This window comes from Lytechinus variegatus, chromosome 18, assembly GCF_018143015.1.
Source record: "Lytechinus variegatus isolate NC3 chromosome 18, Lvar_3.0, whole genome shotgun sequence".
In the NCBI taxonomy this organism is placed as follows: Eukaryota; Metazoa; Echinodermata; class Echinoidea; order Temnopleuroida; family Toxopneustidae; genus Lytechinus; species Lytechinus variegatus.
In genome coordinates this window covers 18770104-19016277 of record NC_054757.1, presented here as the reverse complement: position 1 = coordinate 19016277, position 246174 = coordinate 18770104, and the positions used below count along the sequence as shown (strand labels likewise).

General features: G+C 36.4%; 5 protein-coding genes across 16 annotated transcripts; 3 read left to right on the top strand and 2 right to left on the bottom strand.

Moving 5' to 3' along the window:
- Nucleotides 1–21140: 21140 nt before the first annotated feature.
- On the bottom strand, nt 21141–21867 carry LOC121432218 (neurogenic differentiation factor 6-A-like). Its single transcript, XM_041630072.1, has one exon. It carries the CDS (start codon nt 21795–21797, stop codon nt 21141–21143), a length of 657 nt encoding a protein of 218 aa, XP_041486006.1. The 5' UTR covers nt 21798–21867.
- A 10183-nt stretch (nt 21868–32050) lies between these two features.
- LOC121431581 (mucin-2-like) lies at nt 32051–47979 on the top strand. 2 transcript variants are annotated; one of them, XM_041629127.1, is made up of 6 exons: nt 32051–32159; nt 34972–35184; nt 37955–38843; nt 41170–41266; nt 42646–42711; nt 46138–47979. In XM_041629127.1, the coding sequence occupies exons 2-5, from the start codon at nt 35145–35147 to the stop codon at nt 42661–42663; spliced, it is 1044 nt and encodes a 347-aa protein (XP_041485061.1). In that variant the 5' UTR covers nt 32051–32159; nt 34972–35144; the 3' UTR covers nt 42664–42711; nt 46138–47979. The 2 variants fall into 2 exon arrangements, with proteins under 2 accessions (XP_041485061.1, XP_041485062.1); XM_041629128.1 differs by lacking the exon at nt 42646–42711.
- Nucleotides 47980–61427: 13448 nt separating this feature from the next.
- LOC121432068 (neurofilament heavy polypeptide-like) lies at nt 61428–190785 on the bottom strand. 11 transcript variants are annotated; one of them, XM_041629900.1, is made up of 18 exons: nt 190728–190785; nt 178907–179145; nt 152414–152612; nt 150397–150474; nt 136638–136795; nt 117681–117777; nt 115168–116982; nt 98932–99153; nt 96523–96654; nt 84320–85135; nt 79346–79381; nt 78446–78781; nt 73094–73308; nt 72308–72455; nt 70243–70328; nt 65615–68226; nt 63120–63530; nt 61428–62783 (listed from the first exon to the last, which is right to left on the bottom strand). In XM_041629900.1, the coding sequence occupies exons 7-17, from the start codon at nt 116645–116647 to the stop codon at nt 63272–63274; spliced, it is 6342 nt and encodes a 2113-aa protein (XP_041485834.1). In that variant the 5' UTR covers nt 116648–116982; nt 117681–117777; nt 136638–136795; nt 150397–150474; nt 152414–152612; nt 178907–179145; nt 190728–190785; the 3' UTR covers nt 61428–62783; nt 63120–63271. The 11 variants fall into 11 exon arrangements, with proteins under 11 accessions (XP_041485834.1, XP_041485833.1, XP_041485844.1 ...); XM_041629899.1 differs by lacking the exon at nt 150397–150474; XM_041629910.1 differs by lacking the exon at nt 150397–150474 and having other exon boundaries at nt 116089–116982.
- A 7870-nt stretch (nt 190786–198655) lies between these two features.
- LOC121431661 (deoxyribose-phosphate aldolase-like) lies at nt 198656–220739 on the top strand. Its single transcript, XM_041629305.1, has 8 exons — nt 198656–198716; nt 207705–207802; nt 208700–208847; nt 210139–210237; nt 211974–212108; nt 214434–214562; nt 215735–215847; nt 218289–220739. Exons 1-8 carry the CDS (start codon nt 198686–198688, stop codon nt 218493–218495), a joined length of 960 nt encoding a protein of 319 aa, XP_041485239.1. The 5' UTR covers nt 198656–198685; the 3' UTR covers nt 218496–220739.
- Nucleotides 220740–225845: 5106 nt separating this feature from the next.
- LOC121432107 lies at nt 225846–237078 on the top strand. Its single transcript, XM_041629964.1, has 6 exons — nt 225846–226134; nt 229068–229520; nt 231825–231921; nt 233399–233613; nt 235313–235435; nt 236942–237078. The coding sequence occupies exons 2-6, from the start codon at nt 229068–229070 to the stop codon at nt 236945–236947; spliced, it is 894 nt and encodes a 297-aa protein (XP_041485898.1). The 5' UTR covers nt 225846–226134; the 3' UTR covers nt 236948–237078.
- The last annotated feature ends 9096 nt before the right edge of the window (nt 237079–246174 follow it).

Sequence of the window (246174 nt, the reverse complement as noted above, 5' to 3'; positions counted from 1 at the left end):
CTATTGTAATTGATATCAACACAGTAGTATGTACTCGGTCTATAATGATATTTAGGGTAAACTTGCAGCTATGAAAGAATATTAGACATATCAGAAATAACCAAATTTGTAGGAAAAAATATTTAATGTGTATGAAGGGCTAAAATATACCCTGGTACTTTGAAACATTACGTGATTGGTGTAAAACTGCTCATTTATGCGAAAATCTATTTAATCATTTGATTTTGCATGTCTCAATTAGGTGATCATTAATTATTGACAAATATAGATTTCCTCCATTGGCTTCAAGCGATTTTAGAACGTATCAGAGGTGGTATAATGTATGAAGCTAAATTTTTCCTGGGCCTTATTACACAAAGGCTAACGAATAATCGCAAAATGAATGGCCTATCAGCATCGCCGTTGCATGTGCATTTTGCTCAGTAGACTGATTTGGAACCAATCAGGATTGTTCTTTCAAATAAGGGATTAGTCACTAAACTTTATGTTAGGGGGCCCTGGGAATGTAACACAAAGAGGTACGATTGATAGTTACATTTGATTGTAACTTTCAGTACATGGTATCCATAGATTTGTAGTCACAATTAATTGTATGATCGATTGTATCTTTTGTGTTGCCAGGCCAAGGTTGTGATTTCAAATAATGGGTTGAAACTGTCTTAAGTGATTATTGAAGGTTTTTTTTTATATTCCACAATCTGAGAGGAAAGAGAGAATAAAAAAAACTATCAAAAGTCATATTATGACTTCTGATGTTTATGATATAGAATGATTTCCTATAAAACCTACAATTGATCATTTATTGATATTAATTGTGCGATTCGTGCCCTAGAGTAAACTTCCCACTGTTATCCCTTGTTTCAGTACATACAAATATGACATTTTTCTTTTGAATTGAATGTTGAATTCTGCCATTATTTCTTCTCCTTTTCGCATCAATGAGCATATTTGCAGGTTTATTCGACTTATTCACTACAATTCAACTATCAAGAAATGTGTTCTGTCATTCATCCTGGCTTACTAGAAGTTATTTACATGTATATAGTGCTTAATACAAATGTTTCTAAGCGCTGCATACTATTATCCCGACTTTACCATGGCTGTCCTGATCGGACACTCGAGCATTCAAGTAATTCCTTCCTACCGGGTAACCATTTACTACATCTGGGTGGAGAGTGGCAAATGTAGATAAACGTCTTGCCAATGGATGCGAGTGCTGCGGTGGGATTTGAACCGTGAACCTTGTAGTAGTCTTTTTTTTTGTATGCAGCGGGTATTGTAACACTTTTCGCTGACCTGTCATTGCACATTTCAATGTGATTCTTTTGTATTCGAAATGATGATGATTAAAAAAAAATGCAAAGGATAATTTATCTCTGTTTTGCCTTGCTGTTTATTGATGTATTATTTTTATAATATGCTTGTGCTTGCAATTATAAGAGGGTTTTAATCTGCTAAGACGGAAGAGTGGTAGGATGAGTGTGGAATGTGTATCCAATATTATCTTTTCAAGAACTTTTTATTTAAATATGAAAATGAATACGTCAGCTTCCAGCAAGAGGGGCCTTTTTTTAAAGATTATTTTATATTTCAAATATTGATTAGTCAATATTTCATTGGTCAGATTTATTGATCTGATTTTCGTTCATTGGGGACAGGTGGTCGGGTAAAAGGAAAAATAGGAGGGGGTCAAAAGAGTTAACTTTTACCACTACAAGGCTGACTGTGTCTAACCAATTTGAGGCAGTATTTTACCCAATGCGGTAAGCATATTTTCCAGTAAGGTTTGAAAAAATAAGCAGCAATTACTTTAGAATGGGCAACAATTTCAGCACACTAGATAAATAAAAATGCCAAAAAGAAATGCCCAATGTTGGTTGGACACATAATTACCCTCATGGAGCATTTTTACCCAATATTTTTAGAATGTAGAGAGAAAGATGTAATAGCATTGTTTGCATACAGAGAACGTGAATTTGTAGGGTGTGTACCTTTTCTATCAGAGTTTATTCCAAATGTACTGAACGTAGAAAAGTAAAAATGCGACCCCGCAAAAAATCTCTGTAATAATAATAATGAACGGAAAATAGTAACAAATATCATGAAATTAACGAAAAGTAGATAAGAAAATAACTAATTTTTTTATGCCATGTAGCTGCACAATTTTATTGGTAACACCATCGCCTCTTGTTGAATGAGAAGGGGTTCAGACACTTCCCCTCACCAATAATGTCGAATAGAATCATTAAGTGGTACTTCGGGCTGAAAATGAAATTGTAGCGACCAAAAGCAAATTTTATTGTAATGTAAAAGTTTTGTCTAAATCTGTTTTAAGGACACTCTAGTATATTTGGTGCCGTTTGAGATACGTCATAAAGTATAGAAAACATATCGCTTATTTATTCCCCCGCTGACTAAATATTCCGGCTACTATATTCTTTCTTTATACTGCCTATGAATGACTATGTTAGGCAAGGCCCATACGGGTAGGCGCGTTTTATTACGTCTTATTAGACATCGAGAGAGGTTGTCTTTTTTTTTTTTTGCTTTACCAAGGCCGTCCATTGTACGTGGCAAGCTTTAATGTGAATTGAACAGATAAAGAAAAAATCAGACAAACGTATCATTGAAAATAACAGAATTGACATACTTGTGACATTTTAAAGATTTCCATTGATTCGGTGCAACAGTTCACTACGTGTATCAGTCAAATTCGGCAGACACAAAGAAATGTGGTTAGTTCTTATTGAATTCATGATTTAACTCGACCGCATTAATGATTTTTGTACTTGAACACTTCAAATGATATAAACAAACAATGATAGTATTTTCACGCCTCATTTAAGTTTAAGGTCGCGTTATTTAATTTTTCATCTTTTTTTACTTTTCCATCTTTTTTACTAAAAACATTCAAAGGGGAAAACGACATTTCAAGTTAGGGCAATGACTTCAGTCATGACCGACCCACCGAATGTAGGTAATTTCCCGGTCATTTCACATTTCTTTGTCTCCTGCTTTCTTCTTCTTATTATTATTATTCATCTTCTTCTCCTTCTTCCGCTCCTTCATCTTCTTCTTGTTCTTCTTCTTCCATTGTTTAAACTTTTCAAGCAATTGTTTAAAAGTTTAAACAACTTGTTGTTAGACTGACAGGCTTAAACAATGTGTTATTATTGTTTTACTGTGTTCTAATTGTTTCTTTTCTGTTTCTCATGACTTCTTCTTCTCCTTCTTCCTCTTCTTCTTCTTCTATTCTATAGGAAGGATTTAGTTAGTAACATTTCTGTTCAGTTACATAATCAAGGGGATAATCAGTGGATATACGTTATATGTCGTTTGCGACAGAACTGCGATCTTCGGAGCCCTCGGCAGAAACAATTCCATTTAAACTACTACTACTGGCATGTGGCCTCCGTGACCTCCATGGGCGTCAATCCAAACTTGAGCATGGGGGGACACAATAAGTGGCGTAGCTAGGATTTTTTCCGGGGGGCACTGGGGGTCCTTTTTTCCGGTGTATGTGTCACAAAGTCGGATCCGACTTTCGCCAATAGGGGACGGGGCCCAAAATTATCTTCACCTATATTTTTCCCGATCAGTCACTACTTAGTTTTATTCTTATAAAACATCATAAGCATGAAATAATCTCATAAGCCTTATTAAAAGTGCGAGCGCGCAGAGCGAGCGATTTTTGTTTTACTTTCATGTATTTTTTCCTGAAAATTTAATATTCTGGGAAATGTTATGTGTGATCCTGAACAAGATTCGTAGTAACTAGATGGGTAATGCTAACGCTAAGCACGAGCAGAAATTCGTATTAACTGTTCAAGCATTATCGAAAAGGGTCCTGTTAAGGACTGCTTACAGTTACCCACGAAAACGGTATATATTTGAATAATGTGAGCGCGAACGCGATCAAATTTTTTTGACATTCCGACCTAAAAAATGGTAGCACTTTTTGTATTAATAAATGGTATAGGTATGTAACTATACAATTAATGCGATTCGCACGAGAGGAAGAAAATTGAGACTTTGGACCTAAAAGCAGGACACTCTGGCATCGTCATTAATGCGATCGTAAAGCGTGAGCAAACAATTATTGATATTCTGATGTGAAACTGGATAATTTAAGTACATTTTAATAAAGAACATGCAGGATATCGCGCATGTTTTCGATTTAGGCCTAGAATTTTGGCATTCTGAATACACTTGTTTAGTGGAACATCATGGAATACACGTAGACAATAATTATGAAATTAGCAAATCAAACAATGTAACAACGCAGCGTGAGCTTAAAATGCTGATATGTAGACCATAAAACGGACATTTTTACAGAGCACTTCAAGTTGTAAATGAAAAATATGTTTTGTATATTGACTTCAAAACTTGCTCCATATCAACCAAATCTCGGGGGGGGGGCACGTGCCATCCAGGCCCCTCGTAGCTACGCCACTGGACACAATAGCAACATGCAAGCTGCATGTCACTTTTATAGGTATACTTTCAAAGTTAATACCATGACGTATTGTTGAAGCCCGTCTTCTTTCTCCCTCTCTCCACGTACCCCCCCCCTCTCTCTCTCTCTCTCTAGCTCTCTCTATCCCACCACACACACAAACACACCACCCACACACAACCTCTTTCTGACTGTTTCCTTTAATTTGACCTTTGAATATATGAAAACTATATGAAAGGATGCATTTATCATGCTTTCAGCAAGAGTGTTATGAAGCTTTATGAACATATCTGTTAAATACTGATTTTTTTCTCCATGAAAATCAAGTTGCTGGTTTGTTACATTGTGACACGAATAATGATGTATAAATAAGCTCAAAATAAAATGTATCACTTGTATTATTTTATTCAAACTTCAAGAATATGACATATATTTTCATCATGACTTAGTCCAATAACTTGTAGTAGAGGTTCGAATCAGTATCTTCCAAATTTCATACTCCTTCTTTGGTCAACTTTGCCTTACATTTATCTTTATGGATTACACTATTTGATACCAGTTACTTCCACTTCCTGGCCATAAACATGTCAACAATTGGTCAGTGTATTGAAGGTATAACTTGTGTCCTTTGCTCCAAAGTACAGTCTGTATAAAAAAAAAAGTTTATCCATATGTTAAGAGGATTCATCCTAGTCAGAGATTAATGAATATCAGAAAAGAAGTTTACCAGAAAAAAATAAAAGAGCAACCCCTATTTTTTTCCTTGTACCTTACTAATACAATTTACACCGCTCATGTCTGAACCAATGAAGCTGAAAGACAAAATGGGTGGTTAGAGGGGGCTGACTGATGAACCCGGCAAAGCAACCTTTTCAGCCTTGCCCTTGCATATTAAAATATCCTTATTAAAAGGATTATTCATAGTAACCACATTCAGTAACAAAGAAATCATTCAGCTCAGTGAGGCATCAGTGAGAGATTCATCTCATACTTACTTGCCATACCTCGCAAAAATGGAATTTGTACCTGTTGTCTATCTGATTAATCAGTCAAGCATGGTGATGATGGTGTCATTGGTTAAAAAAAACAAAAGATATCAATTTGGCTAATTTAACATGTAATATTTTAAAATTTTGAAATATTAACTCTTAAAATTTTTATTACCTTTTTAATACATACTGTTTTCAGCTTCTCTTATGCATCCCTTTAAGAACCAAGTCAGTTTCATTGTAAAAATAACATTTTAAATTTTAAAGGGCAAATCAACCCCAACAAAAGAAATGTGAAATATCATAATTTTTCTTCATTCTGTTTTTAAACAGGGTTTGATTTGTCCCTGAACATGTCGAAAACTTTGCATTTCAAAATTGCGAAATAGTCTATACCGTATGTAATAAAATACAAAGGAAATAGTGAGTGCGTGACATCATCCACTGTCTCATTTGCATTTCACCCTTGTTATGCATATAACTGTTTTATGAAAATGAAATTTTTGAACATACCAAAACTTCTTGTATTACATCCAATTTTGAGGAAATTTTCAGTTTTATTCTTTTTTTTTTTTCTCTCTCTCTCTCTCTCTGTCTCTCTCTCTTGCTTCAAATTAACTTTTGTTGGAGTGGACTTGCCCTTGAAGGGGTGCATACATTTTTTTTACTTGGGGTACCCATGAAATGAACCATATTATATAGCACTGTTTAGTATACTTCGTTAAATTTCATAGGTATATCTCATCCAACCAAAAGGTAGATGGATGGATCGTACCCGGTCGTAAGTAACGGCAAAAGCTTCTGTCTTCTGATTCGATGAAAGTACCAGTACGGTACGCGTACGTACGTACGGTCTTTCCAGATCCATTATAGTCCAGGATAGAAGAGGCATAACCCTGTTTTTTATATATACAATATTTTTTAGTGGTTTCTTGTCAATTCGAGGGTGCTGATTACGAATCTGAATGATGCCACTCGTGTAACCTTGAGCATTTTCCGCAAATTGGCAAAATCCAATATGGGCGCCAAAATATGCAAATTACCCATGAAAGTCATAAAATTGCCCGCACATTGGCCGTGAAATGCATGAAATTGTGTGGCAGGAGTGAAATACTCTCTGAAAAAATAATTTTTAACAAAATATTGATTTTCCTGATATTCAAAATGGCCGCCATAGGTCATCGTATACCTTATTGTGTACAATATGAATAGGGAAAAGTAATTTTCACAAAATGAGCACTAAACTGCAAAAAAAAAACGCGATGAATGAACGAAGTAATGATATATCTCATTAGTAATGATGATTTGCATATATTATATGCAAATCATCATTACTAATGAGATATATCATTTGTAATGTCATATATGGGAAAATTTCTGTATTTTGATACCTAAAATATCCGCCACTGGCCCAAACAGTATTGCGTACAATGGCAATTGGGGCCAAAAAATCACAAGAGTTATCACTAAAATGGTTATTATAAAGATCAAACAGGTGGAATACTGACTATAAACATAATTATTAACGAAATATATTATTAATATGCCATGTGTGTGGTGAATGGTGTATTTTGATATTCAAAATGGCTGCCAAAGGCCCTAAAAGCATTATGCACAATCATGAGAGAAAAGAAATCACAAGAGTGAGCGCTAAAATGCATAAATATGTGATAAATTAATTGGATACTGTCTAAAAACGTATTTTCTAACGAAATATATCATTCAGGTTTCTAGTTTGTCTTAAATACTGTATTACGACTTTCAAAATGGCTGCCATGGACATTAATTGTATCAATATGTACAATGCAAAGTGGGAAACCAATATTCACAGGAGTGAGCACCATAAATGCACGTAATAGTGAGCTATGAGTAAAATATTGTCTGAAAGCATAATTTTTATCAAGATGTATCATTTATTCTGCCAGTTAGGTGATAAATACGGTTATTTTAAAGTCAAAATGGCTGCTACAGTCCCTTACGGTATTATACACAATATGAATGTGAACAAATCATTTCAACAGAATTTGGCTTTGGTTGGTCAAATGGTGATGTATGAGTGGAATGTTGTCTGAAAACATGATTTATAACAAAATATATCATATCTTATGTAATTTAGGTGATAAATACTGTATTTCAACATTCAAAATGACTGTCATATGCCCTTTTTGTGAACATTATTTGTCTCCAACCAAATTGTATATTATACGATAAGTGCCTATGGTGGCCATTTTCAATTTAAGAATGCAGCATTTATCACCTTAATTACACAACATGTCTTTCTATAAAACATGTCAGAAAATATTTTACTCATAGATCACAATTACATGCATTTTATGTTTCTTACTCGTGTGAAAATTAGTTTCTCCATTCGCATTGTACATGATGAATATAGGGGCTATGGCGGCCATGGGCGGAAATCCCAGGGGGACAGGGGATCGCGTCCCCCTACCCAAAATAGTAGGGGGACACAATATCAATTGTCCCCCCCTACTATTTTGGTCTTTTATGATAGAAAGATTACATCAATAAAAATCGAAATAATACATGTATTTTGGAGGAGAAAAAAATGGGAAAAAGGGGAAAGAAAGAAAAGAGAAAAAGGGGGAGAAAGGAGGAAATATAAGAGGAGGGAGGTGAGTGAATAAAATAAGGTCAAGGGAAGACTTTTTTTGTGGAAAATAATTTGAAAATGTATTTCATGTCACTATATTAAATTTTTGCTCGCGCTCGCATTGCCTGTTCGATAAAATACATATCGTGTTTAATAGGCTGATATGTAGCTTAAAATAGCAAGTTTTGAAATATACAATGCATATTTCAGCTCGAACATCGAGCTTTTATTATTTTGTTTGATTTACAAATTGATTTTTTTTAAGTGCTCTGTAAAATGTCCGTTTTAATGTGTGAATATCATAATTATGCAGCTTTTTGCGCTGTGCGTTCGCTTTATTTGATTTGCCAAGTAGGCCTATGATATTGTCTCTGTTTATTCTATAAGATTCTTTATACATTAATTCTATAACAAAGTACTTAAAATCCCCCTTTTATGACTGTTTATCAAAAATTTCGTCCGCGATTTGTGCTGGCATTATTGTTTAAAATATATCAACTCATAAATCCTATTCATGATTACAAAAGTGCTTAAAATATCCAGTTTTCAGGCCTCAATGCTAACAAATTTCGCTCACTCATTATGCTTATAACATTAATAAATAAATAAAATTTTCATGAATTCCTAATAACAAAATTGTCAGAATAGGAATAGGAGGATAGTCATCATTTTCATATGATGACGAAATGTCCTTAGGCCAAAAATTCCAGTTCTCAGGTCAAAATAGTAATAAAGAAATATCAGCTCGCGCTTCTCACTCGCATCATTTATTAAGTGCTATCCATATCCACTTCACAATTTCCCTACGCAGTGCTTTAGAGAGTGCTTAAATTCACCCTTTTCATACCGGAATATCATGTATTTCCGGTTCGCGCTTCGCGCTTGCATTATTGATTTTCATGACAAAAAAATGAAATGAATTCAGAATGCACAGATTCTGCCTAACTATAAAACACGCGCACACATTTTTATTGGGATAAGCAGCTTGATCTTTTTTCAAAACGTGCTAAAATTATCCAGTTTCAGAACAGAATATCAAAGAAAATTCTGCTCGCGCCTTGCACTCGCATTATTAATGCCGGAAAAGACCAAATTTCCCTCTTTTTTATGATTTACAAAACATGAATAGAGTTTCCCATTTATAGGTCTAAAATATCAATTGTTCCGCTCGCGCTCGCATTAATTGCTTGTTTTTTTTTACCTATACCGTTAACGATTACAAATAGTGCTCAGAATGTCATACTTTTTAGGTCGAAATGTAAAAAAAAAATCAGCTCGCGCATCGCGCTCGCATTATTTAATAGTTGAAATATGTATGGTCTTAATGGCTAACTGCAAAACGTCCTTAACAGGTCCCATACAGATCATGCTAGAACTGCTCCCAGTAATTATTTAGCTACATACGCATCTTGTTCAGGTTCACACATATTGCCCAGAATATTCAATTTTCAGGACAAAATACATGAAATCCCAAAAAAATATCAGCTCGCACTCGCACTGTTTAAATATGGCTTATGATATTATTACACTTTTTAATGTTTTTTTATAAGAATAAAGTTAGAAATGACTGTTAGGACATCGGCGTTTTGCCCCCACCCCCAATTTTTCACGACCAAGAAACAAAAAAGATAAAAGAAAAGGGATAAGGGTGAAATGTAAAGCCTATTATTTTCCAAATGCCATGTCAAAATCTATTACAAACCTTTATTTTTTGATGAACATTTTGAAATTTTTGCTCGCCCGCTTCGCTCGCAACTTCTTATTAATTTTACGTGATACGCCACATGAAGCCCCTCAAAATTTTTGGCTCATTACGCCACTGGGACAACCCCTTCAAAGAAACAAACAAAAATCAACTCTAAGCGGCCGATCGGGGAGAATATGGGTGAAAAAAATTCGCTCCCCCCGGCCCTATTGGCGGGAGTTGGATCCCCCTGGTCCTCCCTTCCTTCGGGGAGAGATTTCCGCCCATGATGGCGGCCATTTTGAATGTCAGGAAAGTAAATATTTTGTCAAAAATTATTTTTTTAAGATTGTATTTCCTTCTTGCCACACAATTTCAAGCATTTCACAGCCAATGTGCGGACAATTTTATGAGTTTCATGGGTAATTTGCATATTTTGGCGGCCATATTGGATTTTGCCAATTTGCGGAAAATGCTCAATGTTACACGATGGCATCATCCAGATTCGTAATCAGCATTTTTTTTTCTTTATATTTTTAAGGGGAATCAACTCTCATTTCCTTGAGAAGGTATGCACATATTCCCCCATGGTCACACTTCTTTTGTGACAAAAAACATGGGGGGACATTTGATATTGTGCCCCCCCTGAAAAATCATGGGGGGACACGTCCCCCCGTCCCCCACCGATTGACGCCCATGATGACCTCCATGCTTTCTTTCCATTTTTAGCGGTCTCTAGCAACAATCCCTGGCCTCATTCCAGCAGTGTAACAATGATGGTCATCTTGCTTTCTGAGGACATGACCTATCCAATTCCATCTAAACGCAACTTTAAAAAAAATCAAGCGCAAATGGGCGATTTTGATTGGTTGTAAAGCAAGTTGTGAATGATTGTTAGAGTTACGATTGATTGCATCTCTTTCTGCAACAGGTGTTACTACTGCTGTTTAACCAAAACTGTGACAAGTTTTCTCAACTCGGGCTTTCTAAATTTGACCATAGTGGCCTTTCAAATTGCAGATTATTGGAGTAGAATTGGGAAAATACTATAATAAAACATTTTCATTACCCCTTTTCCCCCTTTCCCTTTTTTTATCCTTAGAGCTTTCTAAATTTGACCATAGTGGCCTTTCAAAGTGCAGATTGTTGGAGTAGTTTTATGAAAACGCCATGATCATAAAAACAATTTTCATTACCATTTTCCCCCTTTTTCCTTTTTTTTCCTTTCCCCCTTTTTATGCTTAGGGCTTTCTAAATTTTACCATAATGATAAAACATTTTTCATTACCCCCCCCCCTTCCTCCACCTTTCCCCCCTTTTTTCATGCATAGGAATTTATTTGTCTCTTGACCAATGTACGTTGGACTTGCGCTTCATTTTGTTATGAAACCAGGGGGCCGTTTCATAAAGCTGTTCGTAGGTTAAGAGTGACTTTAAGAACGACTGGTGATCCTTTTTTGTGGTAAATAATGTTTATTGGTGATTATTTAGCACGTAAGAAAGGTTCACCTGTCGTTCTCAAAGTTAACTTAGAAACAGCTTTATGAATCACCCACCACTCAACGCGGGGCCCCAAGGAAGAGTTTTGCCCGCATCTTTGCTTTATTATAACCCTGATCATTGGTGTACAGATGCGAGAGGGGGGCTGGGGCTCTTTCCCCTCAAATCACCACCCTGAAAAAAGAGACAAAAGGAACTAAAAAAGAAAGAGAGAAAGCATGAAATGTAATATTGTTTTTCTGAATTTTATGTCAAAATCTATCACAAAATTTGATTTTTGTAATGACAATGTCGAAATCTTTGCTCGCTCGCAACTTTTTTTTTTATAAATGTCACCCGATACGCCATATCAAGCCCCCTCAAAATTGTTGGTTCATTATGGCACTGCTTTCTAGAACAAGGCAATGGGGGTGGGCCCCAGGAACGAGTTTTTGCCCGCTTCCTTGTCTGATAATAACCCTGATAGATAATTCAAGTTATACCATACGGCCATATGTACTATTACTAAGCGACAGACAAATGATTATGTTCCGAGATTACAGTTTCAAACGCTCTTACATCTCAAAATCAATTATTTTCTTTTATAAATTATCTGTACATTTGTCTTTTTTATTTTCCCCCTTATGCCTTGAGTGTTATAAATCACAAGTGATAATAAGTAGCTTGTCTGTTGAAGGCCTTGTGTTGAATTCCATTAATATTTCTTTAGATTTGTTTTAAGTCATGGCAACATCGATGGCGACTCTGAATTTAAAAGATAGTTCACCTATTTCCAATTCAAATGTTGTCTTTTCCCCCTCCTTTCTCTTTATTTTTATCTCTCTTATTTTGAGGGGGAGAGGCTTAATCACCTGTCAAGGACTTTGACACGCACTGTCGGCAAACATGACTGAACGCATTGTTGGTTTTCTTTGAATGGGTTAAAATCTTCCCCTTTATGAAATTTGATTAATCATCATTGGTCGTAAACCGAGATAATGCTTTTAAAATTATGCACAAGCAGTGATTTTAAAAGCACTATCTCGGTTTACGACCAAGTTCATTTGTGCGCACCTCATCACGAGCGCACATGCTTTCGAAAAATGTGAACAAAATACAGCTGATTGTGTATTGTTAAAAATCAAACGAACAATAATTGTTTTCTTTTGTATTTTCTGTACATCTTGTCTTTTATTTTCATTCTTATGCCTTGAGTGTTATAAATCACAAGTGATAATTCGTGGCTTATCTGTTAAAGGCCTTGTGGGTGGGGGGAGGCAGGGGGGCGATCGCACCACCAATGAAAATGTTGGGGCAAACATAATTTTTTTGCCCCCCCCCCCCCAATAATTCCGCATGTGCAAAAATAAAATAAGATTGTATAATGTTATACAGAAGTCAGAAAGCGAGATACAAATACACAACAGTACTCGTTCTTTATTTAAAGGTCAAGTCCACCTCAAAAAAATGTTGATTTGAATCAATAGAGAAAAATCAGACAAGCACAATGCTGAAGATTTCATCAAAATCGGATGTAAAATAAGATAGTTATGACATTTCAAAGTTTCGCTTATTTTTAACAAAATAGTTATATGAACGGCCAGTTACATCCAAATGAGAGAGTTGATGATGTCACTCAATCACTATTTCTTTTGTTTTTTATTGTTTGAATTATACAATATTTCAGTTTTAATGAATTTGACGATTAGGACCTCCTTGCCTGAAGCACAAAATGTTAAAAAATAATTGAATTCCACGTGTTCATTGAGGAATGAAACTTCATTTCACATGACAATGACGAGAAAATCAAAATATTTCATATTTCAAATAATAAAAAACAAAAGAAATAATGAGTGAATGACATCAGCGACTCTCTCATTTGGATGTAGCTGGCTCGTTCATATAACTGTTTTTGTGAGATGAAGCGAAACTTTGAAATGTCATAACTTTCTTATTTTACATCCGATTTTGATGAAATTTTCAGTGTTATGCTTGTTGAATTTTTCTCTTTTTATTCAAATCAAGGTTTTGTTGGGGTGGACTTGTCCTTTAAGATCGTGCTCGAAATGTCCGCTTTTTAGATTGGAATATAAACAAAATTTCAGCTAGCTTCGCGCTCGCATCATTTCTGTAGCAAAACCCCATACTTTTCATGATTAAATAGGTGAATAGAATGTCCCGTTTTCAGTTCTAAACCTCAAAAGGAATCCCGCTTCGATATGCAATAATCTATTGTTGGATATATAATTGTCCTTTATTAAAATGTCCATTAAACTGTCATTTTTTTCAGATTGAAATATCAAAATTTCAGCTCGCGCTTCGCGTTAGCATCTGTTGTTCTTTTAAATACCCATCTTAATCATTGGTACCAAAATGCTTAGAAATATCAAGCTTTCAGGGCAGAATATAAAAAAAATCAGCGCGTATTCGACATTCGCATTATCTGTGTAGTGAGATATGTATCCTCTTTATGAGTTACTACAAACAGTTAACAGATATACCTTTTTCCTGCTTTCAGGTTTGTTTTGTGTGATCAAGTGCCCTTGGAACATTGATTCATGATTTTGCCCCCCCCCCCCTCCCCATCTGAAAAATAGATCGACGTCCCTGCCTTGTGCTGAATTCCATGAATATGTTCTGCGTAATGTGGAAGACGCTTCTGTATCATTATGTGTGATATTATGCCAGGGGCGTCGATCCATTTTTGTCTCACCTGCATAGCAGAGTGAGACTATAGGCGCCGCTTTCCCGACGGCGGCGGCGGCGGCGTCAACATCAAATCTTAACCTACGGTTAAGTTTTTTGAAATGACATCATAACTTAGATAGTATATGGACCTAGTTCATGAAACTTGGCCATAAGGTTAATCAAATATAACTGAACATCCTATTAGAGTTTCATGTCACATGACCAAGGTCAAAGGCCATTTAGGGTCAATGAACTTAGACCATGTTGGGGGAATCAACATCAAAATCTTAACCTGAGGTTAGGTTTTTGAAATGTCACCATAACTTAAAAAATATATAAAACTAGTTCATTGAGCTTGGACATAAGGTTAATCAAGTATCACCAAACATCCTGCATGAGTTTCACGTCACATGACCAAGGTCAAAGGTCATTTAGAGTCAATGAACTTTGGCCGATTTGGGGGTATCTGTTGAATTACCATCATAACTTTAAAAGTATGTTGGTCTAGTTCATAAAACTTGGACATAAGAGTAATCAAGTATCACTGAATATCCTGTGCAAGTTTCAGGTCACATGATCAAGGTCAAAGGTCATGTGAGGTCAATGAACTTTGGCCACATTGGGGGTATTTGTTGAATTACCATTCTATCTCTGTAAAGTGTATTGGTATAGTTCATAAAACGTGGAAATAAGAGTAACCAAGTATCACTAAACATCTTGTGCGAGTTATTCAAAGTCAGCACTGCTGCTATGTTGAATCGCGTGATGCAGGTGAGACGGCCAGAGGCATTCCACTTGTTCAGATTGGGGGGGGGGGCAAAATCATTAACGTTCCAAAGGCGCTCGATCGTGCAAAACATCCATCCATACCCCCCCCACACACACACACATATATATATATATATATTTAGTATACTGACAAGCTTGCCTGTTTAGGACTGTCTGTAGTAACTCATGAGGAGGATACATATCTCACTACACAGATAGTACGAGTGCCGAGAGTGAGCTGAAATTTCTTAATATTCTGACCTGAAAACTTGATATTCTAAGCATTTTTGGTACCAATGATTAAGATTTGTATCTAAAAGAAGAAAAGGTGCGAGCGCAAAGCGTGAGCTGAAAAAAAATGAAATTTGGTTCTGAAAAAATGAGTTTAATGGACGTTTTTGATAAAGAACAAGATATATATCCAAGAAAAGATGATTGCAAATCAAAGCAGGAGTTCTTTTGAGGCTTAGAACTGAAAACGGGACATTTACATTTACCTATTTAATCATGAAAAGTATGGTCTGCTACAGAAATGATGCGAGCGCGAATCGCGAGCTGAAAATTTATATTCCAATCTGAAAAGTGGACGTTTTGAGCATGATTTTAAATAAAGAACGAGTTGTGTATTTCAATCTCGCTTGCTGAACATTACAATCTTGTTTTTTTAATGCATATCCGGAATTATTGGGGGGGGGGCAAAATGATATGTTTGCCCCCCCCACCCAATATTTTCATTGGTGGGGCGATCGCCGACCCCCCCCCCTGCCCCCCAGGATCGACGCCTCTGTATTATGCTTTAGATCATGATTTAATACTGCAACAAATCCACCTCAGAAAAATGTTGATTTGAATCAACATAGAAAAATCAGACAAGCATAATGCTCATCGAAATCGGATGTATTAAAATACGAAAGTTAATACATCCTAAACCTAGGATTTTAATGTTTCGCTTATTTTTCACAAAATAGTTATATGCACAATTTAGTCACATACAAATGAGAGAATCGATGATGTCCCTCAATCTCTATTTATTTAGTTTTTTACTGTTTGAATTATAAAATATTTCATTCATTTTTTTTACAGATTTGACAATAAGTACCAATTAGACTGAACCATATAATGTTAACAATGGTAATTTCACAAGTCAAGGGAGAAATAAAACTTAACTTCACAGGACAATGACGAGAAAATCAAAATATTTCATATTTCATATAATAAAATACAAAAGGAAAAGTGAGTAATGTCATCAGTTCCCTCGTTTGCATACCGACCGGGATGTGCATAATTATACTGTTATGTGAAATCAAGCGAAATGTCATAGCTTTCTTATTTTACATCCGATTTTTATGAAATTTTCATTTTTATGCTCGTTGGATTTCTTTTGTTTTATTCAAATCAACTTTTTTTATCCTTTAACATTGACAAGACGATGGCGACTTTAAATTTTAAAGAATAATTCACCTGCCCCATTTTGTTTTCATCTTCTCTCTCTCTTTCTCTTCTGAGGGGGGAGGTGGGTTACCCGTCGTGGACTTTGAAATGCGCTGTCGAACATGACTTAACACATTGTTAGTATTCTTTCAATGGGTTAATTTTGTTCCCCTTTATGAAATAGGATTGATCATCATTGGTCGTAAACCGAGATCACGCAGTTGAATATCTCGGTTTACGACCACATTTACAAAATGGCCTGTTATCACGCGAGCCACACAATCATGCCCTCGAAAGAAGTGAACAAAATACAATTGATCGATCGTGTATTGTTAAAAATCTAACAGAAATAATTGGTTTGTTTTATACTATCTGTACATCTTTATTCCCCCTCCCCCTTATATTGAGTGTTATAAATCACAAGTGATAATTCGTGGCTCATCTGTTGACATTAAATTGTAGGATCCATAAATACCATGCCTTTCTCATTGCACGGATAGCCACATCAATCAAGTTCCCCGTGCATCCATATGATCCAAATGTACACCACATGAATAAATCTCCCTATGACGTTCGTGACACATCTCCTCTTAGCGTAATTTGGTCTACATGATTTTATAGTATAGTATAGTATTTATTTTACGTATAAAAAAGCAAAACGGATGGATTGCCCATTTTCAGTTTAGTCGACATTACTATACTGTTCTTCCATGGGGTCCATATACAATACAAAGTAAAAAGTAAACACATATGAAAGAGCATAACATATACGGTATATTGAATTGAATTGAATTATTGGCATCTGCAATGCAGAAATTTGTCTTTCATCGGATGAAACATTTCCAAACATGAAAAATATATGTACATAAAATGGAATTGAAGCACATAACAATGAAAATTCAGCCACGGAATAGAAAAAAAAACACGAATTAAAAATAAATTGTGAGATGTAATAGCTTAAAAGCCACCCAAATCTTCTTCCTTGTTGTAAAACTATTTTTTTGTACAAATGGCATCATGTAAGGGATAAAAGACGGAAAATCTGAACCTTGAAAAATTCATGTTCGTCCTCTCAATTAATTTTTCTGTTAATCTTTAAAATCATGAGTTCAGTTTATAGTCATTGATAAAAAAAAATAGAATAACCTGGGGCCCGTAACACAAAGCTTAGTAGTCAATTGCAGAACATTTTGATTTTATTTATTATAATGTACAATTTAATCATGAAAATCAAGCGTACGATTTACCGCTAACCTTTGTGCTAACACGGGACACACATTACCATGAGAAGCGGGGGTGCTGGGGGAGCTGAAGCACCCCAAGTTTTTTTCCCCAGGCGGTGCTGCATGTATTATTTTCCATATGCAGCACCCCTGGAATTCTGGTTGGTATGTCAAATTGAAGAAATGTATTGATAATGACCAACATTTTGTGTTGAAACCATAGGTTTATTTTGTTATGTGTTTTTTTTTTTGTTGTTGCTTGCTTGTCAACTTATTTCTTGGGACCAAAACGACCTTCATTTTTTAGTGAAACCCTATATATTTATTTGATTTTGCTTGTCAAATTCCTTGGAACCCAAACGACCTTAATTTTGTAGTGGAAACCCTCTTTTTGCATTCTTTTTTTTTCTTTTGCTTGTTATATTTATTTCAGCACCCCCAGCAAAAAAATCGTTCCCAGGTCCCTGGGTACATTATTATCATGAACGATATCACGATGGAGACCGGACACATCGCTCTAATTTCCAATTTACATACATCATCCCCCCCCCCCTCCCCCACGACCAAAATTTTCACTGAATCACTGCGCGTGCCTTATAAAATTTATAAGGCACGCGCAGTGATTATGTCCAATACCCCCATCTCAAATTCGATAATGTAATGTCTAAAAACAGAAGTAGCAGATGATGATGATGATAATCTAGCAACTTATGAAGATCTCAATCGTTGAAAGTAAACCCTGATTAATGCTTAAAGGCTGAAAATTATCATCATTTGAACAGAAAAAGAAAAATCAGACAAACGAAACACTGAAAATTTGATCGAAATCAGACAAGGAATGACAAATTTATGGCATTTTAAAGACGTGCATTATTTTGGTGAAACTGTTCTAGGCATGTCTTCATGAATATTCAATGTGCAAACTGATGATTTTTTTTCACATGAAATTTTGTTTATTCTTTGTTTTCATCCAAGAGCTTAAAAATGGATTGGCAACTGACTCAACGCTTTAGAGAGTCACAGCTGAAACTTATTTTATCATAAGGGAGACATACCATTCACATATTTATTTAAAAAATGAAATAATTGTGTTTTTGAGTAAATTCGATAAGAAAAGGAAAATGGGGATGTGACATAATCGACTCACTTAATGAATATTCATGTAGACGTGCATATAACTGTTTTCACAAAAAGTCAATAACGTTTTTATTTTCTATCTGATTTTAATAAGGTTTTCAACCTTTTGCTCAGCGAATTTTACTCTATTTAATTAGATATAATTATTTTCAGCCCGGAGTACCCCTCCAATTATATATATTAGGTTCATGATAAAACCATAGAGGGTTCCAAACCCACCCTCCTTTTTCAATAAACCTGTTAAAAAAACATACAAAATGACCACCTGATTGTTTTTTTCCTAGTAGATCAGCCCCCCCCCCCCATTTCTGGCCTAGCACCACCCCCCCCCCCCTAGTTACCAATAATGATATTATTGATGATTAAAAGATACAACGAACAGTAGGCATAGTGGACTACGAAACGATGACGAAAAGGTCGACATGTAATTGGGGGTATAATTTTTATCATGATTTGTTTGATTTGGTTAATAGAGTATAATTCCTGTACAGACTATTTCGCAGGGAATATTATTGTAGAAGTCATTTGCAAAATAATGGGTTGACCTAAAATGACTCCACTGTCTTTATGGGGGCATCCACGCGTAGTGCCCTAATAATTATTTTAATTTCTGGCTTACGAACTTCGGAGCATGTGTTCTGGGCCCCGTCTTACAAAGAGTTGAGATTGATCCAATCAACAACGAGTCCACAACTATGGAAAGCCAGCATCGCCATCACCTGAAATGCACGTCTGTCAAGAATATTTTCTATTTAGATATACGATGTATATTCGATTCATACTAATCGAAAAGTGCAGTGGGTTTTAACGTGCAAAGGTGGCGACTTTCGTCGACACATGGCTTCCATTTAACGTCCTATCCGAGGGACGGAGTGTTTTCCACTGTAAAATAGCCTGCACCTATGAAACAGGGGAGAGACGTTTACACCCGGGGTTTACACACAACGAACTGGCTTCAGTCATCCGCCCGGGGTGGACTCGAACCCACGATCTTTGGTTCGACAGGCAGACACCTTACCAATGGAGCCAACTTCGCTCTCACATGGTAAAATCATGCCCAACCCCCCCCCCCCATACCAGGTCATTCTTTCAACAAAGACTGAGGGTTTTCATAAAAATAGAAATTATACTTATTTTGGCACTTAACGGACAATTAGCTAAGCCTACGGAGTTATGACAAAATAGTGATTTTGTGTGTGTTTTGGTTTGGTGGTTATATTTTCTATTGTTTAACGGAAACTGGTAACGTTTTAATGAGTTTCCTGTCGGCGTGTGTTTGTGTTTATCACTCTTTTCCAAAGCAAAATTTAGACTTCGTTGAAGAGCCATGTTTTCATTGGAATCAAAATTACCTTAAAATGTTAATTTTACCTGAGGTGTAATCACAACTAACTACATCATTTTACCTTCGCAGAACCATAATGTTTGTCATTGTTTTTTTTATCACTATAGAATCATTATAGTCATAAAACCAATGTAGTTCAGTCATATTTTGCGCGGAACAACACATGTTGACACTGCGAATGCTCCCTTTTTATGACAATTTTTCTTATATTTATAAGTATTTTTTTAAATCGACGTCACTGCAATCACCAGTTTCATAATGCGGTTAATCACCATCGTCATCACTGTCAAAATCATCTAGAAACATGCATCATGATAAAAGTTATTGTTATCATCAGCGCCGCCCTCATTATCGTCATCGTTGTCATCATCATCATCATCACCATCATCATCATCATCATCATCATTATCTTCATCATCATCACCGTCATCATTATCTTCATCATCATCACCGTCATCATCACCATCATCAACATTATCATCATCATCACCATCATCACCATCATCATCATTATCATCATCATCATCATCATCATCATTATCACCGCCGCCACCACCACCATCACCAGGAACGTCATCATCTTCACCATCAGCATCATCATCATTACCGTCGTCCTTGTCGCCGTCATCATCATCACCAGCACCACGATCATAATCGTCATTCTCATAATCATCTACCTCATCCTTATCTTCATCACCACCGCCACTACCACCACCATAATCGTCATCACCATCATCCATATCGTTATCTTTATCAACCGCCATCATCATCTCCTTCATCATCACATCATTGTCAACAATAACGCGTATCACACAGCCACAAACACCACTATCAATAACAAAATCACTTTTTGGACAGGTGTTGTTTGTATTCAACATTTAATGTAAGTCATGCACGTGTATCCCCTTCGCCAAAAGATGTATAAATTCTGCTCCATTTATTCTCTGTGTATTTGCATTCGTCAGAGCATCATTGATCAAAACAATACTATTCATGTATTACCTTAAATTGTATTGGTAATTATTTTTAAATATTTTTTTTTATATGAATCTATTCATTGAAATTTTTTTTTTTTAAATGAAATTAAATTGATAATTTGAAATACTTGTTTCTATTTTTCATTAGACTTGTATTTATTTTTCTTTATGTAATTTGATCCAGTCATTTCGCTGCATGATAATTATGTCCGGGTTAGTAGTAGTTATGGTTCTTGTAAACATTTATATTTCATCCCCTGCCTACAAATCGGCTGGATTTTCAATCAGTTAGCTATTACTCTACTGTACAATACTTTTTATTCCCTGTACAATATGAATTTGAGACAGAAGTCTAAAAAGTTCTGAATTCAGCATCTGATGACGCCGTGTTGGAATCAGTTTTATTAATGAATGTTGGTGATGCCGCTGTGGCACGAATAGTGATGCCCACCTTTTCGCTGCTTCCTTTGTCCTGCAGAAGATTACTCAAAGCCAGGATATAACTTTGAGCCAGGAGCAGCGTCTCCATCTTGCTCAGACGTCGTTTCGACGGGTAATGCGGGACGACGTTCCGAAGTCTGTCCATAGCGTCGTTCAGACTCCGCATTCGCTTTCGTTCGCGGTGATTCGTTCGCAGTCGGCGCGTATCGGCGTCGGACGCAGCTGCTTTCGGGACGATGGGAAGTACTTTGGCGGGAAAACGTGATCCCGGTTCTCCAAATCTGGAGATGCCAACTTCGTCTCCACTTGAAGAGGGTGAATCGGGACTAGAAGACAGCGCCGTCACTGATTCATAATCGCTCTGAGAACACGGGAATGAAGACAAATTCAGTCTTTGAGGTGAAAAGCATGATTTATCAAACGGTAATCCCAGCTCTGAGAGTCTAACAGACTGGCTAACATCAGTAGTGATTGAATTATTGTGTTGGTGCAACCAAGAATCATAGACGATATCATCGCTGCTGCATTTGATGAGACGTCCGGAGTGTGGTTGGTGTCGGTTGTACATTGTTGAAGGTTGGTCTTTGACTAGCAACGACAACAACAATTTATAATGGATTTAAACCTTCTTCGATTATCAATATTCCTTTTTGCCCAGCCAGGAAGTTATTTGGAATGTGTCCCGGAGTCTGTCTGCACGATGCCGTCCCTTGTGCCGTGTGTTTCAACTGCATGCATGTAAAAAATGAATGAAACAGTTAAAAAAACAATTAAAACAAAATTATAAATGTATCTTGCAACTGCAGTTTTGGAAAGACGCAAAACCCGATTTATCTATATTTTTGTAATTAGCAAAGGACGATTCTATAAATTATGTACGTCCAACCGATATTTTGTAGAGTCTTTTTGAAATGATTTGTTTAGGATCACAGGTTTAAAAAAAAAATGCTCCAACCATGGCCCTGGGAGTTAAGGTGCTGAACACCGGGGCTGAACAGGGGTGTCGCTAGGCCTTTTCCAGTGGGGGGGGGGGTGGAGGACCTGATTACCGACAAATATCGGAGGCGTTTACCGACGATCTTGGCAGTGTTCTACATTCTCCTTTTTTTCGTCATACCCAGGATCAGTTGCAGCTTTTATTGATGGGAGAGGCCGCGGCAGCCGAAATCTGATTTTCTTTTTTAAGAGGTCAGTCCTAACTAAATTTTCGTTTCGGGAGCAAAATAAGGCACTTCTTGTGGCCTGAATATAAATTACCACGCGAGCAGGAAGCGCGAGCTCAAATTTTTGGATGTTTTATATATTTAGCCCTGAAAATTAAACATTGTGAACAGCTTTTCTAACCATCATGGGGGTATCTAACCAAACGATCCATGCGAGCGCGAGCTGAAAATTTGAATATACCGGCCAGCAAAAAGACCTGTTAAAGACTGTTCGCAGTGATCCATGAAAAAAATACGTTTCTCTCCTATTCCGAAGCGCGAGATTAAGTTTTGGATATTTTGACGTGAAAACTTTTTACATTAACACAAACTCAGTTTCTGCATCTGTAATTGATCAAGCTGTTTATCTCAATAAACATCATGCGAACGCGAAGCGCGAGCTGAAAGTTTGATTTACTGATCCGAAAGTGAACATTTTAAGCAACATGAAGGGAAATGGTTCACTGTCGGTACAAAAGTACGAGAGGAAATTTTTGATATTCTGAGGGAATTTTAGGCAACATTTGAACTAAATATTATGATGCAAGCGGCCGAGCGCGAAGTGCGAGCTGATTTTTTTTTAGATTTAGACTTTAAACCGTGACAATCTTATCACTGTCGGTACAGAACGGCGAGCTGACAACTTTTGATGTTTTGACTTGAAAACTTAACATTTTCACACGTTTTTTTATATAAAGAAAAAAATAAGATATGCATATACTCAATTTAACAATGTGCATGGGTGTCGATCGGTATTCTTGGTTGGGGGGGATGATTGACACAAATGTTCTTGTGAATGGGGATCTTCCAACATTACCCCCACTAAAATCAGAAGTTAGGACATTTGGGAGTGGTTGATATGCATGGTGTTCTTGGAAATTCCTTCATTGTTGCAGTGTACTGTACTTATATAATTTTTTTTTGAAAATTCAATTTGTGTTACAAGTAAGCCTATTCTAAACTCATACCAAAAAAATGACAAAGATTGCCTGGACCATGTACAAATGATCTGTTATTGAGCATGATGTATACAACCTCTCTCTTATATCTAACCCGACTAGCAATATCTTTTTCTTCTTAATGCATAATGATAAAATGCAGATTCGGACACAAATTACAAACTGCATGTGGCTTCTCGTGCGCCATCGGGCTTACCGTCATTCCTTAGACGATTTTAACCCTGGAATTTAACATGTATTAAATGCTTTATAAGTGAATGAAACAAAAACAGAAACAGACATAAAAACAATAATAATTCAACTGTCATGTTATGATATTTCTCCAACACTTTCTCGAACCATCAGTGTGTAATATCGATCAGCTAATATATGTGTTAAAATGAAATTTAAGTACCGCACGAGTGTGCTCATAATTATAGAATGCAAAACTGTCATCACTTTCCAAACTCAAAAGAGATTTCTTTTTGCCAAAATAAGAAAAACTCAAATAAGTTTAGTTATTCAAGTCCATAACAATAACAAGAGTAACATGGGAAAAAACATACGATGTTCATATCCGAAGATACGCTTTAGAGACAAATAAATCATTATTCTTTCTGAAACCATTAATTGATTTCACTTATTTAAAAAAAATATTAAAATATGATCATATTATATTGAGCTCACTGAACCTCAATATTTCATGAGAGGTATCTGATGGAGTCACAACACCCGATCAACAAAAGTTTTTTTTTTCGTCGGGGTCCTTTTATGTCATGTGTTAAAAAATATCATTACATAAATATTTCACTCTTTTTCATTTTGAACCTCCACCCATCTTTTTAAAAGTCCTGGAAATGAATGTTTTTATTTAATAACACTGTACACAAATTGCGAGGGAAACAAACTGATTGATGGCATACTATAATAATCATGATCAAACATTTCCTTTTTTTCATCATCATTATTATAATTTTTCTACCCTAAATTATTGGCCTGTATTATCATCCCCCCCCCTTTCGTGATCGACACCCATGACTTATGCGATCGCGAAGCGCGAGCAGAATTTTTTTAGTTTCTGATGGAAATTTAAGCAACATTTTCTAGTGTCTTGAGAAGTTTTGAGTCGATTTCTCCAACAGTAAAATTAATGTTAAGAAACTGTATACCCATAAAATCGCAAAAAATGTTTCATTTTATTTACATTCACGTTTAGCGGTTAGTGAATCCCTGGTACGCATTCTCGATGAAATTGTCGTCTCTATTCAACTTCCATTTATTACACCTATAGGCCACATTCAAGCCCTGCTTCCCTCAAAAGATTTAGTCTTAAGACATTTCTTAAAAATGAGGGTGAATTAATATTAATAGATAAGTTTATGGAGATTCTACTTACCAAGTAAACTGATGACGCAAACTTTGATGAAACCAAATTGTTTTTCCAAAAAAATATATATTTTATTCAGAAGTAATTTGAAAGAACTCGCTCAAATCCACTCTTCCAAGATCAGTCGGTGATTTCCCTTCCTGTTCCGGCTCTGATTTGGTCTAATTTTATCACTTACGTCCCCCAGATATATGGACGGTTGCTGCCACGCGACCATAATGGCCCCAAGGTCATTGTAAATGAAGACAAAAGCCCAAAACAAATCATATTTTGCGGTTGTTAAATCTAACGACCTGTTACTACACAGAAATAAAAGAATCAAAATCGGTGGGGGAAAAGGTCTGGTAGCCGGTCGTGATACGAAGTTTGGAATCATGTTTAGTGATGCCCCGCCCAGTATCTAACTACTCAGCCCTGATTGGTCAATAGTAACGAGTCGTCTGAGGTGGAGGCGGCATTATTTTATCCACCTCTATGGGATGAAATGAAAATGAAAATCCATATTTAATTGTTCGAAATAGACATGAAATGAAATACTCCGAAAATTTGCTTTGCCCAATGATCGTGGGCCCGCAGCCGCTGTGCAGCGCCAGATCGACGAGGCTCTATCCCCTTAATTGTTCAACGCCAAACAGGGTGGCAGCAACACCCATCTTTTAATGTCTTTTGGTCTGACGCGGCCTGGGTTTGAACCCCCGACCTCCCGGTTGTGAGGCGGACGCTCTACCAACTTGAGCCAACACACCGGATGATTAAATGATTCTCGAATTGCAATCATCAGTATGATAATGATTCAAGATTCACGTGTGAAAAGACCCAGTGTTCTTTCGAGTAGGGAGGGAAGTCTTTAATTGTAATCTGAACAAGATCATGATATTAGATAGGGAAAGACAGAAGTTTGAATTTTTTTCATAGACGTGGAAATGTTTGTTACTTGAGCAGATGAATGATGCGGGGTGCAAAAAAAATCCCCCATTTTATTTTTGAACCATTTTACATGCAAAAAAGAAGAAATTTGTTGACAAGAAATACCCCTATTACAGTTAATGTACCTTTGACAAGCAACCACCCCCTCCCCCAATAAAATAACAAGGAAGAAACTTTGAAACTTTTAAGAAAAAAATAAGAAAGATCACCACAAAACAACGCATGATTCGACCCCCCCCTCGTAAAAAATGCAACAACAAAAAACATGTAGAATTACTACAACCGTTCCCCCACATTTGGTTTCGATTGAATTTTTACTGATATACAGTGGGCTAACTATATGCCCTCCATACTTTCCACCCCCCCTCAAAAAAAAAAAGTTGCAACATGCTATTTCTGAACTCTTCAATTTCAGTGCCAAAGTGAATACAAGACCATTTAGCTTTAAATTTTTTTTAATCATCATCAGGATTGGATGGCATCCGAGTTTCTCTTCATTTAGCCAAATAAATTATAGGGTCAGTGCAAGGGAATCAACTCCACCCCCTCTCCCCCTCTCTCCCTCTGTTCCCCCCCCCCTTATATCTCCATGTCTCTCCCTAAATTCTTTCTTTCTCTCTTCCTCTGTTTCTCTTCTATCTCTCCGTCTCCCTCACTCCCTCTGTCTCTCTCTCTCTCTCTCTCAGTCTCCTTTTAAATCCCCTTCCTCCCAAATCTCTCACCATCCCACCCTCACCCTAGCAAATCATAACCTTGATCTTTAAAACATATTTGCCTAGTCTTTAGAAACAGACATGCTTCATAAATGCGCCAGCTATATACTGTTGTGTATATATATACACAGAGCAAGTCTCGAATTCGTAATACATGTATATACAAGGAGAGTGATATCTCCTTGGTATATGCCTACTTTCACATCTACATCGCACTATTCGAGGAATAAATTGAATCAAACTTAACTTAACTTCACAGGTTAATTGTGTAGGTTTAATCCATAATCTAATATTATATTTTTCCAAGATTAATCCCAATAAATAATGTCTAAACGTTTTATTAATCTAAACGGCTATGATCGGTTTTTCCAAGAGTATCTTAAAAAAAAACATATTTCCAAACGAAAATTAGGTATCACTCTAAAAACAAAAATCTCTTATCAAAGAGTGCACTTTGTTTTTAGAGGGAGTAATAGGTCAGGCCTTTCAAACAATAACAGCAACAAACAGAATATTTATGAGGACTCTCATAATGAGCCTCGAAGAAGCGGGTACGAAATTTCAGACTAGCAATCATAGTTCGAAATTATCGTAGACTGGCTATATTATTACGTTAACTATTTATTAGACCAGTGAACAATATTTTATGGCGAGACGCAAGTGTTCACCTCTGCCTTCTTCATTTCGATCCTGGTCAGCGGACATATCCTGGTTTTATGTTCCATCTAGAAACCCTTTGTTACGTATTTATTAGAGTAAAAATTCAATGTCGAGGAACTGGAAGATTTGTGGGGCTTTGCTATAACACGTTCAATGCCTACAATAAAATTCAATTACATTGTTTTGTGGGATGATGTTAAAGAGATAAAGAGAACTTAACGAGATTAGGTCTGAGGAACAAAGATAAAAGTTCACGAAAACTTGTTCAACTGGTTATGAGAGATATTGCGAAGATAAAGGGCAAGCGTAGAAAATAAAAATAGATTGAGGACGAGGTTGTGATTGTAAAATGTTATCTGATAATACTGAAGGGACTTAAGTCATAAAGGGAAAAATTATAATAATAATAATAATGATGATAATCCGCTCTTATATAGCGCTTACGTCGGAACGACATCTCTAAGCGCTTTACAGATTACCCCGGCCAAAAAACGGATCCTGGCACACTGTACAAAATGAAGTGCTAATTTAGGGTTACACTACGTTATGCCGAAGGTTCGTAATTCCGAAACACGTAAGAGGGTTCATTAATCCGAACATTTGTGGCGTTATTCCGAAGCTTAGGTTCGATACTCCAGAAACGAAATAAGGTTCGACGTTCCAAGGTTCGTTAATCTGAAAACGAAATAAGGTTCGTTGTTCCGAAGGTTCGTCCGAAAACGAAATAAGGTTAGTTAATCATTTAGTTTTCGGACTAAAGGGCCTTCGGAATTACGAACCTCATTTCTTTTTCGGATTAACGAACCTTCGGAATTACGAACCTTTGGAATAACGAAGCTTCGGAATTACGAATGTATGCGTAATTTAGCGCTGACAGTGCTTGTATAGTGACGACTGCACTACGAGTGCCGTGGGTTTTTTTTTTGCGCATGGTATCCACTCGTCAATGTAAGTGGAAATAATGGAAATAAATAAATAAAAGCAAACAAACTTTGCTATTTTGGATGAGCATTTTCTCCCAAAGGCTTCGCTAACAAAAACATTAGTAAGTTGAAACAATATTTTTGTTCTCTTGATTCAATTTTCAGTTCAATTACTGTATAAATTCAAAACCTTCTTCATCCGGGTTGATTTCATACTGATTACAGAACAAACCACATGCGTTGTGTCTGTAAATGTATGGAAGCAGGAGACCGTCAAAAACACGGATATACGTCGTGTCGTAATTCAATTTACTACACGACGTAAATAATTACGTAGTGTAGCAATTCGAATTACTACACGACGTAAATAATTACGTAGTGTAGTAATTCGAATTACTACACGACGCAATTCCGAATTACTGCCCAACGATTTAATGTCATGACGTTAAATGAATTAGTGTCGCTACATCAAATAATTAAGGTCGTGTAGTAATTCGAATTACTACACGACGTAAATAATTACGTAGTGTAGTAATTCCAATTACTACACTACCTAAATAATTACGTCGTGTAGTAAATAATTACTACACGACGTAATTCCGAATTACTGCTCAACGATTTAACGTCATGACGTTAAATGAATTAGTGTAGTGACGTTAAATCAACCAATGAGACCGTTCGTTATATGAGCGCAATGCGAAGAGCTGAGACTACAGAGTATTGTACAGGAACGTACCGGCAGGAAGTTAGTTGGATGTTCGACATTAATTCAAACTGTGAAGTTGGTTTGATATTCAGGTTCGATATTCAAACGCCTGTGAAGCTGGACCAACATTCGATATCAAATATATTCAGGGGTTTTGAAAGCTAAGGGGTTTTACAGGTGCAGCCGTCTCGGGCAACCATAACAACACTGGCGTGCCCAAGTATATACGAGGACATTTAGGGGACAAACGTCAGTGAAAAAAAGGGCAAGAAATTTTTTTTTTTTTTCGAGGGGCCCCCAGGGATACCCCCGACGGCCTAGCCGGGGTAACACGTATCCTAACTTGTAGAACTCGACTCGGGCAACCATATAAACACTAGTTTGACCCGGTGCATGCACATTTAGGGGGCTCAAATTAACAAAATTAAAGGAGCAAAGGGCTATATTTATCGCATTTTGTTTATTTTTTTCCAAGGGGCCCCCAGGAATATCCCGACGGCCTATCCGCGGGGTAACCACCTACCCTAACTTGTAGAACTTAACTCGGCCGGCTCATGCACATTAACGGGGGGCTAAAATTAACAAAACGGAATATTTCAAGCATGGGGAACCACGTTCCTGACTAATCTCTTGGTGCCGCCAGTGGATAGAGTAAAAAAAACAAGGAAAGAGGGAATACATAATAGGAGAGAGAGAAGCGAAAGGGGGAGATTGGAAAGAAAAGGAGGGGGAACGGGAGAGAAATTAAGAGAAGGGAGAACGGAGGGGTCATATCATTGTATGAACAGGATGTTTTATAATTGTGCCCCGAGCATTAGGGCGAAGCTCAATGCGTGATAAGAACAAAAAGAGGGGGCACACAATGGCGCATGCAGCAAAAATTTGCTTCGTAATAAGTCTCGAGCCAGCGAGAAAAAAAAACACGTTTAACTTTGAGATTGATTTTGACATGGTATGCATAAAATAACGTATCTTTCATCTTTCTTTCCTTTTATCATTTCCTATTGTTCTCGGTAGAACATTTTTTTTTTTTTGGGGGGGGGCAGTACTATGCGGATCGGGTCCGTGGCAATATTGGTCCAGCTTCACAGGCGTTTGAATATCGAACCTGAATATCAAACCAACTTCACAGTTTGAATATCAAATGTCGAACATCCAACTAACTTCCTGCCGGTACGTTCCTGTACAATACTCTGTAGTCTCAGCTCTTCGCATTGCGCTCATATAACGAACGGTCTCATTGGTTGATTTAACGTCACTACACTAATTCATTTAACGTCATGACGTTAAATCGTTGGGCAGTAATTCGGAATTACGTCGTGTAGTAATTCGAATTACTACACTACGTAATTATTTACGTCGTGTAGTAATTCGAATTGCTACACTACGTAATTATTTACGTCGTGTAGTAAATTGAATTACGACACGACGTATATCCGTGTTTTTGACGGTCTCCTGCTTCCATATAAATGACGACATCTGAGGGCATCTGAGCTGCCCTCTTCGTCAGTGGTGAGTTGCAAAAAACCTTGCTGTGTTGGAGAAAACAATTCAAATAATACCTCCATAATGCTAAATATGCCGTTTCATGTAGTAACATACCAAACAGAGGTAGCGTCGTATAAATACAGGGGACACTAACCCCTACGGTATTTCAAGTAGTGAGTACATTAAGAGGAGTAGGATGGGGGTATAGAGAGAAGAAAAAGAGTGTAAAAAAGAGAAGTTATTCCATCTTACCCTATTTCTTTACCTCTCCAACAATCTTACCGGTATAATATATTAACCACCTGGGCGAGGTCGGGGGGGTGAGGGGCGGGTGTCCCCCTTAGAAGTTAGATAATTTAACTTCACCTCGTATGGGGTGCTGGGTCGGCACCACCCTTCCCGCCTTTACGAAAACGAATAATTATGAAATCGCCAACCGTGCTATATTGGTTGACATTTACATATTAATATTAGTCCACCCCCCCCCCATCAAACAAGCATTGCGCTCAAACGCATTTCTTACGTGGTATCTCAGTGGGGGCAGGGGAACGATTTTTTTTATATAGATTATTGAGGAGGACTGGTCGTGCAACAACAACAACAACAACAAAACACACAATCAGATGGCTAATCTTCCATTATTTCTTAATCAGTTTTGCAGGTCAAAAGTGGGAAGGCATGGCTGTATTGTTGCGTCCAAAGCCCCGCGGCCCCGACGGTAATCGGATCTTGTCCCTCGATATCCTGCTATTGCCCATTTTCGTTATATTTTTGTTTATTTATTCATTCATTTTTACGTCGACTTAGCCACAATTTCTATGACCACAGTTGCAATTTTGATTTTCACTCACTTCTGAGAATTTTGTAAAAACGGCGATTCTATACAATTCGTAGGGGACATTTTCAACTTTACAATTTGCAATCTGTAGCTTAGCCCAATGTGCTTGAGCAATAAAATTTTCTCTTTTTGTATCAGTGATAAGTTATAGGGGTTATAGTCATGTGGAAAATAGATAACAAAAAATGTTCGACGATGAGTGAATTAAAGGTGAAAATGTTGTTTGTCCTAGTCCTACAGAAAATGTCCCGTATGCCAGCAATCAACGAATGTCTAAGCCCGGTCTCGCTGGCAATATCCCTTCCATCTGAATTCGAATCCTCTCACCAACTTGTACCACCCTATCCCACAGTATTACATTCACCTTATTCCACAATTATTTTATTCGCTTTTTTTATTTCATTTTATTTCATTTTTATTCCCGGGAAAACAATTACAATAGTAAATTTCATTACATTGAAAATAATCATACAATATTTAAAATACAATAACCAAAAGAAACCAAATTTCTGTTACAAGACTCTTATGGTGATAAAAAGAACATATTAAAATACATTTCAATATTATGAACAAATAACAGTCTATAACAAAGACATTTGAAGACACAGTTCCCAAATACAGGTTTATAAATAAGATGACAGAAAAAGAAAGGAGGAAAGGTAGAAAGAACAAATGAAAGAAAGAAAAAAAAGAAAAAAAAAAAAAAAAAGAAAGGAAGGAATGAAGGAAGGAAGGAAGGAAGGAAGAAAGAGAAAGAAAGAAATAAAGAAAGAAAGGAAGAAAACAAAAAGAAAGAAAAAAATAAATAAAGGGGGAATAAGACAGGTTTTTGCCATCATTTTGCCCCAAAATCCCAATCAATCCCACAAAGCTTCAAACAATCTGTATCTTGCCCCCCCCCCTTCAATTCGGAGCTGGTTTTGTTGATGACGAGTCGATCAACAAAGCAAAATGAAAGAAAACGGTGAGTCAGACAAAAGAATGTTGCCAGTTCTCACCAGACATTATCTCTACTTTGCAGTGCAAAAAAGGCAACACAATTATTCGAGAACATTACACCTTGCTCTCCATATGACGTCATTCTGCTTTATTACGCCATTCCGCCGACAAAAAAAGTAACGACGTATTTGCCGATTTTCATGATTTTGGTGAGTTTTTCTCAATTTTACGAAATATAAGTTGATAAGTAAGGCTAGTAATATCACCTGTGAACTTTGAATAATATTTAAAATATAAATGTACTATTCTTACAGTTTTTCTGCCATCAAAATATGACCTGTTTGAAAATACAAGAAACAGTTGAAGCCAGTGTAGTCCCATGTTGAGGATTTCACGTTTGTCCAAATCACAATCCGGATTGCATTGACCAGATTTAATTTTCAGAGAGTGAGAGACTCGGAGTCCATCATAAAGTTAAGGGTTCTAGGGACCAAATTCTTTTTTATGCTCAGCCACCATAAAATCTGCTAGACTAAGTGTATAATTATAATAGGGGGAAAGTGAATAAAAGAGACACTTTTTTTTTAGGATTTCCCCCTGGAATTGGAATGGAATTGGAAATGAGATTTTTTAAAACTGGTGATAAGAATAGAAATCAGTTAGGATATAATGTTTTTTTGCCTTTAATTTGGGCACTAACTTATATCTAGTGCACTTTTGCACCTTGCAATGTTAACTAACCAATTTAAACTAATTTTATGTTCGAATTCATTGCAAAATTATATCTAACTGATCCTAAAGATCAAGTCCACCTGAGAAATATGTTGATTTGAATCAATAGAGGAAAAAAGTTGGCGGAGTACAGCAAGTCTGCATATGCCGACTTAACCCAAGACAAGAAAAATCAGACAAGCACAATGCTGAAAACTTCATCAAAATCGGATGTAAAATAAGAAAGTAATGACATTTCAAAGTTTCGCTTGTTTTTTAACAAAATAGTTATATGAACGAGCCAGTTACATCCAACTGAGAGAGTCGATGATGTCACTCACTATTTCTTTTGTTTTTTATTGTTTGAATTATACAATATTTTGATTTTTACAAATTTGGTGAGTAGGACCTCCTTGCCTGAAGCACAAAATGTTAAAATACTGGAATTCCACATGTTCAGGGAGGAATGAAACTTCATTTCACATGACAATGACGAGGAAATCAGAATGATTCATATTTCTGATACACCTGTTATATATTTCATATACATGTATTTTAAGGTCAAATGTGTTGATTTTTTAAGAGATCCATATCAAGATTTAGAGATAGTACAGATAAAATAATGCCCTAAGGCAAAGTCTTTTTAATTTTACAAGACATTTTGTGGGGAAAATAGTCAATTTGAGCATTTTAGGACACCAAAATGTGACATGCTCAAACAGGGTATAATGTGGTGCAACTTATCAACATATTTCAAATGTATTTTGTTCTCAATTATGCAGGGAATATAAAAAAAATGGCATATACATCAGGGCTCCACACTAACCCTTTTTTTCTACTGGTCCAACCTATTCATGTCAGACCAGTTGATACCCAGTTTTTTTTTCTTTTTACTGGTCCTAACCTAAAATCTACTGGTCCTAAAATATAGAGAAAACATTTTTTTATAAAAGGCGCAAATTTATTTTGCTGTCCTTGTTACCCCCCCCCCACCAAAAAAAATGAAGGAATGAAAGACAAAAAGAAAAAAAAGGAAAGAAAAAATAAAAGGAAGGAAGAAAGAAAGAAGAGGTAAAGGAAGAATAGATGTGAAGGAAGGAAAAAAGAAAGAAGGAAAGGAAAGAAAGAACAAAAGAAAAAATAAAGGAAAGAAGGAAAGAAATGAAACAAGAAATAAAGAACAAAAGAGAAAGTAGTGAAGGCAAGAAAGAAGAAGCAAAAAATACAGAAAGGGTAAAAGGAGAGATGGAAAGAAGGGAAAAAAGAGAGGGAGGAAGGATTGAAAGAAGGAAGAAAGGAATTAATGAAGAAATAAAGAAAAGGTTAAATGATAGAAGGAAAAAAATGAAGGAAAGAAATAGATATAGATGGAAGGATGGGAAGGAAGGAAGGAAGCAAGCAAGCAATATAAAAAAAGAAAAAGTAAATGAATATATGAAAGTCAGAAAAAAAGACTTGAGAGACAAAGAAAGGAAGGAATGAATTAATAAAAGAAAAAAGGAAGAAATGGTATAAGGATAGATTGAACGAAGGGAAAAAGGAAAGAACAAAAGACAGAAGAAAGGAAGTAATGAAGGAAAGAAAGAGAGAAAGGGCTGAAAGAAAGTAACAAAAATGAAGGAAAGAATAGGTAAAAGGAGGAAAGAAAGAATTAAAGAAAGAAAGAAAGAAAGAAAGAGAAAAAGAAATACAGAAAGATATTTTTTTAAGTATAGAAAGAATGAAAGAACAAATAAAAAAAAGGAAATTAAAAAAGAAAGACAGTACACAAAGAAAATGAAAGAAGAGAGGAAGAAACAAAGAATGATTGAAAAGAAAGAAGGAAAGAAAGATAGAAAGAAACCAGAGGAAGAAAGCTAAAACTAATAAAATACTGTAAAATATTAGAACTTGATATCCATGGGGTACCCGTCTAATGTCCACATGTGATTAGAGTTTTGGACATATGTTGTGACCTTCAAAATCATGGTTGCATGAACATCTTGACCGATTGCATTCTTATGCAAATATGACGTACAGACTCTTATCAAGACAACATCCGATAGGGTACTAATCAAGGTTATCATGAAGGCAAAATACATGTACTTTGTATGCACTGAGATAACTGAAATTACATTTAAAGCAAGCAACATTTTAGTAATAGACATCATTATTCTAACTTGCATGAATTACATGTACATGTAGAAAGACGTTTTGGTTTATATGTTTCCCTTCATTATTTTCTGTTTTTCTGTCATCCAAAGTCACATACAGTGAAGTTAGTCTCCAAAAATATATTTATTTTTTTCATTTTTTTTTGCATGTTCCTAGATTCTTGACCAGAAAGTGGATTACTGTTGAATATTGTTGGATATACCACTGTGGTCCTTGCTATCATTGGATATAACACCAAGAAACCTGTTGAATATCACTGGATATACCTCGGAACATCCTTCTAAGTATCACTGGACGCTGCATCTTGGAGAAAGATAGGCAGTACCAACATGAAGTACTCTTCAATATCATACATCCTGCTGCTTGCAGGTAAGAATCTGATACTCCCATAAAAATATTCCCTTAGAATTGTAAATCTACATGTAGTACATGTACATAACTTATCTTACATAAATTGTCTTAAATATTTTCTCTCTTTTTTCATAACTGAAGAATTCATAATTGAACTTCGTTAAATTTACTATTTCCATATTTATAACAAGTTGAAACTTTTGTTCATTTTCAAGGCAGTCTTCACCTTTTCTGTTCTTATATTTATTACCTTTCTTCCAATTTCATTTTTTTTTGTTTTGTTTTTTTTACTCTCATTTTATTTTTTTGAATTTGTTTTTAAAGTGATACAAATAAAATTCAAAGGTGCTTCACCCAATCAAGCTCTATAAAGCTAGCCTTAATATGTATGTTGTTGCACCTTTGTATGTTCATCACAGTATGTACTTTTCATGTTTTATATACTTTTAAGTATGTTGCGAACATGCATGAGTAAATAAATATGGAAAAAAATCTGTAATAAATTAATAAAAAAGGTATGTTCTACGATGGCAAGTTTGGAAAATTTACTATAAAATCAATTCAGAATTGATTTTATAGTAGTCTATCGTAAAGAATGGACCAAAATAAGACCTACAGAATTAACAAAACTGTCACGTCTGTTCAATACACTTTAGGCGTGTTTAAGCATTTTTGAATTCAATGACCCATTAGGCACTAGTCTGCACCGCATCATTCAGCTAGAATTCAGCCATAAATAATAATATAATAATTGACATTTATATAGCGCTTTATCAATCTACGACTACTCAAAGCACTTCAGAATTATTATTACCCGGTCACTGGATTCATAGCATTCCAAGCAGCCTGTTACATGTACATGTAGGTGCACACTTAACCAACCACAATGACGGTTGTTTCCTACTGGTACCAAATTAGCACTTGGGTGAGAGTGGCAAAGTGTGGATTGACCGATGGCGCCTTGATAAAGGACACTAGGCCATGGTGGGATTCGAACACACGACCCTCTGATTACAAGGCAAGAGTCAGAACCACTACACCATATTCCCTGTGCTGCTTTCTCTATTTGTGTGATGAAATGGGACACTACCCAATGAAATGCGCGATGCAGGATTCCTGCATGAAAGACGCGGCTCTGATTCAATTAGGACGATGGCATTTGACTGATTTTGCCCTCATTTTCAACTCATTAATCCGACCTAGGAATTTTAAACCTGGATTACATGTAATAGTGTAAACATATGTATCAGTGTTTTTGAAAATGATAGTAATGCACATGTACTCCAAGTAGGGGTTATAATCAAATTTTGATATGCAATACAGTACATGTACTTAAAGGACAAGTCCACCCCAACAAAAACTTGATTTGAATAACAATCTAAAATTTAACAATCTAAAATTTAACAAGCATAACACTGAAAATTTCATCAAAATCGGATGTAAAATAAGAAAGTTATGACATTATAAAGTTTCCCTTAATTTCACAAAACAGTTATATGCACATCTCAGTCGGTATGCAAAAGAGGGAATTGATGACATCACTCACTCACTATTTCTTTGTATTTTATTATATGAAATATGAAATATTTTGATTTTCTCTTCATTGTCATGTGAAATGAAGTTTCATTCCTCGCTGAACACGTGGAATTCCATTATTTTAACATTTTGTGCTTCAGGCAAGGAGGTCCTAATCATCGAATTCGTAAAATTTGAAATATTGTAGAATTCAAACAATAAAAAACAAAAGAAATACATGTAGTGAGTGAGTGACATCTTCGACTCTCTCATTTGGATGTAACTGGCTCATTCATATAACTATTTTGTTAAAAATAAGCGAAACTTTGAAATGCCAAAACTTTCTTATTTTACATCCGATTTTGATGAAATTTTCAGCATTGTGCTAGTCTGATTTTTCTCTATATCTCGCGAAACTTTTGAGACCAAAATTGTGACCCCCGGGTACGTGGTTCGGAAATTACGCAACATTTTGTAAGTGCATGCAGACCCAAAATTACTCAAAAATGTGAATTTGTGTACAAATCCAATGCAAGAAGTGTTTTTAGCCAAAATTCATAAATGTATCATTACTTTTCCTTTTACTGCTTAAAATCAATTAATTTTATCTTTTTATGGTCAAAATGAAGTCCCCGACAATTTCCATTGAAAAGACAATAAAAAACAAAAAGTCGAAAAACAAATAAATACATAAGAAATTTAGAAAACAATAGAATACATAAGAAAATAAATGTGATGTTGAAATTTTTAAAAATAGATTTGATCAGGTGCCTACATGTATCTAGAGTATGTGAAACAAAAATCAGCATTTCAGGGGCATTATTTTATTAATTAGAGCAAACTTATGATTTTACGCATAAATTAGCATAATTTTCTTCGCGATCGTGCGATCGATGGCCGAGATCATTCTTAGGCGTCAAAATAGCCCAGTCTATTTAGGGTTAAGAAATAATAATTTGCTTCATGCTTTATAATGAACTACATGCACGGAGGTGTTAAGAGGTAATTTTTTTAACGTGTTCTCATTTATTTATTTACAGTGTATTTCTGCATCAATTGTATTTTACACCTGGCACAAATGATCCTATATAATACTATGTGTTCATGAGGATGATGAGGTCAAAAGTCATTTAGGGGTCAAAAGATCATGCATGTAGACGTATATTTCATTGATTGCGAAATCAGGCGAGACTCGTGGTTCGTGAACCATCTTGTTTTAGATCATAAGTATTTGCATTTTTTTTTGTAATTTCATTTTTGCTTGCTTCTACAGCATTCTTACTTTCCACAAGCAATGTGGATGGAACCACTGCTTCGATGACCACAAATGTGCCTGGAACAGAAACAGTTGTAACAACACAGGCATCGAAAACTGAAGCAGATGGAACCACACAGGCATCTGGCTCCGATAAAACCACCGCAGCCTTAGAGGTGACAACCTTGAATAACCCCGGGACACCTGAATTTGAGACCAGTGCACCGCCTTGTGATAACAGTATAGAGAACTGCACCACAACTGCACCCACACCATTAACCAGTGGTCCAGTCTCGCCACCTTGTGACAACACAACAGAAAACTGCAACATGACAGCATCCACACCATTAATAACAAGTACAGTGTCACCGCCTTGTGACAACGCAACAAAAACCTGCACCACGACAGCATCTACACCATTAGCCACTGGCACCATGTCGCCGCCTTGTGACAATGCGACAGGAAACTGCACCACAATGGTATCCACACCATCAGCCAATATTACAGTGGCACCACCTGTGACGGATGTGAACCCTGACATGGGCTCCACCACCATGATGCCAGAGGGTATGACCACTGTAATGGACATGACCACCAGTCTCCCAGACGTGACTTCGTCCACCGTTGCACCGGACACCACCTCAAATGCCACACCTACCCAAGCCCCTGGTACGTCAGAAAGGACACAGCAGCCCATGAAAACATCCACTGCAAAGCCAACAGAATCACCTAAGCCAGCTGATAAGACCACGGAGCCGGCAAAGCTCCCAACCACCGGTGCTTCAACAACCAAGTCAGGGGAACCGGAGAAGATGCCCCATCATGGCAATTCTTCTGTCGTAGTTGGTCTTGTTGTCACCGCACTTCTTCTCGTTTTGATTGGCGGTGTAGTCATCTTTATTAGGCAGTAAGTGAAACTATCAGTATGAGTGGTAACCTACATACATGTATAGGGATTAACTCACTGCTTTCTGGATTCAGATGGTCCATGATAGGCACAGGGGTGGATCCATGATTTCAGTTTATGTGGAGAGGGTAGGGGGCTAGCCAGAAATGAGAATAGGTTCATTACTCCAAATTCAATCCTTTCCGTCAAATTTGATAAGGAAAAACAAAAGAAAGGTGATCACATTTTGTTTCCCTTTTGGAAATTTCGAAAAATATTAACAAGCAAAAAGGATTTTAAAAAAGTTCACTTAAAGGTTCCTATTTCATTCCTTATTATTAAAGGTAAGTTTATTCTATTGCAGGGCTCGACACTAGCGGCGGTCCGACGGTCCTGGACCTGTAAAAATCGCTGTCGGGCCGGTAGATTTTCAGAAATAGGAAGATTTACTGGTCCGACATGACCAGTAAAAAATATCATTGTCGGGCCAGTAATTTTTCCAAAAATGGCAAGATTTTAAGGGTCCGACATGACCATTAATAGAAACCATTGTTGGGCCAATAACTTTTCCAGAAATGGTCAAATGCACTGCAAACCATTCCTCCCCGATAAATTCTGTCATTCACACACAGAATGAATCGCACGTAATTGCTACTTGAGCAGATACAGTACAGTGTACATATGTAGCTAGCCAGCCACACAACTCACGTAGTAAATTCTTTACTGGCTGCGCGAACGAAGCTTGGCTAAACTCTGGCAGAAATCTCTCACAAAACTGTCAAAATTCGCGGTTCATACTCATGAAAGGCTCTTATAATGTCCATATTTCCTAAAAATTGGAGTAACTCTGTCATTTGTAAGCAGTAAAAGGATAAATTTTCACTTCTGTTTGGTTCAAACAGATCGGGTTTCGGGTGATATCGTCTGAATACAAGTTAGCCCCACATATGCATTTATGTGTGTGTTGATACACTTGGTTTCTGACTTTCTTTCGTAGCTATTTTAATTGAGCCAAAAAGAAATTGATAAATTATTTATGATGATAGTTTTAGCTTTCTTCCTCTGTTTCCTTCCTATCTTTCTTTCCTTCTATCTTTTCAATCTTTCTTTGTTACTTCCCTATTTTTTTTTGGTTAATGTCTTTCTTTTTTATTTTCCCTTTTTTTTCTTTAATTTGTTCTTTCATTCTTTCTATCCTTTTAAAAATATTTTTCTCTATTTCTTTCTTTCTTTCTTTTTTCTTTTGTTCATTCTTTCTTTCTTCCTTCCTTTCCTTCTTTCTTTCCTTCCTTCTTTCCTTTCTTCCTTCTTTCCTTCTTCCTTTCTTTCTTTCTTTTTGATATTTTTCTTTCTTTAATTCTTGAGTCCATCCATCCTATATTCATCTCTTCTTCCTCTCTTTCCTTCCTTTTACCCTTTTCTCTTCTTCATTCTTCATTACTTTCTTTGTTTCTTTCTTCCTTCCACCAATCATTTATTTACCCTTTTTTTATTTCTTCTTTTCTTTGTCTCTCAGTCTTTTTTTTCTTCCTTTCATCTATTCCTTTACCTTTTCTTTTTTTTATATCGCTTGCGTCTTTCCTTCTTTCCCTTCCTTCCTTTATTTATTTCTTTCCTTCTATCCATCATTTTACCTTTCCTATATTTCTTCCTTAATTCCTTCTTCAATCCTTCCTTCCTCTTTCTTTCTTTTGTCCTTTCCATCCCTCCTTTAACCCTTTCTTTTTTTTACTGCTTCTTCTTTCTTTCCTTTACTACTTTCCAGATTTTTTCTTTCTTTCTGTATTGCTTGCTTCATTTCTTTCCTTCATTTCTTTTTTCCTTTCTTTCTTTATTTCATTTCATTCATTTCTTTCTTATTTTTGTTCCTTCTTATTCCTTCCTTTCCTTCTTTAGTTCTTTCTTTTTTCCTTCCTTCACATCTATCCTTTCTTTACCTTTTCTTTTTTTTACTTCCTTCCTTTTTTATTCTTTCTTTCTTTTCCTTCCTTCATTCGTTTCTCTTATTCTTTCTTTTCCTTCCTTCCTTCCTTATCCTTCCTTCCTTTCTTTCTTTCTTTTTTTCTTTCTTTCCTTCTTCGTTTCTGTCTTGCTTTCTTTTTGTCCTTCATTCCTTCATTTCATTGCGGGAGGGGGGGGGGAACGAAAGGCTAGACAAATAAACTTGCGCCTTTTTTTATTGTTTTCTTTATTTTTGGGGACCAGTAGATTTTAGGTTCGGACCAGTAAAAATTTGAAAAACTGGGTATCTACTGGTCCGACATGAATAGGTTGGACCAGTAGAAAAAATGGGTTAGTGTGGAGCCCTGTCTATTGTATTCTATTTTTGTTATATTATTCTTGACAGGAGGAGATTGAGAAACAGCTATGGAAGATTGAATGAAGAAACAGAAGACAGTGGATGGTCAGCATTCTCAAAGAACCCAATCTACAGAGGAGATAGGGTAAGTGGTTGACAATGACACACTGGGGTGTGTTCAGACGTTATCCCAACTAGGGATAGGTAGCGCTATCTTTAACTGGTGGTTATCAGTAGCTCGTGGTGATCAGAAATATGTCATTCACAGATAGTGGATGGTACAGCTCTCTAAGAATCTTGTTCGCGGAGGATACAGGGTGAGTGTTTGATTACGATACCAGGATCATATTTAGGCGCATTCATAACGATAGGTAGCGCTATCATAGACCAGTTGTTACCAGTCACGGGCGGTGATCAGGAACATGGCATTATTGTTCCCTATTATTATATCAAAGGTACTGAAAGTGATCCTGTGTATAAAATGATATCATAAACAGCTTTCAGACCTATCATTTAGTTATTAGTTACATGTATGTAAGAGTTTTAAACAATTTAAGGATATTCTTGGCCATGTGTGTGACTGAAATAATCACAAATCTTGAGTTATGAATCTAAATATTTTTAGATTAATGATTTTGAAAGTTTCATTTCATTTTGAAATTCACAGTTTGAAATTCACAGGAATTTCAAAATGAAATTAAACTTTCAAAATCATGCATCTGTGTGAAGTCAAACACGTGACCCAATTCTTTTGACCTCTGACCTTGAACGTGCATATTGGATACAGCAAAAAATATTTCCAGATGATATTAAACTGAATAAACATGTTAATGATTTTATCCTTTGAATTGCTAAATCTAAACATTTCTAGATTATAACTACATGTACTTAAAATCAAGATTTGTCATAATTTCAATCACATGTGACCAAGAATGGCCCACTGAAAAAGCTAATTCTGCAAATAAAAGCATCTAATGAAGCTCCCTACCTCAAATGTCATACACTTTATGAATACCGGTAATGCTTAATTTTCTTTTTGACCGCCATGCATGAAAATCTGACAAAAACATTGTGATAATCATTTTCATTCCAAATACAAAAACTCATTTTGACCCTTCTTAAAAATCTACTAACATTGCCTTTGGATTAAAAAAAATAATTTTAGTGGTATATGTACAGTGTAAATGTTAAAAGTAACCTTAATGATTATGACTACATGTACTTCTTGTTACAATGTGAAATTCTCTTTTGACTTTTAATATATACCTTGATTTCTTTCTCTTTTTTAAACTGATATACTAATATTATGTACATTGTTCATGTACATATACATGTATGCAAATTTTAAAGTTGACGCTTTATAATGCAATAACAGTTTAATTCTCACTCAGAAAAAGAAGGATTGAATCCTTGTATTGAAACTTTATTTACCACAAATATGTGATTTTTTAAAAATTTTATTTGTAATTGTTTGTTCTGCTGTGTTTTATTTAAATTGATTTCTATTGAATTTCCCTTTCCCAGAATGAACCGTATTTGTGAGCAGTCTGTGCGCACACACACACATGCAAGCACACCCAGGCCATACATGTATGTTAATGCATGCTTGTTTAAATAACCATTAGAATAGAACATAACCTCATCTAATGTCTCTCCTCGTAGACCATTGTAGTTTTGGTGTCATTTTTATGGCCATTTCTGCTGGTAGCAAGTATGCCTAACAGAGATAATTTATGCACTAACATTTATGTAAATATAGCAACAGCACGCATGTAGCTTTATTTCATGTCCATTGGAAGTGCTCCTATTTTCTTTGGACCCTCCCCCCCCCCCACCCCAGCCTGGCTCACACCTTTGTATTTTAGGCTTGTCCGACCCGAAGGAAGACAAGCATCCTCTATTGCAACACAACAAAATGAAACAAGCTACAAAATACGCCAACTAACTCAGAGGCCTTAGCCCGAATTCACAAAGATGGTTTTTAAAGCCATCGGTTGAACCCATGGTTTATTGCAGATTGTCTGCATACGGTATATATACATGTACATGTATTACGCTTATTTACCGCGTATATTAAAAAAATATATTGAATTGACAAGTCCACTCTTCCAACAGTGGACTCATGAATGAAATAGCATACTTAACCATGGCAACAGGCGTCAATTTGGCGCACTGTGACAAAAGCGCGCATCAGCATGGGCATTTTTTAATATATGCTGTAAATAAGCGAAATATGTACACAAAATCTGCAATAAACCATGGGTTCAACCAAGGGTTTTAAAAACCACCTTTGTGAATAGGCCTTTGAGTTCTAGGTTGCCCATTTGAAAGTTCTTCAAACATCTGAAACCGAAGACAACCAAAATCCATTAGGAGCAAAGATATTGTGGCAATGAGCCTATGCGAGCAGCTTATTCAGACTAAGACCATGTTACTGCTTGATCTACATGTACATGTACCTCAAACTGCCTCACTTTTGTAGTTTGTACTCCTCTACATACTGTGTTCAATTCTACATGAATTCCACAGCAGCTGATTGCTACTACATGTGAAACATGTGAAAACATTTTGCTGCATGCATGTACATTTAGTATGGTGCGTCAGGCGGTTGCTTTTGGCTTTATATGCAGTAATATGCAGCTAAAAATTCAAAGGTGTGAACCCGGATATACATTACATTTATTTGGAGTTGGATTCATCTTTAAGTGTCTTAACAACACCCTTCTTTAATAAGGCTGTGTTCAATCAATATTCTTTTAAACCCTGAAGCATGTTTTTAAGGATGTTCCATACCATTTTTCATTCGCAGTAAAAAGGTATTTTAAGACCAAACACAAAAGGCCAAAAATTGTGTATTTATAGACGATTCTGCATTTCACCACTTTGATTTTTTGCAAAAATTGATTAGAAGTTCTTAAAAAGTACAAGCCTTCTTCTAGTGTGGACATTATGGACTTTTGCACTCTCCACATATGTTATTCTTCTTGAGCCAAACTGGCCAACACATGGACATTTTATGAAACAAATTGTCCTTGATTTTCATCAACTACTGTGATAAGCTACTAAAATCCTTGCCTTCTGATTGGCTGAGAACAAATTTGTCACTGATAAAACAGCATTTCATGAAATGCACCCTTGGTATCTGTGATGCATTGTGGGTGGGCTTGAAAATAGGGACAATCAGACAGTATTGATGGAAAAGTCAATTGAATGCTATCCTGATTCATCCAGATTTTGTGTAATTTATGTTTGCATGTATTGATTTGTAATACGTGCTTGTGATTCTAGCATAAGAAAATTGATTGAACTTGCCCTGTAAAACAACATCCTAACTGATCATTTCAGTCAATATCTTTGTACATGTAGAAATATTTTTACTCATAGTTTACTTTGGGGTTTCATTTATTGTGGTATGCACATAGTGTAAACAATTCATGACTAATTGTGCATAAAGTTAATTGGTTTTTGTGTGGGGACAGATTTGGTTGAGGGAACAGTTCATTTTGCATTACAGTTTGACAATAGTTAGGGAATTGCATACTGGATTTTTTTTTTTTTTTTTTTTTTTTTGGGGGGGGGGGGTGATTTCTTTGAGTCATATATTATTACTACTGTAATCCATTTCAAAAATTGACCTTTTTTTTTGGGGGGGGTCCGTTTCTTGAATGTCCAATGTGTGTCTGCATTGTCTCTTTGTTTGTCTGTCTATATGGGGTTTTATATCATTTTATGAATGTTTTACTATAATTCATATGGATGCAAAATGAAGCATGAGTGCGATGGTGCAAAATTGTACATACATGTGAAAACTAAATTTATATGAAACAAATTTATTGTGTAAGTCAAATTGAATGTAGCTCCCTTTCTTTTTAATAGCACAAAGAGTTTTTATCATTGTACACATGAACCATTGCCAGAGTAAGAATAAGAAAATCTGACATTTCGCAAAATTAGCAAAGTTATAAGCAAACACGAACTCTGTTCATTGAACAAAATTACTGTTTGAAAATGGAAAAATTGTATTCTGTATGCTGGTAAATAATGCATGACTGAGTCTAGAGATGACCCCCAAAATCCTGAATGTACTACAGCTCTTTAATGTAATTCTAAATTCCCTATGATTTGAACAGTGCAGCCATATAAAAGCGCGTGGTTATATCTCCTGGTGTGAACAACCCTTCAATAATTCTTTGCATGTCTCATCATGTGGAATGTTGTGGGCTTATAGATACCAGCTTCCCTTGTTTTCATGCATGTTGCATTCAACCCATCTTCCATTCATATTTAGTGTATGTTTGTGTCCTAATGTGCATGTAACACCATTTCATATTTTATATATTTTTTTTTAATGTTTACATGTAGAATTTCTATAAAGGAATTGTTTTGTTATTGGTATACAAGAAATAATGATGCTTGGTAAACTGGGGATATATTAAAATGGAATTATAATTTTGTTTTTATGAATTGTGCAGTTTTTCCTTAGAAATTTAGATGACAAGATATACATTTGCACAAACCATTTTTAATTAAAGATTAATTGTGAATTATCTTGCAACTTTCTTGATGACGACCATGAAACCCTTAATATGTTACTGTACTTTGCCAATATTTCCTACATCTATGCAAAATGATGACAGCTCACATTTAATAATGAAGAGTCATTTTTACATTGCAGAAATGCATTTAGTTCATAATACTAAGAGTTTTAAAAAACAAATCTTCACAGGGTAAAAATATGAAAAATACAAGGGCCAATTTAACCATTTTTCCAATTGGCCCCGAGTGCTCACCTAATATGAACAGTTAATCGTCAGTGAGAATTTCAAGAAAGTGTTTCTGACTTTATTTCAATGTTACTGGTACATGTACGTGTATACATGGAGTGAAATATAAACCATCCATACCTACATGTAGTCAATATTTGGAGCCTTCATCATATACATGTACATTGAATTTCAAGTCTTAATTTATTGAATTATTTCTTTTCTTGCTTTGTGTTTTTTTATTTCATTACAGGACTACCAACTGTTATGAAAAGATATTTAAAGTTACTCCAAAAAATTATCTCCTTGTTGTCTTGAAGATGTGCTCGGAAGATCTTTCTTCTTCTAGCCTCGCTCCCAGGTACTGTTACAACAGACGTATTTTCATCTTTCCTCTTTTCGACAGCAAAGTTATTGGTCACTAAACGTGCTTTGATAGCAAAGTTTTTAGTCACTAAACCCACTTTATAAGGGAGACTTGCACTGCCCAATTGAATTCAGGTGAAATATTTTGAAGGTGTACACTGTATAACAGTAGATAACCTGTTGCAATCAGGTGAATATTGATATTTCTTCTCGCTGCAAAGCTTTAGTTTTATCTTCCAGATATTAGAGTACTCTTTTTGTTTCTTTACATCCATCCATTATCGTATCAAAGTTTTAATTCTTTCATGGTAGAGATTAAATAATTCTTTGCATGTCGGAGAAATTGCAGTCCAATTTGATGTGTGTATTTAATAATATATTTTGTTCAGTGACTTTGGGATGTTTAGAGTAGATAAATTTGCTTGTAGCAAAAATACTGTGTTGATGTTGGCATTTGTGCTGGATTTGGAAGCATAACTCAATATTAGTTTGCTTTCTCTAGTGCCAACATCCACTTTTTACGAAAATTAGTCAAATCACATTTTGTGCCGTTTCCACAAACTTTTTTGTGGAGAATTTTCAAGGATGCGATTGTCCAAAAAATGGCAAAGTCCAGCATGTGTATTTTATGCGACAAACGCACGCAAAACATGTGCTTTAATGTCTGCAATCTTTGTCAATTGTTCGCTGGGGCGCTTGGAGTCGTTTTTTTGTTCAGATAAAGTTTTTTGAAAATTGTGTAAATTACTCACAAACGAAAAGCAACTCTCAGCCACCCCTGCAAGCAATTGACAAAACTTTCAAACATTTAAAGCGCAAATTTTGCACATTTTTGTTTCATAAATGTGAATTTTTGCAATTTTTGTAAAACTTTCACAAAATGTTCACGAGCCCCATGAAAAAACAGCACTTTATGGTAAGCTCAACTCCTATTGAGATTTTTCTAAAGACCAGCTTTATTTGAAATGTGGTGCTTTGCTGATGTAATAATGGACCCAACATCAACACTACAAGGTTATCAAGAAACTTTGATTCACCCTGAGTTCTTTTCCATTAAATATATCCCATGGTTTTTCGTTTGAACTTGTGGATTTCAATTTTACATTCAGTTTTCAGAGATAATCAGGAGAGTTACATGTATAGGCCTACATATTTACTGCCTTGAAAGATAGCTGTTATATAATGTCAGTAGGAGTTGACTTTGTCATCATACATGTCTGCCTTTTTTAGGAAACAGCATAGTATTTTCATCCATTTTTTCATAGTTACATATTTTTGAGTATTTTTAGTTTGCTTGAATTTATTTTTTCTGTTCAAACTCTGCATGTACCTTTATTTTAAAATGCAATGCTATTCAGAAGTTGGAGAGTTTAATAGCACTTTCGATAATTAATTTCTTTGTTGCTGGAATGAAAATGACAAATTGATGTTGAATTGAATTAATAACTTTCAAACACAGGTGGTTTTCATTTGACATAATTTGTGTGTTTTTGATCATGACCATGCATATGGCCACAGTGTGGCATAGACACTGACGGTTTGTAATATAATCATTAGACACCACACCAGAAAATGTGATGGAAATATGATCAGACAATGTAGTATGGATATTTTCAGAAAATATACATGTAACACCCTTTTTTGAAGGACCTGAGTGTTGCATAGTCACTGAAGGTTGAGCATTTTAATTAATGGCGAGTGAAATATGATTGATCGTTCAGCATGGATATTTTCATAGTTCAGTAAAACAAAATATGAGGCTATTACAATGATTTTCATTCAGCTCTATGTACAGGGGTCAGTAACCTTTAAAATGCTGTACATGCATACATCTGAAAACAACTGAAAACTACATGGATGTATGAACAGTGTAAAAATTATATTAGTACTATCTGTACTGAAAATTGTACTTTTTGTATTCTACATGAACATGTATTTGTTATACTGTATAAACCTACCAGGATATTTTGTGCGTTGTATTTTTTCAGCTTTATAGCTTTAGACAAAATGAAAATGATACAAATTTTATTAATTTTCTTGTATTTCTGCTTTGCAAAGTATACAGTAGACAGTTGTTCCAAAATTTCATTTTCTCATAGTGATTGATACACATACATGTACCTGTGTATCAGGCCTATTCATTCAATTTATTCCCTGTTTAATAGACAAAAAGCTTAAATGTAGGAATTGTCTTGTTCATTCAGTTGACAAAAAGTGCGTTGAGCCAATTACCTGTATTGGTTATTCAACATTTATTTATCTAGTCAGTCATTTAATTTATTTATCTAATATCTTATATTGGTCTGTTCACCTTTAGCTATTTTTTCCATTAAGTAAATAATTATGTAATCAAGTAATTGTCTTTAATATTCATTGATGTGTTTTTGTACCTTTTTATTGTAAAGCAAAAACACAATTTGTGCAATCATTTACATGTAGTTATAACAAAGTTCTGTATTCGTACACTTTAACACGTCTTCACATATTATTATTATTATACTCTATATTAGTTTAATGGTCTCTGTGTAAAGCACTAATAAAACAGTACTGTAGATATTGTGGAGGAAAGAGGGCTTAGAACATGGCTTGTGGATTATAAGTCAATTTTTAATGTGTGTGGCTACAATAACGAGATGCAATTTTGATCGGGAGGTGTTAAAGTGGAATGCATGCTTACAGTGGAAGTAATCACATCATAATGTCATCACATGAGGGATAGAGGGTGTCAACTCCATGGATTTGTGACCTTCTGGTTGTAATAGTGCATTGTGATTGCAATGTTATGAGCCCGATGGTTGGCTGTCTAACGTGTGCAGGGTTTACTCTAAGCCATCGGTAGATTGAAATTAAAATTTGATTCTGAATGATGACATGTACGCCGTATTACATGTACAAGAGGTATTGGATTTGAGTTAAAGGTCAAGTTCACTCCAACAAGTTGATTTTTTTTAATGATTAGAGAAAAATTCTAACAACAATACATGTAGTGTTGGACTTTTCGTAAAAATCAGATGATATAAGAATTTTGGGACATCAGTAAAGATTTATTGATATTCACAAAATGGTTATATACACAACATATTATAGTGAAATGCAAATTATGAGAGTGGATGATTTCACACGTTCACTATTGCAATTCATTCAATTCGAGCTGCAATAACTGAATAAATGCATCCTGAATCGTCATTCTCGTTAGCATTTTTAGAAACGAGGAAGGATCCCGAATCTGTGTTACAATTAAACCAGTGCTTGTGTACAGGATCTATAGGAGTGATTACACATCCGCGGTTTATAGGTGGCGGTGCGCGGCGGTTTGCCCTCAAAGTTGGATGCGATCAAAGCCCTTTTTTACAGAGTTTGCCCAATTCCTTAACTATGGATTACAACCAGTTGATATGACTTTATTTACTAGGCAAGCACAGTTTAAACCAAATTATAAAATGTTGCGACCCATGAAAAGTGAATTTGACAAATCATTTGTAGAGGGCTCTGGTTGCATCTAAGGGTGTGTTTATGCTTTCATTGCGAGGACAGAATCAGCGTTTTCAAACTTCGATTCAAAACGCTGATCGTAAACGTGGTTCTGGGAGTGCTGTTTATGCTTTACTTTTCAGAGGCGAAATCACGATCTCCAGCTGGTTTCGCAGGAAAGCGAGGTCAAACTGGGCGCGCCCTTTTTCGAAAGTTTTTTTTCTGAGTGTTTTTATTACGTTGAGATAACATGGAGAAATGCGAATGTATTTGCCCGCGGATTTTCATCTCACCGGAAGCATGTACCAAATGACGTCATTTAAACACGTTTACGATCGTGGTTCTGTTTATACTTCCCCAGAAAGCCTGCTTCTGGTCAAACGACGTTTTCAAACGCACCTTTTTGTGAGTTTACGATCAGCGTTTTGAAACAGCCTTTAAATGAAAGTAAGCATGGACGCAACCGTGTTTTGGACTTATCACATTTGGAAACGCTGATTCTGGCCTGAAAAGTGGAAGCATAAACACGGCCTAACTTCGTTAGAAAACCGCCGTGAACTGCCATCTAGCCCCGTGATATGATTGCCCCTCAAGCTGTATGCTACAAATTCTTCCAATTTCTTGTTTACATAAAGCTAGAGTGTAAATTTGATATTAGACGGTCATGTTTGCTTTTTCATTTGGAGGCTCTAAACCACATCCGGTATGAAATATAATCAGTGGTAATAAACCATAATTTACATGTATCTCATTTAGAGGATTAATTGGACACTTAAACCGGCCTGTCGTTTTTATAATGTGCAATTAAATCATATAGCTAAACAGTACAGAGTACACCCATACATGTTATGTATTATGTATAGTAAGGAAACATTTTCAATCAATTTACTGCACAATGTGAAATGAGTTTATAGGTTGATCTGTGTGTTGTGTTTCATGAAGTAAAACAGAATGTTTGTTTTTGAGCAAGAATGTCACTTGCGTCTTTTTGACACTGAACAAACACTTTGTAACATGATATAGTTTATTTGAAAGAGAGAATGAAGAGAAGGTTTATCTATATTATGTAAAACTTGATTTTAAGATTACTGCATGTGAAGTACATGTAGAAGGAAGATTTGTATAAAATGGTAAGCTTATAGCGAAAGATTATAAAATCTGTTTGTTGGTGTTAATCATAATCATGTTAATGTAAGTGTATACATCATGCGTTTGAGATGGATTTAATTGTGGGTTTTTGGACTGTACATGTAGTACAAATAATTTGAATTTGTTTGAATATGAGTGGACAGAATTGAAAAATACTGTGCTACATGTAGATAAGGTTTTGTTCCCTATATAAAATTTCAAAGGAACGATATATATATTCATCTGCGGTTCCTAAATTCAAGCGTATTTGTTCTAAGCTAAGAAAAAAGGAACCCCCCCTCCTGAAGCCATTTCAATGTGGGGGATTTCATTTCTCCATGCACATAAAAGATTCATTTCACATATTAAAAGATATTTCTGGTTTGAATCCAGTATTGAATAAAGGCGCTTGCTCTACATGAATATGAAAACAAGTTTTTTTTTTTAAATAATAAAAGACAAAAATATGTCATTTCATAGAAGGAAGTCATAGAATTTAATAATGTAATTGTCAGTTGTTGTTTTCGTTTTGTTATTTTTGATTTGGTGGGGAAGCCTACATGTATGTAGATTAGTATTTCTGATTATATAATTATTATTGATGAGCAAGATTTATGCATTTTTATTGTTATATATGTATGTATGTACTATTTCATTCCACCTTGTGCTTTTGTCTTGTTGTCTTAACATGTCACTTGCTGTTTTGTACATGTCCAATGTATGTTAATTTTCTGTGTTATGGAGTTAAGACAAGAAATGATACTTGTGTATTTGTCTATTTTCATTTGAAATAACAACATTTTGTGATTTTGTAGAAATTATGGGTCTACAGTCATAATAATGCCTTGTCTAGCTAGATCAAATATTAGTATTTTTTTAGTAGAAAGATGTAGGAACTTTGTAAGATGTGAACTCTGGGATGGTATATCAATAGGCCTTTTCAATCAAGGATGAACCTGTTCACATTCAAAGTCACTTTCCTAATCTGTTCCCCCACTGGGTCGGTCCAGATCGCTTTGATGATCACTTTGTGCATTTAGTCGCGTTGGTCGGTTCCCGCTGGTTCGGTCCAGATCGCTTCCATGATCACTTTAAGCATTCACATTCGCGCTGGTCCATTCATCCTGGGTCAGTCCACACCGCTTCCATTATTACTTGTGCATTCACGGTTGCGCTGGTCCGTTCTTGGTGGGTCGGTCAAGATCTCTTCTATGTGCATTCACAGTTGTGTTGGTCGGTTCCCCGCTGGTTCGGTCCAGATCACTTCCATGATCACTCTGCATTTAGTCACGCTGGTCCATTCCCTGCTTGGTTGGTCCAGGAAAGTGACTTTGATATGTGGGCTTTAATCATATGGGATGTGCTTTCAAATATATTTTGTGTGAGATTTTGGAATGTCGGTGAATCATAATTACTGTATGTTTTTGTAAATTATTGTAACTCTACTGTATTGTATTGTAATTCATCCTGGTTATTTGTAAACCCATTTCATAATTGAGAAATATCCTCAAGTTCTGCAGTTTACAATTAAAACTACGATAACCCTGCATTTTTCCAAGAAAAGGTTGCATTATTAGCAAAATCGCTAATACAAACTCACTCTGCAGAAAACTTCACACATAGATGGATGTATGGGACTAAGCACAGGAGGTGCTTGGGTCTGGCCACTTTTGTCATCTCAATATAAGCATTTGCAGTATTTATTATCTACATGTAGAAAAAAAACCGAGAGCTCAGAAATTTATGTTCACCCTCCCCACATATCAACTATCCAGACTTGATTTATTATTATTTTGGGGGCTACTTTTCATAGCCTACTGCTTTATAATGAAAACAATATTGTATAGATTTAACATGGCAGTAAACAGGAAATTTCTTTTCCGGGGCAATTTTGAAAATTGGTTTGGGCTAAATTGCCCCGAGCCCATCTCCCCCCCCCCCCCCCCTTTCCCCAGCTACTTTCATATTTAATGTTTGGTATGGACTTGCAGATCTTTTGAGGGGTTTGTAACAATATATATACATATTCACATGAAAGTACACAATATAGTCGTGCCTAGATAGTTTGTACATATTAAAGTATTCACTTTGTAGACTTTTATGATGCTGAAATCATTCATCTATTCATCTATTAAAAAAAATGTCACTGTACATCAGAAATGGAGGGGAATCTTGAGACATTTCAATTTTCTTTTTTTTTTCTTGACTGAACTGCAACAGTGCCAGAAAGTTTTAAGACTTCAGGATAAGAAAGAAAAATGTGAGAGAATACAGTTAACTTATGGCTCCTTTTTTGTATCATTCATTTATGTATAATTACATCATTTTGGTTGCAATTGGATTGTTAAACCCCATATTTATTTTTAAATTCAAAGAAAAAATATACTCCTCAATGATCTTTTTGCTGATATGAATGGCTCAAGTCTCGGTGGAATTCCGGGATAGAAATTATGCACAATATGGACTATATATAGAACAGTATTGTATGTTAAACTCAATTTGGCCAAGAGTTGGATTTGGGTTGTTCTCATATATTCATATATTCATTTCTTCAAATCAAGATATGGACATATTTGAATGATAAAGTAGATATTTTGTAGGGGCTATCTTTTTTTTTTCCTCATTGGGGTGATTGCAGAATTTTCTGGGCTATTTCATTCATTCAAAGTGCTAATTTTCAGGGGTAACAATCAATTATGTAGTAAAAGCAAATATTATCCTGCCATAGTAAGAATACTGATTTTCTATATAATCTTGAATATTGTTTGTGGCAAATTTCAACTCTAGAAAGAATGGTCACCCCAAAGCAAGCATATTGGGAGAATTTGGGGGTTGATTCGGGCTGTCAAAAGAGTGAAATCGCATGTCACGCTTGTGTATGCTGATTATTAAAGTGTCTTGCAATACATATTGACATACGCTTGCTAAATCGTCCAGATGTGACAGTCTTCTTAAACACACTTTCAAAGAGTAGAAGTGTTGTAATATAATAAGTGCCTGGTTACTGGTTAGTAAGTCTAAGTAATAATGGCTTAAATTGTCATCGATGTGCTCATTCTGCTTTGCTAACTTTGCCAATATTTTCCCACAAACTTTATTCCTCAAGTCATCTTTCTTTGTCTGCTGAAAGATTTGAAGCAAGCTTTCAAATTTGTTTAAAAAAAAAATGATATCACTAATATTAATTTCTTGTAGAGTGCATATCATGTACCATCTAATGTCTCGCCAAAGGGACGTGGATATTATCAAACTTAATGGGACAAGTGGTTCCTGCATAATATGTACCATTATAATCCAATTCTTCTTGTAATAAGTATTTATCTAACAGATCATGATTAATTCATTTTCAATATCATGAAAGCAATTACTATACAAAGAGAATAAGCAGAGGACTATTGAATAATGAACATGTTTTGGGTGATGTGATACCCTTGAAAATGTAATGTTGAGGGTTTTAGAGGAAAAAGGGGAGAAAGAAAAGAAAAGGAAGTATACTGTAGGTGTACCTGTACTCTAGGGATGCTAGGTAGAATTCATCAGAGAGCCTGTCATTTTCAATGTAATATTCATAGGGGTTTTTTCCAAGCCGGAAATATGATCTTATACCACAGGCAAATGAGAGCGTAAATCTCAAGACGCTTTCATACCCATCCGATCACAAAATACCTGGTGTTTTCTGATCAGGAATTCTAACAAATTCATAAAAGCGGAAGGATCCTCTGCCAGTGAGTGTGAAAGAAAGTACCCATGGTATCCTCAAAAGAAAATATCCGAAAGTCAGTTGTTTTTTATCAAAATCGTGGAAACTTTAGCAGGGATTTCCCCAAGAAGGTAAATTATAAGAAATAGATGAAAGCAAGAAGAATGCACAATATTTATCTAGGAGTGGAAGAGTCTTGTTAACTGGCTCATAACAATAGGAACTTTTTTTTATCTGGTAGGTGTGAAAATGTAAAATACATCATTGGGTAGTTAGTAGAGGTCTATACCTATAACATAAAGCTTGGCAATGATCAGGGGGCTGCCTTTCTACAACTGAATGCATTAATTATTGTGTATGTAAATCAGAAAAAATCAGACCAATGGTCGATGCCATGAAAGCTTTATACTTGTTTATGGGTATGAGAAAAAGCTCTTGTAATGAACTGTTTGTTAGTTATGATCGGACAGGTCTGAAATTGCCTTCTCCATAATATGTAGCATCTCTGTAGGTACACATACCAGTATATTCAACAGAAGATATTTTATTACCAAAATCACACGATTGTTGATATTTTTGAAGCTTGGAGGTGTAGTAACCGTTTGTTTTCATGACTTTATTTTCAAATCATATTTGGTTTACCCATTGTTGCTTCATAGTGCCATGATGGCATTGCCACATTTTGCAATTTTTTGTAAAGTTTTGATCATTTGATTTTGCATCATTTTCAGTCAAGATGTGGTATTGTTCTTGGTTTTTAATTGAGGTAATAGTTATTGAATAAAAAAGAAATTTCATGTGTTATCGATTTTGTTTGAATGTAGAGTATTTATTGTATGTGGTGCATTATTTAAATTTAGAATTTCCCCCAAAAGTTTCATGAAAGACTTGACGTTTTATCTGACATGCACCTTGGTAACAGTCAGACACGCGAGCCAATCAAAATCAAGGACTGTTGTTAGATATCAAAACAATGCTGACGAAACATTCTTTGATATACAGTTGATTTTGATTGGTAGAAAATTTAAAGAAAAATAATGATAGGGTTTGGAGAAATGCCTTCAAATAATAACCGAATACTGAATGTTTGATTTGAATATTCTAATGTCACCCCATCTTTTGAAAAAATATTTTCCAAATTACCATTCTTAATTTTTTTAAAAGAGAATATTTATTTCTAATCCTCTGATTTTGCAAAAGGTCTAACCTGTGCTTAAAATTTCCAAGACGTACTTGATAAGGTACCAATTAGACTGTGCTAACATTATGGGAGCCAAAAAAAAAAAAAAAAAATCTGTTTATATCTCTTGTTTACTATTTTGTTTCCTGTTGCTTTCATAATGAAGAAAAATACTTCAGTTATCATTCCCAGACAATTATGAACAATTTGAGTGTCATATGAGTTAATAAACTGTATGCGTACTGTTAGGGATTTGTGCCCCATTTGGCTCTCCATAGTTCAACCACAACCTTAATGCAGGGTTAATTTAAACCCAAGTTCAGAATACGGGCCAGGGTGTGTAGACTTTTGATCACCTGTCTTCTTTCTTCCATTCTCTCTGTACCTCTTCCCTCAGTCACAAAAAAAAATCATTTATCTCTTCAGACCCTGATTAAAACTTTGATCAACTATTGTGTCTCCACTCAAAGACTAGCACATACAAAACTTGCTGTTTCAATTCCTGAGCGAGAGAGCCTTCAGTACACAAGGCATGAGAAGGCTGCATATTCAGACCCATAACTCAAGTGAAGGGTCTGCACAGCAGACTACTCTCTGCCCATCATCCACCTTTTCTTGTAATCTTCCAAGCTTTTTCTTCAAATTCCTCCAAGTTTTCTTCCTTTATCCATCACCAATTTTAAATTCTAGACACATCCCATCTGAATTATGAATTTCAAGGTAGCAATTCATGCATTAATACTGGCATTCAACAAATTACTGTACTAGATTGACATTTATGAGAAGAGGAAGGAAGGGAAGAAAAGTGAAACAAAAACAAAGATGAGGAAAAAGTATATGTAGACAAAAAGAAAGGAGGAAAAGGAAAGAGGAATAAATTGAGAAAAAAAGGAATATGAATTGGAAGATCAGAGATTGAGGAGGGAGAAGAGAAGGAAGGGGTATTCCCTGTCGCATTCCCTGTGTAGCAATATTTTATTTCAATTTACTACAAAAGGATGAAGAATGAGTAGAAAGTGAAGAAAAAGGTGAAGTAGGAGGAAGAGGTGATGAAGGAGTAGAAGAAAGGGGTAATAGAATAGTGAAGAGCATATCCCCTTCCCCCTACATACTAGCCATCAATAAGGGCAAGGCTAAGTCAAGAAAGTGTTTAGGTCTAACCTTTGGGTCTAAACCTACGCCAATTAGAAAGGGTTAAAAGCCTTCGACCAGCCCACACCCGGTTCATGGATCTGAATCAATGGTGTTTTGGTCATCACAAATCTCATGACTGAAAAGCTCTTGAATGTCCAAAATGATTCTGGGGGTCAGCCACAAACGTTAAGCCACTCAGATGGGGTAAGAAAGGAGTACCAAAGTTGTAAACCCAGCTAGAGAAACAAAACCAATCAAAACTCTTTGTCACATTCCCTGTGTAGCAATATTTTATTTCAATTTACTACAAAAGTGCTCAGTGATTAGCAATAAAATATACTATCTTTCTCAAAATTTGAGATTTTTTTTTTCAAACACAAAGTGCAATAACAAATTTACTCTGATACAGCACCTATCAATTATCATACAAACTGAAGAGCATGCTTTAAAGTATTGCTACATAATTCAATTTCAATTTGCATGTATATAAAATGAATGACTTTATAAAGCCTTACAATTATCAATTACAGAGTGAAATATAATCTATACCTCAATTTCAGTGAATAGACATGAATGAGAGAAGTAAAATATATAATTGGCAAAGGTTACTTTTAGACAACAGCCAATTTGATTAACCAAATGCATATACCATGTACATATACATTTATTTTTTGTTGCTTTAAACTGCTTAGTAACATTTATCTGTGATGCATTACTGCGAAAGGCACATTACAAAAAGATTCCCATTATAAATCTACTCATTATTCTGCTTGGGAGGGTTATATTTCAAGGTTGAGAGATGTTGCTTTGACATACGCCCCCCCCCCCCTTTCTTTTTTTTTCACTCTTAAAGAAAGTTACCCCAGTCATTTTTACCGAGTTTGTGGCAAACTTTCTTCAACAAAGAATGTTGAAAACGCCAGCCCATTAAAACTCTATTATGAAAAATCATCTGTTTGCCATTTGGACCCAGCACAGAGAGGAGTCAGAAAATTAATTATCAATTCTGTATCTATGATTTAAAAATTACTACTGGTTCAATGACAAGGTAGTAAGAGAGACTATATAATTATTTTTTGTTAAGAACTTGGCTCAGTTTTCTCCTTTTTCAAAATTGCTAAATTACCATCTGTAACAGCTCATTAATATGCAAAAGTGATGTGTTATGATAAAATGCACTTTAAAAGAAGATGACAATATCTAGGGCACTTTTCATTTTTTTATAAATGACCATGTTTCTGTGTGTATTCCCCTTTACTGGTGTCATATTATGTTCTGTATGAAATGGTTCAAACATTTAGAGTACAGCTTGGGTGGTACTAAGACTAAAATCAATTAAAATATGCACATACCAATAATATGAACCATAATCGCTTTCGTGGCATAACATGTAAAGATATTGCCACTATTCAACTGATGATACTTCATATCTTCTTTCAAGAGGCTGAAAATATGAGTATGAAATGAAAATAAAGTACACTTATGCAGAAATCTTTCTACAATGTAAAATAGAACTCTAAGAAATTAAATGCTCCTCAAAACCGTTATGACCTAAAATATACAATCCACTTGACCTTTTGAATTATGTACAGATCGGCATGGCAACCAGACGTATGAGATAGAGAGACCATACAGAATTAAAAAACAAATCAACCACCAATATTGTTTATTAATACTCAGGCCATGTCTATCTTTGTAAAATAAATAAAGATTAAATGAATACTGAGGTTTCCAATTGAGATATGTAAAAAATGCTGTCTAAAATCTTAAAGGGGAAGTTCACCCTGACAACAAGTTTATTGTGAAAACAGAATAAAATAAAAATATTGGTTCGGTTAGAGGAAAATCCATCAAAGAATAAATAAGTTAGTAGAATTTGAATTATGTGATTTGTGACATATTTGAGCAGCTTTTCTACACATTGAATGGTTAAAAATAAATGAAAAATAATTTTCTCAAAAACTTGAAAATGGTTTTTATTGTAACTTTAGTGAATGTATATCAATACACAAATAATTTTGCATCTGCTCCTAAAGAGAAATAAAAAATAAGTCATCACAAACCTTTAAAAAATTAAATTTATGTGTTTTATAATATGTAACATATGGGGCAGTTGCTTGTTTTGTAACAAATCAAAATTTTGGAATTCTAATAACTTTCTTAATCCCTGAATGGATTTTTGTCAAACCTTCAGCAATATTTTTTTATAATTTTTCTGCCAGTTTTTACGACAAACTTTGTGTCAGGGTGGATTTCCCCTTTAATCATGTTGTTATATAAAGCCTGTCAATTTTACAACTACATGTATTGGTTGAAAATTCAACAACTGTTTGAAAGTTTTTAAACAACTTGTTCAAAAGTTTAAAAAATAGTCATTAGAGTGACAGGCTTATACAGCAAGCTTAAAATTTTAAACAGCATTTTTACAGCACAGGTTCTTGAAAATTGTAGGGGCTCCAACCCAAATAAAAAGTCTTTAAAAAATGAAAATTCAAAGCAGATACATTGCCGATCAATTCAGCACCTCCAATTCCTATTACAATAATTCTTAAAGTTTACCCTTATTCATTCAGTAAATGCATGAGTGATTCATGCAGATTAAAGATAATTCTGAAATGGCCAGAAAATTACATAAATTGCAAATATATGACATTCAGAATTCTTAAGATAAAACAGATTTCATATTTCAAACCTACTGAGCCAGGATGAAACCATTATCAAATTTACAAGATCTATTAAAATAAAGATCCTGCTTTGACACAAATATGAAAAAGAAACTCAAAATTTACGAGATCTAGGATCATACCAAAAATACAAGATCTATCAAAATGCATGCTCAACGATGGCAATCGTTTCATAGTAATCATCAAAACAAATATACATTCAAAATAATAACACATTCCTGGTCCAAATATATTACAAAAAAAATCACAAGAAATCATTTAGCACCTGACAGTCAAAACTGAGCAAAATATGAGAACATAAAGTTGATCATGAGTACTGCATAAATAAACAATTGTAGCTATTGCGTGTACAAAAATAGAATCCTGAGGACCTTTGTAAAGACCTCTCTTTCACCTTTCAATGTTTCATTCTGATCAGTTTTTAAAAAGAAATTGCATAATATTCCATTCCAATACAATCTGCTATCATTTTTAAGAACTGTAAAAAAAATAAGAAATAAAAAATAATAATATACACATGTATTTATTTTATATTTGAACTTGAATGATAAATGTCCATAATCTCACAAATCTCTTAATAAGTCTTATAAGGAGGCCAAGGTCCAAATGTTTAAGTCTTTAGTATGACTTGGCCAAGGGATTGAACCAATGACCTCCTGTTTCATGAAGCGGGCACTCTACCACTGAGCCAACATGTGTGGTCAAAATAAATTATATTTTTCTGTAAGATGAATGAAAAGCAAATCATTTGCTCCAAAGAACCTGACATAAACTATCCATTGGAACTCCTGCACTTCTGAAATATGAGATGTACATGTAAGTGAAACCGATTATCACTTGTTTTTGCATATGAGGTAGCACTTTTAACGCAAATTGCATAGATTTAGATTTTCAGCAAATATACTTTTTTTTACAGCATTGGTGAATAATAGTAATGGGAGAGAGGCAAGACAATTTGAAAAATTCATGAAATCATAGTAAAACAACTCAACAAAAGGCATTTTGATGTTTTATTTACAGCATAGAGGCAAATTACTGAATATACATCAAAAGATAACAGCGACATGTACATAAATTGTACATAATTTAGATAATATTTTCTATAAAGATGTAAGCTCTCTTCTGAATATTGTTACACATTTAATTTGGTCACTAATCACCATTCGCTTTAATAAAACACCAGTTTCCTCAAAACAATTACAATTATAATATTTCAAAAATAAAAAAAATACTTATCCTTCAAATAACTATAGATACAGTATCCTTAACAATGATCTAAAAATTTAAAAATGACACCAAACTTGATTTCTTTATCATAATACTGTACATAGTATTATTTTTACTGTAAAAACTATACACATTTTTAGTCATGCGCTCATGCATTACAATTTTTGAAAATCATTTTATTTTCATAAAAATTGAAAAAAAATTACAAAATTTTAGAAACTATAATTTCCCAGAATACATGTAATACAATAAAAATTACGGTCATAAAATTGTACTATGGATGAATACATATGGAAGGAAATAGAGCCATTTTATTGCTTCAAATATTTACAAAATTGACAAATCAATTACAATTTAAAATCATGTATTTACATTTTCAAGTATATCTTCTAGTGTATCTATATATTACTTGAAAAGCACAGGAATATATGATATTTGGAGCTGTAAGATCAGACATCTTTGAAGATAATATTGTTTCAGTATGATTCTTAAAATCAGGATACCAACATAATGTACAGAGTTATTGCTCTTAAATATCTGGGTCCACCAATAGTCCCCTAGCTCGAGCAGATGGTCTAACTCTAAGATTGTCTAACACCATCTTGGCCAAACTCACTTGGTCTTCTATAACTTTGGTCTCTTCTTTTGGTCCAACCACTACATTGTCTAACAGCAAGATGTTTCAATTTCCACTTTGTCTGCTTTTTTCATACTTTTTGTCAAATAAAACTTTAATAGTTCATGAATAATAATAAGAATACCAACATGGTTACATAGCAAATATCACTATCAAACGCGTCCCTATGCGCTTTTGAAGAAGACAAAGCAAAGAAAAGTGAGAAATTTGCTGGAAAATTGTGGCACTAATTCAAAAGTCTTTTCAAATAAGCGTGTTTTCAAAGTGGATTTGAACTTGGGTGTTTTATGTAATTAAACATTGTATTAAGCGCTATATAAATGTTGCATAATATTATTATTATTAATTATATTGACTGAATAGTTCTAGACAAAGTGGATTTTAGATGAAACGTCAAACTATATCTTCTATTTTTTTCTTCAACATTTACTCAAGTATGTTAGATGGATTTTAGATAATCAATTTGACAATTTATATAGATATCCAAAGTTTTTGATAAGCCCTTTCATATTATAAAAGAACAAAATTAAGTTTGACTTTGGCTGAACTATTGTGGGTATTGAGCGGACAATCACTCCTGGCTACTGTACCACAAAACTTTGCAATTGACCGTAAGACTGATTTTCATGATCGATTGTACATTGTGGCAAATGCAATCAATCATCAAAATGTGTTCTGTGATCAATTGATAAGCATTGTATTACATATCCCTGTTCACATTGGTATCCATCATACAGTCACCATTATCAGTGCCATCAAATCATCATCCTTATTTTGACACAATTTACATAAGAACTGAGCGGTCTCGTGGCCAAGATAAAATTAGTGATCTGAATGGGGGCCAGCTAGGTATGACCCTAATGCATAGCATTTACAGGGGGCTGTCTGATCATAAATACATTACCCCCGTTTGAAGGTACGAGATCGAGCAACACCCTTAATCCCCAAGGGTATGGTTGGAATATTCATCAAGACCTGACAAAATAAATCAAAAGTGCAATCACACACTGATTAAAATCAAACAAAAAGTCCCAGATATATAAAGCATCATCAGCATCGGACCTCAAATGAAACTGGAACTGCTGGCTTGGCTTGCTCATCAGTGCGACTAATCCTTGACGATGAGAATTATGTGATCTTCCAGTGGTGATGTGCCTTCATAGCCGTTTCCTCAGGACTGCATCAACAGCTGCTTCATCAGCACTGATGTTGCCTCATCACATGATACATGTAGGTCACATGTCATGCCGGTCACATGATGTACCGGTCACATGACATCTCTAGTCACATGATTCCAGTCATGTTCATCAAGCAGTGGTGAATCCCAAACAAGGCTGGTGTAGTCTTGTGGGTCCAGGAGTTTCTTCAGACTCTGGGGATAACAAGAGTGATCACAAACAACCAATCAACCAATGAGTAATAAATAAAATATAACTACATGGATTCTACATTATATTCTCTAAATCTATCTTTAATAAACTTCGGAACCTCAAGAACTAAGGAGATACAAGAAGGTTTATACAATGAATAATTTAAAATACTTTACAGAGCATGCAATTAGCATTGTGCACAATGAATTTAATAGCATACTACTTTATAAAATGGAAAAAAAATCAATTAGAATTATAATTGTCTGTATTCTAATACTCTGAATCTTCGCTTGGAATCAAAAATCGTTATGATGTAAATGAAAAATCTGTCAACATACCCCTTTTTTGCACAATAAGCTCATGAAGAACAAAAAGTTGGTTTTAAAAAATCAATGCATATCTAAAGAAGTGGCAAGCTTGGTAGGCTAAGAACATGCAAAGTGGATAGGGATGGTAAGTTGGACGTTGATAAGTTGGTTGATGACAGATGTCAACTCAGTAACGCTGCCTGCCGCATGGCAGATATTGGCCAAGTGAGGGCATGCTTTCTCTCTCTGCATTGAAGCTTGGATAGCACACTGTGGCAGTTGAAAAGAATCCGGTAACATTCTTCCATATCGGTCCATAAGTCATCTTCGACATCGTCATCGGTGTCGTCATCGATGCCACTACCCACATCACTCTCACTGTCATATTCTTCACTGTCGTACTCGATGTCATCATCCTCATCATCATCATCAGTTTCAGAGCTACATGCAATATGGACAATGGGTAAAGAACATGCAACATGCAGGGATCAAGTTAGTATCTATATCTAGAACATACACAAGAATGCTCAGTAGGAAGAGCATCATCTTCTATAAAATGGTGTTATGGATCCTAATCAAATGATTGGCTCAAACCTATCACATGACCAGTCCTTCATTTTAGCCAACAGAAACTATTGCTAATGACTGGTACTAACGACTAGTTCTATAGACCTGTCATGGTTTTGAGATGGGGTTGATTATCAAATAACAAGGATCCACATCACTATCTTATAGAACAAATAATACACAGTCCTCTTCGTGATTGGGCACTGGAATAATTACCCACAATCAGGGCAGGAAATCATTTCTATTTCTAGGGGCTATCTCTTTTTTCCACACTGGGGCATTTGCAAAATTTTGGGGGCTATTTCTTTCATTTTAAGGGTTACTTTTTAGAGTAAACTGGTAATTATGCAGTATAAGCAAATATCATTATTCTGCCATGTACAGAACATTGATTTTTCTAAATAATCTTGAATATTGTTTGTGACAGATCTTGGGGCAACTCTGGAAGAAGGGTAGCCCCAAAGCATAAATTTTTAAAGAATTTTAGGGGTGATTTGGGATGTCATCAGGGCAAAATCGGCCATCGCCCTTATGCTGCAGCCGCAACTCTCACCTTTGAACACTCCAAAAGTTAGAACTGTTCTAAAGGTACCCTAGCTGTGCTCATAATTCCTATCAATATCCTCAATAATGTGTATCATTTGAATACTATACAACACTGAGATGGATTTTTAAATCACAAGACGGCTCAATTAAATCAAGTTATTGCAAAAGATTATATTTTGAAGGATCATGAAAATATCATTGAAAACTACATTTCATATCAACATGCATCATGCATTAAGAACAATACAAACAAGTGCAATTTACTAAATAACAAATATCAAATCATTACATATCTTGGCCTATGATTTCATTTGAAGAATCATTTCAAGTCTGAAACTTTTGACCGAAGTGTCGGCTCTCATGGGAATATTGACACGAAAAGGGTGTTAAGCCCAGTGCACACTATGCGATCCGATGCGGCGCGATTTAAAAACTAAATTGCATTTTTGCATTAAGAGTTCCAAGAAGTAAAATTATTTCATTTGAAGTTTGGCACAATGTTAGGAATAATAAAATCATAATTTTGCTTTGGGGCAAGCCGTGTGGTCGGAGTAAAGTCCAAAATCAGTTTCAAGTCGAAGCCGATGATGATGTAATTATGATTTGAAGTTGCCTTTATTCCTACGAGGAGGCTCGAACTAGACTCGATTTTGATTTCCATAGTCCTGCCACTATTCTGAACTCTTTAAGATTTTATGGGTTGGAATGTTCATGTCAAAAGTTATTACAATTTTATTTTAATTCGGATCACAACAAATCGCAGTGTGTGTGCCGGGCTTTAACCAAGTAACAGTGATGTCAATTACACAGAGAGGTACTGAATTTCATAAAGGCCTGGTCACACCGCCCAAGCGTTGTTGGAGCGGTCGTGGAGCGGAGAGAAAAAAATCATCACCGCTCGCTACCGTTCACCATTTTCGATTTCGATTGTTCTTTTTTTGTTTTCGATTTTTGTTTTTGATTTTTTGCCAAATTTTCTGAGCGAAGTTAGACCCTCTCTCCCTACCGCTCCACGACCGCTCCAACGCTCGGGCAGTGTGTCCAGGCCTTTACCAACAGATGTAATGCTATTGTTGTGTATTTTCTTCCCCTTACCTTGCCTAAAGCAGGTAAAACAGAGTGCCAGTGATTTGATGGTAAAGCATTATAATTGGATGGGCTCCAAACCTGCAGCTAAATTGCAGATATCTTCATGAGCTTTTTGCATTGTCTGGTGTCTGCTAACTATGATCTATTCTTCATGAAAGCCCAAAACAGATTACAATTCTTATTCATATGGCATGATATTATATCATATTTAATGTTTATAAGGATGATTCAAATTTGGCAACAATGAAGAAACAGTCACTGATACATGCTAGCTAATTTTGTTCTAAATGCGGGTTGCAATGAAGAAAAAAAAGAAGACCTACTTGGAAGCCTTGAGAAACCCTCCAATGGAACCACCTTTCTTCTTGCTCTTGATAGGATCTGGAGATTTGGCCCTCATCTTAGACCTATCAATAGAACTTGATCTTATTCCTTTGGACTTCCTCTCTGCACTGGGTGATCTCTCTTTGTTCTTGGATCCTGGCCCCACAGATCTCGCTCTCCTGAACAGTTCAAATTTATCTGCCTTGGCAAGGAAACGCCCTCTTCGTGTTGTTTCCTTTCGAGAACGACGATCATCTTCCTCAGCTTCCTTTGGTTTCTCCTTCTCTTTCTCCTTTTCCTTTTCTTTATCCTCACTCTCAGGTTTGGGAATGGCTTGTCCTATGGCTGCAGCGGCACCCTTCAGTCCTGACTCTGCAACCATGGACCGGGGACGGCGTCTGCCGTTCCCTTCATCCTGTGAGTTTCCCTTGTCCTTGTCATGCAGTCTGGTCTGAGCCAATAGGTCAGGGTAGTCTTGACCTTCTATGCTGTCTATACTGCTTGATTTATTCTCGGCCTCCAGTCTCGCTCTCGTGGGGTCACGTACCTTGACGTCTGGTCTAACATCTTCCCTCTTGCTGACCATTCTCTTCAGTGCAGTCAATGTGGATTCCTTATCCTTCTTTTGGATGTGCCTCTCTGAAGGCTTGGTCACATCTTCCTTCTTTTCATATCTCTTCTCTGACTTTTCCTTTTCTTTCTCCTCCTTCTCTTCTTTTTCCTTACCCTTTTCCTGTAGTACCTCAACATTTGGTTTGTTCTGGCTGCTTTGCTTTGGTTCATCAGGTATATCAACTGACTGACCCTTCCCACGTCTTCTCCTTCTTCCTTTCTTTCCAGTATCAGTCTTGACCTCAGGCTTGCTCTCTTCCTTCTCCACTTTATTTTGAGGTTCTTCCGCCTTTGTTTCTTTAGTATCATTCTTCTTTGTATTATGTTTCTCTGGTTCAGACGTAGCAGGTTCTGGTTTAGATGTTTCCTGTGCTTTCTTATTAGCTTCAGAAGCCTTATGCCTCTCCCGCCTTCTTCTACGCCCTTCCTTAGCATCTTCTTCACGCTTTCCACTTGGTGTCTTAGGTTCTTTGTGCTCTCTTTCCTCTTTGGTTGGCACAGTGTGAACATCGTCCTTCTTTAGTTTTTCAGTCTCTACTGGTTTTGCCAGATCTTCAGTGACTGGAGGCTCTGCATGTTTGCTGTTACTGTTATTCGTGTTGTCGGCCATCGCCCCATACCGTCTTCTTCCATGTGAGTTGACAGTAAATGTTACAGTATCTGGCTTCTTGGTAGAGTCAGCGGTTTCCACAACTGCCACAAGTCTTGAAGATTTAGACTTCTGCCTGTACGACCTATCATCTGTCCTTGATGATTCAGAGTTTTCCTTGTCACTATCAGTCACAGAGACTGTGTAGGAGATCTTTCCTCCAGCCTTTCTTGTGGGTGACAGTGCAGTGTCCTGGTTACCACCCTTTTCAAACTTGCTCCTGACTGCCTGAATAGCAGGCATTGACTTCCTCTGGGGAGTTTCTGAATGAGTGTCTTTTGGCTGCTCCATCTGAGCAACCCTAGCTTTGATCAGGTCAGCAGACTTTCTTCTTTCAATAGGTTTCTCTTCTGTATTTTTCAGCTTTTTAATCTTATCTGCAATTCCAGTGGACAAGGAACCACTAGAAGAAGCTGGTGAAAGACTCCTAGGAGAGGACTTGTTAGAATTCCCACCAGTTTTCTTCTCATCTCCTGAACCAAAGGTCTGGCTTAATGCTTTGACAGAACCTTCCCTTGGTCTCTCCTTCTCATATTTCAAAGACTTGCTCTTCTGCTTCACTGGACCGGCTTGAGCAACATTTGCAGGGCTGCTCCCTGTAAACTTCTTTCTAAGATTCTGAACATCTCCATTAGTTCTTGTCCTGGAGAAGTTGGAGTCATAAAGCCTTCCAGAAGGTGAACTTCTACGTGAGCTGCTGACGGAATCTGTAGACTCCCGACGACGATGTGCCAAGATACTTTCAAAACGTCTTCTGATATCAGAATCAGACCTTAATGAGATGGACTCTTGCTCACTGTCATTTGTGGTATCTGAGAATACCTCCCTCTCTTGGCGATCTCTAGTCCTAGGTGATAATGGCAGTTTGAGTGGTGGTTCCTGAGGTGCTTCTACTGGGCTTTGGGTACTATGACCACTCTGTCTATCGCGTCGACGACGCACACGGGGGCTCTCAGAAACACTATCCTGAGCTTTGACTGGACCAGTGATACTAGACGATTTGGCAGTCATCTTATCAGCTGTCCCTTTGGTTTGAGTAGGTTTAACTTCTTCCTTTGGCTCTGGAATGGGTGGTTTGTCTTGGGCAGAGTGGATTCCCAATCTTACGTTTCTCCTCGCTTCACGTCTAGCTCTTCTCCTTGCGACTATTTCATCAACAGACTCATCTTTTGGTTGGTCCACTTCTTTCTCTGGTTCCTTCTTCTGTTGCGCAGCAGCTTTTGTTTGTCCTGCCGAAGTCTCTTCCTTGATATCATTGCCCCTTCTCCTCCTAGACGATGTCTCGATTGGTCCGTACAGTCCTGGATAGGTTGATTTGGCATCTGGATCCTTGTTAGTACTGGATACATTCTGTCAAGATACAACAATAATATTCCACATGGAGTAATGAACAGAGACTAAAGGCCTCCGCATACAGAATTCAGTCTGGGTAACCATGTCCCAATAGCTCGATAACATTTACAGAATGGTAATTGTTTGCTTACCAGACATAGCTAATGATTGGAAGGAACAATTGCAATGGAAGAGTACCGATACACCAACAATTCATTTTCACTTTTTTATGAGCTGTACGACCAGACCGGAAACCTGACTGCAATAATTGGACTAGCACCTGACTTCTTAGTGCTTTTAGAAAATTAAATGACTGTAACATAGGGGTAACTAAAAATGGAATTTAGAATATAAGATCAGACATATCAATAGATAAGCCCCTGAAGTTGGGTTCCATGTGACATGCTACATTCCATTCCTTAATTTTTAGCATTTTGTGGTGGTTGTGTTTCTTATTATTATCATTTTTTTAAATTATCATTATCAACATCACTATTAATACTAACATCATCGATATCATAATCATTGTCATCATCATCACTATCATCATTTCTATTATCATTAATATCATCATGTATCACAACGATTCACTATTATTTTTTCTCATTTTGTTTCATTCATCAGGAGTCCGTTGCATAAAACTTTTAACCTGAGAAAACTCTGGTAAAAACTGAAAACTAAGGTTAGTCTGATTTCTGCCATTGACTTTAACACAGGGTAAAAACTCCGGTAAAAACAACCTGAGTTTTCTCAGGTAAAAAGTTTTATGCAACGGGCCCCAGGAGTCCGTTGCAGAAAGAGTTGCGTTTAAATGCAAGTCAAAAAATCAATCGCAAGTCCCAAATGCATGCTGTTGATTGGTTGAAAATCAAGTTGCGCATGATTTTTTAGATCTGCGATTGATTGCAACTCTTTATGCAAAGGGTCGCAGAGGTACATTTCTGTAGGCTCTTTGTTAAGAATACATCTGAAGAAAGCAGAGAAAGTACATCAGGGCCCTGTCTCACAAAGAGTTGCGATTGATCCGATCAACCACAAATATGAAAAGCCAGCAACATACCAGTCCGACCTCTCTTATCCGGACACGTTGGGACCAGCACCAATCCGGATAAGGGATTTATCCGGATCTGGGAGACCCAATATTAAATACACGCAGCTGCGCTGCCGGCTGCCTCCCCAGGCCAACGGCGGTAGCTACACTATTGTAGTGGGCATACAGACAGTATTCACTGCAGTGTCAGTGCAAATTATATGCAGTGTTTTTACGAAAATGAAATCGATCGATGGCCAAAACTCTTTGATAATATACCTGCTAAAATGACTGAGGTATACATCGAGCATACCTCGATTAAAAGAGAATGACTCTATAAAACTAAGTTTTACAATTAGATCATCGCGGCAGGTATCGCAGCTTCGCAATGTCAGCCATTGTTACACTGACTGTAGGCTCAAACATGATAGATGGCGCTGTCCGTATTGAGGCCTAACGTTAGCTAGCCAGACATGTGTTGTTTTTCCCGCGAAGCAAAAAGAGAAATGTTTGCGCCGCACCCTGATTTACTGGAAATCATTATGCCTAAGTTCTTTTGGTGATTTGGGTGAGATATTTTCATGAAAAATAATTTTGTTGTAGGTTGACTACATTGGAAATGTAATCAAAGTGAGTTTACGTATAGGATTGAGTTTATATTGAAATCTCATTTCCTCACGTACTAAATTGAATTAAAAAAAAAAAATCTCGCCAAGTGCGCGTCCAGATAACAGAAAGATCCGGATAAGGGGAGGCTGGATAAGAGAGGTCGGACTGTAATGATCTAAAATGCATGCTTCTTCAAAACCCTTCTAGATATAATGTATAGTCATACATTTACTGTTTTCTTGAAAATATCAGTTTGCTTTGCTTTGATAATACAAAGCAAGTTGTGCAAATTTCCTGTAAGAGAAATTATGATGGATTTCCATGCAGTTGATTGGATGAATTGTAACTCTTTGTATGACGTGACCCAGATAGGTCAAAGATCGAGTGGGACCCACCTGTTTACTTGTAGATGACTGTGATGTATTCCTCGAACTCTGAGCAGTTTTCTTGGTGGAATCAACGTCCATTCTGATATCTTCAGCTACAATAAAAACATGAATAAATTTACAAACTAGAATTATCATTTGATAGAAAAAAATATATTACTACATAAAAATTTTACACCTACAGTATGAAATTTTTTTTGTCATGACCATTTGGTAATTGAATATGTTTACATTCACTTGGTGTATTGCTCTGTTAGTCTATTACAACAGAGGCTAAACCACTAGCGTACCTACGGGGAGGGGGCAGTCTGCCCCCCTGATGAGTCACCACCCATGCAAAGGACTTATCCCTGCCCCCCCCTGACGACCTTGCATGAAGACCCTTTTTTTCTATTTGCTTGTCAATTTTTTTTCTGGTACTAAATCCTATATTTGTAGTTGAAGACCTTTTATTCTATTTTTTTTGCTTGTCAATTTTTTTTGTACAAAATCCTATATTTGAGGATGAAGGCCATTTTATTTGCCCCCCCCCCCCCCCGTGGTAAATCCTAGGTAAGCCACTGGGCTAACCCAATTCGGTCTGCTAATAATTTGGTTTACATTGCAACTGGTCTAACTCCCAATCAGTCTAATTCTTATTAAACCTACTCCCCAGATGGTCTTATTTTTGATGTAGTCTAAGAATTATTTTCTACTTTGACAAATGAAAATTTGATTTATAAATAGTTTGTTTAATCACAAAGACTAAACAAGATCAAATGGAGAGAGCTTGATGACCAAGGTAGCAGTTTTCCAATGATAGAGAGATGGTCAAAAAGAATGAGAGAGAGAGAAAGAAAGAGATAAAGGAACAGATAGAAAGACAGAAAACTGGGGAATGGGAGGGGTAGAGGGAGAGGCACAAGGATAGAGAGAGGATTAGATGGAGGGAAATGAGAGGAAAGGGGGAGAGAAGGCATACAAAGAGAGAGAGAGAGAGAGGAGAAAGGGGAGGGGAAGAGAGCAACACACGGTCAGAGAAAGAAAGAAAGAGATAAAGGAACAGATAGAAAGTTAACAGGGATAGACAGAAAGGCATGTGAAGAGAGAGAAGTACATGTAGATGGAGGGACAAGAGAGCAAGGGGGAGAGGCAAAAAGCACATAAAGAGAGAGGGAAAGAGGGGGGAGGGGGGGGGGGGGGGGAGAAATGCACGGTCAGAGAGAGGTTTCCCCAGGTCCCTTCTAAAAGTTCCCCAAACTCTGTCTGATAAACCTTCCTGCCAGGAGGGGTAAAGAAGTTTCAGGAAGGGGGTCTTTCGACACCCCAGACATGACCCCTACCAATCTAAAGGTTACCATGATAATGTTACAATCACTCATTTACAAACTGGCCTGCTTGCCATATATATAGGGCTACTGAACTCTCTAAACCGCCTTGAACTACCTGAAAGTTATAAAATCAAATGATGGATGAACTTAATCAGTTATGTAAATGATCATAATTATACACCTTTTTTATGTAAAAAGTAATGTATTTACTTTCGTGATGGTCACACTAATGTATGTATATTGTCATGACATGCAGAAAAATGAATAAATAAACAAACAAATAAATAAATAATACTGGCACTTCATTTTGATATCAAGTCAACTAGAATACATAGAGAAGCATTGACCAATTATTGTATTGAACTGGGTTATCCATGTACACAATAAATGGGAATGGGAAGATTCAGTTGTAAATACATTATTTTAATAAAAAAGATGAAAAATTATTATACAGTTCTTGAAATTTTTTTTATTTTTATGAAACAGTGATATGCATATATTGATCAATTTTTTTATTCATTCATTCAATTCACTCATTCATTTGTATACCAATTTATTCATCGATCAATTTATTTGTTTATCTTTTTATCTATGTATTTATTCATTGATTTATTTATTCAATTCATGAATTCATTTTTATACTTATTTATTTATTTATTCATTCTTCTCCTCCTCCTCTTCTTCTACTCCTTCTCTTTCTTTGTTTCTTTCTTTCTCTCTTTCTCTCTGTTTTTTTTTGGGGAGGGGATGTTGTTGATTCTTACCAGAGATATGTAGGGCTTCTAACGATGGAGCACCATCTTGCCTGGAATCAGTTGACTCTGAGACAGAGATAGTTGATGTGGAGTCTTTGACCTTGTTCCTCTGGAGGGCTGGATTCCATCCTATTGATGGCTCTAACTGAGCTGGGTTCTACAGATAAAACAATATAATATTGGCAAATATTATGGTGTAAAATCAATTCTGCCGTCCCATGACATGACATAAGGAGGCAACTCTGCAGGATTAAGTTTAGTAAATAAGGAAAATGTGTGGAAACATATCTAGTTTTGTGTGGAAACATAACTAGTTACTTGTTCTAAAAATATCAATTTGTTTTAAAATTTGACTCTAAATCTTAAGGTTATCAAGAGGATATAGAAAATATCTCACAACTAAGAAAAAAGAAAGAAATTTTGACAAAGATCAGAGTTGTTTCCTTTCATCATGAGCTGGCAGAATTAATCAAACTACTATGCAAACAATGTAATACTACATCATCAAACTGCTGCACCCTGGGTAATAATATATGAACTAAATGAGTAGTTTAGGCCTTAAGGTGGTATAACTCAAAGTGACCATGTTATATTGGCTTCAAGCAATCAAATTGGGCACTTTATCATTTTTAATGTATTTATCAATTTATTTATTTATTCATTCATTCTTTCATTAATGTATTTCCTCATTAATTAATTAAATTATTTATTTATCATTGATTTCATTCATTTATTTTTTTTTTAAAATAATTTTATATTTTGTGGGGGATGGAAAAAGGTGGCCCCCAAACTTACATAGGTTCTATCTCTTGCCGAGAAGCTTTTTGCTCTCTTAAACGTGTTGCCTTGGTTACGGAGGAATGATATTTCTTGTGATTGTCTCTCAAGTTCTGTCTGAAGAAGTTTGATGATATTCTCTCTCTCCTGAAGACTACGCTTCAAATCTTCAGTGGGGGCGCTCTGTTTCGTCTGGACCTCTGCCTCCGTTCTGCCTGGTAATTTCAGCGGCTCTGTGGAGGGAGTTAGTGACAATTTTGAGTAATTTTCTTCACTTTGGGTGTTTAGATATTGCCAATGATAATATATAAACATATAGATAACTGCTTACAATCCTAATCCAATTTGGCAAATAATGAACTATATGCATTGAAATGATTGCTAACAAAATAACTGTCAATATACTAAGATCATGGAGCTATTGTAATAGCTCCATGCTAAGAAATTATTTTAACCTTTCATAGGAGTTGCCATATATCAAAACTGAATGAGAATTTGTTTCAGTGCAAGAAAATATTCAATTGTTCCAAAAGTTATATAAAGCTAATAAACAGCTTAATAGTTCCCTGTTCAAAATCCTTATGTTATCAAATGGAAAATAAGAGGATTAAAAATAATCAAATTCTGAAATAAATATAAATATATATTTCATGTAAACATAATTATGATACGGTATACATACGATACAAGCATAAGAAATATGTATATAAAATATGAAAAATATGAGAAAAAAAAGTTAAGAAATGTGTTAAGATTAGAATGAGATAGATGCATTTTAAGTTGGCATGCGTATGAATTAGACAGATAGACAGACAGACAGACAGACAGACAATCAGACAGGCAATACAAAGATATCACAAACACATTGTATGGAAAAAAAAATCTTGTAAAAAATATCCTCACTGCAAAGAACAAGATTAGACAAATTTAACCGCAAAACAATAGAAATCACAGAAATACTTGACAACTTACAATGCCCATGCATATTTATATCTGAACTCATACATTGTAGATGCTCAAATTCATGACAACACAGCTATGTTATCCTAATTCAAGAACCAACCAGAATATGATTTTTCACATAATACAAAATCATGAAGGTATCATTTTGTAAGCTAGTGCATATCACACCAAAGGTAACTTTAATATATTATCGTGTTATACAGGGAAAAACTTCATAATCTGTAAAATATGCAAAATCATATTAATTGTATGTACACAGAGGTCATATTATTTCTTATATACAAAACAATTACTTCAAATCAGATTAAAATAGTATCCTAATATTATAAAATAATTTTCAATAACATGACCAATGGGATGGTTCTAATTATTGGATGCATTAAATACTGCTCTTATTTCAAACAGCACTTGTCATCACAATTAAACACTTTTCATATTCAAAATGGATATAGTGATATAATGAAATCATCAGAGATTGTGTAGAAATTATTACTCTTTCTTCTCATATATTTTGTAGAATTTTTTAAGGTTCTGCATTAAGAAGTCTTGAACCAATCACAAAATGGTATCACTTTGTTCTCAAGGATCAAACTGTAGAATTGAGATTATTAATTCAAGATTGTCTTCAGATGGACTTTAGGAGTCCCGAGGAGGAACCTCACAAATCCCTCTCAACCTCCTCCCCCTCCCGGCGTTCTCATGGTTCCAATTATAAGATGAGAATAGGATGGTGATATAAGAACTTATGAGTCACTGATCGAGTCTTCATCCATGATTTTTTTTCTTTGAATGCTTTAATTGGTTATATTGTAAATCTTGAGCTAATTACATTTTTTCCTTCAAATTAGTGGTGCAGAACCATCTTACAATCTTTATTTCAGCCTTTAACTACCTAAGTAATCATTATTTTTGGAATGGTCCAAACCCCTTTGAGTAATCATGAACTATAATTCAAAATTATTTTTTTCCTCCACTCTGGGCCTAATCCTATTTGATACAAGCGAACATTTTCTCAATGAATGACGTGTCCCAAACCTACGTCATTTTTAATAACTCTCTATGAAATGATACTTCACTTGTATTTCCTACAAACATGGTGTAGAGATATCACTATAATTCTTGCATGAGACCTTCAAATAAAATTTAATCCAATCAAATATTCAAGATAATGCATTAATACATTCTCCTCTTGATTTTCAGGTCTTTTTCTGAGGGGGGGAGCAGAAATTCTCACTAAATCCTATTTCTTTTCCCCCTTTATCACAAACATTAGCAGCGGATCTTTACAAAAACAATCTAATTTTCTTCACGATTATTTCCTTTGATAGGAAGGAGTAAAAAGAAGGAGTTGTGAAACTTTGGAGGGTTGTTAGGTTTTGTGCGGGACCAACAAAGGAACCATGGGTACATTAGTCATGTTTTAAGGTAGGTGGAGAAGTTTCTTAAAATAGTCAATCTTTTCAAACAAAGGGAACCATTTTCAAATCACAATGCTACAGATCGAGGGAAACTGTGGACTCAATCCTTTTTTGAATAGAGTATAATGAGTAATGAGTCCCCAGTAATCTGAGTTTCTCAATTTTCCTGTAATTATTGACAATATCAGGAATAATCTTGAGATTACAAACACAAATCTACAATTTTTTTTGGTAAACTGGCACAGCACAGAGAAAGTACATACTTCGTGTAAAGACAAGCTAGGATTTGATGACCAGGGTAATGGTATAACTGCAAAGAGCCCAGAGATATAAAAGCAGAATATCATTGTCATTATCTTCATCATTTGGGGAATAGAAATAATATGCAACAGTTGTACACCATGAAATGTATTGGTTCTACACCCCTAAAACCACATTAGTACACCCCTGAAACCACATACATATATGCGATGGCATAATTAGTGAAACGTGAAAAAATACAATGAAATATTTAAGGTACAAAGCTATGAAACAGATGTAAAGCTGACATTCAAAACCATTCCCACACCAATACGTATGTAGACAAAATTGAATAAAGATCTAATCTACTTCATGTACACTTCATACTTTATCTGCAATGCATAACAAATCTATCTATACAAAAAGCACTTTTACACCTGCCTGACCTCAAATAAATTACAAGAACTTTTCCAGGTGTCAAATGCCTGATAATATATATTTTTCTGCATTCACACCTGCCTCCAGCAGATAAAAATCTTGAAGTTATAAGCAGGCAACAGGACTCTACCATTCCTATTGAAAAGGGGTGCTCTTAAAAAATTCTTGATAAAAACAGTATTTTTTGTTATTGGGTGGGTGATGAAACACCTATAGTCAGGAATTACAGGGGTACTTCAGGCTGAATAGATTATTTCTAAATAGAGCGAAATTCGCAGAGCAAAATGCTGAAAATTTCATCAAAATCTGATAACAAATAGCAAAGATTTTTATTTTTTGAAATTAAGCAATATATTGTAAAAACAGTTATATGCATGTTTCATGAATATTCATTAGGTTGGTTGACAATGTCTCACATTATGCTATTACATCTTACATGAAATGTTTCAATTTTTCATATGTGTGAATGATACATGTATGTCTCCCTTATAATGAAATAAGTTGTAGAATTGAATACCTAATGCACTAAATCAGTTGTTGATCCAATTTTTGTAGTTCTTGGATGAATAAATATGAACATATTTCCATATATCAAAATACAAAAGAGCAAGTGGGGAAATGACATCATCAGTTTGCTCATTGAATATTCATGAAGACATGCATGACTAGATAATGCAAGTCTTTAAAATGCCAGAACTTTCTTATTCTTCATCCGATTTTGCTGAAAATTCAGTGTTTTATTTGTCTGATTATAGAAATGTCTGTTCCAATCATATTATTTTCAGCCTCGAGTACCCTTTTATTCCTCCCCATTGACACAACAAATTATGTTACCAAACCAACTAACTACCTTGCCATCTGACCCACAAGCACTATGAAACTTCCAAAATGTTCCACAAAATAAATAGTGAATATCACATCTTGAAGGCATTACACTGACTTAAATGAAAGCGCTGACAATTTCAGTGAAATCCTTGCTTTTGATTGGCTAAGAAGCACAGGTCCCCGAAGGTTACTATGGTAACCACAGAAGAACAACCTGTCAATGCCAACAACTTTCATGATTTTTTTGTAAATATTCACATCAAATTTTTAAAAAGTTGCAATTTATATTTACAGCTCATGAAATCATGCTATTTGATTGACCGTGAGCGAATCTAAGAGAGAATCATTCAATTTGTCATCAATCACAAATTTTGTGAAACAAGGCCTTGTTCCGTGGTTTCTTAGTGTAACTAGGGTGTCGCCAAGTAATGACTAAAGTTCTTGCTCTGCACCCCGAGTAGGTCTCAAGATTAGTTTAACCGCAACCCACAAACCAGAATGAAACCGTACACTATCAACAGGAATCGTGCCTCTATCGACTTCTGGTGAGAAGAGAAGATTCTTTTTCATTTCCTCCGCAATAATTCAGTCCAATTTGCTCATTCAGAATGAATTACGTAAAAAGGAGAATGTTTATTAGTCCAGCCCACATAGTTTTCTTTGGAAATGTAGACTATTATCAATGAATTCCTGGAAAGACCATAATTGCTTTTTTCCATCATTTTATTTGTTTTGAGCCACTTTGAAAATGTAATTATTGATATATTTATGATAAAAAGAAAAATTGTATGAAAAATGAGAATGGTATTCTTGCATCGTAACTGTTTTTTATATGTGGGCTTTTTGGATTTTATATGTTTGATCTTGAATTGAAAAGCACTTCTCATTGACTGATGAAGAAAATAATATTTCAAATCTCATGGATCAATAATACGAAAACCACATTTTAAGGACAGTCTCACAACATTATGTGGAACCAGGGAGGATTATGTTGTTTTCAACAATCATTAAAGACTCTTATCACCAGAAAAAAAGATATCTGGAGGGTGTTTCACAAAGACTTAAGAGTGACTAAAATTTTGCACATGAATTCCAAGTAACGTGTGGTAAGTGTAACACATCACCACACGAGTCAGATCACGGTATTTGGACACACTCTTTGGCCTATCCAAGATTAGGCATAAATGATCATGTAAGCATTGGCACCTAGGCATAATTTTAGCCAGAACTTACCTCTTTGTGAAATACCCCCAAGTTACAATGTAGAAAAAGAATGATATATCAATTTTCTCTGATTTTTTTTTTAAACAGTGTTACAGAATGTAGCATCCACCATTCATTAATGAATTTCAAACGCTTGCAGCAAGCATGCCTTGTTATGGAAATCTGTTGAAAAATGGAGAGTGATTAATAGAAGGAACAAGGATCAGTTAGATAGATTAAAAAAAAGGAGTTGGGTTTGATTCACACCCAACGGAAGACCGACCTGTAGAGACGCATGCATCAACGACATCCATAGTCTGCGTCTCCTTGGGGTTTGAGGTCGCGATCCCTGAGGTTGTGACCTCCGGATTCGGAACCTTCACCACTGGGCTATCCTTTGATGCCACGGATGACTCTGATGTTGCCGTTGGCTGAGACGAAGATGACGACGATGATGGTGGTGGCGATCGCAAATGAAGTGAAGATCGTTTGGACGGTTTCATGCGCAGCTGATACTGCTGTTCAAGCTTCTCGACCTGCGATTTGATGTCGTTGAGTTCCTCCTCTAAAAGGGACTCACCGATCGAGGAACAAGTACTGGTGCGTTTTTGTAAAAGATCTGTGATGGTACGGAACAACAGGTGCACGGAGAGGGGTAAGGTTAGATCAAGCTCACGGTTGGTAGGGTGAGGGAGGGGGGCTGACGACACAAGTTTGTTAGAACACATGTACACACACATGCTTCATTTGCCACATAGCAACCTGCAGGAGGTTTGGACAACACAGAACAAACCTTGCATATGGGGCCAGGATAGTAGAACAGCCAGTCTCTGCATTATCCTTAAAAGGGCCAACATATTGCGGAGGAGGTGGAAAGGAAGGGGTGCATTGCATTTGGAACAGGGTACACATACAAGACACTCACAAATACTTTGTACATTATCACATAATGATCTATTCAAGTGATGCATGCAAGGCATTAGCAAAATGGTACAATCATCTAACTTTAGACATTAAATTCAGAATCTGCCCCATTATTCTCATGGATGATTCAAAAGGAACATAATGTTTGGCAGTTATCAAACAAAATGTCAATAGATTTACTTAAGGTAGCATGAACAAATACATGAACTACATGTAGTACCCTAGGGGAAGGGAAAGGAGGGGTGGGGGGGGGGCTTACCAAACTTAGACACGTGGGGGCTCTTTTCTAACAGATCTGTAAGAGATCACAAAAGCGTGTGCATCAGTTGCATTAATAATCAAAATGTGATCAAAGTGAGTAAAAGTCTAAAAGTGCCAGTGAAACTACATGACTACTAAGAAAATCTAAATATATACATTCAAAATAAAATAAAAATCATAAATAACTGGGACATTACTTGCACTGGGTTACTTTTTTAAGAGACATTACTGGGTAATGTATTTTTGAAAGTCATAGAGTTAAACATGCTACAAAACATCCGGGAAGAATACTGAAAAAGTTAACTCATCAGAATTTAGGAAACTCAAGATTTTTTTTAATCGCATCTGTTAATACCACAATGACGTGTGAATAAAATAGAGGGGAAGTTCTTCTTGATGAAAGATTTGTTGTGAAAATAGAAAAAATGACAAGAAATATTTGTGAAGGTTTGAGGACAATCCAATAAAGATTAAGAAAGTTATTAGAATGTCAAGTTTTTGATTTGTGACGTCACAAATGAGCAGATGCCCCAGATGTTATGTAATATAATGTGCAGAATTGCATATCTTAATGGTTCGTGATGACATAGTTTTTCATTTTCTTTTAGGAGCCGGTGTGAGTCATTTGTACATTGATATACTAAAGGTACCATAAAAAACATTTTCGATTTTCTGAGAAAATGAAATTTCATTGTTTTTTACCATATGATATGTAGATAAGCTGCTTGCGTATGATGTCACAAATCAAATAATCAAAATAACTTTTTTATTCTTTGATGGATTTTTCTCAAACCTTCAACAATATATTTTTTTCAATTCTGTCATTTTTTACAATAAACTTTTTGTCAGGGTGAACTTCCACTTTAATCACCTGGGCCCTGTAATCCAAAACTCAGTGATTGATTGCGGGACTCTTTACCAACGATCGATTGCAATGATTATTGTGTATGATCAATAATGAAAATCAGTCCCCTGGGCCCCATCTTACAAAGAGTTACAATTGATCCGATCAACCACAACTATGGAAAGCCAGCAATGTCATCTTCTAAAATGCATGTTTGTTCAAAATATTTTCTAACTATGATGTATATTCATACATCCATGATTTTCTTGAAAATTCAGAGTGCTTGTTTGTGTTTACAAAGGACATTTTTCACATTTCTTGTAGAAAATATCATGACAATGCTGGATTTCCATAGAATTGCGATTGATCGTAACTTCTTATAAGATGGGGCACAGATCAATGGCCAAGCTTCATGTTATGTTCATTATTAAACTGGTTTGTCCTGAGGATATTGATCTTGAAGATCAGTTGTGATCAGTCACAAAACGATGTAGAAATGGAACAGAAAATAAGGGTCCCAAAGTAGATTTTCACTCTCAAAGATTGATATTTAATCACACTTTGATGAAGGGAAAAAAAAATTGTGCTTTGAAAAATTTAAAGATATCTCTCTTTCCAATGATCAACAATCTCCTATTGGCCTCTTGTTTCAGTAGTGCCTGTTGCTGATTCTATGACTAAACCCATCAAACATGCTATCACAAACTTTCACTGTTTCTTCCAAAGAACTTTAAGAACATAATTTCTCCCTTTCAGAACATAATTTCTCCCTTTCAAAACATAATTTCCCCCTTTCTGACAGTTATTCTGTGTGTTGGAGAATCACAGCGTGAGATCTAGAAAACCATTAAGACACCTGACATTTGACAGGTTAAATTTAGGTGTTGATTCACCACATTTTCAGGATAATTCACCACAATCCGTGACATGGACAACCTTAAACTACTTTCAATCCCCTTGTCCTCATTCTAATTCGGTTTATAGAGATTTAACCCTCACTGTCTCGGATTCTGGAACACGGTGAGAAATTTTGACAAAAAAACAAATTCTAAGAAAAAGGAAATGAAAGAGAATTGGGACATCACGAAAGATCAATGCATTAGCAATAAGAAATTCTGCAGAATGAGAAGAGAAAATGAGTGATATATGAGATGAAAAGAAACATGAAAAAGAAAAAGCGACATTTTCTTAAAGGAAAAAAATGAAAAGAAAATAGTGGGAGGGAGAAGGATAAAAGAGAGGAATGGAGGAAGGAAGAAAGAAATAGACAAAGTTTCATGTTCTCGAGAAAGAAAATGGAGGAAGATTTTTTCATGGGATTTAAATCTTGAATATATACAGAAATGGAGAGAGAGCCACAGAGATGGAAAGACGGAGAAAGAGCATAAAGAGGGGGAGGGAAAAGAAATACAAAATTAAATGTAATAAGAGAAAAGCGTAGAAATCCCAAACAAATTCCTGAACTGTAGTTGACAAGCATTTGAGGCCCATAAATAGTTCTTATTTTCAGTCCATCCATCAGTACCTGATAGCTTAAACATCCTCTATTTTTTTTATCAAGAATAAATTTGTCATGTTTATTCTTTTATTTTGACAACCAAAGTACCATGTCCCCCAGAAAATATTTACAGAATCTATTATTAGTCAAGTTTGCTAATTGACCACTACCAAGAACATACTGACCAAAGTCAGGACAATGCTAAAATTAAAATGATGAAATTTGGAGGAAGGCCAACAGCAGACTTCAAAACTTTCCAATTAGACAAATAAGAACGTATTTGCTGAATGTGAAAAAAAGGTGAAAAGAACTGCGTTTTCTATCTAGAGTGTGTAATATCATTATTTGCATGTATCAAGAAAAATTGACAGTTTTCAGGCAGATATTTGAAAGAAATACAAGTTAAAAGAATCGTTGCCATATTAAAGATAACCCATAAGTACAACTTCACCTTCGGGTTGATTCAAATGGTTTTGGGTCTCCCAAGGGCAACTTGTTAAAAGTCTGTTTGACTCCTCAAGTTTTAGCAGGAACCATAAAGGCACTATGCATATTGGCTTCCAGCCTGCATTCCCATCATTTTGTCTATATGATAAAATGTGAGGATTGGTGGTCAAAAGTTGCCTGTAGGATTCCTGCAGGATCGACGGCAGCCCTGACTTTTGAAAAGGATCGACGGCAGCTCTGACTTAGTGAAAAGGTGCCTTAAATGAGTGACAGTTTTTGAAGAACTACAACTTGTGATGCTGAGTCGATCCCACAGAGACAAGGACGGGTTTGGACTGACATCACCAACACCACCAAGAAACCTGCAACATCACGGCGGCTATTCCGCCCGCGTGACAGTCGTAAATTTGCTCAATTTCCTACCTGGAAGGACTGCATGGATCACAGTGGACCTTGCATGGCAGACAGACAGACTTAAGTCTTACAATGCCAATGCTTGTTTGGAAGTTCTAATAAATCCTAACCCATGCCTAGTTATCAAACACCCACGGTTCTTATAAGCTCTCTTTCAAAATATTGCAATAGCAGAAGCTGCAGAAAATTAATTAATTATAACAAATGTGCTGACTGGATAGCAAACTAATTATTGTGAAAAACTTATAGATCTGAGCTTCCCATTTGAGTTTCATTCTTTTTTTCTGAATGATTGTTAATGTTTTATACTATAATGCGAACTCTTCACTTTTTATATAAAATCCTATCATAGCATATAATGAATGATATCTTTTGAGACCTAGACTTTGGCTCTAAATACTATTTTAATGCAATCATAATAATAAACTGCTATTCAGTCCATTTCTAATTTGGTCTTTTATAAAATTCCCATAGGCTTGAACCAGGGATCATCCAGTTCCAGAATGCAATAGTTCTATAAGATTTATCAAACAGGCAAATGAGGGGAGCACTGAGCAATATTCATCTCTGCCTCGAGGAACTACAAAGTAATCTCAGCAGAAGGCATTAAGGAAATAACAGAAAACAAATGATTCTGAGGGTAGGGAAAAACAGAGAGGACGCCCTTGATGTCTAGCTAAGTAGCAGATATTTTTTAAGGAGCTCCGTTTTCAACCTTGAATTTTCGGCCAAAAGTATATTTTCTGCATTGTGAGACATGAAATAACTGAAGATGGGTAAAAGAAACAGACTTAAGAGACAACACCAAGCCACTTCTGAGGAAAAATGTGACGTCGAATCAGGAAAAGCAAATAACTCTGACAGTGCTGCTGCCACGCCCTGAGAAAAGGTACATGTACTGCAAGTACAAACGATTCAGATACGATGTTATATAACATTTTTAAGGTGTTCTTGATGAGATAAACACCGATATTAATTCCATATCAGAGAGAATGAGCAGAATTGAAACTAAGTTTGAGAGGACGAAGGGGTGAATAAGACTGTCCTACATGAGACATTTCTTTCTATCAAAAGAAGGATCATTACTTTGTGATACAAAACATTCTCTTGACTTTTACAAGAGGGTATTTTACAGCTAAAGTTGATTATGCATTTCCGATCTAAGTAAAGCTCATCCCAAGATTGATAGTATCCAGGTTCAAGGCTTCATTGGAATGATACTAAACAGATTCATCTGTCGTCGGTTAAGATGAAGCTGGCGTTTCATAAGTTGTGGAACTCTCATTCAATTTTAATAATCCTTTCCACCGTTGCTCTAATTTCTTAATGGTGTTTTGCATCCATTCAATGTTAACTCATCTAAAACAAAGACAGTCCTCCCCTACTCTACACATTAAAAGGAAAGAAAAGAAAGACAGATGTTTGCAGGCCCTTGAGGCCCGCAAGGAAGAACATCTTTAATGTTGGCTACCCAGGGTACCCTGGGTAAAACATAGCCGTAATAATTGCCATTCCCCAGTGCCCCTATGACAAAGTAGAGAAGCAACGGCTCATTGTATTGGACAGGATTGTTGGAATATAAATCATCTGAGGAAGTTATGAAGGAAAGGAATAATAAAGGTCTTCACAGGACCAACTCCCAAAGAACCCCACACCTATCCAGTATATTACAAGCAGGCGTCCAAAAAGGTATCTGACTTGTGCTAGAAGTAACAGTGTCAAAATTCCTATTCTATAGGGTTGCCATGCTGAGGGTGCTCTGGTCTTACCTCTCTTGCTACCTCCTATCTGCTCCAGCTGATGCTGCATGGTCTCCAGCTCTGACTGCACGGCCTGCAGATTCACATCTTTCCTCTTTAGCTGCGTTGCTAGAAAGGTGTTCTTCTCCTCTAGCTTGGTGATGTGTTCCTCTGCTTCTGCAAAGACTGCATCATCCCCTGGCCTTCCATCATCCGGGAACTCTGACTGGGACCCTGCCTCGTGGGATGTGGCTCCTGCTTTCTTCTGAGCTTGATTGTTGTCCTTCCGTGAGGGTGTGGTCTTTGAGGGATCGTCTGTCCTTCTAGGAGACGCTGCCCGTTCTCTCTGTGGACCTGGCTCACTGCTATCCTCAGAACCTTGCTTCCTCACTCTCTGAGACGGGGAGTCACTGTCCGAAGTGTTCATGGATGATTGGCTTCTCATCTTCTCCCACTCCTGGAAGCGCTTGGAAAATTCCTTTGAGGCACCCTCAAGTTTCAACTGTCCATCTGCATCCTCAATGACTACAATGTTTCGTGAGAGTTTTGCCTCTGGAGATTTACTCCTCCTACTCAACAAAGGTGACTCTTTGGTCTTCTGCTTCTCCTTGTCTTTCGAGTTCTTTGTACTGTCCTTCTTCTCTTTGACATTTCTCTTCTGCTTGGGCTCACCCTTGGGGCTAGTGGCGCCATACCCAGACTTCTTCATCTTTTCCCATTCTGCAAGTTTCTTGCTGAACTCTTCCGTAAGACCTTTGTTCAGTTCTGACTCTATATCCACTGGACGGGACGATGGTACATCGGATCCACTCTCCAAGGATCCTTGTTTCTGCAATGGAGCTGGACCTTCAGAAAAATCATAAAAAGCAGATATTCAAATTAGCAATGTCACTTAATTTTGTAGAATTCCTTAAGTCTTGTCAACTTTATAGAAGAATCGCCAATTATTTGAGAGTAAAAGAGTTATGTTAAATGGTTAACAACTGACCAATCAAACCTCAAGGTTGGTTTCAGGTCTTATGAACACTAACTAAATAACTAAAGCATACAGGTTTAATGCAAATGATTAATTAGCTGGCATAGAAACATGCATGCATTTTATATGAATAAAGACATTAACACAATTGTATCATGTAACTTATACATTTATTTTAAAAATTAAAAAATAAGCAAATAGCTGTGTTTTAGCAAGCACACAATGCACACTAAACTGCAATAATCAAACAGTGCATCAGGGTGGCAAAAAAATAATCAGACAGTTACAATACTTCCATCAAATAGAGAAATGATTACATGTTAACTTACTAATAATTTTTGCAAATAAATAAAATTACATACGTGAATAAAAAAAAGACATATATTAATCAAATGATACATGCACAGCTAAAGTTATTTTATCATATGATACTGATGGTCAGTCTTTTCTATTTCTCTTCCAGGGAATGATTTTCCTGGTATCGCATCGCAATTTGCTCCACATTTTTGAAATGCTGTGCATTAAGTTTGTATAGCATATTTTTACATATAGTTGAGAGCCTTTCTCTTATGACCAAAACAAAAATGCTATTCAAATTTGTAAAGGAAAATCATTCCCTGCTCTCCCTCTTTATCACTTACTCAAAATTAGAATGACCATAGTTGGAGAAGAGGGGTGATTGGGCTCCAACCTCAAAATTGGATTAACTTGGGTGCTGACGGAGCACCAGCGATTCATAACTTAACTCCTAATTCCAGATATTTGGATATTTAATTTCCCCCTAAATTTGCCTGATCAGTGAATATCCCCCAGAAAATATATCACAAAAACTTCACTCAATTCTTTTAGCACTTGCTAAAATACATAACTCATTGTGGGAGTGGGTGCCTTTGAATGTGTTTTTTCCCCCACAGATTAAAGGCACTGTAAGAAATAATGTTGTTCATCATTATCTTCATCATCAGATTCCTGAGCCATTAATAGTCTTTTTTTTTACGAATAACTTAGAGCAATTAGCTTATGACTCCCTTGAAAATTGATGCATCACTCAGGGCAATAGCTTTTTCTTCAACACATTTTCAGCAAAACCAATGCAATGCGGATATTGGGGGAATAGCCTGACCCTGACGCGCTGCATATGCAACAATGGAAGGCATCTCCTTCGGGTCCAAGCTGAGATTCCAACCTTGCTTCTACACTTTCAAAACCCATCACTCATTACATTATATGGGATTACATGATTATATCTTCATCATGACAGGCAATTTACCAGACATTATTGTCAATTTCCATCCTTAAAAAAAAATCATCAAGGACCTTCCCCTTTTCTTGCTCTTCAGGATGCGGAAGAAGCTACAGTGACATCTCTTGTAAGTCATAAGAGTTGAAAACTTAATACCCCTGACGCACGATCCCGAAGGGGATTTGTCTTTAAGGTTTCAAGGAAAATGGAAGTGCTAATAATTGAGATATGGCATTAATCCAGTAACAGAAAATAATAGCAATAAAGACACAAGTAAAGGAAAAGAGTGCAAGAAAGGAGAAGTGATTTGGTTAAAGTTTTGACAAAACCATGTGGACTGGAACTCTTGCGGATGTCCTATAACAAGCAGTAAAAAAAGGTTCATTCTCTGCTTTCGAAATTTTAGTGTCAGGAAGTGACAATTTCTTACCATTAACCGGTCTTCAACTTCTGACCAGTTAAATTAGTTTGATAGCCATAGCCATAGAGCATGAAACATCAAAGAATCACCACATCAAGCAACCCAAAACCCACAGCTTCCTTCTGTTCCTGCAAGTACACATCTGAGCATGTAGCTCTCAGGTCATACTAACTAATCATATCATTTCTCCAAATTTCTTCCTGACCCCACAACACTTGCCCTTCTTGTTAGTCGTGATTATGGAAAGTAAATAATTTGAATTCTGTCATTAAAACCTTGATGACATAATTAACATTAATTATGGGTTACTCCATCTGACATATTCTTAAAAACAAAATGCTTTTTTGCGCAACTTTTTATAATAGCTAGTATAGATGACAGTTCAAAACACAGAATATATTTGAGAATTTTATCAAAGGCATTTTAGCTTTGAGACTTGTATACTCTCTTTCATACCACCCATTCTGTGTTTGAAAAGGGCAAATATTTGTATCTGTACAAGTTTATCAAGTAGTGTAAATGACCTGACAGTCTAAATTATCAACAAATCAATGAAAATCGATTACTCATGAAGCTTGTCTGTAGCCCTCCAGTCATTAACCTTCACTAAGTCAAGCGTATATCATACTGCCCCCTTATACCCATCAAACCCTCTCAGGCTCTGACAAAATCTCTGATTCTAATTAAGAAACCGCCCGAAAATCATCCTCCATTTCAGTCAGACCGCAGGTCCCTATGCTAATGAGCAAAAAGGCCAGATTCATCCAAATCATCTCGTGGTTGAATCCTCCTCCTTGCAAAATCTCGTGATTCGTGAGATTTTCTTTCTCTAAGAATTTACCTATTTTAACCTCAAGTTAAATGAAATATTATTGCACCATCAGATAGAGTAAAAGTTACTCTTTCATATTGGTCATTTATTTTGTATACAATATTTTGTTAAATAAGTAAATTTCTGGACTGAAAGTGTGCCTCAAAACTGAATTTTCTTCCTCTGTTTTCTTTTGCAAATTGTACAAAACTTTTTATTTTGAGCCTCAATGATATATATATCACCATAAAGCTGAACTTCTGTACTTTCTCACAATGCCACTCTTGATATGCGGCATCTTTTAATCGGGTCAAGATCACACTTTTCCCACCAAGGTACAAGACGAGATTTCTGAAATTTTCTACTTGCATGAAATCCAGAGTTCTGATTGGCTGGATAAGGTTCACAGAACAACAGGCGCGGGGTATTTGAGGAGATTACCACATGGGAAGTGTGACCTTCCCACGAACCCAGGCACTGGAACCGTTGGAATTTGCCACTGGGTGGTCTCTTTGACCAATCAGAGTGCAGTATTCTTGTTTTCAAACTGCTTTATGTACTTGGCAAAGGAAAAGTGTGATCTTGACCTGATTAAACCAATTCTTATTTTGAAACCTATATCATTTCAAAGCATACATATTCACCTTTATCATGATATAAAAATCATGTGGGCTCAAACATAAATAAAGTGTGAAAAAACAGCTTTTGTCAGATGAAAATATTTATTTTGTAGCATATTTTAGATCAAAATTTTCACCTATATTACAAAATTTTTGAATAAATCCAAACACATGACCTGAAAGAATGATTCTTCTTCTTTACAATGATACCAAATTCATGAAATTCGATGTACAATTAGAGAAGCAATGACTGAATGAAAAGAGGTGTTTCGGTCCGCATCAAGCTCATTAAATATGCAAAACAACTCAAGTCATGAATATCACTTGGATGAAAGAAGCCACTTTCTTGGGACCTGCGGTCTGACTGATTTCTTCCTACCCCCATTCAGACCCCAAAGGATCCCGGGAGGAATGCACATCCTGCTTAGAATTTCATAAATTTGATTTAACCTTATGAATTTCCTTTAAACGATAATTACATCAAGTGTCCTGGAAACTTCAATCTAGAAAAAAAACAGGTTTTTCTCACTCAATTTCTATTCACATATGTACATACATTTCATTTTTTATATGTCTATTACATCAATTCTTTCAAGTAAACAAAGCAAAACTCTAAATAACTTTTGAAAAATTCTGAAAATGAATTTTTCTCTCAGGATGAAAATCCTGCCAATAGCACACGGTAGGTCACTGTTATTTATAATTACTTCTTGTTTATTTGTTTGTTTATTTCCCTATATTAGCCCATTTTTTATCAATTGTATTTCAATGTTATTTGTTGTTTCCTCTTTATGTATGTCTTATATTGATTTTTATTTAATTATATCATGATGGTGCCCCACCCACAAGTTCTTTTTAAAATAAAAACTTCTAGGGGCTCCCAGTTCCATGTTTTTTTCAAACTTGTATGTACCTGTATCTATAAATAAATTTTGAATTGAATTTTTTAATTGAAGTATTTATCAAAGCATTTATTAATATTCCACTTATCTATCTATCTATTTATCTATCTATCTACCCATCCATCTATCCATTCATCAATCTATTTATTAATTCATTTTTTAATATTTGTATTGGAGGATGAGGGATCACCACCAAGTCAAGAGAAAACAAAATTATATCAAATCTGTAAAGCGAGACACGCAAAATTATTCTAATGTGGGGGGGGGCTTATTTTTTTTAACCTAATCATGATAATGATTGTCCAAAATATGATTCATCTTTTTTGTATTCTCAAACCCAAACATGTTATCAGATGAAAAAATAAAATTTTTATTGAAAATAAATATAAAGACTAGTACTGACATGAAATTGGGGCCTTAGAAAAAGTGGTAACATTCTTTAAACATGACTATTCAGTTTTTTTACGATAATTCATCTACATCCATCTTGGTATCTTTTCTTTGATTTCCACAAAAATCACAAAAAACAAACAAACAACAACCCATTTCTCTTCATCATCATCTCAAAATTTCAACATGATCTTTTTCTTCTTTGGTAAAACATAAAAAAAAACAGTCATGAATGATTAATTCTTGAGGTCTCCAGACTTGCATCATGACGTACAGGAACAGCTAAAATCTCCCCCTTGGCAAGATAAATGAGATGAATAAAGGATGGATGCGCCATGCGGCTTTGGAATAGGATGGGTGGGAGGGAGAAACCCAACGGAAGAACGTCTGAATTTTTGTTCATCATGGGAGTATCCCCGAGTGACTTCCATGTGAACCTTAACAGTTGAAAAGTTCAAAGACATTTAGTTAAGTAAATGTTCTATTCATTTATTATTTATTTATTTATTCTGTTATATTTTCCTAGGGTAGTCTCGTCAGTGAAGAGCTGCTTTACAAAGGAGCCCCCGCCTTTATGATTCATTTGGTAAGACAAGACATTTTGCTTATTTCAGTCATGGGGGAAAAAATGTGTTTTGTTGCAGCTGTGAAGTTTGCTACGTCAATGTCCGAAAATTGATTCCATGGCATTTCTGCAACACATTTTCGGTCAATTCCATTCACTTTCCATTTCCCTTCCTTTTTTAATGATATTTTTTGTTTGTGTACATGATCCTTTTTTCTATGCTACTTTCTTGAAGTATTACACTATATCTTTTTTTCTCTCTCGATCCTTTCAAAGTCATCATCAATTTCCAAATCTAAGCATAAGATAGCAGTCCCCCACATTGCTACCATAAATTGTTTTTTTTTCATCCAAAAGGGGAAAAATAATTTTAAAATGTCATTAAAATTAATGTTATTTATATTTGTCTTCTGATTATCATTATTCTTTTTCATTCCTTGGTATCTTTACTACAAGCATGCTTTGAAAACTGATTGTAAAATGTAATATATGAAACGCAATAATTATTTCATCATATCAACTGCTGTAGACAATAAAACAATGATTAAACTACCCATAAGTATCCATATTCATGAAAAAAACAGGCTAATAGCAAAATCAATTAAAATTCATAACCAATTTAAATGTCAATCTATGAAAGCAAAATATGTGTATATTACAGGAAACTTATTTTAGTACAGGAATCTCTCATCACAACACGTCCAATCAAATAAGTAATTTGATACTCAATAGAAACATGTACATAATTCACTTCGCAGTAGCAAAGGACATATAAGCCAAGTGTTAAAGATTGGACGTCACTAATCAGTTTTATCCTTCTCCGTCTCCAATATCTATGAATCACAGGTCAATGGCTCAAATCCTTTAAATCTCACCCAAATTTCTTCTCCGGTCAGCACCAGTCTTGACTGTGGCTATTTTGTGCAATGGAGGGGCAAGTCAGGGGATGATGCCCCCCTTTCCATAGATAAAAAATTTTGATTAAAAAATAACCCAAATTCAAACATGAAGAAGGAGAGTAATGAAAGAGGACATGCAACTATAAAACTCAAATTTCTTTTTCACTCTAAAAAACATCAAGTGAATTCTTCACTCCTTGAGGCAGAGAATGAATTTGGATAATCAAAGAGTGACTTCCACTTGTTGAGTAAATTCCACATTTACTAGAGTGAACTTTGTGTGAACAGTTATCCTAAATTCACTCTAAATTGAGTGAATCTCAATTTCACTAGCAAGGGAAGTGAAAATTGCACACATTTTTTTAAACAATGTATAGTAAATATAATGACCTCATGTCACCCCCCCTCCAATATTTTGAAGTGATCACGGAATTGAAAAATATATATTTATTTATATAAGAAATAAAAAGATGAAAAACAAGAAGGAAAGATATTAATTGAAAATAGTGGGCCTTCTTGTAAACAGTAATCAAAATGACCTCAGCTTTTATAGTTCACCCCCCCCCAAAAAAAAAAAGAAATACCATGGTATTACTTTTGGTGTGACAAGAAATGACATAATCTCCCTATTAAAAATGCCCTGAATATAATTGAATTAAACTGTCATTTCTTAATCTATTATTAGTATCTGCCTAAAGTTATAAGAAATATGCAGAGAGTAATGAGAAGTTATCTCTGTCATTTTGAGATAATTATGAAAGATTAAGCTTTTGAATATGTAAATTTTACTCCAGATTAAGTATAATAAAAAACAAAGACAGTTATTGATTTTAATTTGCCCTTTAAAAGTCATTGCCAATGAAACTATTGTTTCGTAAAAAGAGCAACTGATGATTCAGGAATTCTTGGGATTCCTCTTTTGTAAGGGTTTTTTTGAAAGCATCCAAGATGCTATGCAGAAATTTATTTCATTTATTAATTAGAAATAACATTGAAGAAAGAAAATGTAGCATCAAATTTTTGTCCATGAACATAGTGGGACATGTATCACCAAGAATATTTTGTTGAAAAAATTACATTGCACAGATTTCCTTGAAAAAGACAACCATTACTTTGTGTCTCTCTCTTTATATAAAAAAATTGGACGATCTCATATTTTTGTAATAATCATTAAACATATATCAAGATGAAAAATAATTAGCCTGAATATTTTCAATGATAAAAGATAAATCAAACACAAAATTAAAAAAAAATAATTTAAAGGAAAACGGCACTTACTCATATCCCCATAAAAATAACAAATCAAAGTATTTCTTTGTTGAGTCAGAAATTATTAAGTTAGTGAAAACCAAACTAAAGAAGGAAAGAAAAATCAATCGTTTTCATTATCAAAATTTCTCATGGAAAAATCTAAAAAAAAGTATGATATAATGAAAACCATCAAAGACAAAACAAAGAATGAAGGGGGAAAAATAGAAAAGTTGAACTGCAAACAGCACTAATGTCATACTTACAAACATGTTAATATGTTCCTATTGCCATTCCATTTGTAGTGAAAATGTGAGCAGAGGTGAAATAGAAGATTCTGTTTCAGTCAAAGCTTATCATGATAAATTTATAAAATCATTTTCAATGAAAAATTGCTGTAAGGTATTCATCAATTTTCAAAATGCAGTTATAGAGGAGTTACAACAACGTGAACTACTTTATATAATTTTTAAATTTGATATAAATTATGTTGACAATACAGTATATTGCTGGACACATGCATGACCAACAAATATGTAAAAAAAGAATTTTTTCTGAAATGTTACACTTGTGGTAGAGTCAAGATTTCAAAAGGTGCAAAAAAATTGTTATAAGGTTAAGACTAGCCATGCTATTCGCAATGCAGTTATGTGCAAATGTGCATAAATATCAGGCACGTAGCTCATGTGGGTCAATGATCTTTAGGTTTAATTATGCATGCAGGTCAATTGTATCTGCCGATTCATAAAAATAATACTTGCATTTGAAGAATTCATTGTGCATCTTTTTAACATGCCATACACATCTTATTCTGTTGTTTCATGACCAAACCACAATTTGTGTAATTCATAATACATGCTCGCCCTTATTGTGACATCTGTCCATCATGTTACCCTGAAAGATTGGTTTACCACTGGTGATGGGTGATATTTCAGTATTAATCAAAATTATATGATATTGGGCAATTCCACAGGTTGGTGGACATGAGCTTAAAAATTCAAATTCAATATTTTCTTGAATTTTTTAATAATTCAAGTCCTTCATACATGATAGTTTCAGGAACAAGAAATAAAAAGTTTATTTTCATATGTATACTTTGGAAAAAAATGGTCAAAAGTTGTGTCTTCATTGTGTACCAAAATACAAGAAAAATAGTGAAAAATGAAATATGCCTTATTACCATTTTTTTATTGCAACAACATACCACTTTATATATTTCTGAAGTTTAGAAGAGTCAAATTACTTAAAATACACAACCGCTTTTCAAGTAAATTTGTAGTACTCATTCAAAAATGAATATTGCAACCTGCTCAGGTGATGTAACGTGAGTAACCGAAAAAACTGACTTTGTTTTCTGAGAGAAAAATTCTTCACAGTTAATTGGTGGGATTTTAAATTCTCTTCCTTCAAACCATCTTTGACAGAGTGATGACTATCAAAATCATTAAAAAGTACAAATTTTTTATAAAAATGATGAAGAAAAACTGTAACGTGAGTAACTTTGTAACGTGAGTAACCATCATGTAATGTGAGTAACCAGTAAAAATTATCCAGTTCGGTAAAATTTTCTGTGGGATGTCAAGTTTTAAGTCTCATGGTGAGTTGTAAAGTTATTTTTGATTAATTAAAAGCAAAATGAGAGTACATCTCTTTGATGCGACTCTTTGTTCATCAAAATATCAGTGGTCATACAATCACACAAAAAATTGAATATTAGTAAAAGTATTCACAATGCGAGAGTGCATTAGTAAGACTTGGTTTTGATTAACCAAACTTTAAAGAGTGTTCGAACAACACATTGAATGCCCTTACCTGTAACCCTATCTAGGCCGGGGTATTTTGGGAGTTGATATGGCCCAGGGGGGGGGAGGGGGGGGCTCCCAGGCCCCCCTTGAGATCTCGGCCATTGGCCGCAAGATCATGCCAAAAATTTGCGTGCAGGTTGTCTTGGACATAATCTACAATACTATACAGTAATTTATTTCATGCAGATTGGTATTAAGTGATTATATGCTAATTTATGCATAATTAGTAAGTGAAATCATACTTCCCCCCCTACTCCCTAATAAAGCTCCAATTGTTCCAATTTTCGGTATAAAATCTCTTTTTGATGTTCCTAGCAATGAATTTTACACACATTATTGAATTTTTAATGACATGTGTGTTGTTAACCATACATGGACAAAATGTAACGTGAGTAACCATATTATCTGCACCCCAAGTAAAAACCATGTGTTCTTTATTTTTTTAATTATATACAAAGTTTGTCTCCCTAATATACTTCTTTGAAATGGATATAATCAACTTTCATAAAAGCCTTGTATGAGGAGACTTTTCACTTATGTCGACTTTTCATTTTATGCATGTCCAAATCATGTAACGTGAGTAACCGACACATTCCAAAGATTTGCCAGGAGCATAATAGAATTTCCCAAGTTTTGTTTTTATACAAAGGATAGTCAGACTGTGTACTTTGTTGTGATAAGGAGATGTTTAGTTCCTATCAATAATAATGGAGTTACAGCTCCAAGTATGAGTCAAGGTGTCTCCAAATGTAACGTGAGTAACCGTGGAATAGCCCTATTGAATTTTTTTTTTAATATTCAATAATAATTTTATGATTATGTTGATGTATCAGTCACAAGATATGACCCCAAAAAAGCAGATTATGAAAAGTCGCTCACAATTCATTTCCAAAAAAAATATTGCTCTGTATTGTTTTAGATGAACTTGGAACTTTTAAGTTGGTAACAAATGCTTGCTTTTCATGGACAAGCACTGATGGAAGCCTTAATTGCCCTCTTCCCTGCTCATATTGACTGCAGCTCAAAATGAAAGTATATGAATTTTCATGTTTATCGGCAATATTTTACTGGCATTAAAGGGGAAGTTCACCCTGACAAAAAGTTTATTGTAAAAATAGCAGAAAAAATAATTAAAAAATATTGCCGAAGGTTTGAGAAAAATTCATCAAATAATTAAAAAGTTATTAGAATTTCAATTATTTGATTTGTGACGTCATATGCGAGCAGCATTCCTACATAGCGAATGGTAAAAAATCAATGAAATGTCATTTTCTCAGAAAATTGAAAATGGTTTTCACTGTAACTTTTGTATATCAATAGACAAATCATTTCACACCCGATCATGAAAAGAAAACAAAATTAAGTCACCAGGAACCATACACAATTTGAAATTCATACATTTTATATTACATAACACATGGGGCAGCTGCTCGTTTATGACGTCACAAATCCAAAATTTTGAACTCTAATAACTTTCTTACTCTTTAACGGATTTTCCTCAAACCTTCACCAATATTTTTTATTATTTTTTCGGCTATTTTTACAACAAAGTTTTCTTCAGGGTGAACTTCCCCTTTAATTGAAATCAAATATCGACCAGCACTATTGACCAGTGTTTGCAACTGCATGCATTAATCACAATAAATCTCTTCCAAAATGATTAAAAATTCCATTTAAACTGAAGTTTTCCTGGGAGAATATAGTAACTGAAAATCCATATTCTTCCCTGCCTCTGGGGATTCACCTTTTTTTAATTCTCACTAGGAAAAAGTGATCGAGCAACAGGCCTCACAAAAACATAAGTGACACATGCATTATCAAACACACAAATGTGACCAGCCAGGCAGCCACCCCCAAAACCAACAATAAGTTGCCAAAGGTTCTCTGTAAATTGCCAAAATTGTTATTTGTATTCAAAAAGCAAAAATTAAAAAAATTATCTGAAAGAGTATTCCTTATTCTTTACATTGTCAAAATTTAAGTTGTAAAGTTGATAGAATACAAGACACAAGACTTTCTTTGACACAAGTTTTTGCGTACTGCTTGGAAGTTTCATTGTCATTGCAGAAGTGTTTACATCTCACGATTGAGTAAACCCTTAACTTCAAACGTATTCTCCTTAATTTTTGAAGCTCTCCCTTGATTTATTTCTTCTGCATTCAAACAAGTTCTTACATGCCTTGGGTTAACTGTTAATTGACCAAGTCATATATCATTTTGAAGCTTAGGATGTTGTTTCCACACTTAAAAATCTCAATATTTATTTTGGCGACTTATTTTTGGATAATGGTGTGGTTTTTACATGTTTTTAAATGTTTCATGCATTTCGTTGAAACTTGAGTGTTATTATCACCTGACGGTCTCAGCCGCATTTTCTCCCATTCTTGCAACTTTCGTGCAAATTCGTCGCTGAAACTTGATGTGGAGAGATCGCTTTTGCTTGAGGATGAGCGTGCTAAGGGATCATGCTCGTTAAAACTGCAATCTGTGCATGTCAATATTGAATATAGGATATACAGCGAATGGTGAGATATAAGGATAAAATATCAGAGTATATAGGTTTTGATATGGGTGCATCTATTTGAAATCCAATGGGTTAATAACAATACATTTAATACTCTCTGACTAAAATTAGACAGAGTGCTTGAAAATACATATAATTCCATACCATGTGCATGATTAAAGGGCCATATTTGTGAGGTATATAGTATAGGATATAGGCATAAAATCAAATAAGTTAATATTACATACATATGATATGCATACTACAAAAGGGTTTTTGAAAAAAAAGTTGACACAATTCAAACAATTTCATTGATATGGTAATATCTCACAATAATCAATGATTGAGTAAAGTTAAAAGCAAGTGACATAAACTATATGAGATTAAAAGATAAACGTAATGAGTGAACATGTACTACAATAATCCTGTTTGAAAGTGTGGGAGAGTGGGTTACTGATGGAATGGACACAAAAAGAGCAAAATATAGAGCATAGGAGTAAATTACCCCAAAGTGTCATAATCTAATAATCATGATATATCAAAAGCCTGATTTTTTCCCACTCATATCTAGCAGCAAATTTCACTTGCTGTATTAACAGACTATGCAAAGGTGTGAGCACGCCAGATTAGCCAGGTGGGTCATTAATAACATTAATTGAATTTCAATTTTTTTTACACATATATACATGTATATGACATTAAATTATTGTAGTATCATAATTGTAGAGAGTTGTTCAGTGCCAAGTGGAACAACAAAATTTCAAGTTTTTCCCCACGTGTTGAGAGAAATTTAAAGTATATACACATCCTAAAGCATATATCATGCTTGTTTGATCTAAAGGTCAAGTCCACTCAAGCAAGAAGTTGATTTGAATGAACAGAGAGAAATCAAACAAGAATTGTGCTTATAATTCATTTCTATTTGGATTTTAAAAAGTTAAGACATTTTACAGCTTACATTATTTTTCACAAACAGTTACCTCCAAAACACAGTGATATGCAAATGATAAAGAGTCAATGATGTCACCCGCTCACAATTTCTTTCGTATTTCAATATATGAAATACAATAACAAAATACAAAAGAAATTATGAACAGAAACATCATCAGTTCCCTCATTTGTTCACTGAGGTTTTATCTGTTTTGTGAAATTTAACTGAAACTTTAAGATGTCATAAAACTTTTTCTTAATTTTACATTTGATTTCGATGAGAGTTTAAGAAATATTTGATTTCGATGAGAGTTTAAGAAATATGCTAGTTTTACATTTATCAGTCAATTCAAATCAAATTTTTGCTTGGGTGGACTTGACCTTTAAAAGTTATGCAAAGGTGTGTTCCATATATTGTCTGGGCGTGTCATCCAAGATCTCATTACCTTAATTCTTATAAATTTTTGGCTCATATTTGAGACAAGATTATCCTATTATTATAATCAAAGGAAACAGCTGAATGCTAAGTATTTGGCAAGAAGAATGTATAAAGTTCAAAAGTTTGGGACGACAAATTTTGATCATTTATGATTAGCAAATTGTATAATACCTGACAAAATCGGGACAGAAAATTATGATACAACAGTGATTTCCGTTTATTTCTCCCCCTCCCCCTCCCCCCCACAATTTAAAATGAATTATTTATGGATGTGTTCAGGACATGACAAAATCTGGACATTGGATTCACTTTTCTCAATATTCAAATAAAATCGACTTCAATCTATATTCCAGAGAAATTTATCAATTTTGTAGCCAGAGTACCGCTTTTCCATAACATAAGTTGATTTTTTTTCCACATCCAATATTGATATTTATTGATCAGATATTTTTTCTGTGGTTTTAAGTAATATATCACTCATTCTACATAATTTAATTATTTCTTTAGAACATGAAAATTTGAAAGTTTTTAAACTTTCAGTTTTATAATTGTTTTACTTTTTCTTTTACTTCAAATCAACTTCCTGTTGAGTTGGACTTGGCTTGTAACAATTATTCTAAAGAAGGATTTTATGATTGTGTTAGGCAAGCCTCTATCTGCCATATACCAGGCCTAATTGTTTTCCCCCTTTTAGACCAGAACATTGATTTCATTTTCTTTGCTTTCAATAGACAAGACCATTGATTATATTCTGCAATTCAATTGTACTTAGTAATGCCTTTTTCCAAAATTTTTTTAAGAATATAAAAAATAAGAATTGAGAAGATGGGGGGCTGAAAAGGTAAAGAGGATATTTTACTAGGCTGCATAGAAAAAGAGTATGGCATTACCTTTATCTCTTTTGCTCGACTTTTTGCTTCCATCTCCTCTCCTTGAGGATACCTTCCTCATCCCATCGTCGGTAGAATCTCCCGGAGTTAGGTAGCCATCCTCTGCCATCTCCTGTCGCTTAGCAACCGGAGGACTCTCCTCCGTTGATGATGTCATCAAGCGCTGTCGGTTGGCTTCTGCTAAATGTCTCTTGGTCATGGCGTGCTTAACTTTTTCCCATCCTGGTTGGTTAAAAAATGATTAAACTTTATCAGGCATTTGTCTGAAATTCATTGAATCTTTAATCAGTAACTACAATTCATAGAAAATTAAATTTAACATACATATGAATATTCATGCAAAGAGCCCTTTATTTAAAATTTCATTGAAATGAAAAAAACCACACATCATCATATGTTTATTTTGAAAAGAGCCCTCCAAATAGATGGGGGAAGGGGAATACTTCTCTTCCATCCCACACCCAAAGACCCCTACACCAATGTCAAGCAAAGACATTTTGAAAATGATAAATGAAACTTGTTTACAAATCCTATCTCGTCTACTACAATCCAACACACATTGGCAAGGGTATGGCTTATTTATTTCTTTTATCAGTAAGAACTGGTACATGAATCAACTAGATTTACAGTGAAATATAGAAGTAGAGGGCAGAATGAATACATACACTGAAAAAGGCGGATAATCGCCATGACAACTGGACACGCCCCCTCCGATGCGGTTGTGTTGGAAAAGGGTGACCTTGTGACCGCACCATGGCAATTATCCGCATTATTTGGAAATGCGTTCATAAACTCAAAATCTTATCCCGATGCCGCTATTATGCGGATAATAGCAGCATCAGAGTAATGCGGATAACTCTTGTCCTCCTCCAATTTTACGACCAAATTATGCTGCTATTAGTCGCCTAATTCATTTTAATTGGGTTTATGAAAGGGGTATTAGTTGGTTTGATTCCAAACTGGTGTTGTTTCAATACTTCTCTGGTGTGGACATGTATAGATTCCGGGCTGGTGTTAAGTCAACACCGGAGTTTTTTCAGTGTACAATCATGACCCATTGGTTGGTCTGCTAAGCTTGAGCTTCCAAGCTTTCATTAAATGGATTTATGAAATTATGATGCACGCTAACCACTGAAATAATTCACATGCTGACATTCACTGACAATGGTGGAGTACAAAACACACAAGGATGTTGAACTAATACCGTGTTTACACATTGACTCGGCTCGCGTGTTGAATCCGCGAGCCGGGTTGAACACTGCGAAGAAGGGATCAGAGATCGCGTTTATACGTACATATAAAAAGGCGAGTTCAACACGGCTCGCGGATCTCGAACGGAAGAAGAATTATGACGTCGCAAATTAAACGCGGGAAATTCACCGCCGGAATCGAATCTTGTCCGTGCGAACAACAATGCCAAAAGTGAAAGCGCGTGCAGTGACCTGGTCAAGAGAGTTCGACACGGCTTTCTGTTTACACACGAAAAAATTGCCGAGTCTGACTCGGCTCGCGGGTTGAAACCTACGATTTTGGCGGATCAAAAAAGCCGTGTTCGACACGGCTCGCGGATCACACTGATCGCGTTTACACAGCATAAAATTGCCGTGTTGAGCACGGCTCGCGTGTCGAACCCCCGAGCCGTGTCACTGTGTAAACACGGTATCTATCTTGTACTTAATAATGTTGTCTCATTATAAATCAATTTGATCATGGCTATTAGTGGACTAATAGGATAAACTTAAAGTCATAATTGACATGTCAAATTTAATATTCTTAATATTCAATGAGAGGGAGAACATGATAGGGGTCATGAGAAAGAGGGAGAGGGGGAGACAGAATGACAAATACATTGAAAGTAAGAGAGAGAATATATAAATTGAAAAAATAGAAATTTCAGATAAACAGATGTCTTCCAAAATAATAGTCAATTCCCAGTTTTATATTAATGCAGACAGACTAGAAAAAATCAATTTCTTTAATAAGTATTTTGTTAAATATGTCCAAATGATGATACTTTTGTCACTAGAAATACAAATGACATATTCTACGCCAAACTTGATAAGAGATTGTAAAAGTCAAGGAAAGAAAGCTAACTGGTCAAAAACTTTTCAAGGATATAGGCTTTAAATTGGATTCCATGACAAAATTTGATGACACAATTATGACATCCTCGACACCTGCAGAGTCCCTGTCAATACTGACTCTCAGTTGCCATGGAAACCTACGTTTTTCATCATGACAAGAGGACAATCCTTGTTGTCTTATTTTGCCCAGCATGTCAAAAAAATGTTAAGTCACTTTTTGATAAGAGTTTGCTATAACCGTGTGTCAGTCGTTTGAAGGTCATTCTAAAGGCTTCTTGTATCAAAGTGGAGGGGAAAGTAAAACCCTTATTAAAACCCCATCAGTCCTATTTCCTGCCTTGTACCGGTGATTTAAGAATGAACTTATGAGTAATGCTTATTATTTAGAGTTATCAGATGCTGATCATGTGCAGATGCTTTGAGAAGCATTTAGAAATAGGTGTTTGATTGGAGGTGAAAGATTATTGAACCCCCCAAAATGTTATCTGACAGATGCATTTGCCTTTCACAGATGGCAATACCTGTGCGCTATTTGTTTTATAAAAGAGTAACAGAGAAACACTGTAAGTCTTTAAAACGGTGTTATGGTACTTTTTTGTTACTTTCCTACTCTTGTCATGACGGTGTTGGATCCTGTCTTATAAAGACTTGTTATGATAGCAATGCATAATTTCTCTAACTTATTTACTATCAGCCAATCAGATTGGAGAATTTCAGAAGCTTTTAACTGTTATTGGAATTTTTTTTATTATAACAAGTTTTATAAAAACAGGCCCTGATCTCCTGGCGCATGCAATGTCTTTTTCTGTTACGCAGCTTTTCGCACTGCAGTGCAATGTTGTAAACAATCTGAATGCCATGTGCTACGTTTTGACCAATGGCAAAGCGTGAAAAGGAACTGCGCCTTATTTTGAATAATATATATATATATATATATATGCCAATGGGGGGGGGTCATCCCCATGATCTTCTAATTTGAACAGCAGCATATGGGATGGTCATATCACCATCCCCCCTCCCTCCCCTCGATAGACCAAAATCTCATTAAATCTCAACCTACGAGATCATGATCATTCTAACTTATTGGGATACTCACTTAAACTCTCACATCCTTTTTTTATTTTTTTCTAAATTTCCTCAGAATAGAATAGTTCCAGATAAACAAAGCTTTCTAATGCCTATCACTATCCTCAATAAATGGAGAGCTTCATTCAAATCTATGAAATTTAAACATTCAAATAATTATGTCCTGACATTTCTCATGAGCTGATGAGTTCCTTTGATGCTATTTTCATAGTTGATTTTCTTGGTGTCCATAGCTGCGTCCTCCAGCCTTATAACTCTCTTAAATCAGTCTTATCCCCAAGCATGCGTGGCATGCTGATATGTGCCGGCCGTCACTGCAGGATACGCAGCGGAAAGTGCACCAAGAACGTGCCGTTGCCCCCTCAAAGGCAGTGAGGGTCTCAACCCAGGCTTTGAAATTGGTATTGACTATTAAACTTGAGCAGGAATCATACCCCTTTCACACAAAAATGGGCATGGCCTATTAAGTCTACCAGATGTAAGTCTTTTATATTACCGGCATTTGTTTTGGCTGGCAAAAAGCTTCTCAGACTAAAAAATACCATGAAGAACTCAACATTAGTGTTATCAAAGCATATTCTGTTATCTTAACACCATTTATGTTATGTTCAACCTCCACTATGAACTGCACCTGAGGATGTGGCCCTCTAAGAACTTTTGAAAGTAACATTTCAAAGACACTTTTTATTTCAATGATAATATTTAATTGCTTGATAAAAGTGCTATTAAGATATTTTTAACTCTACTTTTGAGGCTAATGTTTGCAAGTTTTTTACAAATATGAATATCTCTGATGCCATTCAGTTTCGATAATGTGAATTACATTTTAATATAATCTTACACTTCAACGTTCAAAAAGTGCAGTGACCCTTAAATCTTTGTTCATCCATTAATTCTTTGAAAAATTTGGAATTTTAACTTTTTAAATATTCAGTGCCCTTTTCTGGCAAAAAAAAATCAAAATAGAGTTATATCTTGTTACATGTTTCTATAAAAATTGAAGAGTTATCACGTATGTATAGACAATATAGCAGGGCTTTTTGAACAATGGTTATGATTTGAAGACACGACTGGCATCAAACAAAAGCGTGGCAAAACAGAGAAATGCGGTTTATTTGACACAGATATCATGTTGCAGATGAAATTACATTTTGAAATTCTTCCTGAACTAAAAATAGTATCGAAATAATCCTCTTAATCTATGGTAGTGCCAAAATAGATTCAAACGGAAAAGGAAACCTTCAAATATCGACTACAGAAGCTAAAAATTTAGATTTTAAGTAGAGATAGTGATGCATTATGCTTCGATCGAACAGAAATCTGGATATATTACAGAATCTCACTCTCGTTCTTCAACATTTCTCTCATGACTGCGCAATCAGTATACTACTCTATGATGATGATGGCAAAATACAATGTTTTTTTCCTTCTGGTAATCAAATAGAACTTCATAAGCATTTTAATTTACCTGAAGATTCTCCATTTGGGCAATACATGTATAAATGCAATATATTATCAGCAAAATATTTTCAATTATCTCTAGGTGGTTTCAGACCGCCTCGAAGTTCGCCAGTTCCAGGTATTCTCTGATCGGGAAATTTACCCCGATCAGAAAATACCAGGTATTTTGGTAATGTGAAAGCAAACTACGCGTAATTTCCCCGAAAGAAAATACCCGCTAAATAGTAGGTACTTGGCGAAATTACGAGAACTTTCGTGGGGATTTTTCCAAGGTCGCAGGTATTTTGGAGATGTGAAAGCAAATTACGGGAACTTTTAGCCCAGCGTGTCGTTGGGCGCGGCGGCGTGGGTGGCTGCTGGGCTAGTGATTTTGAATTTCGCGCCTTGCCTGCTTATCAGACCATAGTGCGCATGCTCGTAACTTCGGGAACTTATCCCGAAGGATGTGTTTCGGGGCGGTGTGAATGCAGGAATAATTAACGGGTATTTTTTAGCCGAAAACAGTTCCCGTAATTTAACGGGATTCTTGTGATCGAGGCGGTTTGAAACCGCCTATTGTGATTCAGTCTCAGGTCATGCATGGTCCAGAGGTAATAGCATTGGACTCATAATCGTAAGGTTGTAAGTTCAAATCCCCACTCTGTCATTGTTTCCACTTAGATAAAAATACCAGAGAGTAATATCTGTTTTCTATAAGGTCAGCCACTATGACTGATTAAACTAGACGTAAAATGTTTCCTATAGGTAATTGGTTATATACCAGTTTGGCATTTACCAGCAAAACACTGACTGCCTGAGTTCCTTGGGAGTTACCATAAACAGAATTATAATTACAGAGGTTTCTATAGAAGATAGTAATAATAGTATGATATACCATAAATGAATTCTGAAAATGTCTAATTTTACATCTAACAAAAAATTGATTGAACACAACTACAGTTTGAACTTATAATCTTTGAAAACCATATTCCTAGGATGAATAAAAAGTGCAGATTGAATGCAGCCTTTGATGTTTTCAAGATATACGGGGCCATCATCTTGGTCTCTGTCAAAACAAGGAAAAGATCTGACACTCAATTCCCCTCATATAATTGGAAGCAGACGTCCCATTCTCCAGCACTTCCGAAAATATAAACATTTGATCGATGTTTTTCACCCTTTTGGAGTATCTTTACCTTTGAACTTCAATCTGGTTTTCATTCTGGTCTCTGTTTTATTATGTCCTTTTTGCTGTTTTGTTTCCAACTAAAGAAAAGTATCATCTTATGTATTTCTATATTTCTTAATGGCCTACCTATTTGGTAGGCACAGGGGTTTGGGAGCATGTGTGTAGAAAAGGCCTTGCAAACTGACTTCTGTATATTTCATGCCCACAATGAAAGAATATAGATGAATCCTTTGTCTTTCTTTGCATGTTAATACAAAATAAATGAATTGAACATGCTCAGAAACGTTTTAACCAACCTACAGGGTTGATTGGTTAACATCATGAACCTATACCAAATATTGGTTTAGAAAAATATCCATTCGTTTTACAAGCAATTTTATTTTTAACAAACAGTTGACAGGTTTTAACCAAAGTAATATGTGTGAATAGAAATATTGCTAAAGATTTTTCATATATCTTTCTTTCCAAAATGAGTAAATCTTTATTTATTTTTCCTCTCAATATCAATAACATGTTGACAAAATGACTACCCCCCCCCCTCACTTGTTACATCTAACATAAGGGAACCATTGAAAGATTTTAAGGGAAAGACTTTTTAAAAAAAACATGTATTTTCATACAAAATTAGTGTTTACCTCTAGTTGTAGACATCTATTAAACTAAACTAATATCCCGGGGGGCCACTTCCATTCACGAGTGGATACCATGCGCGACCATGGGGTCTCGAAAAGCACCCTAAACACGTAATTTCCATTTTCTGAAAATGCACCCCTTAACAAGTATTGGCGTTTGAAACCCTACCCTTTACAAGTATTGGAAACAAAACGATACTCTTGGCAAATGTTCCCTGAAATGAACCCCTAAACAAGTAAAGGAATGTTTTATTGTTACGGGTCCTTCGGTCGTCGGCTTGACCTTATTTGGTTTAGAACGACCCCACCTTCGATCTACACCTCGCGCAAATCGGACCCTAAACACGAAGTGTTGGGGCAAAAAAGACATCCTTTATAAAACATTCTTTGTTTTATCATCCCCGCAAATTCGACCCTAAACACGTAATTTTCCTTGCGAAATAGATACCCTTTTTTCATTATTTTTGTGTTTTTGACACCCTTATCACGTTACGTACGTAACGTGCCCTATCGTGAAAAAGACATCCTTTTTACGTGTTTTTTTGGTCGCGCATGGTATCCACTCGTCAATGTAAGTGGCCCCCCCCCCGGACTAATATGTAAATACCTCTTTAACCTCCTCCCCCTCCTTGAAACCGATTTATTGCTATATTACTCTGATTGTGAATATAATCAAGTTGAAAGGGTCACAACATTTTGCAAGTGCTAGACAGGATTGGTTTAATTATCTTATTGATGTTGATCTCTCCTTCGTGTCCAGTCTTAACTGGCACCTCATTAGAAACCCGAACATATCACAGGAAGTGCTTACAAATTAAGGTCAACGTAAAATGACACAGATAATATAATGTACACAATTAGATTTATTAAAGAGTAACAATGAAGATAAATACAGCTAAACAGGGAAATAAGGGTGCTGCTAGAGCCTTTATCTTTTCCATAAACCACCAACAAAAAAGGCTTTAAAATAAAAATGAAGTGAAAGCAATTTCGAAGCAGAATCATACTATCAAAAGTAATCCCATCACAGTTTTCTAATAAGATCATAATTGCATTTATGAACCTTACTCTGAAAACAAAATAGTTAAGATTATACTTAATCAAAGGATTAGCTCCACAGTTACTTCTTATAAGCCTACATCTTAACTATATTCTAGTCAAATGTGACTATGAAATATTCTGAAAGAAATTGTAACAAAAAAGTAGCGGTTTCATTTCGATCCCAGTATCATTTAGACTAGTTGAATATATCCTCTAAAAAGGATTATTCAAATAACCATACTCTTGATATGTGTCTAAGAAAAATGGTCAAAATTATTGGTTAAAAGGATTTGGTTGATTCTGACAAATTTCATCGGTTGGACACATTAACAAAGTGAATGATCATTTTGACCAATCTTCTATTTTAGAGTGTAGCAAATTATAACCATTTGTCTTGATTTCATAATCATAAATTATTTATTTTGTCTGATTACAGCCAGTCTGCAGTTCATAAAAAAATCAATCACTTCATATTTAATATAATGTTACAGATTGGGGAAAATAGTTTAATATGTTTTTGTCACTGCAAATTCCACAAAGACACAAATAATCGATCAAACTTATCCAGTTTTATATGAATCATCACAGCATTAATTTATGAACTTCCCTCAACATACCTTGGGATACATTTGATATTAAAACATTTGGGGCAATAAAAAGGTTTAAATTTCTTGGGGAAGTCATAATTTAGCTTGGGAAAAAACATCACTACTCTCTCTCCTCAAATGAAGGTTTAAAGCGGGACTGTCATGCATGAAGGTCAATTGAGAAGGTGGAGGGGGGGGGGGTTCTCTACTAGACCCATGTGCTGTAGATTAGTCTTGATATATAAATATTATCATATAACGATTTTCGATACTTTAAATTTTGTTTGAAATTAACATGGATATGGGTTTTTATTGGAAAATGAGAATGCATGGGAGGTGAAATACCAAGATATTTATAAGGAGTCTCTGATGCTATTTATGAGGAGTCTCTGATGCTATGTTCAAAGTTGCTGCGGCAAAGCATGAAAAAAATGAGGGTGACGGGCGAAGTTCACCCTCCTAACAGCCCAAATCCCTCATAAAATTCCCAAAAACAAATAATTTAGGGGGTCTATCTTTTCAACGAGTCTCACCAAGATTTACCAGACTTTATATAAACTCAAGAATATTTTAATAGAAAATCAATATTCTACACACCGATATGGCAGGATAATTACATTTACTGAATAATTGTTTGTTGCATAAAAAGGTAGCCCTAAGAATATTCCCCAAAAGTTTGAAATAGCTCCAATGTGAAAATGAATAAATGTAGTCCCTAAAATGTTAGGATTTTTACGCTGAGCTGCAGCATATTGCCTTTAAAAACATGTTATTTCCTAATGCATCAACTCAAATTGGTCGCTGGAGAATTCCCTGATGGTATAAACCCTCTATGATGTACCTCAGGAAAAGTTACCGGTCAGGATATACCGTCTAAAGGGGAAACGTTGCAAGGATTATGATACTTACTAATCAGTATAGACTGAATGACTTTGAAAAAACTTCAATAATATGATGTTATTTGTGAAAATAGGATTCATTATTTCAAGAAAGATTCAATAGTTTATAATATTTTTAACAAAACATTCAAGGGGGGGTAAATAGAACCAGACACAAGAGTATATTTTATAGATTTAGAATCAAGAAAAATGGATAGGTGATAACAAGAAGGTACTGAGGTCACAAAGACTGCCCGAGTTAACGAATTAATTTCAAATTTCAGTCATTTTCATATTCCTAATGTAGCAAAACTGTATGAACTGTATGACTGGTGCAAAACCTCCTGTTTCCAAGATGTATTCTGACTGATTTTCAGATCAAATATGGGATTTAATTTACATGATTTAAGCCAAAAATGAATTTACATTAATACTCAAACACTTTAAAAAAAAAAAGTAAAACAGAATAATAATAATCATCAAAGATTAAAATAAAGGCCTATGATCAAGACAATGTGCTAAATTGATGGATATCTAAAAATTATTCAACTGTTAGACAAATATGATGGATTCTACATAAAAGCAAAAACCAGAGGTCTTTCCCCTACAGAAATTTAAGCGTACCGCTTGCTAGTAACTAGCATGCGACTAGCAGGGCGCTCGCTTAATAAGCGGGTGCATGCTAGCGAACAGTCCCTGCTCGCTAAAAGATCGCTTAACTATTACTCTGCACGCATATTACACACTTATTAAGCTAGCCGCATGCTAGTTACTAGCATGCCGCAAGCTTGCGCAAGCTAGTCGCACGCTTCCCGCAAGCTTGGAAATTTCTGTAGGGGTTGAAATAAATATTCCTGAATTGATAATAAAATAATAATAATAATACATAGGATTTATACAGCATCTTTTTCATTTTGAATAAATGCTCAAGGGGCTTAGAAGAGAGCAAAACATAAAAGTAAAGAGAACTAAGAGAAGTACAAGAAAAGGTACATTATAAATGAGGAAAAATGTCTGTCTTCAAATTTATAGTACCTGCTGGTGAACAAATGCAATTTAAGGTTGCAATCGAATGAAGAAAACTTCTTATATTTGCTTTTATTGTGATTCATGTTTGTGATTCTAGCATAAGAAAATTAATTGAACATACTCCTGGAAGTTTCCTATGACAGGATCAGTGAATCACAAAGTTTATTTCAATTTTTATTGTAAGGATACAAAGGTATAAGGAGTTATTCTTGATCCTTATCATAATATCACAATGCCAAGGTAAAGGGGAAAGCTTACTTATCTTTGATCTAAGGGCACAAACCTCGCAAGGGCATCATAACACAAAGCTTTGAGATCGATTACACCATGGATTCTTACAATTGATTTTACATAATCATCAATGCAATCGGTCATAAAAGTCAGTCTTATGATCACTCGCTACGATTTGTTTTACTGGGTTTACGTCTGTAACATGAGTCATAACACCTGACCGCGAATGCAGGTAGGAAATGCAAACCCAGGTTGAGGTTGTCGTCTGCTCTCCCTGTGCGGACATGCCTATAGGGCTCGAGGCTATGAGAAATCTTCCTCCTCACCTTGCATTGCTATCTCGGCCTCAAGTTCAAGGGAGTTTTACATGAAGCAAATAGTCAGAGATTTATATTAGCCAATCAGATGCAACGATTTTGGTAGCTTATAACAGTTGTCGGTGAAATCACTGACTATTGACTTCATGAAAACCTCCCCAGGTGTAAATCAGAAAGTCAAATCTTCAACTACCAAGGGACAAGCTCACCTGGCAGAAAATAATCAAATTACCCCCCCCCCCTCTTTACCCTAATCTTCTTAATTTTCAAGTTTACTTAAAAGTGACAAGTGCTTGTTGGACCAAATTAGATTACTCCAAACTTTCTTTGACATTGGCAGCTGGCCTACACTCTACACTACAAATCCATATTGACTGTGGTTAAATAGCCAGCAGTTGATAACTCTGGACTAAAATTTCAATCCTTAAATCTCAATTCTAAATATCAGAATCAAAAGATTTAAATTCAGATGATAATGTCTAATTTCTATATTCATTGTTTGGATGTTTAAATTCAAATCCATGACATTTAGAGTATACATTATAATTACAGAATTCACGGAAAGTTTGTGCTCCCGGAAGTCTGCCTAAGAAGACATAAGCATATAGGTAAGTGTTGATTGGAGCATCATCAGCTTTTTAACTTATCAATTCCCATTCCTAGCCTGTTATCTTCTATTTACCCCTCCCCCATTTCTTGTTTCTATTGTATCTTTATCTTTCATAATACAATTACCATTTACAGAAATCACCACACTGACATTCTCATTTCAATCAAGTATCAATGTAAAAAAAGGCTTCACAATGAAAGAATGGATTAACTTCTGAAAAGCCAGCAGGATATCCAGATCCAAACCATGAATGCTCTTTTTGATGCCAGAAGCAATTCATACATTCCTTTTTTTATGATGTTAATCTTCACATTGAAAATGTAACAAAATATAATATAATGTAACAAAGTATAATTATGCGATAGGTGTCATGATATTTGCCGGGAGATAATTTATTCCTTTGAATCATTTATATATTTATTTCTTATTCACTAAATCATGATTGATAAATTCTTACCAAAATTATCAGATATTATCAAATTGTTTTTTTTGTAAATAATTTCTAAAGTTCTTTTTTTTTTTACGGTAGCAGCCTAGTACAATATACACATCATAATTTGTCCAATCATTAATATCTACCACACAGAAGCAGTCATCTATCTTATCATAACATAAAGTTAATTGTATATCCTGCCCTGATGAGGAAGCAGACGATTAATTTCAAAACATTCCGAACATCTTTATGGGAAACTTGATATATATCTTTTATAATTTGGGAAAATCCAGACAATACATTCCGATATCACATTACTATCGATTAATTTCAGAACATTTCAAACATGTTGTAGGAAACTTGATATATCTTTCATAATGTGGGGGGTATCAGACAACCGCATTCCGATATCACATTATTATCAATTAATTTCAAAACATTCCAGACATGTCTTCAGGAAACTTGATATATCTTTCATATCGTGGGGGAATCCAGACAACCGCATTCAGATATCACATTATTATCAATTAATTTCAGAACATTCCAGACATGTTTTCAGGAAACTTGATATATTTTTCAAAATGTGGGAAAATTACAACATGGCTGGGATTTGAACTCACGGCCCTCTGTTTCGAAGGCAGAAGACTTATACACTGGGCAACAACGCTCCACACGATCGCATAAATGTGAATTTAAAGGCATAATATGAAAAGAACAAATAATGACCCTATACGTAGAGCTCGAGTCTCTTGTTTTTCATATTGCATATTAAACATTAAGAATCCCAATATCACTCACAACCAACATTTTTGTCTGATTCACCATCGATGACCATGATGATGGACAATTACTCTTGTTCAACAGACTCTTACCTAATATCTGTTTTTCACTCATTTGAATAATTTGTAATATTATTATGCATGATCCTTTAACTTCTTTTCCAGTTGACATTAATAGCCCTTTAAATCTCCATCTTAAGTGTTTTATCAATTTCAATATTATTATATACATACTATTATATTGTTATTGTCCTAGCTGAGCCCTGTAGAACTAGGAATTCTTTTTTTAATCAAATAGAATGTGAAATAATTAAGTAATTTAGTACATGGCTGCCACGTTCGCTTACCAAGTGCAAGAATATTAGAACTAGCTTTAATAGTGTCTGGAATTACTCTTGTTCATCCTACGCTGTAATTCATATCTCACCATTTTATTTTATTTTAAATCATTTCTGTAAAGTCACATGGATTAAAAAAAAGAGAATTAATCCTTTTTTTCACCCAGCATTTAAGTGACTCTCTTCTTATTGTACTTCTACTTACATTGTGAAAATGGAAAATGATAATGATTTTATCCTTTATGCCAATGCCAATATGACTTGGTATATCTATCCCATAAAATTCAACTAGAATGTGCATTTGGCCCCTCCCCCATTAATCCGAAAGAGTAAATTAGAGCTATCGATCAATCGTTGTCACTAGAATAATCATCCTTGTAGCCATCATCTTTCCCTGTCAAACTCCTGCCACCATTCTTTCTTGGAAATGTAGGAGGACAGCATCATGCTGTGGTATGAATTTTTGACCCTCAAGACCAAACCCTTTTCATTTCCATTTAAATGATTGGCAACTTAAAGCAAATAACTTCTTTTTTCCTTTCATTTTCTTAGAGGAAATGTATATTAAGACTTCCTTGGTGCATTCATTCACCAATGATTTAAATTTCTGTAAAATATTTGCTTGGTATCTGCACTTTAATAAAACTTGTATTAATTGATATACAAATATAAGCCCTCCCTGGACGATTCCATGCTGTGTCATTTGGGACATTTTGATATTTTACATATTTTTTTACTTGAAAATAAAAGAATAGATGATTTGTGAACAAATTTTTGGCATTACTCCTATGTGTTTAAGATTGCATGCTTGATCTTTTTAAAATGAAAATCATAAGTCAGAAAAAATTGGAACCAGTGGGATTCGAACTGGTTCTAATTTTTTCTGACTTATGATTTTCATTTTAAAAAGAATGCTCGAGTCTGCATTCAGCTATTGATAATTGGATCAGATTTAGTGAAATGGTGATATGATGTCCTTTTAAACAATCACATATACTAATTGTCATAACAAAATTTGCAAATTACATCACTCTTTTTCATGCTTCTGATTCAATTTTGTTTTTATGAAAAGTTGCTTAAACATTTTGAGAATGCAATATCTGATATACATGTTAACCTTCAAGAGCAATACATATTTTGTTATTAATCTATGAGTAGGCCTCCTGGTTTTCATTAGGAAATGTCTGGTCACTATCATTTCATACCAATTCAAAATCAAAGTTGATTTGTCGGTTCCTGACATATCACTGACATTCTCATCCCATGTGGTTTAATACGAGCATGCACTTTCAAAAAATGAGATCTCCATAAAACACTCTTCCAAGCCTGTCAATACCTATTATAATGGATGGGAAGCATACAAATAAATCAAAGTTTCACATATTAAGGGTAAAGTGGTTTCCCTCATGTTCCACATGGTGTCTTTAACGGGCAAATCAGAAGACTTAATCAAGATCATTGTCAATCCCCATGTGTTAATGTGCTGGAAGCAAAAACACGATGCCGAGAGGAGATAACTTCAAACAAAGGTTACCAAAACCTGGCTAACCTTCACAAAAAAAAAATAGAGAGCCAAAATAGGAGTTTCTTATGACTTATCGATGCCTCATCAAACTGGGCTGTTAAAAATGACAAAGCAGTGTGGAACAGCTAATTTAGTCTTTAGTAAGAACGGTGTTGCGATAATATTCCCTGGTTTCGCCAGGGTGACCTTGGCCTGTGATTAGAAATAAAGACAGATCATCGTTCTATATTGAACCATACCACGAGGGGGTGATTCTCTGTGGTCCTTCGAACGGATGACGAGCTTAGAACCAATCATTCACCATCCAGGTCACTCTTATAAAGCTCTAAGAAGTTCTTATCAAGAGAAATCACAGAGTGAAATAAAGAATAGGCCTAAGCATTTTGATAGCTGTAGAGAACATCTTTGTAATAGTACATACCAGATGATGCATGAAGAACATAATGCAGATGTATGGAAGATTGAAAACAAAATGCCTATTATTATAAATCGCACATATACATGTAAGATATCAGTATACTCTTTTCAAATGACATAATATCACTTATCCTATGTAGTTATCTGGATAATTTCAAAATTATGCAAGGAGGGTTTGAAAGAAGGGTGAGCAGAATTGAACATTTAACTATGCATCAATTGAGATGGATAATTCACCTAGATAATGAGAGTTAATGCAGGAGGGTGGATGATCTACAAGCAAGGCAGAGATCTTAAAATATGTCCGAAGTCAAATTTTGCAAAAAATTTTGGAATGTACAGAATAGTATGTGGATGAACTGATGATTTTATGAGTATAAGTTGATACGATATTCATTCAGGATGAACGAAGAAATGATGGTGATTGAACGATTCAGTATAGTGAATATAAGTAACACTGATTATATTTCTCAACGCATCTTGATTAGATATAGAAAATTTACATGACAAATGATTGGAGCAAAAGACAGATATCAAGATACCATCTCTACATTGTGATCATTCTATACATTCAATATATCATCGGGCAATTACGAGGTTCAGTTTAACGATACAGATGATGATGACGATGATGATGATGCTGATGATGATGAATATGGATGAAAAGCAAAGAAGGTATTGCAAAAACCATGCTCAAAACTAATATGACTATTTTCATTATGATTTTTTTTTATACATTTGGAAAGTATTTAACAAAATTGAAAGTAGTAATGAAAGGAAAGAAACACCATGCATCAAGCTCTTGTATTCAAAACAGTCATTAGATGAGGGGAGCATTTCATGAAATAAGTAGTAATTGATTTTCACTGACTAATGTTATAAGCTACTGAAATCATTGCTTCTGATTGGCTGAGAGCAAATTTGTAAGTGGAAATCACTCACAAGATGTTTCATGAAACACTCCAGAGATGGTGAATGATGATGTACAAAACCATATATATGGTTTCTGGGATGATAAAGATAGTAACATGATGCTGCAAGCTCTTAACTACAAAGATGACGAGGATAATGATGGCATATACCAGGGGCCCATTTCATAATGCTGTTCGTAAGTTACAAATGACTTTATGCACGACTGGTGATCATTTCTTGTGGTAAATGATATATCTCTATGTATCTGATTTAGCGCCTAAGAACAGGTTCTAGTTGTGCATAAAGTTATGCGTACCGGTAACTTTACGAACAGCTTTATGAAACACCACCCAGGTATATGAAAGGTGAGATGCAGAGGCGTACCGTGACCCGGAGGAGACAATGCATTGGAGGGGCACAGCATTGTTCACACAAAATACAGTACCCCTCCATTCATTGTCTCCTCCGGGTCACGGTCCGCCACTGGTAAGATGATAAGTAATACCATGCGACAAGCTTTTGATTATAAATCATTTAGTAGATGAGAATGATGGCATGTAACCATGGATACGACGTACGAAGCTGAGATGATAGGAAGAAACACCATGCAGCAAGCTCTTGATTACGTAACATTGATTAGATGAGAAGGAGAAGGATGGCAAATCAAAATATGGATGGCGAGCATGGATAGTGAGACAAGGCTCTTACCTCGGTGCTTCTTCTTCTCCGGAGGTGATGCTTTCGGGGACCTGACGTCCTTGAAAGCTCCATCTACCGACACCGATGATGTAGAGTGACCATCAAGATCCACATCCACTGTTTGGCTCTTCCTGAAATACTTCCTTTTTTGAGGTTGTTTGTACTCAGATCCTGACATTCGACCGGATTCCCTCTCTGAGACACCACCAGCGTCAGTCATCTCTATGTCCAAGCTATGGCTTTGCAGAAGTCGCTTCTGCTTGAGTTTCTCCTCTACTGGTCCCATCGACCGAGCTGCGACCGCTCGTTCCCCATCAATATCGTCAAATGCTGCACCGTTATCCTGGCAACTAGGAGTTCTACGGAACCGCGATCTTTTCGATGAGATCTCATCCGTCTCTTGCTGTGACACTGTTGCCAGATTGGACTTGCGTTCTTCGCTTGGTGAAGTTCGTTTAGGTTTAGATTCAAGGTAGTCTTCACCGGAGCTACCCGTTGACAAATCACTACCCTTTCTACGGCTTTGGGCAAGCACGGCTGTCCTGGCCCAGTTTAGTGGAACAGTGCCTTGGAAAATATCTTCATTGTCTGAAATATCATCAGTGGACTTTTGCATGAATGCTTCAAGTCTTGCAGCGGCTGCTAAATCATCAGGACCAATGTGATAAATCCCACTATCCTCAGATTTGGTCTCTAAGCCATCTACATGGAATGGAGGACCGGATTTGCCCTCTTCTCCTTCATCATCCGACTTGGCGCCATCTCCTCTAGAGTTGGAGCGGCGCTTGACACTACCCCTACGATTTGTTAATTTCTCTTTCATCTTCTCGATCTTTGAGAAGAGACCCTGTTTGTTCCTGTCCTTGCTATCTCCCTCGTCACCAAATGGATCTAGAGACCTACTACGCTTTTTTATATTTTTGTTCTTACCATCTCTCTTGGAAGAACGTCCCCGCTTCTCGCCCCTCGCTGCCATGTCTCCGTCCATGTCCTCACCCATCTGGCTCTCTGGCTCCGACAGTGATTCCCCGGTCACATGGGTGTGTTCGAACCTGGATCCACTGCTACTGCTTAGGTCTGAAGCTCTTCTGTGACCCTCACAATGGCAGTTCTGCCTTAAGGTCTCGTTCCGCAATTCGTGCAAGTTCTTGATAGCCGCAAGGTACTCGGCTTGTTCTCTTAATTTTGAGTTTTGCCTCTGTAGGGCACACATTTGGTCCATAAGTCTTATAAGATGGTTAAGTTGCTGCATGCCCTGGCCTCGTTGTGACTCTCCTGCATCGGCACTTTGTATATTCTCACTCAACGGTGGCATCCTAGGCTGAGGGGGAGGAGGCGACTTCACCTTGGTACACCTACTCTGGTTAGTGCTCTCAATGCTTTTCAGCAAGTCTGCAATAGAGCCCCATTCATCAGAATCTTTGTGGCTCAAACCGGGAGGGGAGCCATCCGAGTCCCTCACCCTTGCGACATTCCTATTCTCCGCCATTATTGTATTCCAAACTAGTCTTTCCTAAACTACATTACATCACAGAGGCAAGAAACTCATATTGTTCCCAAGTCAGATCTCCAAGCACATTGCAAATCATGGTGAACATGTTTTTGATTCTCCCAAAGGAAGTTGACTTTTAATTCAGCCTCAAGGCCCAGTCTTGGTCGACGGTGAGGCAATGCGGTCTGACGTCTGTCTACGCGAAGTTCTCGTCCGAACCCTCTCCTACGCTATTGTGTCCAGGAAGGATGTCTTCATCTGACGACAGCGCTAATGAAGCGTCTGGCGCTAATCCAACCAATTCACATCCCACGAGCTTGCCATCTGCTGTCCTGCCAAGGAAAAGGTAAACAGTGCTCAGTCAAAAAATTGTCAAGTAGGAGTTGAGGAGGGAGGGAAGGGAAATCAAGAGAAAGTGAAGTTAGAAAGACATGCACATTGTGTTGCGGATAGACTGGATGACGTAAGCGAAAAAAGGGAGTGGGACCAAGGGCAGATGAAGCAAACCGCACTCGGCTGGATTAGAATAGGAATCATTCTGTTACAAATCAAACAATCCGAAAATGCTTTCGGCTTTTATCAGATCTCGATATCTGTGAAAGTGTTGATATTTTAAGCTGAGGGGAGATGGGATGAATGCTCGGTTGGCAACATATGCCAAAGTGAGAGAAGAAAAGTAGACAAGGGCATACAGCATTTGAAGAGCTGGTTCTCTATCAGCCCAAATAATCTCGAGATTCTAGCCAGAAAACAGCTTAGCACTTGCTCATGCATTGGGATGATTTATAAGATTGATCATACACAATAATCAATGCAATCAAATTGTAAAAATTCCCCCCATGATTATTCGCTATAAAGCTTTATATTATTTGCCCCGGATTGATCATCCCTCTTTGGGATTTTTGTGATTCTAGCTTTGAAGTCACCCGAACAAATCCAGAATAATCTGGAGAGGGTTGACCAGGCATGAATTGTGAGATCAAGCAAACTTGGACTATAAAGACGAGCCTACGTAGAAATACATACTCACCTAAGGCAGACTAGTTATTACCAATACTACAAATCTTGGCAATGATGTAACATTCTTCAGGGGTAAGACAGCTAGCGATAGACTGATTGAACTCCACCTGTCAAAGTGAAAAAAATGAGATAAAAGGTGATTAAGGGTATCACTTAGACTCAGAGGACAGGTGCAAGGGCCATCTGTAAGTGCAGGTAACAGGGTCTGTTGTAGAAAGAGCTGTAATCAACACAATTAAAAAATTTGATTTTCAACCAATTGGAAGGGAGTATTATAAATTTGCGACTGATTTTTTTAGTTGCATTTGACCTTTTTTTCTGCAACCGGCCCTTTCCTGGGGCCCGTCTTACAAAGAGTTGCAATTGATATGATCAATCGCAACTATGGAAAGCCAGCAAAGTCAACATAAGAAATGCATGTTTGTTCAAAAAAATTTCTAGATATGAATGTATATTCCCTTAGTCATTGATTTCTTGACAATTTGGTGTATTTTCCTTGGTTTACAGAGGACATTTAGCAAATCCCCTGTAAAAGAAATTAAGACACTGATGGATTCCATAGAGTTACGATTGACTGGATCAATTGTAACTCTTTGTGAGACATGTACATACCGGTATACATGTACATACCGGACCTCAAAAAAATTATTTATGTTTGTAATATATAAAGTGTATTACATTTACAAGAGCAAGCGATAATGATGATGATGGACATGATTATGAACAGCATTTGTATAGTGTCATATATCTGTAAGAAAAAATCCAAAAGGGCTGGCTCCAACAATATGTCACATATTATTGACACAGTTGAGGAAAAGAAGAGTCCTTACTTCACATTTAATGGTTTTAATCTACTTCTTTTTGTTCATTTTTTTTACATGGCATATGTGAGTGTGTCAGTACAATACAATAAATATGTATCAATTACTACAAATCTGACGCAAAGCACCTTCTCGTTTTCAGAAACTTCCATGCTGAAGACCCAATTAAAACTCAGTGCAAAAGTCACTGAAAGGTTGACCCACATTTGCTCAGATGTGACAATTCACTCAACTTGCAGATTTTCAAGCATAGCAATCGCTGCAGTAGTGTTATTGAACCTTCCTTCTTGATCACTCTAAAAATAAATTGAGACCTTTCAGCCCATATTTCAAACTCTTGTGTAACTTAACCTGTGGTCCAAAATTGCGATTTAACTGCAGGTAGCACAATGTGACACATTAATGAAATTATATCTCTAACTGTAGAGGTCGAAACTACAAGCGCACTTAGCATAAAACATATTACTTGCTTTATTAAACAGAATCATTATTTGAAAGGAAATCTTTACTATTGAAATACATGCATTTACGAATACAATATAAAGAAACTTTTCAATATTTTTGGCTTTCCATAGTTTCTGCAAGAGACTTAAACAATGGTTGAAGTTCATTCACCCTTCATACAGGTCATTGAGTCAAAGGAACAATTATTATTATGTATTTGTATTTTATTTCATTTTTTTACAGAACATCAGTTTCATCTGCGATTTTCTCCCTAAAGGGATGTTTTATACTTGTATGAAAGTAGAAAAATCATTCTGATGAGGGATACCAAATCTTTTCCCATTGTATAACCAACAAATACATACAAAGTGATTCCTGGGAAAGTCACTAATTGAGATATACATAGCAGCCAACAGAGTGAGAGGATGCTAAAAGGAAGAATTTCTTTTTCTGATTTGTCTATCATTAATACCTCGATATTAAACACTCTCCTTTACATTTTTGATGGTATAGTGGTATAAAGCTATGAGTTTGATTTCATAGTTATCTTGGCAATTGAACAACTTCTTAGTCTGAAAAGCTCAGCTTTGGTGACTCCTGTCTGACCTAATAGTTTGCAATAAAGATTTATTTCCATTTTGCCATGGACAAAGTAACAAACTGCCTATAACAAGGATCATACAAGCTGACACCTGAACAAATAATAGAACAGAGATGAAGACCTGAAAAATATGATCTTCTCATATATTCCACATTCCACAGATCTGTAATCCTAAAAAAAAGAGGCAACAAAGACAATACAAGAACTATATTTTAGGAAAATTGACAGTCTGGTGACTTTATTTCCATTTTAAAAATAATTGTTCGGCAATATTGCACTATAAACATCATAGTACTATAGACTATAGTGATATGACTGTTTCATGATATGATTGGTATGATTGTTTGAAATTAGCATAAAAATCACTTGTGATCAAATTAAACAAAGCAAGCAGTTTGTATAGAACCAAAATAAAAGATATCAATCGGAGTTTGAAGTATATTCAACTATTTAATACTATAAAAGTGTTTTTGTTCATAACCACAAATTATCATAAAGCTTTTAATGAACTATTTCAGTGCGGTTACACATCTGACAGAATCTAAGCGCTAAAGGCATCAAGAGGGCCGGAACACCCAAGCCCTCCTATTTGATTTTGATATTAACAATTTTCACATTGAGAGAAAAGACTTGTCTTAATACTTCTTTTCAAATGCACAATCAAATATGTAATTCAAGGAGGTTTCCCCCTTATAAGCTGTGTCCATGAAAAAAGTTACTTTTTACAAAAGCAACCATACAGAGCTTTCCGCTGTTCAATATAAGAAATATATTTAATAACAAAAATATATCGTTCTGATGAGTGCATATGTATGACAGTGCTAAACGATATAGAAGAGATAATTAGAGCAGCAAGTTCAATGACATACCTAAAATAGAAGACAAATTAGACTCACACCTTTAAACTAAATCCAGGAAAGCTTAGTGAAATGATCAATCCAAATACAAATCTAATGATCCTAGATATCAAGTAGAAACAAACATAAGATATTTCCTCCAGGACTTCATAGGCTTGTTCCACCAACACCTCAAAGATATCCTAATCACTGGGTAAACAGTCAAAAATTAAAGATGGAGGTGAATTCTTAACCATTGATTTCCTTCAGGACTACACGTTTGTAGTGCCAACACATCTGAGATATCCCAATCAACCACTAACATCACGGATAAAACAGTCCAAAACGAGAACCGGTACTGAATTCTTAACCATCGATTTCCTTCTGGACTACACGTTTGTTCTGCCAGCACCTCCAAGATATCCTAATCAACCACTAACATCACAGATAGAACAGTCCAAAATGAAAAACGGTAGCTGAATTCTTAACCATCGATTTCCTTCAGGGCTACCGAAGGAGGTTTGATCACCAATCAAGATAAGACGAGATGTCAGTCATAAAAACCAAAGAAATCTGATAAGACATTGGCCCTTCTCGGATCGACCTACTTGGGTTGTTCCACTAATTTTGTTCTTCCACTATTAAAAACAAAATGTGAATCTCAGCCTAATGATCCTTGCAGGTACTTACGTACGACCTGTTTTCCTGACGTGCTTTCAAAGTACGATCCAACGGCTAATGAGCAATCACAAGAAAGAGGGAGAGACATACACATATGGCTCTTACTTAGCAAAGGGTAGGTTGGATGTCAACGCACGCACGATCCAAACACGGGATTACCTCATAGATCGCAGAAGCCGCACACATCGAAACATAACCCATCGGCAGCGGCTGGCCCGAGATCGGAGCAACAGGAGAGGTTCTCTCGTTTGGCCAGGCTTGGGGTCCGACGTCAGAGCTCGGCTGGCAAACCTTTGCAAGTGCCCACTGCACCTAATTTCCGCTGACCTGAAACACGATGAGAGGGGTATTTGTCATGTTTCCTGGTTTCCCCTTCAGGTTTCTCCAGCCAGCTTTTTTCTGACAGGTTTATATTCACTTGGTCTAAAAGCAGTTGGTCTATTTCTAATATAGCCCCATATCACACAGGCAAAAACCCATGTGGTCTACTGTCAATTTTACTGCCCTGGGGGTATTCTAAGACATTATTTGCAACAAACTGCAAATTTGATTCTGTTGCAATTTCATGATAGATCAATTTTTAGCTAAAGCAAAATGTTTACAATCTTTCTTGCAAAAGCAGATTGGCAGTCAACAACAAATTTGCAACTGATTGCTAGACACATGATTTATTCACTTGGTCTACAGGTAGCTGACAGATAGTTCCATATCACACAGGCAAGAACCCATTTGGTCTACTATGAATTTGGTCTAATACTTTGGTCTAATATTTGCAACAAACTGCAAATTTGATTCTGCTGCATTTTTTTTAATTGATAGATCAAGTTTAGCTGAAGCAATATCTTCACAATATTTCTTGCAAGAAGCAGATTGGGTATCAAGAACAAATTTGCAACTGATTGCTAGACATATGATTTAATTGGGGACCCATAACAGATCTGCAATTGATTTTTACTTTCTTGCAATGCCCAATTAAATCACTACCAATTTGATAAGTCTAATTCCCATTCAGTCTAATTCCCAATTCACTGACTAATTATTTTGTACTTTGCTAAAAGAAAATTGCAAACACTAGAGTTCAAATCATTGAGTATTCATTATTATCAGATCGAGTTGATATTAGACAATATTTGTGCTGCCTTAAAGGATATTGTACAAAAAATGGTGGATGAGTGGATTTTAATGGAACTATTAAATCTGAATAGTACCCTTCCTTGATAATGTATGTGATTTTTTTCTGAATGACGGCTCTTTAATAGTCACTAACAGAAATAGTATATCAGAAAGTTGCATTAAAAATTTTGACATTTTACCACACTCCCCTCTCGACAAGTGGTTTTATAAAAGATAGAAGTAAAGAAAACAACAGAAGTTTTGATATGGGAAATTCTAATTGTGAACTTTACCCATTATATATCCTTTATAAGATTTCAGATTCAACTTTTCACTCTACATTTGTTTTTAATATTTGAAATTAAATTTAATCAGAGAGAATGACAGATAGATAAGAGACAGAAAAAAGAAAGAGGAGAAAGAGATAGACAGAGAGGAAAGAAAAAAGGAGAAGGGAAAAGATAAGGAGGGTGGGAGAGGAGAGCAAGGGGGAGAATACAGAGAGGAGGGAGAAGAGAAATGTGGAAAAGGAGAGGCAATGGACAGACTGAAAAGAAAAAGATATAGAGAGAGGAAAGAGAAGGGAAGAGGTTGATGAATGATGAAGACAATGTACACAGAAATGACCCAAATTTTTTGTTTTCATAGGGAAGACATTATGAAGCGCTGATGCCAAGCCAACTCTCATGTCTCGACCTGTCAATAGAAATTAAAAACCAAATCGACTCAATTCACGAACTGTCAAGCACTTTTGTTTATTCGAAATACAGAAGTCTTGACGCGATCAGGATTACATCATCTTCCGAAATGCTCAAAAACATTTGGCGGCGGTGCCGGAAAGTTCAACCCTTGCATGTTTTTCATTTTCGATCGATCTATTGTGTTTAGAACTATGGTCAATCACTCTAAGTTCTTTTCCTCTTGTTTCTTTCCTTCAAAATGTCTCCTTTCCTCACCAAATTATCTACACTATTTGACATTTACAGGAGTTGCTCTTGGTTTATGAATATGTTACATGTATTTTTGGTCATACTGTCATCAATCTTAAAATTTTGTTCTTAAATAATATATTGAATAAACTTTTTTTTTTGTTATGAATTATCTAACAGAAAGTATTCCATGTACATACAGACAGACAGACAGAAATCTATTGGCACTCATAGATTCTAACCACATCTCTTCTCTCATCCATTAAAAAAATCATTCTCAGTCATCTACTCTTTGCGCCTCGGAATAGTTTACTCATGTAGATAGATGGCGCATAATAAATGCTGTGTTTATTACTCTAACTTTATAAGTATGTATCCTTTTTGCTACTTCATTTCTCTTTACTTCTTGTTTTCTCTATCTCTATCTCTTTCCTTTCCCCCTTTCTTACCTCTCTCCTTTCCTCTCATTTTCTTCTCTCCTGTATAACATCTTTCCACTCTCTCCACCTCCTGACGTGTATGTATACCTCACTGCGAAAAGTTCCCTCTCTTTATTTATCTTTGCATCTCTCTTTCCCTCTCATCAGATCTTTCTGAAAGTTCAGAAGCCCCTCGCCATTGGGATTTCGATCTCCGCAGAGGGTCATAACCAAGACCCTTTCCTGCTCCAGGAAGCGACTTGACTTCTTTAAATGTCAGCTCTCCCTTTTTAACGACGCCCTCGTTGTCCATCGCGCTCTTGACGAAGCCCCGTCACTCCTCCCGAAGCAGCGTCACTATTGAAAAATCTTTAGGGCTGTGTTCGATCAACATTTTGTTTACCCCCCAACAAAGTTTCAAAGACGTTTTATTCAAACCATAGTTTGAATAATTTATTGGGGGTCATAAAAATTGTCTTTTGAAATGTAAACATGAAATGCTGAAAAGTAAATGCTGAAGAATGATGGATGTAATAATAATTCAACTAAATCTATCATTCATCTCAATCATAATTTTAAGATGGACCTCCTTCTGGTTTTGGATATGTAGCGTGTACCATAAACTGTTTCTTTTTGAGCCAAAGTTATTGATCAGTGATGCTGACTGAGAGGGCTTGAAAAGAGGTAGAAATAGTATCACTGAATGCTAGGCTCTCTGAACCGACCATAATTTGTGTGATTTGTGTTTTCTTTTGTACTTCTTGTTTGAGATTTCAGCCTCCGAAATTGATTGATTCATATCATCACAGTTCTGAAAGAATTTATAGTGATATCATCAATTGCCCCCATGTAAAAATCCAAACGTTTAGCTGCCATGGGCAGAAACATCATAATAAGTCTTTATACTTTCTTCAAAGCTTCTTGTGAAACATTTGAATATAAGGTTTACATGCCTTGCATATCACATCCCACTTTGGAGGTTGTATACAGCAGAAATGTTTACCTGAAAGGATTCAGAAAAATCCAACTTTCATTCTTTATTTCAAAGATTAGAAAATTTCTGGGCCTTGTCTTACAAAGAGTTGTGATTGATCCAATCGATCACAACTATGGAAAGCCAGCAAAGTCAACATATAAAATGCATTTTTATTTTTAAAAATTCTAGATTCAATTCAATTCAATTCATTTATTTGACATCCTTTTAAAAAAAACCATACAAACATTAGCCTATATACAAGTATACAACAAAGGAGTAAAAGAATTTAAATTACAGTATAAGCAATAATAAGAAAAATAAAAATGGTAGAAATATAAAAGAAATGGAAATAAAATGCAGCGGATGTAGGAAGTCAGAAAGGCCACTGACCTGTCAAGCTGAATCCCTTGATTACTACATTATTAAAAATTCTAGATATGAATGTATATCCATGAATTCATTGATTTCTTGACAATTTGGTGTGATCTCCTTTCTTAAAGGCCTTTTTGCAAATTTCCTGCAGAAAAAAATATGACACTGATAAATTTCCATAGAGTTACGCTTGATTGGATCAATAAGACGGGACCCTGGTTGCACTTGTGTACACCAATATACATGTACCTAGTTGGAAGACCCCATGTAAATTGGAATTTGATATAGATATCTGAACTGCAGACTTTTCGGTGGGGAAATGTGAGTGTATTAGCCATGCATATCACTTCTAAATGCAGAGGTTTTCTGTAATAGAATATTTAAGAAGAGGTTTCCTGCAAGGGGCTCAATTGCATAGTGAGTCTCTGGTCATAGGCTCTTGTGCTTGATTAATAGTCTTATTACAAGTCACTCCATTCATGCAGGGATAAGCAGTGAATATGGGTGTTAAGGCAACTGCACACCTTACGAATGGTCTGTGACCCAATTTTAGAATAAAACGTAGTAGAATTTGATGCTTTTATTGAGACATGGAGCAATATTCTAGAACATCACAGTAATACCTACGTTTAAATATGTGGCTATGCTATCGCCCTTATTAAAATAAAAGTGAATTTCATATCTAGTCGTAATGACGTCATAGCAATCGTACGATTGGCTATGATTTAAGACTAATTTGGCCCTTACTCCAAAATAAAGGCTTCCAATCATCCAAAAGTGTTATATTAGTATTCTTTCAATTAATTTCAACCTCAAATAAAAATATACTTTTCATTCACAATTTCAGAAAATGAGCAAAATGCAACATGTTCCAAAATCGGATCTTGGACCAGTTGTAAGGTGTGCGGTGGCCTTCATACGAACAAATTTGGCTGTGCTTTTTATGTTCAATCTTGTTGTAAATTCGGGATCAAAAGATATACCAAACACTTCCACAGCATTTCATAGAAGCAAAAAAGTGCAAAAAATGTGCAAAACTATGCTCCTCAAAGCACCTCTAAAACTTCTGGTCATGTGACATTAATGAATATTTTATGAGTATGCAAATAGCTGCCTCTATGTATATAGAGCCAATAAGATGACAATAAAATCAAATTATTTCAAGGAAAAACATTGTTATATTACAGTGAGTGAATAATATTGATAAAAATATGTAAGGAAATAATTTAGGCCCTAGTTTTGTTTGAGAAATTAAAAAAAAGTGAAATCCTTGCTAAATTTTTTAATCACTACATGTAACTGTACTTTCTCAACCTTATTTTTAATAAGTCCATATCACAATTTTTTCACTACTGTGACAAAGGATGTTTGCAATAACAAAGCTTTGCTGATCGGGGACAAAGGCACTGATTACTATTATGTGTTGATATTTCCACGCGTTGTTAAGGCCCCCATCTCACTAGCATGGCGATCATGGCGACCATGGCGATCTGTCTAAATCCCGCAAAGCGTAGCAGAATCGTCCTCAAATTCTATTTTTAGCTTGCGAGGCGATTGCGCTGAAGGCGATGGTAATACGCTGGTATTACGACGCTGCCACTCTCTTGCCACGATTTGAGGCAGATGTGATGCGCTGCTTCTGCGATCAAAGCGACCGTACAACGAGGCCCATACGCTAATTAGGACCTCGGTACGGTGGTGCTACGAATGGAACGATTGTGTTACGTTCATGATGGGCTCTTGAAACGATTTCAAGCAATCGGCATATTGATCGCGGCACATGAGACATTTTTCAGTCGATTGCCAACCTCCGACCAAGATGGATGTCCAGAATTTGGTTGGACTTATACATCTTAGCATTATACAACAACTTCAGTTAGAAGTTGAATACGAGGACCTGATACGAGGACAGTAGAAGGAGGAGGCCAAAAAGATACTGGGTCCGATCCTGGCTGTCACTTAAGTCATAATATACAATATATATTCAAATTTCACTCAAAAGATGTCGATGAGCCTAATAGTTAATATGAGGGATGCATCCAGAATTTTATAAAAGAGCATAAAATGTTTAATATTTTGTTTATTTTTTTCCACAAAAGTTTGTCACTGAAAATTGTTAGGTAAATTCCTTTCAAATTTGCTTTCAAGAAGTAGTCTACTGATGTGAGAGCGCTCATAAGGGGGGGGGGGGGGGGGGGCACAATGCCAGAATCCCCATAAAGTGTGCTTTCCCAATCAATACATCAGTGATCGAATCATTAAAATGTTAATATTGTTTACTGTCACTGTAGTTAGAATTCATTCTATTTTTAAAACATATTCAATTTATATATTTTTGCGGAGGTAACCCATTTCGTCATCAAGACATGCGAGCGTCTTTTTTTTCTCTCTTTCAAGCTGGCTCAGCAGTTAGATTTTCATCCTCCTACTATACCTCCTCCTCCTCTACCACCACCATAACCTCTTGTTCGCTTCCTCTTGGACCGCCGGCATAACAGATTGGGCAGCTTCCCTTTTTGGTCCTTTTTCTGGGAAGTATATTTGAAAACGTCGTGGTGTCGCCTCGTAATCTGTTGAAAATGTGATAATCCGCTACCATCGGCACGTTGTTTCATAGCAGCGAGACGGTCGCTGCTCAATCGCTGGCCAGTCATCAGCGGCGCAGCAAAAGCGCAACGCGAATGCCTGCAGCGGGCTGAGAACGTGTGCCACATGCCACCCAAAGGGAAAGCGTCGTGGTGGAAACGGTGTGAAGCGTGTCGAGCGCAAGGCAGTCGCCTCGTAAACGGAAGCAGCGTAGCAGAATTGTCTTGGGAACGGGCCTGAAAAACACGGGCGATCGGTGCCGCTTTTAATGCGCTTCTACTATGCTTTGTGCGTTGGAGCTTCGTTACAGCTACGAATATGTCGTTTGTAATACGCTCTTGACTCGATTATGATGCGCTTTAGCACCTCCGCGATCTCGCTACGTAAGTTTTGAACATGTTCAAAATTTTGTGGCGACCAGGAAGATGGTGGCGATCCTTGCCGCTTCAGAAAAGATCGAGGTACGACGGAGAAGATTGAAAAGATCAAGCCACGTTCAAGCTACGATATACCACGCTTTGTCGATTTTTGACGATCGCAGCGGAATCGCCATCTAGTGAAATGGGGGTATCAATTCGCGGCCGATCAACAATTTGCGAAATCCATGAAAGTAACAGCTTATACAGTACTTGCTTTCATATTCAAGAAAAACATTTAAGCAAAAGAGTATGTTATTGATTGAAAAAATAGAAAAAAAAGGGGCTCTTTTTCAGATTTCAAGGGCATTTGAGACCGTTTCGGAGGTGAATCAGCCCGAGCCCCCATGTTATTTTTTTTTCAAACTGTATACTCCATCAATGACCCTCATGTAGAAATGCGGTTGATTTCTAAGATGCACTCAAACAATAGAGCAACATCACTTGGGAGAATCTCTATCATCATCCCACCTCTACTACTGGAATATAGTCGAAGAAGAACATGAAGTCCAATAACAGTATTTCATGTGTTGGAGAAATGCCCCATGTGATGTGGAAACGGCCGCCTGGAGGTGTACTGCTATATTTAGCCTTGCCAAAGGAAGCCTGTGGCTTGTCCCCTAGACTGGGGAGGATGCCACGAGAACAAGCGGCACACCCTAGAGATAACACTATAATAGATAGGACAAAGACTGCCAAGGGATGGGTAGCTGAGCTTAAAGCCGTGTTCAGTTTCAAGACTTTCTCCTACCCTAGAAACATGTTTTAGATGACGTTTATTAAAATCATATATCTGTTCAAGTGATCTCTTTGTCAATAATGAAAACAAAGAAATAACACACTATAAAAGATAGGACAAAGACTGCTAAGGGGTGAGTAGCTGTGTTCAGTTTCTACCTACAAACATGTTTTAAATGATGTTCATTAAAATCACATATCTTTTTAAAACGATTTCTTTGTCACTAGTGAAAAAAAGGAGATAGAACACAACAAAAGATAGGAAAAAGACAGTGAGGAATTGGGTAGCTGAGCTGAAAGCTTTGTTCATTCAACACTTTTCTACCCTAGAAACACGTCTTTAATGACAATTAGTTGATATTGTTAATGACCCGTATTCTGAAGTCGGGTTTAACTTAAGATCAGGTTTAAGTATGGACAGCCAATTTGTACATAAATCACTAACAGTAGGGATAAAATATTTCAGCTTATTTGGCTCTCAAATCATTCAAAATTGGGAGTATAATATAGATTATTGTCTTCACCATCGATGAATCAGGAAAGAGCAAGCATAAGAAACGTACAACTTAATAAAAAATTTGATACTTTTGGCTGTCCATACTTAAACCACAACTTTAAACCTGATTTTAACTTAAACCTGACTTCAGAATACGGGCCATAGTGTTTATGCACTTTTTTGTCAGTCGATCATAAAACTAAAGAGAGAACACTATCAGAAATAAACTGTAAGAGAAATATAACAAGAAGATACATGTAGTTAAAAATAAGGTTGTGCTCAATTCATCCTTTTCTACCTGAGTAATATGTTTTTTTAATGTCGATTATTTCAATTTACTATGTTGAGTTCACACAATATTCCTTTGTCATAAAACTACAGACATAATACTAATAGATACATGTAGGTTTAAAGAGAGAATGGGAAGCTGAGCTTAAAGCTGTGTAGAGTCGACACTCTTCTACCCTTAAAAAAGTTTTAAATGTTTTGTTGGAATAAATTATGTCCATTTATATTATGAAGGTTCAATGAAAACTATTTTTTTAGAAAAGGAAATTTGATTGACATCTTACTACACGATATATGGGGAAGCTGCTCACATATGATGTCACTAATCCAAAAATTAATATTCTAATAACTGTTTCAATCTTTAATGAATTTTCCTCAAAACTTAACCAATATTTTTTTTTCTGCTATTCAATTTTTACAATAAACTGTAAGTTTGTTGTTCCCTTAAGCATGTGAAATGTAAATCTCAATGAAACTTCCCAGCAGTCCTGCAGAAATGCAGTAAAAGAAATTTCTTATATCTTGTTAAAATATAACTTACAATTTTAAATATAGGGAACTAAACTCTTTTTCAAAATTAACTTTTTGAAAACCAAATTATTTTATTTTTGACTATCTTACAGAGAACCTTGGCTGGTGACTTATTGTTGGATTGGTGGTGGACCTTGGGGGGTAACAAATAGTGAAGGAGAAAAATGAATAACTACAAATGTGCTATCATTTAAGTCTTTAATTGAAGCTTTACAAGGAAATCTCCCATATCAATTTGAGATCTTCAAGTAACTACATAAGTCACACAACATTTGACTACCCTTAAAAGGTATTGTTTAACTTTGTGAGCAGCCGATTTAAAAAATTCTCAAACCAAGATGAAACATGTGTACAAGTGCATGTATTAGAACTAATAAACCCTGAAAACAACCATTATTGAGAATGAAAAGCTAAAACTACAAGGCAAACCCCGATTTTGTAAATAGGCATCTTATAGACACCTAAATAGTACACATAAGTGTATGGGATGAAATGAAGATGGTGTTTCCGGTCACTTTATATTTCAATTTTTGAAGCACTAAATAATTATTTTCGAATGCAATTTTTTCTGGGCTTCATTTTTGTAACATTTCACAGACACAGGTGACAAGTGTGACCTTCTAGCTCAGATTTTTTAAAAGTCAAACCAATGTTAACCAATCACTTTAATGCCCCTTTGAAAGAATCAAAGAAGGGGCTCCCTACCAGGGAAGCCCCCCTCAACGCCCCCCTCCTTGCACACCATCTTAGGGCCCCTAATCCCTCTATAGCTATTACATATAGCCATCAGTGAATCACCTGTTGTTTTGAGAAGTATCATTCACAGGTCATTCTCAGGTTTTCCTGACCTAGATTCTCAAATTCAAATCTGGGCAATTTACAATAAAACCCCACTGAAGCGGACCACAGGTTATCTGATATCCTTCTCATGAACTCATCCTCAAATAGTCTGGACTCTGTCCGGATCAGAATGGTTCGGACTCGGCAACAAAAATTGTGATCATGAAATTTTGAAAAAAAGAGTCCAATGGCGGATCCAGATAGGGGCTCAAATGATGACACACACCCCCTATATATTTTGAGAATTGCCTATCAAACATACATATTGATATAGGTCAGTGGCATAGAGTACAAAATTTTGAGGGGGCTTGAAATTCATAAAAATTTGCGGGTGAGCGAAGCCAGCGAGTAAAAATGCACTGTCTACAAATCCCATTTATGACTTCGAATTTGAGATAGATCAAGTGCCGATCTAGTCCTAATAGCAGCACTCAAATAGTTTGCAACATATCATCCAGGTACAGCTATTGGGTATTCGGTATAAGAAGTAATTCATTTATCAAATGCCTGAAGAGGATCGCCATACTAGGGCTGGTGAATGCTTCGAAACATTGTATGAAGCGCTATTTAAATGTTGCATATAATTACTAAATAATCCTGATTAATCTGGTTCTGAACCCTCTTCTGACCCCTCCATTACTAGAAATACTCACACCCAGTTCACATCCATATATTTATGAAAGGGGTACTAGTTACTCAAACTTAAATCTGGGAAATTACAGTACACATAAAACAAGTAAACCGCACAGAAGACCACAGGTCATCTAATTTTCTTCATATGAAAATCAACCACTACAGGTGATGACCAATTTCATGTTGAAGCGCTAAATCACATTTATCAATTTATGACACCACCTGAACAATTTCTTTTTACGAAGTCTCGATGACACACTTTGTGCGAGACTTATTTGATTTACCTCCGAAACATTTCCAAATAAAATTGAAGACTGCTGAGAAAGGAAATAAACAGGCATAAATGTGTACAGAGGAAGAGATAGATAATGGCGTTATTAATAATAAGTTTGCGCTATCATTTTTGTAACCGATGGAAAGATAAGTTGACAATGAAAATGAATTAGATTATTGATAAGTCAGTATAGTCAAAAGAGGATGCCAAAAACAAACTGACCGATTACTGAACAAGAAAAAACTGTACTTAGGGAGGAAGAGGGGAGAGGGATTACGCTTTTCAGGAAATCAAGCAAAATACTGAACAGAATGAATTAACTATTCATATTAAATCAAAGTATATTTTACTATTACTATTGGTGCAAAATTTGAAAACTAAATTACATTTGATCTTTATAATGAATGTGATCTTATTTGAAACTGCATACCAAGATGCACCGAATTTACCAAGTTCAAACTATTCATTTGTGAGTGCAATGGCATCTACGGCAAAAGTCATCTTGCATCACATCACAAACGTCGGGTTAAAAAAATACTACGAGAGGATAGATCATATCTGCACATATCCTTACTCGGGATAAGATTTATAAAGGAGTGATTCACCATCAAAACTACCCTGAGGTATTGATCAGTAAACCGGTCTTCCTATTCCTTCCGTGGTTCTGAAATGAACGCATCTGTGTCCTGGCATACATGCCAACATTGCAAGTCTTTAAAGCAGGGACAAAGGATTAGAAAAATAGGGGCGTGGCTAAATTTTCTGCACAACCCAATGGACACACTTTCACAAAATTAGGGGCAAACGGTCATGTTAGGTGTAAAATATTTTCTTTCCGCAAAATAGGGACTGTCCTTATCAGAAATAGGGACAGAATATGAAAAATATGTGCTCTACCAATGAAATTTTCAAGTACTTCGTAATGTGATCAGCTTATACTCCAATAAATTGATTTTAAAGTTATTTGTTTATTGGACCATTTATCGCAAATAAAAACACAGTAACTACAATGTATAGAAGAATGTTCAATAGCAGTGTTTTCCCCTTTTTTAAAGCCTACCCACCACATATTGCAGATCAGTGAGTTTGATAACGGAAGTAAAGTGTATGCAATACATACATTTTAATCAAGCGAATGAACGTTGAAGATATTATTGAGATATCAAACGCATTTCTTTCAGCATTTCATGTTCATAATTAATACACAAGATCACTAACTCTTCAAAGTTAAAATAGAACCACATTATAATAGAAAATTTTACTTTTGATCATTGTTTCTGCGCATGCCTACCCAATTCTTTTTTACTCCTCAGAAGTGTTTAGTCATAATGATCCCTCTCCAGGGTCATTATTCAATTCATAGCACACCGGCTATATCAATTACCCTTTTTTCAGCATTTATATATTTTAACTTAGCATTTAACTGGCTAAGTAAAATTACATTAATTCAGGTAACTTGTATTTTACTGATCAAGCAAAATTTATGCAAAATCCTTACTCCAACAATAACTAATTGTGACATCATTAAAGGGGTTGTCCAGGCTGGAGATATTTATATCTCAAGAGATAGATTAGAATTCACAAAGCAAAATGCTGAAAATTTAATCAAAATCGGATAACAAGTAAGTAACAAAGTTATTGAATTTTAAAGATTTGCATTATTCCAGTGAATTTAGGCATGTTATTATGAATATTCATTACGTGGACTGATGTCACATCCCCACTTGTTCTTTTGTAATTAATTACATGAAATCATGTTTATTCAAAAATTTTCTACCAAGAACTAAAACAATTGGACTGAAAACTGATTAAGTGCATTGGTAGTTATTGATTGCCGCAACTTATTTCATCATAATGGAGACACATCATTTACACATATATGAAATAATGAAACATTTATGATTTCATGCAACATAAGAAAAAATGAAGTGAAGTGAAGTGACATCATCTGCTTACCCAACGAATATTCATGACGATGTGCAGATAATTGTTTGCACAAAATATTGATAACCTTAAAAATTCAATAACTTCGTCATTTGTTATCCGATTTTGATGAAAATTTCAGCATTTTGCTCTGTGACTTTTACTCTATTTATTTAGATATAAATATTTTAAAGAGAAATTCCAGTAGTTGCAGTAAAAACTGATTTCATGAGAAAGTCTGTAAAACAAATCTTAATTGTCAGTATATCATCGAGGATCTAGATCTGGTACAGTTACATTAACTGAACTTTGTGAAATCTTGAAATCTACGCTGAAAAATGTTCACACCGAAGATCCCCAACACAGATGAGCGCACGTGGGACAATGTATAATTATTGCTTAGAGCGTCGGGCCCGGCGCTCTACCCGAATCCTGTGCTTATTTGCCGATTTCTCAGCAATTACACAATTTCTTCCAGAATCCTTTGGCACATGCGTTTTATTCATACAAACAGACACTTTGGTGGTCATTTCATTGGATTCTGTATGAACTCATTTTGATATCTTTACCATTTACCTTTAAGCCAGGACCATCCCTTTAAGTCTAAGCTGAATAACGCACTATATGTATTCACCTGTGCGCAGGATACACTTATGTTTGTAAGCTGCACGCAAGCCAGACTTAAGCCAGGTAAGGGGGCTGACTTAGATTTAAGCAAAATACTTAGCCAAAAAATACAATCGAATAACAAAATCAGTTAAATAAACTGACTAAAAATACTTGGAATTCTATTTAAACTTATCAAGATGAATACCGGCCCAGCAAACTTTTTACAATAACACATTTAAAGATTTTATTGCTCGCCTTTCATTGCATACATGGCTCACCTCCCAATACAATCTTCATTTTATCAATTATAACATACCACTAGATTTCTATGCTCTCCAACATCTTGTTTGCTTAATATGGTTCCAAAAGTTTCAAAAACTTGAGGGGAGAGATCCATAATATGGAACAGATTGGAACTCTGTCGAGTATTTAAAAAAATGTTCTTAAAACCTTTCTTTTTACTTCTCACTGTGCATTTAGTATTATAACAGATCTTGATGAAACTGGGCCCATCCTTAGGATGAGTTAGTTAGAGGCATGGGATGGGTGCATTTCCCTTTGCACTCCTCCTTCTTTTTCTAAAGATTCCCCATGGGATCACATCTAGAGATAACAATGCTGTCCAATGCCCTTGAACTAGCTCTTCAACCTGATCAATAGTGATTCTCAGTTGAAAGAAATTGACCCTCATTCACACACAAAAAAAATTAAGTACAGACAGACATATATTATCCTCACCCTTTTCATGATCGAACCATTTTAAGGGAATCTAGAAAGTATCATCGGGCCATGAATTTAAGGTAAATGTTTTCAGTTTAGCTCTTGAATTGTAGCTCTTTGAGAGGTTTAAAAGTACAATGTGACAGATTTGACTTTTAATACCATATTAATATCTACATTAGATTTACGGGCTGCAGGTTACATAAAGGCCCATACTCTCAAAAGAGGTTTCAATTGTATCATGGTACAAAACCAGGGACACTGCAGATTTTTAAACATAATTACGCTTATTTCATCGCATACACAAAGTTCAATCCAATTCAATGCACGCTTTTGGCAAAGTAAGCATGCTAATGAAATACATCTGCATAGTCCATGGTTTTGTACCACGGTAAAATTGAAACCTCTTTTGAGAATACGGGCCTAAAAGTTTTGTCCTTTCCCAGGCTGCTGCTACTGCTACTACAACTACTACTGATGATGATGATGATAATGATCATAATAATCATAATTTGATCATAGTAACAAATGATAAGAACATAACAACTTTAAAAACCCTGAAAGTTTTCGAGATTATAGATATTCAAAAGGTTAGTCCAAATATCTATCACAATTTTTCTTAAATCTTCCATTAATTTTCGCCAGTGAAATCAGAAATGATAGGAAACCAATCTTGCATCAATTCTGACTGGTGTGAATGCTCCCTTAAGGATTCTCCTGATTTCAATAGGGGTAATGATTCATCCCCCCTCTGGCCCTGTATCACCCACCTCTCTACCTTCCTTGCCTGCTTCTCTTGTTTGTATTTACCAAACACCAACCCAAGTGACAATGGATTATGAGTGGCCTTGACACACATTGTCTCAAAAAGTCAACAAAAGGATAATGGTAAAAGACATCGCAAATGAAAAGGACTGAACTTTTTGTAATCAAATCTTAGCAGATGACAAAACTTTGGATCCAAATGCTTGCCAACAACAAGAATTTTTATCGTAGAAGATTGTTTTCAAACTTGTGGTATGAAGCTGAAATCAAGCTATTGAGAATCTGATTAAAAACAGATAGGTTCTTCAAACTTGAACCACAAGGCATGGGGTTAGAAAGCAGCACCCATGTCCATGGCAAGGCATATTCATCTACATTTGCCACTCTCCACCCAGGAGTTGTAAATTGGTTCCCGGTAGGAAGGAATCCCTTGCATACACAAGCGCCTGATCAGGGTAGCCATGCTAAACTTGGGGGTCATAGGCCTGTACATCACTAAGAAAAATTGTATTAAGCTATATATATATATATATGAAGCATATCATTATTAATCATATTAACAAAAAAATAAACATTACCCTAGGACAAGTGCAGCACAATGAGGATAAATTGCAATATCTTGGCCCACACTTTGATATCAGGTTTAACTTAGAGCACGGTCTAACTCTGTGCTAAAATTATGGTCAGCCAATTTTTTTTTTAATCAGTTTATATTGTATATTTCTTATGTTTACTATTTTGTTTCCTTTTGCTTTCATAATAAAGACAAATATTTCAGTTATCAATCCCAGACAATTATGAACAATCTGGCTGTCATAAGAGTTAATAAATGGAATGTGTACTGTTAGGGATTTTTGACCCATTGGCTATCCATAGTTAAACCACAACTTTACACCTGGGTTCAAACCCGAGTTCTGAATACAGGCCTTTTGATTTTTTAACATGGATTTTCTTACCTAAGCAGGAGTATCAACATTCAGAAGGTCTTGATGACAATGAGGTCATATCAGGTGCGCCAAGATGATCTTTCCCCCTTGGTACCTTATGTCTGTCCACTCCCTTCTAACAAAACAGGACAAACTTCTGAAAGTGGCCTTGAATTTCCGAAGAGGACCTAAATATGTAAGAGAGAGACAGGGTGTTAGAAAGACACGCAGAGAGAGAAAGAGAGAGATCAAAATGCAAGGAAAAAAGAGAAAAAAAAGAAAGACTGTTACTTGTATATTTGCACTACATTTTAACCCCAAAGTTAAAATGACAGGCTGTTTTGCGGTTTATTTCCAATTCGTCCAATGTCAATTTGTCCAATTGCCAACTCATCTATTATCATTTGGTCTACCATCAATTCGTCCATTCACCACATGGTCTACTTTCATTTAGACTAATGCCATTCCGTCTAATAACCAGTTGAACCAATAGCCATTTAGGCCATATACCATTTGGTCTCATTGGACTAAGTGTTAAATTGTGCAAAATGAATGAAAATCAAATGAATATTAGACCAACTGGTTATGAGATGAAATGGTCATAGACGAAAATGGTGATTAGACGATGTGATAATTGGACCAAATTGTTAGACAAAATGTTGATGGATGGAATGGCATTAGACTAAATTAAAGTAGACCATATGGTGAGTGGACGAGTTGGCAGTAGACAAATGCTGTTTTTGACACTCAACTTGGACATGGAATCTACAGTTTATGTCTGACATGGATGATTAACAAAAGAACCGACAGGATATCAAACTGTTCTGGCGTTGAAATCTATGACTGCCTTGCTTTGGCAATGGTTCAGTTTCACAAAGACCTGTCATAACAACAAATGCATAACAAATTTATGATCAGCCAATCAGATTGATTGATTTCAGTAGCTTTTAACCGTTGTTGTTGCAAGCAAGTTTAACAAAACGTACCCCAGATCTCCTCCATCCATACAGGTCTCTGCTGCATGGGTCATTCCAATGTGGATAACATATTTTCCTTGAGATTATATGAAAGCATCAAATAATAATAATAATATAGGATTTGTATAGCGCATGCATCCACCTTGCTAGGTGCTCAAGGCGCTCCTACATGTATATTACCCCGACCGATTCTGGTGTGCACAGCTTTTTGAGGAATTACTTCCTGCCGGTACCCATTTACCTCACCTGGGTCGAATGCAGGCAGTGTGGATAAATTTCTTGCTGAAGGAAAACATGCCATGGCTAGGATTCGAACCCACGACCCTCTGTTTGAAAGGCGAGAGTCAGAACCACTAGACCACGACACGCCCATGCAGTTTTGATGCAACAGATTCGCGCCGATGTTGCAATTAGACAGTCTGGTACAAGACTAGAAGAGCACTCCCATTGTAGCTATATACAATGTATGTCCCCCTATTTAATGCTCCATACCATAAGTTGTTGAGTGAATACACGATGACCAACGAACATGGAGTTTGAAAGAGAATGCTCAAGCAATATGATTCAACCATAGTTACAGTGGCCCCTCATATTCTTGCTAAGAAATCACTGATATCCTAAGCCCACACTGGTACAAAGCGTGACCTCTCACTGGACACAGTTTGTAAACAAACAGGTTTACTTTAATTTGCTCAGCAAATCATGACTACAGGTGTTTTAAAGTAACCCCTAAATGTGTACTGTCCGATTGTCATCATACTTCACATGTGTTTTTGTGAATGTGTACTTTTGCCCCCCCCCCCAGATGAGCAGTCTGAACATCAAAATGTTTTAGAAAATAGACCTGTTTATACATGTATATTTATATTTATCTATCAATTAATTTATTTATTTTCATTCATTCATCTATTTATTTATTTATTTATTTATTTATGCACTTATTTATACATTCATTTATTTTATATATTTATTTATCTATTTATTTATCTATTTATTCATTTATTAATTAATTAATTTATTTATTTATTCTTTCATTCAAATTCATTCATTATTTATTCATTTATCATTGATCATTCATTTACCCATCGTTCATTCCTCATTCATTTATTCTTTTATTTATTTGTATTCTATTCTGTTATTACTACTTATTGTAATAATTTTTTTCAGGGGGGCAGTTTCAGCTTAATGCTGTGAAGCCTTTAGAGGGATTCACCTTGGGAAGTCAGTTCAGTGTTTATCTTTCATATCCCAACTCTCAACATCTCTTAACTTCTCACATGAAGAAGATCCTTGACTAAAAACAATACAATATCATCTTGCATAGGTACAGGTAGACCTCATCAGATTACATCATGATGATTGGCGCGAGACTGTCTCATAGACGAACAGGTCACCCACTTGGCGCAATATGGTCCTAACTCACCTCCATATAAAACAAAAGCATACTGAGCCAAAAAAATGAGCAGGCAAGACATGGTGTATGGGGCATAATTTCCATTAAAAAAATGAATACAAGCAAGCAAAGCGAGTGAGTAAAAATTTTGAAGTTTTGAATACAACAATCTATTTTTAAAGACTTTGTCATAATCTCTCATAAGTCATTAAAATTTTGGGGGTCCATAGCCCCGCCCCCATTTGTACCCCAGTGGTGTACCATGGATTTGAGGTACAGTTCGACAGGTTTATAAACCCTGACTTCAGGAGGGAATGATTTTTTGAAGAGGGGGTGCTAGTTTTAAAACAAAAATTACAATAAACCTTTTACACTCCAAAATGATTTTAGTCATACACAATTTGACAAGCAAGCAACAACAAAACAAAAGAAAGAAAAAGAAAAGATGATTTTGGTCAAATTTCTACATTTTAGCATGCCAACTTGATTTCCATGGGATGCTACCTATAGCATATAACACATACAGCACCCCCAGTAAAATCTTATGGTGTGATTCAGCACCCCCAGCACACCGGCCTCTTTGCATGGCCACGACAAACTCCATCAGTCAATTCACTCATAAAAGGGAGTGATTATTCCCTTAATTGAGACTTTCACTAGTGAACTTCATCCTTTTAACAAGTAAAATATGTGTGAAATGTTTGTTCTTGTAATGAAATTCACTCTAAATTTGCACAAAAGTAGATGATCCTTGATGTCACTATTTAAGGAAGTAAAAAGTACGAGAAAATTCACCCATTTTTTTTTAAGAGTACAATGTATTCCTTGACAATCAACAATTTTTGTCCTAAATTTTCAAAATTGGAGTCAATACTGTCTTGCACTGAGCTAATTCCAAGATGACATAGAAAGAAAGTATCTTTGTCAGAATGCTGTCATCCCATTACTTTCACGGTTTGTTACTTAAGCCTATGCCTCAATAGGGGGACAAAACCAAAACCCAATATCACAAAGCATGGCAATCGATCACAGATTTGCAATTTATAATTGATACCCCATCATAGTCAATATATTTATAATCAATCATAAAAAATCAGCTTAACACTCAATGGAACAGGGCCCCAGGAGGTGGTTGCTGAACAAAACTATTAATAAACCACAATTAATTGGACATTTTCATTTTTAAAATCAATGAGCAATGATGTATATCTGCATCTCCCCCCCCCCCCTTTCATCAATGCAATAACAGCAATATGAAAGTACAAAATACTGCAAATGACAAATGGAAGAATATGGATAAGGCATTAATAATTAGCAATCTGAAAAAAAAATTAAAACATGTTTCAAGCCTGGTGGTTTCAACAATTTTATTCCCTAATCAATATGTCGATAACATGCTCTCCATAACATAGGCCTACATGAAAAATGAGGATTACTGAAGAAGTGCTTAATGTTGATATTTTGTTTACATTGATATGCATTTAAAAAACTATTTAATCATGTTCAGACTCAGCATTATTTCAAATTTTTTCATTTGCAATTTTCCTGCAAAATGCATGTCTTTATTTCGTTCTCTTATTACAGTTCCAGTTACGTTCAGTTTTACAATTTTGTTTTTTAATACTTTTATGTCAAATCAAAATTGTCCTTTTTGGCTTGATTCAAAATCAATTAACTACTTTAATTTCAACTTGTAGGTCGAATGTGAATGAACTACCTGCAGTTGAGGGGATGAAGAGTATACAATCTCTAGTCTGTAGGCACAGACCTTAGGTTCTCTCAAAGTGCATTATGCAGAGTCTGAAGAAATGAGACTAGATTCAACAAATGTACTGCAGCTACTTCTACCTTCATATTTGACACACACTGACATACCATTTGGTGTCTAGTCTCCACTCCAGACATGGTAATATTTCTTGAAGTGTCAAATTTGAGTCTGTGCTTCCAGACTATCCAATCTAAGCATTCTTCCCACCTGGATATTCCCAGGTAAAGTTTGGGAATCTGATGTTTTCACGTATCAAACATGACAGAATGGGAACCGACAACAAAATCGACTGGAGAACCGACTAAGTTGGGGTGTCAAGTCATAGAAAGTATCGAGTTACAGCCAAGGGAACCTAACCCCACTGCTGAGTTGCTTGGCTTAGTTTTAGAGAAACTACTAGTTTGTGATGAGCCCTGAATCTGTCATGTTATCAGGGTCACAGAGTTTGATATTCAGGATCGAACCTCGACAGCAATCATCTATAGGGGAGAAAAAAGGGGAGCTGGTATGTTCAATGATATTCTTCATTGGGCCTCTTTTCGATGGTAAGTTCACCCAAATGATAAAAGTGTTTTAATAGGGGTATAACAAATTTAGAAAAATTTCGGTGAAGGTTTGACCATAATCAATCAGACAGTTATGAATTTTTGACTATCTGCCTCATTTGTCAAGTTACAATAACTACCGGTAAATCAATTAATTTTTTAATGGTACATTTTGAATGAAAACACTTTTCTTCTAGAATTCTAGTAACCCGTTACATGTATGAAATTAAGTGTTCATAATGAGTGCATTATTGAAATCATTTATTACTATGCATAAGGTCATCATATTTTGGATTGCTTGCAAAATATTCCTACAGGGAACAGGCCAATTACATGACCCCCAAGTATATTCAATATTGCTGTTGTTCCAGTGAAACAAAACAAGAAAATATTATCGTTCATGTTGGAGTCACTTATCCGCAATGCTGATTGTCATCATCATCATCATCAATCATCATCACAATTCTTGTCATAGCACTTTCATACTCTTTTAATAATATTAACATTGTTTTCAGTTTCAGGACTTTCAGCAATACAAGCAGTGATCTACCACCTAAAATCAAACAGGGAATTCCCCTTCTCACATTTCAGGGATTTCCCCTATTGGCCAACAATCATCCAGGCTGTTATCTGATTGACTTTAATGGCTTTAATGAGATCCAATCACAATATAACTGGAGACTGATCAGCTAGTTAGGGTCAACAAGGTATGTCTGGTTCAGGATATTCCATTATCTTGTCCATCAGTCTGTCAACCCAATAGGCTTTGTTGTGATAACAGCCATTAGCACCAGAGAATATTGGACATTCTGAAACACCACACCATTAGGTGGTTTCAAACCGCCTCGATTATAAAAATCCCTGTTAAATTACGAGAACTGTTTTAGGCTAAAAAATATCCATTAATTGTTCCTGCATTCACAACGCCCTGAAACATATCCTTCGGGATATGTTCCTGAATTTACGAGCAAGCGCAGTAGGTCGATAAGCAAGTGAAGCGAGATTCAAAATCACGAGCTCAGCAGCCACCCAAGGCGCCCAAGCCCAACTACACACTGGGTTAAAAGTTCCCGTAAATTGCTTTCACATTGCCAAAATATCTGCGACCTTGGAAATATCCCCGTGAAAGTTATCGTAATTTGACAAGTACCTACTATTTAGTGGGTATTTTCTTTCAGGGAGATTACGCATAATTTGCTTTCACATTGCCAATATCACCTGGTATTTTCTGATCGGGGTAGATTTCCCGATCAGAAAATACCTAGAACTGATGAACTTCGAGGCGGTCTGAAGCCACCTTCTGAAACACCAAACCAGACATTGTTTGCAAAGTCTATACAGCGAAATGCAGAACTGTGATAAAATGACAAAATTGCACCAAGAAAACTATGGCAAGCAATTGTAATCTCATACAATTGAAAATTACATACCGGTAATTTAACAAAGAAGAAGCTAAAAATAAATATTCATAATATGCAAATTGTATTGTGTGTCATATCATTTTATAATATTAGCAATGTCAGTTAATTTCATTCAGGTAGAATAAGTACAGGGATGTAGAGGATTGAAAATAGAAAATGAAACACAATACCGATCTACATGGAAAAAGAAATGATGAAATTTTGCATAGCTATTCAAAATTATCTGAGTCAATATATATATATATATTGACTCAGATAATTTTGAATAGCAAATAGTTTGCATAGAGACTAAAGTCGTGAAGACAAATCTTTAAGAATGTTAGATTCATTTGAGAAGATTGGCTGATGAACTTAATATATCTGGCTGAAAAAAATACCATCCAAAATCGCACATGTCAGAACCCCCCAATAGAGCATAAAGTGATCTAATAGAAAAGATGAACGAATTATGTGCACGGATCGGGCAGAGATTGATCGGCTAACTTCAAGGAATGCATTAGAGGAGAAAGAGCATGTAAGCCTCCAACAACCGGGGCTGTATTAGTCATACCCCCTATGCGGTGACGCTATGCCAGTGTCATATGCTCGTTGTCATTCCTCTGTCAAGGTTAATTTCCTTGGTGGCTGCCCCACAACTGGCGAAGCCTGGGACGGCCCATGTTGCTCTTTACTGCCTCGGCGGTCGGCAGGAGACGTCCAATATGAGAGGCCGTAATGAATGTCATTAGCAATGGACATGACTAAAATCGTTTTTGACAATTGACCAACTTGACTCGGGTTGACCTCAAGGATGTATGACATTCTGATATTTTTTTATTACATGACTCTTTATTGGATCTGAAGCAGTGGCATAATGAGTAAAAAAAATTGAGGGGGCTGGATATGGCGTATCGTGTAAAATTTACAGAAAGTTGCAAGTGAGCATGCAAAATTTTTGACATGTCAAGTACAAAAAATTCAGACTTTGTAGTGGATTATGACATAATATTCAGAAAAATACATTCTACCCTTCTCTTTCCTTCTCTCTCTCTTTCTTGGTCACAATTTTTTTTTTTGGGGGGAGCAAGGGCCCTTCAAGCCCCCCCCCCTCTGTATGCCAGTGCTTTGAAGTGTGAGAACTGCTATCTTTGGAAAGGAACTTCTTTTCTCATACATTTCCCATCGCACGTTTTGTCAATTGTAATGAATTGATACATTCAAGCATTTTGTAACAATTTTGCCACCCAAATTTAAATTTCAACACTTAGTACGCACAACCTTTCCCCTTTTTGTGCCAGCTGGATCTGAGGACATAACAAATCTGAACAAAAGTTTATATCAGACATCTCCAGCATTTTTTCACTAAGTTTTTATCATTTAAAGTGGGTTTACATTTCATTTTTCATTTAGTACTTGCTTCTCCACACTTTTTCCAAGCTTGACAAGGATTAACAAAATGAAAATAAAGCCTAAGCCATTTCATGTAAATCAAAGCTCGGTGTAAAGCAAATATCGTCACGATGGCCTCGGTGTTTGGGGGAGTGGGGTGGGGCGCAATGCACTCTTTGAAGTGTTTTGGGCAAGGAAACAAGTTAAAAAGGGTAAAAGATATCTTCAAATCAATTTTACTAGCTAAATTCCACGTGTTCTTCATGATTAAGGTCTATTTTTATTCGCATAACTATTTCAAAGTTCTGCGCAAATCATTTTTCACTATCAAACTTTTCAAAAGTAAGTGGTGCTCACTCAAGCGGAAATATTTTTCAACAGTTACATTGTAATTTTTTTTAATGGATCTGTACCAATATTAAAATGTGGGAAAATCTTCAGGATATTACAAATGTATAATTTTACAGAATTTTTTCTAAGTGTAAACTTTTTTTTGATACGCACTGTAGTTTCAAAAAGCGTAATGAGAACGGGGCCTTTCTTAACATTTGAAATAAGAAATAAAATGGTAATATACACCAAGACTCTGATTATAATGAATATTAACTGAAAAAAATGAAAACTTTTGATCAGCAGTATTTTTCACTCATTCAAAGAGTTCAAAAAGTATACGTATTTAAACAGAGAAAGTAAACGTCTGTTTATGTGTTCATACCTATTTTGATATGTAAAACTAATAGCCATTCTTCCTTGAAAATATGTTGTTTTTTATTATTAAATATAGAATTACATATATTTAACTTATAAATCTACTATCAGAACCACCAAGTGGTTCATGCGTCATCCACATGAGTAAGCTTTGTCATTTATGACTAATAAAATTCAATTCAATCTTTATTCTCTTTATTCTTTGTTCACTCTAAATTTCATGGTTATAAAAACTAATCCAGAATTTGATGGGTCACTAACCACATCCAATCTGGACTTTCATTCAGAAGTGTTGATTATATACAGGTATGATTATTGTATGATTTTTCTTCATACTACCCCCCCAAAAAAAAAATGATAAAGGGTGTGATTTTAAACAAATGTTTAGCTACTTAAAATGCAATCTAAATTTCTAATGTGTTGACAAGTTCCATTGTGTGACTGTAATTTTGCCACTGCAGCACATTATACAAATATTTTGTGAATTTGAGGCAAGGTAAACTTTTTTCCTGGAATTTGTTACTTATCAAAATCAGAAACATTGAATTATTAAGTCATTTTAAAGGGAAACTGAAGTGTGCTGGTCTCTCATTGACTGTGTATTATCAATACACAGTCTTAAAACATTCTTTTTCAGATAATACTACAGAGAATAAATTGACCTATAATTGTATTTGTATGGAGAAACTAAGATGTTTTGAGAGGAAAAGTAATTGTTTTGCCCCTTGGTAACATAATTAGTGCGCTATAAATGTATCGAGTAGTTAAATAGTATGTTATCATTCAAGTGGGTCTATATCACTACATGTAGACAACACGAGCATTATGGGCCAGGTGACAGGCCAGGTATGAGAAGTTGAGGACTCGAGATGGCGCTATTGGTTCGTATCTGCTTTAACTCATGGACTAAGGAACATAACTGGGAAACTAGTCACACAAAACAAGGGAACTTAGGAAGAATTGACAAGAAGTCATTCAATTCAATTGACATTTGAGCCAGACAACAATGTTGTAAAATAAATTGATGTTGGACCCAAAATCTCTTAGCTCAAAACTATTTAAAACATCTTTTTCATTTGAGGGAACCCTTCCCGCCCCCCCCCCCCTCCATTAAAGGTAAATATCATGTACCAATAAATTAAAACAAGAGTCATACGTGATACGGCACCCTACTATGAAACACAGTAAGGGATAGAAAGAGATATGTTTTGAAAAACTAGCCAGAGATGTATAAGCAAAGCTGTGAAATCATAAACCATCATTTCCACGGAAAGGAATGCAGGAGTGTGTAGATCGCCTCAACACCTTGGACCCAGAACTTGGAATACTGTCAAATCATGGTTAATAAGAAGGAAAATAATCTCATCTTTTCAAACTCAGGGAGAGACAGGATCTCTTTGATTTCCAGAAACCTATTAAAGTTTAGGTACCTTGTCAAAAGTGATAGCTGTGTCTTGTCTTTCACGTAAGGATTCCACAAGCGTCCTTCCAGTAGCAATTCTCACACTTCAACATAGACAAAACAATGAAGAATTGAAAAGGAATTTCACCCTGACAAAAATTTTATTGTAAAAATAGCAGAAAAATTCATTTAAAAAATATTGACAAAGGTTTGAGAAAAATTCATCAAAGAATAAAAAATGTTATTAGAATTTTAATCATTTGATTTGTGAAGTCATGTGCGAGCAGCTTTCCTACATCAATAAAATGTCATTTTCTTTAAAAAATGAAAATTGTTTTTACTCTACCTTCAATATATCAACAGACAAATCATTTCATACCCGTTTCTGAAAAGAAAACAAAAATAAGTCATAACCAACCATTAAAAAATTGAAATGTATGCATTTTATATTACATAACACATGGGGCAGCTGCTCGTTTATGATGTCAAAAATCTAAAAATTCAACTTCTAATAACTTTCTTAATCTTTAATGGATTTTCCTCAAACCATCACCAATATTTTTAATTATTTTTTTCTGTCATTTTTACAACAAAATTTTCTTCAGGGCGACCTTCCCTATTAAGAGATTGCTTAGTATCTGCTATAGATGTGGCACAAACTTTTATAAACGAGGTATTTTATTAATTTAGGCTTATACGCCTTTCATGAATATGTGGATGTGAACCAGAATAATCTAGGGCCCCGTCTGACAGAGAGTTTCGATTGATCCAATCAACCACATTCAACCACTTCATTCAAATATTTTCTAGGTATGATGTATGCATTCAATCATAGTTTTCTTAAAAATTCAGTGCGATTATTTTCGCTTATGAAGGACATTATGTAAATTTCCTGTTCAAAGAAAAATTATAACATTGATGGATTTACGTGTGGCTGAGGTTAATCGGGCCCCCGGGGGGGGCCACTTCCATTCACGAGTGGATACCATGCGCGACCATGGGGTCTCGAAAAGCACCCTAAACACGTAATTTCTATTTTCTGAAAATGCACCCCTTAACAAGTATTGGCGTGTGAAACCCTACCCTTAACAAGTATTGGAAACAAAACGATACTCTTGGCAAATATTCCCTGAAATGAACCCCTAAACAAGTACAGGAATGTTTTATTGTTACGGGTCCTTCGGTCGTCGGCTTTACCCTATTTGGTTTAGTACGACCCCACCTTCAACACCTCGCGCAAATCGGACTCTAAACACGAAGTGTTGGGGCAAAAAGGACATCCTTTATAAAACATTTTAATTTGGTTTTATCATCCCGGCAAATTCGACCCTAAACACGTAATTTTCCTAGCGAAATAGATACCCTTTTTTCATTATTTTTGTGTTTTTGACACCCTTATCACGTTACGTACGTAACGTGGCCTATCGTGAAAAAGACATCCTTTTTACATGTTTTTTTGGTCGCGCATGGTATCCACTCGTCAATGTAAGTGGCCCCCCCGGGATCGGGCCCAGGATTATTTGAGAGATGCTAGGATGCGATTTACACTTAATCTTATCTTTGAATTCATGAAAGAGATTCTGATTTATAACAGTGCCGCATCTGCGGTCAAAGGGCACTCGATTCCTGCGCGCCGATGCAATGCAATGTGTGCATAGCTAGAACCAACAAAACAACAAATATTTTATCATATGCTGTTACCATGACAATAATCTGAACAAAATAGTGCACACTATTCCTAAATTCATGAGTGCAATTTCGATTGCCAAGTCCGCACTATTCTGATCCTAACTCCAGGCAATTTGAGGGTGAGTCCATGGAAGGGGTATTCTGCATTCTTACCCCACAAAATAATGATTTTTTTTCTTCTTGATTTTGGATATATTTTAATGTTGTACAATATGCTATTAAGGGTTTTGAGTCAAATAGGCCCCCAAGTGCTTAAATTTCAAAAGCAAGTATCTCTATTATATTTCCACAATAAACAATTACACATTTTCCTCATTTATTGAGAATTTCCATTCCACAGAGTCGGTATTTCATTTCATTGGATGGCAGAATTAGATTCATGCTCTTTAACTTGGAAATATTAAATACATGAGTTTGCATCAGCGTTCATTTAACATGATGAAAAGAAATACTTTAGCCCGTACTCTGTAGTCGGGTTTAATCTAAAATCTGGTGTAAAGCTATGGTTGAACTATGGATAGCCAATTGTGACATTATTCTTTAACATCAAATGTTCATAGTATCGGTTCATTTGACTCTCAAATCATTCTTAACTTTCTGGGAAGGATAAATATGACAATTGTCTTCACCATTAAAGAATTAGGAAAGAGCACAGTAAACATAAGAAACGTAAGATTCGAACAAATTTTAACATGGTTGACTTCCCATTAGGACAGTTATACCACGGTCTCAAGTCAAACCCAAGTTCAGAATACGGGCCTTCCTATGCAAGGTGAAAGTTAAAGTACCGGTAGGCCTGCCATACATGTACATGTAGATTGGAAAGTAAATAAATAATGCCCATCATCCATTGCATACCTCGCACAGCAGTCAGGCACCAGGCTTCTTTCTTGAAAGTGGAACCCAATTGTAATCAAATTGTGAATCGGAATCTACTCTCCTTACCAATGACGCATCTAACGCCCCCTTTCATTGTTTTCATCCTCAAAAAGCCTGGATACGCACCCAGCAGTGAACAGTGAGTTTGTTATTTGTATTTTAAAAACTTCACACTATCTTTACCTGTGCAAGAATGAAATGATGTGGACTCTCTGAAAAAGTCCTGACTTCACTTTCAAAAGAGGGGGCACACCTCTGTTTTAATCGCATTTTTACATTACAAGTTTTAATTTTGCTTCTTAAAAGGGGGGAGGGGCACAGATTGGCTGTGCCCCCCCCCCCCCCCCCCCCCGGATCTGCCAGTGCTCTAAAAGCATAGTCCATACCCATAAACTAATGAATGGGCCCTTCTCTATTAAATTAGCTCAAGATTTTTTAGAGCATGAGATCAACACCCTCCTGCATGATGTAGCAATGCAACAACAAAAAAATTGATTAAAAACAGGAAAACCATTCGGAAGGGATCAACTTGTAATGACGTTGTGTTTTCTCCGGCCAAATGCATAATGCAAAATTACTCGTCTGAATCATTTATCCAAATAGCGCTCCTCTAGTCAAAAGAAATATCATTTATCTGAATTGTGGTGTTCCTCTCGTAAAAGAAATGGAATACCGGGTAGTAGTTAGGTTTCACGTTACACCATGAACCTTTCTTGGTCAAAAGAAAGATACCGTACCGTGAAACCTAATACACTATTCTTCTTTGCCATGTAGATTGCCATCTAACGCCCCCTTTCATTGTTTTCATCCTCAATAAGCCTGGATACGCACCCAGCAGTGAACAGTGAGTTTTTTATTTGTAAAAGTTACAAGAAATAGAATCTTACCACATATCACATCTCTAGGCAATCAAGAAGTTCTTAGTTATAAATGCAATCACTTCAAAATTATCCAATCAAAGGCCATGCAGTCATATTCCTTTATATCTGAGCAATGGGAGTCTGTATAGAGATGTTCCGATGTACGTGTACGTATCATGCACAATATAAAATATTATGATTATGTATGAAGGCGGATCTAGCTGAAAAGAAACGATGAACTTGAACTCGACGACCTTCGAAACAATGGCAACGACTTCCTGTCATATTCCGAAACTTCCTCGAATCTCGACTGAATACAATCTTTTGAGGTATACACATACATCCATCACTAATGACTTCTGGTTGATCCGAATTCAATTATCATCTTTACTCCTATAGGAAGTGCCGGGGAAGGAAGCGCTAATCCACTGACAAGCTGGAGTCTGACGATACCGCGCTAATGATTTACGACTTCTCAAGAGCCGCCGATTGACGACATGATTGCACCTATTACAGAAGTTATATCCAATGGATGATATCCATGCAACCTGAAAATAATGCCTTAGGCTTCGAGAAATTGATCTATTGGATTTGGTTGTCAGGCTCACGTGGCTATGATACTGGAAGTAACATCCTTTTTAATGGCTAAACCATCGCGAAACGAGATATTCAGAGTGATCCTGAGAAAAATAAACCACAACAATCACAGATATGTTTACTTTGGATGTGTTCAATTGATTTCATTTAATAATCACAATCAAAATGCCAACACAACATACTCATCTTGTGTTTGCATTTCAGGCAGTGGCAGCTCCAGGATCATCACCATTTCAAAGGGTTTTCCTGTCCAAAAGTTTCTAACAAGCAAACAAAAATATATGAAGAATAAAAGAAATACAACTCCTATCTCTCTCTCTCAACAAGAGGGGTATGGGCACTATGGGGTAATTTTCTATTCATGTTTTTCCTAAAGTTTTCTCTGTTTTTTTTTTCTTCCATGAGAGGCAGGTCATACTGCCCTCTAACCCCCCCCTGATCTCAATAACAACTTTATATTGAAGGATTTTTCAATGGGGGTACAATGTTCTAATTACATATGATGAGCTAGGCTACATAACAGGATATTGACACAAATATCAATTACTCTCCTATCATTGGAAATGATCCATTACTTCAGACATATATATAGAAAGAAAATGAGTGACAGGAAAAAATCAATTGCTTTTTTTTCCGGATTTGATACTGTGCTGCTGTGAACATGTTTTTGATGATGCCATCAGTCATAAATAAGATTGCACAATGCCTACTTAGCTTGTTGTACGCGAGCAAATGGAATGGAAGGCTAAATGTCACACATTTGTACCGTTGCACAAAATATGTACTATCCAAAATGTACGATTGCACGGCTTTAGGAGGTGACGTCACAATACGATTTAATTCATTGTGCTCAGTAAAAATGAAGGTGCAATACGCGTATAAGCCCGATAGCTAAATGCGCAATGCTGCCCAAGGTCATGTGCGCTTGTGGGATTTTGCTTTTCGCTTTCAGTATTTTTGCTCCCTTTTCATAGATTACTACAGGGATAAACTCTTGTTTTTTCATATTTTCACTAAATTCCGAGGCGTTGTACAACACAAATAGCGAATATTCTTATTCGTGCAATGGTGCAAGATTTTGCATGAGATGAAAGAAACGCTCTATTCAACTCGGCTAACGCCTCGTTGAATAGAGCATCTTTCTTTCACCTCATGCGAAATCTCAGACCATCGCACTCATACCTATTCGCTATTTGTATTCTATTTCTTTGCTTTCTTAATCTTATTTTATAATAATACTGATAATAAGAATATTTGAAAATTCATATTGTGCAAATTTGATATGTAATACTCAACTTCACATTACAATAATGTTATTATTATCATTACCCCAGTTTTAGCTGTGCTGCCTACAGGCACTCTGGCATTCAAAAATTTCTTCCTACCGGGTACCCATTCACCTCAATGTGGGTAAATTTCTTGCTGAAGGAAAGCATGTCACTGCTGGGAATCAAACCCACATCCCTCAGATTGAAAGACAAAAGTCATAACCACTAGACCACGACACACAGATGTTTATGGCACTGTCAATCCTTGTACTGCCTTTTCATCTACATTGTTATAATTTACATCAAAGTCCACCAATTCTCCCACTCCATTCTCCATTCCTTCCTCCATCTCTGTACTTTGTTTTCACAAAGTGACAGTTGTGTTCTCCCTAACAATTAGAAACTATACAAACAAACAAACATAGAATCTAAGTTTTGAATATCCTGTCATTAAATGAAATTCATTGGCCCTTCATGCACAGAGAAGGATGAGTTTGCACCTTGAATCTTTAGAAGCCTGTGTTTTATTTTCGACAGACACAAGGAGTGACGAGAGACCGTGCATTAAGAATAGAATTTTTATACTATCTTTTTGGTCTATTTTGGTCTATGATGATACAAAAACAAACTGTCTCCACTTTACAAGTCTTATGAACCCTGAATATAATACTTGACATACTTACAATATTCAAATCCAGTAGAGCCTTGGAATAAAACTTCAGAAATCAATCCTTCTGCTCAATCATAAAACCATAATTTCAAAGAAAATCTAGTGAAGTATTCCATTGTTTAGTCACTGATACACCAACCCATCTCTACTGTGGGTCACTGATATGATGGAGGACCAGACAGTATCAAAATGCACGAAAACAACCATCTATACTGGACTTTTTCCGACTTTGTATACAACATTCCAAAGGTCCTTACTCACATTTCATTCGCTGTAGCACTCCTCGAGAAACATTCTAGTCTCCACTATACTGCTGTCCCCTGCGTCAAATCCCTCGTTCTCGGCATTCCCAGCATGCCTTGCTCACAGCTTTATCCCAGCAGGTGCTCCCTGTCTGTGATTGGTAGAGGGTTTCTTCTGGCCCCCCTCCTCCTGGTGGTATAAGGGGTGTGTGGAGTATCTGAAGATAGAGGGTTGGGGAATACATTACCATATTGGAATCAATGAAACTTATATTGTATAGAAATCATCAATGGAGTGTACTTTTCATACATTAATTTTAACTTGTGCTATGCATTGCCACTCCAGCATGAACATATTTTAAATCAAGATATCACTTTTTTGAGGGGCGTCGTGGACTCGTGGTCTAGTGGTTAAGACTCCCGTCTTTCAATCTGAAGAAGGTGGGTTTGATTCCAAGCCATGGCAGTTTTCCTTCAGCTAGAAATGTATCCACTTTGTGCTGCACTCAACCCAGGTGAGGCAAATGGGTACCAGCAGGAAGTAATTCCTCAAAAAGCTGCGCACACCAGAATCGGTAGACTAGCTTAACCGGGGTAATGTAGCAGCGCCTAGAGCACCTAACAGGGTGGATACGTGCGCTATACAAATCCTATATATTTTTATCCTTTCCATTTTTTACAAACATATAACAAAACATCATATGAATAGTATTCACAGTATGTAGATTACAATATATATCTTTTTATATTTATTTTCACATTTATATTTTCATCTGGTTTTTTTATAATTAGTATTGCGGAGGCAAGAGGAATCTTTCTATTAAATTTAAACAATATCAGCATTCACATCATCTAAACTGTTCAACTCATTTAATAATGTGGAAAAGTGACACACTCACATATGCCTTGCTTCTGCTCTAGCAGGCAAGATAACAATCCTATATAGGGCGAATATTCAAATCTGAATTTTAATTGCTTTGCGTAAATTTAGTGACACCGGCACTGCAAGTGACAGAGGTCAGTGAAAAGTTGATAGGGAGGAGAGTTGAACTTATTAGAGATTGTCTATGAAAATTTTTGCTTAAAGAGAAATTCCAGTAGTTGCAGTTAACACTGATTTCATGAGAAAGTCTGTAAAACAAGGCTTAATTGCCAGTATATCATCGAGGATCTAGATCTGGTACAGTTATATTAACTGGACTTTGTGAAATCTTGAAATCTACGCTGAAAAATATTCACACCGAAAATCCCCAACACAGATAAGCGCACGTGGGACAATGTATAATTATAGCTCAGGGCGTCGGGCCCGACGCCCTACCCGAATCCAGTGCTTATTTGCTGATTTCTCAGCAATTACACAATTTCTTCCAGAATCCTTTGGCACATGCGTTTTATTTATACAAACAGACACTTTAGTGGTCATTTCATTGGATTCTGTACGAACTCATTTTGATATCGTTACCAAAACTAGCATTTACCTTTAAGTGCCAATCATGTTAATGAATAGGATTATAGGAAGAAATCGCATGAATAGTAGTACCTGTGTTTTATTGGTGAAAATTTGACTGTGACATAAGGGGACAGGGAACCTGGTTACACTTCGTAATTCCGAAACACGTAAATTCCCTATACCTCGATGTTCGTTAATCCGAACATTTGTGGCGTTATTCCAAAGGTTCGATAATCCGAAAACGAAATAAGGTTCGATGTTCCGAAGGTTCGTTAATCCGAAAACCAAATAAGGTTCATTGTTCCGAAGGTTCTTTTATCCGAAAATAATATAAGGTTCGTTGTTCCGAAGGTTCGTTAGTCCGAAAACGAAATAAGGTTTGTTAATCATTTAGTTTTCGGACTAACGAACCTTCGGAATTACGAACCTCATTTCGTTTTCGGATTAATGAACCTTCGGAATTACGAACTTCACTTCATTTTCGGACTTACGAACCTTCGGAATAACGAATGTATGCGAGGGAACCTCGGGGAGGGGTGTAAAAAGTTCCCTCTTTCATGTCCTGGCTAGAATGGAAAGGGGGTACATAGAGAGAGGGTTATATTATTATATAGCAATGTTTGGGTTGACAGTTAATACAGTATTATTGTTCCCATGCTGTGAGTGAATTGGAGCTGGTGCCAGTACCTACTTTCAGCATTCATGAGCAATCTTGTTTCACCTGCAATTATATACAGAAGTGAATCAATCTAACGTATACCTGGAATACATGAATGAGAGATCAGCAAAAAAGGGGTAGCATAAAATCAGAATCAGACATTGGGCATCGCAACTGATTTTATTGCAATCGATTGGAAAGTAAATAAAAAACAAAATTAAATTTTTTTCAATCATGAGTATTTTATCTAATTGATAGGAAATTTAAAACTGGTTGAATTGTTTGCTATAATCATCAAAGGAAGTCATTAATTTTAAATATTTTTATTGGTATTTCCAAGGATTTTCAAAAAAGCATAGTGTTTTGATTGTAATATCGTTTCATAACTTTCCCTATTAGGAATTGATTTTATTTTTAAAAGAATAAGTTTTCTGGCAAACATCTTGGGCTAGGCCTTTTTGCTTCATTTTAAATTATAATTTTGAATGGAAATTTTTACTTGATAGTAATTTGGTTATACATGTAAACTACTTCCCCAAAAAATGAAGACAATATGATAGAGAAATTGTGGTAGTAGGAGGAAATAGGTACTATTACTAGAGTGAATTTACACACCAAATTGGGATGACAGAGGGCATTCAATTGCTTTGTCAACAACAAACAAATATCTAGATGGGTGATGGCCTATTTCAGAGCAATTAAACTCTCTCAATCTTTTGATTCTAATTTGGTGCACTTTCAAAGTTGTTGACCTTTTAGTTATCAGATAACATGAGCATGAAGGCTACATATTGTATGATTAATATTACCTTCTCTCAAAATAAACCTTTGTCTATTTACGTTTCGTGGAATGCTATATTAATGACAGTTTGTATCAATTATCTATTCTTCCTCTGGGAAATGTTATCATGTCATCAACCGGACTTTGTGCCAATATTCCAACCCCTAGATCCAGAATGATGGATAGAAACATAAAAGAGGGGCATTTACGTACCCCTATTTTACACTGGGAGTGCTCTAAACATCCAGTGGAGGGGGGGGTGGAATCTGATACCGCTGCTGGGCTTGTAAAACCTTGCATTTTACATGTTTTTATGACAGCTCAGAATAAGGTAGATGTTAGAGTTATAACATGGGTAGAAACCTTCTTTTGCCTCGAAAGAGTTCTTCACGGGTATCAGGAGACTGTTTTGAGACAACATGAGACTGCCATTGCTATATTTTTTAAACACAGCCTGCCTTTTCTAAGCTGCCCTAAAACTTTTTAGATTCTTAAAATTTCTGAATTTCTAAATGGTAATTGGCTCAGAATAATCACTTTATTAATGTCATACCACCCAGATGCTCATTCAAACAAGGAGCATAGGATGCATTTACTATATGTGTGTTCAATGTCGATTTTCAAATTTAAACAGCGACATGAATCATGACTGAAAACACAATTACCAAACAAAGAACAGAAATACGATCAGGGGTGCATGGTTCAGTGTCAAAACTTTACAGCTGTTCATACGTCGATCATCTTTTAATTTCCCGCTCTCGATAACGCAGCTTACTGTGCTGTTTGACCCATCACAAGGTTGGTCAATTCTGACACGTGCTTATGTAGGCTTCCAATGCGAGAGAAAATTTAAAGATGTTTCAACATGTTCAATGTTGCACTGATCGCATTTCCTTTTTCGGCATATGAATTTTCCTCTGAATCGAGATCTGAAAGCAGTTTACTTTTACGACGAGGCATGGGGAACACTGAACACATCCTTTGTTTCTCATTATATCCGTGTTTTGTAATAGCATTTTCAATCATGATTCATGTTGCTGTTTAAATTCAAAAGTTGACAGCGAACACACCCTTCAACTCAAATTAATCCCAAAGTGAGCACAAGCTACTGAAGAAATGTTTCTGGAAATAAAACATCAAAGCCGCCCCCTTAGCCCTCATCATGGGGGCTACGCCGGGCTATTTTGGAGGGGATGGGGGCATCCTCAGTGAAATCGGCCATCTGTTATTTCAGGAAAGTCCGCTAACAAGCTATGGAAATGAGCCACACACAGAGGTCCTTGGAATTTGCATCCAGCCGTGAGAGAGTAGCAATAAAAGAATCCTTCGATGGATTCTAAATTTATAAGGAATTCCTCATACAAGTCAATCCATCTTACCCGACTCCTTCACAGTTTATTGACATGAATCACGACCCAAATATATACACTTCAAATTTTGCATATACCAACATTGGAAAGGGAAAATAGTGTTTGATCTGTATCTTATTCAAAGGGGAAGTCACCCAGTAGATAATATATGTAAAATATTAGATTTTAATATAAAAAGAGAACGGAAAAGTAATAGAAATACAATTATAAAGACAAATATGAAAATACTTACCTGATTTTCTTATTTACGAGATAACTCATACATCTACTTGATTTGCTAGTTCAGCCCTCTGGACTGCCATACCCGAATAGAACTCCCAAGGATTTAAAAAGCGCGAGCGCGCCCTCTCCCGTTCAGGCTTACTACCCATGATCACCGCGCAATTAGCGTCCATCTTCCTCACCTTTCGCAAGCCCATACGTTGAAACATGTTGCTACGCAAGGCGGAGGGTCGGTGGGAGGGTATCAAGTAGATGTATGAGTTATCTCGTAAATAAGAAAATCAGGTAAGTATTTTCATAATTTACTTCAATAACTCCATACATCTACTTGATTTGCTAGACCAGCACGGACTCAAACCATAGGGAGGCATGTTTTCAATTGTAAGCCTAAGAAAATTTAAAAGAAAAAACAAAAACAACGAAATTTAGGGAGAGGGGGAAAAAGCCGCAGCTGCTTTAAGCGCCGAAGCAGCAAATCTCGCCTCGCTGGACGGAATGTCCTTCAAGTAGAAAGAAGTGAAGGAGTTAGTTGAGCGCCAAAAGGCGGCCCTCAAAAATGTCCTCGAGAGGAATGCCCTGTATACTCAGGAATACTAAGTATCATGGGCCCTCGGCCTAGTGTCAGGAGAACAACATCACCTGCTGACTAGAGCGTAAGAATCGAAATTTGTTGAAAATTTCAACAAGAATCGTGATCGGAAAACTGAAGCTTTTAAGGCTCAGTAAGTGATCAATCGACCAATCTGAGAAGGCGAGATATCTCAGAATAGCCTCCGCGTGGGAGAAAGCGCCCAGAATTCGATATCTGTCTCAAATGCGTGAGGGCAGAAATCTGCAGAATTCTGATAGAGAGCTGTGGTAAAAAGTTACTAGCGGTCCGAAGGGGACCAGGAACGACGGAGAGTAGGGATTTAGGAAGAAAACCACTCGTAAGGCAGACAAGGGTCGAGAAAGCGACTGAGTGCCATCCTGTTAATAAGGAATGCCGCGGACATGTTGCCTATGTAGAATAGAGCAGTCTGGTCAAAACAGCTCAACCGGGCGTGTCAGGGATACAGCGCGGTACACATCACGACAAAAGTGTGTTAGACCGAGTGATCGAGAGAGAACTCAGGATCCCCTTTCTCCCATACTGATTGAAGCACCCATCTGAGGGTGCAGTGCCCGCGGTGGAAGAGGTGGCTTGGCTCAAGCCACCATCGCCGAGAGAGCCCGTGAGGCTAGGCTGCGATGGCTGTCCGCTGGGCGGGGGAATCCCTAGCAGCAGCAAGTGTACGCCAGAGGGAGCTGGCGAAAAAAAATCTGTCACGATATTACGTGTAAACGACCATCAAGAGATGCTCTAAACGAACAGACATCGCCAGATATGATACCTCAACCGTTACGTTCCCAACGGAATCGAATGAGGTAGCAACGGCCCTGTCCTATCAAGTTAGGGACGGAAACTGGCTAAGAGTGTCGAAGTCCTCGCTTGAAGAAACAAGCGAAGGAGACTTGAGGAAGTAATCACAAAATTTCCATCAGTCTGCGGTGAGAACCAGTTGTTTATGAAAACAGTCACAAGGCCTGTTTCTCAGGTGATCGTAAGAGCGAGCACCGCCGGCGCCGGTTGCGGCAGCGTGGAACAGTCCGATATCGGTAAGATAAGGAGCTCCAAAAAGCTGCGGGGGGGCGGCAAAAATGACGCCCTAAGCAGCGGGGGATGAGAATCTAAATTTCTAAAAGAAGAACTCCAGTGAAGTAAATCACTTACATGGAGAGGCTCATCCACAGTCGGCCCGAGAGAAGGCGGGTCGTAGTGATCGTGGTTAGGAAGGCATAAGCATACATCCACTGTTACATCATCCTCGGTCGTGCGGTGACCCTGGCCACATGCCTTGCATGGAAGGAGGATGAAAGCAGCATGCAGGGCGACTCGAGTGTGCCGTGAAAAAATTTCTAAGAAAGAAGCCGATTCGACTAACGGGCACGGTAAAGACATCCACCGTAGACCACTCCGCACAAGGAGGGAGCGGCGGAGACGCCCGCAAGATTGACCCACATAGAGGGCAGTCTATAAGATAGACAGTTAGAGCTCGACCGATGGTCTGGCGGTGTACAGTTTGGTGTGAACTCGCCGACCCGGTACGGTGGGTGTGCCCAGAAAGTAGGCATAGAATGCCGACAGAGAATCCTGGGGCTTTAAACAAGTTTGAACGCACGTACATAGCCAACAATCTCATGAGATGTACGGCGGTTACTTTCCTCCGAGATGATGTTTACCCAACCGGGAAAGACTCGGGGAACAGCTGTGAATGTCAACAGGAGGGATATCTAGCATATGAAAAGCTGATTCCTTCCACGTATTCGGTGCGGGTGCTGCCGGCGGTGTCCGGGGGGACGACCGGTGATGGCAGCTCGGGCAGGGTTCGTACGAGCCGCCCGAATACGAGACAAATAGGTTAACATAACCATAATGCACCGGGTGGTGAAGGCATAGCGATTATTAAGCACAGGAGAACTTTTAATCGCCGTGACATTCAGATCCGATATACATACTCATAAGCTCGGAGAGCTATGAGATAGTGAGACATACCGCTGAGCGGTGATGGTGCTCATATCAGAGTCGCCCTCTCTTCAGCGGCGATCGCTGGAGAACGGGTGTCTGTACTAGCCCTGACTCTGGCGTTGCAAGGGTAGGAGCTAAGTAAGACAGGGCACCCTTACTTTCGAATAGAAAGTGAGGTTCAGGCCAGAAAAGCGACGGTCCCGTCGCCTGGGCGGACGGTCCGCGGACGTGATAGGTTGTCCTCTCAAAGCAGCCAAACATTCTCACGAGAGAAGTGCGGCATGCGGTATGTAAGAGATTCATACCTCCAATCTACGGGCCCGCTTAGGGGGAAGAATGGAGAGTTACCGCTGAAGGAGTCGTCGCCGTATGTGAGCTTGACGTAGAGGGCGAATTCGGGAGTACCTGCATAATAATCGCCCCCCCCCCTGCCTCTGCCTTCTCGCTAGCCTCGAGAGGCTTGAAAATTTCGAGACGGCGGCGCCGGAGCCTGGCGCTTCCGGGCAGCAGCAGAGCGGGGGTGGGTTTACACCCACGGAGCTGGCGGCTTCCTCGTCGTAGGAGCCGCCTCGTCTAGAGCGACCCCGTCACTCTCCAAGACCCCCAATTCGGCCGATTGAGCTCGGAGCGCCTGAAGAGGCGGGGCGAGAAAATATGGACTCCCTTGCTTCATCAATACCCCCGCTCGGAGGGTAGATGTGAGGTAGATACTTGTCAAGCAGCGCCTGAGCGCTTACTGAAAAGTCGACCGCGGGATAGGGGTTGTCCTCGTAAAGGGAGTCTCGCTCTATGGACTGAACCGGGGGGTTGTCCAGTAAGCGCCGGGGTGGCCCCGCGTGTCGGCTGGGACACGTGCTCTGAGATCGACGAAAATGCTGGAAAGCACACGCGATCTTGGGGCACCCGGTTAGTCGGTGCACTGGCTGGCGATTTAACAGAATCGCTCGAGGATTTCCCGGGTGTCTGGTGGTTATTGCCCACTTGTCTCGCTTGATGCTCAGGGGCATCAGCGGGGTGAGTAGACGTCGAGGGTGGGGTGAACCCGCACTACTCGAAAGCAGAATGTAGCAGCATGAATAGCTGTGACATCTGACCACCGACACAAGGGTCTGAAGGAGGGACGCCCATGGCAACAGGGCTGGCCGACCTCACCTTCGACCTCTTCTTCTTCGCGGCCTCCGCCGGAGTGGCCGGGGCAGAAGAAGGCACAAGAGGCACGGGTGATTTCTTACGATTTGCCGCCCCTGGCAGGGCGGCCGCCGACAATGAAACTTCACCCGAATCTGACGGGGTCAGATTGTGGTCACAGCCCGATGTGTGACGCCTCTCGCGGTAGCAGAATATAGCAGCATAACATGTATGACTGTAACATCTGGCCACCGATAAGAGGGTCTGAAGGAGGAATGCCCATGGCAACAGGGCTGGCCGACCTCTCCTTCGACCTCTTCTTCTTCTTCTTATTTTGCGGGCTCCGCCGGCGTGGCCAGAGCAGAAGAAGGCACAAGAGGCACGGGTGATCTCTTACGATTTGCCGCCCCTGGCAGGGCGGCCGCCAACAACGAAACTTCACCCGAATCTGACGGGGTCAGATTGTGGTCATGATCAGATTGTGGTTACAGTCTGTGTGACGCCTCTCGCGGTCAGGGGCTGGGCGATCTCTCCCGATGCTGTCAACGGAGGACGACTTATACGGCAGAGATCCTGACCTGTGCCGGGGGGAGAGAACCGCACTCTCCCTCCGGACTTCTGGTGACCCGGTAGCCGGTGGGTCGCATAGCCCTATGGGTGCTGCGGCGGCAGGACCTAGTTTAGGCTTGGAAGCCTTGGCTACCACTTTTTCCTTTGTCCGAGACCGTGGCACCACAGTCTCGGCCTTCCTTCTCTTAGCATCCGACCGCAAATTCGGAATGCTGATCGACGCACCCTCATACTCACCGCCGCTGGGCGCTCACCGCGGCGTCCCTCCTGCTCGCCTGGAGGCGGCCGACTTCTGTAACTTGCAATCGGGACGGTCCCCGTGGAGGGCACCAGGTCCTCTGGGGCTGTGTTAGTCCCATTCAAAGATACCTCTCTCTACCCTGAAAAAGGAAAAACAAGAATTTTTCTTTTTTTTTTTTTACAAAGATCTCGCTTAGATTAAAAGTGGAGACCGGAGTGGTCTTTCCCTCCTCCTAAAAGGAGTTTGTTTGAGCAAACAGAACAAAACAAGAGGGGAGGGGTAGGGAGGAAGAAGAACCTAAGAATAGTTTAGGTATCTGCCTGTAAGAAAATAAAAAGGAGGTCGGAGACTTTGAAAAAAGAAACTCCTACAAGGTTCCCCTACTATATTCTCTTTTTTGTGCCCGAAGGAAAAATTCGAAACAAAAATTCAAAAATGAATGCAAGTTCAGAAGAGAACGAAGTTTCCACCTGCGAAGAAACACAAAAACAAGCATTTCAGAGCAGGAAGAAAAGGGATTGAGAGACAAATAATTCCAGATAAGAGAAATTTTACGATAATTTCCAAGAGGAAAAAAAAAAGTAACCTCCTGTGGAAAGGTAAAGAAATTCAGAACAGGAGGAAGGAGGAACGTCTCTAGTAACGATTCCAAGAGGAAGAACGACACAGTAAATCCTCAAAGGGAATCGTAGAGCCCGCCTGTCGAAATAAAAAAATATATAAGACTAGGAGGGAAGAGGGAATTGAACGAAGAAAACAATTCCGGGACAGGTCAAAAAAATTTCTAACAGGAAGGAGACCCCACCTGTAGAGAACAAAAAAATTTTTTTTTTTTTTTTTTTTTTTTTTTTTTTTTTTTTTTTTTTTTTTTTTTTTTTAGGGGGGATTGAATAACCAAACAATCATCAGGTATAATTGCGTAAGCCGAATTAAACAATCCCCGAAGCGTCTGTGAATAAAATATTAATCAAGAAATTTTATTCAGAACAGAAAGGAAAAGGAATTGAGCTTTAGGATCCGCCTGTGAATAAAATATCAATCAAGAAATTTATTCAGAACAGAAGGAAAAGGAATTGAGCTTTAAGATCCGCCTGTGAATAAAATATCAATCAAGAAATTTATTCAGAACAGAAGGAAAAAGGAATTGAGCTTTAAGATCCGCCTGTAAATAAAATATCAATTAGGAAATTTATTCAGAACAGAAAGGAAAGAGAATTCAAGAATTAATCAATCAATAATCAATCGAAAATCTTAATAAATCAATTCCAGAAAGCAAGGAAGGAACAGAGTTGAAGATCCCAACCTGCAAAAAGAAATAACAATAGGTGGTTTCAGACCGCCTCGAAGTTCGCCAGTTCCAGGTATTCTCTGATCGGGAAATTTACCCCGATCAGAAAATACCAGGTATTTTGGTAATGTGAAAGCAAACTACGCGTAATCTCCCCGAAAGAAAATACCCGCTAAATAGTAGGTACTTGGCGAAATTACGAGAACTTTCGTGGGGATTTTTCCAAGGTCGCAGGTATTTTGGCGATGTGAAAGCAAATTACGGGAACTTTTATCCCAGCGTGTCGTTTGGCGCGGCGGCGTGGGTGGCTGCTGGGCTAGAGATTTTGAATCTCCCGCCTTGCTTGCTTATCAGACCACACTGCGCATGCTCGTAACTTCGGGAACTTATCCCGAAGGATGTGTTTCGGGGCGGTGTGAATGCAGGAATAATTAATGGGTATTATTTAGCCTTAAAAAGTTCTCGTAATTTAACGGGGATTCTTGTGATCGAGGCGGTTTGAAACCGCCTATTAACACCCTCGACAACAAAGTGTAGAGGCTGTCTAGAATTTAATTCAAAAACGGCACCAAAAGCCACCACGCTTTGAACGTGAAGAACAATAACCATGACAGGTGGTGAAGGCTTGCTGCCACGTAGGCAGGCCAAGCCCGGTGCCTCGCGAACGCGCTAGCGATGCGGCGCGACGAGAACTCAAACGTTAGAAAAACAATTTAAGTGTCACCAAAAACACGTCTAAAAAGTCACGCCAAGTGTAAATTCTGAACACAATCTTACACACAAATGGAAAGATTGAAATTAAAAGGGAGAATGCACCACAGATAAGCGAAAATAATATACCAAAGCTCAAAAAGATTTGAGCTCTTAGGAGACTTATCTGAGCACGTCTTGACAGGTGGCTTGCCGAAAGCAAAAGAGGAAGATGGACGCTAATTGCGCGGTGATCATGGGTAGTAAGCCTGAACGGGAGAGGGCGCGCTCGCGCTTTTTAAATCCTTGGGAGTTCTATTCGGGTATGGCAGTCCAGAGGGCTGAACTAGCAAATCAAGTAGATGTATGGAGTTATTGAAGTAAATTAGACTATTTGATTGGAAAATGATGTATGCAAAAACTAATACCCCTTTCATAAACCCAATTACTATGAATAAGGCGGCTAATAGCAGCATAATTTGGTCGTAAAATTGGAGGACAAGAGTTATCCGCATTACTCTGATGCTGCTATTATCCGCATAATAGTGGCATCGGGATAAGATTTTGAGTTTATGAACGCATTTCCAAATAATGCGGATAATTGCCATGGTGCGGTCACAAGGTCACCCTTTTCCAACACAACCGCATCGGAGGGGGCGTGTCCAGTTGTCATGGCGATTATCCGCCTTTTTCAGGACGGGCGCTCGTAAAAATAATGCGGCTTATTTTCGGAGTTTATGAACGCAATTTTTATTGAATTATCCGCATTACTCTTAGGCGGCTAATTGGAGGATAGGTTTATGAAAAGGGTATTAGATACATGTATAGGCATATAGGCCTCATTGACCAATGAGCTAGTTAGTATTTCACCTATTACAGTATTTCACTTGCATAATGAAAAAAATAGTCCACCCCCCCCCCCATGATCATTTCGGATGACATACGTTTTACTAATCAATAGCTGTGGACTGATTTGTCCTGATGTTCTGGACAAATACAATTACTTATCAAGGTCAGTTTATAGGGTTGATGAGAACCTGTGATGACTGTCCTGTCTGGTGTCCAGGGTCATTCAATCATGAGGACAGGTCAAGAGAAATTAGGAACATTAAACAGGTGTATTCTCCAGTTTGTACAGATGCCGTCAAAACTCGGGTGTAAAAGCTGGGGAAAAAAGTACTATTGGGGCTCAGGGCTGATTTGTTGATCGTCAAAATGCTCTCAAAAGCCCTTGAAATCTAAAAAAAGAGCCCCTGAAATGTTTTCATCAAGCACACCCTCTTGTGTTTGAAAGTTTCTAAAACTAGTTTACCAGTTGGCGTCCCTATAGAGAGCCACACACTGAAGTGTTAAAATTACAAACAAGAGAGTGAACATAACACCAAAGAGTGTTATTAAAGTAACAACCAAAGGTGTTGTAATAACACCCATACAGTGTAGTGTTGAACTAACACCAAAATAGTTCCAACACCTACATGTATATCAACACTGGAAAACAGTGACTTGGTGTGGCCCTCTGTAAGTCTATGTACACCAATCAACACCACAGGTGTACATCCATTTATACCCCTTTTGTGAATTCTCCTCAAATCGTCAGTGCAGATCAGAATAGTGCCAGATAGACTTGGCAATATTAAAACTCTGTTCAAGAATTGAGGAATAATCCAAATTTGAGAATCCTCTAATAAATCATAAGAATGATACTGAGGGCAGATCGCTTCCTCCTAATATCAGCTAGCACTCTGGTAATCGGCTGTTGTGTTGTGGTGCGCTATAATGCAATCCCTTGAGAAAAGCCCCCCGTCCCCTCCCTCCTTGCCTCAAACGATGAGTTGCATGAGCACAGAGAGGTTGCAACACTTCAAGATAAGCCAAAATGATCCAGATTATTCTGATCTACACCCCTTCATGAAGAGAAATATATGAAAAAGCCATTTCATTTAAAAATGTGAAATTATGAGTCTGAGGAGAGGGGGGGGTAGATGTCTATAAGGGAATCACACATCTTAATACTATCTTTCCAGTAATACTCTTAAATATGTATTATTTATTTAACATGCACAGCAGAAAATATCATTATAGTAGCTATACGCAATACAGATGCTCTATTATTAAATATTACATGTATCAAGATTTCAATAGCCATTTACTTTTGTTTATAACTTCCACTATGACAGAGAAAAATAAACTCTGCATCTTTCCAGCCCATGGTTGAAATGAGGATGAGGGGAATTAGAATTTCGGAAACGGTTTAAGGTCTCGTGGGAGATCAGAGACGGATAATGATAGAGAACCGAAGCAGTCAATTACAATGGTTTCCTCTTAACCGTCAACAGATTGACGAAAACGAAACCCTGGAAGAATAACAACCTATCCATGGATTATCAGTATGGACCACTAACTGAGTACTTCAAAATGATAGCCCAATTTCAAAAATTAATTAATTTTTGTCTTTTATTCATACATTAAATGAAATGAAATATGAAATTACATTTAATTATGGTACATACATGTCGCAAAGCTATTTCCTTGGTGACACGACATTTGCTCCTGCGACAATTGCTCTGGCCTTAATTTTGTCTAAGATGTAGGGTTAGGGTTGTGATAGTGTTTTATGTTAGGTTTAGGGTAGGGTATAGTGTTAAAAGTTGGTCTTTCGATTAGTGTGTGCAATCTTCATACTCCATACTCCATTGATACACTGATCAGTTTAATCTATCTATTCATAACCAGACAATTCAACTATCTATAAATAGGTTATAGGCCTATACGTATCTCATTAAAATCTACATATATATGTATTTAAATAAACAATTAATCTCTAAAACATACTGCCGACAACCAGAGTTTTTTACCAAATATACTTTTATAGCAAGGTTGCGTATTCAGTTCATTTTTCCCATTCAACTATGAATCTTCTGAGAACATACTCCCTGATGCAAACGTTGCAGAATTTTGAAATGTGCATCTACTGGTAAGTCACTGACAAAAATGGAGTTATCAATCATAAATCAAATGATGACATCACAATGGAATAGCTTTAAAAAATACATTTTTTATTTCATACCCAGTTGTTGTGTGTCCAGTCAGGTTGTGCGTCCAGACCATGAATTTTAATAAGTCATTTGGAAAAATTAACGAGCAAAGTTTCATCAATTTTTAGTACAAAATGTTAGTCAATATTATAAAGAACAAACTAGAAGATGATTACAAAAAAGCTTCAAATTTATAAAGTGTCCAGACATCCAACCCCACCCTTAAAACTATTCATATCTTGTAAATAAATTGAGGAAACCATTTTTAAACTTTAATGTGACTGCCTCAGAAAAAATGTAGATTTTTTAAAGTATTAATTGAACAATCATAGGAAATAATCTTGTTATATAACAAACAACTAAAGCCAAAATATAAAAGTACTCTAAGATCCACATTATACAGGACTCGTTCATTTACACTGTACAATCTGCATCCATCTGGTTGAATAAAACACAAAATGGCAATACCTTCCCTGGATGTTAAAAAGGAACAGCTGTGACCTCAGCATGACCTTACGAGGTCAAGCGTCCATCTTGTGCTATATTTGGCCCATGACCTAACTACTTGTAGTAAAACTAATGCACAGCTTGGGATTTCTTCATAGTCTGCTCACACAGACTTGAAAAGCCTGTGTTGATATTAGATTATTTATTCCCAAAGAGTTGATATTTGTCAGAAGTTTACACTGTAAAAGATCATAATATTACTAATGATAATAATAAAGATATATGTGATTGTTAGTTGTAATGAATTTTACACTTTTTGAAGCTAAAATCTTTTGAAAAGAAAGCTTTGAAAGTAGCTTAAAGATCTATTCAAAATATTTCTTCATAAATTATAAAGATTAATATGACAATTATTAATATTGTCATTTTCCACCAAGATCTATATTCTAAAAGTAAACTTTCTGAAAAAAATAGAGAATTACAAGTTTTTTATAGGCCTATTCGGGATGATAAAATAATAATGAAGAAAAGTTTTTAATATCAGAACTGGGGGGGGTCTTTCAAAAAGATTTCTTAAGTATGACTACTAAATGCAGGTGCCGTGCAAGCAGGGGGGACTTAAGCCCCTCCCCCACTTTTTTCCATAACCGTGTAGAAAAACATAAAAATTACCACATGATTATGATTTTTTGCATGCTCAGCCCCTCCCCTCACTTTGAAAACTGTTCTGCGGCCCCTGAAATGCTGACACGTATATGCAACACACAATCAATTAGTGTGCCTCCTCTTGACAAGATCTGACAAATGCGGCCATGCCGTATACATATTATGCAACTAGGCATTTAAAAGTGTAACACAAAGTTATACTTTAATACCCCCTGCAATGTGATCTGTATTTACTATTAAAAGGGCTTTTCAATACACATAGGACCTATACATTAGGAACTGCTCTGTAAATACACCCGGAGGGGCCACTTACATTGACGAGTGGATACCATGCGCGACCAAAAAAACACGTAAAAAGGATGTATTTTTCATGATAGGGCACGTTACGTACGTAACGTGATAAGGGTGTCAAAAACACAAATATAATGAAAAAAGGGTATCTATTTCGCTAGGAAAATTACGTGTTTAGGGTCGAATTTGCGGGGATGATAAAACAAAATTAAATGTTTTATACAGGATGTCCTTTTTGCCCCAACACTATGTGTTTAGAGTCCGATTTGCGCGAGGTGTAGAAGGTGGGGTCGTACTAAACCAAAAAAGGTAAAGCCGACGACCGAAGGACCCGTGACAATAAAACATTCTTATACTTGTTTTGGGGGTTCATTTCAGGGAATATTTGCCAAGAGTATCGTTTAGTTGTTTCCAATACTTGTTAAGGGTAGGGTTTCACACGCCAATACTTGTTAAGGGGTGCATTTTCAGAATATGGAAATTACGTGTTTAGGGTGCTTTTCGAGACCCCATGGTCGCGCATGGTATCCACTCGTGAATGGAAGTGGCCCCCCCCCCCCCCCCCCCCGGTAAATACATCAACTCATTTCATTACGACATCTGGTATTCAATTTTTTATAATATTCACAAACATCACATAATAGAGACATATACAGGAATTTTGTGGGTGTCATCAGTAAATATTCCAGCACCACATTTACATCCTATCTGCATTGTTGGAGCGTCTGGTATCCTGTTCATACCAGTAATTACATATCACTTTGGCGTGAATGGCATGTCATCAAGGAAGTAAAGTCTCATTTGATGAAAAACATACAAAACCATTTAGTAAACAATAACAAGCCTGGGTCTGCATGCCTCTACAGTGCGTATAAAAAAAAGTTTGCATTTAGAAAAAATCCTGTAAAATCATACATTTGTCATATCCTGAAGACTTTTCCACATTTTAACATTAGTACACCCTTAAGCAAATGACGATATAACTGTCGAAAAATATTTCCACTTGAGTGAGCACAACTTACTTTTGAAAAGTTAGTAAAAAATGATATGTGCAGAACTTTGAAATAGTTATGCGAATAAAAGTAGACAATAATCATGAAGAACACATGGAATTTAGCAATTGAAATTGAAGATATCCTTTTTGAAGATATCCTTTACCTTTTTAACTTGTTTCCTTGCCCAAAACACTTCGAAGAGTGCATTGCACCCCACCCCACTCCCCCACATACCGAGGCCATAGTGATGATATTTGCTTTACACTGAGCTGTGATTTACATGAAACGGCTTAGGATTGATTTTTTTCATTTTGTTAATCATTGTCAAGCTTGGAAAAAAGTGTGAAGAAACAACTATTAAATGAAAGGTTAACCCATTTTAAATGATAAAAACATAGTGAAAAATGCGGAATATGTCTGATATAAACTTTTGTTCAGATTCATTTTAAGTCTTCAGATCCAGCTGGCACAAAAAGGGTGAAGGTTGTGCTTACTACAATGTACATGTAAGTATTGAAATTTCAATTTGGGTGGCAAAATTGTTAAAAATGCTTGAATGTATCCGTTTTATTTCAGTAGTCTAAAAGTGCAAGGGAAATGTATAAAAAATGTAATGCAGGGTAAGTTTGATTTCACCCTTTCCCCTTGACACAGCATAAAAACAAGCATTTCTGCACAAACAGATTTCTGCGAGCTTTACAAGAACGGACAGTGCTCAAAGTGTAACATTCTGTCAAAATTTCTACTTTCATTGGATAGATGAGACCCAAACCGAAGATTGTATGTGAAAAAATTGCCCACAAGTTGTATATTTTTTTCATTCCCAGGGCTTTTTCAAAGTGTAAACTTTTTTTATACACACTGTATATGCAGAGCTCTTACATTGTAAAAAATATTGGGCAAAATTTTACCCAACACAAGGGTAATTGTGTCCAACAAATTTTGGACAGTATTTTACCCAATGTGGGACACATATTGTCTAGTAAGTTTATAAGATATTTTTTCATTCCCAGGGCTTTTTCAAAGTGTAAACTTTTTTTTGATACACACTGTATATGCAGAGCTCTTACATTGTAAAAAAATATTGGGCAAAATTTTACCCAACACTAGGGTAATTGTGTCCAACCAATTTTGGGCAGTATTTTACCCAATGTGGGACACATATTGTCTAGTAAGGTTATAAGATAAGCAACAATTACTTTAGAATGTCCAAAATTTTCATCACACTAGATAAATAAAAATGGCCAAAAGAAATGCTCAATGTTGGTTGGTCACAAAATCACCTTCATGGAGCATTTTCACCCAATATTTTTTTTTTAGTCTAGCAGTAGTTGAAAGCTACAATTCACTCACATGACTCCAGAATTACAAATTTGAATTATTCTGGTAACAAAAAAAGGCAATAATTCTATGGCCCGTTCTATTTGCAAAAACCATGCGATGAAATACCCATTTTGAATGAAGACAGCAAGATAGGGGTAATTACTACCAAAAAATCTCTGTGAGCAGTTGGTTATTAGTGCCTCTCAGCTCTCACAGAAATCGTTTTCATGAGGAAAAAAAAGCAAAACAGGGGGCTCAAAGGACCCTGATTTACCCACCCCCAGGAAAAAAAAATTACAGTTGGACAAAAGAAAACTCAACTCTGGTATGAAAATGTATTCCTTCACAAAAAGGAGAAAAATTGTTACCAAAGTTATAAATGCTTATTTTGATTCACATTTTCATTTCCAGCCCCCCCCCCCCACAAAAGATGTACGAAGAGCATGAATGAATTAATCCAGTTAATGATTTGAATTTCTCTTCTGCCCTGTACATGTCCTATATTACCATTAAAGCTGTATGGAATTGAAAAGTATAGGTACAAAACGACCTTCCAAAAGTCATGTATGTCCTTTGCTCAAATTGAAACTATTTGCTAATTTTGTTTACCACATATTTGGTTACTTGTATTTTGCTGGGTTTTTTTCATAGTGAATTCTTCGATATAGATGAATGATCAAATGACTCTAAGCGATTGCTTGTGAAAAAGTAATAATGATATAACTCTTTTTTCAAGGCGTCAGTATTGCACTTAATCTGAATGCAACTTTGTGTATTAACTTAAAACAATGTACTGTACTTTACTACTTTTCAATTTCATAAAATGATAGTGTAATTGTGGATTTCTGCCTACAAATATAAGGATAAATCAAGCACAACCTTTTCCATGCCAAATTTAGGACATCTTCAAGAATTTATTTTTATCGCATCAACACTAAACTGGATCATCAGGGTGATCTTCCCCTTTAAGAACAAAAATATAAATGATTTGTAAATTTATTAATATTTTCAAATTACTTACTAACATCCGTTATAAAATCAAAGTATCTACCAACAGTAAATGTACATCCAACCTGTATTAAAAGACGCATTAAAAAACTGGAAAGAACTGGTTTTGAATTGACTATTGCCCCCCCCAAAAAAAAAAAATCATAATAAAAAAAAGGAACTCCATCCAGTAATGACTGCATCCATGATCTGAATCAAATACAAAGCAGCATACAATTAAATTAAATAATAAATTGAGTGTAGTTATCTTACTACACTGTATAGAGAAAACAACTTTCTCTAACTGCAAAATGATCACTACATGTACATCAAGATGTGTATGCAAGTAGGCCTATACTTGTATCATCATTGATCTATTAGATGATCTTTTAATTAGTTCTATAATGTACAAAATAAAGGAAACAACCTCTGAAAGTGATATAAGCCATATGCTGACATGACATGTATACTTACCTGTACCTGTTAATGTAATATGGCCTGATGGTAACAAGAAGACTTGTATGGATCCGATGGACTTTGACATCAAAGAGAAAACTTCAGTATCACCATGGTATCACCATGGAAATGTCCAACTGTCCTTTGCAGGGCAACATGTGAAATCCAATATTAAAAAAAAGGAAAATCCATCAAAAACATGTGTGTGTGTGTGTATTTGAGTTTTGTCAGACGTGTATCAATCATGTATGATTATTTACGTCTGGGACCGACCTTTAACGTCACCATCCGAAAGACGCGATCAGGGCTCGAACCTCTGCATCAATTTGTAACTTCCCCACAGCTTGGATTACAGGCGCACGCCACAACGCCCATGCGCAGAAACAGTATTGTGTCCCAGAGTAAAATCCTTAGATTCATCAATATCTTTATATACGCAGAATACTTGTATAGATCCGATGGACTTTGACATCAAAGAGAAAACTTCAGTATCACCATGGTATCACCATGGAAATGTCCAACTATCCTTCTCTATTGCTATACAGACTGCTAAAAACATTGCACAATGACAAAACTCAAAAGGAATTTTTTTTAAATACCTCTTCCTGACTGACCATCAAAAGAAATGATTGGTACAGAATCTGGTGGCCATATCCACAAGAAACTTGTGCAATGTCACCATCAAAACTCTGTCAAAATATCCTCCTCTATTGTTAATACAGATTGCTCCCAAGGAAGGTGTATAGGGGTGTTCTCCTAGAAAAATAACCTTCCTCTTTACTGATAACATCACAGAGAAAACTTCAGTATCACCATCAAGTCATTGTCAACACATCCTTAGAAGTTAAAACTCCTTTATCTTTTTCATATTGCTTGAACCAATACCATGAAGAATGACAATACTCCCAAGGAACATATACACGGGTGTTCCGGAAAAATACTCGTAATTCTTTCTTGAGAAAATGGGAAAATTGAAACCGAAATCCTGGTTTACTCTGGGTCGCATAACTTGCCTTTTGACCCTTGTGGAATCTAGACCTCTAATAACTGTCCGGGTCTCCCTACAACCTCGTAACCCCTCTGGAGGCAGAATAGAGGTCCAGAAAGGTACTCCCTAAAGTCTATATTTACACCTGCACCATCAGGAAAATATCTGTAAATTATAAGAAAAAAGTCCCAGCCTCATCATTTCCAGAAAAAAGAGGGAAAAATTGAAACCAAAATCCTGGTTTACTCTGGGTTGCACTGGTTGCGTTTTGGTCAACCCTGGTGGAATTAAGACCTGTATATAACTGTCAGTCAGTTGGTCACTGGAGGATTGGTCTCCCTACAACCTCTCAACCCCTCAAGAGGCTGAAAATTAGAGGTTAAGAAAGTTACTCCCTTTTATAAAAATGAACATCTTCACACCTACAAATGATCAGGAAAAATACAGTTTACATTATAAAATATGTCCCAGTTTCATCACTTCAAAAATATATAGGCCTACATGTACTTGTCAAAAGATGAGTTTCAGATTTCACTAGTCTTTAATAATTAACAGACATTTTATGATTTCCTTGTTCCAACTTAAGTCAGGGTAAAAAAAATACCCCTTCCAACATGTACAAGTATGCTCCTAATAAGGTGTCGACCAGAATATTTAGGATCTTGCCAAATTTTGTCAAGGTATGACGAGGGATGGATGCAAATAACGTACAAAAATTACAACCGATACAGACTGACGTCCTACTAAACCGCTGTCGATCAGGAACTCAGGATAGTTTCTGACCAGAGCAGCTCAACATTGAGGGGGGGGGGTCATGGGGCCAGTGTGAAATCAGTAGTACAGTACAATGTATGTGTACTCTGATGGTATGTTATGAGTGGATTTTTAAATGATTGTAAATATCCAAGTATTTCTCCATATAGGGAAGATGTGAATGCATTCTGCTATCCTTTCACTAGGTTTAATAATTTTTTTGAGAGAGCTTTACATTTGTATAATCAATTAATCATCCAGTTCAGGAAAAACAAGATGAAAGTAATGCAAAATTGAATATCACCATACATAAAATTAATGAAAGAAGTATTGAAGTACGAGAAAGCTTTTATTGTCAGAAAGATAACAAAGCAAAAAATTGATATAAAGTCTAATACAGAACATTCATTGCACATTTAATAAATAATAATTATCACTTTGAATGTTCTAAAGTGATAATTATTCTTTATTAAATGTTTTGATATGGAATATGTTGCTTTGATATGAATCATTTTTAGTACTGTAAGTTATCTTTTATTTAAAAAATGCTAATTTCATTATCAATGTGATGTTCAGATAATACTAGGCTACTGTTTGTAAATCAAACTTGAAGTGAGTATCAAAGAAAAAATATGTATTTTAACTATTTATATACACATGTAGTTGAACGAATGATAATATCAAAGAGGAAAGGATTAGGAATGAAAGTGCATAAAATACGAAACTGGAGATAAAATTGCCAAAAGAAATTTATATTACATATAAATAAGTCAATACAGCATGGTCATGTACAAAAAAAATGGTCTACTGGCCATCTGCATACAAGCAGGAAACCATGACTGTATTAAGTAGTGATATCTCGTAAACAAATATGTAAACAATGCATCATCACAATGGGTAAAATATTTGGTGTTTTCAAACAGACAACCATTCTTTGTAAAGTTTCCCCTCGATATATTTTGGAAGTACACAAATTCAATGCTCAGTGAATAACAGCAATTCAATCAAAGTCTATATCTGGGCAATTCCATAAAATGGTCAACCTTTTTGTACGTCCGACCCCCATTTTTCTTTAAAGTCTTACTTCACTTCATAAAATGACCAAGTCATGGTCACTTTAATAGAGAACATTACAGACTCAAAAGAACAAAAAAAAATGAGTAAAAAAAAATCATTTTTCACACATAGGGGGTCTGATGTACATTTTTATGGAATTGCCCATCTTTGAAATATAATTAATACCAATAGTTCTAAAAAATCTATTTTTTTCAAAAGTCCAATAATTTGGAATAATCTTCCTTTTATACAAAAGATAGCCCTTCCCTTTCCATTTTCAAAAGGAGACTAAATTCATATTCAATTGACAACTACAATACTCAATACGTTTTCTATATTACAGGCTTTATTGTTACTATGGTTATATGTTACGTAATATAGGTGTTGTACATTTTCTTTTTGTTTGTATAATTTGTATTTTGTTCTATTGGTGGCAGCACCAAAAAGGCTTCTCTGCCTTAAAGCTGTCTCCTCGTTTCATACATTATTTCTATTTCTTGCATATTCCTATATCAATGTGTTATGTAAATGTTATTGAACAAAATAAAGGCATATAATGAATAAATAAAAATCGACCTATAAATTGTGAACTTAAAATACAAATTATGCAAATGCTTTCTCTCCATCTCATTTATATTTCTCCTTTCTTTTCCTATCTATCTATCTCTCTCTCTCTCCTTTTCTCTTTCTTTCTTTCTTTCTTTCTTTCTTTCTTTCTTTAAAAAAGATACTCTACTGACCTGGACCCCGTTGCATAAAAATTACAATTATGGTAACATTGCCATCCAATGGGGACTTGCATGAAATCCTTGATTCTGATTGGCTATTATGGCTAATGATCATCGTTACCATGGTAACTGCCATTGGATAGCAAAGTTCCAATAGTAACTTTATGCCGTGGGGCCCAGGAAACACAATGCAAATGTCATTGAACTGACCCTCTTTTATGCTATCCAAAAATGTTAATGGAGTGATTAACTATTTCTTGTTTGTTATGTGTACATAAAATGACAGCACAAACAATTACTGACAAAGTCTACATCGAGCACTGACAGATATACACCCCTCCCCCCTTGAGAAAAAGAGGGAGAGAAGAAAAACAGACATAATTATGGGGAAAGGCCTTTTTCTTTTTTGCTTACCATTATTTTTGTAACGAATCAATTGGCATCAATAACTTTTTGAGATTTTGAATCTACTCTTAAAATCAACCCAAGTATATCAATACATTCGTCATTAATACTTCCCTATTAGATGTAGAACTTAGGATGAAAATATGGAGGTGAAAGGAAAAGATTTTGGAATAGCAGACTTGTTTTATTGCTTTTGTTTATTGTTTATTTCTTTGTATTGTGCTTCACTTCCCAGGTTTGGGGGGTCTTCCAATTTTACTTAGTAATGGCAATTCTAAAAAGTAAACAGATATCGGGTAAACATCCAGCTGTATGCTTGGTATTGCCAATAAAGATGATTGCATACAACATTCATATTTTTCAATAAAATTAATACAAAATAAATTGAATTTTAATAGACAGTATATAGGTCGATAGCTTTACGTAGGCCTACATTTACATGTATGTATCGACCCAATGAAACACATTTTCTCTGAACTAATATCAGAAACTGTCATAATAATTAGCAATCCATGGAATAAAGTTTGATGGCTAAGACTAGATGGCTGTCAAAATGATCCCCTAATAAGGATGTCAAACTTGACCTTTTCCCCTTGGTATAATATCTGTCATTCTGTTGAAAAAAATGGCAGACATTCCTCCAACACTAAAAATCATGAAAAAAAAACGTCGTGAGAAAAATTTGATAGCACCTTCATTTTGATCATGAAAATCACATTAATCTTCTATTGATTTCGATCATTACAATAAAAACACAGGAAAAGATTAATCTTGCTTTCATGTATTTTGGTTGAAACCACAAACAATACATTACATGTAAAATGAAATTATTAAGGATATATATTTTTAGCAAATATGAGCCAATATATTATATCTGAATTGCTGTACTGTCTACTTTTGTCCAACTGCTCAAAAGCTTGAAAAGAGGCCTGAGAAGACCCCCCTCACCCCTCCCTCACATACACTGGGAAGAAGGAAGTGAATGGGATATAGCGTTTTCCATGATGCTAGGGTGAACATGTCAGGGATGGATCCAACATTGTGGGGGGGGGGGGATAAATGTATCATCATCTACAATATAGCTCCAAGAAGCACCATTGAGTGAATGACAACTTCATAAACAGTAAAAATGCAGTTTCACAATTTCTATACTTCACTTTTCACTAATCTATACAAACCTTATAGGGTTACAATGGTTTTGAAAGTGTGGGGGCTGAGCCGAAAGTGGAGGGGCTGACGATGCAAAAAATCACAATCAGACGGTAGTTTTTACATTTTTGTACACGGTTCCGCAGCCCCTGTACAGTAGTTGTCTACACGCTTTAATAAACAAATATTTAAAATCTTAAACAAGGTTTGATTTTTGATATTGACTTCTCAATAAATGAAGCATCGTTGTTCAAACTGATTAAACAACTGCTGGAAGGTTCATATAGTAAACAGGTTTGTATGAAATTTTAAACAATGTTTAATATGTGTGGATGCACCTATTATCAAGTCTAAAAGAACGGTGTTACCCCAGAAATGATCAATTTTCCAGTCCGTCTGTCAACACAATCTCATTCACAACAACCAAGCTTAATAGATCAATGGTCATGGTCACATTTAACAGAATAGGACCAGAAAGACTTGTGTACACCTCATTCACCACCGGAGGATATATACCACCAACTTTGACACTAAACTCACACTCATCTCAATCCTGTACACAACCAAGGTAAATATTTGAAGTGCAAGCATCGGCCTTGTACAGACAATGTGGTACGTTGATTGAGGAAATGAATAACCTATATATGTCAGCAAAGAATGACTATAATAGAGTACTCTTCTTACCAAAATATTTAATCCAAATTCATTTCAATAGGGTCTATATTTTGCATTCGGACAATACAAAAGTGCAATAAGATGAGTCAGGTGTCAGAACTACATGTAGAATGTCCACCAGGACAAAGTTTCTTCATTGCTTGTAGATGGTGATTGTGATGATGATGATGATGATGATAATAATAATAATAATAATCATCATCATCATTTATTCTATTGTCATAATACATGTACCCCAATCGTAAAGTAAAATGATGGATTTGTGAATGACTGATGACTTCTTGATGCAGAAATGCCATCATTGCTTTTCAAATTGGCCACTTTTATACACTGTTCTTGTGATATAGATTATTAGATAGGCCTATTTCATGTATCTACATTGGATTTTTTTTTAAAGATAAACATAATTGCAATGGATCATATTGCATTTGTTTGGATCCGAATACGAATTCATTGGCTAATTTTTTTTTAAAGTGAAATATAACCTAGTTGCAGAGATTGAGATCAAATCAATTGTTCGAATAATAGATGTGAAAATGAGCTTCTATGGGATTATAAATTTCACTGCCTTCTTTTTTAATCCATGTGAGTTGTATGAAAATTTATATTGTAATAATTGATGTTTTGTTGAATTCAACATGTTCCCTTTTTATTGAGTTGATGTCATACAGTATGTGTTGATCAAAAATACTATAAAAGTGAATTTGAATATATATAACTACCCCCCCCCCCCCCCTCTCTCTTTCTTTCTTAAAGGGATGCTCCGGGCTGAAAATATCTAAATAAATATACTAAAATTTACAAAGCAAAATATTGATCATTTCATCAAAATCGTATAACAAATAACAAAATTATTGAATTCTAAAGATTTGCATTATTATGGTGAAACAGTTCTAGGCATGTCTTCATGAATATTCATTAGGTTGGCTGACGATGTCATATTCCCACTTGTTCTTTTGTATTTTATTATATGAAATTAGGTTTATTCAAAGATTTTCTACAAGGAACAAAAACAATGGGATTGAAAATTGATTAAGTGCATTTAATAGTTATTCATTGCTTCAACTTATTTCATAAGGGAGACACATCATTCACACATTTATGAAAAAAAAATGAAAGGATTGTGATATCATGTAATAACATAAGAAAAAGGAAAGTGGGAATGTGACATCGTCAGCCCACCTAATGAATATATCCATGAAGACAAGCCTAGAACTGTTTCACCGGAAAATGCAAATCTTTAAAATTCAATAACTTTGTTATTTGTTATCCGATTTTGATGAAATTTTCAGCATTTTGCTCTGTGAAATTTACTATATATATTCAGCATGGAGGATCCCTTGAGGGGATATTGTATCTTGTTTTTTTTTAATCCATAGCCAACACAGGCCTACACCTATGCTTCCCTTTTATACTAAATATGTGTAAATAGGCCTACACACATTATTAAACAATATAATCAATTTTACACTAAACATTATTTAAAAAGTATAGCCTTATCATACCTACAATTTTTTAAAGTCAAAGTGCATTCTTGTATAAAAACAAACATGTAAAAGGTTGTTGACTTTCAATGTCTAACACATGCAATAGGTTTTTATTCTTAACTTACCAAAAGAAGTGCTGTAATAAAGTCCCAAACTATCCTGAACTGACTAATCCTTTCCAGGAATGAGCAATCACAAAATACCAAAATGAGCTCCCAAAATGTCCAGATGACGTAGCATTAATACATTTGAAGCCATCCACGCTCCAATAGGGACTCCACTCAGCATGGATGTACATGGTCTTTTGGTTCCAGCTAGCGATTATCCGAGACTCAGGGGCAAAGTATGTCCTTACTCAACTCAGCTGAAGAGAGAGAGAGAGGGGGAAAAAAGTTGTTTACAGGCTTAGCCTGCCTTCCAGGTTTCAATATATTCAACTTAAAGTTAGTAATGAAGGGATGGTTTCATGAAATAAATAGTCATTCATTTTGAGTTATAAATTTGCTCTGAGCCAATCAGGAGCACAGAATTTGAAAGCTTAGAACAATAGTCAGTGAAAATCACAATTTGTTAATAGTTTCCCTGAACTGTAGCCTAATTGTAATGAATTGTGTAAATTCAGCATAACTGTGGCAAAATTGCACCTTCCTGCCCTAGAGTTTGAATTATCCTATTCAAGTCAATTCCTCTTTCGTCCATATTAAACAAGTATTGTATATAAAGATATACATTCACAACACAAATATGGGTCACACTCAAATTGTGAAATTGTAAGCGGAATTGAGCTAACTGCACCCCTGTGCATTTTGCATTGAAATAGTCATTACAACATTCTTTTTATTGCACAAATTACAAAGCGTTTGATCTTACATCCCTCATATTTTATGTAAATATATATATTAATTTTGACATAGCAAGCCAAGAAACTGTAAATAAACACGTTGTACAAATTCTAAACAATCTTCAAAAACAGATCTTCATTTCTCGTAGGTTGGTATGTGTTTATTTTTTTAAATAATCAAACACATTGTAAAGGGATTGAAAGCAGTACATCTGAAAAAAATGAATTGCTTTACAAAACATCAGCCTGGTATTGAGTCTAATCTAAGTCGGATATGGCCGAGTGTTTATATTGTTTATATAATACTCTACTATACACAGGGACGTGGTACATTGCCTGAATGATTTCAAACTATGTGAGGTTTACTCAATTCCATGTGGAAATACAATCCCTGTAATTTCCCAAACCACAATTTGTCATTCGTACAATGCAATACTATGAATTCAGTGTGCCTTCCAAATAATCATAAATTCCCCTCCTGGATTTAACGTTTTGGCTGAATTTCATGCAATATTCAATAGTGCAGGTAACTTCATTTTAGTGTAGACCTATTGTAATCTTTGGACTACTGACAGAATGATGGAAATACATATAGCTTATATATGACTAAAGGATACAATTTCACCAAAATTGACATCAAAGGATAGACATATTTTGAGGAAAAAAAATGGAGAAATTCTAATAACACAAGAAAGCAAGTTCCTCTAGATTAAATTGCACGAGTATTTCATTTTTATGGTTTTACGCAAAATTTCCTGGTCAGAATAATTCTTTGCTCCTCAGCTATTAAACTTCTGTCTATGAGTTTTTCATGAGTTAGCACACATTACAGCAATTATTGTCTTTTTTTAACAGTCATATTAGATTCTTTTTGGGGGAGGGGGGTAAAATTCCTTTCGGGGTGAATCTTCAAGTGCTGCATCTAATATCGTCCACCACAAGATAAAGTTGATTTTGTACTGATAAATTTTCATTACCATAGCATTTTTGCATGCATTACCAGATACAATTAGCAAAATATGTCTATCACAAGCACATCTTAACTCCAAGACCAATATGTGTACCAAGTATTGTGAGCATTGGGCAAAAACTGAGGGAGTAGTTCACTACTGCATAATTTCATTTTGTTTGTTTGTTTGTTTGTTTGTATTTATTTCCATATAAAAAGATAAAATATATACATGATCTATTTAACATAACATACAGATGGAGGATGGCCCATTTCAGCGGTATCAATAAGATACCACTGTTCTTCCATGGGGTACCACTGTTCTTCCATGGGGTCCTTAAATATCACTCATTTAAATAAATATCAAGAGGGTAAAGGGAGAGTTGGAGAGGGAGAATAAGAGAGGTTTACACAAATGTGAGAAAGACGGCAGAAAAATGTAAAAAGAAAAAAATAGACTCATTTCCCCATCCCCTTGAAAAACAGGGAAAGTGCTTTATTTGTTTGGATTGATTGGCATTAATTTGTTTCCAGAAGAAGAGGAAAAGGGAGATGACAAGGAGGGGAGGAAGGAGGAGAAGAAAAAGGAGAATAAGAAGAATAACAAGGAGGAGAAGGAGGAAGAGGAGGAGAGAGGAGATAAAGAAGAACGAGAAATGAGTAAATGTCTGCAGCCTTGATTATGATTTATGAGACACATTTGTGTCTTTACTTGAGTTGTGTGCTGGCAGGTCTTTGGTCAAAAAGGTGTGAACAGGTATCTGACAACAATAGATACCATATAACAGCCCTATAATTGCAGGCTTTTGAGGATTCCATTGTTTGCTGAAGGGTTTCACAGAGATTTTTAGCACCTCATTGAGACTAAGACCCTCTTTCAATGGAACAGTTTGGTTATAAAGTTATTGATCTGGATAGGCTTAGAGATACCTTTGAATTTCATCCCATGATAAATTGCAATAATGTTTTCAGTTCTTTTTAACAACCAATTACTTTGACTCTCAAAGATTTTGATGTGGCCAACACCATTATATTCCTTGGAAACAGGGGTTTCCAAAATCTTTAATATCCCTTTAAAAAAACTAAGGGGGAGGGGCATTTCCCGGGGGGGCACTCGACCTAAAAAGTGGTGGGGGTGTGCCGCGGGCGAGACAAAAACGGGGGGGAGGGGCTTATTGTAAAAGGAGGGTCCTCGGAACGGGCTTCGGAACGACAAATGTTTGTGAAAACGGGGGTCCTTGGAACGGATCGCCAGCGTGTGAGCGCGTATGCCTCCCTACGGAACGGTCATGCGTGCATGATGCAGCTAGCGCGGCCTCCGCCGGGGAGCTCTGCGGCCGCTTTTCACCAAAATTGCAGCTCATTCAGCTCGATCGGAGATCGGCGTAACGAAAAATATGCGAAGCTTTGGAGCGGATTTCTCTCTTCGTTTTTCTCGATAAGAAGAAAATGCTATGCTTGGAGCGGCTTTCTGTGTTCTTTTTCTCAACAAGGCAAAAATGCTATGCCTTGGAACGGAAATTTGAGTGTAAAAATGGGGGTCCCCTCCGCGGCACATACCCACTATGCATTATATACTGAGTGCCCCCCCCGGGGGGCATTTATCAAGCAGTACATTGTACAGTACTCTCCATTTTTTGTGACATTTACTCCCATCTCCCCTACTTTGACATAAATTTACCAAATGAAGTTTGAAGGGAATAAGAATCAATACACAGTTTGGCAGTCTGGGAGACTTTTGGTTGTTTTCAAACCTTGATCGAACTTCTTCCTCAGTTTTTTGGCCAATGCTCAAGAGACCTGTCAAATACATGTTCATTGGTCTTGGAGTGAAGATGTACAAGACACATTTTAATAGATGGAACTATTTTCTCAGTTTTTGCCCAATGCTCCGAATACTTGGCACATAATTATTATTGTATTGGAGTAAAGATATACAAGATACCTTCCGAATGTGTCCAGTTCTGCTTTACCATGAAAATTGGTTATTAAAAGATCACAAAAAACATTGAGAGAGTGAACTACTTCCTCAAATTTTGCCCAATGCTCACAATACTTGGTTGCGAATAGTTATTGGAATTAAGATATATGCAAAACACCTTTTCCTGAATGTGTCCAAGTCTGCTTTGCCCCATTCATAGTCCTGATAATCAAAATCATTCTTTTTCACATCGATTCCCCACTCTTAGTAAAAAAGTTCACCATTTGTTGAATTATTTTATTTTATTATTAGTTAACCCTGACTTCCCAAAGAGTCAGAAATTATTTCATACATACTTTTTAATTTGGTTCAAAATTAATGCTTTCATTTTGATAATTGATCATGGCACTGCATAATGACTTTGTTCCTCCTTCTCTGCATGTCCTCCGTCTATTCCAATCTCTCTCTCCCTCTCTCTTCTACTCCCTGTATTTCTTTATCTCTTTGATGATATCAGTAAGTATAGAAAAACCTCACCCTGTTTTCCCTGATCTACGGATATTTTCTGTTATTCCCCACTCAAATATTTGTATCTCTTTCTTCTTCTCTTATCTTGTTTTCTATCCTCCTATTTGTCCATCACTTTGTGGTTTTGTTGGTTTACTTTTCTATGTTCATTACTACTTTTAATTTTGTGTTTAATGTATTTCACATTTTCATATCTTTTTATCTGTGATACCTTGTGTTTTTTTCAGAGTTGTGGCTCAGTGGATACGCCTCCGGACATTAAACTACAAGGTCCGGGGTTCGAATCCCACAATGGCACTCGCGTCCTCTGGCAAGGCCTTTATCTGCAATTGCCACTCCACCAACTTGTAGTAAATGGTACCTGGTAGGAAGGAATTTACTTCAATGCTCAAGTGCCCAATCGGGGTAGCCATGCTAAAGTCGGGGTAATAGGATGCAGTGCTTGTGCTTTATATAAATGTCACATATTATTAATTTTCTTATTATATTCTTAATGTTTCTATATGATTTTGAATTTCAATATTTGTCATTTTGATGTATTGAACTATGAACCTATTGAGAAATACTGTAGGTCTCACCTTGCAATGCAATATTGTATTTTCAGCTTGCTTTTAAACTAAAGACAGGTGAAGCAATTTCAATAAACATGCTATGAATACATACATAGTTACTTTCAAGATTTCAATTGCAATGACGTCATATTAAAAACTGGCAAAGATAACTTCTCCAAAATATGGTATCCTAAATTTGTTACCATGATACAAACAAACAAATGAAATATTTCAAAATTGGAATACACAGCTGGTCCTGCATTTCTGTCTAATCAAAGAAATTGTTTCAACAACTCCTGGTTCCACTGCAATATTTTTTTCCATACTGCATTGGATTAATTGTGCTCACTCGACTCCCAAATCGCCCACAGAGAGCGCATTAAATCACCTAATAACAAGATTGAACTACTCGTGTTCATTTCCTTGGAATTCTGAAAATGTTTATTTCCTTCCAATGGCATTTCTTCTGGCTCCCGGCATGGGGTTATTGAGTTTGGTATCGAATTCGGACCAGATGAAGTCAACTTCAGGAGGATAGGAGGTTGAAAATACAGCAGCGGTCATTTAACTAGGGTTCCACAAGAGTGAACTTTCGTATGACGGAAACCAGCTCTGGCCCGGTTGTATAGCTTTATGACTGTCAATATAAAACTTTTATTGTATATTTTCCGACATTGTTTTCTCTTCTCTTTGACAGTTTTAAAACCAGTTATTTCAAAATCATCCAATATGGTCTTTATTTGTCTTAAATTTCAGGAATCCATTCTTATTCTCTGCCTGATCAAATTATAAAGAGTGCAGCTTAAAGTACTCTATGGCAGGTCCAAGCTATTTGACTTGTGACGTATGGGACATTTAGAGACTTTAAAGTTGTGTAACATAAGAAATAAATGCACAACAGCGAATCTTTCATGGATTTTGGAAGCCCAGTTGTGCCCTCTTTATTCAGTAAAAAAATTAGTGATCTGCAATTCAATAACGATGTAATATTTTAGTCAATATGCGCGGTTACGTACGGGACCAGACAAAAGCTTATTTTGGGGGGAAAAAAATGTCATTGAACTCTGTGAAATGGAATAAGCTGGAAATCTCTCATCATGTTTTCATCTTGTATCTTATCAAAATTCATTAGCCACAAATGAAATGATAGAACTCATTTGTGTTATTATGTAATAGCTCAAAATATAAACATCCGTGCTGTGACGTACGGGACATGTGACGTACGGGACATTTGTCCATGTGTAAAACGAATGGGGAAAGCAAAATTTAATCAAAATTTATAATCAACTTGATGTAAACCAAAGTAAAGTTTTACATGGATTATCATGATTGATATATATTTCTTTAATAGCATACACTGAAACAAAACATAGCATACACTTTACAACCTTATAAATACCATGAAAGATGTCTTGCAAATAATTCCATGTGTTAAACTAATGGGGAAAGTGACATTTCATCAAACTTTATAATTAACTAAATGTAAACCAAAATGGATTATTATGATTGATACATGTATTCTATTATAGTATATGAACAAAACATAAAAAACTTTATGACCCTATATTTTTTGAAAGATTTAATTCATAACATATGTTAACAAGTATGCTTAATATGCACCCTTATTACAAATCATATTTTTATTATCAACCTTTTACGAATATTCAGCCACTCATAATATCTCAATTTACTTTATCTTTGCTCCTAATTGAAAAATAACCCTTATTAGAATTACATAGAAATCCTATGGTGTGTCCCGTACGTTTCACATTTGTCCCGTATGTCACAAAGCTTATAGCTGATGTAATTAAACATGAAATTAATTCAGTAAATTCACTTTAATTTTGTATAGTAATATAAATTAGAACTCTCCAAAGTGTGAAGAAAAACTGATCAACTTTTTTTTAATTAGAATCTAGAAAAACATATGCTAAATTGTGACGTACGGGACACTGCCTGTTGAACAAAAGATAATTAACTTGATTAATTTTCAACATCATTTTCTTCTCAAATGTTTGCATTAACTTAGCACTACAAGTCCCCACAGAAATATTTTCAAATATATAATTTGCATTATCTGCAGATCAAAAAATATGATCATCCGTACGTCATGCTAATTAATGATTTCTTGGAATCGTGGCCTTGGCATTCATTATTATTCATTAAGGGCCATAACTTGCCCTTTCTTTTTTATGTATTTGTTAATGTTCTTGTCAGGGTCAATCTTACCCTCCCTGATGGTTTTTCTGCTTTTCTTCCTACCTAAATTCTCTAACCCTATACTCTTTCCTTGCCTTCTTCTTCTTTCCAGAAATCTTTTTTGATCCTGACAACACACAGTTATGCATGAATGTAATTTTAATAGTTTTAATTGTATCATAAGATCAAAGGTATACAGTATACTGTATTTTATCTACTTACACACTCGAACATTGTATTGTAAAATGTATTCAACGAAATGTATATTGTAGTTTAAGTTTTGTAATTCACATGCAATTCAGTTTGTTAACTGCAATATGTGGAGAATTTTAATAAATACCATTTATCTATCTATCTTTTAACTTTAAGTTTTTCAGAAGAAAAAGTTTATAGGGCAAAAAACTTCAGAGTATAAGCTTTAAAATGACATACAATATGATGTTATGATGTTATATTTAGGCAAAGATTTAATTTTGGCTTCAGAGGGGACAATAGCTTGGATCTGCTTTCTATTGATGCACTTGCATTGATATGGTTTTCATCATTATGAGGAATGGGGGGGGGGGGGGTAGACTGCCAACATACTCAATACATGTAGCAGAGGGCACTATCACACAGACATATGTGAATTCATTTGTTAGACTGCTTCCACCTGTACTTGTGATGGGGGGATAATTCAAAGGCCCGTATTCTGATAGCAGGTTTAACTTAAACTCAGGTTTAAAGTTGTGGTTTAAGTATGGATAGCCAATTGCAACATAAATTACTAACGGTAGAGATATGATATTTCAGCTCATTTGGCTCTCAAATCATTCATAATAGTCTAGGAAGTATAAATAGATGATTGTCTTCACCATCGATGAATCAGGAAAGAGCACAGTAAACATAAGAAACATACTCCTTAATATCAATTTTGACACTTGGCTTCCCATAATTCTAGCAAAGAGTTAGACCATGGTCCAAGTTAAACCTGACTTCAGAATACGGGCCAAAGGGTTTATTTTCAATTGGTCTGATGCCAATTCTTCTCATTACCAACTTGTCTACTACCATTTGGTCTACCATCAGTTTGTCCACTATCCACATGGTCTCATTGTCATTTCGTCCACTCACCATTTTGTCTAATAACCAGTAGGTCCATTTAGACCATATACTGTACCATTTGGACTAATTGGAATAAGTGTTAATTGGGCGAATTGAATAAATATAAAATGGATATAAGACAAGCTGGGTGTGAGATGAAATGGTCAGACGAACTGGTAAAGACGATGTGACAATTAGACAAAGTGATTATTAGACTAAATGGTTATTGGACTAAATGTTGATTGACGGAATGGCATTAGACTAAATGAATTTAGACGATGTGGTGAGTGGACGAATTGGCAGTAGACGAATTGGCAATTTACCATATAAAGTGGTATCTTACTCAAGTATTTAGGCCTAATTTATCAAAGTTAATTAATGCCTATCCTGGGTACCGTTGTAAATGATATCCTAAACTAAGTTTCATTAAATATGGTCTTATACCTTTAAAGTTAATATGAATTATGATGATATTACTTCACCTGCCAGACACAGTAAAATTTTATACATGTACAACCCCATCTACTATATGAAATTTATAGTACTGGAAGAACTTGAAACAAATCTTTAAAATTCTAAACAATAAAGGTTAATTCTGAATATTTAATCTTCCTCAAGTTAAAAGCACGGTTGTTCAACTGTTAAACAACTACTGTAAGGTTTTGATAGTAAACAGCATTTTAACAAAAATTAAACTTTTTTTACATTGTAATTCAACATGTATGACTGCCAGCATCACCAAAATAAAACCATTCAAAAAAAACTTACCGGTAATCTATACATACATTAAGATCTTTGAATGAAAAATTGGACAATATTACCTATGTTTCTACATCAAATTGAACTTCAGTTTCACTCCTTTTCCACAACAGGACCCTTAAAATATCAAGACTGTACACTATAAACCAGGTTTGTAGCTCATTTAATGTTTTAATAAATTATAAAATCTAGGGGGGGGGATGGGGGACACACATTTCTATAGTTGTTCTGGCTCCTTTAGCCTTTGCTGGATTTTTTTTTATCTGAGTGCTAAAGTTGCATTTTCCTTTCCCATTAATACTTTTTTACTGAGTCACCTCATCCTTTATTCCAACTCAACACTCCATATACACTCTATATCTGACATAGCAGCAGAGTACCAATAGGTTCACTGAATTCCATTTTCTCATTGTAAGAGTTGAATTTTGCCTTATTTAATATAATTGTTTATTTCACACTTTGCTTTCCATACTTCTCTTCGATACTATTTCTATACCATTGTCACACACCTGTTTCTCTCATTCCCTAGTTTCTTCATCACATCACATCATTCCATTGCCATTCCAACTCCATACAGCTTCACATGTTTCTATTGTCATTTTCTCATTTACATTCAGAACATTCTTCTTCATTCATATCATCTTACCTCATCCTCATTGGTTCACCTTTCACCCTTGGTTCTTCCACTTTTATGGGTTCTCCCATTCTCTGTTTCTCTATTGGTTGAATTTATCATGTGACATTATTTTTTAATATATTTGAATGTATTATTTGTGAAGGCAATGCTTAGTGAGGTACCAATAAATCAAAACACCACTGGACTTCATTTTGGTCAACATCTAGTTAAGTTCAATATGAGTTTGCTTCTTTATGACTGACTTTGTGAGGTAGACATGTTTAACACTCGGCCACACTACATCATTAAAATCCCCAGCCATGCTTCCTCCTTGGTTTCCCAATCCCATTTCCAATCCACATGCTCTCATTGATCTGTTCTATAATTATGCAGATAAATTCATGATCACTCTCAAACGCCTTGTTCCTTTTGAAATAAGGGAAGTACATTTTTTTTCCAATCTAACTGGTTGAAATAGTTGATTAAATCTACATGTAGATCTTTTTATGTGATTTTGATGCATTGGCAAACGTGATCATGATTACCAGGATCTGGATGTGATACAGTACAGGACAGTTATATTAAAGGTCAAGTCCACTTCAGAAAATTGTTGATTTGAATTAATCAATAGAGACAAATCAGACAACCACAATAGTGAAATTTTCATCAAAATCGGACGTAAAATAAGAAAATATAACTGTTTCGTGAAATTATTAAAGTTAAACTTAAAAATGTCATAACTTTCTTATTTTACATCCAATTTTTCCGAGCATTATGTTTGTTGGATTTTTGTCTTATTTATCAAATCAACATTTTGTTGGGGTGGGCGTATGGACGTGTCCTTTAAAATGCACCAATGATACAGTGAAGTAGTGGTGTCCTGGGCCGTTCTAAAAAGAGTTACAATTGATCCGATCAATCGCAACTATGGACGGCCAGCAGCGTCAACATCTATTATACATGTTTGTTCAAAATATATTCTAGCTGTGATGTATATTCATGTATTATTGTTTCCTTGAAAATTCACTGCACTTCTCTTTGCATAAAAAGGACATTATGCAAATTTTTCATAGAAAAAATTATGACATTGATGGATCTCCATAATTACGCTTGATCGGATCAATCGTAACTCTTTGTACAACATGCCCTGGATTATCAATCTTGGAGGTCTACATCTGCTTTAAACGCTCATTCACATTCAGGGCGTCCATCAAGAAAGAATTACAATTGATCCAATCAACCATGAGTATGGAAGACCAGCAATGTCAACAACTAAACATAGGCCTACAGCTTGTTCAAAATATTTTCTGGATATGATGTTCGTTCTCTTGAAGATTCAGTGTGATTCTCGTTGTTTACTAAGGAGATTGTGCAAATTTCTTGAAGAAAAATTATGGTATGGATTGATTTCTATACAATTGAGATTGACTGGATCAATTGTAACTCTTTTGTAAGACAGGCCCAGGTCTACATTTGGAGTTACACATAGACCTAGTCAGCTGGCAGATGATGGCGAGGCTACCGTCTGTTTCAAGGAATTTTTTTTTTTAATTTTAATTTCTTCTCATATGTCCACAGACGGCTCGCGATTATGCAGCCACCATTAGGGGGTTAACAATGCAAAATCCCCCCGACAGGGCTCATTGATTTTTATCTTTATGTCATAAAAATGTATAAAAAGAACTGGACAAAAATAAAGATTATTTTTCCGTTTTGGCCTAAAATGCACCAAAACAGGAAAAAATAAACTTACAAAGACAAAAAAAAAACAGTCGACTTACCTCAGCTGTCGCGCAACTCCCACTTCCTGGGGGGCATTTCATCAATATTTTCATCCGACAAGTTGTCAGATCTGAAAACTTTCCTGGATTCTGATTGGTTGAGAAGCACTGTTACTATAGTAACTGTCTGATAAAACAAGACTTGTCAGATAAAATGTCTGACAAGTCCTTTCATGAAACGCTCCCCTGGATTATCCAAACTTAATACATAAACATAGCCGTTTAAGTCCCTGTACAGATCGAGTTACTTAGAACTTCAGTCTTTGTATTAAATTGGTGAGTCGAGCCAACGGAGTTTAGTGGAACAACCAATAACAGAGACCGAAGCTTTTGGTCTAACGTAGACCTAGGCCCCTAGTTTATTTTAAGGGAAGCTTAATTGTTTTCATTAGATTTCGAACAGGACCTGCATATGATAGAGTTTTTTGTTTGTTTTTTTTACATTGCAGGCAAGCCCCAAGGCCACCCAGGCCGCGCCCAGCAACCGGCGCAGGACTGGCGGGGGTTTTGGGTTGGTATGCATTCTGCAATTAGCGCATCCACAGCCATGCGTGCACTCTCCACTAGCCCAATCTTTCTTCTCTTCACAGCTACACCACACCCAGAAATCAAATCTTGTTTCATTCAACTGTTCGATTTAACCTCCCTGGATCACTGTTCAATGAATGTTTGTTGTCCGCTGTTTATATTGACATTGAATAAGAATTATCTTTCTTACCTCAGCTTTCGATTTCCCTAGCCTTTCCTCGTCCTACCTAAACTTAAGCTGGAGCCAAAAGGGGACCACAAACACGGGCCAAATTACAAAGCAGTTCTCGAGAGACGATAGTCGGAGCAGGAGCTTGGAAGGGGAGTCGGAAGTGGAGTCTGGAGGGTCGGAGGCAGTGGATATCTGGCCGATGAACGCATGCATGGTTGGCGGATCGGAGGGCCAGGGATCGGATAAGGGATATTGGGGAATGTTAGGTCGAATTGATCGATGGACGGCTAATGGATGGACGGCTGGATAGATGGATGGATAGATGGATGGATGGATGGATGCCCGATGGATGGATGCCCGATGGATGGTTGGTTGGATGGATGGATCGATCCCGGGGGGGGGGGGCTCTCGACCAAAAAAGAGGTGGGGGTGTGCCGCGGGCGAGACAAAAAACGGGGGCCTTGGAGCGGGCTTATTGTAAAAAGGAGGGTCCTCGGAACGGGCTTCGGAACGACAAATGTTTGTAAAACGGGGTACCTTGGAACGGATCGCCAGCGAGTGAGCGCGTATGCATCCCTAAGCTACGGAACGGTCATGCGTGCATGATGCAGCTAGCGCGGCCTCCGCCGGGGAGCTCTGCGGCCGCTTTTCACCAAAATTGCAGCTCATTCAACGCGATCGGAGCGGCGTAACGAAAAATATGCGAAGCTTTGGAGCGGATTTCTCTCTTCTTTTTTCTCGATAAGAAGAAAATGCTATGCCTTGGAGCGGTTTTCTTTGTTCTTTTTCTCAACAAGGCAAAAATGCTATGCCTTGGAACGGAAATTTGAGTGTAAAAATGGGGGTCCCCTCCGCGGCACATACCCATTATGCATTATATACTGAGTGCCCCCCCCCCCGGGATCGATGGATATGGATGGATGGATGGATGAGTGGATGGGTGGGTAGCTGGGTGGATGGATGGATGGATGGATAGATAGGTGGTGCATAATACGGGTGGATGGGTAAATGGAAGTCCTGAGGGGGAAAGATTCATACTGGACATTATATTAGGACGATACTAATTAATGTTTGATAGGATTGATGGATAGTGAATGAATCAATGGATGGACGGGTGGATGGATAGATGGAGTCAGTGATAAATACAATGGAAGAAAAATTATTCATCATTGGATGGACAGGTGGAATGAAGTAACGAATTGATGGATGAATGGTTTATAAATCATCTTTCTGGATCTCGGGCTGATCATTCAGCGCAGTAGCCGAACCTGTAGTAGGGCGCCATCTTGTGGTTTAGGCATTTTAGTGAAGAAAAACTTTAGACCAATAATAAGCCGGTTCGAATAGGTTTGATCGTGCGCAGCTCTATGAAAACTAAAGTCTAATACCCGGTCTAAAACCCACTGCCGGCTTAAAAGTTGTTTTTTAGTCGCTTGATGGGTCATCATAATTTTTTCTAAAACAGGTGCATAGAATAGGCTTACATAACTTGTGTCTCGGTTCTTGAAAATATGACCAAAATCTGAAAAGGAAAAGTATAGAATTGCAATTGTTGAGGCAATTCTAGACATGTCTTCACGAATATTCATACAAATTCATGAATTCGTATGCCCACTTGTTCTTTTGTACTTTGTTAAATAAAATTATGACTTCGGTATTCAAATTTGGTCCTTTAACTTTAGGAATTAAAAATTGGATTGACAACCGTTGAATGCACTAAATATTCATTCCTGCAACTTTTTTTATTCCAAGGGAGACATACACTGATCTGATCCCCAATGTGCTGCACTCAATTGCGTTTGTAAAACGGGGGTACCTTGGAACGGATCGCCAGCGTGTGAGCGCGTATGCATCCCTAAGCTACGGAACTATCCAACTATTCATAACTATCCAACAAGGCGATTGGGTGAATTCCATTTACCACTTCTAAGAACTTTGCTGGCTCAGAACACATTTATATATGAGGGACCGAAGTTATGGAACTCACTTCATAATGATATAAGAACTGCAAAATCTTTGAACTCTTTTAAGACTAAATTCAAATTATCTCTATTAAAATCTTATAATGTATCCTCAAATTAAATCTTATTCATCATCTCTGTCAAGAGGTTAGTCATCATTTTTACTATAAAGACTATAAAACATAAATTATCCCTTTTTTTAATTGAAAAAAAAATCTGACACAAGTCCTTCCCAATTGTGCTCGGTTTTTAACCTCATATATTACTTGTATCTATCCTCTCATCTTTTTTCTCTTTCCTGTCCGCTTATCCGCCTTCCTACCGCTTATTTATTTACGGCATCAATCACATTTTTCGCGCATTTTATTCTTTCCAGGTCATTTTATATATTTTTTCTCCTTTTATACACATTGAATCCAGTTTGCTTGAGTCCACGATGGCATGTGTTCTACCTACGTTTAGCAGCACCCATCCATCTTCTCAGGGCATTCTCCCCTTTCTTTTTTTTTTTTTTTTGGAAGGGTGAATATATTTTTGGATATATTTTAGGACGGTTTGTTTTGTCCTATACAAACTATATTTTTTGATATCTTCGTATTTTATATTTTGTGAGTATTTCTCTCTCATTTATTTTATTTTTTTTTCTCATTTGATTACATATGTCTGTATTTGTACTCTGTTAATGGTTTTGTTATCTATTTTTGAGGGGCCCACATTGTACAAGCATTGCTTTTTAGTGGGTCCCTCCATTTCCATCTTAATTTAATTTCTATTGAGAATTAGTATACTTATTTAAAACCTCCAATGTGTTGCCCAAATCGTGTAAGTTTTTTTTTTCACAACATATGTATTATTATTTTTGTTTCTTTGCAATAGATACAAATACTTATATGGTATACAATTTGTTTTTGTTTGATGGAAGTGAAATAAATAAAATTGAATTGAATTGAATTGAACGGGCATGCGTGCATGATGCAGCTAGCGCGGCCTCCGCCGGGGAGCTCTGCGGCCGCTTTTCACCAAAATTGCAGCTCATTCAACGCGATCGGAGCGGCGTAACGAAAAATATGCGAAGCTTTGGAGCGGATTTCTCTCTTCTTTTTTCTCGATAAGAAGAAAATGCTATGCCTTGGAGCGGTTTTCTTTGTTCTTTTTCTCAACAAGGCAAAAATGCTGTGCCTTGGAACGGAAATTTGAGTGTAAAAATGGGGGTCCCCTCCGCGGCACATACCCATTATGCATTATATACTGAGTGCCCCCCCCCCCCCGGGATCGATGGATATGGATGGATGGATGAGTGGATGGGTGGGTAGCTGGGTGGATGGATGGATGGATGGATAGATAGGTGATGCATAATACGGGTGGATGGGTAAATGGAAGTCCTGAGGGGGAAAGATTCATACTGGACATTAGATGGATGGACGATACTAATGTTTGATAGGATTGATGGATAGTGAATGAATGGATGGACGGGTGGATGGATAGATGGAGTGATAAATACAATGGAAGAAAAATTATTTATCATTGGATGGACTGTCAGGTGGAATGAAGTAACGAATTGATGGATGAATGGTTTATAAATCATCTTTCTGGATCCCGGGCTGATCATTCAGCGCAGAAGCCGAAACCTGTAGTAGGGCGCCATCTTGTGGTTTAGGCATTATAGTGAAGAAAAACTTAAGACCAATAATAAGCCGGTTCGAATATAGGTTTGATCGTGCGCAGCTCTATGAAAAGTGAAAACTAAAGTCTAATACCCGGTCCAAAACCCACTGCCGGCTTAAAAATTGTTTTTTAGTCGCTTGATGGGTCATCATATTTTTTTCTAAAGCAGGTGCATAGAATAGGCTTACATAACTTGTGTCTCGGTTCTTGAAAATATGACCAAAATCTGAAAAGGAAAAGTATAGAATTGCAATTGTTGAGGCAGTTCTAGGCATGTCTTCACGAATATTCATACAAATTTATGAATTCGTATGCCCACTTGTTCTTTTGTACTTTATTAAATGAAATTATGACTTGGGTATTCAAATTTGGTCCTTTAACTTTAGGAATTAAAAATTGGATTGACAACCGTTGAATGCACTAAATATTCATTCCTGCAACTTATTTTATTCCAAGGGAGACATACCAGGGGTGGATCCAGCTTTCGCCAATAGGGGGGGGGGCCGAAAAAATATTTTCATCAACATTTTTCTCGATTGACCGCTATAATCTGATTTTTTTTTTTTTTGGTTTTTCAGGGGGTAGTCCTAGCTAAAGACTGAAGTTTTAAGTATATGTTAGTTTTAATTGCTATAAACAAGATAAGGTATCTCATGTGGTCTTAATATATAATGCGAGCGCGAAGTTTTTTCTTTGTTTTTTATGTCCTTATATAACTGAAGATTCTGAGCAGTTTTTATAATCATGAACAAAGATAAGTATCCAACTAAACAATGCGAGCGCGAGTCGAAATTTTTTTATAGCAATGTGAAAAGGGACTCAATTAGGACTGTTTTTAGGATACAAGAGGATACAAGTATCACCAATTAAGTAATTAGAGTGCGAAGCGCCACGAGCTCAAAAAATTTCATATTCCGACCTGAAAACTGGACAGTCTAAGCTCGTTTTATTCAAATAAAGAACAAGCTGTGTGTCTCAAACATAGAGTTAAATAACTCTATGGTCTCAAACAATTAAATGCGAGCGCGAAGCACGAGCTTAATTTTTTTGATATACTGACATGATAAAGGAGCATTTTGACAAATTTTGGAAAGAATTTCCAAAGAGGATAGGTATCTCACAAATCAAACAATGCGCAGCGCGAGCTGAAAATTTTGATATAACAATTTGTGTAAATCAAACAAAATAATGAAATTTTGATGTGCGAGCTAAAATATTGTGTGCAAATTGATTTCAGAACTGGATATATGAAGTGTCATTTAATCCTCTGTTGAATGGCTTTCATTACACAGGCAAAGTCTATTTTCCAATTTTCCCCTCATCTTTAACTTGTTTCCTTCAAGTTGGGGTAGGGCCGGCCGTAACGAGACTGTAAATTACGCATCATGGGTATAATACCTCTTTCTTACTGTTCTTTCTGTTTTTCGTAGTTTCTATCAAGATTAACAGTACAATTTTTTTTCTGCAGGTTGTCAAAATAGGGGGGGGGGCCGGGGCCGGCTCGGCCCCCTCCTGGTTCCGCGCCTGCATACACTGATCTGATCCCCAATGTGCTGCACTCAACTCAGGTGAGGTAAATGGGTACCGTCCGGTAGGAATTAATTTCTTATATAAGAAGCCGCGCTTGTGTGCTCTGAGCGCCTATCTAGCTTAGCCGTCTTGAGCAAGGTGGATATGTGCGCAATTAAATACCCTATATTATTATTATTAGTATAACTTCACAGGTAAATGGAAATATGATATCATGTATTAACATTAGGAAATAGAAATTGGCGACATGACATAACCAGTAACATAATGAATATTCATGACGACGTGAATATAAAATTTTTGACAAAATATTGTCAGTCTTTGGATTAGATAGCCTTTTTATTAAATAAGAGTTTGATGAATTTTCAATTTTTTTCTAGGTTAATTTGACTCTATTTATTTTGTTGTTTATTTATTTTCAACCCGGTACCCCTTTTAAAGGGAAAGTTCATCCGGACAGTCAAAAACTTTGATATAAAAATAGCACAAAAATAATAATAAAATATAGGTGATGATTTGAGGAAAATCCATTAAAGATTAAGGGAGTTATTAGAATTTAAAATTTTTAATATATTTATGACGTTATAACGAGTAACGTCATATAACGTCATATATATATGATATGATATATAACATATATATATATATGACATATATATATGATATATAACGTCATATATATATGATATATAACGTCATATAACGTCATATATATATGACGTTATAACGAGTAACTGCCCCATATGTTAAGTAATATATAATGCATAATAATAGTTCGTTATGACTTATTCTTTATTCTCTTTTTTTAGGAGCTGGTGTGAAATCATTTGTTGTTTACTGAGTACTGAGGTATAGGCTTACAATAAAAACATTGAAAATTGCATTTCAATAATGTTTTAACATACGATAATTATGCAGAGAAGCTGATCGCATATGACGTCACAAATCAAATAATTCTAATTCTAATAATTATTCTTTGACGAATTTTCCTCAAATCTTCGGCAATATGTTTATTTTTTTCTGCTATTTGTACATTTTTTGTCAGAATGAACTTTTCCTTTATAAACTGAGTGTTCATTGAGAATCTGAGAATAGAAAATGTATTGGGCAATTAGCTTATTCTGACTCCATAATAAAGCACGCCCATTATTTCACCTATAGGCCTATACCTTTTAATTATGATTACCGAATCTATGAAATGTTTGGTATCAAATTCAAGCTAAAGAAAGGTCATATGCAAACGTATAGATCATTAGATTTCGAGAACATAAACAGATCTGCTAAATCCATTAAGACCATGTGAGGTCGATGGTCATGTATGTAGGTAATATATTTTAATCATATTTCTATGGCAAATATATATATATATATATATAGCAACTTGGTTTTCCACGTATAATAAGGAATCAGAAATGCGAAACAAATTCACGAGTAATGCAGTTTTTGCAATGGGCCGGCGCGTTTCCGTTTTACACCCTGGCGAAGGCATTTTCCGGAAAAGTAGCCAAAAAGCGACTAGTGAAGAGTCTACACACGTCGCTGGTTGCATGCAGCGTGCGACACAGGCGAGTCCACCACCGCCATTACCGCATGCAATTTGCACAGTTACTGATCAGAGCACAGAGTTCCTCGGCACTTCATGAACAGAGAGAGTGGCAGTCAGGAGTGAAATCAACGGAAATCAATATACATCTCTATGAGTGAAATCCGAACATGCTTTTGCAGTCGCGTTGTTTATGATAGTTTTTGTTTTCTAAAAATAAATTAAAATGAATAGAATGACAGACAAAATCAAAATAAACAGATACTTATAATGGAAAGACAAATTGAAGTTTGATCCTGATGGATTGATACACTTAGAAGCTGCCGAAAGATAGATATAGAAGACTGATAAATAGATACATAGAAAAAGAGAGAGAGACAGAGAGAGAGAGAGAGAGGTGGATAGATAGATAGAAAGAGAGAGAAAGAGGGAGAGATGGAGATAGAGAATTTGAGAGACAGATAGATAGATGTTAGATAGATAGAAAGATAAAGAATGAGAGAGACAGGATAGACAAATTAACAGATAGATAGATACATAGATAGATATATTGATAGAGAGAAATATAGAAAGACAGACAGATGGATAGATAGAGGGAGGGAGAGAGATAGAGAATTTGAGAGATAAATAGATGTTAGATAGATAAAGAATGAGAGAAACAGAGAAGATAGACAAATTAACCGATACTGTAGTTTGATAGATAGATAAATAGATAGAAGAAAGACAGACAGATGGATAGAGAAAGAGCTGGAGAATTTGAGAGATAGATAGATGTCAGATAGATCAAGAATGAGAGAGAAGAGCGACAAATTAACAGATAGATACTGTAGTTACATAGGTAGGTAGAGAGAGAGAAAAGAGAGAAAGACAGACAGATGGATGGGTATGTTCTGCGGATAACTTCGGTGCGGACTTTGGATCGCGCGCCCAGCTGATAATGTAAACAAACGTAGACGTAGACTCTTCACTAGTCGCTTTTGGGCTACTTTCCCGGAAAATGCCTTCGCCAGGGTGTAAAACGGAAACGCGCGGCCCGGGCAATGCCAACAATTAAAAGAACTTAATTGTTGGCATTGCAAAAACCGCATTACCCATGAATTTGTGAATTTATATATATATTGGGGGGAGGAGGGGAGGAGATATCTCCCCCCCCAAAAAAAAAAAAATTGCAATGAAGTTGCTTCATTTGGGACGGGGCGGGGATCGGATGGGACAATGACACGTTTTTCCTTTTTTTATTTAAGATTTGTCTCATTGTTTTCAGAATTATTGGAAGAATGGCCGCCCGAAATCCAGGAACGGAGTTGGGTATGAATTTATATATTTTTTTCGGGTCTATTTGTTGTTTATTTTAAACACTGTAATGGTTGATGTTTGCTTTCACTGATTAATTTCGGTTTTCATTGATTGTTGAGTGCATATTCGAGGAAAGGCAAGACGCTGAACTTGGCTGAAGGTAGGTTTCTGGTTGAGAAAACTCGTCGTGGATGGTCGATGCGATGGATCCAGTTTGCGGTCACGGGCACAGACTGTGTGTCGCGGGCCGCGGTCCCGTCGGTTCAAGCTAGCTGCCGGCTGGTCACGTCACAGTCTCGATACGAATACGATGCATGTTGCCTCGGTGGGGACGGGACAACTCGGACCACGGGACATCTCGGACCGCGGGCCGAGTTGTCCCACCCATTACGAGATTTTTTTCTCAAAAATTTGCGTCTATTTTTCCGTAATTTCGAAATTTCTTGTAAAGATTTTTTAGAGATATGGTCTGATGGTAATGTTCTTCACTTTCTATTACTTTTTTTTCGCTGTAATAAAAAAAAAGTGTAATTTTAGGCGTTTTTTCGACAGCTCGCGATTCCCATAGGCGCGCGTGTATTAACTGTGTCGGTGCTCGGCTCGGCCCCGCTCAATAACTGACTTGATTTTGTGATCATTTCTCCTCAAAGTACCACTTTTATCGCAGAAGATGGACTTTGTTGTATTCCATTACCTCCATTTTCTCATCACAAGGATAAAATTTGGTGTATTTGCACGATTTTTATCAAGTTTTTCACCTTTTTCTCTCAGGTCGCAAGAAGCGAACAACCGATGAACGGTCCGCTGCTCTTCATCGTAATTCTCCGTAGCTCGGCCGCCTAAACTGGCGGGGTGGGATTCAGATCGAATCCACAATGGAAGTGGGCGTGCACAGCAAAGAGCTGAGCTGAGAGAGAGTGAACTCGAGTTTGAAAACTTTGAAGCTTGGCAGTGTCGTTTAGGCTCTGCCTTTTTTTGTAAATATGTATTTTTCAATTTTTTCTATAATGATTTTCCCTGGTTTCGAGCTCTAAGATTGTAATGATATAATTATGCTTCAATTTCTTTGACTGAGTGTGACTGTGGTGTGGATGTTTGAGTTGCTCAAAAATAAGTTACGTGGGTGGGGGCTCGGGGCGATTTCACTCTTGCCCCCGAAATGCGAAAAAAATATATTCGGGGTGTAGCTGTGTGGGCATGCCGGGCTGAGGCTAGCCATCAATAATTTTTTTTTTGAGGGGGGGGCTTAATTTTTTACTTTAAATTGATAATTTTTAGGCCTTTTTTTCCCATTTTATTTTTAATATTGAATTTCCGTGGTGTAGAGTTGAGTTTTAAGTTGCAATAATCAATATGCTTTAATTTCTTTGACTTTGAATGTGACTGTGGTGTGGATGTTTGAGCCGAACAAAAAATACGTGGATGGGGGCTTTGAGCATTTTCACTCCTGCCCCCGAAATGTGAAAATGTTCTAGGTGTATCTGTGTGGGCATGCCAATTTCATTTTTAATTTAAGTTGAGTTTCCTTTGTGTAGAGAGCAGAGTTTTGGATATAGGGTAAAAGGGACGACGATGTGAGGGATGGCGATGATAGCATACCGGCGATAACGAGGGGTGGGCCTTGATGAGAGGGACGAGGTGAGAGATGGTGATGATAAGAGGGATGAGGATCTTTGATGACTCTTGATGAGGGGGGGGATGATGAGAGGGACAAAGGGAAAGAGATGGAGATGAGGATGTGAGGGATGGCGATAAGGGGTGGGCCTTGATGATGAGAGGGAAGAGGGGGTGCATGCATGAGGGATAAAAATAAGAGAGATGATGATGATGACTCTTGATAAGAGGGGTGCATGAGATGGTGAGAAGGACGAGGATGTGAGGGATGATTATGGGAGGAAATCGGGGGGGGGGGGGGGGACGTGTCCCCCTACCAAAAATAGGGGGACACAATACCAAATGTCCACCCTACTATTTTTCTTCATGGAGAACAAAATAATGAATCATTCACAATTGAAATGATACATGACAGTGTTTAGGACTAAATGACCTTTTATTATTGAAAACCCCCTCTTTTTTCTTGTCAATTGTTTTGGGGTTAAAAATTACCCTACATTTGGGCGATAACCTTTTTTTAAATGTTTGTCAAATTTTGCAGCCTGTGGTCCCCTCTACCTTTGCGGACAGTTTTGCGCCCAAGGGGATGATGATAGGGATGATGGGGAGGGATGGGGATAAGGTGAATAGCCGGCAGAGATAGAATTAAGAAGAAAAATCCGTCCCACGAATGCCGCCATGTAGATTCCGTCCCACATAACCCAAAATATGGCTTGATTTTTGTTCAAAATCATGTCATGTGATGAAAAATCATATCAGGCCCTACAAGTATTTTGGTTACATTGAAAGAAAATAGGGGTAATCCTTTTTTCCAATTATAAATAAATTAAATTCTTCATTCAATAAAAATGACGAATTTATGATTTTAAATTTAATTTCTTTTACATAGCATGTGGTTTTTCTTTTTGATTAAATTCATTTTATTGCTTTATTTTTCATCACTGTGCATGTCATGATTTTTGTCTCACCTGGATGGCAGAGTGAGACTATAGGCGCCGCTTTTCCGACGGCAGCATCAACATCAAATCTTAATGCTGTCATTTAATAAGCATAACTTATATCACTGAACATCCTGCAGCGAGTTCCAGGTCACATTATCAAGGTCAAGGGTCATGTAAGGTCAATGAACTTTGGCCACATTGTGGGTATTTTTTGAATTACCATCATCATATCTCTTTAAGTGTATTGGTATATTTCATAAGACATGGAAATAAGAGTAACCCAGTATCACTGAACATCTTGTGCGAGTTGTATAGTAGTTTTCAAAGTCAGCACTACTGTTATATTGAATCACGTGATGCAGGTGAGACCGCCAGAGGCATTCCACTTGTTTTATTGTAGAGACTATACTCTTTCTCGAGAAAAAGAAATAATAAATCATTTAAAGGGATGCTCCGGGATGAAAATATTTATATATGAATAATGTAGACATAGCAACATTCACATATCAAAGTGCTTATTTCATAAATATCTGATAACAAATAGCGGGGTTATTGAATTCAACTTTAAAAAAATTAATCTAAGTGCACATAATAAAATACAAAGAACAAGTGAGGATATGACATCATGTATGAGGTTGCTGATTAAATATCCATGAAGAAACGCCAGACCTGTTTCATCAGAAAAATACAAATCATTCTTTAAACTGCAGCGATAATATTGTTTTTCCTTATCCGATTTTGATCATTTTTGTCTCACCTGCGAAGCAAAGTGAGACTATAGGCGCCGCTTTTCCGACGGCGGCGGCGGCGGCGGCGGCGACGGCGGCGGCGGCGGTGGCGTCAACATCAAATCTTAACCTGAGGTTAAGTTTTTGAAATGACATCATAACTTAGAAAGTATATGGACCTAGTTCATGAAACTTGGCCATAAGGTTAATCAAGTATTACTGAACATCCTATTAGAGTTTCATGTCACATGACCAAAGTCAAAGGTCATTTAGGGTCAATGAACTTAGACCATGTTGGAGGAATCAACATCGAAATCTTAACCTGTGGTTAAATTTTTGAAATGTCATCATAACTTAGAAAATATATGGACCTAGTTCATGAAACTTGGACATAAGGTTAATCAAGTATCACTGAACATCCTGCATGAGTTTCACGTCACATGACCAAGGTCAAAGGTCATTTAGGGTCAATGAACTTTGGCCGAATTGGAGATATCTGTTGAATTCCCATCATAACTTTGAAAATTTATGGATCTGATTCATGAAACTTGGACATAATAGTAATCAAGCATCACTGAAAATTTTGTGCAAGTTTCAGGTCTCATGATTAAGGTCAAAGGTCATTAGGGTCAATGAACTTTGGCCGAATCGGGGGTATCTGTTGAATTACCATCATAACTTTGGAAGTTTATTGGGCTAGTTCATTAAACTTGGACATTAGAGTAATCAAGTATCACTGAACATCCTGTGCACATTTCAGGTCACATGACCAAGGTCAAAGGTCAATGAACTTTGGCCGAATTGGGTGTATCTGTTGAATTACCATCATAACTTTGAAAGTTTATGGATCTGATTCATGAAACTTGTACATAAGAGTAATCAAGTATCACTGAATATCCTGTTTGAGTTTCAGGTCACATGATCATGGTCAAAGGTCATGTAAGGTCAATGAACTTTGGCCATGTTGGGGTTTTTTGGTGAATAACCATCATATCTCTGTAAGTATATTGGTCTAGTTCATAAAAAGTGGACATAAGAGTAACCATGTATCACTGAACATCTTGTGCGAGTTAGAGTAGTATTCAAAGTCAGCACTGCTGCTATATTGAACCGCGTGATGCAGGTGAGACGGCCAGAGGCATTCCACTTGTTATTGTTTCTTTGCTCAAATCATATCATTATCAGCCTCGGGTTCCCCATTGTCACTTATATATAGCTCATTAATCTTGCCACAATTTGGTCCAGTTGTTCAAATTATCTAGTAAATACAATATATTTTATTAATTGCAGAAGCTTGTCTTAAGAGTCATTGAGAAGGTGATCATACCTGCAACTTGCATGATTAATGTAAATATATACCAAAAGTCAACAATTTTCTAACTGGTACACCTTAAATGATTTCATCCATACATGATACAAGGAACTAGAAAATGTAGATTGGAAAACAACACTAGGGCAACTTAGTGTTAGATACAAAGTTCACTTTCTAGAATGGGTGAAACAAAAACAACATCACTCCAAAGGAACTGCAAAAATTATTTGATAAAAACCAAACCCTCTTCATAGTTGCTATTTGCAATATTGTATTGACGACTCTTCTGTTTTTAAAACCCAGACAAGAATGACTTGTTGTTACCCCCCCCCCCCCTCCTTGTACCTGTCATTTCTTTGTATTTTCCCTCTTTTTCTTTGTTTTTTTTTCTATTGATCGATGTTTCATTGTTGAGTATTGTCTTTTTTTATTCCAGTAATAGAATATAAATTTAATTGAAATGAGAGTGATGAACATAATGAGAAAGGGAGACAATGATAAGATAAGAATGGAGATAAAATATGATTTGAAAATATTACAATTTACAGAATATAACATATTATTTTCTATTTATTCAAAGTTCATAATTCATTTTTATTCAGGTTTGCATTTTAATTCAAACAAGTTTATTAGGTGATGCATTTTGGAACAATACTAAATTAAATACATTTTACTTGAATAAACAATAATTGGTAAAAATGCAAAACATAAAACTTATTTAATTTGGTATTCTTTCCTCCTGTAAAAATTAAAACTAAATAATATGGACATAAGTTCTAGTGGCGAATCGAGGGAGGGGGCACATTCGCCCCCCTTAAAAAGTACTGAAAAGGCAACTTACAACATTTTTTTCTTTTTTTTTTGCTTGTCAAATTTTTCCTGAGAAAAAATTACTGTGATTTGGCAGTAAAGACCTTTTGTCAAAAATTCCTAGACAAAATGCCCCCCGGCCCTGTAGGGAAATTTTGGATCCGGCCCTGATTATATTTCAAATGGGAATAAGACTGAGTGGCCTAAAACTTGATTAAAAAATATTCTAAGCTGTAGGGCAAGGCTTCAGTCTCCAAGCTCACGACTGTACAAGTATGTCCACTTCCATTGGCAATTGTGGCTGAATTCCATCCCGGCAGCCTGACATCCACCCTTGAGACCAAGAAATGAAATTAAAGAAGGTAAATCAGTTTTATTTTAAATCCTGTAAAAAAATACAAATAATTAATTTAATTAAAAATCAAGCCCCCAAATAAAACACTTTTTTTTAATTGATGGCTACCCTCAGCCCGACATGCCCACACAGATACACTTAGATCATTTTCACATTTCGGAGGCAGAGTGAAATCGCCCTGAGCCACCACCCTAGCTCGTAAAAGTATTTTGTTCGACTCAAAACATCCACACCACGGTCACACTCAAAGTCAAAGAAATTGAAGCATATTAATTATTGCAACTTAAAACTCAACTCTCTACACCAGGGAAACTCAATATGAAAAATAGAATGTACAAAAAATAGGCCTAAAAATAATAAATTTAAAGTGAAAAATTAAGCCCCCCCCCAAAAAAAAACAACATTTTTTTATTGAGGGCTACCCTCAGCCCGGCATGCCCACACAGCTACATCCCGAATATTTTTCGCATTTAGGGGGCAGGAGTGAAATCGCCCCGAGCCCCCACCCACGTAAAAGTATTTTTTGTTCGACTCAAACATCCACACCACAGTCACATTCAAAGTCAAAGAAATTAAAGCATATTGATTATTGCAACTTAAAACTCAACTCTACACCACGGAAATTCAATATTAAAAATAAAATGGAAAAAAAGGCCTAAAAATGATCAATTTAAAGTGAAAAATTAAGCCCCCCCCTCTCAAAAAAAAAATTAAAAAACATAATTGATGGCTAGCCTCAGCCCGGCATGCCCACACAGCTACATCCCGAATATATTTTTTTCGCATTTCGGGGGCAAGAGTGAAATCGCCCCGAGCCCCCACCCACGTAACTTATTTTTGAGCAACTCAAACATCCACACCATAGTCACACTCAGTCAAAGAAATTGAAGCATAATTATATCATTACAATCTTAGAGCTCGAAACCAGGGAAAATCAATATAGAAAAAATTGAAAAATATATATTTACAAAAAAAGGCAGAAAAAGGCAGAGCCTAAACGACACTGCCAAGCTTCAAAGTCTTCAAACTCGAGTTCACTCTCTCTCACTCAGTCAAGCTCAGCTCTTTGCTGTGCACGCCCACTTCCATTGTGGATTCGATCTGAATCCCACCCCGCCAGTTTAGGCGGCCGAGCTACGGAGAATTACGATGAAGAGCAGCGGACCGTTCATCGGTTGTTCGCTTCTTGCGACCTGAGAGAAAAAGGTGAAAAACTTGATAAAAATCGTGCAAATACACCAAATTTTATCCTTGTGATGAGAAAATGGAGGTAATGGAATACAACAAAGTCCATCTTCTGCGATAAAAGTGGTACTTTGAGGAGAAATGATCACAAAATCAAATTTTTGAGAAAAAAATCTCGTAATGGGTGGGACAACTCGGCCCGCGGTCCGAGATGTCCCGTGGTCCGAGTTGTCCCTGATTCTTGGTATGACGGTACCGTTTGCGCTTGCCTTTGCTTTGGCATTTGCACTTTCTTTACCCCAACTTTATTGTTACCCAATTGCCAAAGTGTCATTTTTGTATCCATGAAAACATCCTGGTTTAAGCTAGCTAAAGCTTAAGTCATTCATTCCAGTATTTCCACATGGTTTGATTATCTAAATCTTGACATAGACACTAGATCTAGACTTTAAAAAAAAAAGTTTTTTGAAATTCCCCAATAGTTATGCTGCTTTTAATTTTAGGCATTTGTCGTGGAAATCAATTGCCAAATCATTGGGCCAATGTGCAGGTATAAGACTATAGATTGTCTGGCTCAGTGTTCTAGCTAGACCCATTTTAGTGTTGGTTGCTATTTCACAGCAACTGTACACAAAATTTTCAGGATGAGTTAGAAAGAACATCAATGTAATAACAATCTGGCATTAAATCTTTGAAAACAAAACAAATGTTCATCACATAAGAATGTTTAATGTGAATTACAATGCAAATAAAAGTTAAAACAAGATCCAAGATGGAAGTGAATGCAAGAGAAATTCCTCTTTTCAAGGAGTACGGTATGATGGGGTGTCCAAACTTCGCGCACTTTTTAAAATTATTCATTAAGCTCAATTTTTTTCACAAAATATTTATAATTTATGCAAAACTAATTTAAAAAAAAGTTACCACATTGACGGCAAGATCATACACTATAAAATCATGGACGAAAATATAAAGTAGGTCAAGGGGTTTCGCCGTTATCGCGATCTAAAAATTCTATTCCGATCGGCGAATGCGGGCTGTGCTGGAAAACCGTTCGGAAAATGTGTGACCTAACTTCGCGCACCAAAGCTTTTGTGGAGATATAAACAAAAACTCAAGCTCAAAAAGTGAAATATTTATATCAGATTGATGGCAAAATGCTATAGAATCGGTTACTACCAAATTTAACTCACATTTTTGATGATTTCTGCTTGCAAAATGGTGATATCGTGATGCTTGTTGATTTCTTCAAAACGGGCGCTAGCGGTGACAAATTTGCCGATCTTTTGCCAATATTTTCATGAATACTGAACTCATCCTAAGGAAACTTTCACCTAAGGGTAATTTTAGGTCGCTTTTCACGTTGGTGATGTCAGATTTTAAGGATATTAGCTAGTTTTTTAGATAATGACCGTCCGCGAAGTATGGACACGCGCGAAGTTTGGACTCACTGCCATACATGTAAGTTCTGAAACACATATCATTTGAAATTAGCGGCGGACGGTAGCAGTGTTTTTCATGATGAGTGGTGGTTGAAATCTGTGCTGGTTGGGCCCGACCACTGCCGTTCACTGTAGCTGTAATTCTGGCCTGCCTGTGTATTGGCATTGGGAAACTGCCTTCACAGTTCCATGACATGGCTGAAGCATTGGTCCTATTCCGCTGGATTCGATAAACAAATGCCCAAATCCCTAATCATGCTAAGTTTCTTCCATTGGCCACTGAGGTAACCTCCCCCCCCCTCTGAAAATTTTACAGCTACACTTGACCCCTTGGATCACTGCCCTGTTGTCTCTCACACATTGTGTACCAGTGTTTAAAAAAAATAAACCTCCAGGAAAATATATGTTCAGGTGATGCGAATATACATGGATACAAAGTGAATAGCTCAAGTAAAAGGAAACCAATCTCAAAATAAATAATAGTAATAATCTGCTTTTATATAGCACTCAATACATCGGAACGACATGTCTAAGCGCTTTATTATTACCCTGGTCATCAGATTTAATCAGCCATTCCTGCACACAATGTGTAACCATATTTTTTTTGTTACAGATCTTGCATGGGTTGATTCTGTAAGGGTCAACAAACCTGCTGTTTTCAAAAGAGCAAATGAAATCAGAACGAGGAGAGCAGTAAAGAAGAATTATCAGGTGAGAATGTGCTCATAATGATGATTTATTCATGTCATTAGGGCTTCTTGTCTTGTGTGTAAAATGTTAACCGGAGGCATATTGTATAGTGTTAAGAGAGACTGTCAAGAGTCTGTATTAAAGGGCAAGTTTACCATGACAAGGATAAGTTGGATGAAAGCAATTAATCTGAGAAAATCAATCTGCTTCATGTTACACTTACTACACATCCCTTCATCATATTTATCCTCTAATAATTCCCAAGTATCTGCCATCAACATTTTCTAGATGTGTTTGTTCCTTATGACACATATCCCTCCTTGCGCAACACTGTTACCTGAAGAATGTGTGTGTTTGAGTTTTGTCAGACGTGTTTCAATCAGATATGATTATTTACGTCTGGGACCGACCTTTAACGTCACCATCCGAAAGACGCGACCAGGGCTCGAACCTCAAATCTCGCATCAATTTGTAACTTCCCCACATAGCTTGGATTACAGGCGAACGCCACAACGCCCAGAATGTAGTTGCGGCAAACAATTATTTCATGAGAAAGTCTTAAAAATCTAGTTAATTACCCCCTATTATAGCCCTAGATCTGGTACATTGACACAAACTCATCTTTCTGAAACCATGAAATCTTAGCCGAAAATCGACAACATCTATGAACACTAACACAGTGGCACAGACAGTGTAATATTGCTTGGAAAAATAGCTGACATTTGATGGAATTTAATGTTTATTTTGCTCATTTCTCAGCAATTAAACCTCTTCTACCAGAGCCATTTGGAACATGTTTTTTTTTATTATTATACATACACTTCGATTTTGTTGGATTCTGTTAGAACTCATTTTGAGATTGTTACCACAACTGGCATTTTTCTTAAAACGATCCATCAACCTGTGCTTTCTTTGTAGGTTGCATGGTTGTTGAAGGCAGCAACCTGCATTGACCTGACAACGCTCTCGGGAGATGACACAATCACCAACGTTCAGAGGCTTTGCTTCAAGGCAAAGAATCCTGTTAGAAGGGATCTACTGGAAGCTGTGAAAATGCAAAACAGAGGTGAAGAAGAACATTTCATTTTGGCCCACTTGGTTTATATAACATATGAATATTTAAAGGAAATCATTTCATTATATTTTAAGAACTTAAAGGCCAAGTCCACTTCAGGAAGATATTGATTTGAGTAAATAGAGAAAAGTCAAATTAGCAGAAAGCTGAAAATTCTATCAAAATCGGATGTAAAATAAGAGAGTTATGACATTTTAAAGTTTCATTTATTTTTCACAAATTAGTGATATGCACAACTCAGTGATATGCAAATGAGACAGTCGATAATGTCCCTCACTCACTATTTCTTTTTTTTATTGTTTGAATTATACTATATTTCATTTTTTTACAGATTTGACAATAAGGACTAACTTGACTAAACCATATAATATTAGACAATGCAAATTCTACATGTTCAGAGAGGAATTATTTGTTTCACTTGACTATGAGGAGAAAATGAGAATATTTTAAATTTCAAGTAATAAAATACAAAGGAAATAGTGAGTGGATGATGTCATCAGTCTCCTCATCATTTGCATACCAACCAGGATGTACATATAATTGTTTTGTGAAATAAAGTGAAACTTCAATATGTCTGTCATAACTTTGATATTTTACATCCATTTTTGATGAAATTGACCAGCAGAATCAGTCATTTACTGGTGGACCGGTCAGTTTGCCTTGCCCTTAACACTATCTGTACCCTGTACTAATTACGCCTAAATTAGCATATAAAGGTATTTGCATGAAATAGATAACTATATAATTTTGTAGATTATGTCCCAGACAATCTTTATGCCAAATTTCGGCACGATCGACGGCTGAGATCTCAAGGCCATATGATCTCTGTAAATATCCGGTACCTCAGCCTAGATAGGGTTAATGTTGACCGATGTTGAGGGAGGTACTGCATATAATATACAAAATAAAACTCTGAGTGAAGCTTCATGCTACCGCAATGAGACTTTTTTTTCTAGCACTGTATTGAAGTAGTTGGAAAAAGATCCATGTTAGGTATATAGTATACATGGAAGTGGTAATTCATTACCGCTCATACAGCAGGCATGGTGTGCTTGTATTGGATACTGTTGTACTGAACCACCCTTGCAGTCTTTACTATAATTATTAGTTGCCCTTTAGATTATTTATGATATCCATTTCATCTTAAAAAGTTCAGTTATTCATGATTACTCTGTATCCTTATTATCCTAGAAAGAAATTATAGTAAATCTCTTGTGCACTTGGGAGTTCATTTAACATCTAGATCATTCATGCCTTTCATATACACCCACTTCATGTGCAGGTCTGACTGTAGGAGCTGTGTGCGTGTACCCATCCAGGGTATCGGATGCTGTGAATGCACTGAAACAGGCCGGTGCTCCCCAGGTCCCTGTAGCTTCAGGTATAATGATCATATCATTGAATTAAGTGGAATATATTAATAATAATAATAAACATTAATTTGTATAGCGCAGCTTTTATATAAATAAATTCACCTGCGCTTGTTCAGAGCTCTTTTTACTTAAATCTACACAGCAAATTTTGTAAACTGAAGAGATATGTTTTGAATTTTGATTTGAAGTGAGTCAATGATGGAGAGCTTCTGTCAATTGGTAGGCTATTCCATAGTTTTGGGGCAGCAAGTGCAAACGCACGATCACCAAGTGTAACTTTTGTTTTGCGAAAGAGGATCTGGAAAAATAATTTATCTGTGGATCATCGCAGCCTTCGACTATGTGATTGGGTTTTAGATTTGAGTAATTCTGTAATGTAATGTGGGGCTTGACCGATTAATATTAAACAGAATTTGAATTCAGTGTGTGTGCATAAGTTTTCCTGTGTATAAAGGAGGGGGATTACATTGATTTTATTATTAGATGTTATCTAAATACATGGATGAAAAAGGGTGGTGTTTCGGTTTCCTTAGTGCTCTGCTTATTTGATGCGGTGTCTTTTCCTGAGCTTTTTTTATGCATTCACAAATTTGGAACGATTTTATACCTTGGTCACATTTGTTCTACGGCGGCCGTACGGCGAGTCGAAAACAGCCGTTTTAATATTTTTTGTGTACCAGCTACATATACATGATATAGGTGGTTTGAATAAAAATGAATAAAACGACTATTTTCGACTCGCCGTACGGCCACCGTAGAACAAATGTGACCAAGGTATTAGTGAATTAGGTAGTAGGATGCTCGGAGGAACGCCCTGCTTCATTTAGGCTGGTACCCTGGTCAAGCAGAAACATCACCATTTGATAACCTACCTCTATTATATTGTTACATCATTTGTTTATAAGTTATACTCATTGTAAATATGTTACCTTTGTGATATACCACTATGTAAAGGGGCCCCATCAACAAGCTGTGCTTCACTGTGGTCCCAAACCTACATGTATCATTCTGAGTTCCATGATGTTATGCTTTGTACCACTGTTTTTGTTTGATTTTGTTTGAATAATATACAATGTACTATACTACTGATATTATACAAGCATTGCTCATGCATTCAGGCCCGAATAAAACACATTGTGCAAGAAGAGCCATTTCCGATTGGTCTAGACCTGCTTCTACCAAAGACACTACAAGGGGAAGACTGGACACTCCCAAGTGACTCAATAGAGTGCATTTATAATGAAACACTCAGGAAGGGCGCCATCAGTTCACATATCATCATTGAAGGAGGGGGCAATTTTGATATTTCAAGATTCTTTTTTCAAAAAATGCTCTCAAATTGAGAAGTAGACATATTGGAAAGGGGAGGTGGAATTAACCACTTGAGCTAATGGTGAGATGAATTGTCAATGAACCAAATTTTCAATTGATAGCTAGGTGTTGTTTTTGGATGATAATGGAAATGGTGCTAAAAGGTTAGTGCACCCCACGAGAAAATGAACATCTTTAAAAGTGTTCAAATTCTGCCATCTTTCAGGTATTTATTTGTGAAGTCAAGTGATAAAATATTACATTCAATGTAGTTTGCTTCTCTTGGCTTGCTGGACATTGTAGCATTCTTGTCTACCTTAAACACTCAGCATGAAGGAGTGCATTTTCTGGTGGAGTTAACTAATTTTTAGCACCACTGTACATGTAATTACATCAGTGATATCCAAACTTTGTTTTGATATTTTCACGACAGTTGCGACTGGTTTTCCTGCTGGTCAAACGCCCTTCAAGACGAGGCTGGCCGAGATTCAGATGGCAGTTTCCGACGGTGCAAGGGAGATAGACATAGTCATCAACAGAGCATATGCCTTGGCTGGAAACTGGAAAGGTAAAGGAAATCTTATGCTAGGGGAAGAGGTAGGAGAAAGGGGGGGGGGGTGTGCTATAGGACTTCATGTACTGTTTATCGCTTGTGGGCTGATAAATCCTCGTATCTCAAAATTTGATGACAGCTCAGAATTAGCTAGATTTCACAGTTGTAACATACAGTCGTATTCAAAATTATTCATACCCTTGTTGATATTTGTGATTTTTCATGTTTGTGATGAAATGAATGCATTTTATCAAGTTTCTCTGGATTTATGTGTGACCTACTAGTGAAAGAATAACAACAATGCACAATTCAAGAAATTTCTCTTTTCAGGGGTATTTTATTCATAGATATTCAAACAATGTCATGTTCAAAATTATTCATACCCTAGGTTTTCTGAGTCCAATGTCTTTTATTAATAGTGAATAGCATAGCCTTTGTTCTTTACGACTGCTTCTAGACGATTCCTGTAAGTGTCCACAAGCTTCCTGCACGTCTCCTGCGGGATGTTGGCCCATTCTTCCTTGGCGTAGGCCTCAAGCTGGGTCAGGTTGGTCGGGTTCCTAGCCATCACTCTGACTTTCAGGTCTCGCCACAAGTTCTCGATCGGATTCAGGTCAGGACTCTGACTTGGCCATTCTAGGACGTTGACATCATGGTCCTTGAACCATTTCCTCACCAGCTTGGCGGTATGCTTTGGGTCATTGTCTTGTTGGAACTTCCAGTTGGGGCCAAGCTGGAGTTTTTCGGCAGATTCCTTCAAGTTATCATCAAGGATCTGGATGTAATCCTCCTTTTTCATGATTTCTTTGACTCTAACAAGGTTCCCTGTGCCACTGGAAGAGAAACATCCCCATAGCATTATGTGCCCACCACCATGCTTGACAGTTGGCACAGTGTTCTTTGGATTGTATGCTTCCCCTTTCTTCCTCCAGACGTATTCAACATCCATATGGCCAAATAACTCCAACTTCGTCTCATCAGACCACAGGATGGTTGACCAAAAGCTTGGATTTTGCTTCAGATGACCTCTAGCAAAGGCCAGTCGAGCCTTCCGGTGTTTCTTCCTGAGCAACGGTGTCTTCCGAGGCCTGCGTCCATGGAGACCTCCTTTGTGCAAGACTCGCTCGATGGTGGACCGGGACACCTTCGTCCCTGCCCGGTCAAGCGTTTCAAGTAGGGCCTTGGTTGTGGTCCGGGGGTTGTTGTTGACCTCTCTGCAGATTTTCCTGGCAAGTTTAGGGGACACCTTGCACTTCCTGCCACGCCCACTAAGGATCTTCACAGTGTTGTACCTCTTGTGCTTCTTGATTAAGCTCTGGACTGTTGCCACAGGGACGTCATACTGCTTTGAAATGGCCTTGTAACCTTTTCCCTCAATGTGGGCATTCACAAGACGTTGCCGTAGGTCCTCACTGAGCTCCTTCTTCTTGGCCATGATTATCAGAGACTGAGAATATCCAGAATGCTTTCCTCTATTTATACCCTTTTAGAAAGATGCTATTTTCCATCATTGTTCAATGGCTTGTTTAACAAAGAGGGTATTTAATTCATTGGAACATCTTGAAATAACTATAGAACAAAGAATAGCACATTCCCAGACAGTAAAAATAATGCGCATTGTCATAAAAGGACATTTTTGTTAAGGTATTGGCAAGGTAGGTAACTGTAGGTAGCAACTGTCTTTTGCCCTGAAAGAGTTGTTCACAGGTTGTCAGGAGACTGTTTTCAGGCAATAAGAGACTGCCACAGTTGCTCTATTTTTAAAATACAGCCTTTTCTAAGCTGCCCTAAAAATTTAAAATTTTGAGATACAAGGTTTTATCAGCCCATCAGCAATATGCCAGCTATCTGCAAAATGGCTACCAATGTTCCAGTTACGCTGTACCCATGTTGTCTTTATCCATTGTTCTGATGCCACCATGACTGCACAGATGAACTGTTTGTGATCCAATGGTTCACTTGGCAAAGTGCAAAATAATATTAATACAATGGAAATTAGACCTAAGTTTACAGGCAATAACTTCAGTTTAGATTTGAAGGTCTCCAATGATGGTATAATTCTTAAATTCAAGGGTAAATTACTCCAGAGAGAAGGTGCTAAGGCAGAGAAATCTCACGCACCATATGCTGCGCGTGTCTTAGGGGTCTTAAGAAATTGCTGGTGTGATGATCTTAGGCTACGAGCTGGTGTATAAGGCATGACAAGGTCTTGTAGGTATTTGGTGCCATACCATTTAACACTTTCCAAGTGAGAAGAAGTATTTTAAATTCTAAACGCTTCCAAATTGGCAACCAATGTAACTTTTGGTGAAATGTGTTGATATTTTGACTTACCACTAGGTGTCTATGATGAAGTCAGAGCATTTCGGGAAGCTTGCGGTGATGCACATCTAAAGACCATCCTTGCTACAGGTGAACTGGGTTCCTTGGTCAACGTCTATAAGGCTAGCCTTGTATGCATGATGGCAGGTAAGTCTCTGTCAAGTTGAGAAATTAGACTGTTCAGGGTGGCGTCTGTTAAATATGTTAGGAAGTCATGCACGACTCTACGGATAACCGCTGATCTATTCGTCAGTGCTCGATCTTAATTTCACATATTTGGTTCCCCATTGGTTAAACTACATGTAGAAATTTGATCTCCATAGATTAATCTATGTGTTATCACACATCTGAATGTAGAGCTTATTATATGTCAAAATTCTATAATTCTTGGGAAAGTCGCCCCTGTTTGTGCTAAAAAAACAGGTAGAATTTTTGTATTCCTGTTTTAGCGCAACTTTCGAATAGCTTTTAAAAATAGCCCCCTCTCAATTTGTAGTAAACCTTGATTATTTGTTGCCTTTTGAAATAGTTATTGACTTTAAAAGCCATTGAAATGACAGTTAAAAGCATTAACACTTACCTATTTTGACAACCTTTGAAACTGTATATAGATCCAGTGCTGGGGGAGGGGGGAACCTTCCAACAAAATGGCTGAAATTTCACATTTTACATTGCTATATACATATATTTATGAAATAGATATCCATTTCCATATTTGCATGAAATTGTTTTCAGTTGAAAACTACCCCAAAAATGAGGAATATTCACCACTTCCTTGACTCAAATGATTGTTTTGTGATGTTACACTCGGTAAATATTCTAGTCCCACGTGGAGACTTTCATGGCGTTGACAAGATGTAAAACAATAAAAAAGAAAATGATCAAATGAACAACGATAATTTTCAGTTAATGTTGCAACTCCATGAAATTCTACATGTGGGACTACAAGATAGACCGAGTGTAATATTATCAATCGATTTTCAGAGTCAAGAAAGAGGTAAATATTCTTCATTTTCTTGATAGTTCCCAACTGAATCAAAACATTTTCAAGGAAATATGGAAAATGTATGGCCATTTCATGGATTTATTAAGATGCAAAATACAAAATTTTATCAACTTAAGGTGAAGTTTTTTTTTACCCCCACCACTTAACCGTAAACGCCCGTTTGTTATTAATGTTTATATATTTGTTTTTTTTCAAAATAAAAGTAATGAATCGAGCCTGATACGGTATATCCCACATCTACTTTTGACAATGAATACTCGCCCCCTTTGAAAATATCTTGAATCTTCCTTTGCTTTTTTTGGTCCATTTTAAGGCTCGGATTTCATCAAAACATCAACAGGAAAAGAAGGAGTCAATGCCATACTGCCCGTTGGTCTGGTGATGGTCAGGGCTATCAGAGATTACTATCATAAAACCGGATATAAGGTGAGCTTTTTCATGTGCATCTTGGGATTGATGTCAAAGGTCAAATGCCTGTTGGTCTCCTGATGGTAAGATCCTTCAGAGTTTACTATCATAAAATGGGATAGAAGGTGAGTTATTTGTGGGCGCGTAGTGGTCTAGTGGTTCTGACTCTCACCTTTCAAACAGAGGAACATCGTTTTGAATCCTAGCTACGGCGTGTTTTCCTTCGGCAAAAAATTTATCCACACTTTGCTGCACTCGACCCAGGTGAGGTAAATGGGCACCGGCAGGAAGTAATTCCTCAAAAAGCTGTGCGCACCAGAATTAGACTAGCTTAGCCGTGGTAATATAGGAACGCCTTGAGCACCTAGCAAGGTGGATACGTGCACTATACAAATCCTGTATTATTATTATTTCATGTCCATCATGGGATTGATGTCAAAGGTCAAAAGGTCAAATGCCTGTTGGTCTTCTGATGGTAAGATCCATCAGAGATAACTGTCATACAATGGGATAGAAGGTGAGTTATTTGTGGGCGCATAGTGGTCTAGTGGTTCTGACTCTCACCTTTCAAACAGAGGAACATCGTTTTGAATCCTAGCTACGGCATGCTTTCCTTCAGCAAAAAATTTATCCACACTTTGCTACACTCGACCCAGGTGAGGTAAATGGGCACCGGCAGGAAGTAATTCCTCAAAAAGCTGTGCGCACCAGAATTAGACTAACTTAGCCGTGGTAATATAGGAACGCCTTGAGCACCTAGCAAGGTGGATACGTGCACTATACAAATCCTGTATTATTATTATTTCATGTCCATCATGGGATTGATGTCAAAGGTCAAAAGGTCAAATGCCTGTTGGTCTTCTGATGGTAAGATCCGTCAGAGTTTACTATCATACAATGGGATAGAAGGTGAGTTATTTGTGGGCGCATAGTGGTCTAGTGGTTCTGACTCTCACCTTTCAAACAGAGGAACATCGTTTTGAATCCTAGCTACGGCATGCTTTCCTTCAGCAAAAAATTTATCCACACTTTGCTGCACTCGACCCAGGTGAGGTAAATGGGCACCGGCAGGAAGTAATTCCTCAAAAAGCTGTGCGCACCAGAATTAGACTAACTTAGCCGTGGTAATATAGGAACGCCTTGAGCGCCTAGCAAGGTGGAAACGTGCACTATACAAATCCTGTATTATTATTATTTCATGTCCATCATGGGATTGATGTCAAAGGTCAAAAGGTCAAATGCCCGTTGGTCTTCTGATGGTAAGATCCGTCAGAGTTTACTATCATAAAATGGGATAGAAGGTGAGTTATTTGTGGGCGCGTAGTGGTCTAGTGGTTCTGACTCTCACCTTTCAAACAGAGGAACATCGTTTTGAATCCTAGCTACGGCGTGTTTTCCTTCGGCAAAAAATTTATCCACACTTTGCTGCACTCGACCCAGGTGAGGTAAATGGGCACCGGCAGGAAGTAATTCCTCAAAAAGCTGTGCGCACCAGAATTAGACTAGCTTAGCCGTGGTAATATAGGAACGCCTTGAGCACCTAGCAAGGTGGATACGTGCACTATACAAATCCTATATTATTATTATTATTATTTCATGTCCATCATGGGATTGATGTCAAAGGTCAAAAGGTCAAATGCCCGTTGGTCTTCTGATGGTAAGATCCATCAGAGATAACTATCATAAATGGGATAGAAGGTGAGTTATTTCATGTTCAACTTGGGATTGATTTCAAAGGTCAAATGCCTGTTGATCTTTTGATGGACGGGACAATTAGAGATAATAACTACAGAGCAAGTTGTTCCAAATGTATTTGGGATAGATTGTAAAGGTCAAAAGAACAAATGCCAATGGGTCTAGTTATGGTCAGAGCCATTTGAGATTACTATTACAGTATATTACAAGATAAGGTTTGTTATTCCATAATAATGAAAATAATAGCTAGATTTATATAATGCTTTTTGCCAGAGGATAAGTGCAGCACATTGTGGATGAATTTCTTGCGAAAAGAAATTATGTGATTGGGATTCAACCCCATGACTCTGTTTGAAAAAGGAGAGTCAGAACCACAAGACCACAATGCACCAAAGAGTAAGAGGACAAATAGCACTGGGTCTTGTGATGGTCACAGGCATCAGAGATTAATATCATTTTGCAGGAAATAAAGGTGTGTTATTCCATAAGCATCTTGGGACAGATGTCAAAGTTCAAAGGTGAAAGGACAAAGGCCATTTGGTCAGAAATGCTATAGAATTTGAGTAAAGCAATTTCTTGTGATTAATACAGGTATTTCAACCAACCATGATAAAAAATATCAATCTAACAGTTGGTGAAGTATGTACAAGTTTGCAACATATCATGTAGTTGTTACGTCAAAAATGTCAGAAATTGGTAACAACTTCATATGATGTAAAAGGTTTGATTAGTTGTAAACATGAATATTTCTGTTTGACCTTTAGGTTGGTTTCAAGCCAGCCGGAGGGATCCGAACAGCGAAGGACTCGTGTACTTGGCTTGCCCTCATGAAGGAGGAGCTCGGAAACGATTGGCTGACCCCAGAACTCTTCCGCATCGGTGCGAGCTCACTTCTCGGTGACATAGAGAGACAGATATACCACAATGTGACAGGACGGTACGCTGCTGCCAATGAACTTGCTATGGCGTGAACTGAAATTCCAATCCAGGCCCCGGTTTCATGAAGCTTATCAGCATGAAATGCTTGAATTCAGTAACAAATTTATACTCTGCCAAATAAGTGGGATCGTCCTGTGCCATTTGTATAGATTTGTGAAACTAGGGCCTTGTACTATTTGTAAATTATATTTAGAAAGGTTTCAAGAAGATACTACAAATAGGAGTGATGTTTCACAAAGCTGGTCATAGAATTACGCATGACTTTACACAGTACTGGAACAAGTTCTTAGGTCTAAGCCAGTAACATAGGGACATATTATTATTAACTCTTTGCCCGCTTTGTTCAGCTAGAGTCTTTTACGGCAGACTGGCAAGTTTTACTCGAGTAACATTCTGTTCAAAATACACATAAAGTACATTAAGTCTATTTTTCATACACATATACACAAAAGTAATGTGTGCATCGTGTTGTACTCTGTACCCACTAAGCTTTTCTTTACAACAAACCAATCAAAAGCTATTGTGAGCTGGATTAATCATAATCCATGCAAAACCCCTCTTAGGGTTGCACCTTGAAATTAATGTGGCGCAGGAGTGATTCTGTCCATGGTGGGCAATGAGTTGAGCACAAGGAAGGATCACCGGACATGTGTGTAACTCACAAACTACTTTATGAAACACACAGCAGGAGTCCTTTTACACAAATCTTAGCAATCATTGTAGAACATGTTTTTTTATACAATTGATTGCATTGACAAGAATGTACAATCAAGTGTAAATATCAAGTGTAGGATCAATCATTAGCCTTTGTGTTAAAGGACCAGGGGGGTGTATCACAAAAATTAAAGTATGACTTAAATTACATTTAAATACCGACGCGAACATGATATGCAGTAGTGCGCGTCCCCTTGGCATGATCTGACCAATGCGGTCATGCCTATTATACCGCATGCAACTTGGCATTTAAGTGCGACTCATACTTAAATCATACTTAAATCTTTGTGAGACACCCCCTAGTCTGGTACCTGTTTTTATAGAGTATTTGCAATTTTTTACTATGATGATAACTACCCATGGAAAGATTGGAGGGCTCATCAGCCTAATAAAATCAAAGAGTACATGGTAGTTTCAATTGCAAAGTTACCATAACCATGGGCCTTTATGAAATGAAAATATTAGAATCGTACTATTTTCTGACAATTCTTCTCTTGGGTATCAATCATATTTTATCGATACGGTCATTCACTGTATAAGTGATCATTTCGTCTGCATAAATTACATGAAGTTTACCATCATGAGGCACAAAATGCCAAGTCAGAGAAATGTCTTTCAGATTGTGCAAACAGGGTTACAGGTAACCTTGCCGGAGTCTATTCTTTGGGAGCACACATATCCATTTGACTTCAGAGAAATTCCACTTAAAAAGAGGTATATAGCATTTTGTGCATAATTTGGTCCAAGAAATTTCTGTGACTCGATAAAATTTGACTTCTTAGCTCAATTAATATTTGTTGAAACCAAATGTGAATGCTGGCGCAAGTCGAGTGCAGGGTAAAAAAAGAGTAAGTACTTCATTTTGTATTAGTTAATACTTTTGCCGAACTTTTACGTGCCTTGAGTGTGAATTTACTTCCTTTAAGCAATGGCAGTTACCATGGCAGTCTTGAATGGCACATGCAGACAACTTTTTCTCTCTCTCTGCCAGAGTGAACATTCTTCTTGTCCATTATTTTCATTTATGTATATTAAACTTCTTGTATAAACCGAGTATGAAAGGCTAAATATTCTGGAGGTATCCACTCTTGTATATAGAGCAAATTCAGTTTAAGTGGTCCAGTTCCAGCCGTATGTTTTTCAAAATCAACACTTCAGACTAAGTAAGCTCAAGCTCAAATGACCTCTTTTGATAAAATACCTTCTCTGGCAAATGTTCAACATTCATGCAATTACTAATATCTGCTGTTTTCCTTAGTTGTGTGCCACAAGATCTTTTACCCATAATTCGAAAGCAGCAAGCATGAAATGTTTTGTTCATTTGGCCCATTTTATCCATGTATAATACAATATATACTGTATACCTCAAGTAACTAGCTAGATTAGATCATTTGAAATAAATCAAAAATAATAATTTTCAGTCATGTACTACATTACTTTTTCTTCTAAAGAAAACAATTGCAGTGCATATTTTCAATTTTTTTTAACGATTTTGATGAAATCATTCAGGGTGAAAATATATGGTTTGTGAGATATCAAATAAATTGTGGTCTTTATTCTGCTATTTACTGTGTTATGTAGTGCTTACTTGAGTTTGATGATGGTGGATGCAGTGCAGAAGCTGGTCATTTGTGTTCCCCCTCCCCCCTAAAAGAAGAGGTACTGGGGTCCGTTTCATAAAGGATTTGCAACTGTTCTAACTTTGTCATTATGGCAACTACCACAGAAACCTTGATTATGATTGGCTGTTTAGCCCTGTTACCATGGTAGTTGCCATTATGGCAAATTTACAAACAGTAAGTTATCGTTTTCAGAGATAGATTTCAAAATTTTTAAATATGTTTTTACAATGAATTTGATACTTATGGTAAGAATGGAATCTCATCTTTAATTTTGGTATTGGTATTTATTTTCCATATCACAATGTTAAAAAAATACAAGGTAAATGTATGTACATACGGTAATAAAATAAAAAATGTGTAGTTCATATTTTTCCTCTCTCGGCAGATGAAAGTCATTAAAAGCATATAACAGCTCAAATCCTGATTCATGATCAAAAGTGTATTTTCCACTTCCTTTCTATTTTTGTATCCATCTCGCTACGTTACCTTTTTGAAAAGGCATATCATTTCCTTGTACTAATTTACTCATAATAGTATTTACATGTTGAAAATGAACAATACATGGAAATTAACAGATTTCACTCGGGCTTTATACAATTCCATATCTGATTTATTTAATGATTGGTAAATGCTAAATGAACAGTATCATATGCATACCCAGGATATAAAAAGTATGTAGGATGGCATTATCATACAAAAAGAGCACAGAGTCGTAGACTCTGATTAATCATAATGAACAATTTATTTGTCGGAAGTACATGCACACAACTACAGATACAGCAGATAAGTAATTGCATGAATGTTGAACATTTGTCGGAAGTACATGTACATATTATGTTGTTATCAAGAATTAAAGAACCGTTCCTTTTGATGTATATTTATTCAATGTATTTATTTATTTGGTTTAATAAAGTCACAATTGAAAGATCCAAATACCACAAATTTACAGGTTTACAAATAATCACAACATAGTCATAGAGATGGAAATTAATAATAACAACCCAACACATTATGCAGAAACATAAATTAACATTGAACATTTTAATGAAAACCAGTAAAAAAAAAATCTATGAGGAAAATTTTGATTACGCAAGATATCAGATCATGCATTGAAGTGTTGAGTATTTTCATTATCAAACATACAATATCTGTAAGAATATGAATTATGACAATTTCAATAACAAAACAAAAACATGAGTACTCCAGGGGCCCCGTTTCATAAAGGACTTTCAACTGTTGTAACTTTGCTGTTATGGCAATTACCATGGTAACCTTGATTATGATTGGCTGATGAGCCCTGTTACCATGGTAGTAGCCATAATGGCAAAGTTACAACTCCTTCATGAAACAGGCCCCAGGCAGACCAAAATGAAATTTATAAAAAAGAAAAAACCAGACATTTTAGGCTCACAGGTTTTTCGTCTGATAAAATGCCAGCAATTTAAAGGAGAATAGGATTCCAAGTGTCATTATATAGTGCGTGCATGCATATCAATTTGTTTTCTTCAAATTATGATGTCTATATTTTGTTGTTTATATATGATCTGAAGTCTTATCTTTTAAATGCCATTGAAAAATGTCAGTTTCGTTCATGCTTGAGCGAACAGGGAACACTTATGTGAGAGGTTTTTAAAAAAGGCTTGCGCAAACAGTACAAAGTGAGAAAGTACTGATCATCAGACTTGCTAATTAGCAAACTTCCTTTTAATATTTTCATTATCTCTGCCATAATATTTGAATTATGCTGTCAAAATCCATTTACAAATCTATTCATTTAGCTTGTAATTTTATCAAATCCTTTTATTGTTGACTGCAAAGGTTTTGGTGCCTTTGAAAGACATGAATCCTTCTGTTTTAATTAATATTGTTCTGTCAAGCACACTTGTTCAAGGGGTGATTTATGTCACCCCTTTTTTTTTTCATTTATTTTTTCATTTCATCTTTGTTTTGTGATTTTACTGCTTTTGAACTGTTTCAAATCATTCCAATTACCCGTAAATATTGTGATTATATGTGATTTTGAATACCAATAAAACACATAATTAAAAAAAAAAAACTTGTTCAAGGGATCAATGTCCCCTTGATAATAGGATTCATGTCTTTCAAATGCACCACAACCTTTGTTGCACATAAAAGGATATGGATATATTACAAGCTCTTCAATAAATAATGAGTATCTCCTTGCTTAGGTTGACATCTTTTTTTTTCTTACCTAATATGAAATGCTAAAAGATAACATAATTAAATGAAACAAGGTGGTTTGCGAACCATAAGTCTTGCCTGATTTCGCGATAATGAAAATAAGCAATATAATCTCTTGACCCCATCAACCTCATGAATACACATGTAGTATTACCCAAGAATCATAATTATGTGCCAAGTGTGAATATGATTGATGCAGAAATAAAGAAATCAGAGCAAGTTGAAAAAAAAAATTCAAAAAAGGATAAATATGACCACATATCATTTGACCTTTTGACCCCTAGACGACCTTCAACCTCATCATCCTCATGGACAGATATGTAAAATTATCCAATGATAATATTTACCAAGTATGAACATAATTGATGTTGAAATAAAGAAATTGGAGCAAATTGAATTAAAACTAGCAAGAAGTCTGATTATCAATATTTTCTATTTTTTTTGCATTTGGCGCAAGCCTTTTTTTGAACCCCTCACAAAAATGTCTCGCGTTCGCTCAAGCATGAACGAAACTGATTCCTTTTTTAAAGCATTAGGAAGAAAATATAGACATAATTTGAAACAAAATTTTGATAGACTTTTCTAAACTCTCCCTTTTTTGATACGCACTGTATATTAAGTACCATTATTGCATTGTTTGCACTCCTCATTTGCCCCCCGCCCCTGTATCTACACCCTCATTTGTATTTTTTAAATCATCATCCTTCAATTATGTATTGCACAGACAATGTACAATATATGATTTATTAGTTTTGTGCGAACTTTTGTAAATTTGAACTTAAAAAAAATTAGGTAATCAAACTAAGTTTATGGGCTGGCCTTTCATAAAAGCTTTTTTTTTCGGCAAGCCCGTACGTTCTATTCTAAAATACAAAAATCATCTGATCGAGGTAGTTATATCTTTCAATGTGTTACCAAATCTATAATTTGTTGCTAATGTCTAGTAATATTCTTGACTTTGTTATATCCATTATATTAAGTACAAAATTGTGAAACGGAAATCAATGAATATAATTAAATGAAATATAAGTGCAAGTTTAAGGTTGCAGAATGTTCCAGCAAAAATGGAAAGTGCAAATTATGTACGGGGTGCAACCTTGCTCCCTAGTATGGCCGAAAATGTCTCTTACTGCACCACTTTGCATGTGCAGTGTTTTGATTAACCCCACGAGCAATTGAACCGTCAATTATTCGGCCTATTTTTTATTTCAGTATTTCAGAATCTCAGTACTTCCAGTATCCTCACTCATCTCAGTATTTTCAGTATTCTCAGTAATCTCAATATTTTCAGTATCTTGTTAAATTCAGTATTTTCACTCCTCTCCGTGCGTCCCCCCAAAAAACGAAACTGAGATTAACGATGATTTATCATATACAATAGACAAATGACCTACCAATGCAATGCTTAGAATCTTCTCTTTCATCTGATATTACTGAGATTATTCCCCATCCATGCATGAGTGAAAAAAAAAACAATTTGAAGAAAGGATACCAAAAACTCATTTGAATTTCAAAAAGAAAATCATATGCCTAAAAAATCTGTTCTTTTATTTGATACCTTAATCACAAAAATGGTCAAGAAGTTCCCTCGAAACAATGCTTGTTGTTGTTGTTGTTATTTTGAATAGGCAAACTAGTCAGTTTTGACTATATATTGTTGCCTTATAAATATGCTTTTCTTTTTTTCAAAATATGATAATTTCTTTGTTCAAATTATGTCAGTTTGAAAAGTAAAAGAAAGAAAGGAAAGAAAAGTTCCCAGGAAATTGTGCAAGACCACCTCTCCTGCCCTGTATTAGTACGTTATCCTGACAAGTCCGCTCGAGGTGCATTTCGAGGGCGTCTCAGGAGTACAAAAAAATTGTATTCCCTATGTCTCTCAAACGTAAGCAGGGGGCGCTCTATCCAATACCTCGTGGAACTTGATTTAAATTCCGCAGGTGCAAATTTATGTCAAATCGATCGGAACCATATCAACATTATCATTTTTTTTTAAAGCGAAAACATTTATAGTAGAGTAAATACTGACATTCAAGGGCCATGTGATAAAGTGAAAGTGACAATAAAGGTGCACACATAGATTAATTCGGTGAAAACATAAAGAATTACCCCCGAAAAAAGTGAATAATTATGTACACTTTGCTCAGCAAGGTATTATGGTCACGAAAGTAATAATTTGCTAAAGTTTAGTTCTCTTTACTCTTGACAATGCTTGTATTTCCATAATTTCTTTAAATAAACATGTTTTTTCACCGGTTTCCCACAGCATGGTTAATAAAAGACTTAATGCATGGCTGATCGTCAACAAAACAGAGTGTCAAGTGAGTTTGAACGCTAGCCTGTAGAACATCTTCATTAATATGAAATTATTGAAATTCAAGCCCCTGCTTAGCCCCTTAGCCCCCCCCCCCTAAAAGCAAAAATGAAAAAAAAAAGTGTCAGTGATGAGAGTTCCCTGTATTTTGGCAGCCTTAATTGTTAGCTTAGGAATTCTTTTATTGATATATATATTTCCATCCTATCCTATTTCTTACCCTGATTTCTTACTTAGATCTATACAAAATCGAAGTCCACACCCCGAACACAGGCGAAAGAAGGAAGCGCTCATTGTGAATATGGCTTTGTTGCCCCACACAGCTGTAATCAATTGGAAGTGTGCTAAAATAATGCTTTTTCCAAAACATATATACGTCCAAATTAAGTTTCTCAAATTGACAACTGTACTGTGGGTGATTTAATTGGAGGAGCCAATTGGTTGAAAAGGACTACTGGAATTTCACATTTTTGCTGAAGGGGTGTCAAAGTTGCATGAACGGCGTATAGGCACAAATCGGCTACATGACGATCGCATCACACAACTCAAATTCGGAACAAATCGGTGGATAAAACAGCCGCCGATTAGTTCCTCTGGCACCGATCGGCTGCCCGGTCGAATTCGCCCATGACACCAGCACCAGGTACATGTACACGTGGCCCGGCGCGGCCCGCGCGCGGTTATTTCAAGTACAGCCTAACGTTAACTGTTAAGGTAGGCCTATAAATTTTCAGATCTGCAGGATGCAATAATCAGACGGAGTTAGGATAGGTCTACTCCAACTCAAGTCAAGTGGGCCAAGTGAATAACTCATGCAAGGTATATACTAGAATATAGGCTATATAGAGCCCAGGTGAGGTACATGTAAATGGGTACCCGGCAGGAATTTATTCCTTGAAACGCAGCGCGTAACAGCTGCACTGCTAAACTCAAGCCAAGGTAATTATGCTGCATATACTGTAGAGCGCTTAGAGACTTCTGACAAGTAAGTATTAAGCGCTATATAAGCAATTATTATTATTATATTTTTGATAAACGACAAAAATTGATGAGCCCCGTCTGGGGGATTTTGCATTGTTATGTTAAGGTTACCGCACACCTTACGACTGGTCTGAGACTCGATTTCAGAATAAAATGTAGTAGAATTGGATGCTAATATTGAGACTTGGAATATCTTAGTGTGTAATGTTCTAAATCATCGTACGAATACCAATGTTCAAATATGTGACTTTAATGAAGTGGTTGATGAGATCAAAGCAGCATGTCCCCTTACCACCAATATATGTGAGTGCCCCCTCCCCCCCTCCCGGAAGTAGGCCTAAAGTCTAAGAAAAGACTCACCAGCTTGATGAGCCCGAGGAGCACTTATTGGTGGAAAGTCATATATAATTTTAACATTGTTATGAGTAAAATTTCAAGGAAATTTTCTTCTTCAGTCTCTCAATTGATCTAACTACATGTAGCTAGACCTAAGACGAGCAGCCAAGTTATGTGATGAATATCTGTAAAGTGTAATGGTAACTGACCCTGACAGTGTCAAAAATCAAGCATTTTCCCCAAAAAAGATGAAATAAGTCAGAATTGGACATTGACATTGTCATTGGTGGTCATTGGCAAAGTTTAGAACAGAGAACAAGGTCAAAATTACTAACCTTGTGCACTGAATGAGTGGGCTCAAGTTAAGGCAAGCCAGCTTGCCATAACTAACAATCGGGCTATTGGCCTTAGTCAGTTGGCAAACACGCAAAAAGGAGCTTTTTTATCCTAGTGATAATCTAGGCCTAGATTATAGAGCCTAGGGTTTTTGCAATTTTAATGAGCTCAGTGCGGACATCTCATTTTATTCTACCATTGCTGCATATTGACCAAATTTTATGTCTTTGGTATCTTTATAAAGAAGGAAATTCATTCTTTCAGGTCATTTGTCTGGATTTTTAAAAAGATCTTGTCATTACATGTAGCTATATAAAGTCATAGACCCTAGATCTACATGTAGGCCTAAAGGTGAAACTTTTGATCTGGAATCTAGTCAAACCTAAAACAATTTTCATGCGACAAAAGTTGTTTCATTTTAACGCTAAATTTCTCTGAGCCCTGATGATTTTTAGATTATGATGAAGATTATAATTTTTAAGCTTTAATATGATATAGGTGTAGGCCTGGCTAGCTCTAGGCCTAGGTAGATGAGTCAGCAGCCAGGTTTTTATAGGCCAAGTACAATTAGCAGTTTAAAACAACAATAGGCCTAACTGTAGTGTTAGGACTACTGCCACTTTTTAAGTACTCTCTGATGAAGTCATAAAGACAACACGCCCACGCAAAATCCAATCTTTCCACACTGAACCCCCCGGTGGGGTCACTCAATATGACTTGGGGACCGCATGACCGTTACCAAAATCGCGGGAAAAGGGGTAAATTTCACGGAACGTCCGTGGACAGAACACTCCTCGAAGTAGTGAAAATAGGGGTGCTCACCGTCTTCGATCTGATGGAAATAGGGGTCAGGAAAAAGGGGAGAACGATTACAGGAAGTAAAATCCGTCGCTGAGTCACCGGCCGCAGAGGGCGCGCATCATGCTCTGTATCTTTATATGGACAACTCTACATTTATTTTTACAAAGAATTCTACTTTTCTTATTTTTCAAGAAAAATAAAGTTCTTTTGGATTATTGTATCAGTATGACATGGCTCTTGGTCATCTTTAAGGACTGAGCACTCTGACGCCTGTGTTGCAATTTCCTCTAATGAGGAAAGGGTGTAAATGCCCTGTCCTTGAAATACGGTAAATAGGGGTAAATTTGCGAAATGGGCAAAAGTGTCCTTACAATCTTATAATTAGGGGTGTTTCAAGGTACCATTTTACCGCAATTTTGTCCTTGTTTTGCGTGAAAATAGGGGGGGTAAATTACACAAAATGTCCTTGAAATTGACTACAATAGGGGGTCATTTGCATTTGTGGTAACGGTCATACGTGTCCCCCTCTGCGGCTGAGTGACCCCAACCGGGACTGAAACTCTTCAAGGTCACTCTCGCCATGTCAGTGTTATGGATGGACGTACATGATGTAGGCCTATAGATATTTATTCATATTTTCAACTCCAATTCTCCAAATGTGTAAGGCTAGGCACAGTTAAACATAATAGGGCTTGATCTAATATGAAATTGTTTAATATGTTTGACAATGAGTGGGATTTTGGTTTACACACATAAGGTTCAGTTCTCGACGCAGGATCTTCTGTTCATCTAGATGTCCAGTTTGTCATTTTGACCCTCAAGAATGAGAGGAAGTGAATGAAGTTCCAAACAGAAAGATTGTTTGGATATTATTTTCATGTATTATTTTATGCTGTTGTATGTAGTTGTATGATATATACCGTACTTTTAATTTAAAGGCATTATATTTAATGTTCCCAGTTTTAGAAAATCTGAGCTCCTTGATTTCCAATGGCATGCTACCAATGTAAAAATGAAGCCCTACAAAAATAAAAGTTTAAAATGATCATGTAAGTGCTTTTAAAAGGTGAAAATCATCAAGAGTCAGCTTTTACCGACAGACTGCTGTGTTGCGGAATTTCCTATTGGCTGAGTTAAGATTAATGTGCCAGTTTGTATCTGCACTTAATGTACCATTGGCAGCATAACTACTCTAACTTTTGTGTTCTAGGGTGGTTATTTGTTTTTTTTTAACAGGTCTTCCACAATGTTTGATGTTATGTAGTGTCTTTAATTCAATCTTGTTATTATCCTTTCAGATGCCACGACGAAACAGAAAAAAGATTGTTCTCAAGAAAAGGACTCTAGTAGCAGGTCGTTGGACTGTGGAAACGGTCAAACTAGCGGACATGCTTTCACAGTCTGGTCCTGGACCTCAAAAGGAGTTTCCATCCACATCACAGATTAGAGAGCGTTTAGTCCTGCAGCAAGCAGAATCTACTTGTCTAGATCCACCGGCAGATGTTGGTAGCAGTAGTACCAACCATCAAAGAAAAGAAAAGACATTTGAGGAGTGGAGGGATCTGCAACCTCATTTGCAGAGATCCTTTGTACAAGGACATGCATTACCACCTGATGCAAAATGTGATTTCTGTGAAGAAGAGGTTGCTTCTGTTACTTGCAATGACTGTGGGCCGTATGCACACTTCTGTGTTGGATGCTCTTCAAACTTTCATCGATCTCTTTTACACAGGCCAATGATATGGAAGAAGGTACATGTATGCAAAGTCATGGTCTGTTTCCATGAGCTTTTATATTTATCAAAATATTTACAGATACCTGTATGTCCCTTTTATTTTTGAAATTATGTAGGCACATGTTTCAGAATTCAGATATCTCCTTTTAAAACCATTAAATTGGGCTGTTTAATCTGGTGACAGTTGTGCAAGCACATCGGGGATTATTTATAAGAACTAAAAAACATACTGACATGAACTTTTTCGGATGCAGCTGAAGTAGATCATTGTCTGCAGAAGTTTCTGAAGGGTTTCTAGGTTTTTGAAGAAATGGAGAAATGCATCTGAAGCCACAAAAAGTGATTTTTGTTGTTGAAAGCTTGAAGGTATTGCTTAACATTAAAATAAACATAAATCTGAATGTTACTCAATTATGCCAAACATTTGTTCATTTGTTTTCATACTAATTATGCATTGAGGTACATGTATATATTTCAACATGAAATGTTTATCATTGTACATGTAGATGTTTATTACCATTTGTATATGCACGTCTTGACGGGACGTATTATGGTATCATGCTCAGTGTCCGTCCGTCTGTTAACTTTTCCTTGTAAACGCGGTAACTTCAGTGAAACTTAACCTAGGCTCATATGATTTAGTATGTATAATAGTAGCATGGATCCAAGGAAGCCTATAGAATTTGAGATCAAAAGGTCAAGGTCACATTGACCTATTTTCATTGTACCCTTCTTTAATCTTTGTAAACGCGATAACTTCAGTTTAAAGAGAAATTCCAGTAGTTGCAGTAAACACTGCTTTCATGAGAAATTCTGTAAAACAAGCTTAATTGTCAGTATATCATCGAGGATCTAGATCTGGTACATTTACATAAACTGAACTTTGTGAAATCTTGAAATCTAAGCTGAAAAATGTTCAGACTGAAGATCGATCCCCAACACAGATAAGCACACGTGGGACAGTGTATAATTATTGCTTTGAATTTCGGGCCCGACACTCTACCCGAATCCTGTGCTTATTTGCTGATTTCTCAGCAATTACGCAATTTCTTCCAAAATCCTTTGGCACATACATTTTATTTATAAAAACACATACTTTGGTGGTCATTTCATTGGATTCTGTATGAACTCATTTTGATATCGTTACCAAAACTAGCATTTACCTTTAACTTAGCTTAGGCTTATATAATTTGGTATGTATAATACTAGCGTGGATCCAAGGAAGCCTATAGAATTTGAGATCAAAAGGTCAAGGTCACATTGACCTATTTTCATTGTACCCTTCTGCAGTCCTTGTAAGCATGATAACATCAGTTTAACTTCGCCTAGGCTCATATAATTTGGTATGTACATGTATAGTACTAGTGTGGATCCAAAGAATCCTATTGGTTTTGAGGTCCGAAGGTCAAGGTCACAGTGACCTATTTTCATTGTACCCTTCTGCAGTCCTTGTAAGTGCGATAACTTCAGTTTAACTTAACCCAGGCTAATATAATTTGGTATGTATGAAACTAGCATCGATCCAAGGTAGCCTATTGGTTTTGAGGTCGAAAGGTCAAGGGTCAAGGTCACAGTGACCAATTTTCATTGTACCCTTCTGCAGTCCTTGTAAGCGCGATAACTTCAGTTTAACTGAACCCAGGCTAATATAAATTGGTATGTATGAAACTAGCATCGATCCAAGGAAGCCTACATGTATTGGTTTTGAGGTAAAAAGGTCAAGGGTCAAGGTCACAGTGACCAATTTTCATTGTACCTTTCTGCAATCCTTATAAACGCGATAACTTCAGTTGATCTTATCCTAGGGTCATATAATTTGGTATGTATGAAACTAGCATCGATCCAAGGAAGCCTACATGTATTGGTTTTGAGGTCAAAAGGTCAAAGATCAAGGTCACAGTGACCAATTTTCATTGTACCTTTCTGCAGCCCTTATAAACACGATGTTAACCTAGGCTCATACAATTTGGTGCGTATGATAATAGCATTTATCCCAGGAAGCCTATTGATTTTTAGGTCAAAAGGTCAAGGTCACAGTGACATATTTTCATTATACACCTGTACCCTTTTGCAGTCCTTGTAAACGTGATAACTTTGGTTGTACTTAACCTAGGCTCATGTAGTTTGATGTGTATGATAATAGCATTGATCCTGGCAATTCTATTTATTTTGAGGTCAGAAGGTCAAAGGTGAAGTCGCCATCTTCCACTTTTATTGCTTGACCAATAGCTCCATTTTCCGGGTTACAGACGGGCGTTTTATGTCCTCGCCTTAGTGACACTCTTGTTAATCTTGTTAATTATACATGTATATTTTGCAGGGATTGCTATATCCAGATGAGGAGATGAGATGTTTTCATAGAGATCACAGTTGCCTGACAACCTATTTGAAGACTCTGGAGGTATTTGATGCTAAAGGTCTGTGTGTTAGATTCTTGAATGCCCTCTCTGTCGAAATAATAACTAATTTTGTCAAGAATTAAAGTGACAGTAAGATAATTGAATTTATGAAAAGCTTACCAGTCTACCAGTTACCAGTACAATTTTTCCATGGCAGTTCTCTCCTTATTACAGTTGCTAGGTGGTGTATTCAACAAAAAAAAACATTGATTATAATTTGAATAGAACATGAATGACCAAATCGCCAAAATAAATTAAACCAATTGGCTTGATTACTTTATTGATGCCAAAATTACATTCACTGGTGAGTGACGAACAAAAGGTATGTTTTATTCATGTTTTTTTTTCATAAGAAAACTTTTGATTCAGTGATTTGTCCTGAATCTATGAGTGTATCGTAGAGCTGGTGATTCACGAAGTCTTATAACCTTTCAAATGGCAGGTGTGTAGAACAAAAAGCATCTTTTGAATTGTATAAATTAGTCATTCTATAGCAGAATTGTTTTGTTTAGAATGGCAAAAGTTATGGTATGCCACCAAGTTTTTGTCTTGCCTGCATAGCTGTAGCATAGCGAGACTACATGTATAGGCACCGCTTTTCCGACAGCAGTGTCGGCGGCGTCAACATTGAACTCTTAACCAAGATTAAGTTTTTGAAATGTCATCATAACTTAGAAATTAAATGGACCTAGATCATATGAGGGTCTGAATATCCTGCCCAAGTTTCAGGCCACATGAATGAGGTCAAAGGTCATTTAGAGCCAATGAACTTAGACCATGTTGGAGGAATCAATACTGAAATCTTAACCAAGGTTAAGTTTTTGAAATGTCATAACTTTATGGACCTAGTTCACAAAACTTAGAAGGGTAATGTTGTATCAATGAAGATCCTGCGTTAGTTTCAGGTCTCATGACAAAGGTCACTTTATATAGGGTCAATGAACTTTTGCCATGTTGATGTACATGTATTTGTGGATTTGTCATCATAACTTTATGGATCTGGTTTATAGAACTTGGAAATAAGAGCAGTCAAGTATCGCTGAAGATAATGTGATAGTTTCAGTTCACATGACCGAGGTCAAAGGTCGTTTAGGGCCAACAAACTTTTCATTGAAAGAGGAATTGTCATAACTTTAAAAGTTTATCGATCTAGTTCATGAAACGTAAACATAAGGGTAATCAAGTATGAGTGATTGTTTTACATATAGGTCAAAGTATGTTCAAAAGTAATTTTGAGTCAGTGGACATGGTATTTTATTATCATTTGAATGTGTACTTTTGTGAATAATTATTCAAAAACTCTTTTCAAAGTCAGCACTGTTGCTTTAATTGAATTGCGTAATGCAGGCGAGACTGCCAGAGGTTTTCCACTTGTTTATTCTGCTAGTAACACACTATTCTATAACTACACTTTTGTTTATACATGTGCATGTAGTTTTGAGATGAGAATGGCCATATTAACTCTATTTATGGGTTGTCTTCATTTTTCGTTCAGGGAGACTACACAAAGCGCTGTTCCAGTTATGTCGTTGTGAACCTGAAGCTGCAGGCATTCTTAGGTATCATCTATGGCCAACCCAACCCAAACCAAAGAGGGCTGTGTCAATGGAACTCATGAAGCTTATTTACTTCCTGAGAATGGAGGCTAATGTCTCTTTAAAAGCAGCTAGCCAGGTTATTGGGCTCCAGAACAGCCTAAAAGAAAAAGAGGTGTGTTTTTGTTGGTAGGGTTATAATCATTGTTATGCCTCCATGTCATCATGCTTCTTGTGTTTCCATCCATCCATTAATGCAGGAACTTATCAGGGGCCGTGGGTGGCGGGCCAACTTTTTTCCAAAATCATGTAGAAAAATGTAAAAATGACCATATGATTGTGATTTTTTGCATGGTCAGCCCCCCCCCCCCACTTTGAAAACCGTTCCGCGGCCACTGCATATTAAAGGACAAGTCCACCCCAACAAAAACTTGATTTGAATTAAAAGAGAAAAAATCAACAAGCACAACATTGAAAATTTCATCAAAATCGGATGTAAAATAAGAAAGTTATGGCATTTTAAAAGTTTCGCTATTTTCAACAAAATAATTATATGAACGAGCCAGTTACATCCAAATGAGAGAATTGATGACATCACTCACTATTTCTTTTGTATATTTTATTATATGAAATATGAAATATTTTTATTTTCTTGTCATTGTCATGTGAAATGAAGTTTCATTCGTCTCTGAACATTTTGTGCTTCAGGCAAGGAGGTCCTAATCGTCAAATTTGTAAAAATTGAAATATTGTATAATTCAAACAATAAAAAACAAAAGAAATAGTGAGTGACATCATCGACTCTCTCATTTGAATGTAACTGGCTCGTTCATATAGCTATTTTGTTGAAAATAAGCGAAGCTTTAAAATGTCATAACTTTCTTATTTTACATCCGATTTTGATGAAATTTTCAGCATTGTGCTTGTCTGATTTGTTTTCTATTGATTCAAATCAACATTTTTCTGAGGTGGACTTGACTAAGAACAGCTCATTATATTCTAATGTAACTAGGACCAAGTGTGCTATGAAGCAGCAATGAACTGATTTTAATTTGGAGTTGACGGGACAAAGGTTACAGGCTTATAGCATGACTGATTTGTCTTGTTACTGTGATACTCGAATTCATAATCATAAGGCACCACTGAACTATGATAAGATTTTCTAGTTTCAAGATTAAAGATCATGAGGCCTCATCTCTGATTTGATCTCATTACTGCCAGAATTTACCATCAGCTGGTTGTGGTAATCATAACACACCCAAGTACGTTTTTTTATGAGGTTTCGATAGATATTGGAGGTAAAATGTCAAAGGTGACTGGGAGGGGGAGGCATACCCATCAGCTGCACACAGTCAGATTGCTGTACATGTAGTTTTCAGTTTACAAAATTTTATTCTACAAACAGAAATTTGTCCATAAAGATAGAGATCAACAGCTTTGAACAAGTTGAATTGTTTGTCAATTTCTTTTAATCCACACATTAGTACGATTTATAATACAATGATAAAGAAAAATGTTTTTTTTTTTATACCTTTACTGGCAGTGCTAATGTATATCACATTTTGTAATGCTCAAGAACATAAATGTGTGTACATTTGTAAGTGCATTTTCAGTCATCATATTTCGCATTGCAGTAGGAATACATGTCATGATTGCCTATATAATACCTAATTGCTAGCTGCATTCCACTTGTTTATTAACTGCACTAACATTTCTGACAAATTGCTAATTAATTCCTGGTTTAAAATTGTTGTAAAATCCGTGTAAAGACCCATGTTCTTTAATTCTCTTTTGATTATCTTGCTATTACTTACGTTCATTGATCTTGATCTATCTTTGTGACATTCTTCCCTTCCTTATCATTTATATTGAAGGTGAATGCATTGTACTCAGAACTGACTCAGCAATCTTTTGCACAATTTCAAACATTTAGTGCAAATGTAAATATGCAAGCTGTTCCACAGAGTAAAGGCAAGGATTGTCCAGCCTGTCCAAAGGTAAACATGTGCTTTATAGTTTTACAAGTCCAAATTGGGATTTTCCTTGAGACTTGTCTCTGACTGGTCTGCGACTACCAATTTTTATTTAAACTATTCTTTATTCTTCAAGGGCAAAAAATGTTAATCAAACTGTACATACATGTAAATTGCATTATACAGTGCATTTCAGAAAAAAGGTAATCCAAATCTAGATGGCCGGTATTCAAATTATATCTAATTTTGTGAAATTATTCTGCATGGATGTGAAGGAGAAACTCATCAGTTTTCCATTAATACCCTATTTGTACCATTTGCACAATGCATGACTGAATGATGTTGAATGATGTTGAAGACAACAGGTGCAAAAACCACTTTTTCCAAGTTTTGGAAAACTTGATGAAAGGGCAGATGCTGATGTAAATACTTCCATCGATTTTGGTGTCATCCTAAAATTAATTCTTACACTTTCTGTTCTCACTGTATGAAACCTGAATTTTTTTAAGCAAGGAGTACCGGTATGTTATAAACAGGAATTAAACATTATTTTAAGGGTCTATTCAAAATAGAATAGTCGAAATGGTGAAGTTAAAGGTTGTCAAAAAAATTTTGGTGTAAGAACATTACATTGAAATAATCGAATAATGGCACAAATAATTATAAAAAATGTATATGTGTAGGCCTATGCATATTATGTATTTATATATGTCCATAACTTAATTCATAGTTATTCCTATTTGTCTGTATATTGCTTCATCAATCGGAAACATGAAGGCAGGATCTACACTCTTTAAATGGGGTATTAACTGGTTCAATTAATATAAAGGGTAAAGATTTTAAAAGGTGAAAAACAAAATAAAAATGTGTGACTCTTAATCCTTAAAGATTGCCAAGCTTTCATGTGAAATTGATTTCTTATAGTTCATCATCTTCTTTTTCTTTCTTTCTGTATTTTTTTTTCTTATTTTTCTAAACTAATTTCTTTCTTTATAATGGATTTTCTTCTCTCTATTTTTCTCCTTTTTTCTTCCTTTTTTCCTCTTTTATCTTGTTCTTCATTCTTTTTCTTCTTTCCTTCATTCTTCTATCTTCTTTTTCCTTCTTCCTTCTACTTTCTTTTTTTCTTTCGTTCAAGTTCTTTCTTTTTCCTTTTTCTGTCTTTTTCTCCTTCTGTCTTGGCCTTCTTTCTTTTACTTTATATTTTTTTCTTTTTTTCTTCTTTCTTCTATCTTGTTCTTCATCTTATTTCTTCTTCATCTTTTATTTCCTTATTCCAAGTTCTTCTTTGCCTTCTTTCTTCTTTTTCCTCCTTCATTCTTTTTCGTCTCCGTCAATTTGCATATGTGCCTTTAAAGGTCAAATCAAAACAAGCATAATGCAGAAAATTCACTGAAAATCGGATGTAAAATAAGAAAGTTATGATTCAAAGTTTCACTTATTTTTCACAAAACAGTGACATGCAAATAAGAGAATGATGTCCATCACTCACTATTTCTTTTGTTTTTTTTTTTTGTTTGATTTTTACAGATTTGACAATAAGGACCAACTTGACTGAACCATAGTGTTAAATCAATGCCAATACCACATGCTCGGTGTGATATAGGTTTGTTCCACGAGACAAACCCAAGCAGTCCCTTCATCTCTATTCCAAGTCCTTTGTACTATGTCACCAGGGTGACCAGACGTCCCGTATTTCCCGGGATTGTCCCGTATTTTGCTCCTATGTCCTGGCGTCCCGACAAACCTTTCCCGGGACGCCTATTTGTCCAGTATTTCAGAATATTGAACAAAATGTAGTTTTAAAAGTGACGAATTTTCATTAAATAACCAACAGCTGACGAAGCAGGGACAACAATTAAATCGATAACAGTAAACTTTTACAAGTTCTGTGGTGATTTCTTGCTAACCCAATACATTGCAAATGAACTGGCCTCCTGCCTGTGTGTGGCAGGCTACAAGCTAGGCATGTAGGATCGAAGCAAATTCTCAATGGTGCAAACAATCTCACATGATAAACAGTTTTCCACCACTAATAATCACAAAATCGGCGGGAAATACTTATAACTATACTATGGATTCTCAGATTAATGATTTGGAGATGTAATCGGAGGAACAAGTTATTGACTTTTCATAGATCTAGTTGTTTCAGCTTTCGTTTTGGGTCTTGGTTTATACGATGCCGCAATGTTTCACCTAATTTTTAAGTTTGACAATATGTTTCACTTTGAAATTTTATTAATTTCTAAAACATTTTATTTTTTAATTTTTAAAAATACATTTTAAAAAACACCAAATAAAATGGATTTTTATAAGATGATTGGATTTTTTGTTTACTTGAAGTTTGAACTTTTCCCTTTTTCTTTATTTTATATATACCCTACCTTTTTTGCTTGCCCTTTTTGTTCCATCTATCTTCATTTCCTCTCTTTCTTTCCTAGACATTTTCTTTTCTCTCTCTCTGTTCATTTTTCTTTCTTTCCTTCTTTTTCTTGCTTTCCTTCTTTATCAAATATCCTTTTTTTTATTCTTTCCTTATAATTACCTTGGCTTCCTTCTCTCTTCGTCTCCTGTTTCTTTTCGTTCTTTCTCTCCTCCCATTATTTTCTCCTTTTTTACGTTCTCTCCTCCCTTCATTCTTCCCTTCCGCTCTTTCTTCCTTTCTTTATTTTTTCCCTTCTTATTTTCCCCTTATTCTTTCTTTCTTTTGTTTCTTTCTTCCTTTCCCTTCCTTTCTTCCTTCCTTCCTCCAGTTTTCTTTCTTTCTTTCAAAGAATGAAGGAAACATGTTTATTTCCTTCATTATTTCTTTCCTCCTTTTTCTTACCTTTCCCCCTTTAATTCTCTCCTTTATTTTGTCTTTCAGACATTTTTTCATCTACGCTTCCTTTCTTTTTTTTTCTTTCTTTCTATATTAATTTCAAAGAATGACGGAACCTTATATTTTATCTCTTTTATTCTAACTATCTGTTATTTTCTTTCTGTTTTTCCTTTATTTTGTTTCCTTCTCAATCATCTCTTTTCTTTCTCCTTTATTCCTTCGTTCACCTTCTTTTCCAATTCTTTATATTTTTCACCAGTCTAATACTTTGTGTGTGGGCTTCTTTGTTGATCTTCGTTGGTCAAATGTCCCGTATTTCATTTTGTGAAATCTGGTCACCCTGTATGTCACGTTTGTCCTATTTATGTAATTTGTATTGTATTATAAATTATTTTGAAATGCCGAATAAATAATAATAGTAATAAGAAGAAAATTTTAACATTCCATAGTTCATATAATAAAATGCAAAAGAAATAGTGAGTGTGTGATATCAGTCCCCTCATTTTTATACCGACCAGGATCAATATAACTGTTTTGTAAAATTAAGCAAAACTTTGAAATATCATTAACTTATTTTTTATCCGATTTCGATGAAATATTCAGTTTTATGTTGGATTTTTCTCTTTTATTCAAATCAACTTTTTGTTGGGGTGAACGTGTCCTTTAAAGCAACCTGTTCGCTGTTCCTGTTTCCATCACCTAGAGTTTATTTATACATTGTAATGAGAGCAGCGAAATATACCGAACCAATGCAATTTTCGAGACTTCCTGTATCAACCTCAGAGAATTGGTCATTCTCAATTGCTACACTATTCCAAGTTCATCCTAGGAGAACTGCATTCAAACTCCAAGGATCTTCTATGGAGAATTTGTGGATCGCCTGGGCAGTTCGTAAAATTTAATCTTCTTCTAAAAACAGTTAAGGTCATGAAATAAATCTTTTCAACAGCAGCAATGGTAATTGTCACTAATATTTATACTCGAACAGTAAAGAACAATTAGAGCAAATATCTAACATATTCATACAGTTGTAAACCTCATTATTTCTCAGCATTTAGTGCTTAAATACATTTTAAAGAAAATACCTACATAATCGATTACAAACGATTAATGAATTTCCCTATGCAACTATTACATGGATTAAAAATTATATAAACCTTTCGTTACGTTACAATATGTATACTTTTGTGTGCGTTTGTGAGGATGTGAGTGTCTGTGTGATCCTGAACAAGATGCGTATGTAACTATATAATTACTGCGAACGCGAAACACAAGCATGATTTTTACCTTGGCTGGGCCTGAAAATGAACAGTTAAGGACTGTTTGCAGTTACCCATGAAGACGACATAATTCAACAATCAAATAATGCGAGCGTGAAGCTTGAGTAGAAATTTTTTTGATATTCCAACCTGAAACTAAAAATTCTTTGAACTTTTTATAATCATGAACAAGATAGGTACAGAACTAAATAATTGATGCGAGCACAAAGCGCGAGCAGGAAGAATTTGATAGACCTGAAAATGGGACACTCTATTAATGTTTTGGAAATCATGAAAAGGATGGGTAATTGGGTATCTTCCTACTTTAATAATGTGACCTGGATTCTGGGCATTCTAAATACATTTCTTTCATTATGAAAATCAATAATGCGAGCGCGAAGCGCGAGCTGAAAAAAAAGATGTTCCGATCTGAAGAAGAAGGGTCAATTTACGCACTATTTCAAGCACTCTGTAGGGAAATTGTGAGGTGGATATGGATCGCTATGATTAAATGGTGCGATGCGCGAGCTGATAGTGTTATTTTGATTTAGGACCGGGATATTTTGAAGACATAATGTCATCATATATGAAAATGATGACATGACTATCTTTCTTTTCCTCTTCCTAAGCTCGAGATAAAACTTGACGAAATTGCAATCTGAAAAAACAGACAATTTGATCAGAAGGAACAATGTCGTGGATATATTATTATTTATTTTTATAACAAGCCTAATGAGAGTGTAAAATTTGTTGATAAAAAAGGCCTGAAAATGGGACATTTTAATCACTGTTATAATATATATACTATGAATAGGATGCATGGGGTAATACATTTTAAAAACAAATCTCGAACCAAAATTTTTGATCAGCTGTCATGGAAAGGGTTTGTAGTTTGTTAAAATTACTATAGAGATATACATAACTCACCTGGATCCGCCTATGGAAAAAGGAATTCTATGCCAATATCATGAGTTTCCTGCATAAATGTAGGGCCTAGCTACCTAAACAAAAGTTGCAATGATAGGTGGAACCATTTCCCGCGCGCAGAAATCATGATTTTTATACTGTACTATAGATGTAAAAACTAAATTTTATATCGAGTTTGGTTAATTTGCTGATTTCTGTGTAACATTACAATTTTATTTTATTTTTGCACTTGCGGAATTATGGGGGGGGGGGGGCAAAACCATATGCTTGCTACCCCAATATTTTCATTGGTGGGGCGATCGCCCCCTCCCTCCGATCGCCGCCTCTGACGGATGGTAACTGACATTGGACGTTTTGATGCTCGTATTGATGCAGATTTTCATCGTACACGGCGGAAAGTTCATCACTTGAAAAAGGTTTGTGCAGCTCAAAACTATTAGGGCGGATGAAAACAGAGTGGACGGATGCTCAATGGATAGAGTGTATAAAACACGTATGCAATGAGTACACAACGGATGCATGGCGTTTTCAAGATTTTCGTACGTTTTACATTATCTTTGCATCCGTTGTGCAGTGGGATCGAAACCTTTACGTGAGAATTAAGATGACCATCATGTTATTTCATATATATATTATTATTATTTTGTTTGATGTATTAACTTTTTGGTATCCCTTCAATTATTGTCTTGCGTTATTTAGCACCATGATGAAAGATCCGATTTTCTTTGCTTCCCAATGATATGTCCTTTGTCAATAGTATTTTGTATTTAATCTAACATACATAGAATTTCTTTAATCAGACATGGGATATTGGAGTAAAATTCTATTATACAGAGATTAAAATTCCAAAGATATTTCTATAATTACGACCGAGACAAAGGCTGTCAAGTTGGTAAGAGAAAGTGTCAGAGTATTGCCCGTCTAGACAGAATTACTCCGACCTTCCTCCGACCAAGATACTCCTGGGGACCGTTTCATGAAAGTTGTCAGCACTGACGAGTTGTCTCTCTCCGACAGTTACCATAGTAACAGTCAGAGTCCAATGCCTTTCAGCCAATCAAAACCAAGGATTTCACACTGACTAAATTGTCAGCACCGACAATTTAGTCAGTGCTGACAACTTTCATGAAACACCCACCTGGGATACCAGCAGGATATATTATGTGACGTGCCACCACGAAACCAAGAATCAATGGTCTGGGGAGAGTTTCATCAACATTTTTGTCCGACAAGTTGTCAGATCTGACAACTTTCCTTGATAATGATTGGCTGAGAGTCACTGTTACCATAGTAACTGTCGGATGAAACGTCTGACAAGTCGCCAGTAAGACAGTAAATACAAAAAATGTATTCTTAAAGTAAAAATGATAGTCTAAAAGAGTAATTCTTATTTATACCGTCAAAATTTGTACTTGTAAAATAATATAAAACATTGAGATACAAGAGTTTCTCTGAATATAATTTTCCCCTGATTACTTGACGGTTTCACTGAGTGTGCACATCCCATGCGTGAGTGAAACTTGAACTTCAAACCTTGTTTACTTCATATTCAATCCAGCGATTGTGTGGGTAATTGTCGATCAATTCTGTCACGTTATATATCATTTTAAAGCTTAGGATGTGCCTTTTCAGCCCAATGGAAATCTCAAAGTTTTTACAATAATGACAATCATACCTACCCAGGAAACATTGAGTACTCTCCACATAACGAAACCGAAGCTAGCAATATCAAGCAGTAAGTCGGCGAGGACGATGTTGAAGGCAAATATGAAGTGCTTCTTTCGAACTCGACGATGACAGGCTATAGTAAGAAGGGTAATGAACGTAATGACGATACCAATAGTCGATGTGATCCCGGCGATGAGACGAAGAACACTTGCTGTGTACCCATTATAATCACAAGTACTCGCTTTATGTTTATATGAAGATAAATTTGTCCCATATGAAGAGGAATTACTGTCAATATCCATCCTAAAACCCCCCTATTTTTTTATCACAACCGATGCGATAATCACTTGCCCAGCCGCCAGCCGGAATCGGGTATACTTATTTAGGAATTATGAGCAACGTGTTATTTAATTCAACAATTAAATGTAAAGACACGTACATGATATCAATCTCCTACATGTATTATCGATGGCGATTTCGCCGAGTTTTCCTGGTATTATAAATCACACGAGGAGGAAATATGTATAAAAAAAAGTGGAGAAAAAAATTAATTACGAAATATATATATAAATTTATGAGGGACGGCAAGCAGAAAACGGAATATGACAAAATATAGAAATCTCCCTTCAACTTGGAAATTCGCACCGTTTATCTTCTAAGCTTAAATAACGAATACCTTGGTCACATTTGCTCTACGGCGGCTGTACGGCGAGTCGAAAACAGCCGTTTTATTCATTTTTATTCAAACCACCTACATGTATATTTAGCTGGTACAAAAAATTCAAAACGACTGTTTTCGACTCGCCGTCTGGCAGTTTTTTTTTTTTGTCATTTGATTTTGTTTCATTTTGATTGTTTGAACTATATTATATATAACCAGACCTTAATTGGTATAGTATTTCCCGCTGATTATATTTCAATTCTTAGTAATTCACATCATATTCCAATTTCCAACCATCAGTATCACTGGCCTTCCTACTGATGTTGGTGATAATTCAAAGAATCTGTCAACTATATTCATGATATTCTTTTTGCAGGTAGCGTCAGATATTCATTTTCATAAGGATTTGTTAACTGCATATTTGCCATCTCCTTCTGAATGCCTATTGTTCGACCTTATCAATAACTTAAGTTATTATAAAGATGAAATTACTACAAGCAAGCATATCTTGCAATTTTCCAGTTCGAATAATTCGTGGGTTTTCCGAATTAAGCACACTATTGACACACATTATAAGGTCAAGCTATCAATATGGCATTTCCCAGGGGCGGAAATCTCTCCAAAATGGTAGGGGGGGACAAGGTGCTGGAAAATTTGACAAGCAAAAACAAAAAAAAGTTATCATCCCCAAAGTAGGGTAATCTCGTCCTAAATACATGTTTTTTTCGATTCTGAATGATGTATTTTTTACCATCATAAAAGACCACAAATAGTAGGGGGGACATTTGATATTGCCCCCCCCATTTTTTTAGTAGGGGGGACACGCGTCCATCTGTCCCCCCTGGGATTTCCGCCCATGGCATTTCCCCCAAAATGTAGAAATTATAACTGTGGCAAATTAATCCTTATACCCAAATAGAATTGATGAACAATAGACAGTTGCATGGACATCATATTTTGCAAAGACTGCAGAATTATTCACTGTTGCAAAATGGTTATATGGGAGGACATTGCTGTCAATATTGATCAAAATCAATTTGGTAACGCACGAATTGTTTTTCTTCATGTCATCTAATCGGATTACTTATGCAAGTAACGCCGAGAAGCCTATCTCTGTATGTACTATACTTTTGAATGATTTTCCCCGAGAGCATTTGATAGAATTAATCAAAATTCTCTTGTTACTACAAAACCCTAGTAAATTACTAAACCCTCATGTTTAACCACATATAATTTCATTGGTAATTTATTTCCTCGAAAGTCGTTATCAGGTTGTAAAGCTTAAAGGTCAATAATCTGATCTCAATCAAACGGCACTGTAGGTGCAGGTTAAACTTCCCACAATTAAGAGAAAACATGTTGATTCCAAAAAGTCTAAAAAACAAAAATATTTTCAAACAACACGATTTGGATGCCCAGTAACCGTTGCATTTTCACGGTACTTTTCAGATTCTGCTCATATTTTCTTCTACATATTACATTAATTGTTGCATCATACATGATGCAAATTATGAGACATACATTTTTCAACATTTTCATATAAAAAGATTCTAAATATCCCAGTGATACAGGGATGGCGGAACCAGGGGGCACTTGCACCCCCAAAAGGGGAAAATGCCGCCTTTTTTCTCATAATGAAAAATGTCCCTTTTTTCTGAAGTAACTTCAACACATTGTTAGAAAAGCCATTGTCTTTTTCGATCGCTTCACAAGATACCCAATCTATTCATGGTTATAAAGAGTGCGTAGAGTGTAAAGTTTTCAAGTCAGAACATCCAAAAATTTCAGCTCGCGCTTGGAGTTGGCATGACTCGATTGGTAAGATGTGTATCCCATTCAAAAACACTCTTAAGCATTCCACGGTATAAGTGTTGTCAAGACTTTTCAAATAAACATTTACAGTTCTTGCGCACTTCATTGGCTGTAACTAATGTTCCAATTTCTAGTTCAGCGGTCAAGCCTGCCTGAGTCCACTCGGGGGTATAGGCATACCAATTGCAGGAATGAAGCCGGCTTCAGTCCGGCAATTTGACGCCGGCTTCAAACCACATCCAAAGGTGGGCTTCGTGCGATCTGGCAACAGTCTGGCTTTTCGACGTACGTGTATCTCTCCCTGTTTTTTTTCGGGAAGCATAAACTACAAAAATCAGTCCATTGTCACAAAATGCCTTTCAACTCATCAGTATGGCGCGAAATTCCTTCACGCGCCACCAGTATATGCAAGTATTTGCCAATGTATTCAGAGTGTGCATGATTACCCAAACAGCATATATACAAAATTCGACGCGAGATCTACATGACATACACCAAACAATGAAATACAGGTATATGATATCTGGTAAGGTAAAGAGGAGCAAGTTTGTCACTAAAATTAGGGCGTAATTCTGCAACACGCGTTTTGTTCGTGTTCTTCTTCGCACCTGATACTGATTGTCGGCTAATTCAGGGGGTGTCTTAGCTACCGTTCTGTAGACGAAGATATAACAAATTACGGTAAAGATTAACAAAGAATGACAAATGTACGGTCGGTAGAATCGATTGTCACTGGTTGACGATAATATCGTTGGAACAGATGCAGCTATCATGATCACCCAGGTTGCGAAGCACATTATGACTCGACGGGAATTGGTGAGAATCTTCTTCGTGCCGAAGGGATCGAGCTTGAAGGCGATGTATTGATCAACAGCCACGAACAGAACATTCGCAGTCGATACCAGACTTGAGCTATTTACGAGTAGAAGTAACATGTGTACTAGGATCCATATTATCCCGCGATCCTGTTGGGAAAGGGAGGGGGAGAGTTGGTGAACTTAATTGTCCATGGGCATCATTCAGAACTTGAGGGAGGTGGGGACACCCACCCACTTGGCCTTCTCCCTCTTTTTTTTTTTTTGGGGGGGGGGGAGGGGAGGCCCCTCTGCCCCCTGGATCCGCGCCTGAACCCAACAGTCATTTTCAAGTTTACCTAACAACGCCATGTGTAACCGTTATTTAACCATCTCATCCATTCTTACTACCATGTAAATATTCAAAGCTCAAAATACTAGAATTAAAACAAAATCTTATAATCTTTCGGTTATCATTATCACTATTCTATAATTTCACATTTATATATATACATATATATATATATATATATATATATATATATATATACCATTGTTCTCTTTACCCATTTCTTTCACAGCATATACAAATAAAGAGTTGCCAAAGTCATACCTACCGAGGTTTGAAATATCCAGCAATAAGTCAGCGAGGACGATGCTGAAGGCGAATACGAAGTGCCTCTTTCGAAATCGATGATGACAGGCAATAGTGAGTAGCGTGATGGCCGTGATGACGATGCCAATAATTGATATGATCCTGGCTATGTGACTAAGAACACCGACTGCATACCCATAGTAATCACACGGATTTGGCTGGTGTA

Coding starts and splice junctions, on each gene's coding strand:
- LOC121432068 (XM_041629900.1), bottom strand. CDS start 116,647: ATGGCGGAGAATAGGAATGTCGCAAGGGTGAGGGACTCGGATGGCTCC. Junction 70,329..72,307: donor AGAAGCCCTACATATCTCTG/GTAAGAATCAAC, acceptor TTTTTATTGTAG/CTGAAGATATCAGAATGGAC. Junction 68,227..70,242: donor AGTCATCTACAAGTAAACAG/GTGGGTCCCACT, acceptor GTATCTTGACAG/AATGTATCCAGTACTAACAA.
- LOC121431661 (XM_041629305.1), top strand. CDS start 198,686: ATGGCCGCCCGAAATCCAGGAACGGAGTTGG. Junction 212,109..214,433: donor CTTGGCTGGAAACTGGAAAG/GTAAAGGAAATC, acceptor ACTTACCACTAG/GTGTCTATGATGAAGTCAGA. Junction 215,848..218,288: donor ATCATAAAACCGGATATAAG/GTGAGCTTTTTC, acceptor TTTGACCTTTAG/GTTGGTTTCAAGCCAGCCGG.
- LOC121431581 (XM_041629128.1), top strand. CDS start 35,145: ATGAAGTACTCTTCAATATCATACATCCTGCTGCTTGCAG. Junction 35,185..37,954: donor ATACATCCTGCTGCTTGCAG/GTAAGAATCTGA, acceptor TTGCTTCTACAG/CATTCTTACTTTCCACAAGC. Junction 38,844..41,169: donor GTAGTCATCTTTATTAGGCA/GTAAGTGAAACT, acceptor TATTCTTGACAG/GAGGAGATTGAGAAACAGCT.
- LOC121432107 (XM_041629964.1), top strand. CDS start 229,068: ATGCCACGACGAAACAGAAAAAAGATTGTTCTCAAGAAAAGGACTCTA. Junction 229,521..231,824: donor GGCCAATGATATGGAAGAAG/GTACATGTATGC, acceptor TATATTTTGCAG/GGATTGCTATATCCAGATGA. Junction 233,614..235,312: donor ACAGCCTAAAAGAAAAAGAG/GTGTGTTTTTGT, acceptor TTTATATTGAAG/GTGAATGCATTGTACTCAGA.
- LOC121432218 (XM_041630072.1), bottom strand. CDS start 21,797: ATGTACAACCGACACCAACCACACTCCGGACGTCTCATCAAATGCAGC.